Genomic DNA, 284,701 nt, shown 5'->3' on the forward strand with positions numbered 1-284,701 from the left:
GGTCAAACTAAAATGCTTCTTCACTTGACCTGTGGTGGCACAGTGGATAAAGCATCAACCTGGAATGCTGAGGTCACTGGTTTGAAACCCAGGCAAGGCACATACAGGAAGCAACTACTACAAGCTGATGCTTCCCACTACTCACCACTGACCCCTTATTCTCTCTCCCCTCTCTAAAATAAATAAATAATATGCTCCCTCATAGGCTCGCCTCTGAGGCATTTTAGTCCTCAGTAGCATGATGAGACCCACCCCCATCTTTGCCTCCGGAGGATCTCAGGATCAGGAGGGGCCTGCCTTTCACCATGTAGGCTTGCTGCCCTTTTCTTTTTTTTTTTACTGATGAACAGTGTCTTGCAAAGTCAAAAACATGTCCATGTCCTTAATCGTTAATGAAATTAAACTGTTTGCTGGTAAATTATATATGTATATATAATTATATATAACACTGTGTTTAAATGAGCAAACAAAAACAGTGTTGACTAAAGCAAGGTGATTATAACTCCTCGAAAATTAAGGGTTATCAAGTGTTATGCTAGCATCATCTAGTGACAAAAAGAGGTAAACTCAGCTTAAAATAATCTGTCAAACACTGGGTGGGAACAGAAATGGTATTGGTGCTATTTCCCCCCCATGCCCCACCCTTTTTCTAGAAATTGTTCAGAGTACTGAGGTTTATCCAATTCCACTTGATTTTTGGTCATTAACTTATGTCCCAAATAGATCAGTCAGAGATGAAAGTATGAAGTAAAAACTGGGAAGAAAAGAGACAGGGGTTATTTTTACCTTGATGGCCTGTGTGCAGGGTTCATGCTTCAGTCCCTTAGAAGAAGTTCAGCAAATTGCTGGCCTCGCAAATCAGGAGGCCTCTTTAAGATGGCTGGCCAGATGGGGAGAGGTCAGCATAACCCTGCTGATCCCTGGCTGAACCGGCTGGACATTCTGGGCTATCCTGGCTTCTGACTTGAACTTGCTACCTAGGCTGACCCCTCGGATTCTCTCCTTACCAGCTCTTTTTCTCCCTGTCTCTGGCTCAGCCTACATTCTGCTTAGCTCCACTCCACCATGTCTACTTCAGTTTGGTTCCTTTCTCCCTTCCATTTTTGTTTCTGCAAAACAGATCTGGCTTTAGTGACCAGGGAAGTTAATCCCTTGTATCCTCTATTGAGTTTGCTTTTTTTTTTTTAATTTGGATTTTATTTTCCTTTTATTTAATTTATTTTTTACAGGGACAGAGAGTCAGAGAGAGGGATAGATAGGGACAGACAGAAACGGAGAGAGATGAGAAGCATCAATCATCAGATTTTCCGTTGTGACACCTTAATTGTTCATTGATTACTTTCTCATATGTGCCTTGACCGTGGGCCTTCAGCAGACCGAGTAACCCCTTGCTTGAACCAGCGACCTTGGGTCCAAGCTGGTGAGCTCTGCTCAAGCCAGATGAGCCCATGCTCAAACTGGCAACCCCGGGGTCTCAAACGTGGGTCCTTCCTCATCCCAGTCCGACACTCTCTCCACTGCGCCACCACCTGGTCAGGCTGCTGCTTTGCTTTTTTTTTTTTTTTTTTAATTTCATTTCATTGTGGTAAGAGCATTTAACATAATAAGACCTGCCCTCTTAACAGATTTTTAAGTGTACAATACAGTGTTGTTATCCATAGGCATAATGCTATACAGGTCTCTAAAACTTATTCATCTTGCATATCCATTGATTAGCAACTCACCCTTTCTCTCTCCCCCAGTGCCTGGCAACTACCATTCTATTCTTTGATTCTATGAATTTGACTATTTTAAACACCTTCCATAAGTGGAATTGTACAGTATGTATCCTTGTATGACTGGCTTATTTCACTTCATATAATATTCCATGTTATCATATATGGCAGGATTCCTTCTTTTTTAAGATGAATAATATTCCAGTGTATGTATGCATCATATTTTTTAAATCTATTTATCTTTTGATGGATATTTAAGCTGGTTCCATTGGAACAAGGAACCTTGCCAAGGAACAAGGGAGTGTTAATCTCTTCGAGATCCTGATTTCAATTAGAAATTGCTGGATCATTTGGTAGCTCTATTTTTAATTTTTTGAGGAAACTTTCATACTGTTTTCCATATAGGCTGCACCATTTTACATTCTTACCAATAACATACAATTCTCCACATTCTGCCAACACTTGCCTTTTGTTGCTTTTATAACAGAAATCCTAACAGGGGTAAGTTGATATTTTATTATGGTTTTGACTTGAATTTCCCTAATTAGTGACATTGAACATTTTTTCATATACCTGTTGTCCATTTGTTTGTCTTCCTTTGGAGAAATATCAATTCAAGTTCTTTGACAATTTTAAAATCAGGTTATTAGTTTTTTTTGTTGTTTGTTTTTGCTGTTTAGTAGTAGGAGTTTTTTATATAGTTTAGAAATTAATCCCTTACCAGATATATGGTTTGTAAATAAGTTCTCCTGTTCTGCAGGTTGCCTTTTTACTCTCTCAAGTTTCTTTTGCTGTGCATAAACTTTTTTAGCTTGATATAGTCCCACTTGTCTATTTTTGCTTTTGTTGTCTGTGCTTTTGTTTTCATATATGTGAAATCATTGCCAAGATCAATGTCATGAAGCCATTCCTTTTTTTTTTCTCGCAGTCATAAAGTTTCAGGTCTTATGTTTAAGTTGTTAATACAATTTAATTTTTGTATAAGGTAAGGCTCTACTTTTATTCTTCTGCATTTGTTGATACTGAGGGTGTTTTTTTTCTTTTTTTGTTTTTTAATTTTCTGAAGCTGGAAACGGGGAGAGACAGTCAGACAGACTCCTGCATGCGCCCGACCGGGATCCACCCGGCACGCCCTCCAGGGGCGAAGCTCTGCCCACCAGGGGGCGATGCTCTGCCCCTCCTGGGCGTCGCTCTGCCACGACCAGAGCCACTCTAGCGCCTGGGGCAGAGGCCAAGGAGCCATCCTCAGCGCCCGGGCCATCTTTGCTCCAATGGAGCCTTGGCTGCGGGAGGGGAAGAGAGAGACAGAGAGGAAGGGGGGGTGGAGAAGCAAATGGGCGCTTCTCCTATGTGCTCTGGCCGGGAATTGAACCCGGGTCCCCCGCACGCCAGGCCGACGCTCTACTGCTGAGCCAACCAGCCAGGGCGATACTGAGTTTTCATTCAACAAATATTTATTGAGTATCTCTGGCCTAAGCATTATGATAGGCATAGGAGATTCAAAGCTGTGAGTAACATAATGGTTGTATGCACACTTTCGGGAGCCAAACTGCTTGGATTCAAATACTGGTACTACTATTTCTGTGTGACCTTGGGCAAGTTACTAACGTCCTTATGCCCCAATGTCCTTATCTACATAAAAGGGATAATACTTATGGTTCTTTTCCTCAGAGAGTTGGTGTGAAGATTAAATGAGTTAATATATGTAAAAGGCTTAGAAAAGTGTCTGACATCTGGTTAGCACTCTTAAGAGCTGCCTCTTAAGGTATAGTCCTTGCCTCTCAAAAAGCTCACAGTCTACACTTGCCCTCTCCACCTGTCCCACCTGGCAGGCAGGGCCATTTAGGTTTTTTGGCACCTTAAGTGACACATGGCTCCTGCCTACCCTTTCCTGAAATCATGGGATAAATTGGGTGCAGATCTTGTGTCACCATGTGACCCTGGACAAGTAATTTCTATTCTCTGGGTCTCACTTTATACATTTATAAAGAAAGGAAGTTGGACCAAATTGGTTTTCTTTTTAATTTTATTTATTTATTTTTTACAGAGACAGAGAGTGAGTCAGAGAGAGGAATAGACAGGGACAGACAGACAGGAATGGAGAGAGATGAGACGCATCAATCATTAGTTTTTCATTGTGTATTGCAACACCTTAGTTGTTCATGGATTGCTTTCTCATATGTGCCTTGACCACAGGCCTTCAGCAGACCGAGTAACCCCTTGTTGGACCCAGCGACCTTCGGTCCAAGCTGGTGGGCTTTTGCTCAACCCAGATGAGCCCGCGCTCAAGCTGGCGACCTCGGGTGTCTTGAAGCTGGGTCCTCTGCATCCCAATCCGACGCTCTATCCACTGCACCACCGCCTGGTCAGGCCCAAATTGATTTTCAAGATTCCAACAAACTCTTTGTTTTGTAGAGTCCAAGTTGGAACTCTGTCAGCTTGGGGAACTCAACCTCTCTACTCATCCTGGCCAGGTATTTCAGTTGATTAATGTGTCTTCCCCAGATGTCAAGATTGTGGTTTGATACAGGTCAGGGAACATACAAGAATCAACCAATAACCTGACTGGTGGTGGTGCAGTGGATAGAGCCTCCACCTGGGACACTTAAGCCCCAGGTTTGAAACCCGAGGTCACCAGCTTGAGTGCAGGAACATCAACATGATCCCAAGGTTGCTGGCTTGAGCAAGGGGTCATTGGCTCCGCTTGAGGTTCCTCCCCCCACAAGGCACATATGAGAAGCAATCAATGAACAACTAAAGTGACACAAGGCAACTATGAGTTGATTCTTCTCATCTCTCTCCACTCCCTGCCTCCTTACCTCTCTCTCTCTCTCTCTCTCTCTCTCGAAAATAAAAAATTAAAAGGAAAACAACTTACATAAAAAAGAATCAACCAATGCATAAATAAGTGGAACAACAAATCAGTCTCTCTCTTTCTCTCTCTCTCTCTCTCTCTCTCTCTCTCTCTCTCTCTCTCACACACACACACACACACACACACACACACACCCCTCCCCGCCCTGGCCTAAACGCTCAGTTGGTTAGAGCATCCAGCGGAAGCTCACAGGCATATACAGGAACAGATTGATGCACCTGTTTCTCTCTCTCTCAAATCAATACAATAAATATTTTTTTAAAAAATCCAAAAACCATGAAGCCTGACCCGTGCTCGTACAGTGGATATAGAGTTAACTTGGAAACCTGAGGTCGCGGTTCAAATCCCCAGGCTTGCCCATTCAAGGCACATACAGGAAGCAACTACCAGGAGTTGATGCTTCCCACTTCTCACCTCTATTTCTCTCTCCCCACCCCCACACCCCGCCCTAAAAATCAATCAGTAAAAAAAACCCATAAAAAACCTCTCTGCTTTTGTTTCTCACCTATAAAACGGGATAATATTACTAAGGACTATCCAAGTTAGGCGAGGACTCAGTAACTTGAAGCAAACGCTGGGTGTCAGCACTCACTCCTCAGTGGCTGCCACTTTTCCTACCCATTCGCCTTCGCCGTCGGCGCAAGCGCACTGGCGCCCCAGCTACAAGTTCCCGACTTCCGGTTTCTCGGGACCCAAAGGCCCGACTGAAACTAATGGCGGCCTCCACGAAGCAGGTCACCGAAGGCGTTGAAGAGACCGCTGTGGAGGAGAAACCGCGAATTCTGGAACCTGGGGCCGCCCCGTTTGGAAATTTTCCTCATTATTCTCGCTTTCACCCTCCAGAGCAACGGCTCCGCCTCCTGCCCCCGGAGCTGCTTAGCCGGCTCTTCCCTCAGGGTCCTGAGACGATGCCGATTTTGGGGCTCGACGTTGGGTGTAACTCCGGGGTGAGTGACGGGAGGGGTCGGAGGTCGGGGAGCCCAGCGGTTGGCTGCCTTTATGTCTACTGGGGTCTTGGCTTGGGCGTGGCATCACACTTTCCCCGAAACGAGCTTAAAGGCATAAGTGTTGATCAAATCCGTATTGCTTCTAGCAGCCCTCCAGGGGTCCCACCACCATCTGTCTTAGAAGTCTTGCGGCAGAATCTTTCTCAGCTCTGTTCGGAATTCGCGCGTCTCCGCCTCCGCGTTCGCTACTTCTAGGCCAAACCCCGGGTGGGAAGGGCCACCGTAGCTAGGCTTCTAGCGCTTGCCTCCTTTCCAGCGTGGCTGGTGATTTAGCAGGGGAGATGAGGATTTCCAGAGACCTACATGGGATTGGGATTTATTGGAGGAGATGAGCCAGAAGTGAAGGAATCGCTCCTGGAATTAAGCTTCGTGTACCATGCGGTGCAGCACGACACCTTAGTTGTTCACCGACTGCTTTCTCACATGTGCCTTGACCGGGGGCCTTCAGCAGACCTAGCAACGCCCTACTGGAACCAGCGACCCTGGGTCCAAGCCAGTGAGCTTTTTGCTCAAGCCAAATGAACCCCCCCCCCCCCCCCCCCCCCCCCCGCTCAAGCTGGCGACCTCGGGGTCTCGAACCTGGGTCCTTCCACATCTCAGTCCCACGCCCCATCCACTGCGCCACCGCCTGGCCAGGCTGATACTTGTTTTAAAAGCAACGAGTGTGCCTGATCAGGCAGTGGCGCAGTGAATAGAGCGTTGGACTGGGATGCGGAACGATCCAGGTTCGAGACCCCATGGTCGCCAGCTTGAGCGCAGGCTCATCTGGTTTGAGCAAAAAGCTCACCGGCTTGGACCCAAGGTCTCTGGCTCCAGCAAGGGGTTACCCGGTCTGCTGAAGGCCCACGGTCAAGGCACATATGAGAAAGCAATCAATGAACAACTAAGAAGTCGCAATGCACAACGAGAAACTAACGATTGATGCTTCTCATCTCTCTCTGTCCCTGTCTATCTCTGCCTCTGTAAAAAAAAAAAAAAAAAAAAAAGGCAACGAGTTTACCGAGTCCGGTGTAGAGTATTGAGAAGGAAAAATATAGCATCCTGCTGAAAGAAGGCATTGCCACGTTTTCTTTCTTTTTTAGCGAGAGCTAGCGCAAGACAGAGAGACAGGAAGGGAGAGAGGCGAGAAGCAGCAACCCATAGTTCTGTCACTTTAGTTGTTCATGGATTACTTCTCATAGTGCACAGGGAGAGGGGGCCTCCAGCCTGGCCAGTGACTCCTTGCTTGAGCAACCTTGGGCTCAAGCCAGCAACCTTTGGGCTGAAGGCAGCGACCATGGGATCATGTCGACCATCTTGCGCTTAAACCTGCGACCCTGTGCTCAAGCTGGTAAATCTGCTTAAGTCAGATAAGCTGGCACTCAAGCCAGTGACTTACTCTTTGGAACATGGGTCCTCAGTAGCCCAGGTTGACACTCAATCCACTGCACCACCGCTGGTCATGCATTGCCACATTTTCTTACCAAAAAGTATTCTTAGGCGTATGATGGTTAAACCACATGCAAAATAGGGAAATGTCTCACTAACACCAAATGCTTCAAAAGTTAATGCCCTCAAAAAAAAAAAAGAAAGAAAAAAAGAAAGAAAGTTAATGCCCTCATTTCAACTTCAAAAGTGGGAGAGGGGGCCCTGGCGGGTTGGCTCAGTAGTAGAGCATCGGCCTGGTGTGCAGGAGCCCCGGGTTTGATTCCCCACCAGGGCACACAGGAGAAGTGCCCATCTGCCTCTCCACCCCTCCCCCTCTCCTTTCCTCTCTGTCTCTCTCTTCCCCTCCTGCAGCCAAGGCTCCATTGGAGCAAAGTTGGCCTGGTGCTGAGAATGGCTCTATGGCCTCTGCCTCAGGCACTAGAATGGCTCTGGTTGCAACAGAGCAACGCCCCAGATGGGCAGAGCATCGCCCCCTGGTGGGCATGCCGGGTGGATCCCTGTCGGGTGCATGCGGGAGTCTGACTGCCTCCCCATTTCCAACTTCAGAAAAATACCAAAAAAATAAATAAAGAAAGGAGAAAAAAAGTGGGAGAGGGGAGAATTTTATTGTGTTGCTGGTCTTCCACAGAAAAGATTTTGGTGGAGGGCTGAAGGCTATAGAGACACAGCTGATAAAAGGGAAGGAGACATTTGGATAGACTCAATGGTAGAATGAGCATATGGGTGTGTGTGTGGGTGTCCCCTGCAAATATTTTTCCACTGTGATAATACAGGAAGTCAGAGGGGGAAAGCAATGGAAAAGAGAGACTGAGTTTTAAGGCTTGGGGTTTCATGAAAGGCATTAGAAACCACACAAGGTTTTAAAGCTGGTAGGGGTGTATGTATGTATACACATAGAGGCAAGGATATAGTTGGTTAATGAGGGTAGTGGTTCCCAGACCTGGTTGTACGTTTAGGGAATAAGTCTCTACTGACTCTAAATCCTCCTTTTGCCCTACACAGTCACAACTGCTATTTATAATTTCTTGGGTATGTATCCTATGTGTATATAAGCATTTATGTATGTATAAATAGCTCCCCTGTTTTAGTTTTACAAATAGTACTACAGTTTTACACCTTGCTTTTCAATTAATAATTTGAAGGTCACTCATATTATTTTTATAATAATTATTTATTTTAGAGAGAGAGAGGAAGGGAGAGAGAAACATTGATTTGTTGTTCCAGTTATTAATGCATTCATTGGTTGATTCTTGTATGTGCCCTTACTGGGGAATCGAACCTGCAACCTTGGTGTATGGAACAATGCTCTAACCAACTCACTACATTCTTTTTCAGCAGCTTTATAGTATTTTATTGTATAGATGTGCCATAATTTATAGGGTGCTTTGTTTAAATTTTAAAAACTCCTAGGCCCCATTCTCAATCTACTGAATCAGGATCTTGTGATATTAAGACTTTGAGTCTATACTTTCTTTTTAAAGCTTCACTGGTCTGTGAAGCTTCCAGGGGACTCTAGAATTGGGGAATTGAGAATGGAGAGGAGAAAGAGATGTAATGGAGGAGGGACTGATGTGACAAAATGACTGGTCAAATATGAGGCACACCCAAGATCAGATAGGGGGAAGACAGTAAAGAAGTAAATAAACAGGGGAGAAATTAAGCAGCATAGGATAGAACCTTCCTATTAAAAGTATGATCCTTGAACTACAGCATTGGCATGACTTGGAAGCTTATTAGAAATACAGAATCTCAGCACCCCATACTAGATTTGCTAAATCAGCCTTTATTTTAACAATATTCCTAGGTTATGTGTATGCCCATTGAAGAGTAAGAAACCTGGTGTAGAAGAAAGAACCTAATGTAGTCTAACTCTTACTGTCTGATAACCATGTGACACTGGACAAGTTAAGTCACTAGCCTCTGAACCATAAATTTTATTTTTATTATTTATTTTTATTGATTTTAGAGAGAGAGGAACATCAATTTGTTGTTCCATTAATTTATGCATTTGGTTGCTTCCCACATGTGCCCTGACCGGGGATCAAACCTGCAACCTTGGCATAGCAGGACAATGCTCTAACCAACTAAGCTATCTGGCCAGAGTTGAACCATAATTTTTAAAATACAGTTCACTATATACTTTTTGGTGAATTATACCACACACAGAAAAACCTAACTCTACACTTATGAATTATTATAAAGCATACACCTTTATGGGTACTATCCGGATCAAGAATAAAACATTTTCAGCCCTGGCTGGAAAGCTCGGTTGGTTAGAGTGTCATCCTGATAGGCACAGGTTGCAGGTTCTGTCCCTGGTCAGGGCACATACAAGAATAGATCGATGTTTTTGTCTCTCTCTCTCCCTTCTCTCTCTCTAAAATCAATATGTAAGTTTAAAAAAATATTATTTTCAGGCCTGGACTGTGATGGAGCAGTGGATAAAGCATCAACCTGGAACTCTGAGGTCACCGGTTCAAAACTCTGGGCTTGCCTGGTCAAGGCACATATGGGAGTTGATGCTTCCTGCTCCTCCCCCACACTTCTCTCTTCCTTCTCTCTTTCTTCTATAAAATGAATAAAAAAAAATCTCTAAAAAGTTATTTTCAATAGCCCACAAGTCCCTCATATACTTTTTCCTGTTCATAAACCCCCCTCCCCACCTAGAAGTAAGAATTAATCTGACTTTTATTATTACTCCTTTATAGCTTAATATTTTTGTATTCCTAAACAATGAAGTTTAATTTTATCCATTTTTGAACTTCACTTATATGGAAATTTATCCTGTGCTTTCTTTTATGTCTTATTCTTTTACTCAGCATTATATATTGTATTTATGAGTCATTTATGTCGCTGCACTTAGCTAAATTCCTTCATTTTATCTGCTATTTAGGATTATATCTTAATGACTCCATTACATTTATTTCTCCTTGCTACTATTATAAGACAGCTGGTTGTTTCCAGCCACACTTTCTTCACCTGCACAAAATTTTATCACAGGATTATTGTGGAGCAAATGAGGTAAGAGATAGGAAAATGCTTTTGGAAAAAAAATGTATAGAAAAATACCAATTTGAGTTATTAATAATGGTTATAGAAGTCAAAGTTAGAGAAAGGAGATGGGATTTGTTTAAAAGTCAAAAAAGTGCTAAGAGGGTGAAAATCATAAATCATTGAAGGAGGTCAGCAATGACTTTTGGGAGTAATGGATGCAGAAGCAGAATAAGTATCAGAAGGAGGTGGTAAAGCGTAAGACAGTAAAATTGAAGCTGTAGAGGGAAGTGTGGATGAAGACTTTTTGGATCCACTTTCCCAACCACATATCTGAGAAGCAGGTTCTTACAAGATGGTGCTTTCTCCATTCCTCACCTTTCTAGTAAGGAACACTGGTTATGCATCTGGAACCTTTTACCTCCTTTCTGGAACCTGAGATACCCAGAAAACAAAAAGATACCAAGTTTACCGGCATACTAAGCTGGAAAATACTGCTATAGTTTCTTTCCTATATCTATTGGGTTGTAACTTTCAACTATACTACCCAGTCTGACATCAGGAAAGCATAGAAATGATTCATTACAGCCTGTCACCCCTGGAGGACACTTAAGAGCCTACTTTGTGGAAATTTTTCCAGGCAACCTCCTTTGGCTATTACAATTTAGGAGCCTCACACCCTCTAAAACCAGGAGTAGGTGGCAGTTTCAATACATAAATAAGTAGAACAACAAATTGATGTTTCTCTCTCCCTCCCTCCCTCCCTCCCTCCCTCCCTCCCTCCCTCCCTCCCTCCCTCTCTCCCTCTCCTTTTCCCTCTCCCTTCTTCCCTCTCCCTTCCTCTCTAAAATCAATGAAAAAAAAGATAAGAGTATAAGAGATAGGATTCTCTTCTATTCACTGGTTGAAAGCTGCAATGACTAAGCTCTTTTGGATTCCTCTAGGATCTAAGTGTGGCTCTGTACAGACATTTCCTTTCCCTATGTGATGGGGAGACCCACTCAGATGCTACAAGAGAACTCCGTCTCCTCTGCTGCGACATAGACCCAGTCCTGGTGGAACGAGCTAAAAAAGAATGCCCTTTTCCTGATGCCTTGACTTTTATTACTCTGGACTTCATGAATCAAAGGAGCCGGAAAGTTCTCTTGAGCTCTTTCTTAAGCCAGTTTGGACGCTCGGTTTTTGACATTGGCTTCTGCATGTCAGTAACCATGTGGATTCATCTGAAACATGGGGACCGTGGCCTGTGGGAGTTCCTGGCTCACCTTTCCTCCCTCTGCCTCTATCTCCTTGTGGAGCCACAGCCCTGGAAATGTTACCGGGCAGCTGCAAGGCGTCTTCGAAAGCTGGGCCTCCATGATTTTGACCACTTCCACTCCCTTGCCATCCGAGGTGATATGGCCCATGAGATTGTGAAGATCTTGACCCAGGACCATGGCATGGAATTAGTATGCTGCTTTGGCAACACCAGCTGGGACCGAAGCCTTCTGCTCTTCAGGGCAAAACAAACCACAGAGACTCATCCAATACCTGAATCACTGATAGAAGGGAAAGAAAGGAACGTTCAGATTCTGGAGATAACCTGACCAGACAGTGGCGCAGTGGATAGAGTGTCGGACTGGGATGCAGAGGACCCGGGTTTAAAACCCCAAGCTGGCTGGCTTGAGCGCAGGCTCATCTGGTTTGAGCAAGGCTCACCAGCTTGAGCCCAAAGTCGCTGGCTTGAGCAAAGGGTTACTTGGTCTGCTGTAGCCCCCCAGTCAAGGCACATATGAAAAAACAATTAATGAACAACTAAGGTGCTGCAATGAAGAATTGATGCTTCTCATCTCTCTCCCTTCTTGTCTGTCTGTCCGTCTCTGTTTCTCTCCATCTCTGTCACACACAAAAAAATTTTTTTTAATGATTCTGGAGATAGTGAGATGAGAGGGTGAGAAGACAAAGTGATATTGAAAGGGTTTTATTCTGAAAATTAAGTTTACTCTCCTTATTCTTACCACTAGGCCACTTCAAAACCTGGCAAAAGCTTTTGGCAAAATGTCCAAGATGCAACTGAAAAAATCAGAATTTGTTTCCCATTGTTTCAAGTGATCCTGGAGGAGAATGTATCTGTGAAGCAATGAGCTGAGCTATCTGAATTGAGATCGTGTTTCTGGGATATGGAAGGAACTGCTTTTGGTGGTTATTTATAAAGACCAGGCTGGCCATAGAACGGATTATTTTCCTGCCCTCTTGAATCTGATCTGGCATCTTCAGGACTTATTCATCATGCCTTTGGGCAAAACCTCACAATACAATCTGAAAAAAAGAGTCACTGGCCTGGCTAAATGAGAGGGTTAGTAGGAAAAACATCTTCCCACAGGTCTTTTGGAGACCAGGTCAAGTCTCCAAAAGAACCATGTTCAGCACAGCAGTTAACAGGTACTAGGCAAGCTAGATTGGCTGACACTTAAAAGATGTTTAAAAGTTTTTAATTGTGGGGCATTGGGGAGAGGTAGAAGAGGGTAAAGGGGGATAAATGGTGACAGAAGGAGACTTGACTTTGGGTGGTGAACACAATACAATATACACAGATGATGTATTATAGAATTGTATACTTGAAACCTATATAATTTTTATTAACCAATGTCACTCCAATAAATTTAATAAAAATTAATAATAAATAAATAAAAGATTTAAATTATGAACCCCAAACCTAACTGGTATAAATGAAATCAATGAAGTAAAATTGTATATAATATATATAATTATGTATAATAAAAGTAACTTGAGCCTGACCAGGCAGTGGTGCAGTGGATAGAGCATCAGACTGGGACACAAAGGACCCAGGTTCAAAGCCCTGAGGTTGCTGGCTTGAGTGCAGGCTCACCAGCTTGAGCGTGGGGTTGCTGACTTGAGCATGGGATCATACATGATGCCATGGTCACTGGCTTGAGCCCAAGGCCACTGGCTTGAGCAAGGGGTCACTCGCTCTGCTGTAGCCTCCCTGGTCAAGGCACATATGAGAAGGCAATCAATGAATAGCTAAGGAGCCACAACGAAGAATTGATGCTTATCTCTCTCCCTTTCTGTCTGTCCCTCTCTGTCTCTGTCACACACAAAAAAAGTAACTTTAGTAAGAATGCCCTGTGAATCTGGGGTAGGTAAGAAACTTCTGCTTTTATCCACTGTATCCAGGAAAGTTTCAGTTCAAAAGAAAGAACCTCACCCAAGTTCAGAACTGAAAACAAGCCAATGAATAAGTTAATTCAGAACTGTTTTGTCAGCATCCTCTGCCAAAGCACACATAGAGGTGGGAGACACACACGAGTATGGGAGTGGAAATCTGTGCAGAGAAGCGTGCATAAAATGTAGTCTACAGTTGAAAGACTACACCATAAGTGCTGTGAGATAGTATTGCTGAAGTTTGTTAGGTTTTGATTTTTAAAACACCCATTATTTGAATCCAAGGGAAAGTGGAAGATGGAGAAAGATTTATTCGGTAAAAAGAAGATGGAAAAAACCACCTAGCTAAGAAGGGAGATGGGGTTGATGAGCTTCAAAACCCTTAAGACTCTATTATTTTCTGAATTGAAGTTATAGAAGGAGCAGGGAACAAGAGAGTCTGACCACCAATTTGACATTGGACCTATTGACAGAGAAGTTTGGTAAAAGCTCTTGTTAAGGAATTTGAACTTTATGCATGAGAAAGCAGAGGCCACTGCCGTCCCTACAAAACAGGAGAGTGGAACTAAAACCTTCATTTAGAAAAATCAGTTTTTCTATTTTGTGTAGGCTAATTGTATTGGTTGGTGCCGTTTCCAATTATAATTAGATTCCAGTACTATTTTTCATCTTTTTATATTGCTGCTGAAAGAGTCCTAGTGACTCTTTCAGACTTACCCTTCTACCATTCTACAGGCACTTGACTCTATCCTTGCTCCATTAATCTAAACAAATGGCCTAACCAACAACTAATATCATTCTTGTTTGCTGCATTGTATTAAGAAGTCTGTGTGTGTGTGTTTGTGTGTGTGTGTGTGTCAGAGACAGAGAGAGGAACAGATAGGGACAGAGAGACAGAAAAGGAAAGATGAGAATCATCAATTCTTCATTGTAGCTCCTTAGTCGTTCATTGATTGCTTTCTCATATGTGCCTTGATGGAGGGGCCACAGCCGAGCCAGTGACCTCTTGCTCAAGCCAGCAACCTTGGGCTTCAAGCCAGTGACCTTTGGGCTCAAGCCAGCTACCATGGGGTTATATCTATGATTCCATGCTCAAGCCAGCAATCCCACACTCAAGCCAGCAACCTCGGGATTTTAAACTTGGGTCCTCTGCGTCCCAGGCCAACGCTCTATTCACTGTGCTACTGCCTGGTCAGACTTTTTTATTATTGATTTGAGAGAGAGAAAGAGGGGTAGGAGCAGGAAGTATCAACTCATAGTAGTTGCTTCTTGTATGTGCCTTCACGGAGCAAGTTTAGAGTTTCAAATTGTCAACTTTGGCATTCCAGGTCGATGCTTTACTACTGTGCCACCACAGGTCAGGCCCTGCCTAAGTTCTTGATCCCAGCCTTTCCTACCTCCCAAATTACGCTTTATGGAGGATCCTATTGGTGTCTCCTTGGCCTCATCATCTCCTTCCTGTCCACCTACCAACATGTTCAATTTTCTCTCATTTTCAAAACCACCAATTTTTCCTGTGTCCTATCTCCTCAACCTTATGCAGTCTTCTTTCATAACTTCAAATATGATAATCCTTTGAAACAATAGACACCACAGCCTCTGCTCCCTCCTTCTCATTCATCAATAACTAACTGAATGCTATATCTGTGGCCTCTTTTCAGTCTTCTCCCTGGGCAGTGGAACCAGTCAACACTATTGATCTCTTCTTGAACCTCTTGCTCTCCCCTTTTTCTCTTCCTATCTATTAGTTTCTCAGTACCCCTTAAGCAATTGGTTCAACTTTTTTTTTATTGTTTCTTTTATTGATTTTAGAGAAGAAACGAGAGAGAGAGAGGCATTGATCTGTTCCTGTAAATGCCCTGACCAGGGATCAAACCAGCAACCTTTGTACTTTGGAAAGATGCTCTAACCAACCAAGTTATCTAACCAGGACTTGGTTCAACTTTTAACTTGCATAAGAGTTAACCTGGTGAGTCCTGGTTTCATCTTCAAAAACATAATGATTCAGGTCAGGAATGGAACTTAGGAATCTTTTTGGTTTAGTTTGGGGTTTTTTTTGCTCCGTCTGTGTGTGAATATATATAACATAAAATTTACCATTTTAGCCTGACCAGGAGGTGGCGCAGTGGAGTGACCATTGGACTGAGATGTGGAAGTACCCAGGTTTGAGACCCTGAGGTCGCCAGCTTGAGCGTGGGCTCATCTGGCTTGAGCAAAAAAAGCTCACCAGCTTGGACCCAGGGTCACTGGCTCCAGCAAGGGGTTACTCAGTCTGCTGAAGGCCCGCAGTCAAGGCACATACGAGAAAGCAATCAGTGAACAACTAAGAAGTCGCAACGCGCAACGAAAAACTAATTTTTTTTTTTAATTTTTATTCATTTTAGAGAGGAGAGAGAGTGAGAGAGAGAAAGAGAGGGAAAGGGGGGAGGAGCAAGAAGCATCAACTCCCATATGTGCCTTGACCAGGAAATTGCAGGGTTTTGAACCAGCAACCTCAGCGTTCCAGGTTGACGCTTTATCCACTGCACCACCACAGGTCAGGCCGAAAAACTAATTATTGATGCTTCTCATCTGTCTCCATTTCTGTCTGTCTATCCCTCTGACTCTCTCTCTGTCTCTGTAAAAAAAAAAAAAAATTTATTTACCATTTTAACCATACTTTTTTTTAAGCAAGAGGAAGGGATATAGAGACAGACTCTTGCATGCGCCTGGACCAGAATCCATCCGGCAACCCCTGTCTGGGACTGATACTTGAATCAACCAAGCTGTCCTCAGTGCCTGAGACAGACACTCGAACCAATCAAGCCACTGGCTGCAAGAGGGCAAGAGAGAGAGAAAGGGGAGTGGGAGAGGGAGAGAAGCAGATGATTGCTTCTCATGTGTGACCGGAGATCGAACCTGGGACGTCCTCATGCTGGGCCGACGCTCTATCCACTGTGCAAACTGGCCAGGGTCCATTTTAACCATTTTTTTGTTTGTTGTTGTTTTTTTGTATTTTTCTGAAGTTGGAAACGGGGAGGCAGTCAGACAGACTCCTGCATGCGCCTGATTGGTAACCACCCAGCATGCCCACCAGGGGGTGATGCTCTGCCCATCTGGGGCATCGCTCTGCTGCAACCAGAGCCATTCCAGTGCCTGAGGCAGAGGCCATAGAGCCATCCTCAGCACCCGGGCCAACTTTGCTCCAGTGGAGCCTTGGCTGCGGGAGGGGAAGAGAGAGACAGAGAGGAAGAAGAGGGGGAGGGGTGGAGAAACAGATGGGCGCTTCTCCTGTGTGCCCTGGCCGGGAATCGAACCTGGGACTCCTGCACACCAGGCTGACGCTCTACCACTGAGCCAGCCAGCCAGGGCCATTTTAACCATTTTTAAGTGCATAATTCCATGGCTTTAAATATATTCACAATGAGGATTGTTTTTAATAGTCATCCAAGATGATTCTGATGTAAGCAAACATAGATCACCGTCCTCTTCTACATATTTTTCCTGAGATGAGTTCCTCCACTCCCATGCTTTTAGTAACTATCTATATCCTAATAACCCCCAAATGTACTGGTAGCCCCACCTTCACAGTTCCAGATGAATATTTTTCCAGTTTTGTAGTCATACCCCCAGATATTTCTTAGACACCACAAATTCAACATATCCCCAAAGCAAACTCATTCTAAACCTAATTCTGTCTCAGTGGTGACAACCTCCCTTTGCTCAAGCTACAAATTTCAGTTGACTCTCCTCACTTAATACTCCCTACATTGAAATAGTCACAAAGTCCAACAGTTCTGCTAATCATATGTAAGTCCCATTTATACCATCCATCTGACTGGCACCTAGTATGGGTTTCTGTCCTTTACCCTTCACTCCATTCTCTGTCCTGCTGCCAGTGTTTTCTTTCTCTTAAAAATTGTCAGTGACCTAGAGTCTTGTCCTTTATCCAGTGCCTAAACCTATGTTGTGTAATACAGTAGGTGTTGGCTATTTAAATTAAGTAAAATGAAATAAAATTTAAAATTCAGCTCCTCAGTCATACTAGCCACATTTCAAGTGTTCAGTAGCCATATGTAAGTAGTAATTACCCTATTGAACAGAACAGATAAAGACCACTTCCATTATTGCAGAAAGTTCTATTGGACAGTGCTGGTCTTCAAGGCTTTAATTATTGATGTGCAGCCCTAGCCAGTTGGCTCAGTGGTAGAGCATCAGCCCAGCGTGTGGAAGTCCTGGGTTCAATTCCTGGCCAGGGCACACAGGAGAAGTGCCCATTTGCTTCTTTACCCTTCCCCCTCTCCTTTCTCTCTGTCTCTCTCTTCCCTTCCCACAGCCAAGGCTCTATTGGAGCAAAGTTGGCCCCGGGCGCTGAGGATGGCTCCATGGCCTCCGCCTCAGGCACTAGAATGGCTCTGGTTGCAACAGAGAAACACCCTAGATGGGCAAAGCATTGCCCCTCGGTGGGCTTGCCAGGTGGGTCCCGGTTGGGGGCATCTGGGAGTCTGTTGTCTCTGCCTCCCCGCTTCTCACTCCAGAAAAAATAACAACAAAAAAGACTGAATGCAAAACTCTGGAAGTCATTCATTAGAGTGATTAAGATTTAAAGAGTAGTAAATTCCAAAAATAAGTGGATGTGATAGGAGAGAGGACCAGGTCCTAGGGCTGGGGGCTGAAAAATAAAGAACTAAAAGAGGTCTGGTTAGAAATAAGAAAAAAGATAGTGCCTGACCAGGCGGTAGAGCAGTGGATAGAGCGTTGGACTGGGATGTGGAGCACCCAGGTTCAAGACCCCCAGGTCGCCAGTTTGAGCACAGGTTCATCTGGTTTGAGCACAGCTCACCAGCTTGAGCCCAAGGTCGCTGGCTGGAGCAAGGGGTCACTCGATCTGCTGTAGCCCCCCGGTCAAGGCACATATGAGAAATCAATCAATGAACAACTAAGGAACCGCAACGAAGAATTGAAGTTTCTCATCTCTCTCCCTTCCTTTCTGTCTGTCCCTATTTGTCCCTCTCTCTGACTGTCTGTCCCACAAGAAAAAAAAGATAGTAATACAATACCATGTGCTAGACAACATAACAATCCTTGAAATAACCCTATGAGGTAGATACTGTTATCCTCATTTTATAGCTCTGTGACCTGAAACACAGGTTAAGTGATTTTTCCCAAGGTCACACACCTAGTAAGTGGCAGAGTTGGGCTTTGAACATAGGCTATACTGTTGCAGAGTCTGGGCCTTGGCTGCTTGAGATGTCACAGAAATCAAGATTGGGAAGAGACTGGAAAGCCAGCGTAAAACCGCATGGGCTTCGGAGTTACTGTGCTTCCTCATACCTGGGAATAAGAACTCCAGCTGGGCCACTCTTAGCTATCCCTGATGTTCTTAGAATTTCCCTTACAGAAGTCAAACCTAATTCTACATCAAGTACCTGAGTAAGTACCCTTGCTGCTGCCTACCAGTTAAACAAGCTTGGTTCTCATGGGTGTTTTGGAAAAATAGTTGGCAGCCACTTATAGCAGACATAGACCCTCTAAAGCAGGGGTCCCCAAACTATGGCCTGCGGGCCGCATGCGGCCCCCTGAGACCATTTATCCGGCCCCCACCGCACTTCCGGAATGGGCACCTCTTTCATTGGTGGTCAGTGAGAGGAGCATAGTTCTCATTGAAATACTGGTCAGTTTGTTGATTTAAATTTACTATTCTTTATTTTAAATATTGTATTTGTTCCTGTTTTGTTTTTTACTTTTTAGATATGTGCAGTGTGCATAGGGATTTGTTCATAGTTTTTTTTATAGTCCGGCCCTCCAATGGTCTGAGGGACAGTGAACTGGCCCCCTGTGTAAAAAGTTTAGGGACCCCTGCTCTTAAGTGTCCCTCAGTCCTAACTACCCCCTCATTATACCTTTGACTTGCCAGCAACCCTAACCTTTCTCTGAATTCCTGAAATTCTCATCTGCCTCTACCTTTGACCCCTGGGTAGGACCGTCTAAAAGTGTGTCTCAACCTGTTTCATGTTCAAGAGGCAGGGATTCCAAGGCCAACAGTCAGTTCCTTAGCCCCCTGGGATTGAATTTGACCTGGGGACAGCACAGTGGAAAGATCATCAAGTTTGAATCAAGATCTGCCAATAATTCATGTTCAAGTAATTTAACCTCTCTGAGCTTCAGTTTACTCGTCTGTACAACTGCTATAACAAGCACTTCCTTTTCCTATGCCCAAATGAACTCAAGGATGTAAAGGTATTTTGCAGAATACAGAGTATTAAAAACAAGATGCTATTAACATTTTGTAAGCATGCCACAGACAATGCCTAGGCTGGTTGGATCTCAGGCTTATGAGAAAAAACCTTATCTCTGTAGAAAACATGCATCTTACTATCTAATAATTTGGTTTTTAGGATGAGGAAGTAATGAGTTCAGCTTCAGTGCTACAGCATTTTAAAGGAAGCAATGCTTGGAGGGAGTGACTGTTGCCAGTTTATGATCACCTCAGAGTGATCAGAGTAGTTACAGATCTGAATGTATCTAGTTTTCTGCAGACCTTAATTTAAGGACACTTTAAAACCTTGTGGCCCTGCTAGGTGCTCTCTCCTACCACCCTTCACCAAGGTGATGTGAATAAATGTGTGTGGGGCTGTGACAAGCTGAGTAATGTTGCCTCAAGATGTCCACATCCCTAATCCCTGGGACTTGTGAATGATATTTTAGATAGCAAAAGGGACTTTGTAAATGTTTACAAATGTATAGATGTGTAGATTAAGGATCTTGGCTAAGGATTAAGGATTTTGAGGGGTGGGGAGATTAACCTAGATTATCAGGATAGACTCGAAATGTAACCACAAGTATCCTTATAAAAGGAAGGCAAAGAGAGAGTTGACCACAGATGTAATGATAGAAGCAAGAGGTTGGAGTGATGTAAGGGAGGACTACAAGCCAAGAAACGCAGGTGGCTTTTAGAAGTTAAAAAAGGCAGGGCAATGGGTTCTCCCCTAAAGAAATGCAGCCTGCCACACCATGATTTTAGACCTCTGACCTCCATAACAGATTGTGGTTTTAAACCACTAAGTTTGTGATGATTTGTTACAGCAGGGATAGGAAACTAATATAGGAGCTCTGACTACAATGAGATTAGGCTACAAGCCAAGTGGCACCTGTCCCAAATAACTCCTTGATGGCAGAAAATGACCCCAGTGGCAAAGGGGTAGGCAAGGGCTCCGTCAACATGGTCAACTAAGGAATTTTCAATCATTGAAAGCTTTGTGAGAGGCTTCAGCACCTAAGTCTGACAAACTGTTTCCTACTAATACTTCTATTGGCTGAGCAGTTACCTGAGCTGTTTGGGAGGAACTGTTGCATTCCAAGATCACAGCAGTTAGTTTCAAAGAAAATGTGTAAATTGTGCTCATAAAGATGAGGCTCTAATACCAAAAAGGTAATAATTGCAAAATGACCTACGACAGCCCTTGGAGACAGAGTATCTTTGGCTCTAAGAAAAGATCATCTTATTTATCCTCAAAGCAGCCTAATTTAGAAGCCACTATCAAGTATGACAGAACCTCTTGAGTGACCAGAGTAAAGAATGATCCTGGCCTGACCTGTGGTGGCGCAATAGATAAAGTGTCAACCGAAACACTGAGGTCACCGGTTTGAAACCCTGGGTTCCGTGGTCCAGGCACATATGAGAGTTGATGCTCCCTGCTCCTCTCCCCCTTCTCTCTCCTCTAAAATGAGTAAATAAAATCTTTTTTAAAAAAGAAAGAGAATGATCTTGGATATACTTTAATATTTTTATTATTTTATTTGATTGATTGATTGATTTTAGAGAGGAAGGGAGAGAGAGAAACATCAATTTGTTGTTCCACTTATTTATACATATATTGGTTGATTCTTGTGTGTGACCTGAATCAAACCCCAAACCTTGGCTTATCAGGATGACACTCTAACCAACTAAGCTACCCAGCCAGAGCCTACTTTAACATTTAAAATATATATATAGACCTGACCAGGCGGTGGTGCAGTGAATGGAGTGTCAGACTGGGATGCCGAGGACCCAGGTTCGAGACCCCAAGGTCGCCAGCGTGAGCGCAGGCTCATCTGGTTTGAGTAAAAGCTCACCAGCTTGGACCCAAGGTCGCTGGCTCAAGCAAGGGGTTACTCAGTATGCTGAAGGCCCCCGGTCTAGGCACATATGAGAAAGCAATCAATGAACAACTAAGGTGTCGCAACAAAAAACTGATGATTGATGCTTCTCATCTCTCCGTTCCTGTCTGTCTGTCCCTGTCTATCCCTCTCTCTGACTCTCTCTCTGTCTCTGTAAAAAAATATATATATATATATATATATAAATAATCCACTGTATCCAAAAATCATTTCAATGTGCATTCAATATAAAAATTATTCATGAGATGTTACATTATTTTTTATACCCTCTTTGAAAGTTGGTGTGTATTTTACACTTATAGCTCATCTCAGTTGGACCAGCCACATTTCAGCTGCACATTAGCCACATGGGGCTAATACATACACTTTTATATCAAATCAGGAAGTATTTTATCAGATTCCTCCCATATATCCAACATGCTTTTTAGCTACTGAGGGGGTAGGGGAAAGTAGATTAAACAACCCTGGACTTCCAAAGATTAGATTTGATTTATTCAGCAAATATATTAAAGTTGAGAAAGGAGAGGCTCATCCAAGATAGCATGTGATCATGTGAGCTTCAGAAAAGGAAACTTTTCTGTGGGCTACAATAGGTATGGCAGACTTTCTAGAGCAGGGGTCGAGAATCTTTTTGGCTGAGAGAGCCATGAAAGCCACTTATTTTAAAATGTAATTCTGTGAGTCATACAATGACCCGTGTACATTATGCATTATCCAATAAAAATTTGGTGTTGTCCCGGGGGACAGCTGTGATTGGCTCCAGTCACCCACAACCATGAACATGAATGGTAGGAAATGAATGGATTGTTACTACATGAGAATGTTTTATATTTTTAACATTTTTTTTTCTTAAAGATTTGTCTGTGAGCCAGATGCAGCCATCAAAAGAGCCATAGGTTCCCGACCCCTGTTCTAGAGGATGTGGGATTCGAGCTGCCCCTAAAAGGAAGACAGCTTATGCAGTGATGAACAGGAGAGAAAGCAGCATGTACTGTGAGCCTGGAGAAAGGACCCTCTTGGCAAAGATACACAGGGATGGATGGTGGTTTTGTACTTTGAGAACAGACAAGACTGAGTCGTCTAGCATAAAAATATCATTCTAGGAAGACATAGGAAATACCAGTGGTCTTTGCCATTTAAGTAGATCCTGGATGGAATACTTAAATATAAAAAGAGAACCATAAACATACTAGAGAGAAATGGTAGTTTAAAAAATTGGAGTACTTTCTAAGCATAATAAATAACCCAAAAGCCATAACAGAAAAGATCAATAAAGTTGACTGCATAAGGCAATGAAAAAAAAAAATCTAATAAAGTCATGGAAAGAATGTGGGAAAAGAGGTATTCTTGTATCCTGTTAAAGGGAATGTAAATTAGCGTGACCATTTTGGAAGGTAATTTGTCAATATGTATCAAAATGTATACTGCATATACCCAGAAATCCCATTGCTAGGAATTTATCCTATGGATATACTCACATAAGTATGCAAGGATATATATACAATGCTATCCATTACAGTTAGTGGATACAGGTGAAAAGCTAGAAACAACCTAAATGCCTATCTGTAAGAAAGAAAAAATGGTGTAACCATACATGGATTACTACACAGTTGTTTGAAACTTTTTTTTAAGTGAGAGAGAGAGAGAGAGAGAGAGAAAGAAAGAGAATAGACAGGAAGGGAGAGAGATGAGAAGCATCAACTCCTAGTTGTGTCACTTTAGTTGTTCATTGATTGCTTCTCATATATTCCTTGGCTGGGGGCTCCAGCCAAGTGACTCCTTGCTCAAGCCAGCAACCTTAGGCTTCAAGCCAGCCACTTCGGGAGCATGTTGATGATCCCTTGCTCAAGCTGGCCACCCTGTATTCAAGCTGATGAGCCCACATTCAGGCTGGCAACCTCAGAGTTTCAAACTTGGGACCTCAGTATCCCAGGCGGATGCTCTATCCACTGCGCCACCACTGGTCAGGCTGCAATTGTTTAAAAGAACAAAGTAGATCTACATATGCTAATATAGAAAGGTCTCCAAGATATTTTATAAGCAAGAAGTAAGGTGCAGAACAGTGTGAATGGTAAGATATCATTTTTTTACATTTTAAAACAGGAGTCCCCAAACTTTTTACACAGGGGGCCAGTTCACTGTCCCTCAGACCATTGGAGGGCCGGACTATAAAAAAAAACCTGAACAAATCCCTATGCACACTGCACATATCTTATTTTAAAGTAAAAAAAAAAAAACAGCCTGACCAGGTGGTGGCGCAGTGGATAGACCATCGGACTGGGATGCAAAGGACCCAGGTTCGAGACCCCGAGGTCGCCAGCTTGAAGCACGGGCTCATCTGGTTTGAGCAAAAGCCCACCAGCTTGAACTCAAGGTTGCTGGCTCCAGCAAGGGGTTACTCAGTCTGCTGAAGGCCCGTGGTCAAGGCACATATGAGAAAGCAATCAATAAACAACTAAGGTGTTGCAACACGCAATGAAAAACTAATGATTGATGCTTCTCATCTCTCTCTGTTCCTGTCTGTCTGTCCCTGTCTATCCCTCTCTCTGACTCTCTGTCTCTGTAAAAAAAAAAAAAGAAGTAAAAAAAAAAAAAAACAGGAACAAATACAATATTTAAAATAAAGAACAAGTAAATTTAAATCAACCTACTGACCAGTATTTCAATGGGAACTATGCTCCTCTCACTGACCACCAATGAAAGAGGTGCCCCTTCCAGAAGTGTGGGGAGGGGGGAGCTAGATAAATGGCCTCAGGGGGCCGCATGCGGCCCGCGGGCTATAATTTAGGGACCCCTGTTTTAAAATAACATATATATAAGTAAATCCAAAAGCAAAAAAAAATCAAAGAATAGCAGATAAGCATATTTAGTTATATTGAAACAGCCAAAAGATTAAAATGACTCATTGTTGGGAGTGAGAAATGAAGCAAATAATTGCTTCTATATTATTTGATTTTTTAACCATATGCACACAATGTTTTTAAATAATTTTTAAAATTAAGCAGTGTCTTTCTAAAATAATTCTCATCCCTCATTACCCCACCCACTTATCTAACATTTACCTCCCAGCATAGCCAAAATTATTGAAAGTTTTAAACATTTCTTGTGTCCATTCCTTACATTATATATCTTTCTCAACCCTTCAAAATCTGGTTTTGCTAGTAACCAGTGACGTGTGACTAAAGTCAGCGGGTATATCTCAGTTCTAATCCTGCTTGACATCAGCAATATCAGGGAACTATTTGTTTCAGGGTTGTTTCTTTTTTTTGGAAACTTCTTGGGATCCCTCCCTAATACTGCTGTACCTTGGAGTTCTATTCCAATCCCTCTTCTCTCCTTGCATGATCTCCACTCCATGGGTTTAGTTACCACCAATATTCTGATGACTCACAAATCTCTTATCTATAGTCCAGATCTTTCTCCTGAGCATCAGAATTATTTACCCAACAGCATTATACATCAGTGTTTCCCAACCCTTTCCACATCATGCACAGATAGAAAATGATGAGGTTTTCATAGCAACCCAGCATAACTGAGATTGCTCTCTGTAAGGGGGAGCTTGTGTGGCCTTCAGGGTTGAGAAGATCAATATGCAACACATCTGTAACCACTTCCTGAGGTACAGCTCTGATCTCTTGGGTAAGCATTTCCATTTGGGTGTCCCCAGGCATTTCAATGTCAGCATGTTTGAAAGTGAGCATATCATCTCCCAAACCTGTTCTTCCTCTTTTTTTTTTTTTTTTTTTGGAGTTTACTATTTATTATAATCTTATTCTTCGATGTAACCTTCAGGTTTTTATTTCAGTGAGTGGCCCTACCATCTGAAAGTTACCCAGTGTTGGCTTACCTCTGTTTTCACTTCCAATCCCAAGACCTACTAACTCTACTACTATTTATTTATTTTTCTTTCTTTCTTTTTTATTTTAGCAATTACTATAGATTATGCTTTATTTTTTTTTAACATATATATTTTTTTGTTCAGTGAGAGAACGGGAGGCCAAGAGACAGACTCCCGCATGCGCCCTGACTGGATTCCACCTGGCAAGCCCACTAAGGGGTGATGCTCTGTCCATCTGGGGCCACTGCTCCGTTGCTTGGCAAATGAGCTATTTCAGCACCTGAGGTGAGGTTGTGGAGCCATCCTCAGGGTCCGGGGTCAACTCACTTCAATCGAGCCATGGCTGCAGTAGAAGAGACAGGGTGGAGTGGAGAAGCAGATGGATGCTTCTCCTGTGTGCCTTAACCGGGAATAGAACCCGGGACATCCACATGCTGGGCCGACACTACCACTGAGACAACCAGCCAGGGCCTGATTATGCTTTAAAAGAGGAAGAGATGTCAAATCAACAGTAAAAACTGTGAACAATATTCTGGAGAAGTCACGGAAAGTCAGAAAAGTTAAAATGATGCACTGCGAACAGGGCATCACAAACTTAAGGAGTAAGCCTAGCCCAGTAATTCTGTTGGTTAGAGCACTGTCCTGACATTCCAAGGTTGTGGGTTCAATCACCGGTCAGGGCATATATAAGAATCAAGCAAGAAATGCATAAATAAGTGCAAAAACAAATTGGTATTTTCTCTCTCTCTAAAAGTTTTTTAAAAAATGGAGCCTTGGCAGGTTGGATCAGTATATAGAGCATCAGCCCTGCATATGGATGTCCCAGATTCAATTCCTGGTCAGGGCACATAAGAGAAGCGATCATCTGCTTCTCTCCTCCTCTCTATCCCCTTTTCTCTTCCCCTCTTGTAGCCAGTGGCTGCTTGGTTCCAGCATTGACCCAGGGTGCTAAGGATAGCTGAGTTAGTCCCAGCATATCAGCCTCAGGTGCTAAAAATAGCTTAGTTGATTTCAGCACAGGCCCCAGATGGAGGTTGCTGGGTAGATCCTGGTCAGGACGCATGTAGGAATCTCTTACTCCTCTCACTTAAATACATAAATAAATAAATAATTAAAAATAAAGAGTAAGTGTATTTTAAGTAGGGATAGAATGAAATTATGTTTTAGCCAATTTTAATTTACAAAAGTCACTAACTTTAGAAGGTGATTCAAATCTAAAAATCAATGAAAGAATTCAAACAATAAGTGTCAAGTTTTTGAGAAATAGCTGTGTTCAGAAATTTTTTTTTTATTAAGTGAGAGGTGGGAGGCAGGGAGGCAGAGAGATAGACTCCCACATGCACCCTGACCAGGATCCACCTGGCAAGGTCCTTACAGGGGGATGCTCTGCCCATCTGGGGCCACCGCTCCATTGCTTGGCAACTGAGCTATTTCAGCACCTGAGGTGAGGTCATGGAGCCATCCTCAGCTCCTGGGGCCAAATTGCTTGAACTGAACCATTCGAGCCATGGCTGCTGGAGGAGAGGAGAGAGAGAGGGCGCCAGAGAGAAAAGGGGGAGGGGCAGGGGTGGAGAAGCAGATGGTCACTTCTGTGTGCCCTGACAGGGAATTGAACCTAGGACTTCCACACACTGGGCTGACACTAACGCTGAGCCAACCAGCCAGGGCCCAAGAATTTTTTACAATGTTTAATTCCAGCAGGAATTAGCTTCTTCCCATCATGATGAATTGCCTCCAGTCTCTCACTGGGTTTCTTCTATAGCAGGAACCCTGGGTCTTTTTCCCAGTTGCCAATATGCTCCTCATTTTTTTTTTTTTTTTTTTTTTTTTTTTTTCATTTTTCTGAAGCTGGAAACAGGGAGAGACAGTCAGACAGACTCTCGCATGCGCCCGACCGGGATCCACCCGGCACGCCCACCAGGGGCGACGCTCTGCCCACCAGGGGGCGATGCTCTGCCCATCCTGGGCGTCGCCATGTTGCGACCAGAGCCACTCTAGCGCCTGGGGCAGAGGCCACAGAGCCATCCCCAGCGCCCGGGCCATCTTTGCTCCAATGGAGCCTTGGCTGCGGGAGGGGAAGAGAGAGACAGAGAGGAAAGCGCTGCGGAGGGGTGGAGAAGCAAATGGGCGCTTCTCCTGTGTGCCCTGGCCGGGAATCGAACCCGGGTCCTCCGCACGCTAGGCCGACGCTCTACCGCTGAGCCAACCGGCCAGGGCCTATGCTCCTCATTTTCATCTGAGCCTCATCATAATTCGCATTTATGGTCCAAATATTTTTTATCAATATTCTGTTCAGAATGACTTGGGTATTCCCTAAGATTAAGGTTCTCTCTAAAGCGCTCCTATTTTCCTTCTGAGCTCTCACCAGAACCATCCTTAATGGTCTATTCATCGCAATATAGACTTTTTCTAGCATGAAATTCAAAATGATTCCAGCTTTTACCCATTATCTAGTTCCAGAGCTGCTCCCACATGTTTAGATATTTGTTAAAGCAGCACTCCACTTCTTGGTACCATTCAGCCTGCTATAATAGAATACTATGTACTGGGTGACTTGTAAATATTTCTCACAATTCTAGAGTCAGAGAAGGCCAAGATCAAGACACTAGCATGGCCATGTTCTAGTGAGAGTCCTCTTCCTTGTTCATAGCCAGCATCTTCTTGCTGTGTCCTCACATGGTAAAGAAGCTATTTATTTCTTCAAGTCATCTCTTGTTCATCACCACTATCACTTTCCTAGTCCAGAGCACATTTCTCATTTTTTTCCCTCAGTTACCATAAAAACATTGTTTGGTCTCTATGACTTCAATATTTCTCTATTCTCCACACTGCAACCACAGTAATTTTTCTAAAATGAAACTGGTTATGCCACCCTCCTGCTTAAAACCATTCAAAGGCTCTCTATCGCTATTAGCATGAAGTATGATCTTGCACTGCTTACCTTTTCAATCTCATTACTTACACCCGACATGTTATCTTGTGCATAGTGCCTAGCATATTGTAAAGACTCAATAAGAGGCCCTGGCTGTTTGGCTTAGTGGTAGAGCATTGGCCTGGCATGTGGATGTCCTGGGTTCTATTCCTGGTCAGGGCACACAGGATAAGCGACCGTCTGCTTCTCTACCCCTTCCCCTCCCTCCTCTCTCTCTTTTCCTCCCACAGCCATGGCTGGATTGGTTTGAGTGCATCAGCCCCGAGCACTGAGGATGGCTCTTTGTGGAGCCTCTTCCTCAGGCACTAAAAATAGCTCGGTTATGAGCATGGCCCCAGATGGGCAGAACATCAGCTCCAGATGGGTTGCCAGGTGGGTCCTGGTCAAGGCACATGCAGAAGTCTGTCTATCTCCTTTCCTCTCCCTTGGAAAAAGAAGAAGAAAAAAGACTCAATAAGAATTTTTGATTGATAAAAATGAAGGAAGGGTCAGTTCCTAGAGCTTCTTCCAGCCTTGCAACTTCCCTTCGGTCAGATTCTCGGACTTTCCTCACAGCATGGCTCCCAAACGCCAGCCTTCACTCCCATCTCAGACGAAGAAACGGAGACTGCCTCCTGCCCCCAAGCCAGAGAAGTCAGTCTCAGGACTTGCCAAAGGGAGAAAAAGAAGAGCAAGAAGCAATTGAACATATTGATGAAGTACAAAATGAAATAGACAGACTTAATGAGCAAGCCAGTGAGGAGATTTTGAAAGTAGAACAGAAATATAACAAACTCCACCAACCATTTTTTCAGAAGAGATCGGAATTGATCGCCAAAATCCCAAATTTTGGGGTAACAACATTTGTCAACCATCCACAAGTGTCTGCTTGGGGAAGAGGATAAAGAGGCGCTGCATTATTTGACAAGAGTTGAAGTGACAGAATTTGAAGATATTAAATCATGTTACAGAATAGATTTTTATTTTGATGAAAATCCTTACTTCGAAAATAAAGTTCTCTCCAAAGAATTTCATCTGAATGAGAGTGGTGATCCATCTTCCAAGTCCACTGAAATCAAATGGAAATCTGGAAAGGATTTGACGAAACGTTCAAGTCAAACGCAGAATAAAGCCAGCAGAAAGAGACAGCATGAGGAACCAGAGAGCTTCTTTACCTGGTTTACTGACCATTCTGATGCAGGTGCCGATGAATTAGGAGAAGTCATCAAAGATGATATTTGGCCAAATCCATTACAGTACTGCTTGGTTCATGACATGGATGATGAAGAAGGGGAAGGAGAAGAAGATGATGATGATGAAGAAGAAGAAGGGTTGGAAGATATTGATGAAGAAGGGGATGAGGATGAAGGTGAAGAAGATGAAGATGATGAGGGGGAGGAAGGAGAGGAAGATGAAGGAGAAGATGACTAATGGAACACTGATGGATTCCAACCCCCCTTTTTAATTTTCTCCAGTCCCTGGGAGCAAGTTGCAGTCATTTTTTTTCCCGTCTTGTGCTCAGTCGCCCTGTTTTTGAGGTCTCTTTTCTCTCCTTTACACCATGGTTCTCACCTTATTGGGGGGGGGGGAGGATGTACCTTAAGCGGAATACAGTGAGAAAAGAAGCTCTGCCACTTTCTGTTCCAAATTCATTTTTATCCCTTCCTGTCTCAACAAAAACTTCATACAATCAACACCACCATGCTCTGTGGGAAAAAAGAAAAACCTTCCGCTCCCTTAGCTCTGCTGGAAGCTGGAGGGTGCTAGGCCCGTGTGTAGTAGTGCATAGAATTCTAGGTTTTTTCCTCCTTTCTCTGTATATTGGGCTCAGAGATTACACTGTGTCTCTATATGAATATGGACAGTTAGCTTTAACCAACATGTATCTGTCTACTTTCTCTTGTTTAAAAAAAGAAAAAAAACAAAAAATGGGGGGGTATGGAAGGTCAGCAAAGGGTGGGTTTGAGATGTTTGGGTGGGTTAAGTGGGCTTTTTAAAATTTATTTATTAAATTTGCCCTGGCCGGTTGGCTCAGCGGTAGAGCGTCGGCCTAGCGTGCGGAGGACCCGGGTTCGATTCCCGGCCAGGGCACACAGGAGAAGCGCCCATTTGCTTCTCCACCCCTCCGCCACGCTTTCCTCTCTGTCTCTCTCTTCCCCTCCCGCAGCCAAGGCTCCATTGGAGCAAAGATGGCCCGGGCGCCGGGGATGGCTCTGTGGCCTCTGCCTCAGGCGCTAGAGTGGCTCTGGTCGCAACATGGCGACGCCCAGGATGGGCAGAGCATCGCCCCCTGGTGGGCAGAGTGTCGCCCCATGGTGGGCGTGCTGGGTGGATCCCGGTCGGGCGCATGCGGGAGTCTGTCTGGCTGTCTCTCCCTGTTTCCAGCTTCAGAAAAATGAAAAAAAAAAAAAATAATAAATAAATAAATAAATAAATTTAATGCAGTGACATTGATAAATCAGGGTACATATGTTGAGAGAAAACATCTCTAGATTATTTTGACATATGATTGTGCTGTATACCCCTCCCCCAAAGCTAAATTGTCTTCTGTCACCTTCTATCTGGTTTTCTTTGTGCCTCTCCCCTCCCCCAACCCCTCTCTCCTTCTTCACCCCATCCCCCCTCCCCCCACCCCCCACCCCTGTTGCCATCACATTCTTGTTCATGTCTCTGAGTCTCATTTTTATGTCCCTTCTATGTATGGATTCATATAGTTCTTAGTTTTTTTTCTGATTTACTTATTTCACTCCGTATAAGGTTATCAAGGTCCATCCATGTTATTGTAAATGATCCGATGTCATCATTTCTTATGGCTGAGTAGTATTCCATAGTATATATGTACCAAAGCTTTTTAATCCACTCGTCCTCTGACGGACACTTGGGCTGTTTCCAGATCTTCGCTATTGTGAACAATGCTGCCATAAACATGGGGGTGCATTTCTCCTTTTGGAGCCGTTCTATGGTGTTCTTGGGGTATATTCCTAAAAGTGGGATAGCTGGGTCAAAAAGCAGTTCGATTTTCAGTTTTTTGAGGAATCTCCATAGTTTTCCACAGTGGCTGCACCAGTCTGCATTCCCACCAGCAGTGCAGGAGGGTTCCCTTTTCTCCACATCCTCGCCAGCACTTATTCTGTGTTGTTTTGTTGATGAGTGCCATTCTGACTGGTGTGAGGTGATATCTCATTGTGGTTTTAATTTGCATTTCTCTAATGATTAGTGATGTTGAGCATTTTTTCATATGCCTATTGGCCATCTGTATGTCCTCTTTGGAGAAGTGTCTATTCATCTCTTTTGCCCATTTTTGGATTGGATTGTTTGTCTTCCTGGTGTTGAGATTTACAAGTTTTTTGTTTTTTTTTTCTTTTTTTTTTCTGAAGCTGGAAACGGGGAGAGACAGCCAGACAGACTCCCACATGCGCCCGACCGGGATCTACCTGGCACGCTCACCAGGGGCAACGCTCTGCCCACCAGGGGGCGATGCTCTCCCCTCCAGGGCATCGCTCTGCCTCGACCAGAGCCACTCTAGCGCCTGGGGCAGAGGCCAAGGAGCCATCCCCAGCGCCTGGGCCATCTCTGCTCCAATGGAGCCTTGGCTGTGGGAGGGGAAGAGAGAGACAGAGAGGAAGGAGGGGTGGGGGTGGAGAAGCAAATGGGTGCTTCTCCTATGTGCCCTGGCCGGGAATCGAACCCGGGTCCCCCACACGCCAGGCCAACGCTCTACCGCTGAGCCAACCGGCCAGGGCGAGATTTACAAGTTCCTTATAAATTTTGGTTATTAACCCCTTATCAGACGTATTGTCAAATATGTTCTCCCATTGTGTAGTTTGTCTTTTTATTCTGTTCTTGTTGTCTTTAGCTGTGCAAAAGCTTTTTAGTTTGATATAGTCCCATTTGTTTATCCTGTCTTTTATTTCACTAAGTGGGCATTTTGACAACATGGCTTCTCCTTTGGCATGTTTAATTGTGATGTTTAACAGACATCCTTGCAGTTTAAGATGACACTTTTAAAATAAAATTCTCTCCTAATGATGACTTGAGCCCTGCCACTTGATGGGAGAATCAGCAGAACCTGTAGGATCTTATTCAGAATTGACATTGCTCTATTGTAATTTTGTTCCTGTTTATTTTTAAATTTTCTTTTTGTTTCACTGGAAAGGAAAGATGAGGTTCAGTTTTAAATGTTCAAAGTGTACAAGTTGCTTTGTTTCAATAAAACTAAATGTGGCCTGACCAGGCAGTGGCGCAGTGGATAGAGCTTCGGACTGGGATGCAGAGGACCCAGGTTCGAGACCCCAGGGTCGCCAGCTTAAGCGCGGGCTTATCTTGCCAGAACAAAAAGCTCACCAGCTTAGACCCAAAGTCGCTGGCTCAAGCGAGGGGTTACTCGGTCTGCTGTAGCCCCATGGTCAAGGCACATATGAGAAAGCAATCAATGAGCAACTAAGGTGTCACAACGAAAAACTGATGATTGATGCTTCTCATCTCTCTTGTTCCTGTCTGTCTGTTCCTATCTATCCCTCTCTCTCTCTCTCTGTCCCTGTAAAAACAAACAAACAAACAAAAAAACCAAAACTAAATGTGTACACAAAAAAAAAAAAATGAAGGAAAGGGGGTTCAAGAACCTGAGCAGATCCATCATATCTGCCAAGCAAGTTTCAAAGCATATCCTGGCAATGCTGTCAGAACCCAAAGAACTTAATTATCCCATGTAGAATTAAATAGCAATAGCAAAGATCTATTTCTTTGCAGTAAATGGCAAACATTAACGTATCCCAGCTCCTTTCTTTCTCTATTGTGCAGGAAAGACCTTAAGAACACACTCAGAGTCAATCCAACCTGGAGAAAAGACATATAATTAAAATGTTTTTAGAGGCCAGTTACCAACTTGACCATCTCAAGAATTCTAAATTGGGGTGAATTTATCAACCAATGTAACATAGTAGCCAAATGGCTACAATGCCAAACTGAGGAGGAGATCCTGCAACACTGAATTAATGATCACATAGAATTGAAGTAGAGGACCCCAAAGTACTGATATGAGTGGTGAAGGGAGAGGATCTCTGATATGCCATACCAGTCATCAGCGCTATATGTACAGTTAGAACACATCACCAAACTGGTTTGTTTCCAACAGCTTGCAGCAACCAGAAACCTACAAAGCCTAGCTTACTTTGTAACAGACAACGCAAGTAAAAAACAATATATGATCAGTGGTATGTAACAGTGCAAAACCAACTTTGGAATGTCTATATAATTTTTAATAATTTAAGTGAATAATACTACTGAAGAATGAAAATGTTTTAAGACTCATCAAAGACAAAGTAGCCTGACCAGGCGGTGGCGCAGTGGATAGAGTGTCGTACTGGGATGCAGAGGACCCAGCTTTGAGACCCTGAGGTCGCCAGCTTGAGCATGGGCTCATCTGGTTTGAGCAAGGCTCACCAATTTGAGCCCAAGGTCACTAGCTTGAGCAAGGGGTTACTCGGTCAAGGCACACATGAGAAAGCAATCAATGAACAACTAAGGTGTCGCAACAAAAAACTGATGATTGATGCTTTTCATCTCTCTCCGTTCCTGTCTGTCTGTCCCTATCGATTCCTCTCTCTGAATCTCTCTCTGTCTCTGTAAAAAAAAAACAACAAAAAGACAAAGTAATTATGGAGCAATGTTAAAAAAAAAAAAAGGGGGAAGTAATTATGGAGCAATGTTAGCTATCCTTAACCTCCTGACAATGAAGACGAAGGTTCGTGAAGCACAAAGAATCTGCCAAAATCTAAACGCCTAAACTTTCAAGTATGCAAGAGTCTTTTAAATATGGCTGATAGCCCTGGCTGGTTAGCTTAGTCAGTTAGAGTCATCCTGAAATACCAAGGTTGCGGGTTTGATCCCCTGTCAGGGTACATACGGAAAGCAACCAATGAGTGTACAACCAAGTAGCACAACAAATGAATTCTCTCTCTTCCCTTCCTCTTTCTCTTTAAAGTCAATCAATCAAATAATAATAATAAATAAGACAGGTACTTGCTCTGACAAGTACAGATGTTCTGGCTGTGTTTATTTAACGACAGAAAGCTTCTGAATGAAAGGTTAAAAAATCATTTAAATGGTTTGCTTGCTTCCCAAAATTTACTTATTTGGAAACATCCACAAATAGTAAGAAATACCTAAAAGACTCTTAAGGTTTATCCACCCCATGGCTTTGGAATGCAACAGATACATGGAGTTTTACAGGACTTTTAAGCCTTTTGAAGAATTTCTGTTGTAAACCAAGGACTCTTCTACAGAGGACTCTTCCACAGATCCCTATTCAATACATATTGGGAGATTGAATGAATAAGAAGTAATTAATGTACCTGACCTGTAGTGGCACAGTAGATAAAGTGTCAACCTGGAATGCTGAGGTCACTGGTTTGCCAGGCTAAGGCACATACTACAAGAAGCAACTACGAGTTGATGCTTCCCACTCCTGCTCCCCTCTCTCTCTAAAAATCAATTTTAAAATATCTTAAAAATTAATACTGCACGATTCCAAAGGTACTACTATCATCAAGAAATAAGGCAAAGAAATAAAAACATGTTTACATATTTGAAAAAGAATGTGTATAGCAGCCTTATTTATAATAACTCAAAACTGGAAACCCCCAAATATCTATCAGCTGGAAAATGGATAAACTACAATTTGTGATATAATTCATAAAACGGACTATTATTACTCAGTATTAAAAAAGAATACACTAAACATGACTGGATCTCAAAAACTTTACTAAGCTTAAGAATATAGATAGAGGCCCTGGCCGGTTGGCTCAGCGGTAGAGCGTCGGCCTAGCGTGCGAAGGACCCGGGTTTGATTCCCGGCCAGGGCACACAGGAGAAGCGCCCATTTGCTTCTCCACCCCTCCGCCGCTCCTTCCTCTCTGTCTCTCTCTTCCCCTCTCGCAGCCAAGGCTCCATTGGAGCAAAGATGGCCCGGGCGCTGGGGATGGCTCTGTGGCCTCTGCCTCAGGCGCTAGAGTGGCTCTGGTCGCAATATGACGACACCCAGGATGGGCAGAGCATCGCCCCCTGGTGGGCAGAGCATCGCCCCTGGTGGGCGTGCCGGGTGGATCCCGGTCGGGCGCATGCGGGAGTCTGTCTGACTGTCTCTCCCTGTTTCCAGCTTCAGAAAAATGAAAAAAAAAAAAAAAAAAAAGAATATAGATAGAGCCTGACCAGGTGGTGGCGCAGTGGATAGAGCGTTGGACTGGGATGCAGAGGACCCGGGTTCGAAACCCCGATTGTCAGCTTGAGTGCGGACTCATCTGGTTTGAGCAAGGTTCACTAGCTTGAGGCCAAGGTCACTAGCTTGAGCAAGGGGTCACTTGCTCTGCTGTAGCCCCTGGTCAATGCACATATGAGAAAGCAATCAATGAGCAACTAAGGTGTCACAACAAAGAATTGATGCTTCTCATCTCTCTCCCTTCCTGTCTGTCCCTCTCTCTGTCTCTCTGTCTCTGTCACACACAAAAAAGAAAAAGAATATAGATGGAAAAGAATACACATTTTATGATTCCACTTACACAAAATCCAAGGACAGACAAAATTACAGTGATAGTATTCAGGAAGTTGCAGGGAGTAGGTGGTGGTACCTACAGGTTAATCAACTATAAAGGGGCATGAAGGAACTTTCTGGGATGATGTTTCAGTCTTTTATTCAGGGAGTTACATAGGTATATATTATCATTGAAATTCACCAAACAGAACACCTAAGATCTTTATATTTTATTGTGTTTTAAAGATAAATCCATAAAAAAAAATTAAAGCAAAGGCAAGAGAGCTGATGGGGATAAACATCATGACATCTTTCGGGTTCCAGTAATAATTGTCCTCAGGCATTTGAAAAAGTCAAGCTACCATTTATGCTCAAGAACCCACAATGACTTAACGCCTGTGTTGTGAAATCCATATCCTGGTTCTGATCTCTATACAAAACCTCCGTGAACCTCTCACTTTCCACCCTACCAGATGATCTGCTCACTCTCCCACAGATAATTTGCTCTCCTATCTGCGTCTCCTTATGTCCATACCTTGCACATGGATCCTATTCACTTTTTTTCTCTGCCTTTCAAACCCATTTTAAATTAAGGAGGCTCTTGATTAATCCTAGCCTATCCGAGCATCCTATGTTCCCTCAGCTTTTATGTCCATTTATTTGACTGCTAATATGCTTTAATAGATCCCACAGCAGAAGTAATTTTAATAAAATGGACAGGACTGTGGCTAGAGATCCTTTTGTATTTCCTTGCAGAACCCAGCTGAGAACCTGCAGTTCCCAAATAATGAAATAAAAGAGAGAAAGAGATAAACAAAAGGGGGAAAAAACATCGAAACAGAAAAAAAATAGAAACAAAAAAAAAGGTAAAAGAAAAAAAGCACCTGCATTTCCAACCCAGTCAGTGCAATGCAGATTATGAAAATTATATGGTATCTAGCAGAGGACAAATAGAAGTTTCTCCAAGGACCAACTAGAATGGGCCTAAGAGGCTGTTTGCTTTTCCTCTTTTAAGCACTAGATTAGTTAGCTCAACAGGGAAGGAAGTCATTCCCACTAAGATAGTAAGTGGCTGAAAACATGGTTTTAGCTTTTTCTCCTCAGACTTCCCTCCTAAACGGGCCAGTACTGCTCTAAGAGGCGTGGAGTCTGTTCCCAGCGCTCAGTTGGCCGTTTTACTGGGAGGACCCCATCCTGAAGGAAGAAAGGGAAGCGGCAGCATTTAAGGCCGAGACACTTAAGCCTCTTCCTACATATTTACTCCTAATACGTATGCAGGAAGGCAAATTACAAACCCCGACGCTCACAACCACATATACACGTGCACGGCCAGATCCACAGAAGCATGCTTGTAGGTCCGCGCGCACCTGTTTAGTTTTCTGTGCTATAGATGCCCCCCATTTCACACCAGGTCGGTCCAGCGAGGCGTCCCATACCCCGGCACTGGGTTGGTTTACCAGGCCCGACCCAGCCCGAGGAGAGTGTTTCTTTATTGGGGGGAGGGGCAGTTCTTCCCTCCTGGGCGGAAGCGGCGCGCGCCGGCAGAGCAGACTTAGCTTTCGTCCTGGGAACATCTGGAGGAGCTGGGAGGGGCGTGCATCCAGGGCGAACGTGGATTGGATGTACGGGAGGCGGGATCTAGGTGAGGGGCGGAGCTCCCTGGCCCCTTTAAAGCCTTGACATCAAGAGGCAGCCCCAGCACCCCCCCTTCCCTGCCCCTCTACCCCTTGTCCCTGAGCCACGGCAATGGGCTCGGCGGATCCGGCCTGTCCTGGTTCAGCTCAACACCTGATTTCGGTGAGTTCTGGCCTACTTGGGATTTGAAAGGCGGCGAGTGGTTGGGGGTCCGTAAGCCCCGCGTTGGAGGTGAGGGTTGTGAAGGGTAAGGCTCTTGTGGCAGCCTGGGTTCGGAGGGGGCCCCGCGGCTCCCTCGCGGACCTCGCTGCCTGCCCCTCCCTCCCGCCGCACTCTTCCCAGGGGGTCTGGCTGGGACTCTGTCCACCCCCACCCCACCCCCTTTCGCCCCCCCCGCGCTATCCTCGCGCACACTCCGTGGCCCCGGAAGGGAAACTTTAGGGAAAGGGGGATGTTCCGGGGGCCGGTCTCCCTCCCTCTTTGAAAGCACTGACCTTGCCCCAACTGCGCACCCCACCCTACCCGCATCCCACTCTCCGGGTGTCGCTTAGTGGGGCCGGGTTGTTGCGGTGGGGGAGGCTCTTCCCAAAGCGCAGGCGCGGAGATGAGCCCCGGGCTCCTCTTCGCACTTAGCAGTTCCCGTGGCCTGGGGCGGTAGGGCGTGGGGGAGGTGGGGAGAGGAGAGATCAGGGCCTACGGGGAAAGATCCTTCGTGGCTTTGAGGAGATAGGAGGAGAGCAGCTGGATGTGCTGAACACTAAAGAGAGGCTAAGGGAGAGAGAATGGCTGGTCAGGGAATGGGGCCGGGGCAGCGCCTGCAGAAAAGACTCTGGGTACGGGCTGCGGTGCCAGAAGAATGTCGAGAATTTATCTGTGCCCGACACTCCCCTGGCCTAGCCTGACTAGGAAAGCTGCTGTCCGAACCCCAGCCCCCATCTTCTTATCCTGGTTCCACCTTGGGTTAGGGTAGGTCCTAGGATAAGGATACAGCCCTGGCACTGCCCCAAGGGCACAGAGGGCCCTCACCTCCCACAGGCTTGTGTGTCAGCACTATCCACCCAGCCTGTCCAGCTGCTCTCTTTTAAATGCTCCCTTCCTGAGGAGCCAGGGGTCTTGAGGCTGATAAATTCCCTGGCTGTAAAGGCAGTTACTTGTATTCCTTCCCTACTCCTGCTCTCAGTCTCTGACAGGCCCTTCTGCCTAAGCACAGTTGTCTACCAGAGGTAGTGATTGGAAGCAGAGGCCTGGGGCATGGATGGTCCTGAGAGACAGGAAAGAGCAGGTCAATGTCTAACCATTCTGTGATCAGTACTTTTGGGGATAATGGACCTAGCCCAGTTGCCTTGTTGCAGATCCTTTTTTGCAAGATGTTATGCCAGCAGACTCAGAGACCCCTTGTCTGGCAAGAAGGGAGACCATAATAATTTACTTCTCCATGTTGGCCCCCTGTCTCCCTAAGAACAACCTAGGTTAATGTACTTCCTACCTGGGAGGAACACAAATATTCCTATCTGGGGAGATTCCCACAGAGTTCAACTTTGTTTTCAAAGTCTGTGGTCCGTGCCTGAGGTGGTGTCTGCCCTCAGGCATGTGGTGGCATGGACCTCTATCATCTTTCTCCAGCTCAGGCCTTCGGGAGAGTGAGAACCTGAAGAGGCAGGTGGCCTGGGCTACAGGGAAAAAGGCTCTTCCACAAGAGGCAGGTAGAAACCAATATGCGTGAGGACCATGCTGTTGTCACTGTGTACTGAGTCAGGAGCTCTGGTCCATGTGCTTTCTAGTTTGCTGTGTGACCTTGGCCAAGTCAGTTTGCCTCTCTGGGCCAATTTTCCCCATCTGTACAATTCAGCAGTTGTTCTAGAAAGCTCTAGCATTCCTTTCCCACTTTTGATACTGTGTGATTCCACTGATGAACGAATCTGGAAGGGAGAAAGATTCCCTGGCACAGTAGCTCAGTTTGGAGAGGTAGGTGTTGGGTGATGTGGTTCTAGATCTCACACCTGGGATTGGAGCCTTGGGTGGAGGAAAGTAAACTCCCTTATCTTGCCTAAGAGTAGCCTTTGTCCTGCTCACCCCTGGTGCCTTGGGTTGTGAACTCCTGCTGGCTGGGGTTTGGCCCACCCATCAAGGCTTCTGGTGAGACATCCTGGCGGGCCAGTCTTTGAATTGGGCCTGTGGGGAGGGATTGAGAAAGGAGGAGGCAGCCAAAGGCCAGCAGGGTAAGCAGATTCCCAGGAGACAGTTTGCATCTCAGCTGTTGGGACTTGTTTTAGGATCTTGGCCAAAGAGCACACTCATCTGCCCTCTTATGAGAGGAGAACAGGAAGGGCCCACTGTTGCCCGTTTCACTCCCTGTCCTACTCATCTCACCTCTGCCCTCACCCAGCCCAGCTAGCCTCTCAGGCCCTGCCATGCCAGCCCAGCAGCTGCAGAGAAAGGCTGCCTCTACCTCACCTTTCCTGGTCTCCTTCCATCTGGGGTTAGAGCTTTCTCAGGAGTCAGGACTTGCTCTGTAGCCCAAGAGCCAAAGGCCTTTATTTTCTCCTTATTTTCATCCTTGGTCTCCCAGGTGCTCAGTGGGATATTGAAGGAGAGGTGGTAGCTAGGCCATGGGATTAGTTAAATGTGAGCACATTCTCCTGCATTGCTCTTCCCTCTACTAGCCCCTCTGAGCCCTGCTGCCTGTGGAAGTGAAGCTGCAGCAGGAAGTATTTAAGTTAGACCCCAAGAAAACCTTTCTCACTGCTAGGAGCCCCTGGAAGGGAGAATGGAAACTCCCAGGAAGGTCATTTTCCCAGAAAGTGGATAATGGTAGAGTCCCTGTTAGAGTGAAGGATGCAGCTGTTGCTAGGCAGAGGCTGCTGTTCCCTCTTGGGGTGTGGCTGATGTTGGTGAGCCAGAGACCTCCTTAGAAGCAGGAGGAGGAAGGATCCTTGTTGAGTAGCTGAAGTGGAGTCCTGGGCCCCATCAGACCTGGATCACCAGACTGCATGTCTCAGAACAAATGCTGCTTCCCCTGACTCCTCCCCTAATTTACCACCACCACTGTCTGCTGTGACAGTCCTCAACGGAACCTGTCAGGCTCCTCCAGCCCCAGTCTAGCTGCACTAATGGACTGATTGGATTTTCTACACTCTAGAGTTTGGGATTTCTGATTGAACTTGCAAATTTATGTAAATCAATCTGAGATTCACCACCACATCAAAACAATATAGAATCACAGGCTGGAAGGAATCCTAGAGACAGTCTAGTCCAGTGGTCGGCAAACTCATTAGTCAACAGAGCCAAATATCAACAGTATAACGATTGACATTTCTTTTGAGAGCCAAATTTTTAAACTTAACTATATGGGTAGGTACATTCCTTATCGAGGTAGAGCCTGCATGTAGTATTTTGTGGAAGAGCCACACTCAAGGGGCCAAAGAGCCGCATGTGGCTTGCGAGCCGCAGTTTGCTGACCAGGGGAGTCCAATGCCCTTGTGCTAAAAACAGGGAAACTGCAGTCCAGAGGGGAAAGTGATTCATACAGTGATGAGTGTCAGGCAGGGCTCTTGACTCTGGTCAAGTGTTTTCCATAGCACCATTCTGCCTTAATTTCTCATGTGTGAGGAAGCCTGACTGAATTTAAAGCAGAGAGGGCAGTTCTTGGACCTGCAGTTGTAGAGAGCTGGGCTCTAAGAGTGGCAGAGTATTATCTCAGGAATCATCCTAGTGACTCTTGTCAACTGTCTAATAAGCAGAAGTAAAACAACTTTAAATCCCTGCGAAGAACACCCTTAATATATTTCCCTAGACCCTGTCCTAGAAGATTAGGACAAGGTCATTGGTTGCTGCCTGGCTTGGCCCTTTCGATTTCCCTGGATCTGAGATTGCATCTGTTCCCGGGATCTCACAGGACCATAGGCTGTGGATAAATCTGCACAGGCAATGCCTTTACCCTTATATTCTCATTTGAGCCTCTGCTGCTTCCCTCTGTGGCCACCATGGGAAAAATCTTTGGTGTTCTATGACTCTTTGCCTACCCTCCGCTCCCTCCTTGGAGGCATAGTTCACCTGGGCCTCCTCTGCAGTATTTTGCATGATCAGCCCAAACAGGCCTTGCTGTAGGAAGGATCTCATTAAGATCAGTGCCAAAGATGGAAGGGGACTGCAGAGATGGGCTCAGTTTCCCAAGAAGCAGTCTCCCATTCCTTGTTGGGTTCTTGATCTGACCCACCCACCCAGCTGCAGGATGCCCCCCAGCTCCCACTTTATGGACTGTGCCTGTGGGATGGCGTTGTCTGGAGGGCTAAGCCCTTACCCTACGGTGTCTGCTCATGTTGCAGAGATGATGGACATATTCAAAGCAGCTGTTGGCCTGCTTTGCAGAACTTTGAGATAGTGGGTGTGTGGGTTCAAGATCAGGGTCCCTGGCTCTCAGGCAGGGCTACCACCAAGGCCCACTGCAGCCTGGGGAGCGGACTTGGGACACACATCTAGGGTCTTCCCTTACCTCTCCAAACCCAGATCTGACTGACTTTGCCCTTATCTTCAGAGTCCTCTTAAAACAACAGATATGGAGCTGGCACCTTTGTTTCTTCACTGCCCAGTGGCCCTGGCACTTAAATTTTTAGCTCTGTGTGAGAGGAAATCCTTCTCCCTTGGTCTCAGTTTCCCAGCCTGTGCTGATGGATTAATAACACATCATCATTGGGGTGTGGCACCTGCTTGATAATTACCGTTTTCCCAGCTCTGAGAGTTATGCAGATGAAAGAGGCCTGAGGAAGCCAGGCTATTATTAAGGTGAATTATCATTGCTGTTACTACTGATTCTAAAAATCCAGCAGCCACTGAGAAGAGCCCAGTCAGGCACCGCTCCCTGAACCTTATGCTAGTCCTCGAGCTCTGGGAACTCTTCAGTCCTCAATAAGCTTTTTTAAATATGTCTATACAGATTTTTTTAAAAGAGAGACAAACCCATTCTGCTGCTCATGCTCTGCCTGCAGGGCTTGGGTGGTGGGTGCTGCTTGGGACATGGGTCTGCAGTTCTCAGTTGTCCCTCCCTAAAGACCCTCTGGATCAGGTAATAATGAGAGTTTTCCTAAACAGGACTGTGAGGGGTCCTGGAACTTCTGGGGTGTAGCTCTGGGGTTCTCAGCAGCTGTAGTACCCAGGGGCTGATTCACTTCACTGCCACCTAGCTTGATGTGGGGGTTGTAATTGGCCCTTTTCTGTGAGGATCTGTTGAGACACCCCCAGAACCTGCCCACAGCAGCCCCAGGCCTGTCCAGGAGTCACTTATTCTACTTTACCCCGACCTGCCCCAAACTTTCACCTTGCCCAGCCTCCTGCCTCTGCCCCTGCCGTTGCCCCTGACCCTGCTCCTGGCCAGAACCTGTTAGTACGCTTCCCAAGAATCTAGAATGAACTCTTATCCAGGCAGAAGTGGCCCTGATCAACTTGTGAATAATTTGGTGCTCCTGTGCCACACCACAATCGGGGCGGGAGGGCCTTTCTCCTAGCCCAAGGAGACATTTCTGGGAAGAAAGGGAGTGGAAACTCTGGTGTCCCTTGGCCAGAGTCTCCAGCTTATCTGGCCAGACCTCCTCACCCCTCCCTGTTCCAGGGGCCTGGTTCCTACTTTCTAATAGGAGAAGAGAGTAGATAGCCCCAGCTGAGAGGGGCTTTAAAACTATTTTTTTAATTTTATTTATTCATTTTTAGAGAGGAGAGACAGAGACAGAGAGAGAGAAGGGGGAAGGAGCTGGAAGCATCAACTCCCATATGTGCCTTGACCAGGCAAGCCCAGGGTTTCGAACCGGCGACCTCAGCATTTCCAGGTCAATGCTTTATCCACTGCGCCACCACAGGTCAGGCAGGGCTTTAGAAATCACCTGGCACACGGTTATACCTTCTAACATTTTTAAAAAGTATTATTGGCCTGACCTGTGGTGGCACAGTGGATAAAACATCGACCTGGAATACTGAGGTCACCATTCAAAACCCTGGGCTTGCCTGGTCACATATGGGAGTTGATGCTTCCTGCTCCTTCTCCCTTCTCTCTCTCTCCCTCTCTCTCTCTCTCTTTCTCTCCCCCGTCCCCTCTCTAAAAATTAATTTTTAAAAAGTATTATATTTTATTTTTCGCCAGATTTCTAGATATTTTTTTACCTAGTCCAAAAATCAGAATGAGGCCCTGGCCAGTTAGTTCAGTGTTAGAGCGTCGGCCTGACATGCAGGAGTCCCGGGTTCAATTCCCAGCCAGGGCACACAAGAAAAGCGCCCATCTGCTTCTCTACCCCTCCCCCTCTCCTTCCTCTCTGTCTCTCTCTTCTCCTCCTGCAGCCAAGGCTCCATTGGAGCAAAGTTGGCCCGAGTGCTAAGGATGGCTCTATGGCCTCTGCCTCAGGCGCTAGAATGGCTCTGGTTGCAACAGAGCAACGGCCCAGATGGGCAGAGCATTGCCCGCTGGTGGGCGTGCCAGGTGGATCGCAGTCGGGTGCATGCGGGAGTCTGTCTGACTGCCTCCCCATTTTTTTTTTTTTTTTTTTTTTTTTTTTTTTTTTTTTTACAGAGGCAGAGATAGACAGGGACAGACAGACAGGAACGGAGAGAGATGAGAAGCATCAATCATCAGTTTCTCGTTGCGCATTGCGACTTCTTAGTTGTTCATTGATTGCTTTCTCACATGTGCCTTGACCGTGGGCCTTCAGCAGACAGAGTAACCCCCTGCTGGAGCCAGGGGCCTTGGGTCCAAGCTGGTGAGCTCTTTGCTCAAGCCAGGTGAGCCCGCACTCAAGCTGGCGACCTCGGGGTCTCGAACCTGGGTCCTTCTGCATCCCAGTCCGACGCTCTATCCACTGCGCCACCACCTGGTCAGGCTGCCTCCCCATTTTTAACTTCAGAAAAATACAAAAAAAATAAATAAATAAATATTAAATAAAAATAAAAAACAAAAATCAGAATGATACAAAAAGCAATACATTGAGAAATCTTGCTTCCACCTCCACTCCCTTCTATAGATAATCTCTTGTTGGTTTCTTATCTATCCCTCAAGAGTCTCTTTAAAGAAAAACAAATATGGCCTGACCAGGCGGTGGTGCAGTGAATAGAGTGTCGGACTGGGATGCAGAAGGACCCAGATTCGAGACCCCGAGGTCGCCAGCCTGAGCGCGGGCTCATCTGGCTTGAGCCAAAAAAAAAAAAGCTCACCAGCTTGGACCCAAGGTCACTGGCTTGAGCGAGAGGTTACTCGGTCTGCTGAAGGCCCATGGTCAGGGCACATGTGAGAAAGCAATCAATGAACAACTAGGGAGTCCCAACGAAAGACTGATGATTGATGCTTCTCATCTCTCTCCGTTCCTGTCTGTCTATCCCTCTCTCTGACTCTCTCTCTGTCGCTGTAAAAAAATAAAATAAAAATAAATTAAAAAAAAGGAAAAGAAAAACAAATACGAATATGTATTTTTCTTCCCTTTTACCCAAAAGATAGCATATAGCGTATACTGTCTTCCTCTGTCACCTTACCTATTAGCAACATCTGGGTATGCATAAATTTCTCCTGGCATCTGTCAGTTTCTGACCTTTACCACTTACCCTAGGATCCCCCAGTCAACTCCAGGCCATGAGGAGTGTTCATTCATTTTTGTATACTGAATTTCATTCAGATACCAGGGATAGGCCAAAGCCAGCCTCTGAGGAATTTTCAAGCAGTGGTCAACACATTCATTTGGTCAGCACTTGAGTATGTGCTGGCTGCTGTGCTAGATCTGGGGTAAAATATTCATCAGAAAAACCCACATTACTCAAATAATTATTATTTTTTTCTGAAGTTGGAAACGGGGAGGCAGTCAGACAGACTCCTTCATGCGCCCGACCAGGATCTACCCGTCATGCCCACCAGGGGGCGATGCTCTGCCCATCTGGGGCATTGCTCTGTTGCAACCAGAGCCATTCTACTGCCTGAGGCAGAGGCCATAGAGCCATCCTCAGTGCCTGGGCCAACTTTGCTCCAATGGAGCCTTGGCTGCGGGAGGGGAAGAGAGAGACAGAGAGGAAGGAGAGGAGGAGGGGTGGAGAAGCAGATGGGCGCTTCTCCTGTGTGCCCTGGCCGGGAATTGAACCCAGGACTCCTGCACGCCAGGCCGACGCTCTACCACTGAGCCAACCAGCCAGGGCTTCAAATAATTAAACAGTTAAAGAATTATGGCTATGATGAAGGCTACAAAGAAAGAACATAGCCTGACCAGGCAGTGGCGCAATGGATAGAGCATCAGACTGGGATGTAGAGGACCCAGGTTCGAGACCCCAGGATCTCCAGCTTGAGCGTTGGCTCATCTGGTTTAAGTAAGCTTACCAGCTTGGACCCAAGGTCTCTGGCTCAAACAAGGGGTTACTTGGTCTGCTGTAGCCCCACGGTCAAGGCACATATGAGAAAGCAATCAATGAACAACTAAGGTATCGCAAGGAAAAACTAATGATTGATGCTTCTCATCTCTCTGTGTTCCTGTCTGTCTGTCCCTATCTATCCCTCTCTCTGACTCTCTCTCTGTCTCTGTAAAAAAAAAAACCAGGCCCTGGCCAGTTGGCTCAGCGGTAGAGCGTTGGCCTGGCGTGCGGGGGACCCGGGTTCGATTCCCGGCCAGGGCACATAGGAGAAGCGCCCATTTGCTTCTCCACCCCTCCCCCTCTCCTTCCTCTCTGTCTCTCTCTTCCCCTCCCGCAGCCAAGGCTCCATCGGAGCAAAGATGGCCCGGGCGCTGGGGATGGCTCCTTGGTCTCTGCCCCAGGCGCTGGAGTGGCTCTGGTCATGGCACAGCGATGCCCCGGAGGGGCAGAGCATTGCCCCCTGGTGGGCAGAGCGTCGCTCCTGGTGGGCGTGCTGGGTGGATCCCAGTCGGGCGCATGCGGGAGTCTGTCTGACTGTCTCTTCCCGTTTCCAGCTTCAGAAAAATACAAAAACAAACAAACAAACAGAAAACCCCCAAAAACCTGACCAGGTGGTGGCGCAGTGGATAGAGCATCGAACTGGGATGCGGAAGACCCAGGTTCGAGACCCCGAGGTCACCAGCTTTAGCGTGGGCTCATCTGGTTTGAGCAAAAATTCACCAGCTTGGACCCAAGGTCGCTGGCTCAAGTAAGGGGTTACTCGGTCTGCTGAAGGCCCATGGTCAAGGCACATATGAGAAAGCAATCAATGAACAACTAAGGTGTCACAATACGCAACGAAAAACTAATGATTGATGCTTCTCATCTCTCTGTTCCTGTCTGTCTGTCTGTCCCTGTCTATCCCTCACTTTGACTCTGTCTCTGTAAAAAAAAAAAATAAATAAATAAAATTTAAAAAAGAACATATACTGTAAGCATAAGTAATCAGACCTGGCCCATCTTCTTGGGGGCCAGGGTGGGGGGTGAAGTAGTGCAGGAGTCTGGAGCCAGGACTGCAGATATGATAACCACAGGACCTGGACAGCTGGGTTTCTCAGCTTGATTTCAGTGGCTTCTCTCTCCCCCTCCCCCAATCTGTGCCCCTTGTTTTTTTCTGTGTCTAACATGAAACCCCCATCTCTGCCAGATGGTATTGATAATGCCTCTTGCCCCCCACCCACCCCCAGCCTTCTATTTCCCTAGCCCTGGGCCTTCAGCCTCCTTAAGCTAGAGCCTTCCTTTCCACTGTAGGCTGAGGGGAAGTTGGGGGGTGTTTGCTTCTTTCTTCCTCTGTAGACGGCATCTCACTTCCTGTCCCTGGAGCTAAAAGAAGGCCAAAGCTCTTGGCTTTGCTGTCCCTTCCTCTCCACCACCCCACCCCCTGCTTTTGTGGGAATCTTGTGGGCCCTGTAGAAGGAAGGCAACATCAAAGCCACTGGATTCTCCCCAAAGGCACTGCTGAACTCCCCGCTCCCACCCCCCTACCACACACAAGGGGGCCTGTCTTTTCAGCTGCAGTTCCTTTCCAGACTGACCTCATCCTTTTCTTCTATGACCTGCAGGGAGAAAGGAATCAGAGACCTCACCCCATTTTATAGACAGGAAAACTGAGTCCTAGAGGGTTTCTGGGCTTCTCCTAGGGTCATGCAGTGTGGCTGAGTCAACCCTGGAGCTGCCTGGACACAGAAGGCGCTTAGCCAGCACCCTCTTATTTCGTTTGAAGAGAGAGGCCAGGATATGAAGCTTGAGGGAGTGAGCACTGGAGGCTGAGCACGGGGGCTTGGCGGGACATATGTCATGCTCTCCTGGGCCAACAAGCCATGCAGCCTCCCAGGCCCTTTTTTTCTTGGATAGGAGGGCAGATAAATGACTCTCTAATAGTCAGCTCAGCTAATTCCTCCAGGAGTTTCTCTGCCTTGAGTCCTTCTGTGGGACCCAGTTTATGTCTCTGGTTATGCCTAGGATGTTGAAAAGATGCTGACTCCTATTCAGTCAGGGACAAGGTGAGGAGTTGTAACTGGCATGGGCCAGGGGACCAGGAAACACCTTCAGATGTCCTTTGATCCAGCTGTTCTGAGTCATTCTGCTTCCATATACACCCAAAGAATTCTGCCTCCTTATTTCTCCTGCTTGGGATGACCCCTTCCCTTTTCCTTGTACCTACATCCTACCCACATCTATAAAGGCTCAGTTTACTTGATGCCCCAAATTCTGAAAAACTCTCCCAGCTTCAGCTTAATATTTCTCTCCTGATTTTTAAAGTTCTCCAAGACTTCCCATGTGGAACTTCCTTCACATAGGTATTGACCCATATGGCTTATGTCCCCTACTCACTGAAAGCCCTAAGAAACCTAAGAGCTGACCCATCTCTGAACTGCCCCCTAGTACTTAGCTTATGCCTCATGCGGAGTGATCTGTCCAGAAATATCTCTAGATGGGAATAAAGTAGTCCCATTTGCCAGGGGGAGTCACTGAGGTCTGGGAATGAGTTGAAAGCTTGGAAAAGGTCGTATCAATGTCAGGGACAAATCTGAAAATGCCCTTTGTTCACTTCTTGGTATGGTTTGTCAATGGGACCTCAGAGCCATTTGGGTGGGAGATAATTGGGAGTCTTTGGGGAAACCTGATGAGGCTATTGTACATACTCACCTGTCCCTTTTTTCTGGTCATTTTCTGTCAAGAATTGAAGAGATCATCAGGTCCAGGCCTTGACAGAAGCACTGTCCTGGCAGAGTGTAGGGGAATACAGATATAGCCAGGGAGCCCCCTCTCCCTCACTGGGGAGTACTAGAGAGAAGGACACATTACAGTGTGAAAGACTGATCTGCAAGAAGCACTTTAAGAAGAAATATCAATGTGGGCTATATGAGTCCAGGTCGGGTTTTCAGAAGAATTGTTCTGGGGCCAGACCAGGGCAGGACTGCCAGAGTGGTGTTGAAGGCTTTGGTCTGTCCCCCACATAGCAAGAGGTCCTGGGAAAATATGAAGTGGGAGGGGCAGGATCAGATCTCCAGTTTAGAAAAAAGATTGCTCTCGTAGAGCTCCTCGGGAAAGTGGTTATGGCAGGGAGAACACACGATAAGCTGGAACGTCTTATGGTGCAGAAAGTAAGCAAATGGTAAAAAATAATATGTGCCTTTACTGAGCAAGCCCAGGGTTTCTAACCAGCAACCTCAGTGTCCAGGTCGACACTTTATCCACTGCGCCACCACAGGTCAGGCAAAAAATAAATAAATTCTTTAAAATGGAGGCATGTTGGCCCTGGCCGGTTGGCTCAGTGGTAGAGCATCGGCCTGGCGTGCGGGAGTCCCGGGTTCGATTCCCGGCCAGGGCACACAGGAGAAGCACCCATTTGCTTCTCCACCCTTCCCCCTCTTCTTCCTCTCTGTCTCTCTCTTCCCCTCCCGCAGCCAAGGCTCCATTGGAGCAAAGTTGGCCCGGGCGCTGAGGATGGCTCTATGGCCTCTGCCTCAGGCACTAGAATGGCTCTGGTTGCAACAGAGTGATGCCCCAGATGGGCAGAGCATCGCCCCCTGGTGGGCGTGCCGGGTGGATCGTGGTTGGGCACATGCAGGAGTCTGTCTGACTGCCTCCCGGTTTCCAACTTCAGAAAAATACCAAAAAAAAAAAAAAAAAAAAATGGAGGCATGTTGAAAGGATATAGGAGCTTACCTGAAAGAATCTCATTGACCAAAGCTGAAATTTAGGCAGTAAAATAAATGTTAATATTGGGTTATAATCCAAAGAATAAGATAAATATCCATGAGCCCATACTAATATAAATATGTAACTAAGTAGATAAGTAGGAGTGAAAGGAGAGCTCTTCCTTTCAGAAAACTTCCAACTAACAAATGTATAAAGAATGAGGGAACTTGAAGATTATTAGATCACCATAGTAAATGTTGCAAACAAGATCGACTAAAAATTTAAGGAGAAACAGGACATTTGCATGGTCATGAAGTATTGCCCTGCAAATATGTATTAATACATATTTATTAACTACAAAAGAAAAATAATAACTTTACAGTGGAGAAACCCACTAGTAGACATCACCTAACCAAGTGATTAAGGTTAACATCACCTATATCCCCTGATATGCACTGAGAAGGGCACATCACCTGTATGGTATGCTTTTCAAACATCCATAAATTCAACCAAATTGGAGAAAACATCAACCAAACTCTCTTTAGGGAACATTCTCCAAAATACTGACCAGTTCTTGTTCAAAGTATCATGGTCATAAAAGACAGAGGCTGGGAACTGCTGTATCATGAATTACAGGAGACGAAGGAGGCATGGTGATTAAGTACCATGTGGGATCCTGGATAGGGTGTTGGGACAAAACATCAGTGGAAAGAGCATCAGTAGACAAACTGGTTAAGGTCTGAATCATGTCTGTGGTTTCATTTTTAAAAATTGCTGCTGCTTAAGAAAGATGCAGAACAGTAAGAACATGGTATTATGTTTTTAAAAAATGAAATACACACACACACAAATAACACATACAGAAACGAGTGGAAGATGGCTGGAAGGAGAAGAGGAGCATTATAGACAGGGGGAAAGTCATCCAGGAGGAAGTAAAAGGTTATCAAGAAAGTGAGTCTGGCCTGTGGTGGCACAGTGGATAAAGTGTCAACTTGGAATGCTGAGGTCACTGGTTCAAAACCTCGGTCTTGCCTGGTCAAGGCACATGCAAGAAGCAACTACGAGCTGATGCTTCCTGCTCCTCCCTCCTGCCTTTCTCTCTCTCTCTCCTCTCTGTACAAAAAATAATAATAAAATTTTTTAAAAAGTGAAAAGACAACCCACAGAATGGTAGAAAATATATCTGATAATCATATATTTTGTATTCAGAATATAGAAAGAATTCTTACAACTCCATAAGAAAAAGACACATAACCCAGTTTTAAATGGACAAAGGATCTAAATAGACATGTCTCCAGGAAAGATATACAAATGGCCAATAAACATATGAAAAGATACTCAATATCAGGGAAAAATAGAAATCAAAACCATAATACGATATCATTTCACACTTACTAGAGTGACTAGAATAAAAAATCAGACAATAGCAAGTGGTAAGGATGTGAAGAAATTAAAACCCTTATATTCTGTTGGTGGGATTGTAAAATGGTATATCCATTTTAGAACAGAGTTTGAAAATTCCTTAAAAAGTTAAACCAAATGTTATAAGACTCAGCAATTCCACTCCTAGGTACATACTCAAGAGAAATGAAAACATACATCCACACAAAATATACATGAATGCTCAAAACAACATTATTAATAATAGCCAAAAAGTGGAGAGAGCCCAAATGGATAAACAAATTATGGCATATTCATACAATGGGATATCATTTAACTGTAAAAAGGAATGAAGTCAGTCACAAAAGACCACTTACTTTATGGTTCTATGCATATGAGATATTCAGAATAAGGAACTCTATAGAGACAGAAAATAGATTAGTGTTTGCCTAGGGTCAGGGGTGAGAGGGAACTAACTAAAGGGTAAAGAGTATGTTCTAAAATTGACTAGTCCTGATTGCATATATCTGTGGATATGCTACAAACCACTGCATTGTCCACTCTAAATAGGTTAGTTGTATGAGATGTGAACTGTCTCAAAGTTTAAGAAGATAAAGTCCAGAAACAAGTGACCACCAGAGGCACTTACGCCTGAGAAGGCAATGGGGACTGAAAAATATATTGTTTAGATTTAGCATAGTGGCAGTTGTTGCTGAAGTTGGACAGGTTGAGGAAGGAATGAGAGGGAGGGCAGAATCTGGAGAAATGTCAGCGGGAAATTATTTTTAAGATGAAAGATCCCTTCAGGTGGTAGATACTGAAGACATGGGAAGGGACTGGGGCAGGCAGGACTGCCTGGCCTGGGAAGAGGGCAGCCCCTCTGCTCTGAGAGGAGGGGATGCGGAGATTTTGATGACACTGGGAGGGTGGTGGCAGGAGAGTTGAGGGGTTTTCTCTCTGCTGGATTACATCCTTTGGAGAAACGAGTTGATAAGCCAAAAGGAGAGTGCAGAGGGTGTGAAGTGGTCACGTCAGAGAAGGGAAGAGCATCTCTAACAATAAGCCTTGGCTGGAGTGCCAGGAAGGCTGACCCTCTGGCTGAGATGGCTTCCCTCCAGAGAGGAGAGAATAGGACATAGTGTAAGGAGAAGCCTGGGGACAGGAGAACATGTCCATTCCTGTCCTTTCCTACCCCCAGCCTCTCGCAGGGGTCTCCAAACTTTTTACACAGGGGGCCAGTTCACTGTCCCTCAGACCATTGGAGGGCTGCCAAGTACAGTGATCCTCTCACTGACCACCAATGAAAGAGGTGCCCCTTCCAGAAGTGCAGTGGAGGCTGGATAAATGGCCTCAAGGGGCCGCATTGCGGCCCGCGGGCTGTAGTTTGGGGACGCCTGCTAGAGTCTATGGAAAGAAGCACTGGCCTAGAATGCTAAAGTCAAGGAATCTCCTAGATTCCAGGGATCTTTAGAACTGCTTTGTTCAGTATGCATAGTAGTCACTAACTGCATGTGTACTAGCCATGTTTCAAGTGATCAATAGCTGTCCACATTGGACAGCTCAGAATAAATATTTTCATTATCACATAAAGTTCTACTGGGAAATACTGTTCTAGAAAAGTGATTCTCAAATGTCCTGAGAACACCTCTATACCAATGATTTTCAGGCTTTTTCATCTCGTCACACACATAAACTAATTGCTAAATTTCTGTGGCACAGCAAAAAAGACATTTTTTGCCAATCTGACAAAAAGGATATAATTCTGATTCATTTACACCGATGGCTATTGTGTTGGCTGTTGTCTTTTTTTTTTTAGTTGTTCATTGATTGCTTTCTCATATGTGCCTAGCTGGGAGGGGAGGCCTCCAGCTGAGCCAGTGACCCCTTGCTCAAGCTAGCGACATGGGATCATGTCTGTGATCAACTCAAACTGGTGAGCCCATACTCAAGCCGGTGACCTCTGTTTTGAACCTGGGTCTTCAGCGTACCAGGTTGATGCTCTATCCACTGCTCCACCGCCTGGTCAGGTGGCTGTTGTCATTTTTTTATTTGACAGTCTAAGGGAAAAGAGGTTAGTGCCCTGACTAAATGGTCAGGTATTGCATATTTTAAAAAATTCTTGTGGCACACCAGTTGAAAATAACTGCTCTACACTCTTAAAAATTAACATATTTTATGAAAAATAATTATATATTTCCCAAGACAAAGAAAATAGTAAAAAGAATGGCATTGTTCTTTAGTTTTGCAAATCATGTCTTACTTAAATAGAAGGCAGATGTATTATCAATATCTGCTTCTGTAGTCAATCTTTTGTGATATCACATAGTCTTTGTGTTGTTTTTGTTTAGATTTTATTTATTTTTAGAGAGGAGTGGAGAGAGAGAGAAAGAGAGAGAGAAGGGGGGTAGGAGCAGGAAGCATCAACTCCCATATGTGCCTTGACCAGGCAAGCCCAGGGTTTTGAACCAGCAACCTCAGCATTCCAGGTTGACGCTTTATCCACTGCACCACCGCAGGTCAGGCCACATAGTCTTTGGAAAATGCTACTACATACTTAAAAGAGAATGAGAGTAAGAAAGGCAAGTAATGTCTTAGTAGTGTTATGAAAATAGTTTTGATCCTAAAGCATCTACCTGGAATGCTGAGGTCGCTGGTTCGAAACCCTAGGCTTGCCTGGTCAAGGCACATATGGGAGTTGACACTTCCTGCTCCTCCTTTCTCAACCCCCCCCTCGCTAAAATGAATAAATTAAAAAAAAAAAAACACACAAAAAAACCCACTCCTTGGCTCTGGTCGCAATATGGCGACGCCCAGGATGGGCAGAGCACCGCCCCCTGGGGGGCAGAGCACCGCCCCTGGTGGGCGTGCCGGGTGGATCCCGGTCGGGCGCATGCGGGAGTCTGTCTGACTGTCTCTCCCTGTTTCCAGCTTCAGAAAAATGAAAAAAAAAAAAAAAAAAAAAAAAAAAAAAAAACCACTCTTTTAAAAAAAAAGAGCCTGACCAGGCGGTGGCGCAGTGAATAGAGCGTTGGACTGGGATGCGGAAGGACCCAGGTTCGAGACCCCGAGGTCACCAGCTTGAGCACGGGCTCATCTGGTTTGAGCAAAAGCTCACCAGCTTGGACCTAAGGTCACTGGCTCAAGCAAGGGGTTACTCGGTCTGCTGAAGGCCCACGGTCAAGGCACATATGAGAAAGCAATCAATGAACAACTAAGGTGTCGCAAGGCGCAACGAAAAACTGATGATTGATGCTTCTCATCTCTCTGTTCCTGTCTGTCTGTCCCTGTCTATCCCTCTCCTGACTCTCTCTCTGTCTCTGTAAAAAAATAAATAAATAATTAAAAAAAATTTTTTTAATTAAAAAAAAAAAGAAAGAAAATAGTTTTGATCCTATGGACTCCTTGAAAGAGCGTCAGTAACCCTGGACCATACTTTGAGAACCACTGTTCTAGAAAAACTTCCACTTGGCATGAAGGAACTTGTGCCTAAGAGGTTGTGTGATTTGCCTGAAGTCACACAGCAAGTAAATTGCAGTGTTGGGACTAGACTTTAAATCTTCTGCCTTCTGGCATGAGGCTTTTTTCAGTGCCCTTGGCTGGGCTAGAATGGGCCCCACTGGACTTTTGGGAATGGGGCCCAGGCTTCTTGGCTGCAGAGCCCCTGGCATGTGGCCCTATAAATAAACCCATTGTGTCTGTGTCAGAGCCCCTTCCCTTTCCCCAATCCCAGCAGCTGCTTTTTTGTTGCTGGCTTATGCTGTGGACGGGGAACATGAGGGATCTCCTCTCTCTCCCGGGGAGGAGAGATAAACCTCTGGGCTTCTAACATGACTGACTGCCCTTCCTCCTGCCCTGCCTTGAAGGTTAGGTGACTGATCCCACTGGCCGTTCAAAAAACCCACATCATAGTATGGAGGTTCTTAGAGGGACTGTGAAGAGGAAGTTAGAGGGGAGATGCAGGGGCCCCTTCTCCATGGACACATGCCTCTCAGAAGGGCTATTGTGTCTTAGAGCCAGTTGTCAGGAGGAGGGAAGGAAATTCTTCTCTGCCCTCTTTCCCACAGAGGGGAGCAGACCATTTGGAATTTTTTAGGGCTAAAAGATGCTTTGGGCCAGAGATTAGGTGGCCACATTCAGGCCATGAGTGCCCTGGGGCCTCTGGCCTTATAGCCCTCCCTACACCCCAAGGCAGCCAGGGCTGATCCTGACTGGGAGGCAGTGTTTGCTGTGGGTGCAGAAGTTGCTGTTTACAAGTGGATTCTTGGGTGTGACAGGGATTCCAGAAAGCAGCTGGGGATGTGGGGGTGGAGCAGAGGGGGGAACTGTTGCTGTTTCTTTTGGGTTCTTTTTTTTCCCTTTTAATGACTTTTTTTTTTAATTATTTTTTATTATTTAGAAATTAAATTTAATGTGGTGACATTGGTCAATAAAATACATAGGTTTCAGGTAAACATCTCTATAGCATTTGAACTGATGATTGCTTTGTGGGTTTCTGATGATTCTGTTATTAAAAGTGAGCCTCTCCATCTCAGCCTTCCTGCAGCTGCCCACCCCTCCCCCGCCTCCTGGTCCCAGGAGAACGCCCTTGGGAACTCTGGCGGAACAGCTGGTGAGTGAGGGGCTCATCAGGGCCCCCAGGCCTTGGTGAAGGGCCCAGTTTAGGGAGCATGGAGGACAGGCTTGCTGCCACCTGTGTGGCCCCTTCGTCCCAGGCCTGGCTTGAACTCGGCCTATGCCCTGGTAGGGGTAGTAGGGGCTGCAGACCAGACTCCTTTGACCTAGCTACCTGAAAGGCTAGGATAGATCTCTTTTGAGGCCCTGGAAACCCCTGTGACCTCCTGGGTTTTTTTTGTTTTTTTTTTTTACCTCCTGGCTTTAAAGGGGTAGTAGTAGGTACTAGGGCAGTGACTGACCAGGCTGAAGAGATAGTGGTCAGCCACCTTGGCCAAGGGCAGCAAACATCTCCCCCAAAGTGAGGCTGAGTCACAGCCATTGGGCTGAGCCAGCGCATCCCCAGGCCAGGATGACCCCTCTCCCCTCCACCCAAGCAGCTGTTCCCCTTTCCCTGTCCCTAGCTACTTGCAAACTGTTCCCACCCCCTACTCCCAGGACTAGCCAGAAAGGCTTTGCTCTTCCTCCCTTCCTCTCCCTCTCTCTTCTCAGCCCTGAGGTCACGTCCCTCTGAATCAGGCCTTTATGGGAGGTGAAGCTGCTGGTTGGTTGGTGGCTGGTTGGTTGGCAGTTCTGGCGGGAGAAACCAGCAGTTCAAGTTGGGGCTTCCACCCCCTGCAGTCATCCCTACCCAGCCCAGCTGGCCTCATGTGTTCCAGACCCAACATCCAACACCCAGGATGTATTGTGGGACCACCGGAAGAATGTTTGAAACCAGGGCTATCCTGAAAAATGCAGGCTGGGAGTTTTCCCAGCCCAGGTCAGACTGAATAAGAATCTGTGAGTAGTGGTGGGCCTGGGGGAAGGAGGAAGCCCCTGGGGCAAGGGACACCCAGCAGGGACAACCACTGAGGAATTGACCTTGGTTGGTTTTTCCTCAGGAGATTTAGGCAGAAAACCCAGACTTGGAAGAACCTCATTAGGCTGATTGGGAGCTAGTGGTGATAGTATCTCTCTGGACTTGAACATTCCCCAGAGGAGTGTAAAGATGCAGGAAGTTTTCCTAACACCATAGAAATCTTGAACTCAAATTCTGGTCTGACTCATAGCGCGTGCCCTTCCCCACCACCAAGTTCAAATGCAGGCTTCTCTCTATGACTCTTCACCCTGACCAGAAGCTTCCTGCCTTCTCCTTGTGACCCTGAAGTCACAGAGAAGGCCTCTTCTCTTGAGTTGGCCAGACCACCTTGGCCAAAGACAGCAAACATCGCTTCCTGCAGCCGACATCTCTGGAGCCTCTTCTCGCTAGACCCAGCCAGGGATATGGAGACACACATGGCAGAGTTTTTGCTCTTGGGTGGCTTATCACTTGGAGAGTATGCCCTAGGTCACAGTGGGACTCAGGCCTCCCTGCACTGAGACCCACCGGGCCAAGATTAGAGGGTGGATGATTGGTTCTGTGCCATGTGTGGGTCTCTGCCCTCTTTGACACATATAACACCACATGTACATGACCCACAGCCAGTTCTCACATTTGGAGCCTCAAGTTTAACCTAGATGCCTTGATTGATTGACTGGTTGGTTGGTTGGTTGATTCGCTGTCTGTGTACATAAGCACTTTATTCTCCAGAGTGACATATGCTAAGGTAGGTTGGTCTTGGGCCAATGTCCTCATGTACAGAACTGAAAAAAGTGGGTCTCTGAGAAGTTTGATTTGCCTTGATGTGGAAAGGGAGAGGGAACCTGACCTGTGGTAGCGCAGCGGATAAAGTGTCAACCTGACACTGAGGTCTTTGGTTCAAAACCCTGGGCTTACCCAATCAAGGCACATATGGGAGTTTTATGCTTCCTGCTCCTCCCCCCTTATCTCTCTTTCTCCTCTCTAAAATGAATAAAGTCTTTTAAAAAAAGAAAAAGAGCACCTGACCAGGCGGTGGCGCAGTGGATAGAGCGTTGGACTGGGATGCGGAAGACCCAGGTTCAAGACCCCGAGGTCGCCAGCTTGAGTGCGGGCTAATCTGGTTTGAGCAAAAAGCCCACCAGCTTGAACCCAAGGTCGCTGGCTCCAGCAAGGGGTTACTCGGTCTGCTGAAGGCCCGCAGTCAAGGCACATAAGAGAAAGCAATCAATGAACAACTAAGGTGTTGCAACGCGCAATGAAAAACTAATGATTGATGCTTCTCATCTCTCCGTTCCTATCTGTCTGTCCCTGCCTATCCCTCTCTCTGACTCACTCTCTGTCTCTGTAATAAATAAATAAATAAATAAATATTTAAAAAAAAAAAAAGAAAAGAAAAAGAGCCTGACCAGGCGGTGGCGCAGTGAATAGAGCGTCAGACTGGGATGCCGAGGACCCAGGTTCGAGACCCCAAGGTCGCCAGCTTGAGCACGGGCTCATCTGGTTTGAGCAAAGCTCACCAGCTTGAACCCAAGGTCGCTGGCTCAAGCAAGGGGTTACTAGGTCTGCTGAAGGCCCGCAGTTAAGGCACATATGAGAAAGCAATCAATGAACAACTAAGGTGTTGCAACAAAAAACTGATGATTGATGCTTCTCATCTCTCTTCGTTCCTGCCTGTCTGTTCCTATCTAACCCTCTCTCTGACACTGTCTCTGTCTCTGTAAAAAAAGAAAAAGAAAAAGAAAGGGAGATGAGGAAGATGGAAATGGACATTACAAACTGGGATGTGTTCGATCCTGTGCTGGTTCCAGTCTGGAATGTAGGGAGATAAGGCAGCTCTCAAGATGGTCACATCTAGACAGGGGATGCCTGTAGGCTTGGAGTGCCTTCTTTACCACGTCATCCCACTGGGCAGCTGATATCTCCCAAGCCCAGGCAGGAACTCCTGGTGCAGGCAGGCTTACTCCAACCCTCATCCTTTTTACCAGCTCTGCATGTTCTGGGTCCATGGGAACAGAACTGTGGTGGCTCAGTGCTATAGCTTCCTCATCGTCATCCTCACTTTCGACTGCTAGGTCTAGCAAATGAAGCCCAGGGATGTCCACCACTACATCTTTTCCATCCCCCACTGGTGCCGGCTCCACCTCTGGTTCAGGGGCTGTTAGCAGAAGCCAGCTGGGCCTTTACTGGCTTCGTCCTCTTCGTCAGGCTCCTCGCTGCCCCAGTCCCCAGTGCCTTCTGTAGTTCCTCAGTCTGATCAGGGAAGATACACTCAGGGCCCCTGTGTCTCCCCTTAGTACTACTGCTACTGAGGGAGGGGCTGCTCAGAGCTTGAGGCCGAACCCTGTTTTTATTTTTTGGGGGAAAAGACATTCTAAACCACTTTCACTCTTAATTTGGTTTTTGTTAAGAACATAAGACTTGAGCTTTCCACAGTTTGAGCTTTATTCCTTCCTTGCCTCTGGACACTGCCCTATTCATTCCACTCCCATCCTTCACCCTCCAGCTTTGTTTTTCACACTCCCCAGCACTGTCCCAACACCTCTATTCCCAGGGAGTGACCACTGGGGAAATAAATGCGGAGGGGATTGAGGGAAATCTAGTGACTGTGGTGGCAGGTCTCTCCTAGAGCAGGGCCGGGGAGCCTCCAGTGGCCGCCAGTGGATGAGAGCCCAGACACGTGCATGGTGGGGTGGAACTGGCCCAAAGGAAGAAGTAACCCAAGGCCATTTTTGGTTTTAACCCTTGGTTGTGTATGTGGGAAGGAGGATATTTCCTGAGTTTTTTATTTTATTTTATTTTTTTAGTATTTTTCTGAATACTAAAAGCCAGAAACGGGGAGGCAGACAGACTCCCGCATGCGCCCGACCGGGATTCACCTGGCACGCCCACCAGGGGGCGATGCTCTGCCCATCCAGGGCGTGGCTCTGTTGCCAACTTTGCTCCAATGGAGCCTTGGCTGTGGGAGGGGAAAAGGGAGACAGAGAGGAAGGAGAGGGGGAGGGGTGGAGAAGCAGATGGACGCTTCTCCTGTGTGCCCTGACCGGGAATCAAATCTGGGACTCCTGCACGCCAAGCCGAGGCTCTACCACTGAGCCAACTGGCCAGGGCCAGTTTTTTAAATTTTTTTCTGAGCCTGTCCGTTTCTAAATATATTGAACATCATAATGTTATAAGCAAATGAAGTTATAGTAGATACATTTATATGATGTTAAAATAACAGAGGACTGTTAACCAATATCACCCTAATAAATTCAATTAAAAATAAAAGAAAAAATAATAACAGAGGACTTCAGATTGTGGAAGAGTGTTAAAAAGAAATACTACAGCCTGACCTGTGGTGGCGCAGTGGATAAAGCGTCGACCTGGAAATGCTGAGGTCGCCGGTTCGAAACCCTGGGCTTGCCTGGTCAAGGCACATATGGGAGTTGATGCTTCCAGCTCCTCCCCACCTTCTCTCCTCTCTTTCTCCCTCTCTGTCTCTCTCTCTCCCTTTCTCTCTCCTCTCTAAAATAAATAAATAAAATTAAAAATAAAAATTAAAAAAAATAAAAAAAATAAAAAAAAGAAATACTACAGTTTTTCCTTTTCTTCTAGTTTTCAGGAGCCTACTTCCCACTCAGGAAGAAGTGTTCTCCTATTTGCTGTTAGCCAGGCAGAGAAGAGTAAAGGCTGGGCGGGGGCTGGAGAGCTGGCAGAGGGGGAGCCCCTAAGGGCAGGGCCTCTCAGATCTTCAGGTGCCCCTAAGTTGCACCCCAAGGTGAGGAGCCTGTGACTCAGGGTCTGCCTACCTGGGTATAGACCGGAAACGGAGGAATGTCGCAGCAGGCTTCATTGCAGGACTTTGCACTGTGCCTGCGTCAGGATGTAATAACACGAAAAGCCTCCACTTACTGAGTTCATGCATGGCACTCTATATGCATGATCTCGTTTCATCTTCCAAGAACCCCTTCTGCCTAGTATTCTTATCTGCATTGTACAGGTGAGGAAACAGATATTGTAGAGTCGGGATTCTAACCCAGATATCTGTTTAACTGCACTATAATCCAGGAGTGCTGGGACTGTACAGAGCTTAATGAATATAAGGAGTTTACAGTACAGCTTGTGTACAGAGCAGCCCCGGGGTGTGTGTGTGAAAGCCAAGCCTGTCCAGTGTGCTTTGTGAACCAGCCATATGGTATGGGCTGCATCTTTTGCCTCCAGAGCCTGCTTCCTCCCCAGGCTGGTGCTCCCCTGACAAGGTTGGTAGGAGAGTCAAATGTATTGGTGCATGAGAAAGTGGAAGCACGTGGGATACACTCAGTGTATGCAAGTATAACTTCCTGTTCCTTGGTTTCCTTATCTCAATATAGGTTTTGGTAATAGCATTTAACTCCCCCTGTGGTGATGAGGATTAAAGAAGACTTAGGTTGTGGAGGGGCCATAAAGCACCATGTGTTGCTGTTCATTTCTATCTGGTATCTGACTGATTCCTGGCTGAGAGCTGGGATCTTTGCACTTGCTCTTCCTCTACCCAGAATGCTTTTTCTATCCCAGGATTTCATCTGGACTTCATTCAGGTCTCTGATTAACTGTCACCTCTCAGTGCTTCACCAGGACCCAGCGTATGTTCCTTGGTTTATCTGTGTGTTTTCTGCCTCCCCCAGTAGAATGGAAGCTAAAGTCAGGGCTTTCACTGGCTTGCTCACCGCTGTAGCCCAACGCCTAGCACATAGCAAAAGCCCGATAAGTGCTCATGGAATGCATGACCGACATCATCTCCCTCTGTTTCTCCACAGGCAAGGTGACCATTCTGGCTGTTGGAGTGAGTGTGCCAGCCTGGCTGAGGCGGCTGACACAGGTGAGGGGCCCTGGGGCCTTGTATGCTGGTGATGGGACTGGAGGAGGAGGCCTGGGACAGAGAGTGCCCCCTGTGCCCCACCGTGGAGGATGGAGGAGAGAGCATTCAGTGCCTGATTGATGAGCTGCTGAGTTCCTCTCTTCCTTGGTCCCAAAGTGCTAAGCTCCTTTTGTGCGGGCTTCAATGGGGCAGAAAGGCAAGTAGTTGGTTGTGGACCGGGGCCTCCACCCTTTTACATTAGGAAGGGTTTCCCATCCACTGGAAATTTCCACAATATTTGTGCAGAAGAAGGAAATGAGTGCTTTCCTCTGGCAGAGAAATTGAAACTCAAATGGAAGATGAAACCTACTCAGTACAGCCAGTAACCATGGCAATGGTGGGGTTGGGTGAGGGGGTCACACGCACAGTTCAGGTTAGAAGCCTGGCTGGGTTGTGTTCAGGCAGTGGCAGATGAGTCTATTGAGTGATCAGTCTGTCTCTTACCACCAGGTCTTACACCAGGAAGTGTAAGCCCGGGCAGTGAAGTGAATATAGTGTCCCTGCCCTCATGGAATTGTCAGTCTGGGGGAGGCAGGTACAGGTCCTGACTGGACATGGGTTGGGAGCCCTGAAGAATGAATAGGAAGGAGCTGGCGAAATGGAAAGTGGGAGACAGGGCCAAGACTCCTGCAGAGGACCAGCGTGCAACAAGAGACGCGTCGCTGGGCCTCGTGGGAGTAAGGATCCTTGCAAGTTTCAGGGCACCTCCCAGTTGCCCAGGAAGATACAGTGTGCCAGTTAAGGGCCAATCTCAGCGGAGAATTCAAGTTTCTCATCTGGCCAGTGTCTATGTGACCTGTTACAGGGCAAGTGCAGTTACAAAACAATGGTTTTATTCTTAAGATGGGAAGAATGTCTTTGTCTGTCCTTTGACCGGGAGAGACTTAGCCTGACCCTGAGTTGTTACAGTGTCCATGGCCAATTGGTCCCATTGAGCTACAGTCCGAGAATACTGACAAGTTTTGTCTTTGTCCTCTTCTCCTCCTCACTTCCTCCGGGGCCCTGGAGTAGCCTGCCCGGACTTCTCTCACTTGTTCCCAGGGCTTGATGTCAGAGGCCATGGACCAGCCGGCTGCGAGTCCTGAAAACCTGAGGCCAGGAGAGGGTGGTGATGGCAGCATGGAGCCGGGTACCTGCCAGGAGCTTCTGCACCGATTGCGGGAGCTGGAGGTAGGGCAGGGGCAAGGTGGGGCATCGGGGATGCCCTTTCCTGTAAGCTTGATGTAGGTGTTTTGGGTGTGGTAGACCTTCCTCTCTGCCCCCTTCGCTAGGTTGGAGTGGAAATGTACATCTCTCAGCAGATCTCATCTGAGGAGCCTTCTCCTTGCTCTTAGCTCTCTGGGCATGGTGCCAGCTCAGGGACAAGAGGCATGCAAGGAGCAGGGCTGTCCTGACCCCTAAATGTCTCCCTTCTTTACCCCTCTTCTCCCCCACTTTCATGCCCCAACTGGCTCTAAGAAAGGGGTGGTTACAAAGGCCATAGGAAAAAGGGTTTAGATGACCTGGCACTGAGGAGTTGAGCAACAAGGACATGGTTCCTTAGATGTCACATTCTTTTTTTTTTTTTTTTTTTTTTTTTTTTTTTTTATTCATTTTTAGAGAGGAGAGAGAGAGGGAGAGAGAGAGACAGAGAGAGAGAAGGGGGGAGGAGCAGGAAGCATCAACTCCCATATGTGCCTTGACCAGGCAAGCCCAGGGTTTCGAACCGGTAACCTCAGCATTCCAGGTCAACGCTTTATCCACTGCGCCACCACAGGTCAGGCAAATGTCACATTCTTAAGACCCTGCCCTCCTCCCTCCAGCAGCCCTCTCCCAGGGAAATAAGGTTTACTCTTGGCACCCCCCACTTTAGGTCCTCCAGGCCACTCTGTCTCCCCAGCCCCTGCAACCTCACTGACTAAGGTTGAAGTTTACAAAAAACCAGACATCTGGGCTGTGTTCTTTTATTTATTTGTTTATTTATGTATTTATTTATTTTTAGGATTTTATTTCTTGATTTTACAGAGAGGACAGAGAAGGGAGAGGGAGTGAGAGGTATCAACTAATAGTTGCTTCACTTTAGTTGTTCATTGATTGCTTTTTGCATGTTTTTTGACCAGGCAAGCCCAGGGCTTCGAACTGCAGGCTGAGCTCTACCCTTTTTTTTTTTTTTTTTACAGAGACAGAGTCAGAGTGAGGGAGAGACAGGGACAGACAGACAGGAACGGAGAGATGAGAAGCATCAATCATTAGTTTTCCATTGCACATTGCAACACCTTAGTTGTTCATTGATTGCTTTCTCACATGTGCCTTGACTGTGGGCCTTCAGCAGACCGAGTAACCCCTTGCTTGAGCCAGCGACCTTGGGTCCAAGCTGGTGAGCTTTTGCTCAAACCAGATTAGCCCGCGCTCAAGCTGGCGACTTCGGGGTCTGGAACCTGGGTCCTCGGCATCCCAGTCTGATGCTCTATCCACTGCGCCACCGCCTGGTCAGGCTGAGCTCTGCCCTCTTAATGCCCATTTCTATAGGCCTCCTCATGGCAGAGTCCAACCAGAACCAAGAGCTGGGCAGGGATGTAGTTAGTAGACTCCTTGCCTCCTCCCCTTCCCCAGAAGGAATTATCCCTGAGGGAAGAATGATCCCATAGCCTCTTTTTTGTGCTCTTACTAAACCTGCAGGCAGAGAACTCAGCACTTGCCCAGGCCAATGAAAACCAGCGGGAGACCTATGAGCGCTGTCTGGACGAGGTCTGTGGGGTCTGCGGTGGGACTGATGCTGGGCGGGTTGGGGGAGTATAACTTGTCTCCTCCAGACAGAGGCTGGGTCAGCTGACAGCTCTGCTTTGGGGTTTTCTGTCCTCAGGTTGCCAATCATGTGGTGCAGGCGCTGCTGAACCAAAAGGTAAGTGGTCATGGGAGACATTCTCACCCCTAAGCCAGCATCCCTGGGGGAGGCCCTGGATACCACAGGGGAGGTCCTTCCTGGGGACCCCTGAGCCTGGTTTGATAGGTGGTAATGTCTTATTGGCCCAATCATTCCCCCACACCTCCACACCTTCCCCCTGCTTCCTCACTTCAGACAGGGCTGCACTGTTCTACCTGGAGGTATGGATGGGATAGATAAGGCCAGATCTCTTGAGTTATAAGAACTGATTTGGGGTTGAATCCTTCCCTTATCCTGGCCCCAGCTCATTTCTCCAGGTTGTAATGGCCCTGAAAGCAATGTTGATGTGAGCATAAGGTGGCATCTAAATACTTGCACAAGTACTATGGATAACTTATTTGTTTTTTAATTTCATTTATTGCCTGACCAGTGTTGGTGCAGTGGATAGAGCTTGACCTGGGACATGAGGATCCAGGTTCAAAACCCTGAAGGTTTGAGTGAGGGCTCATCCGGCTTGAGCATGGGATCATAGACATGATCACATGGTTGCTGGCTTGAGCCCAAAGGCTGCTGGCTTGAAGCCTAGGGTCACTGGAAAGATTTTATTTATTGATTTTACAGAGTTGGAATGGGGGTGCAAGAAGTATCAACTCATAGTTGCCTCACCCTAGTTATTCATTGGTTGCTTCTCATATGTGCCTTGACCCAGCAAGCCCAAGGTTTCAAACCAGCAACCTCAGCATCCCAGGTCGATGTTTTGTCTACTGTGCCAGCATAGGACAGGCCTGTGGGTAACTTCTTGACATATGGTCCACTCTGTATGGACCTTTCTGTGGTATGTGGTTTCTAAGAGGTAGGGCGTTGACTCCAGGATTGGGGAAGTTACCAATGGGAATGGGATTTTCCTTCCACCAGGAGTGGTTAACTTTAGAGAATTTCCCATCCCCTGAAGATCTGATAGCTGTAAATATAGACAGGCTCAGTGCCCTCACAGGAGATTGCAGGAGAAGGGCATGCTCAGTAGGAGTGCCCACTGTTCTGATGAAGTGGACTGTGCGTGCTCATGCTGCTCCGCCCCACCCCACCATGGTCTCCTGCTTTCCCCCTGCCCCCTGGGTATGACAGGACCTTCGCGAGGAGTGCATCAAGCTGAAGAAGAGGGTGTTTGACCTGGAACGGCAGAACCAGATGCTGAGCGCCCTGTTTCAGCAGAAACTCCAGCTCACGACAGGCTCCCTCCCTCAGGTGGGTATAAGCCATTCTCCTTCTCTCATCGCACCAGTTTCCTTCTTCCCCCAGCCCCATCATTATCACCACTCCTTTTTTCCCAAATATCTACAGAAGCCAGCTGTCCAGCCGTTCCCCTTCATTCTGGGGGCAGTCCGTGCAGGGAAGGCTTGCCTAACCTAATAGATCTGAGCCGTAGGTGGGGTGAAAACTCCAGGTCCTCTCAAGCTGGGCTGTCCCGCACCTTGCAAGTGCTCCCCTCCCAGTTGCATGGGAATCCTGCTTGTTGAAAGAGAAGGTTCTAGCTTGCTCTCACCCTGTGTGGGGAATGGGTGGAGGCTGAAAATGTAATTATTTCACACTCCCAAGGGTCCCCTTTGGCCACTGCACTGCCTCTTCCTAGCCAGAGTCAAGGGTGGGACCAGGTGGAAGGCACCCAGTGCTTGGTGTCACCAAGAGGTCAGGAATGGCACTTGACCAGATAATTCTGTATGTGTGCGTGTTGCATACAGGGTGGGGCAAAAAAGAAGGCTTAATAAGAGTTGTGAGTGCAAGAAACACAGACATTATTCTTATATTATTATTTATTATAGTATTGTTTTTTTGTTGTTGTTTTTTATTCATTTTTAGAGAGGACAGAGAGAGGGAGAGAGAGACAGAGAGGGGGAGAGAGGAGAGAGAGAAGGGGGGAGGAGCTGGAGGCATCAACTCCCATATGTGCCTTGACCAGGCAAGCCCAGGGTTTTGAACCGGCTACCTCAGCATTTCCAGGTCGATGCTTTATCCACTGTGCCACCACAGGTCAGGCCAATTATAGTACTGTTTTTTGTATGAACAACTGTAAACCTACTTTTGTCCCACCCTGTATGCTCACCTTCTGACTCAGGCATGGCCCTGGACCCCGGTACCTGCTTCTAGCCCTGACATCTGCCTTAGCCAGGAAAAGCAGGAGCCAACTAGGAGTGAATGCTGGTCTCAGTTATGTCATTTGGGATCATTCTATCAGGAGGCCTCAAGGATAGGGTGAGAAATGGGGGTGGGAGGATCAGTAGTAGCTCCAAGTACCCGAGGTGAACAGCAGGCTCTGAAGTCAGCCGGCACACCCCTCACCCCACCTCCGACTTTGACAGGAAGAGATGGGCCAGGCAGCTCTTGGCTCCCAGACCCTGAGCAGGATGCCCTCAGCTCCCTGGGAAGCCTGACCCTTGGCAGAGGAAGCCTGTTGTCACTATGGCCCCTCTAGAGCCCCTGCCCACCAGCCTGGCACAGAGCTGGCTGAATCGGCAGCAAGGACCGTGCAGCCCCCGCCCCACGCTGGCGCTCACCCTGCTACAGGTCCACCCTGGAGTTCCCAGAGGTCGGACCGCACTGGCCGATCTCTCCTCATCCGTACCCTTCTCAGTAACTGGTGATAAAAGAGGTGTGGGTCATTCTTACATTGTTTCTCTTTTCCTTAAATGAATTCTGGGATTTGAATTTGGGATTTTGAAATGAATTTTGGGATTTGAGGCAATAGATGTATCTTTCCCAGAGGTAACATGACATCATGGAAAGAGCATGAACCTTGGCCTCAGATAAACTTGGACTGTCTTCCTAACTTAGCTAATTTGTGACCTTGGGCAAATTATATAATCTTACAAACCACAATTTTTCCTTATAGATGGGGATAAGGATACCTATATTGCAGAGTGTTGTGAGGATTAAGTGAGATAATATATGGAGCTGGGCCCATAGCAGATAGCCAATATTTGGCAGCTGTTTATCATTATTAATGTTATTCCCAAGTTGTGCTTTGCTAGGATGAAAGCTCCATTGAGGAAATGCTAATTAAGCTCTTACTGTGAGAATGCCTTTGCCAACACACATGGAACTGGGCAGGGCTGTGGCCTGTGCAGAGTGAACGTAGCCCCTGCAGACTGGGGCTGCGGAAGCTAAGGCAGGTCTGCAGAGAGCGGTAGTACAAAGCAGAGTGTGGCAGTACTGTCCAAGAGCCAGAGGGAGGGGAGACCGTCACAGATGGCTGGAGACGGTTCCCTTAATGAGGTGAGTTGGACCTGGGCCATGATGGATGGGGGATTCTAAAAGAGTGGAGTAGGGGATAGTGAAAAGGGAATCCCTGCGGAAGGAAGAGAGGGAAGCCTAGGGAGCAGCAAGCTGTTCGGCGAGGCTAGAACAAAGGGTGTGTGAAGGCGCAGTGAGGAAGACGGAGCTGGAGACGGCATCAGGGAAGAACAGGCCGGCCGGGCCTGCAATGCCAGCAGAGGAATTCAGACTTGTCTTCAGTGGGGAGGCATAGGAGGCTTTGACAAAAAGATGCTTTGTGGGGGGGGGGGGGGAGAGATGCTTTAGGCTACCTTCTACAGTGGAGATCGAAAAGCCACCCAGGTCCTAGAGAAAGAGATGCTGAGTAGCCAGAGGTGTGAGGATCTGGGCTGAAGGAGCAGCTGCATGTGGGCAGAGGGGAGGCAGAGAGACACTATGGATCCAAGATTTAAAAGCTACGGAGAATGAGAGACAGGGAAGAGTTAAAGTTGACAGGTATCTTGTTGAGATGCCTAAGCGAAGGAAGTAACATTCACAGGGTCTGAGAGAGAAGTGATCCGTGATCCATGATCCCCAGAGTACAAATTTCTGAAACCCATTAGAGGAGACAGAAGTGATCATTCCCACCACCATCTTTTCTGAGACCCAGTAATGAGTGTCTCTCCCCTTAGTCTCAGCCTGTGCTGCTGGGGTCACGAGTAGTCAGAACAAGAAGGGGCCTCGCTGCTCACCCCCTCTGTAATCGGGGCAGAGGCCCTGAAGAAAAGCAGAGCGGTCCTGGAGCTGCAGAGGCCCCTAGGGTAGGCCTGCCATTGTCCTTCAACCTAGGACCCTCCCTCTTTCTCTAAAGCCCCCAGACCAGTCTCACCTGTGTGCCACCTGGCCATATACTTCTTCAGTCTGCTGTGCTGTGGTCTCCCAGGGCTCCTCTGCCCACGTGGTGGGGATAGTGGTGACAGCATACCTCGGGCCAGGAGATGTCCCTGAAGGAGCAATGGTTTCCTACCCCAGGATGACAAGACCTAGTTCATGAGGGAGTAGGGACCTGGGACAGCACCTGTGCTAATTCTCCTTCTCTCTGCAGATTCCACTCACCCCGCTCCAGCCACCATCTGAGCCACCAGCCTCCCCCTCCCTGAGCTCCACTGAGGGACTGGCCACCTCGCTGCCTCTGGGGCACTTTGCTGCACAGAGAGAGGTAGGAGGTATAGGCACAGTGGTCTGGCTCTGCTGGCTATGGGCTTGTCAGTTGCCTCCATTGCTGTCTCCTAAGTCCCAGGGGGTACACAGATCCTTGTCCAGGCTGGGTCTGAGCCCTCAGCCATCACCTCATACCAAGAAAAACAGACCCCATTTTTCTTGCCAGTATTGTGATTGCACTGGCCTTGAAAGCGAATGTGTTAATATTGCAGTAAGAGTGATAGCTCCCTCTCTGCCAGGCATTGTGCTGAACACCTGGATCTCAGCTGTCTTATTTTATGAGGTTAAACATAATTACCATCCATTTTACAGATGATACAATGAAGCTTAGAGATTCAGTTACTTGCCAAATACTAGTTAATAATTAAATAGTAGATGTGGTACTTGAACCTACATAGTCTGGTTCCAGAGCCCATGGTGTAAACCACAATGTCACACTGGCCTGGCCTGGGTGCAAGAAGAGGCCACACAAAAGCCAGGAAGAGCTTGCAGTAGTCAGTCGTTCCTAGTCCCTTCTCCATGGAGAAGGCAGCTGTCTGAGCCAAGAAGGCCTAGGCTTACCTGCAGTGACTGACTTAAGACTTGGTCACATCACATCCCCTTCTAGAGTCTCTGTGTTCTTTCTGGAGCCTAAAAAATCTAAAAAATGAACAGGCCTCCCTGCCCTGGGCAGGCAGAGCTGTACGTGTTGTGGGTAGCCAGCCCTGCCCATGCAAGTAGCAGTGGTAAGTGTGGGTGACTGGGGCTGGGATAACTAGGAAGGGAGGTGGAGTGCCCACCCAACGCCCGTCGTGCAGGGAAAAAGAGTTGGACCAACCAGGGCTCAGTGACCCTTGAGGAGCGTGAGCCATCATATCCCAGAAGCAGTCGATCCCTTTCGGGGACACAGACAAAACCAGGCCAGCTCTGCTCCTGGCATACTGAGGTTCTGTGCAGCTCAGGTCCTGGGTCTGCACATGGTCTCCTCATGCTGTTTCTCCCCCAAGGTGTGCTGGGAGCAACAACTGCGGCCAGGAGGCCCAGGACCCCCGGTCACCCCACCCTCCGCGCTGGATGCCCTGTCCCCATTCCTTCGAAAGAAAGCCCAGATCCTGGAGGTGCTGAGAGCCCTAGAAGAAACTGACCCCTTGCTTCTCTGCTCACCTGCCACACCATGGCGACCTCCAAGCGAGCGTCCTGGCTCCCCCGAGCCCATCAATGGCGAGCTGTGCGGCCCACCCCAGCCTGAACCCTCACCCTGGGCCCCCTACCTGCTACTAGGCCCTGGTGGCCTAGGAGGCCTGCTACACTGGGAGCACCTCTTGGGGAACCCTAGGGAGGGAGAGGGTGCTGGGCGGCCCTGGGGCCCTCGTAGAGGCTCCCCCAAGGCCCCTGGTGCCGTCTCTGGCCTGCCCTGTGCCCCAGGGAGCAGCTCCTCCTCCTCTTCTGATGAGGCAGGGGACCCCAATGAGGCACCCAGCCCTGACACCCTGCTCGGGGCCCTGGCCCACAAACAGTTGAACCTAGGCCAGCTCCTTGAGGACACCGAGTCTTACCTACAGGCCTTCCTGGCCGGGGCTGCTGGACCACTCAATGGGGACCACCCCAGTCCTGGGCAGCCATCCTCCCCAGACCAGGAGCCCCTACAACTGTCCAAGTCCAAAGGCCTGCCCAAGTCAGCTTGGGGTGGGGGCACCCCAGAGGCTCATGGGCCGGGCTTTGGTGCTACCTCAGAGGGCCAGGAGCCCCTCCCGTTCCTCAGCATGTTCATTGGTGCGGGGGATACCCCCCTGGGCTCACGACTTGGCCACCCCCACTCCTCATCTCAGGTGAAAAGCAAGCTCCAAATTGGCCCTTCTTCTCCTGGGGAAGCCCAGGGACCCCTTCTGCCCTCTCCAGCCAGAGGTCTCAAGTTTCTAAAGCTGCCTTCAGCCTCAGAGAAGGTCCCCAGCCCAGGAGGCCCCCAGCTCAGCCCTCAGTTCCCCCGGAACTCACGAATCCCCTGCCGGAACAGTGGCTCAGATGGCAGCCCCTCCCCGCTGCTGGCCCGAAAGGGTTTGGGTGGAGGAGAGCTGTCTCCAGAAGGGGCACAGGGCCTGCCCACCAGCCCTTCACCCTGCTCCACAGCCCTGGACTCTGCACAGCTCCGACCTCCCCAGCCAGCCTTGTCCACCACACTGTCCCCTGGATCGGCGGTGTCTCCCTGCTACGAGAACATCCTGGACCTTTCTCGGAGCACCTTTAGGGGGCCTTCTCCAGAGCCACCTCCATCCCCATTGCAGGTGCCCACCTACCCACAGCTAGCTCTAGAAATACAACAGGCCTCTGAGGTCCTCAGAAGCCCTGGAGCACCCCCTAGCCCTTGCCTCCCAGAATCCTGCCCCTGTGGGAGCCCCCAGGAGAAGAGTTTGGACAAGGCAGTCTTGGAGTCTCCCCATCCTGGCCGCAGGACCCCTGGCAGCTCAGCAAAGAAGCCCAGCCAGGGTGCAGGGCGGCGACTTGGAGATTCTGGCTACACACCTCTGCGGGACAGACTAGCAGCCTTGGGGAAACTGAAGACTGGCCCCGATGGGCCCCACGGCCCAGAGAAGAACGGGGTGCTAACCAGACCTTGTGCCGAGAAGGAGCGGGGAGCAGGAAGGTTAGGGGAGAGCACTGGACACATGGCTATCTCCAGCCCCAGGCCCCTTGAGCAGCTAGAAGCCAAGGGAGCCCTGCGGGGGACAGTGGCTTTGGGCACAAGCAGCCTGAAGCAGCAGGATCCCACTCTCCTCAGTGACCCTGGGGCCCGAGTCTACTCCTCCCACTCCATGGGGGCCCGGGTGGACTTGGAGCCTGTCTCACCAAGGAGCTGCCTCACCAAAGTGGAGCTGGCCAAGAGTCGGCTGGCAGGAGCCCTGTGCCCCCAGGTACCCCGCACCCCTGTCAAAGTGCCAACCTCAGCCCCCAGCCTGGGCAAGCCCAATAAGAGCCCCCACGGCAGCCCAACAAAGCTACCTTCCAAGTCACCTACCAAGGTGGTGCCTCGACCTGTGGCCCCACCAGCCACCAGGGAGCCCCCCAAGTCTGACAAGGGGAAGGGCCCACCTTGGACAGACTGTGGACCCGCTATGGCGCAGCCCACACCCTCTGCACCTGGCCCCGCTGATCCAAGCCAAGTTCCTGAGGGGCGTGCCCCACACTCAGCCATTGAGGAGAAGGTGATGAAGGGCATCGAGGAGAACGTGCTGCGGCTCCAGGTCCAGGAGCGGGCACCGGGCGCCGAGGCCAAGCACCGAAACACCAGTAGCATTGCCAGCTGGTTTGGCCTGAAGAAGAGCAAGCTGCCAGCACTGAACCGCCGCACAGAGGCCACCAAGAGCAAGGAGGGGGCCAGCAGGGGCTCCCCACTCCGTAAGGAGGCCAAGGTGGAATCCCGGAAGCTGGAGGCAGAGAGCCTCAACATCTCCAAACTGATGGCTAAGGCGGAAGATTTGCGCCGGGCGCTAGAGGAGGAGAAGGCCTACCTGAGCAGCAGGGCCCGGCCACGGCCCGGGACAGCAGTGTCAGGGCCCGGTGCAGGGCTGGGGCAGGGCCAGGGCCAGCTGACTGGCATGTACCAGGGTGCAGACACCTTCATGCAGCAGCTGCTCAACAGGTAAGGACCTTGGACTACTCAGCAGGTGGTTGTTGACTTGGGACTGTCTGGCCTAGAAGCTTACGCTTTACAGAGGTCAAAAGGGGTTAGAGATCCAGCAACATGGCACCAAAGTATCTGGGGGTTAGTGGCCTGACTAATAGGAAAGTTGGGGAGCCTGTCCAGGTGGTGGCTCAGTGGATACAATGTTGGACTGGGACGCGGAGGACCTAGATTCAAAACCCCGAGGACACCAGCTTGAGTGCGGGCTCGTCGGTTTGAGCAAGGCTCACCAACTTGATTGAGCCCAAGATTGCTGGCTTGAACAAGGGGTCACTAGGTCTGCTGAAGCCCCCCTGGTCTAGGCACATATGAGAAAGCAATCAATGAACAACTAAGGAGTTGCAATGAAGAATTGATGCTTCTCATCTCTCTTCCTTCTGGTCTGTCTGTCCCTATCAGTCCCTCTCTCTGTGTCTCTCTGTCTCTGTCACAAAAAAAGAGGAAAGGTGGGGAGATTTGTGCCCAGTTCCCCTCCTCTCTGGTTCTCTGACATTGGACTTGCTGAGACCCTTTCTCATTTGGGAAGAGAGGTTTTATCCAGTATCAGATGAAGTAGCCTACCTAAGTGCCTGCACACAGTAGTCAAGGGAATGCTATTTCCGAACCATGGCCTGATGAAGGTCTTACTCTGGGGGCTTCCCATATAGACCAGTGGTAGTCAACCTGGTCCCTACCGCCCACTAGTGGGCGTTCCAGCTTTTACGGTGGGCGGTAGTGGAGCAACCAAAGTATAAATAAAAAGATTTAATTATAGTAAGTTGTTTTATAAAGATTTACTCTGCCAAACTTAGCGAAAATCTGACATAAAGTACTTGGTAAGTAATTATTATTATATCCTTTAACTTGCTGTAACTCTGCTTTGTAAATTTTATAAAGTAAAGTTACTTCCCTACTTTATAAATCACCATTACTATGGAACTGGTGGGCGGTTAGAAAATTTTACTACTAACAGAGATACAAAAGTGGGCGGTAGGTATAAAAAGGTTGACTACCCATCCTCTAGAACAGTGGTCCCCAACCCCGGGCCGCGGACCAGTACCGGTCCACAAAGAATAAATAACTTACATTATTTCCGTTTTATTTGTATTTAAGTCTGAACAATGTTTTATTTTTTAAAAATGACCAGATTTCCTCTGTTACATGCGTCTCAGGCTCACTCTTGACGCTTGTCTTGGTCACGTGATACATTTATCCGTCCCACCCTAAAGGTCAGTCCATGAAAATATTTTCTGACATTAAACTGGTCCGTGGCCCACAAAAGGTTGGAGACCACTGCTCTAGAACAAGGAGAGTCTCCTTTCCATCTTGCCCTTTGGCACCTGCTGTGGACCCAGCACTGGGAGTAATGGTTCAGGGAAGAGGCCTCCCCACCTTGCAGTTGCTCTGTCTGAGTCAGGTTAAAGCAGAATGTCTGCAGGAACTGGGCCCCCGGTAAGGTGATTGGAACAGCAAGTGCACTCTCAGGCCAAGTATGTTGTTTGTAGACCAGGATGTGACCAGGTCTGCCTTTTACCTGCCAACATTTTCGCATGGTCTCTAGGTTTGACTCTGGATAATAGCCTTGGGAGCGTTCTCCTATCTACCCTGCGCCTGCTCTTCCTCTATGGTTTCCCCTAGAGTATCTGACTGTTTCCAGTGTCAGAAGGGGTTAGGGACAACCACCCGGGTTATGGTCCCCTTTTCCAGGTGCAGAGAGGGGGTGCCTTACTAGGCCCACACCATAGGTGGGAGCAAGGCCTCCCTCATCTCCTTCTGCACTACTATTCCTAGGGTGGATGGCAAGGAGCTGCCACCCAAGAGCTGGAGGGAGCCCAAACCCGAGTATGGTGACTTTCAGCCAGTGTCCTCTGACTCCAAGAACCCCTGGCCAGCCGCAGGGCCCCGAAATGGCCTGGTGGGCCCTCTTCAGGGCTGTGGAAAAGGGAAGGTAAGTTCTTGGGGCAAGGGACGGGTAGAGGGCTGGTCCCTTGGTCCTGCCAGATCTCTTGCACCTGGAGGGCTCCCCTCTCTGAGGCCTGGAAGCTGCTGGATGCACTTCCGGTCTGGGAGTGGGGGGGTGTAATGGGGGAGCTGGGAAGAAGAGAGGTTTTCCTGAGGGCTGGCAGGCTGTGGTCACTAAGATCCATACTCCAGAGGTCCTAATGATGAGGTTTGGGGCAGGGTTTGGGGTGAGGGAGAAATGGGCTCAGAGGCCTCCTGTTTCCCATAGCCAAGCAGCGAGCCAGAGAGGCAGGAAGAGATGCCCTCAGAGGACAGCCTGGCCGAGCCAGTGCCCACCTCACACTTCACAGGTCAGCAGGGTCAAGGGCCCAGGACGGGACCGGCTCCTCACTTGCTGCTTACTTTACTGTTTCCTGTCACTGCAGCAGGTGTCCAGCCATGAGTGCCATTTTGGTGCCAATCACCAGGTGGGCACTGAGGCTGCACAGTACATCCCTGCCCTCAGGGTACCAGCCCATCTTCCCCAAGCCTAAGGGAGGTGGGATGGGGTAGGCAGGGACTACTGAGCCTGTAGGGCCTGGAGGAGTCCGGGCCAGGGGCGGAGCCTGGGCGGGGGCAGGAAGCTAGAAGAAGAAGACAGTGTATGAGCCACTTACAGCTTCACATTCGTGACTTACCCTCCCCTCCCCCAGCCTGTGGCTCCTTGACTCGAACCCTGGACAGTGGCATTGGGACCTTCCCACCTCCAGACCATAGCAGCTGTGGGACCCCCAGCAAGAATCCTCCCAAGACCAAGCCACCACGGCTGGAGCCCCCACCCGGGGGGACCCCAACTCGGCCACCACCCCTTACCAAAGTTCCCCGCCGCGCCCACACACTGGAGCGTGAGGTGCCAGGCATAGAGGAGCTGCTGGTGAGCGGGCGGCACCCCAGCATGCCAGCCTTTCCCGCGCTGCTCAGTGCTGCTCCAGGCCACCGGGACCATCAGACCTGTCCTGACGGTGAGTGTCCTGGCAGGGGGCGGGCTTCCCCTAGGGCTTCACCAACCACCATCTACCTTCCCCTTGTCACCACATAGATCCTTGTGAAGACCCAGGACCTCCCCCTCCTGTCCAGCTGGCCAAAAACTGGACCTTCCCCAACGCCAGGGCAGCTGGTGGCTCTAGTGACCCTTTCCTGTGCCCACCCCGACAATTGGAGGGGCTGCCCAGGACCCCAATGGTAAGCAGGACTGAAGGGGAAACGGAGTAGGACTAAAGATGGGGGAATAAGAAGGGGAGACCAATTTCTCCAGTGAGGTACAGCCCTGTCCCAGAGGGGGATTGGTGGGAGAGCCCCTTGGGTGCCCCTCTGGGAATCCCCTCTTTCATCCCTCTTGAGGAAAAGGGTCTCGCCCTCTGCAGAACCTTGGTGGGACTGTGCTGTCATCTCTCCAGCCTGCCTCTGGGTGCAGCCGCCTAGGTGGGCCCCCGCCTGAGGCAGAGCCCAGGGCCGTTCAGGCTGGGCTGGGAGGCTAGAGGGGCCTCCTGAGCTCCCCTCCTTTCCCAGGCCCTGGCAGTGGACCGGAAGCGGAGCCTCGAACCTCGCCGCCCAGCCCCTACGACGCCCCAGGGCCCAGCATTTGGGGGTAGCCGCACTCCTAGCACATCGGACATGGGCGAGGAAGGCAGAGTGGCCAGTGGGCCCCCCCCAGGGCTGGAGACCTCAGAGTCTCTTAGCGACTCGCTCTACGACTCGCTTTCCTCCTGTGGGAGTCAGGGCTGAGGCACTGTGCCTCAGCCCCTCAGAGCACAGACTGGACGGCTCTCCTCAGGCCCTGCCCCTCAGGGCCTATAGGGTTCCTCCCTGAAGGGACTAAGGAAGCAGATTGACAAGAAGGTGAAGGGGTCCCTGTCACAGCTGCTGTGGAGGAGATGACCACTCTCAGCTCAGGGAGAGACCGCACCTTTGGTCCATCCTCTCACCTCTTCCTCCGAGGGACTGGGTTTCCAGGCCGCTGTGTTCCAGCCCTAGCTCCTACTTCAGGCTGAGCCATCTTGTGGTGCTGGGCTTTCTGCCTGCCAGCTGTGCCATCTCTGCCAAACATGGCTGCTCCTTGCCTCAGCCCCCACGGGGCCAGTCTGGAGGCCCCGTGCTAGTGGCGTTTCGGGCTAAGGAGTCAAGTTGCCTTCTCTCTCATCTGCCCTGGTCCTCCCTGCTGTCTGAATGGTGCTGCCCTCCCTTGCCCCATGTCTTTGGGGTCTGTTTGTCTGTCTTCTTGTTTTTTTTATATATTAAAGCACCTGGTCCACTCCCCACCCTCATCCCCCCACTGTGGTTAATTTATCTGTCATTATAAATGTGGCTGCTCTGCTTCCAGCCTCTGCTTTTGCGGTATCCCTAATAAAACGTGGAGGCCCCTCCGTGCCCCCGACTCGGCTTGTTCTGTGGGAGGACCGAGGGATGGACAGGTGGATGGAAACTGTGGGCACCAGGGGGAGGGGGAGACTATCCCAAGTGCCCTGTGAAGCAAACCCCCTACCAGAGAGCTTGCTGAGGTCACCTGGAAGGCAAGTAATGATTGGGGGGTCAGGGTCTGCTTAGGTCTGGAATAGTGCCTGGGTCAGGGAGATTCCCCTGGCCCAGGGTTTGAGCAGGGCAGAGGCAGGCTGTCTCTTGGGGAGGGACCCGTGGTCATGCATGTACCCCTGTACATACCAGATGGGGTGGGACCTGCAAACAGCTTCAGGGGCTGCAGGGTTAGCAGAGTTAAGTGTCTGTAACTCCTGTTGCCATGAAAGGAGGCACAACAATTTGGGTCTCAAACTGTTGGCAACTTCTAATTTCCCCTCAGACCTTGGCTTTCCCCTGATCTTGCCCCTGTTTCTACCTCATTTCACTCAGAAGTTCTCCACGCTCTAAAATTCTCACTTTCGGAAAGAGAGGCCAAGAATGTGACTCACTTCTCACTTTAGTAAGGGGAGACTGTGCCTGGCCTGTGGTGGCACAGTGGATAGAGCATCGACCTAGAACGCTGAGGTCGCTGGTTCTAAACCCCAGGCTTGCTCAGTCAAGGCACATACAGGAAGCAACTAGCACAAGTTGATGCTTCCGCTTCTGCCCCCTTTTTCTCCTCTCCTTTCTCTAAAAAAAAAAAAAATTAATAAAAATCTTTTTTAAAAAAAGGAAGGGGAGACTGTGCAGAAGGGTCTAGACTTCCAGGAGTTATTTCAGACTCTCCACATGCACAGGAAGGCCAGGGGGTGGTTGTGGCCCTCCAGCCCTTGGAGGTCCTGTTGGGCATGAGGTTGGGCAATGACCTGAAGGTAAACCAGGTGGTAACCAGCTCATCTTACATTGGCCAGCCTCCTGCCCACCTGGGTTATAGGTGCTGAATGACTTCCAGAGTGCTGACATAGTCTACACTGGCTGCCTCCCTGTGGCATATATTCTGGAGGCTACCTGGGCAGCATGCACACTCAGTACTGCTGGCCTTTGGACAAGACAGTTCATTGTAGGCATGGGGGCCCTGTAGTAGACACACGGCATATTGACACCGCAGGCTTGCTGAGCCAAGGTCAGGCGTGCCTGGACAGGGAGTGGTGCTGGGCACATTCACAACTCAGTTATGCTGTGGACACTGTCCCAGGCTCTGACCAGCCCAAGGAAGGTTGGGAGTGGGGAGGGTGTCAGCACCTCCTTTTATACTAGCCCCTTCCAGCAGTGTCTCCCAGCCCCCCAATGCTCCTGAGAGTAGTAAAAGAACTCCCTGTTAACCTGATCAGGCAGTGGCACAGTATATAGGGCATCAGACTGGGACGCAGAGGACCCAGGTTCAAAACCCTGAGGTTACCAGCTTGAGCCCAAAGGTCACTGGCTTGAGCATGGGATCACAGACATGACCCCATGGTGGCTGGCTTGAGCAAGGGGTGACTCACTCTGCTGCATATCCCCCCTCGTCAAGGCACATGTGAGAAAGCAAACAACTAAGGAGTCACTATAAAGAATTTATGCTTCTCATCTCTGTCTGTCCCTATCTGTCCCTCTCTGTCTCTGTCACAAAAACAACAACTCCGTGTTAAAATAAACACCTACAGTATTGCTGGTCCCATCAGCCAGACTTTCTCCTTAGCTCTGCTCTTCTACCCTCTCCCTGAATCTGGCCTCTCCCTTCGGTTTCCCTTAGTTGATATCATCATTGAAGAAATTAACAAGACTTAGAGAAGGGGCAAGTCACATAAGTTGGTTTTCTTTAAATGTTGGAATCCCATTTTCTTACTTCATCTTTTACTTACAGGTTTCTATCCCTCTGTGCCTTCTGTTTTTATGGGCTTAAGTATGATACTACCAAGCTGCAAATCTCTGCTTCTTGCCAGGCAGGCTCAAAGAAGTCTATATCATCCTTCTCCTAACTTACTATTTCTTGGTTTTCCAGGCCCTTTTCTCCATTTGAACCTGATGGATTACCTCATTTCCTTGTTTCCTTGTTCGAATAGAATTGTTTGCCCGCAGGATATGCACTCTGTTTTCTTTTCAGGAAGGAGCTTGGCATGCTGGGCTTGACTCTGGACTCCACATTTTAAGCCAAGACCAGTGGGTCCATCCATGTTTGTGTCACCAGGGTCTGGTCAGTCACTACCAGTCTCTGTTCTGCAGTGTTTGTAAATGCAAGGTGTCGCCTTGTTCCCTGGGGAAATCACTGTCAGTCACCAAAGCAGGGTAGCATCAGTCATACCTGGAGCCAGGCCTTCCCCACCAACTGTTCCAAGGTGGGGTGCTCTTGTTCCTAAATCTCCCATCATTCTGCTAACTGGTACTGGGCCTGTATAAGCCAGCCCGCATCCCACGTAACTGCTGCACACACAGACCGAATATTCCATCTGAAGCAGTTCTGGGGAGGGGGACACACGTGCGTTAAAGACATGTGTTTTCTGGGAAACTGATTTCTCCTTGAACTTCAAGGAAAGGTTTGGCTAAAAGACCACTCCATTCTCACTATGGCTGAACAGGTCATATCTCAGTTTGCAGCCTCTGCTTGCCTGATTAAGGTGACCTCACTGTTTTCTCCATGAACAATGGGTGACTGCTTCACCACTCAGTATGACACTTTCTGTGGTGTTTCCCTAACAAAGGAAGCCAAAACAGCCAGACCCCTCCCCTTACTCCTCACCCCCCAAAGGCATCAAGGGATCACCAAGACTGAAAAGGTTTCGGGTTCCTCCTCACGGGGAACCCTGCCTTTTGCAGGAATGTCCCAAATGTTAACTGAGGTTTTCCCTGGTTTGCCAGTGATTTTTATTTATCCTTTTCTGGAGTTTCTGCAAATATGTTTTGTTTTCTTTATCAATAAAAAAGTTTTTTAAAAAATAATCATGCTCTGCATGACTGACCTGTGGTGGCGCAGTGGATAAAGCATCGACCTGGAACGCTGAGGCTGCCAATTCAACCCCTGGGCTTGCCAGGTCAAGGCACATATGGGAGTTGATGCTTCCTGCTCTTCCCCCTCCCTTCTCTCTCTTTCTCTATCCTCTGTAAAATAAATAAATAAAATCTTAAAAAAAAAACAAAACAAAACCCTGGGCTTGCCCAGTCAAGGCACATAGAGAAAGCAACTACTATGAGTTGATGCTTCCTGTTTCTCCCTTTTTCTCTCTTTTTCTCTTTCATTCTCCTATCTCTAAAAATCAATAAATAAAATCTAATAAAAATTAAAAAAAAAATCATGCTCTGAAGAAAAATCTGGCTGGCCCTGGCCGGTCGGCTCAGCGGTAGAGCGTCGGCCTGGCGTGCGGGGGACCCTGGTTCGATTCCCGGCCAGGGCACATAGGAGAAGCGCCCATTTGCTTCTCCACCCCCACCCCCCTCCTTCTTCTCTGTCTCTCTCTTCCCCTCCCGCAGCCAAGGCTCCATTGGAGCAAAGATGGCCGGGGCGCTGGGGATGGCTCCTTGGCCTCTGCCCCAGGCGCTAGAGTGGCTCTGGTCACGGCAGAGTGAGGCAAAGCATCGCCCCCTGGTTGGCAGAGCGTCGCCCCCTGGTGGGCGTGCCGGGTGGATCCCAGTCGGGCTCATGCGGGAGTCTGGCTGGCTGTCTCTCCCTGTTTCCAGCTTCGGAAAAATAAAAATAAAGAAAAATCTGGATAAATACTCCCATCTGTAATCATGTGTGAATTAATTCAAGCATATAAATAATATTGTAGAGTGAGGACAGAGAGAAAGGGGAGGTGGGAGCGGGAAAGCATCAACTCCTAGTAGTTGCTTCTCATGTGCCTTGACGGGAAGCCCAGGGTTTTGCACCCGCAACCTCAGCATTCCAGGTTGACGCTTTATCCACTGACCCACCACAGGTCAGGCTCAAGCATATAAATAATTTTTTAAGAAGCATGTGACCTTGGCCAGTTGGCTCAGTAGTAGAGCGTCTTCCCGGCATGTGGACATCCTGGGTTTGATTCCCAGTCCAGGCACACAGGAGAAGTGGCCATCTGCTTCTCCACCCTTCCTCCTCCCACTTTTCTCTCTCTCTCTCTCTCTCTCTCTCTCCTCTCTTCCCTCTTGCAACCATGGCTGGATTGGTTCTACCTCATCTGGCTGGACACTGAGGATGACTCTGTGGAGCCTCAGCCTAAGGAGCTAAAAATAGCTCAGTTGCCAGTATGACCCCAGATGGGCAGAGCATCTGCCCCAGACAGGAGTTGCTGGGTAGATCCCTGTCAAGGGCACATGTGGGAGTCTCTCTATATCTCCCCTCCACTCACTGGGAAAAGATGAAAAAAAGCATGTAAATTTGAAGTAAATACAGCTGAACATTTCTATGATATTGGAGTGAGGTATAACTTTAAAATTTAATGAAAATAATTACACTTTTTTATAATTATGAAAAACATGCAGATTATAAAAGTGCATGTTCATGGGTTTTTTGTTTTGTTTTGTTTTTTGGTGAGAGAGACAGAAAGAGGCAGGAAGAGAGATAAGTATCAGCTCGTAGTTGTGGCACATTAGTTGTTCATTGGTTGCTTCTCACATGTACCTTGACTGGAGAGCTCCAGCCAAGCCAGCGACCTTGGGTTTCAAGCCAGAGACCTTTGGACTCAAGCCCAAGACCATGAGGTCATGTCAGTGATCCCACACTCCAGTTGGCAACTATGCACTTAAGCTGGTGAGCCTGTACTCAAATTGGCAGCTTTGGCATTTCAAACCTGGGATCTCAGCATCCCAGGTCGAGGCTCTAACCATTGCACCACCACTGGTCAGGCTATAATTGTAATTATTGATTTTAGAGAGAGAGAGGAAGGGAGAGAGATACATTTGTTGTTCCACATATTTATGCATTTATTGGTTGATTGTTGTATATGCTTTGACAGGGGATGAAACTAGCAACCTTGGTGTATCAGGATGATGCTATAACCAACTGAGCTACCCAGCCATGGTTGGCATTTTCTTTCTAAGTAACTAAAGTTGAATAGAATGTTTTGTTTTGTTTTTAATGAGAGAGAGACAGGAAGGGAGAGAGATGAGAAGCATCAACTTGTAGTTGTATCACTTTAGTTGTTCATTCACCGCTTTCTCATATGTGCCTTGACCAGGGGACTCAAGCCGAGCTAGCAACCCCTTGCTCAAGCCAGCGACCTTGGGCTTCAAACCAGTGACTTTTGGGCTCAAGCCAGCAACCATGGGGTCATGTCTATAATCCCACCCTTAAGCTGATGACTCTGTGCTCAAGTTGGTGAGGCCAAGCTTGATACATATCTGGTGATTCAGATCCATTGTTCTTAGTTATAGTTTTACTACCCTTTATCTCATGGCCCATGAGGTCAGGATCTATAACCATGGTGCCTTGTGGCTGGGGAGGGGCAAAGGCCATGTCCAGTATCAACCCTACACCAGGGAACACCAAAGACTGCCAGCAAACACCAGAAGCTGGGAGTGGCCTGGAACAGATTCTCCCACACAGCCCTCAAAAGGAAGCTACCCTGGCCTGACCAGGAGGTGGCGCAGTGGATAGAGTGTCGAACTGGAATGCTGAGGACCCAGGTTCAAGACCCCGAGGTCGCCAGCTTGAGCGCGGGCTCATCTGGTTTGAGCAAAAGCTCACCAGCTTGGACCCAAGGTTGCTGGCTCAAGCAAGGGGTTACTCGATCTGAAGGCCAAGGTCAAGGCACATATGAGAAAGCAATCAATGAACAACTAAAGGTTTCGCAATGCGCAACGAAAAACTAATGATTGATGCTTCTCATCTCTCCGTTCCTGTCTGTCTGTCCCTGTCTATCCTTCACTCTCTCTCTCTCTGTCTCTGTAAAAAAATAATAATAATTTTTTTTTAAAAAAAAGCTACCCCGCCTACACCCTGATCTTGGACTTCTAGCCTCCACTTCTGTGAGACAATACATTTCTGCTGTTTAAGCTGCCCAGTCTGTGGTACTTTGTTAAGGAAGCCCTGGGACACTAATACAGAGGGGTCAGAGGCGGATTTAACGGCAGGCACACTGGGCGCGTGCCCTGGGCCCCAACTCCTGAATGGCCCCACAAAACTTTACCCCAACTTTACACTTTTTTCTAATGAAGGGGGACCCTTCATTGGGCCCTTAGGGGCCCAATATTTTCTTCTGCAACAGGGCCTCAACTGACCTTAATCCGCCTCTGAGAGGAGTTGCAGTTATTGGTAATGAAAAGGACCAGGAGTGCCTGACCTGTGATGGCGCAGTGGATAAAGCATCAACCTGGAAATGCTGAGGTTCAAAACATTGGGCTTGCCTGGTCAAGGCACATATGGGAGTTGATGCTTCCCGCTCCTTCCCCCTTCTCTCTCTCTCTCTCTCTCTCTCTCTCTCTCCCCTCTCTATAATGAATAAATTTTAAAAAATCTTAAAAAAAAGAAGAAAGAAAGGACCAGGAAATGACCATGGGAGTGAGTGACTCAGACATGGCAGAGGACAAGGTCATTAGAGGAGATGAGAGATGGTGGAACTGAGAGGCCAGAATACTGAGAGGATTATCTGGGAGGGTATTGAAATCTCTAAGAATTAGAACAGAATTAATGTCAAAGGGAATGATAGTGAGACATGAGCCAAACCCTTCAAGAAATAAAAGGAAGTAACCAGCTATTGATAGATAAGTGGAAAAGGGAGGCAGAGTGTGTGGTATAGTCTGTTGATGTGAGATTCAAAGCTGAAGGGCTTTAGGGAAGAAGAACTGTCTGAAAGCACTGAGGGAAAAAAGGGCGCCCAGCCTACTGGCTGAGGGACAGGAGGCAACACCCACTTGAAAGGGCTGCAGGGAGAGCCAGGAGGGCAAAAGGCTTTAAAGAGGCTGTGTCCACAGGGAGTTGGCTGAGAAGGGCCTTGAGCTCTATCTAGGTCTCTGCGGAAGGGTTTAGGAGATGGTAACAACAGTAGGGAATGTGCAGGGCTATGAGGTCATCACACATCGATGGGAGCAGCTACAAAATGTGGTGGCCATGTATATCATCTTACCTCAGAGGGACTCTTTTTTGAAAAGAGAGACAGACAGGAAGGGAGAAAGATGAGAAGCATCACTTGTAGTTGTGGTACTTTAGTTGTTCATTGATTGCTTCTCATATGTGCCTTGACTGGAGTGCTCCAGCCAAGCCAGTGACCCCTTGCTCAAGTCAGCAACCTTGGGCTTTAAGCCAGCGACCTTTGGGCTCAAGCCAGTGACCATGGGAATCATGTCTATGATCCCAAGCTCAAGCCAGTGACCCCGTGCTCAAGCTGCTGAGCCTGCGCTCAATCCGAATGAGCCCGTGCTCAAACTGGTGAAATCAGGGTTTCAAACCTGGGAGCAGCATCCCAGGTCGATGTTCTAGCTACCGCGCCACCACCAGTCAGGCAGAGGGACTGTTCCCTGAACCCTTTTGTATCATGTGGATGGGGAAAGTCGTAAAGATGTGGAATAGTCACAGCAGACAAAGAGGAACTAGGCTCAGGGCAAGTCAAGGATTTTCAAAGGAGCCTAGAGCCCAGTAGAGGCTGAAGAGCCAGCATGTCCAGTGAGTGGCACCAATTCACAGGCAAGTGGGGTTTTAGTGGTTGCTGTTTCTTCTCTTAGGAGGGTATAGAGGCCTGGTTTTAGGAAGAGAGAAGGGAGATGGTGGGATTAGTCCTAGGATGGGTTTTGCTGATGAGGAAGTTAAGGTGGCTCCATAGGCTTCCACTTGAGCCTGACAAAGCACCATCCCAGTGTGCAGAAGTTATAGGTTCAATCCCTGGTCAGGGTGGTACAGGAATCAATCTATGAGTGCACAACTAAATGGAACAGCTAAGTCGAACAACGAGTTGATGCTTCTTCCCCCGCACCCCGTTCTCTCTCAAATCAATTGAAAACAAAAATTTTTTTTTCTTTATTCATTTTTAGAGAGGAGAGAGAGAGGGAGAGAGAGAGAGATAGAGAGAGAGAAGGGGGGAGGAGCTCGAAGCATCAACTCCCATATGTGCCTTGACCAGGCAAGCCCAGGGTTTCAAACCGGCGACCTCAGCATTTCCAGGTCGATGCATTATCCACTGTGCCACCACAGGTCAGGCAGAAAACAAAAATTTTTAAAAATTTTAAAAATAATAGCCTGACCTACGGTGGTACAGTGGATTAAGCATAGACCTGGAGTGCTGAGGTCACTGGTTTGAAACCCTGAGCTTGCCTGGTCAAGGCACATGTGTGAGTTGATGCTTTAATAATAATAATAATAATAATAATAATAATAGAAGGCAAACACATGCACAGTGTTTACAGTGTGCCAGGCACTGTTCTAAGTGCTTATACGTATTAACTCAGTTAATCTTCACCAGTCTTTTTTTTTTTTTTTTTTTTATTTATTCATTTTATTTTATTTTATTTTATTTTCATTTTTCTGAAGCTGGAAACAGGGAGAGACAGTCAGACAGACTCCCGCATGCGCCCGACCAGGATCCACCCGGCACACCCACCATGGGGCGACGCTCTGCCCACCAGGGGGGCGATGCTCTGCCCCTCCTGGGCGTCGCCATGTTGCGACCAGAGCCACTCTAGCACCTGAGGCAGAGGCCACAGAGCCATCCTCAGCGCCTGGGCCATCTTTGCTCCAATGGAGCCTTGGCTGCGGGAGGGGAAGAGAGAGACAGAGAGGAAGGCGTGGCGGAGGGGTGGAGAAGCAAATGGGCGCTTCTCCTGTGTGCCCTGGCCGGGAATCGAACCTGGGTCCTCCGCACGCTAGGCCGACGCTCTACCGCTGAGCCAACCAGCCAGGGCCTATTTATTCATTTTAGAGAGGAGAGACAGAGAGGAGAGAGAGACAGAGAGAGAGAAGGGGGGAGGAGCTGGAAGCATCAACTATATATGCCTTGACCAGGCAAGCCCAGGGTTTTGAACCAGCGACCTCAGCATTTCCAGGTCGATGCTTTATCCACTGCGCCACCACAGGTCAGGCTTCACCAGTCTTTTTAGGTAAGTATTGTTATCCCCATTTTATTTTACTTATTTTTTAAGATTTTATTTATTAATTTTATTAATTTAATTTTATTTTTTTTTACAGAGAGAAGGATAGACAGGGACAGACAGACAGGAACGGAGAGATGAGAAGCATTAATCATTAGTTTTTCATTGCACGTTGCAACACCTTAATTGTTCATTGATTGCCCTCTCATACGTGCCTTGACTGCAGGCCTTCAGCAGACCGAATAACCCCTTGCTCGAGCCAGTGACCTTGGCCTCAAGCTGGTGAGCTTTTGCTCAAACCAGATGAGCCCTCGCTCAATCTGGCGACCTCGGGATCTCAAACCTGGGTCCTCCGCATCCTAGTCCGATGCTCTATCCACTGCGCCACCGCCCGGTCAGGCTTATTTATTAATTTTAGAGGGGTGAGGGGAGCGAGATCATAGTTGCTTCACTTTAGTTGTTCATTGACTGATATATATATATATATATATTCATTGACTGATTCTTGCATGTGCCTTGACCAGGCAAGCTCAAGGTGTCAAACAGGCGACCTCAGCATTCCAGGTCAATGCTCTACTACTGCGCCACCGCAAGTCAGGCTGTTATCTCCATTTTTTTTTTTTTTTTTACAGAGGCAGAGATAGACAGGGACAGACAGACAGGAACAGAGAGAGATGAGAAGCATCAATCATCAGTTTCTCGTTGCGCGTTGCGACTTCTTAGTTGTTCATTGATTGCTTTCTCACACGTGCCTTGACCGCGGGCCTTCAGCAGACCGAGTAACCCCTTGCTGGAGCCAGCGACCTTGGGTCCAAGCTGGCGAGCTCTTTGCTCAAGCCAGATGAGCCCGCGCGCGACCTCTGGGGTCTCGAACCTGGGTACTTCCGCATCCCAGTCCGACGCTCTATCCACTGCGCCACCGCCTGGTCAGGCTGTTATCTCCATTTTAATATGAGAGAGTGAGGCTCAGAGAGCTTAACTAAATTACCCAAGATTAAAGCTTGTCTGCGTTGCTCTCTGTATGGAGCACGCCCATGCCATTCCCCACGCCCTCCCCCAGGCCTGCTTCCCTTACCCCTTTCTCTCCCCGGAGCTCCCAGGGCCCTTCTTTTCTTTCTTCTATTTATTTATTTATTTTTAGATTTATTTATTTTTAGAGAGAGAAGACAGAGAGAGAGAAGGGAGGAGCTGGAAGCATCAACTCCCATATGTGCCTTGACCAGGCAAGCCTGGGGTTTCAAACCCGTGACCTCAGCGCTCCAGGTCGATGCTTTACCCACTGCGCCACCGCAGGTCAGGCCCAGGGTCCGTCTTTTGCTGTAACTTGTTTCCTGAGCCCATATCTTATGTAGCCCATCTCTTCCACCTCTGTGACTTTCTAAACAAACTTTCTCTTATATAATATGTTGAATAAATAAAGCTTGTCTGAGGGAAGAGCTGTGATTCAAACACGGGCAGTTCAGCATCCGAGTCTGTGGAGGAGATGTGAGGAGGCATTGAAAAGGGTCAGACTAGCCTGATCAGGCAGTGGCGCAGTGGACCCAGGTTTGAAACCTCAAGGTTGCCAGCTTGAGCGCGGGCTCATCTGCTTTGAGCAAAGCTCACCAGCTTGAGCCTAAGGGGTCACCGGCTCTGTTGTAGCCCCCCACCCTGCCCTGGGTCAAGGCACTTATGAGAAAGCAATGGACGAACAACCAAGGTGCTGTAATGAAGAATTGATGCTTCTCATCTCTCTCCCTTCCTGTCTTTCTGTCCCTATCTGTCCCTCTCTTTGACTATCTCTGTCATAAAAAGTAAAGGAGCAGGATAAAGCATGTGTGTGGTGGCTTGGAAAATATATTGCCACCAGGTAGTGCAATAGCAACAGCGCCCATCCAGAGGTTTGCAGGCTTGAACTGCCACCCTGTGGTGAGAAGAGGAAATACAGAGTGCCCTCCCTTCATTTGAGACCAACGCTGGGAATCCTGGCTACCATCTCCCACACCCACTACATGTGTTGCACAAAGTACAGAAAATATGAATGTGTGGATTTGGACATACATAAACTCTTCCTTTTTCATATATGTTTCCCCTAGAACCAACCCGGCCAGTCTGGCCTCCCAGCTCAGTAGGCACTGTTCCAACAGCCAGGCCCAAGACCGGCAGCATTGGCAAGGGAGCAGGGGACTTGGTCTGGTTTGCCTCTCTGGACCTGACCCTTCTGAAGTCAGCACACTCTGCTGGGGACCTTCTTCCCCAAACAGAGCCTCCCCTTTCATTCCTTCATCTCCTCATTCACCCATGCTGTTGCTTATACAACAAACATTCATTTCATTGGGCACCTAGTAGATGTGCCCAATGAGCTGGTGAGTAGATGAGCCCAATTTCTCTAGCTCTGAGCTAGAGAAATACCCAGTAGTGCAAATGCTGGGTTTATGATTAATTTGTTTAATTTCATAAGAAACTATCAACTGTTTTTATGAGGTTGTATTTTTTTTTTTTACCACTGGCAATGTATGAGGGATCCAGTTGCTCCCCATTCTCACCAGTACTTGGTGTTATCACTATTTAAAAAAAATTTTTTTTAGGCCCTGGCCGGTTGGCTCAGTGGTAGAGCGTCAGCCTGGCGTGCAGAAGTCCCGGGTTCGATTCCCGGCCAGGGCACACAGGAGAAACGCCCATCTGCTTCTCCACCCCTCCCCCTCTCCGTCTCTCTCTTCCCCTCCTGCAGCCAAGGCTCCATTGGAGCAAAGATGGCCCCGGGCGCTGGGGATGGCTCCTTGGCCTCTGCCCCAGGCACTAGAGTGGCTCTGGTCGCAACAGAGCGTTGCCCCGGAGGGACAGAGCATCGCCCCCTGGTGGGCAGAGCGTTGCCCCTGGTGGGCGTGCCAGGTGGATCCCCGTCGGGTGCATGCGGGAGTCTGTCTGACTGTCTCTCCCCGTTTCCAGCTTCAGAAAAATACAAAAAAAAAATTTTTTTTTTTAGCCTGACCAGACAGTGGTGCAGTGGATGGAGCGTCGGACTGGGATGTGGAGGACCCAGGTTCGACACCCCGAGGTCGCCAGCTTGAGCGCGGGCTCATCTGGTTTGAGCAAAGCTCACCAGCTTGGACCCGAGGTCGCTAGCTCAAGCCGGGGGTTACTCGGTCTGCTGAAGGCCAGCAGTCAAGGCACATAGGAGAAAGCAATCAATGAACAACTAAGGTGTCACAACAAAAAACTGATTGATGCTTCTCATCTCTCCATTCCTGTCTGTCTGTCCCTGTCTATGACTCTCTGTCTCTGTAAAAAAAAAAAAAAAAAAATTTTTTAGCTATTTTAATAGGTACATAGTGGTATTTCACTTTTTCTTTAATTTGAAGTTGCTTATTATCTAATGATGTTTAACATCATTTAATGTGCTTGTTTATCCTCTTTGGTGAAGTGTCTGTCCAAGGAGAGTACTCACTTTTATAGTCATCTACTTTGCCTCCCCCAACCCCCCACCCCCAGCCTCAGATTCTGTGCAAACACTTCCTGGCATCTGCCTGGAAGTCCCCCATTACTATATTCTCAATATGTCCAAAGCCAAAACTACCATCCCACTCCCAGTCCTGGCCCCCCTCCCCGGCCAATGGAAGAACTGACACTTAAAGGTTTTGCTAAGCACTATTCTAAGTGCTTTATATATTTTAAATTAACTTAATCCTCACAATTATACTATGAAGAAAGTAGTGTTTCTACCTCCACTTTTCACATGGGAAATGAGGTACAAGAAGGATGACGACGTGTTTGGGGTGGCACAGCTGGCAAGTGGTTGGTAGGAATGTCTAGACTCCTGCCACCCATCTTTGAGTCTTTACTTTCTCACTTCCCCTCATCTATTCAATTAGTAAGGCCTGGACATTCTACCTCCTGAATGTATTATTCCATTGCCTTTCCTCCTAGCCTTACAACTCTGTTTCATGTCGTCTTTTCTCTGGCGCGGACCATTGTAAATACTTTTAAAAAAACTTTCTGTTGTAGAAAATTTCTTTGTTGTTGTTGTTTTGTTTTTATTTTATTTGCACAATATCATATTAGTTTCAAGTGTACACCCCAGTGATTAGACATTATATAACTTACTAAGTAATCATCCCAATAAATTTAGTACCTATCTGACACCATACACAGTTATTACAATATTATTGACTATATTCACTATGCTGTACTTGACATCCCCGTGACTATTCTGTTACTACCATTTTGTACTTTTTTTTTTTTTTTCCTGAAGCTGGAAACAGGGAGAGACAGTCAGACAGACTCCCGCATGCGCCCGACCGGGATCCACCCGGCATGCCCACCATGGGGCGATGCTCTGCCCACCAGGGGGCAATGCTCTGCCCATCCTGGGCGTCGCCATGTTGCAACCAGAGCCACTCTAGCGCCTGAGGCAGAGGCCACAGAACCATCCCCAGCGCCCGGGCCATCTTTGCTCCAATGGAGCCTTGGCTGCGGGAGGGGAAGAAAGAGACAGAGAGGAAGGAGAGGGGGAGGGGTGGAGAAGCAGATGGGCGTTTCTCCTGTGTGCCTCGGCCGGGAATCGAACCCGGGTCCTCCGCACGCTAGGCCGACGCTCTACCGCTGAGCCAACTGGCCAGGGCCATTTTGTACTTCTTAATCCCTTCACCTATTTCACCCAAGTCCCCAAACCCCATTCCATATGGCAACTGTCAAAACGTTCTCTGTATCTATGAGTGTTTCTGTTCTGCTTGTTTATTTATTTGGTTTTTAGATTTAATTGTTGATAGATATGTATTTATTGTCATTTTATTTTTCATGTTTTTTTTTCCTTTTCTTCTTCTTAAAGAAGACACTTTAACATTTCATGTAATGCTGGTTTGGTAAACTCCTTTAGCTTTTTCTTGTTGGAAAAGCTATATTTGCCTTCAATTCTATGATAGCTTTGCTGGGTAAAGTAGTCTTGGTTCTAGGTCCTTGTTTTTCATCACTTTGAATATTTCTTGCCAAACCCATCTGGCCTGCGAAGTTTTTGTTGAGAAATCAGCTGATAGTCTTATGGGAGTGCCCTTGTAGGTAACCAACTGCTTTTCTCTTGCTGCTTTTAAGGTTCTCTCTTTGTCTTTAACCTTTGGCATTTTAATTATGATTAGGCTCAAGCCAGGACCATGGGTTCATGTCTCTCTCTTTCAGATCAATCAATAAATAAACTTTTTAAGAAAAGAACATCACCGCAATAATGTTATTAGCATTATGCACTAGCCATATTTCTTTACATCACCTATCTAGTCGTGTTTGTATTAGGTACCTATTGCTGTGTAACTTAGTGGTTTAATGCAACAATGAACATTTATTGTGGCTCTCAGTTTCTGTGGGTCAGGAACTTGGGAGCATTTTAGCTGGGCGGTTCTGGCTCAGTGTCTCTTGAGAGTTCAATCACCTGAAAGCTTTGATCTACTTCCCAGGTGCTCATTTTACACTAGCTGGCAAGTTTTGGGGGAAGAAGTCGTCTCTGCAAGGGTTCTCTTCAGGGCAGCTTAAAGGGCTTCAGAACCTGTGCCTGCCTGGTTTCCCCCAGAGCAAGTGAACAAGGAGCCAAGGAGGAAGCTGCACTGCCTTTTCATGACTCACCTGGCTTCATGAGTCACACACACTGCGTCCTTCAGTCAGACCTGCCAGCCTGCTTTACTACAATAGGGTGTGAACACCAGGAGAATGGATCCTTGGGGGGCCCATCCTGGAGGGGGGTTATCACAGATTCAAATCACTCCAGGTCTCTCTCTCCCCCCCTTTCTCTCTCCAGTTTGTTTATTAGAATCAGATTCCAAACAAGGTCTACATCATTGCATTTGTAAATATAGCTCGCTCATTTCCTCTTTGGTTTTGTTCTTATTTCCTTGCCTTTTTTTTTTTTTAAGAAACCAAGCTGTTTGTCCTTAGACTTTTACTGGATTTTGCAGCTTGCATGCCCTTAATGTGACTTAATATTGTCCTTCAATCCCTGTCTTTCCTATACTTAGATCCAGAACTTAAAATATCGTTGGGATGCCATGTTGTTTACTTCCAACAGGAGGCATATGTCAGGTTGTCTCTCTTCATAGGATGTTGGTGGCTGTTGATGATCATTGTCTACCTTCATTTCATTATTTCATCAGAAGTTTACAAAATAGTGATAAATCCTGTAATCCCTTCATTTATCAGCTTGACTATTTCTATAGAAAGAAACTTTCGCCTGACCTGTGGTGGTGCAGTGGGTAAAGCGTCAACCTGGAAACGCTGAGGTTGCCGGTTCAAACCCTGGGCTTGCCTGGTCAAGGCACATATGGGAGTTGATGCTTCCAGCTCCTCCCCCCTTCTCTCTCTGTGTCTCACTCTCCTCTCTAAAAAAATGAATAAATAAATAAAAAAATTAGAAAGAAACTTTCACTTACTCTTTGATTACCTTGCAATACAGTTAATACAAAAAGGAAGGAATAAAACCTTGTTTCTTTCCCTTTATTAACAAATTATTCAGAAGTGATTGGTTTCTAACATCCTCTATAGGTGACCAGTAAGATAATTGTAAAATATCTTCATGAATTTAAAAATATTTTATTTCAATCCATTGCACTGTGGACGAAAAAAGGGGCCCACATACTAAACTGACGAGCTCAGGGGAGGCCTGCATGGCGGCCTTACAAACTTGGAGACAGAAAGTAACCACATAGGATGGTCTGAAATTAAAACTTCCTACCTAGCCTGACCAGGCGGTGGCGCAGTGGATAGAGCGTCAGACTGGGATGCGGAAGGACCCAGGTTTGAGACCCCGAGGTCGCCAGCTTGAGCGCGGGCTCATCTGGCTTGAGCAAAAAGCTCACCAGCTTGGACCCAAGGTCGCTGGCTCGAGCAAGGGGTTACTTGGTCTGCTGAAGGCCCGTGGTCAAGGCACATATGAGAAAGCAATCAATGAACAGCTAAGGTGTCGCAATCAATGAACAGCTAAGGTGTTGCAACAAAAAACTAATAATTGATGCTTCTCATCTCTTTCCGTTCCTGTCTGTCTGTCCCTATCTATCCCTCTCTCTGACTCTCTCTCTCTCTGTCCCTGTAAAAAACAAAACAAACAAAAAACAAACAAAAACTTCCTACCTAACGGCAGGTCACAGCAGGTAGTCAAGTCCTGGACCAGTATCTTCCCTGACAAAGGTCAGTTTTTACCTTAACCAAACCTGGCTACTGTCTTTTTGCATCTAGGAAAACATACCTTTGGAATGTCAAGGTAATTTCCTTCCCCCTACCCTGCCCTAGGCCCTTCAAAAGTATAACCACACCACCAGAGCACAGACCACAAATCCCCTCATTGTTACAATCATGTTGTTAACTGTTAACTATCCTACACCTGCCCATGTAAGAGAAGTCTGTGTCTATACTGTTTACTTTTGATCCAATCCCAAAGATTTCCCCACTTTGCTTTCTCCAGCCTCCCTAATCACCAATGGATTTCATTAACCCCTTACGTCTTTCCCTTTGATTCTAATGTATAAAATAATTGATGAAACTGCCATTTTCCAGAGCATTTTCTCAATCCATTGAGATTTTTCTTCCCTGGCAGTTGTCATCAGTTTGGCTGAAAGAAACTTAAAAAAATTCTTACAGCCTGACCGGGCGGTGGCACAGTGGATAGAGCATCAGACTGGGATGCAGAAGGACCCAGGTTCAAGACCCCGTGGTCACCACCTTGAGCGCGGGCTCATCTGGTTTGAGCAAAAGTTTACCAGCTTGGACCCAAGGTCGCTGGCTTGAGCAAGGGGCTACTCGGTCGGCTAAAGGCCCATGGTCAAGGCACACGAGAAAGCAATCAATGAACAACTAAGGCGTCATAACAAAAAACTGATGATTGATGCTTCTCATCTCTCTCCATTCCTGTCTGTCTGTCCCTATCTATCTCTCTCTCTGACTCTCACTCTGTCTCTGTAAAAAAAAAAAAAATTCTTACAGGTTTGGATGTCTTATTAGTGAAAACAATCCCATCTCGAGCCAGTAGTAGCTCAAGTCCTTGTGAATTATACTGGTCAGCTCAGATAGCCTCTTTTTCATCTGGAGTGACAGGTTCCAGGTTCATCTTGTACATTTCCTGTGCAGACCTTTAAGCACTATTTACCAAAGGAGCTGTGGTTCCTTTTAGTGGGTAATGAGAGAGACCACAAGTTAGGCATTAAGAGTGTAAGTGCCTGCTGACCAGGTGGTGGCACAGCGAATAGAGTGTCAACCTGGGACACTGAGTACTCAGGTTCGAAACCCCAAGGTCTCTGGCTTGAGCCCAAGGTCACTGGCTTGAGCAATGGGTCACTGGCACATATAAGAAAGCAATAAATGGCCTGACCAGGTGGTGGCGCAGTGGATAGAGCATCGGACTAGGATGTGGAGAACCCAGGTTCGAGACCCCGAGGTCTCCAGCTTGAGCGCGGGCTCATCTGGCTTGAGCAAGGCTCACCAGTTTGAGCCCAAGGTCGCTGTCTCGAGCAAGGAATCACTTGGTCTGCTGTAGCCCCGGTGGTCAAGACACATATGAGAAATCAATCAATAAACAACTAAGGAACCGCAACGAAGAATTGATGTTTCTCATCTCTCTCCCTTCCTGTCTGTCTGTCCCTTTCTCTGTCTCTGCCAAAAATAATAAAAGAAAGAAAGAAAGAAAGAAAGAAAGAAAGAAAGAAAGAAAGAAAGAAAGAAAGAAAGAAAGCAATAAATGGCCTGCCCAGGCGGTGGTGCAGTGGATAGAGTGTTGGACTGGGATGCGGAGGACCCAGGTTCGAGACCCCAAGGTCGCCAGCTTGAGCACAGGCTCATCTGGCTTGAGCAAAAAGTTCACCAGGTCTGACCTGTGGTGGCGCAGTGGATCAAGCGTCGACCTGGAACACTGAGGTTGCCAGTTCAAAAACCTGGGCTTGGCCTGACCTGTGGTGGCGCAGTGGATAAACCGTCAACCTAGAAATGCTGAGGTCGCCGGTTCGAAACCCTGGGCTTGCCTGGTCAAGGCACATATGGGAGTTGATGCTTCCTGCTCCTCCCCCCTTCTCTCTCTCTCTCTTCTTTCTAAAATGAATAAAAAACAAAAAACAAAAAAAAACCCTGGGCTTGCCTGGTTAAGGCACATATGGGAGTTGCTGCTTCCTGCTCCTCTCCCCTTTCTCTTTCTCTCTCTCTCTTTCTCTCTCTCTCTCTCTCTCCTCTGAAATGAATAAATAATTAAAAAAAAAAAAAAGCTCACCAGCTTGGACCCAAGGTCGCTGGCTCGGGCAAGGGGTTACTCAGTCTGCTGAAGGCCCACGGTCAAGGCACATATGAGAAGGCAATCAATGAACAACTAAGATGTCGAGGCCCTGGCCGGTTGGCTCAGTGGTAGAGCGTCGGCCTGGCGTGCGGGAGTCCTGGGTTCGATTCCCGGCCAGGGCACACAGCAGAAGCACCCATCTGCTTCTCCACCCCTCCCCCTCTCCTTCCTCTCTGCCTCTCTTCCCCTCCAGCGGCCAAGGCTCCATTGGAGCAAAGTTTGCATGAGCCCTGAGGATGGCTTTGTGGCCTCTGCCTCAGGTGCTAGAATGGCTCTGATTGCAGCAGAGCAACGCCCCAGATGGGCAGAGCATCGCCCCCTGGTGAGCGTGCCGGGTGAATCCCGGTCGGGCGAATGTGGGAATCTGTCTGATTGCCTCCCCGTTTCCAACTTCAAAAAAATACAAAAAGAAAAGAAAAGAAAAGAAACGACTAAGGTGTCGCAACGAAAAACTGATGATTGATGCTTCTCATCTCTCTTCATTCCTATCTGTCTGTCCCTATCTATCCCTCTTTCTGACTCTCTCTCTCTGTCCCTGTAAAAAAGAAAGAAAAGAAAAGAAAAAGCAATACATGGCCTGACCAAGCGGTGGCGCAATGGATAGAGCGTCAGACTGGGACGCAGAGCACCCAGGTTTGAGACCCCAAGGTTGCCAACTTGAGCATCGGCTCATCTGGTTTGAGCAAGGCTCACCAGCTTGAGCCCAAGGTCGCTAGCTCAAGCAAGGGGTCACTCAGTCTGGTGTAGCCCCCCCACCCCCATCAAGGCACATGTGAGAAAGCAATCAATGAACAACTAAGGTGCCACAACTATGAGTTGATGCTTCTCATCTCTCTCCCTTCCTCTTTTTTTTTTTTTCTTTCTTTCTTTTTCTTTCTTTTATTTTTGTATTTTTCTGAAGCTGGAAATGGGGAGAGACAGTCAGTTTCACATGGGCCTGACCGGGATCCACCCGGCACGCCCACCAGGGGGCGACGCTCTGCCCACCAGGGGGCGATGCTCTGCCCCTCCGGGGCATCGCTCTGTCGCGACCAGAGCCACTCTAGCGCCTGGGGCAGAGGCCAAGGAGCCATCCCCAGCGCCCGGGCCATCTTTGCTCCAATGGAGCCTCGGCTGCGGGAGGGGAAGAGAGAGACAGAGAGGAAGGAGAGGGGGAGGGGTGGAGAAGCAGATGGGCGCTTCTCCTGTGTGCCCTGGCCAGGAATCGAACCTGGGACCTCTGCACGCCAGGCCCACGCTCTTTTTCATTAAAAAAAAAAAAAAAAAAAAGTGTAGAAATAATAAAGCAGAGGAAGGAGAATTATAAAAAAAAAAAAAGTGTAATTGCCTTTTTTTTTCTTTTTCCTATTGAGCATGATTTTTTATGTCATCATCTCTCTTCGAGACAATAAGGGTTGTCATCATTGACTGTAATTGCCTTTTAACTGGCTCCTTTCCCAGGTTATTCTCCAGTCACCTGAATGCAAATCTGACCGCTCCCTTGCCCAAAGTCCTTCAATGCTTTATATTGCCCTCAGGAGAAAGCCAGCTCCTTAGCACAGAATACAGGTTCACTTTGTTTTATTGAGTTTCACAAAAGTTGCCCCCCACTTTTATTTTTACACAATAAGAAGGCAAGACCTTTCCTCATACTAAATCCCTTGACCTAGAACTAGCCATCCCCACCGTAGTTTCTCTTAACCCTGTTTCTCTTTTAGTTTTCAAGATTTAGCCTCACTTAGCTCAGGTATCATTTCCAAAACACTCCCCTGAACCATCAGGTCAGGTTAAATGTCTTCCACTGTTGTCTCAGGGTCCACTGTGCTCACTCATGTAGCACATAATACCTGTCTGTAGCTCCCTGCGCTTGGCTATGAATAGCTAAGATGCCTGTCTCTGTCCCTGCATGGAGATACTCCATCTGATAACCTGCTTAGGCAGGACACAGTCTTTTTTTTTTTTTTTTTTAATTTTTTACAGAGTCAGAGAGAGGAATAGATAGGGACAGACAGACAGGAACGGAGAGAGATAAGAAGCATCAATTATCAGTTTTTCATTGTGACACCTTAGTTGTTCATTGATTGCTTTCTCACATGTGCCTTGACCGTGGGCTTTCGGCAGACCAAGTAACCCCTTGCTCAAGCCAGCGGCCTTGGGTCCAAGCTGGTGAGCTTTTTGCTCAAGGCAGATGAGCCTATGCTCAAACCAGATGAGCCTATGCTCAAGCTGATGACCTCGGGGTCTCAAACCTGGGTCCTTCCGCAATCCAGTCCGACGCTCTATCCACTGTGCCACCGCCTGGTCAGGCAGGACACCGTCCAACATAAGAGGTCCTTACACTTCTGCAGCAATGACTTCCTCACCCTAGTTCAGGCCTGCGGGTCTGTTAACCCCTTGTTTAAATTGTAATTGGTGGGCTCACTGGGGAAAAAGCTAAAAGGTTAAAAGGTTGGGGATGGGGAGATTTTGCCCAAACCACTTCACATTTCCCTCACCACCAGAGCCACAGCCAAAGGGATGGAAAAGATGACCCCAGTCCAGAGGGCACTAACCTCAGTATTGCCTACATAGGGTCACAGTGAAGAGCTGGGCTCTGGAGATAGTGTGCCCGGGTTTTATTTAGACATAGATCTGCCTGCTGGCATGTCCTTGGAAGCTACTGATCATATGTAGTAAATATACCACCTCCTCAGGCTATCAGGATGCCTGAAACCTATAAAGCCCTTTGCAGTGCCTGACGTACTGTGAGCACTATATTGTGCCTGTGTCTTATTCCCACCCGAACTAGAAAGCAGCACAAGGAAAAAGCTAGATTTGAGCATCTGAGACTGACGTTTTTCATGCAAGAAAAGGTGCTTTTAGATACACTTTTTGTTTGTTTCTAGAGATAGGAGAGAGAGAAGGAGGGGAGGAGCAGGAAGCACCAACTCCCATATGTGCCTTGACCAGGCAAGCCCAGGGTTTTGAACTGGTGACCACAGCATTCCAGGTCTCCGCTTTATCCACTGAGCCACCACAGGTCAGGCTAGGTACACTTTCTAAGCTGGAGAAAGAAGTGGCTATTCTTACCTGGGATGGGGGTATGTGGAGTCCAAAGAGTTCAACCAGAAGTAACACAAATGAACCCATCAGATTAACAGTTAAGTCAAATCCTCGCAGGAAGCTTTGACTACAATGAACAAGTCACAAGGGCAAGGATGCCGAAATGGAATAACCAGATTGTAATGCACACTTTTATAATCTCATATGTAAACTATGAGGACAAGGATGTTTTTCATTGATGATTCTTAGCACCTAGAATACAGCCTGGCCACAATGGTGACCAAAAGTACTCATGAAATTAGTAGATTATGCCTCTTTTCCATTATATACCCCCCAATTCCAAAGCTTGGCTGTACACTGGAACCAACTACACATGCCTTTTACCACAAATCACCTACAATAAAGGCTGGGGAGAGAACTAGAAAAAAAGCCTGGCCTATGTGTTGGACAGAGAAAATTCCCAACCTTTGTGGCCAGCTGGGGCTATAGAACACATGCCTAAATGGGGGATCCTTGTTTCTTTCTATTCACACCTAGAGCAAAACATCTTGTTCCACCTGGCCTGTGGTGGTGCAGTGGGTAGACTGTCAACCTGGAGTGCTAAGGCCACCAGTTCAAAACTCTGGGCTTACCTGGTCAAGGCACAAACGACAAGCAACCAAAGAACTAAAGTGAAACAACTATGAGTTGATCCGTCTCGCTCCTCCCACCCTCTCCACTCTGTAAAATCAATAAATTTTTTTCTTCTTTTCCAAGTGAAAGGAGGGGAAATAGACTCCTGCATGTGCCTTGACTGGGATCTACCTGGCAACATGTCTGAGGCCGATGTTCTGCCCAGCTGGGGCGATGCTCACAACCAAGCTATTTTCAGCACCTGAGGCAGAGCCGTCCTCAGCACCTGGGGTGATGCAGTGGAACCAGCCAAGCCATGGCTGCAGGAGAGGGAGGGAGGGAGGGAGGGAAGGAGGGAGAGAAAGGGGAGGTGGAGAGATGGGAGAAGCAGATGGTCACTTCTCCATGTGCCCTGACTGGGAATCAAACCCAAGACATCTACATGCTGGGCCAACACTCTACCACTGAGCCAACCTGCCAGGGCAATAAATAAAATCTTAAAAAAACAAAATACATCTTGTCCCACTTGGCTCCCACTAGTTAAGTCCCCTAGGCCCTATGTTCAGTTGTAGCCTTTAATTTAAAACACATCAACACCAGGAAAGGTTAAGGAATTTTCTTTAATTTTTTACAAATTAAGACTATGTAGATTTCATATATTTCTGATCAAAAACACCTTTGTCTTCACAGTATGAGAATGCAGCCTGAGCTGAAAACCAAGGAACTAGAAAAGAAAGTGATAATTACAGTGATTACTGTTTTAAAAACCTTGTTAGACATTTTCTTTAAAAGTGGTTTTTGATATCTTATCATTCTTGGCACTGTTTCTAAAGAAAAACTCCTTTATCCCAAGCAAAAAAACACAAGAAATGGAGTTTGGCTTCAAGAGACCTAACTGATTCTCAGACCTAGCAGACAATCAACACATGTATGGAGTTGGTATTGGGGGTTTAATAAGAAGGAAGTCCCTTTACTTAAGTTCTCAAGCCAGAGGCTGGAGGCAGCAGCTCAATCAGAGGGCAGTGTACCCCGTGGAAGCAAGCCATTCTCAGTGGCATGCCTCTCTGGAAATACACACAGCCTGGGAACAAGCCTTTTCATGGGATGACACAGGGATGTGATGCACTGCAAACCAGTAGCCACTGGACCGAAATGTACTGGGTGTAAACAAGCAGAGCCAAAATCGGTGTCCTATTGGAAGTGAGCTTTCACTGGCTCAGTCCCCCTTACCCCCAAGCCCTGTGAGTAACCAGAGCCAAAACTGCACCCAAGGCCCGCCTATCTGTGCCAGCTGACAGTGGCAACCCACAGGGAAGGAGCTGGTGATCCCCATTAGCACTGCCTCCTCTCCACTTGCAGCCACAGAACTAACTGCAGGGGTTCAGATGTCTTGTAGGTTGGTCACCCAGGCCTTGCCAGGAAGGCTGCAGATTTATGGAAACAGGCAGACAGCCAAAAACTACAATGCATGTGTAAAATAAACATTTATCTCCTGCCCCAAATTTCTGGTTGGACACTACCAGTACTAGGTAGGAGATAACAAAAATGCACTAAAGGACTAGTATGAATGCTGCCTCCCAAGTCATTCAAGTTCCATTCTGTTGATTTGAACAAAGAACCACTCAGATTTTGTCCCAAACAAGTCCTTAGCTAAGTTTTTCTGGCAGGATTAGTTATAGTTACTGCCAGAGGCTCAACCATTTCCCTTCCCTACCCTTCCTTTCCTGGGCTCTCTAATCATAGCCACCTGGAACAGGTCACTCAGTAACTAAGGTGATAACCAATAAAAAAAATAATACCACCAGGGGAAATTTGGGAATTCTAGGCTCTACCTCACCATACATAATCAACCTTTTCACAAGTGCTGACAAAAATTAGTCTTCTCTTTGGGCTGAAACCCTCCCACCCCAGGGACGGGACAGAAAGCAGGCAGGTTCCCTGAAGGTCAGATAAGGGAGAGGCAGAAGAACACACACGGATCCACACCCTTTTGTGATCGCAAGGCAGACAGACATGTCGGGCAGCTTGGAAGCAGCAGAGCATCCACCAGACTCTTCATTTCCTTTGTAGGGTTGACAGATGCTCGGATATAACAAGCCTGAGTAACAAGCCAGCAAACTTCTTTCCAAAAGAAAACACACTGCCCAGTCCCACAGGAAAAGTGTACCAAACAGTGTGGAGGAAGGAAGGCCGAGGTGGCTCTACCAAACAGTTCAAGTCCACTTGGTTGGCTCAGTCAGAAAGTGGCCTCCTGAGTGTCTCCCTCACAGGTCCTGCAAGTCCCACTCCTCACCACAGGGGACTGCTGCCTAAGCTGCCTAAGCAGGGAGCTGGGGATGGGGATGGCAGACAAAGGAGTGCGAAAAACTCCAGGAATATGAAGCCAAACTCCATACTATTTGATCAAAAATTCAAAATAGAGAAAACCACAAAGTACAAAAGCTTTTCTGATGCTTTTCATTATCACAGAACACGCCACCTGCAATGTGTGCAAAGAGAACGAAGGGGTGGAGGGAAGGAAGCCAAACTAGGAAAGGAGGGATGGTCACTTCACTTCTTCTCTTTCTTCTTGTCCTGGAAATAGAGAAAAATGACCCAATTAATTTGTGCCATCACACATTCAAACTAAAACTCTCCAGTGAGTTAATCGCTGGCTGCCTCTGGTTAGGAACTGGAAGGGATCAGGACAGAAGAAAGGAATGAGAAATGCTCCTTCACCAGAGGCAGGAGCTGAATCTTAACCATCTCCCCTGATGGTCCCTCAAATTACTGACAGACTTGAGAATACATTTTAAGCAATTGTTCCCACTCCTACACTAAAGAGTATCATCAAGAGTGGGCTGCCTGACCACTCCTGGCTACTCACAACTCAGATCCCAACCAGTGAATTTTAGTCTACCCTAAAAAAACACTAAACAAGAGATTAAGACCAAGGCCAAGACCACCAACTTTCCCTTAGGCCTGAGAAGGAAGCACAATTCTGGTCATAAACCAACATTCAGAAATATTCTAATCTAGGGGAATTTTTCTGTCATCTTAAGTGGAAGCCCCATGTATTAAATAAAAGAAAGTTGGGTTGCTCTGGCTGAGACTGAGACACCTGTTTGGTGCTCAGTCCAGTTGTGGCACAGACTAGAGGACAACCAAACCCATCTGGTCACCTGCTTCCACCACCACTGCACTGTCTTGTTCCATATTAAGGACTGTAAGAAAGGCCTGAGGTTTCATTTGTCCCCCTGCTGCTGGAGTAGATTGTTTGAAACTCACTAATCATATACAGAATGCTTCTGTGGAAAAAAACTAAGACCAACAAATGGATAAATTGGTCTATTTATTTTTAAGATTTTATTTACTGATTTTACGGGGGGGGGGGGGGGGGATGAACGGGACCGAGAAGTATCAACTCAGAGTCGCTTCACTTTAGTTGTTCATTGCTTGCTTTTTGCATGTGCCTTGTCCAGACAAGCCCAGAGTTTCAACCTGGTGACCTTACCATTCCAGCTCCATCCACTGTGCCATCACAGGCCAGGCTAAATTAGTCTACTTCTGAAATGTATTTACAAAAGCTGGTTGCCAGTATTATACAAATCCTCTAGAATATTCTTTTCTGTGTCATAACTGTCTTTATAATCTTGAAATTCTTCGTATAGAATGTTTGCTGCCACCAAAGCTCTTTTCCTTTTGACACTAAGCTTAAGGATCAGTTAAAAAAAATTACTATTTTTACTTATTGCTTTTTCTCCATCAGCTAAAGACTAAAGACTCCTAGTTTACTTGTTTACTTCTTACTTAGCGGTCCACCTTACATAACCCTGGATTTACATAGTGTGTAACCAAGTGCTCAGACGAAGTATACGCAGATGCTGAGCTCAGGAGCTTTCTCTCATCTTTGGGTAGTGGGCTGACTGACCTTCTCATTCATAGTCAGGATCATCATGAGTTTTCTGAAGAGTACAACGAAGTCTAAGAAGAGGTCAACGCAGTGCCTGAGAAAGAACCAGATCACAAATTGCACTTCCTACTTTCCTTTTACACAAAGATGTAAAACATAAACCCCCGACCTTATGAGTCAGCTTCGCCACCACGACCAACTAAGGAAGTAAAGCTGTGCCTGGGCCCCTTGTCCTCACTGAAACCACACAGCACAGGAAAAAGGAAAATCGGGCTTTAGACTCGGCAGAGGCCCAACTCTGAACTGTCACTAACTTTGAGAGGATTTCAACATGAAAAAATACATATATTTAAAAACTTATATGTATATCTTCTCATTGTTAAAGTATTGTTTGTTTGTTTTTTGAGAGAAAGGGAGAGAAAGAGAGAAGCATCAACTTGTTCCACTGAGGAGTATGGTCACTGACTACTTCTCATACGTGCTTGACCTTGGGGTCGAGCCGACACCCTCGGGGTTGACCCGACTGGGGATCAAATCGGTGCCCTGAGGATTGAGCCGTAGACCCTGGCGCTCCAAGATGATGCTCTATCCACTGTGCCACTGGCCAGGGCCCCTTGTTAAAGGTATAAAAAAAATACAAAAGTATAAAGAATGAAAGGTGAAGAGTTCCTTTCCTTCTCTGCCTAGAGGTAACCATTATTAAAAGTATAGATAGATTAGCAGTTTAATTTTTAAAAATCTCATGTCTTTCAAGAATTGAGAGAAACTTTGCTATTTGGTGCACAGTATGGTATCCTTCCACATACACCCCTGAAACTTGGACGCATTCAACCAGTGCCACCTGGTCTACTCATCCCTGCCAATGTGGACAGAAAAGTGAGCCAGACAAAGGCTGTCCCTAGGATTCAGAAAAGAGCTGCAGAATGGAAGAGTATGCCTCACCCTTCATTCTTTTCTTTTTTTTAGCTTGATTTTAGCCAGAGAGGTAGAAAGGGAAAGAGAGAGGGAAAGGGGAGAGAGAAGGAGAGCAAAGAGGGAGGGGGAGGAAGAAGGGGAGGGGAGGGAGAAGGGGAGGAGGAGGGGAGGGGGAAGGGGACAAGAACATCAATTTGTTCCTGTATGTGCCCTGGTGGGGGAATCAAACTGGCAACCTCTGCACTTCAGGCCGAGGCTCTTACCAATGGAGCTATCCAGCCAGGGCCACCCTTCATTCTGTTAAAGACCAATTTTCACACTCACCAGATATAATCCTTATCTCCATTTTCAGCCTTTTCAATAATGAGTTGAGTGTCAAAAAGGACAAAGCCACACATGACCACCAGCCCCAAATACAGGTTTGCCTAACAAAAGAATGAGATGAGGTTACCATATGGTAGACACCATAGAGAAAAAAGCCATATTCTTTCTAGTTCTTGGCCACTAGAAAATAAATACATCAAATGCTAACCCCACTGACATTTTTTCTCCCTTCTTTTCCAAGTGAAAGGAGGAGAGATAGAGAAATAGATTCCCACATGCACCCCAACCAGGATCCACTGGGCAACCCATTTAGGGCCGATGCTCTGCCCATCTGGGGCCGTGCTTGCAACCAAGCTACTTTTAGCGCCTGAGGCAGAGGCTCCACGGAGCTATCCTCAATGCCTGGATGATATGCTTGAACCAATCAAGCCATGGCTGCAGGAAGGGAGCGGTAGGGAGAGAGGAGGAGGAGGTGGAGGGCTGAAGAAGTAGATGCTTCTATTGTGTGCCCTGACCAGAAATCAAACCTAGGATGTCCACATGCTAGACTGATGCTCTATCACTGAGCCAACCGGCCAGGGCCTCTTTTTTTGTTGTTTCTTTTTTTTTTCTTGTCTTTTAACCCCACAGACATTTACATTCATGGAAACTGAAGTCTATGGTGAAGACCACATTAGTTCCCTCAACACAATTCTGCACTAATTTATTTTTTTGTCACTGGAAGAGGCAATCATTTTAACAGGGAGCTGATACTGGACTGGCCTTAGGAAAATAATCCCTGAGCAAACTGTCCTCTTAGTAATATCAAACCCATTTAGTCTGAACTTTTACTCACAGAAGGCTCCATCCTAGGAGGATTAGTCAAGACAAAGAAGTGTGAGCCAAATGGCTGCTGGAAAGTTATATGCAAAGTCTTACCTGGAAAAGCCAAATGGATCCAAAGAAAAGATTCCCCAGGGAAGACAAGAACATCAAGCTCATGGCTGACATCAACATGCCTATAAGAGATGACAAAAAGCCATCATGAGAGAAGCCAAAGTAAAGCCATCCCACTAAAGCCACGCTGCCCCCAGAATGAAGTTTTCCACTTCAACCCAGTAGTCAAAAAAAGGTGAGGTGATGGGTATAGTGAAACAGTCCTAGTGAAACTCCAGGCTAGAGTGGAGATCCTCTCCCCATCTTCCAGTCCACACTTACCTCCCAGAAAGAGGTAACTGCGGCGCCTGGCATAGAGTGCGCTCAGGGTGAAGCAGGTGAAGATCATTGCTGTGCCCATGAAAGCAGTGGGAAGGATGCTGTTAAAAAAAGACCATTAGACTGAGGGCTAGAGGAACAGTCTTTATTTATTTATTTATTTATTTGTATTTTTCTGAAGTTGTAAACGGGGAGGCAGTCAGACTCACTCCTGCATGCGCCTGACCGGGATCCACCCGGCATGCCCACCAGGGGGCGATGCTCTGCCCATCTTGGGCGTCGCTCTGTTGCAACCAGAGTCATTCTAGCACCTGAGGCAGAGGCCACAGAGCCATCCTCAGCACCAGGGCCAACTTTGCTCCAATGGAGCCTTGGCTGCGGGAGGGGAAGAGAGAGACAGAGAGGAAGGAGAGGGGGAGGGGTGGAGAAGCAGATGGGCGCTTCTCCTGTGTGCCCTGGCCGGGAATCAAACCCAGGACTCCTACACGCCAGACCAACGCTCTACCACTGAGCCAACTGGACAGGGCAAGGAATAGTCTATATTTAGAAGGTACATTCATAAAGGTAGAAAGATGTAAGACACTAAAGTAGTCACCTGGGGTTGATGGCAATGCACAACTCCAGAGCAGGGCCCAGGCCAACTCCTAGAAAACAAAAAGCCCGAGAACATATTACTACAATCAATTTTTTAAATTTACAGCAATTTTCAGAGTAAGTTTATTAAAGCCGGGATAGTGAAATAAGGAAGGGTCTAGAACAGAAGCAGCAACCAGAGAGCCTAGGCAGGGCTGCTCTGACTCACTGGGAAGTCAGAAAAAGGTGCAGGGGGTTAGCGGGATCCAAGCTGCTGCGGCCCGCTGCTCCCCTGGCTGCCAGTTTCCTGGAGACCCTTAGAGTCTAGGAGATACATGCCTGTGGGGGAAGAGGAGAGGGAAGGGGAAAGCGTGGACAGGCTCCTGAGAGGGAGAGCACCCATCAATTCTTGAAGAGGACCCCTGTCCAAAAGCTGAACATTAATGAGCATAGGCATGCCCATGTTCCTAAAAAAAAAAAATAATAAGTGAACTAAAGTAATTAAATCTCTTTCTACACTTGCATTGTTTTCAAGAGAACTTAAACTTGATTAATTTATTTATATACTGAGCTGCAAAACTATCCTCTTATCTGAAAATCAATGACCCCCAGGAGGAACAGATATTAGGAAAAATGAAACAGGCATGTCAAACATTTTCGAGCTACATTGGTAAAGGCTGCAAAACTCTTAAAAGGAGTGGTGTGAGCCTGTAATGTGGGCCAGATCAGGAATTAGATTAGAGAAAAAGAACTGAATAAAGCAGAGCCTGTGGTAGCAAACTTTGTAGTCACATAGTACTGACTTTCTTTGTAGCAAAAAAGACCAGACCAGTTCTGCAGGTGGACATGTGCCAACAGGAGGGCACAGCAGCAGCCTGTTCCGGCTTCAACATTTCCTCTACTTTGGTTACTCTCCTTTCTCCTTCTGATTCCACCCCTTAGTGCCTTCAAAAACTAGCTTTCCCCGATCTAAAAGTCTTAATCTCTAATCCCTGCCTTTCTACAATTTCTTCAACATGGTATAGATTAGACTCACTTAGAATGGGTTGTACTAACTCAAATGTTGCTTTGCCCTCCTTTTTTTTTTAGCGAGAGGAAGAGACAGGAACATCAATCTGTTCCTGTACATGCCCTTACTGGGGATCAAACCAGAAATCTCCGTGCTTCAGATGATGCTTTAACCAACCAAGGTCCATGGCCAGAGCTTTTGCTTTGCAAGTATTTTTACTGTGTAGCTTTAGTTCAGTTTCCCTTAATGATAATTCTAGAAGTGCTGTGCTTTTAATTATTTTTTTTTTTTGGTATTTTTCTGAAGTGGAAACGGGAGACAGTCAGACAGACTCCCGCATGCGCCCGACCAGGATCCACCCGGCACACCCACCAGGGGGCGATGCTCTGCCCATCCAGGGCGCGATGCTCTGCCCATCCAGGGCGTCGCTCTGTTGTGACCAGAGCCACTCTAGTGCCTGAGGCAGAGGCCATAGAGCCATTCCCAGCACCCGGGCCATCTTTGCTCCAATGGAGCCTTGGCTACGGGAGGGGAAGAGAGAGAGAGGAAGGAGAGGGGGAGGGGTAGAGAAGCAGATGGGCGCTTCTCCTGTGTGCCCTGGCCGGGAATCGAACCTGGGACTTCTGCACGCCAGCCCAACGCTCTACCACTGAGCCAACCGGCCAGGGCCAATTCTTTTCTTGAGAATCAGCAAAGGGCCCTGTGTGACGGATCTCAATGTATGGCTTTAATTTATTTTTTATAAGGTTCAGAATAGATGGATTTTTCTATGATAGCTGCCAGTGTGAGTCTACCTAAATTCTCAAAACTCATTAATTCTAGCACACATATATTTATTTTTGGATACAAAAGTAGAAATCATAGGCACTAGACATAAAGAGCTTACCCTCAGATAGGGAAGTAAGACATGCCTACACAATATAAGAAAGCAGTACAAAGCAAAATGCATTCAAATATAAGGTTGGAGAGTTAAGTGTACTAGTTGAGGTGAATCAGGATAAATACAAATCTTGGGCCCAATCTAAAGAGATACTAAAAACCAGTCTCCACCCACCACCCCTCAAAATTAGACCAATCCCTTAACATACCTGTAAGAAAAGCAAATCCAGCAAGAAGTCCAAGTCTTTTGTGCTCAGTTTCATGGCTATGAGGTGTTGCCGTCAGCCAAATCATCAACCCCAGAGAACCCAGGGCAGAGAGCAGGCCAGCCTGTCAGATGGAGTCATAACTGAGTATCAAATTTATTTTTCTAAGAGACTATTAGATTTAAATATTCATCTGAACTTTCTAATATTTGCTTCTAACCTAGAGGCAGTAGAGAAGGCAGTGAGGGCTGAAGAGAGAAACCAGAAGCCTTAAAGGACAGGGTTAGGACCATGGTCGACACTGGAGGCTCTTCTGGACTGGGTAGTCCATCAACCACAACTATCCGAGTCAAACTATGCGTTTTGACCAAGAAATCAGAAAAAAATGAACCAAAGTGACAAGTGCTGGAAGCACATTCCAATCTGTAGATCAAATAGAAATGAGCCCCCTCCCCCTTTTTTTTTTACAGAGAGTATCAGAGAGAAGGGTAGACAGACAGGAACGGAGAGAGATGAGAAACATCAATCATTAGTTTTTCATTGCGACACCTTAGTTGTTGTTCATTGATTGCTTTCTCATATGTGCCTTGACCATGGGCCTTCAGGAGACCAAGTAACCTCTTGCTCAAGCCAGAGACCTTGGGTCCAAGCTGGTGAGCTTTGCTCAAACCAGATGAGCCCACGCTCAAGCTGGCGACCTCGGGGTCTCGAACCTGGGTCCTCTGCATCCCAGTCCAAAGCTCTATCCACTGCGCCACTGCCTGGTCAGGCAGAAATGACCCTTTTTTTTACCACTTTAAAACACACACACAGGCCCTGGACGGTTGGCTCAGCGGTAGAGCGTCAGCCTGGCGTGCGGGGGACCCGGGTTCGATTCCCGGCCAGGGCACATAGGAGTAGCGCCCATTTGCTTCTCCACCCCCCCCTCCTTCCTCTCTCTCTCTTCCCCTCCTACAGCCAAAGCTCCATTGGAGCAAAGATGGCCCGGGCGCTGGGGATGGCTCCTTGGCCTCTGCCCCAGGCGCTAGAGTGGCTCTGGTCGCAGCAAGAGTGACGCCCCGGAAGGGCAGAGCATCGCCCCCCGGTGGGCAGAGCGTCACCCCTGGTGGGCGTGCCGGGTGGATCCCGGTCGGGCGCATGAGGGAGTCTGTCTGACTGTCTCTCCCCGTTTCCAGCTTCAGAAAAATACAAAAAAAAAAAAGGAACCCCCCCCCCACAACTATATACTATACACATTCAGAGAAAAAAGACTGAGAGAGGGTGCTATGGATGGAATGTTTGTGTCCCCCATCCCAAATTCATGTTTAAATCTTACCCCCAGGTATGATGGTATTTAGAAGTAGGGTCTTTGGAAGGTGATTAGGTTGTAAGAGTGGAACCTTCACTAAAGGGATTAGTGGCCTTGAACTCTGAGCGCTCCCTTGTGTCTTCTACCATGTGGGGACACAGCAAGAAAATGAGCATTTATAAACCAGGAAGTAGACCCTCACCATACAACACATCTGCTGGCGCTTTGATCTTGGACTTCCCAGCTTAGAACACTATAAGAACTGTTTGTTGTTTAAGCCAGTGGTCCCCAACCCCCGGGCTGCGGACTGCTACAAGTCCGCAAAGAAAGAATAAATAACTTACATTATTTCCGTTTTATTTATATTTAAGTCTGAATGATGTTTTATTTTTTAAAAATGACCAGATTCCCTCTGTTACATCTGTCTAAGACTCACTCTTGACGCTTGTCTCGGTCACGTGATACATTTATCCATCCCACCCTAAAGGCCAGTCTGTGAAAATATTTTCTGACATTAAACCGGTCTGTGGCCCAAAAAAGGTTGGGGACCACTGGTTTAAGCCACCTAGTCTAAGGTATTCTGTCATAGCAGCCTGAAAGGACTGAGACAGAGGGTATCAAAAAGTACCCAAACATTAAGAGCACGTAGTTATTTCTGGGTAATGAGATTACAGTTTGTTTGGTTTTAATTTTTTTTTTTAACATTGATTTTCAGAGAGGGAGGGTGGGAGGGAGGAAGAAAGGGAGAAATACTGACTTGTTGTTCTACTTATTTATGCATTCACTGGATGATTCTTTTAGGTACTCTGCCTGGGGATTGAACCTGCAACCTTCGTGTATTGGGACGATGCTCTAACCAACTGAGCTACCCAGCAAGGCTGGGATTATAGTTTTATATTTATTCTTAGTAGTTTACTAACCAAATCTCTACAATGAACATGCCTCAGTTTTGTTAGAGAAAAAAAAAGTGGGAAAAGGCATTTAAATAGAGAGAAATCACTAGGGACGTCTGTAGACACTGAAGTTCCTTCCCTTAAGGTATACTCAATTCTTGTTTTTCACAGTAGTTACATACTATAAGTCACCATGAACAATGAATTACTGAATTCTGAACTACTCCTCCGGGAAATAAAATGTTAGGTTCTTGTGAGCCCCTCTACTCACAACATTTCCATCCATTATACATAACCTTAATTTATGTATTTTCTGTTTAAAGACACTTTGATATACTGTATATTGATGATTCATCATCAGCGCTATCACTCACGCCTGAAAAAAGCTTATCTAATACACTATTTTCTACATAAGACACATCACAGTCTTTTCAAAATTAGGAACACTAAGAGCACCTTAGTACCTTACTACTATGCTTGGAGCCAATGGTTCTCTTTTATTTAAAGTGCCCTAATGAGGGACTGAACCCATAGTCTTGGTGCATCAAGATGATGCTCCAACTGAGCCACTGGCCAGGACCTATGCTTGGAGCCATTTTATTTTTTAAAGCAAGAGAGAAAGACGGGGGTGGGGATGGGGTGGGGAGGGGTGAAAAGAATCAACTCACAATTGTGGCACTTTAGTTGTTCATTGATTGCTTCTCATACATGCCTTGACCCAGGGGCTATTCCAGCTGAACCAGTGACCTCTTGCTTTAGCTAGCAACCATGGGATCATCACACTCAAGCCAGCAACCCTGCACTCAATCCGAATGAGCCCGCACACAAGCCGGCAACCTTGGAGTTTCGAACCTGGGACCTCAGCGTCCCAAGTCAAAGCTCTATCTACTGCACCAGGTGCTTGGAGCCATTGATTGATTGATTGATTTTTTAAGTGAGAGGAGAAGAGACAGAGACACTGACTCCCGCTTTCGCCCTGACTGTGATCCACCTGGCAACCCCCATCTGGGGCCAATGCTCAAATCAACAGAGTTATTCTCAGTACCAAGGGCTGATGCTCAAACCAATCAAGCCACTGGCTACAAAAGGGGAAGAGAGAGAGGAGGAGAGGGAGGGAAGAGAAGCGATGGCTGCTTCTCACGTGTTCCCTGACTGGGGATCAACTCCAGAACATCCATATGACAGGCCGATGCTTTATCCACTGAACCAACTGGCCAGGGCCATCTGGAGCCATTTTAAATAGCAAAATGATCAACAAAATGCACAAAACTGAAAAAACAAAACAAAAAAAGGCCCACTAAATAGATCATGAAAAGAACTACTGTTTACAATTTGAGAACTTGAAATAAGGCAACGTGTTCCCCTTCGTTCAACTTTGGCTGAAACGGGTATAATGGACAACTCAAATTTTTTTGCTGCTCTGGGTATTGACTGTAAATGTCTGCAAATGGACTGATCTTAGGGTTACAAATAATTTTTAATGAGTAGGTATATTCACCAATATGAAAACCATGAATAATGAGGATGATTTTATTTTACATTATTTAAGAGAGCCACTCTTGCCTAAAAGGTAGAATATTTTAGTCTAAACTTAAGGGATCAAAGTCTTATCCTTTAAGTATCTAGAATAATTTTTCACAAAGTCCCTACCAAGAAATGATTGAACAGAGGGATAGTTCTTGGTTGAGGCACACCCTTGTACTTATACTAAAAAAAGGACACTCTAAAAAAGACAAGTCTTGCTAGTGAGAACTTCAAACATACTGATTATTCCTCAACTGCCCTTCTATTCCTGCTGACCAAACCCAAACTCTCCTTCTACACAGGAAAATGAGTTATTGAAAGGTTTTTCACTCAACCATGCAGATGTAAGTATATCTGAGAGTAAAATGGGTCAAATCCTTTAAGGTCTCAGCCCTGCCCCTCTTGATAATTAATCATTCAATCAGTGTTTTGTATCTAAGTACTCCACAGTTATTCAGGAAAAAAAGAGAAAAGGGATCAAAAGATAGAAGGGCTACTGTGGAGAAGAACCCCAACATGCACATTATGCCTGTATTCAGTGGGAAGGGGTCTCATACATCACCAACAACACACCATTCAGTGTCAGGGTTAAGACATTCTGAAGCTAAACATTGCAGTATCTAGAGAGGCCAGAGTTGCCAGAAAATGTTAATGGCTCTATATGTCTTGATTTACCAGCTGGCTTTGGCTGAGTTCAGATGCCAAACTACTGAAAAGGATTAAGAAAGGGTATAGGTTTGTACCACCCGGCTGAGCTAGTTTCTTCCAATTATAATTTGTACAATAGCACCTAGGAGAGAAAACTGTTCTTACCTGAATGAAGTGAGTGACCACATGGACATAGGCTCCTGCAGCCGCCACAAACATACAGAGGGCAAAACTGGCATAGACCTTCTTCAGGTGCTGCTGTGTTGAGGGGGTTCTAGGAAGAATGTTAATAACAGCCATCACTTTGGGACCAGTTCAATCTCATCTCTAAGCTACAAAATCATCTCCCTCTATTCTACCAGGGAATATGTAAAAGTTATTATCACAATTTAAAAAAGAATGTTTTGAAAATAGGTTAACTAACAGAGAATCTTAATTGCTGGGAAAGAGCCAAAACCAAAATTATGAACAATCAGTACTGAAACTAGAATAACTAAAGGGCTCTCCAGTGACCACAAAGCAGTCCTTGGAATCTGAGTGCTTATCACATCCTCAGGATTCTAGTGAAGTCAATATTAGTTTATATACATAAAAGTTAATAAACTAGGAAAAAGAAAAAACCAGATATGAAAGAAAAAGCAGTAAGAAACTGCAGTCAAGGTCAAAACACTTACATATGGGAAAATTTTAAGAGTGCATCAAAGTTGATCTTCCGATCAAATATGTTCATGATGCCAGAGTCTGTGGTGCACAGCCTCCGCTCTGTAGAATAAAGAATAAAAAGAAAGGAAGATTATTTTAAAGATACAAGACAAAATAACAACTTTCTTATAAAAAGAAAAAGCAACATACAAGTTTTGAAAAATGAAAGTTATTTAAAATCTCATCACCGTTCTAATATAACCAGTTTTACTTTTTTTTTTTTTTTAAGTGAGGTGGAGGAGATAAGAGAGACTGACTCCCTTATGCGCCTCAACCAAGATTCACCCAGCAGCCCTGTCTGGAGCCAATGCTTGAATCAACCAAGCTATCCTCAGTGCCTGAGGCCAGTGCTCAGACCAACTGAGCTATTCTCAGCGCCCCAGTTGATGCTCAACCCAATCGAGCCACTGGCTACAAGAAGGGAAGAGAGAAAGGGGAGAGAGTGGGGAGAAGATGATTGTTTCTCAGGTGTGCCTTGACCTTAAATCAAACCCGGGATGTTCACACACTGAGCCAATGCTCTATCCACTGAGCCAACTGGCTAGTGCAACTATTTTTATTTTTATATATTTCTTACTAGAAAACATTTGCAATCATAATTTTAAAGAGGACTGAGGAAACAAACCCATCTTCCTCTCCCCAGAATATTTCATTACTAGAATTTTTATTCTTTGAGAAAGTAATTTACCCCTTTAAAAGACTTTCTTTGAGAAATTTTCAATTAGCAATATAGTTAAAGGAACCCAGTCACTGGAACATAAAGCAATTTTATGTCATTGTTTCAAGATGCTACAGAATTCACTCAGAAAAGGCATGGAGCCTGACCAGGCGGTGGCACAGTGGATAGTGTTGGACTGAGATGCGGAGGACTCAGGTTCGAGACCCCCGAGGTCGCCAGCTTGAGGGCAGGCTCATCTGGTTTGAGCAAGGGGTCACTCGGTCTGCTGTAGCCCCCCGGTCAAGGCACATATGAGAAAGCAATCAATGAACAACTAAGGTGCCTCAAAGAAGAATTGATGCTTCTCATCTCTCTCCCTTCCTGTCTGTCTGTCCCTCTCTCTGGATCTCTCAGTCTCTCTCTCTCTCTCTCTCTCTCTCTCTCACACACACACACACACACACACAAGAAAAGGCATGTAAGTGCAAAGATTAAAAAAGCAAGCAAGAACAACAACAACAAAAAAAGTAAGCAAGCAAGGCTATAAAGGTCTGCACTAGGCCTTCCATTTAAAATATATACACGTAGAAACTTTCTACCTAATGAATTTTATTTTTTTTTTTTTTTTTTTTTTTTTTTTTTTTTTTTTTTTTTTTTTTTTTTTTTTTTTTTTTTTTTGTTTGTTTGTTTGTTTGTTTGTTTTTATTTATTCATTTTAGAGAGGAGAGGGAGAGAGAGAGAGAGAGAGAGAGAGAGAAGGGGGGGAGGAGCTGGAAGCATCAACTCCCATATGTGCCTTGACCAGGCAAGCCCAGGGTTTCGAACCGGCGACCTCAGCATTTCCAGGTCGAGGCTTTATCCACTGCGCCACCACAGGTCAGGCCCCTAATGAATTTTAGAACTGAACTAAAAGGAATTCATAATTTTAAAAAGAGGAAAAGTTCCTACCTCCATGAAAAGGAAAGTTGTGCAAAAAGATTTTACACATAATTTCAAAACCTTTTTTTTTTCCAGAACCTTTTTTACAAAAGAGCTGTGTTCAAAGAATTCCTGTACAACCCTCACCCAAATCAAATGTTACTATTTCAAGTATTTCTTTCATCTTCTGTCTATATATAGAAACATATAGACTTAAAAATATACATTCTTTGCCATGCAAACACAATGTTCCTTTACTCCTAAATACTTGAGTGTGTATATCTTAAAAACAATGACCAAAATGAGGAAATCAACATTGATGCAATTCTATTATCTGATTTACTGACCTTATTCAGATATTGCCAACTGTCTCAAAGATCATTTAAAACAAATGAACAAACAAACTAAACTATACTCAGGTCACATAACATATCAATATCATAAAGTCAGGGTCTTAAGTTTTGCTCTCTCCCCTACCTCATATGCAATCCTAAATAAACATACTCAATCTATAGAACTAAAAATCTAATCAAGAGCTTTCATATTTCCTAAATATAAATCTTCCAGACTTGTAATGCCCCATCCTCTTCAAAACTACCAAAAGAGAGAGGGGAAGGAAGGGACTAAAACACAAAAGGTAAGTTGTTTGACAGGCGAACTACTCACACCCATTCTAATCAGCACTTAACCCAATACTCAGCAAAATTCACCTGGGCAATAAAAGTTAAAATCCACATATCAGTTTCCTGAGGAATCCTTAGCCAGTAGAAAGGTGCCATTCTTAAGAGTTCAAAAGCATCATTACCACTTGTTTCCTGAGGCTCTCACATATAAAAATTAAAATGACTGGCATGCTTTCTCTGATTTCCTCTTTCCTTTCTCACCATCCCTACTCACCTCAATTCTTTTGTCAGTTCTGTTCTCAAGGATGGATACAGTGAGAAGCTGCAGAACTGCAGAATCTACTAAAGCTGTTGCTCTCGTCTGTGAGTCTCAGGGCTCCAGATCCTCTTGATCTAGATGGTGCAATTATTGCAGTCTGTTGCACTGCCAACCACAGCCTTCCAGAACCACCATGTGTACATCCTCTAGAGAGCAAACTTACAAGATGGCACAATCCAGCACCTCCAAAGTGTCTTTGTTTAAGGTTTCTATTAACATCCCTAATGACATCCCTAGACGGAACTTGCAACAGTACTGAAGCAACCTTCAGAACCAAGTTTCTCAGTAGTCCATATTTACAATGACACTGAAGTACCTCTTGCTTCCAATTTCAAGAGTTAAAAAAGGAGGGGGTGGGGTAAATACTCGAATACTGAGGAGACTGTTACCCAGAAAGGGGGAACACTCTGTAGACCCCACTGAGTGGAAACTTAGGAGGGGAGAATGGCAGAAACGCCTCTGTCCCAGTTTACTCTTTGACATTTCCCAGGGGGTATTGACTGCCTCTTTCCATGACTCTCTTACAACTGCTGACGGAAAAACCAAAACCACTAAAGATCATGAGGGTAAGGTGGGAGGTGTCGAATACGAATTTCTCCATGATTTAGTAGTGGCTTGTGGTTTAAAACCATAAAGAAATCAAATAAAATGTTTCTAAAATTACTACCTACTCTAACATTTAAGTGAACAATGTCCTGTTTTTGATTTAAGTGAAAAATTGACCAAATTTTCTAAACGCAAAGATACACAGCAGCCTGACCAAGCTGTGGCGCACTGGATGGAGCATCAGACTGGGATGTGGAGGACCCAGGTTTGAGACCCCGAGGTCGCCAGCTTGACCATGGGCTCATTTGGTTTGAGCAAGGCTCACCAGCTTGAGCCCAAGGTTGCTGGCTCGAGCAAGGAGTCACTCGGTCTGCTGTAGGCCCCCAGTCAAGGCACATATGAGAAAGCAATCAATGAACAACTAAGGAACTGCAACGAAGAATTGATATTTCTCATCTCTCTCCATTCCTGTCTGTCCCTATCTGTCTGACTCTGTCTCTGCCACACACACACACACACAAAGATACACTGCAATTTACTAACAGCTGTATGTGGGGGAAAGAACTGCAATGCAGTATACAAATTTAAGATGACATGATGTACATATTACATTACATATTTTCCAAAATGTTAAAATATGAGGGGAAAAAGTTGGGTCTCAGAATCAAGGCAATATGATAATTTGCTGTCTATAACAAACAGAAGAGCTAACGTGCAAATAAGCAATGAGTTAAAAAACTGTTCTTGGCCTGGCCTGTGGTGGAGCAGTCAATAAAGCATTGACCTAGAATGCTGAGGTCGCCGGTTCGAAACCCCAGGCTTGCCTGGTCAAGGCACATATGGGAGTTGATGCTTCCTGCTGCACCCCCACCTCCTCTCTAAAATGAGTAAATAAAATCTTAAAAAAATATTTTAAGTTAGAAAAGGAGAATCAACTAATGAAATAAGTGGAACAATAGACATTTTCTCTCAAAATAAATATTTTTTTAAAAGTTAGGTCTTTGGCCTGACCTGTGGTGGCGCAGTGGATAAAGCTTCAACCTGGAAATGCTGAGGTCGCCGGTTCGAAGCCCTGCGCTTGCCTGGTCAAGGCACATATGGGAGTTGATGCTTCCAGCTCCTCCCCCCTGTCTCTCTCTCTCCTCTCTCTCTGTCTCTCTCTCTCCCTCTCTCTCTCCTCTCTAAAATGAATAAATAAAAAATTAAAAAAAAAAAAGTTAGGTCTTTGATTAATAATGCTACCCTATTGCCATTCTAAACATTAACAACAATGAGGAGACCTTCTTATCAATGAACATCTATGTCTGGTGTCTTGTTAAATCTGTTTTGTTCTAGTTATCTTCCTCTAACCCTTGTCCTAAAATGAAGATTATAAAGGGCCAGGCCTTAAATTTTAAAAATTCTCTACAATCTTATTCCAACACCTATTAGGTACAGTGCATATGAAACCTGGCCAAAAGCTATGCAAAACAGAAACAATCATGCATTTAGTACACATTAAAAATAAATTTTAAAAAAATCCTTGCCTTTGAAAAAGGCTGGAGCCAGAACAGCAGCTGCCTCAGTGTATACAATTTAACCAGCAAGTCAAAGAAACCAACATTAAACCAGCAAGTCAAAGAAACATTGTTTACACATTTAATCATTTAGTTTGTGAATTATGGTTCTTCATTCCTGTTGTAACTTGACCAGTCTTGAATTCTGTTCCCACACATCTAGAAGCAACAAATTGATACTCCAAAGAGAAAAGGAATTCCATGTGGTTAAAATCTTTTAAATAGGAGGTGGAACTACTTGTAATTTTTCAGTCTTTCTTCCTATTGAATAATTTTCAGACTGCATAACCATATCCTTAGCATAGTAGTTAAAAGCATGACCTACTGCATTCCAATCCTGACTGTTATTTCCTTAACTAGACGACATGCAACAAATTTCTGGTACTTAACCTCACTGTGCCAGTTTCCTCATTTGTAAAAGAGTAACATAAAATACTTTACAGAGTAAAATATAATACTTCAGAGGACTGAAGATTAAGTGAAATAATACAGATAAAGTGCTTAGAATAGTGCCTCATACATAACACTAGTTCAGTATGTTAATCATTATTGTTACTAGTGTAAACACTCACTACTCTAAAGTCCTCAGGGTATGTTTATCTCTTTTAAAAGTCTAGTTTTAGAAGACATTTAACACATACCTAACTTACATATCCACTATAAATGATTTTTTTTTTTTTTTTTTTTTTTTACCAAGAGATGGGGAGAGACAGACAAGAACTGACCGTCAGGAAGGGACTGAGATGAGAAGTCATAGTTGCGGCACCTTGGTTATTCATTGACTGCTTTCTCATATGTGCCTTGACAAGGGAGCTCCAGCTGAGCCAATGACCCCTTGCTCAAGCCAGCAACCTTGGGCTTCAAGCCAGTGATCTCTGGGCTCAAGCTGGTGACCATGGGGTCATGTGTATGATCCCACACTAAAGCAGGTGACTGCACTCAACCTGCTGAGCCTGCTCTCAAGTCAGTGACCTCAGGGTTTCAAACCTGGGGCCTCAGCGTCCCAGGCTGACACTCTATCCACCGTGACACCATCTGGTCAGGAGTAAATTACTTTTAAACCATTAACTAACATCTAGCTATATGCTGAAGGCTTAATAATTACCCAAATGAAAATTTAAATTAAATTAAAGGGGGATGAGAGAAACAGTCTAAGAAAATGATAAAATAGAATTTAAAAAAATTTGATAAATCTTATAACTGGTTAAAACAAAATAATTTTCTTTAAATGCCATGCCTCTCTTCTGGCACATTTACACTGTACCTCCTGCCCCACAGGATTACAGGTGTTTCAAGACAGCCTAATGACCACTAAGTGATAAAATGATGCGGTAGAGATTCTGATGAAGTAGTAGTCATTTGCTTGATGCTTTCCTTGCCACCCCTAGGAGGTTGGTCTATTCAGTTTAAGAAATTTGCCTGACCAGGCGGTGACGCAGTGAATTAAGCGTCAGACTGGGATGCAGAGGACCCAGGTTCGAGACCCCGAGGTCGCCAGCTTGAGCGTGGGCTCATCTGGCTTGAGCAAAAAGCTCACCAGCTTGGACCCAAGGTCACTGGCTCGAGCAAGGGGTTACTCGGTCGGCTGAAGGCCCGACGGTCAAGGCACATATGAGAAAGCAATCAATGAACAACTAAGGTGTCACAATGAAAAAAACTGATGATTGATGCTTCTCATCTCTCTCCGTTCCTGTCTATCTGTCCCTATCTATCCCTCTGACTCTTGCTCTGTCCCTATATAAAAAAAAAAAAAAAATCCACTTCAGCTTGAACAGGTGGTAGCATAGTGTTTAGAGCATTGGCCTGGGATGCCAAGGACCCAGGTTTGAAACCCCAAGGTTGCTAGCTTGAGCATGGGATCATAGATAGGACCTCATGCTGGCTGGCTTGAGAAAGGAGTCACTGGCTCAGCTAGAGCCCCCCCTTCAAGGCACATATGAGAAAACATTCAATGAACAACTAAGCTACCTCAACTACGAGTTGATGCTTCTCCTCTCTCTCCCTTCCTGTCTGCCTCTACTAAAAAGAAATAATTTTAAAAAAAGAAAGAGAAGAAATTCCACTTCAGCCTGACCTGTGGTGGCACAGTGGATAAAGTGTTGATCTGAAATGCTGTGGTCACTGGTTTGAAATCCTGGGATTATCCAAACTAGGCACATTCGAAAAGTAACTGCTAAATTGATGCTTCCCACTTCTCTCCCCCCCCCCTTTTTTTCTCTCTCCTCTCTCTAAAATCAATCAATAAATAATCTCTTTTTTAAAAAAAGAAATTCCATTGCAACTAGGACTGGACTTCAGATGTTCTAGCTCTGAGCTCAACATGTCTTGAGTACCCCCTCATCGCCTGGCAGCTTGGGCCAAAATCACTGGATTAGCTAACACTGAATTCTGTCTCTTTAGAGGACTGCCTCAGAACCAAACCAGTACCTGGCGAGGGAATGCCTATTGCCTTCAATAAATTATTGTACCAAATTTTAACCCTACTGAATCTCTCTAGAGCTCTATAACAACTGTTTGACAGACACTGAATCATAAGCAAGTCCCAATGTCTTAAATACAAAATCATCTTCTAGTATAAACCAGCAATCCCTCTCTAGTTAACACCATATTTAGTTCGAATGAAAGCGGGTGTAGATTAGAACAGCACATCCACTCAATCCTCACCCTTGAGGCTCTTTTCTCAAGTGTTCTGGATTCCAGTTAATTGTACTGATACTATTCTCACACATTTGGTTTTAAACACCTTCAGAGCAGAGTTTGCATGTGAATCAGCTACTAGTCCACACACTTAAGCACAAACCAAGAGTCTCTGGAGCAAATCTAGATCTCATTATCTGATCAAGAATATTATAACCAAATAAACATTCTCAAACTGGCTCAGAGGGAGATCTACCTTGAACAATCACTCAAGTGGTTTTAAAAGCCAATCTCTACAGTCTTGCTCTCTTTGGTTTAAACATTGTTTTTGGAAAACCAAAAATGTGCATAAAAACTACTCCATGAGCCTGATCTGTGGTGGCACAGTGGATAAAGTGTTGACCTGGAAACACTGAGGTTGCCGGTTTGCAACCCTGGGCTTCCCTGGTCAAGGCACATATGGGAGTTGATGATTCCTGCTCCTCCTTTCTCTTTCTTTCTCTCTCTCTCTCTCTCCTCTCTAAAATGAATAAATAAAAAAATATTAATAAAAAGAAACAAAACTCCATGAAATTTGGATTAGAATCTGGGGGGACAAAACAGTTGAGTGGAAGACACTACCAGCTTCAACAACCAAGTCATAGTAGTAAAGGATAATTTAGAACTCTGAGCATCAAGAGAATATTCAGTGCTTTCCCAGAGGAGATCAACACTCTTGGGGTAGTTTATGAAATCAAGTGAAACTCTTAAAGCCAGCAGTAGTACCTTCTATAATAATACCACTAACTCCATTTGTATAAAATTTTACAATTTTCAGAGTGCTTTCATATACATTATCCCCTTTGATCTTCATACCAATACATGAGAGGAGGGAAAGAATGATTAGTCCCACTTAAAAGATTAAAAAAATAAAGTTTAAAAAAAGCAGTGTAACAGTGGCACTGGATAGGCAGTGGATTGGCAGTCACTGGCATTTTCTACCAGATAACGTTGGAAAAATCATTTTACCTCTAGTCCTCTAGGCTTCCTCATCTGTAAGATAAGGATAATTAATATCTGCTCTACCAAGCTTATTAAATTCCAGTAAGAAAATTGTGTGAAATCATTGTAAAAGTGCTAAATGAACATTAGTATTGACTTGACCATCAGCAAGTTAAAATACAAAAATAGCAAAGCCTGGACCAGATTAGGGGTCTTCTGACCTCCCACGTCTGGTCCTCTTTCTGCTGTACACCCTACAGTAGAAAAGCAAGTTTTCATTAAGGCAGTTCCAGCCATAGAGCAATAGAAATCTTTTTAAAAAAACTAACATATGCTGATTTCTACTACACTTTTCTGTGTGTGTGTGTGTGTGTGTTTAAGCATTTCTACAATAAACTTAAAATATCCATAACAGGGAAAACACAGAAATGCTGACTATATGGATTAATTTTATCTTTCCTATTCTTTAGGAGAGTAAGACTTCAGTCAGATCAATAGTACAGAAGGGAAGAAAGTACTACACCATGGTTCCACAACAAGATGAATAATTTAAGAAGGAAACTCGGAATTAAATTACAGATTGCATTTCTCAAGGATTCAACCATTCTGTCCCCACTGAAGGAAAATGGCAGAGGATTTAAATGTCAACTTAGTACTGAAGCCAGAACAAAAAAAATTTGACAAAGAGGAATAAAAAAACATGAAAGAGTAAATCTAATCATTACAGAAATAACTGTGATTCGCAGAAGCTATGAGAAATGTGGCTGTGCGACTGGAAAAAAATCTGTCTTGAACTGAAAACATTTTTTTTGTGTGTGATTGAGACAGAGTCAGAGAGACGGACAGATAGGGACAGACAGGAAGAGAGAGAGATGAGAAGCATCAACTCTTTGTTGAAGCACCTTAGTTGTTGATCTGAATTCTTAAACTACACATTCTACCGAAAGATAAAATAAAAATAAATATCAATAAGTAACCAGAAAGCCCATTCTCCGTTAACCTTTAACCTTAAAATCTTTGTTTTAGACACAGTCAGCTCTTCTACCGAGTTACACATTCACAAATTAACTATTTCTAGAACAGAGTCTCAAGTACAGCGAGGTCCTTGTCTGGAATGGACAATGCTAGCCGGCTAACATGGGGTAGCAATTCCACTCTTAATAAACAAAAATACCACGGCCTACTTATTACCACAGCTTCAGCAAACAGGTCCCAGGAAAAACAAGACAAAAATGAAAACAAAAACAAAAAAACCAACAACGCCCAACGCCGCCTTTCCTAATCGGACTTTGAGAAAGACGCCCACCGGGCTCCGGACGAAACAAAGCCAAGCCACCTCACCTACCCAATCAGACCACAGCGGGACTGGGTCCTGAGACTGGAAAGCCAGGCCCAACCCGGATCCCTCCGCACCTCCCGCCTCTGCGGTCGGCCTGTACTTAACTAAGCAAGCTCGCGAGTCACAGAGGAGAGTGACATCACCCGCCCCGCCGTGACGGGGCAGCCTGCCTGACGCGGCCCTGCTCGAGACCCGGCACCTGCCGCTCACTCAGGCACCCGGCCCAAGGGTCCGTAGCAGAGCAGGGATCATTCGGGTGGGGGGGGGGTGACCGTAAAGGCCTGAGGTTTCGCTTTCGTTACCCTCAAAAGGAAAGGGGCGGGGGACGTGCCCTAAATTCCAGATAGGCCTGGACCCCTGCGTCTACTCCAGGCGGAAAAAAGAGGGGGTACGCAAACTGGGAGGAAGGAGGAAAGGGAGGCTAAAAAGGGGCTTTCCCTAGTGCTCCCACGCAGAGTGAGGAGCCAGGACGACCCCCAACACCCGGCTGACTTGCCTCTGGCCCTCCCTTACGCCTAAGTTGCGCATGCGCGGTACCAGCTCCTCTCTTCACCCCGCCCAGCTATCCCGAGCCCAGCCGCAGAGCAGGGGCCTTTTCCCATAGGGTGCAGTCTGTCCGAAAACGGAGACTACTCCCATTCTCGTTCGCAGAGTAACTGCTAACCCCCTTCCATTCTTCATTCTCGGCTTGCGCAACGCTAGTTTCACAAGAACCTTCTTACCTCTCTGGAGCCCACAAAGCTCTTTTAACACCGGATACGCTTCTGACTCTCCCAGAGTCCACTTCAGACTCTTTACCTTGAGCCCGCCCCTTCAGGGAGGCCCCTCCCCCAAGCTTCTTTTAAAACCAGTCTTCATTGGCCGTTGGCTGCACTTCTGCCATTTGTTTGGCTGTACAAGTATAAACTTCGGCCGCTTACTTCGGAACCATTTGCTAATGCCCTTGTCAGTCATATTCCTGGCCACCAACCGGTGTCGTAGTAAATGTCTCCGCCTTCTTCCTATAGTAAGGAAGGATTGCTGTCCAAAACCTCCTCTAGCGAAGAAAATGAGGAAGGGCAGGTCCCACCCAAGACACAGACTTGTTCAATAATGGAGTCCCCATGACGCGTGGTGGGATAGTGCTATAAAGTCCCGAGATTTTAGTTTAAGTTTGTTATGGAATGTTAAAGAGGGGAAGAGATTCGGAAAACACATAGAAAAGCGCTCTTACAGGGGTATAAGAATTTGCTGCGAATCTAGTGGAACCTAAGTTTCGGAGCATCTTTGAATTCAAGGGGCTAATAAAATGGTTGTTTTATGCCAGTGGTCCCCAACCCCCGAGCCGCGGACGGGTACCGGTCCGTGGGCCATTTGGTACCGGTCGGCAGAGAAAGAATAAATAACTTACATTATTTCCGTTTTATTTATATTTAAGTCTGAACAATGTTTTATTTTTAAAAAATGACCAGATTCCCTCTGTTACATCCGTCACTCTTGACGCCTGTCTTGGTCACGTAATACATTTATCTGTCCCACCCTAAAGGCTGGTCTGTGAAATTATTTTCTGATATTAAACCGATCCGTGGCCCAAAAAAGGTTGGGGACCACTGTTTTATGCCACTAACTTTGGAGTCTCATAGATAACTGAAACACTGTTCTGTCTATAAATGAGAAACCAAAATTAACATAAAAATGAGCAAAGGGTATAAAGAGACAATTCACTAAGAGAAAACCCAAATGGCTAGTAAACATGGAAAAAATCTCACTAGTACATACACTATTAGAAAAGTGCTAATGAAACAATGGTATAGCATTTCACACAAGACTGGCAAAATCAAAAAGCCTGATAACTCCATTATCGGTAAGAAAGTGGACGAACAGTAAATCATGCACTATTTTTTTTTTATTATTTATTCATTTTAGAGAGGAGAGGGAGAGACAGAGAGAGAGACAGAGAGAGAGAGAAGGGGGGGAGGAGCTGGAAGCATCAACTCCCATATGTGCCTTGAACAGGCAAGCCCAGGGTTTCGAACCGGCGACCTCAGCATTTCCAGGTCGACGCTTTATCCACTGCGCCACCACAGGTCAGGCCAATCATGCACTATTGGTGTAACAGAAAACTAGAATAAACACTTAGAAGAGCAATTAAACAAGATCTAGCAAAGCTGAAAGGAACATACCCTCATAAATTATAGGTATATATTTTAATGTATGATATACAATATATATATGAGCTGTTCATTGCAGCATTTTTTGAAATAAAAAATTAGAAACCTGGTATAGTTATACTATGCATTCTCAACTAGGGCAATATTCATTCTTCAAGGTGCCAAATATCTTAGATGTGGTTTGTGGTAGTGATCCTCCTAAACTCAATCCTATCCAAAAAACCCAAAAAAAACCCCACCCCTTATTCTTAAGTATTTAAGGAATCTCTCTTGTTGGGAGAAATGAAAATAGTGATTCATTTAAGAACTTGTAATTAATTATATTTCCTTTTTATGGGGGATAATAAAAGAAAGGTTGAAAAACAGATTTATACAATGAAAAACCATACAGCTGTTACAACAAATTTAATAGATTTAAATGTATCAACGTGGACACATCTTGAACACAATGTGAATGAAAACAAATTACATATTGTTATGTACAATATAGTGCAATTGATGTAAATATAAAATGGCACCCAGAACAATAATATATATTATATATATATAATATATATATCTCAAAGGCTTTTTAAAAACTTGGATGGTGTAAACATTAAATTCATGATAATAGATGCCTCTGAGGAGGATGAGAGGGGAAGTGAGATTAGGGAAAAGAAACTTCAACATATTTATAATGCCCTATTTTGCCTGACCTGCCTGTGGTGGCACAGTGGATAAAGTGTCCACTTGGAATGCTGAAGTCCCTGGTTTGAAACCCTGAGCTTGCCTGATCAAGGCACAGATGGGAATTGATACTTCCTGCTCCTCTCCCCCCTCCCCGCCCCTTCTCTAAAATGAATTAAAAAGAAAGAACATTATAATGCCCTATTTTTTTTTCTTTTTTTAAAAATTCATTTTAGAAAGGAGAGAGAGAGAGAGAGAGAAGGAGGGAGGAGCAGGAAGCATCAACTCCCATATGTGCCTTGACCAGGCAAGCCCATGGTTTCAAACCGGCGACCTCAGCATTTCCAGGTCGATGCTTTATCCACTGCGCCACCACAGGTCAGGCATAATGCCCTATTTTTTATGAAAAACTATCATAGCAAAAGTTATGAGCTTGACCGGGTGGTGGTGCAGTAGATAGAGGGTCGACCTGGGATGCTGAGGACCCAGGTTCCAAACCCAGAGGTCTCTGGCTTGAGCACAGGCTCATCAGCTTGAGCCCAGAGTCACTGGCTTGAGCCCAAAGGAAGCTGGCTTGAGCAAGGTGTCATTGGTTTAGCTGGAGCGCGCGCGCGCGCGCGCACACACACACACACACACACACACACAGCACCCCTGTCAAGACATCTTTGGGAAGCAATCAAAGAACAACTAAGGTGCCACAACTACAAGTTGATGCTTCTCACCTTTCCCCCTTCCTGTCTGTCTCTCTCTCCCACTAAAAAAAAAAAAAATTATTTTAACTTAAATAGCGCCTGACCAGGTGGTGGCGCAATGGATAGAGCGTCAGACTGGGACTCGAAGGACCCAGGTTTGAAACCCTGAGGTCTTCGGCTTGAGTGCAGGTTCACCTGGTTTGAGCACAGCTCACCAGCTTGAACCCAAAATCGCTGGCTTGAACAAGGGGTCACTCAGTCTGCTGTAGCCCCCAGGTCAAGGCACATATGAGAAAGAAATTAATAAACAACTAAGGTACCACAATGAAGAACTGATGTTTCTCATCTCTCTCCCTTCTTGTCTGTCTGTTTCTATCTGTCCCTCTTTCTGCTTCTCTCTGTCTCTGTCATACAAAAAAAATTAGCAAAAGTTATAAAATCTTAGCATTTGTTAATTCTAAAATGTGTAGTTGATGCTTTCATTATTATTCCTGTACTTTTCTGTTGCTTTTTTCCCACTCAAAACTTTTCAAAATACAACAAAATAAAAAGGTTTTAATTTATTGATGAGAGAAAAAGAGAAAGAAACATAGATTTGTTGTTCCACTTATTTATGCAATAATTGGTTGACTCTTGTATGTGCCTTGACCTGCAATCAAATCTGCAACCTTGGCATATCAGGACAATCAACTTAGCTACCTGGCCAGGGTCAATAAAAATTTAATATTACAAAAATTTCTATTTGTTTTAGGTATGTGTTAAATGCTTATGTTTTAAGTGGGTCTGTGTCTATGAAATTCAATTTAGGAAGATAGAATATGAAAGATGAAACACAAAGGATTTGCTTATAAAAGAGATTTAAAAAACAAACAAACCTTGCCTGGTTCCTGGCCCTGAAGATATTTGAGTTTACCTGGTCCAGAAATCCTCTGCTCTTAGGACCCTACAGACCTGACCCCTTTCTCCTATCTTGTCCCCAATCCAGGGGAAGAAAATTGTGGTGAAGGCCCCTCTCCTTTCTAATCTGGCCCATACCCTTGAATACTTTGCCAAAGAAGCAAAATGCTTTGCAGGCATTATTTGTCTACTAACCCTACCTTACTCATCGTATTTTCCCCTGAGGCAATAAGCATAAAGCCAACTAACTGCTTGATGGGGAGAAATAGAAGTAAAACAAAGGGGAATGTCTTCAATTGTGACTTAATGCAGCTAACCATAGGTGCCATTTTTGGAGTGCCTACTCAGTGATAGGCACTTCTAGATCCTTGTACAATGTTGTGAAATTTAAACTCAGAAGATTCCTAAATTGAACTTTTTCTCTCCATTTGCCCTTCTTTATTTGTCCACATCACTGTCTACCCTTAGGTTCTTACTCTGCCCACTAATACTGTTGTAGCAAAACCAGCAAGAGTATACAGACGTCCTCCACACTGAAGTTCAAATTTAAAGGAGCCTTTATTCAAAACTGGCAACTGCAGGGAGACCTAAGTCATTTAAATCATGCGGCCCTGAACACAGTTTGAAGTCAGCTTTTAAAGACAAAATTACACACTGATTGGGGAATAGGGAGGAGGGGAAGCATTGCAGTAAAACAAAGCAGTGAAACAAGCTCTCTTATAATATTTATCTATAGGATTAATTCAGGGAGAAACATTCTGGGAACATCTGCAACCTTGCGGAACTATCCCAAGGCTACAGCCTGGGAAACCAGCCTCAAGGTTAGGGGTAGGGAGTCTTTAGAAAAAAGTAAGTTCTACTGAAAGTCTCTTTGTTTTAGAGAAAGTAAGTTCTGCTGAAAGTTACTTATACTGAGAGCCTTTCTTTTCTACATTTCATTCCTTACTGGTTTTAATTCAATTTTAATCAAATCATTGATTCTTTTTTTAAAAAATATTTTATTTATTGATTTTTTAGAGAGAGAGGAGAGAGAGACAAAGAGAGAGAGAAGGGGGAGGAGCAGGAAGCTTCAAATCCCATATGTACCTTGACTGGGCAAGCCCAAGGTTTCAAACCGGCTACCTCAGTGTTCCAGGTCGACGCTTTATCCCACTGCGCCACCACAGGTCAGGCTCATTGATTCATTTTTGTTGCTATCTTCTTGTATAGGTGTATAGTGACTTCTTTTTTTTTTTTTTTTTTTTTTTTTTTAGAGAGGAAGAGAGAGAGAAAGAGGAGAAAGAGACAGAGAGAGAGAGAAGGGGGAGGAGCTGGAAGCATCAACTCCCATATGTGCCTTGACCAGGCAATCCCAGGGTTTCGAACTGGCGACCTCAGCATTTCCAGGTCGATGCTTTATCCACTGCGCCACCACAGGTCAGGCATGACTTCTAATTACCATTAATTTGATAGAGTTTATTCTTCCTCCAACAAACCTTGTTATAAAATTGATTAAACATGGTCCTAATATCAGACAAGATAAAATTAAAGTAAGAGGACCAATTGCAGCAGACAATAGGGTAGTTAGCTATGGTGACCAATTAAAAATTCTTTGGAACCAATTCTCCAATTGTTCAAATTCTTTTTTTCTCCTTTTTTTAATGACTTTTTTTAACTAAAGATAGACTTTCTTTAATTATACTAGAATTATTAGCGTAGAAACAAGTTTCTCCTAATGTCGCACATAAGCCACCTTGTTGAAGGAAAAGTAAATCTAAGCCTCTTCTATATATATTTTGTAAAACTATGTATTTAAGCTAAGGAATCTACTTGGGCTTCCAACTTGGAGATAGATTGCTTTAAATTTTCTAAATTATCATTGATTAGACTACTACTTAATTGCCCTATTTATATTTCTCCTTTTTCTAAGGCTATAGTCCCAGATTAGCAGCTGTTCCTGCTAATCTAATCCTACTAGTAAGGGGACAAGAACTGGGACTTGTTTCCAACAAGACAACATGCTAGGTGGTTGCATTAATAGTCTTCCTTCATTTCCTCTATATGCTAGAATACACAATAAAGACTTATGGGGGTTACCTCCTATACCATAGGGAATTACATATAGAAAGCAAAATAAAACAATTAGACATGAGTTAATCTTAATTTTTTTTTTTTTGTATTTTTCTGAAGCAGTCAGATAGACTCCCGCATGTGCCCAACCGGGATCCACCCAGCATGCCCACCAGGGGGCGATGCTCTGTTGCAACCAGAGCCATTCTAGCGCCTGAGGCAGAGGCCACAGAGCCATCCTCAGTGCCGGGGCCAACTTTGCTCCAATGGAGCCTTGGCTGCGGGAGGGGAAGAGAGAGACAGAGAGGAAGGATAGGGGGAGGGGTGGAGAAGCAGATGGGCACTTCTCCTGTGTGCCCTGGCCGGGAATCAAACCCGGGACTCCTGCACGCCAGGCCGCCGCTCTACCACTGAGCAAACCGGCCAAGGCTGAGTTAATCTTAATTTTAAAGGGTCCTTGGTAGCTGTGATGGTTCATCCTGAGTCAGCCTTTTTGATCTGTGAGAGATGAATCCACGTGGAGATGCCGTCAACCTTTACTGCAGTTGGAGTAGACAAGATGACAAAGTAGGGTCCCTTCGAGGCCAGATTCAGTTTTTCCTTAATGAACTTTTTTTTTAAAAAAAAAAAAGATCCTGTGTAATCTTTTATTTATTTATTTATTTATTTATTTATTTATTTATTTATTTAATTCACTTGAGAGAAGAGAGAGAGTGAGAGAGAGAGGAGAGGGTGGAGGAGCAAGAAGCATCAACTGCCATATGTGCCTTGATCATGCAAGCCCAGGGTTTCGAACCAACGACCTCAGCATTCCATGTTGACACTTTATCCATTGTGCCACCACAAGCCAGGCCTTAATGAACTTCTTTTTTTTTTTTTTACAGGGGCAGTGAGAGTCAGAGAGAGGTATAGACAGGGACAGACAGATAGGAACGGAGAGAGATGAGAAGCATCAATCATCAGTTTTTCATTGCGAGACCTTAGTTGTTCATTGATTGCCTTCTCATATGTGCCTTGACCGCAGGCCTTCAGCAGACTGAGTAACCCCTTGCTCGAGCCAGTGACCTTGGATCCAAGCTGGTGAGCTTTTGCTCAAACCAGGTAAACCCACGCTCAAGCTGGCAACCTCGGGGTCTCGAACCTGGGTCCTCTACATCCCAGTTTGACGCTCTATCCACTGCGTCACCGCCTGGTCAGGCTTAATAAACTTCTTGATGAGGACGTGGTCACGGGGCTGGAACGGGTGAGCAGCCTCAGAGCTGGGCGGAGGGAGAGTTTCTCGCACCTGCTTATGGATCTGCTCCTGTGTTTTCTGTAGCTCCTGTAATGACTTAATGAGTTCTTGGTTTCTTAATTTTGCTAACATTTCAGCTCTAAGCTTGGAGCAGTGTTGGTTGTCTTCCAAATACAATTTCATAAAGTGTGAACCCAACTTTATAGGGGGTACGTCGTGTTTTCAAAATAGCAAAGGGAAGGAGATTGACTCAGTTTTTACTCGTCTCTAAAATGAATTTAGTCAGGACTTCTTTCAGAGTCCAGTCATTCTTTCAACTTGTCCTGAACTCTGAGGCCTGTAAGCACAATATAACTTCCAATTAATGTTGAGTGCCTTTCCTACTAGCTGTGAGACCTTAGACACAAAAGCAGGCCTATTATCAGACCCAATATTAATAGGCAAGCCAAATTTGGGAATATATTCATACAGCAATTTCTTAACGACTGTTACTGCAGTCTCATTTCCAGTAGGGAAAGCTTCTACCCATCCTGAAAAGGTGTCAATAAAAATTAATAGGTACTTATATCCCTGTGCTAGTGGCTTTACTTCTGTAAAATCTGTCTCCCAATGTTTACCTGGAAAAGCTTCTCTTTCCCTATTTCTCTTTATGACTTCTTTATTTTGTTTATTATTTACTTGAGTACAGATGAAACACTTGGACACTATGCTTTCTACAATAGATTCTAAGCCTGGCAAATAGTAATTTTTTTAAATTTTATTTATTCATTTTAGAAAGGAGAGAGAGAGAGAGAGAGAGAAGGGGGGAGGAGCAGAAAGCATCAACTCCTATATGTGCCTTGACCAGGCAAGCCCAGGGTTTCGAACCGGCGACCTCAGTATTTCCAGGTCGACGCTTTATCCACTGCGCCACCACAGGTCAGGCGCAAATAGTAATTTTTTTTTAAATTATTTTATTTATTTATTCATTTTTAGAGAGGAGAGAGAGAGAGAGAGAGAGAGAGAGAGGAGGGAGGAGCAGGAAGCATCAACTCCCATATATGCCTTGACCAGACAAGTGCAGGGTTTTGAACCGGCGACCTCAGTGTTCCCAGGTTGACGCTTTATCCACTGCGCCACCAGAGGTCAGGCGCAAATACTAATTTTTTAAAAATAATTCTATTAGCTTAGTTTGGCCTAGGTGAGTGGCTTGATGTAGCTGGTTGATAATCTCTCTGCCTAGGGCTTCAGGTAAGAAGGCTTTTGTCTGGCAACTTTAATTACCCTTTTTTATTTTTAGTCATTTATTTTCTTTTTGCCAAATCCTCTTCTAATCTTTATTATATGCGGTTTAAGTGTCTGTTTGTTGCCGGTAGCTTATTGGTTGCTTGCGTAACTGTACTAGCCAATGGGGTGAAGTTGCCACGGCTGAACGCAAATTGAGTGGGTCAAGGGGAAGGTGAACATTTGTTTGCATTGGCAATCATCTGTTTTACATAAAAACTACATTTTAACATAATTTCTTTTAAGAATGCCTCCTAGAAAATACAGCACTGAAGAGGAGAGAAAAGGAGCTAAAGCTGTACAAAAACAGCTTTCTTGACAAAAAGAAATCACTGAGCAGAGAAAGACAAGGCTTGCTTCAGTCGCAGAGCAAATGCGTCTTTCTCGACAAAATGAGACTGATGAGCATAGAGAAACAAGGCTTGCCTCAGATGCAAGACAAAAAAGCCTGTCTTGACAAAATGATTCCCTTGAACAAAGGCAGGAGAGAAATGCAAAAAAACGACAAAGTAATGCTGACCGAAACGCAAAAAGGATTAAAACAGTTTCAAATGGAGAAACTTTAATTTTTGAGCATTCCTCTGGTGACATGAATATTAAATGTGAACACTGTCAGTCCTTAAACTTCAAGTTAGAAACTAATCGATTTGACCATGGCAAGAAAGGATTTTCTCAATGTTGCAAGTACGGAAACATTGTAGTTCCACTAATTGAGAATTATCCACCACTCTTGAATAAATTATTGATTAATCAGCATCCAAATAGCAAACAGTACATGGATAGCATTCAATCCACTAAATGATGATGTCTTAAATATCATAGAAGGGAATGACACTACATATTTAAGTGTTGATTCCGTTGTAGCTGATAATAAAGCGAGTGCCAACAACTTTCCAACGGAATTTTTAAATAGTCTGTCGCCTTCTGGCATGCCACCTCACAAATTGAGGTTAAAGATTGGAGCAATTATTATGCTGTTAAGAAATGTTAACACCAGAAGGGGTCTTTGCAATGGTACAAGACTAGAGGTTCTCCAATTGAAAAATAATGTCATAATAGCTAAGTCTTTGACTGGCTCCTCTAAAGGTGAAATACATGTCATTCCAAGAATTGATTTGGCTCCATCTCAAACAGGGTTGCCGTTTCAATTGAGACGTAAACAATTTCCTGTAAAACTTGCCTTTGCTATGACCATCAATAAGTCTCAGGGCCAAACGCTTAAGCGTGTTGGCATTTTTTTACCTGAGTCTGCATTTGGACATGGTCAACTTTATGTTGCCTTTTCAAGAGTTCGTGAAAGAACGAACGTAAAATTAAAAATAATTGATGATCCTCTGCAAGGCAAGCTTAAAAATGATGGAAAGATCTACACAAGAAATGTTGTGTACAAAGAGATCTTTGACATGTGAATTAACATTTTATTATTTAAATCACCTTTATTTATTGAGCTAGCGGTGGCTCTTAAGAAATGTACTGCCAGTGGTTTCCTTCATTGCACTCTGCTTTAAGCAATTAAGCAAGTAGAAGGGGGAAACCCCGTGGGGCAGTAAGCAAAGAGGCGTCCTCGCCGCCTGCCCTGGGTAATTCAGTTTGAATTAGCAGACACCTTTGCATAAATCATTTTAATTACAATTTATAATATCTAGAACAGCAGTCATTTCATATGACCGCTGGGCTTTAAGGAGAGGGGATATATATATATCCCCTCTCCTTAAAAATTGCTGCATGAACATGAGCAGTAGCAAAAGCATACCTACTGTCAGTGTAGATATTGACCTTCTTTCCTTTGGCCCACCTCAATGCCTGAGTGAGAGTGATAAGTTCTGCCCGCTGAGCCGAGGTCCCATGGGGCAAGGCTTGAGCCCATATGGTCTTATCAGGAGTTACTACAACTGCTCCAGCATGTTGAACCTTATCTAGGACAAAACTGTTGCCATCTGTGAATAGCCGTTCTTCCGCATAAGGTTGGGGTACATCAGTAAGGCCTGGTCTTGCAGTTTGAACAGAGTCCAGCACCTTAGAGCAGTCATGTAAGGGGATGCTTGGATCCTCATTAGGCATTAGGCTTGCTGGGTTGATATCCTGTGTCTGGACAAACTTAATGTGAGGCTGATCTATGAGCAGAACCTGATACTGTGTGATCCTAGCATTAGACATCTACCTTTCTGATGTTCCTCTAAGAAAAGTCTCTACTGCATGTGGGGCTGTCAGGAATAGTTTTTGCCCATGGTCAATTTATTTGCCTCTCACTAGTATGGCAGTGGCTGCTATGGCTCTGAGACAGTTTGACCATCTAGATGCAACAGGGTCTAGCTGCTTGGAGAGGTAAGCAATAGGCCTGCACTATGGCCCTAGCATTTGGGTCTAAAAACCTTTTGCTATTCACTTGCTCTCATGAACAAAGAGCTGGAAAGGTTTTGTAATGTCTGGCAAAGCCAGGGCAGGGGCCTCAGAGAGGGCCTTTTTGAGGGTTTCAAATTTTTCTTGCTCCTTATCTGTCCAAATTAACTCTTGGGTTCCTGCTGTACAGGAGTATAAAGGCTTGGCTATCTCTGCAAACCTAAGGATCCACAACCTGAAGTATCCAACTGCCCCCCAAAATTCTCGGACTTGTCTCTTGCTAGTGAGGGTTGGGATTCGAAGGATTGCCTTTATATGACTGGGAGAGAGTACGCTTCCCCGCCTCAGTGTGGGAGCCTAGATAGGTCACCTTAGAGGTGCAGAGTTGTGCCTTTTTAGCTGACACTTGGTACCCTACAGTCTGCAGTGTTTGTAAAAGACCCTCAGTGGCTGTCCAACAGCTTACCTCCATTTCTGCAGCTAGAAGCTAATCATCTACGTATTGCAACAGCGTGCATTCTGGATGTTCCTGGTGGAAGGCGAGCAGGTCCTGATGTAATGCCTCATCAAAGAGGGTTGGTGAGTTCTTGAAGCCCTGTGGTAACCTGGTCCAGGTTAGTTGTCCTGAAATGCCTGCCTTTGGGTCATTCTACTCAAAGGCAAAGATGGGCTAACTTACAGGGGCCAGGGGAATGCTGAAGAAAGCATCTTTCAAATCTAAGACTGTGTAAAATTTCAAGCCTGGTGACAACAAGCTTAAGAGAGCATAGGGATTAGGCACAGTTGGGTGTATTGCTCTCATGAACAATACCTGCTCATTTACTTCCCATAAATCCTGAACTGGACTATAGTCCGTGGTACCTGGCTTCTGAACAGGCAATAAAGGAGTATTCCATTGGGATTGGCAGGGAACAAGAATACCAGCTTTTAACAGTCTCTTAATATGGGGGGTTATTCCCTTTTTAGCTTCCCTTGACATAGGGTATTGTTTCATCCATATGCGTATAGCACTTGCAGTAAGCTAAACAACTACTGGGGCTAGATGCTTTGCAAGCCCAGGCAGGTTGGTTCCCGCCCAAACTGAAGGGAATCTATGCTGTAAGTCTGGTAAATAGTCATTTGAAACTTCCTGTTCTTCCTTAGTATCTACATTTAATAGATATTCCTCTGATAAAGGGCAAGTGACCATAAGCCACACTTGGCTATCAGCCTCAGCGTGGAATTCAGCAGAGTTATGACTAAAAGAGAGGGTAGCCTTTAGTTTTCTTAACAAGCATCTTCCAAGTAAAGGATAAGGACAGTCCGGAATGACCAAAAAGGAATGCGTAACAGTATTGTCTCCTAAATTGACAGTCTGCAATGAAGTCAGTGGACAAAGAATTAAATCCCCGGTAGCGCCTTATAGGGGTACTTGCTTCCCTGAGAATGGTCCAAGGTGGGCAGTGAGAACAGAATGAGAAGTTCCAGTGTCAATGAAGAAGTTCACTGGGTAGTCCCCTACTTGTAATGTTACCTTGGGATCCTGGGGGCTAACAGGTATGGAGCCCCGGCCCCGTCAGTCCTCCTTTAGATTAAGGACTCTTGGGGTCTTCTGTGACTTTCCTTTTAGCTTTGGACAGTCTTTCCTCTAATGTCCTTCTTCTTTACAATAAGCTCACTGATTTCTGTTTAACTCAGGCTTCCCTTTCTTTTTATTCTGGTGTTCTTTTTTTTTTTTTGTATTTTTCTGAAGCTGGAAATGGGGAGGCAGTCAGACAGACTCCCGCATGCGCCCAACCAGGATCCACCAGGCACGCCCACCAGGGGCGATGCTCTGCCCATCCAGGGCATCACTCTGTCGCGACCAGAGCCACTCTAGCGCCTGGGGCAGAGGCCAAGGAGCCATCCCCAGTGCCTGGGCCAACTTTGCTCCAATGGAGCCTTGGCTGTGGGAGGGGAAGAGAGAGACAGAGAGGAAGAAGGGGGGGTGAAGAAGCAGATGGGCGCCTCTCCTGTGTGACCTGGCCAGGAATCAAACCCGGGACTCCTGCACTCCAGGCCAACGCTCTACCACTGAGCCAACCGGCCAGGGCCGGTCTAGCGATTCTTGACTTGGCTAGTCTGCTCTAAGAGTTGGCCATTTTAATTCACAGAGAGTTTTCAATGTACCTTTAGACAATTTTTACATGATAATAATCAGAAAATCCAATTCTGAAATTCTTTTTTTTTTTTTTTGGTGTGTGTGTGTGTGTGTGTGTGTGTGTGTGTGTGTGTGGCAGAGACAGAGAGTCAGAGAGAGGGACAGATAAACAGGAAGGGAGAGATGAGAAACATCAATTCTTCATTGTGGCTCCTTAGTTGTTCATTGATTTCTCATATGTGCCTTAACCGGGGATGCTACAGCAGATCAGGTGACCACTTGCTTGAGCCAGCGACCTTGGGTTCAAGCTGGTGAGCCTTGCTCAAACTAGATGAGCCCGCACTCAAGCTGGTGACTTCGAGGTCTCAAACCTGGGTCCTCTGCATCCCAGTCCGATGCTCTACCCACTGCACCACTGCCTCATCAGGCTAACTTTGAAATTCTTAAGCATACACTCAAGAGGAGTTTGACTTTTACTTTGCCCTTACACCATTGTTACAAACAATATGAGTACAAATAAACTTCCTAAAATCACAAAAGGGATCAAGATCCAAGGTTAGTGCCAGTTTTCTATAATGTCCCCCGTTGGGTCGTATCCTGGAGAACCAAAGGACAGAGAGCTTTCAGACAAAGTTTGATGTACAGGCAAGGGGGTGCCCCGTGAGGAGCCACTCAGATGCCTGCTTGGCCATGTCCCTCGCGGGAACTTAGGTGCCTCTTGACATTGGCAGGTCGGTATAAAGCCCCTGACTCAGGTCAGACTAGTTTGCTACTGCCCTAAGCTGTATGAGGATCACCACAGAACTGCAGGTTGGGGCCCACTCGGACTCCATAGTTTTCACATTGGAGCCACAAACTGGAAACTCAGGTGCAGGCACCAGAGCGCCTCATTCACACACCATTCACTCAGAAGCTTTCCGTGTAGAGATAGAATAACGAAGAAAAAGCGAAGAACAAAATCTTGGCAGGAGCAAAATCAGAAGGGGACCCTTGAAAATAAATGTCCTCTATCCAGTGAAGAATGCAGAAAGGAGATCCCAAAGAGGGACTAAACCAGGAGATGTCCTCTAGGATAGCTTGTAAAAATAAACAAAAGCGACAAAACAAGCAGAGGGTAAACATATGAGAGAGCAAATCCAAACGTGTCCCAGGACTCTGCTGCCAAAACAGACTTCAGATTACTCTCCACCAACATCTTGGCCCTGGAGAGCCTATTGTGTGAGTGTGATCGTGTCTGATCCTTGATCACAAGAGTTTCATATTGGCTAGCCACAGACAAATTACAGATTGAGCAAATTGCAAATTTGCTCTACTTATCTCCGGAGGCTTTCTTGATGACTCCAAATGGGTGGATGGGCATGCTGATTGTCCGCAGCTGACTGTTGGCCAGACAGGAAAGGTCAGTGGGGCCCTGGAACGTCTCAGGTGATGCCTCCCCTGCTGGGTTTCCATTCCCGGCAGTCAGGCCGAGGAGGCTGACTGCCCCCATGTATGGCAGAACCAAATGTGTCCAGAGGACACAATCTCGCTGGGGCCTCCAAATTATGTTGTAGCAAAACCAGTGAGAGTATACAGACAGAAATTTAAAGGAGTCTTTTATTCAAAGCTGGCAACTGCAGGGAGACCTAAGTCATTGAAATCAAGCAGCCCGAACACAGTTTGAAGTCAGCTTTTAAAGACAAAATTACACACTGATTGGGGAATAGGGAGGAGGGGAAGCATTGCAGTAAAAGAAGCTTTCTTATAATATTTATCTATAGGATTATTCAGGGAGAAACATTCTGGGAACATCTGCAATCTTGCAGAACTATCCCAAGGCTACAGCCTGGGAAACCAGCCTCAAGGCTAGGGGTAGGGAGTCTTTTAGAAAAAAATAAGTTCTGCTGAAAGTCTCTTTGTTTTAGAGAAAGTAAATTCTGCTGAAAGTTACTTATACTAAGAGCCTTTCTTTTCTACATTTCAATACCAAGCTAAATTATATATAAGTTGTCTCCCAGGAGAACCTGGAATTTGGTTTTCTGAAGGCAGAAAAATATTCTTAGGAAATGGCTCAAGGAGACTGTTCCTATATAGGACAGAAATCTATTACCCAGTCAACTCTGAAAAACCCTAGGTGGGTATATGTGCAAATTAAAGTTAGGGGACCACATGTAGGGTGATCAAGCATCCATTTACCTGTATCTGAGGGGACTTCCCAGAAGGTAGGACTGTCAGAGCTAAAACCTAGACAGCCAAACCGGATGACTGCTAGCTCTAAACTGGGACAGAATAAAAGTTGTAAGGTGGAGACTTAGACAGAGAAGCTATAGCAGGAAAAGATAAGGAAATGAATATAAAGGAAAATTCTGTTGGGTTTTCAATTTCAAAGGGTATAGATGCAGCTAATCACCAAAATGCAAAACTAGAAGACATCAGGAAGGAAGATCTCTTAAGCTTTGTAACTTCATAATAGGCTATCCTTTGTTTCTTTTTTTTTTTAGTGAGAGAGATAGAGACAGAGGGACAGATAGTCAGGAAGGAAAGAGATGAGAAGCATCAGTTCTTTGTTGTGGCTCCTTAGTCTCCTTAGTTGTTCATTGATTGCTTTCTCATATGTGCCTTGACTAGGGGGCTCCAGCAGAGCAAGTGACCCCTAGCTCTAGCCACTGACCTTGGGCTCAAGCCAGCAACCCTGTGCTCAAGTCAATGAGCCTGTGCTCAAGCTGATGACCTTGGGGCTTGAACCTGGGTCCTCTGCGTCCCAGTCTCACACTCTATTCACACCGCCACTGCCTAGTCAGGCTATTCTTAGTTTCTTATTAGTGAGCAAAAGTAAATCTTGTGATTATAGGTTATTTTAATTTTCTTTTTACTTCACTTTCTATAATAATTCTAATTAACATATATCATGTAGGGCTTCTTATGTGCTGGACAATGTAAAAGATGATTTATAAACTAAAATTTTTTTTTTTTTTACTTATTTACTTTTTTAGATTTTTTTTTATTTATTCATTTTTATTAGAGAGAGAGGGGAGAGAGAGAGAGGGAGAGATAGAGAGAGAACAGGGGGAGGAGCAGGAAGCATCAACTCCCATATGTGCCTTGACCAGGCAAGCCCAGGGTTTTGAACCGGCGACCTCAGCATTCCAGGTCGACACTTTATCCACTGCGCCACCACAGGTCAGGCTAAAATTTTTTTTAAAAGATGATTTATATGTACATTGGTACCTTGAGATATGAATTTAATTCATTCTGTAACTGAGCTCATAAGTCAGTCAACTCGTATATCAAACTGCCAATACTGGACTCATGCACCAATGCACCAACTAGCAGCAGCTTCCCAAATTATGACTTGTATCTCGAAATTTCGCTTGGATCTTGAGTAAAAATACAGACCGAGTCACAGCTCGTATCTTAAAAAATTTGTATGTTGGTCTGTTTGTATCTTAAGGTATCACTGTATTAATTAATTTAATTTTTGCAACCACCCTGGGAGGCAGAAACAATTATTACATTTAAAATGAGGAGAATAGCTCTGCCTGGGTAGCTCAGTTGGTCAGAGCAGCATTTTTCAATCGCAGGTCTGCAGCCCAATGCCAGTCTACCAGAAATTTTGTGCTAATCTGCAAAAGAGTTAACCACTCTAACACTGAGTGAAGATTACAGACCCAAAGAACTTAGTCCAATTTGCGTATGCTCAGGGTGATTGGCACTTATCAGCCTATATCATTGATGAAAATATTATTGAGGTAGTGTAAGGCCAGTGGCTGCTGCCGCCATGGCCATGCACATTCAGATTCACATTGGATTTGGGCAAATGGTAAAGAAACAGTGGAGCCTGACCAGGGAGTGGCGAGTGGATAGAGCATTGGACTGGGATGTGGAGAACCCAGGTTCGAGACCCCGAGGTCACCAGCTTGAGCGCGGGCTCATCTGGTTTGAACAAAAAGCTCACTAGCTTGGACCCAAGGTCACTGGCTCGAGCAAGGGGTTACTCGGTCTGCTGAAGGCCTGTGGTCAAGGCACATATAAGAAAGCAATCAATGAACAACTAAGATGATGCAACAAAAAAACTGATGATTGATACTTCTCATTTCTCTCTGTTCCCGTCTCTCTGTTCCTATCTATCCCTCTCTCTGATTCTATCTCTGTCCCTAAGGCAGACAAGCAAACAGGCAGGGAAGACCACTTTCTTTTCTCACTCTGGACTCTCCCAGACTCATAGGCCCCCACAAGCAAAACAGCACTCCCTAGCCAAACGGCCTGAGCCAAAAATCTCAGGGCTTCCATGCCCTGCAACTCTCTCTCTCTCTCTCTCTCTCTCTCTCTCTCTGGGTTCTCAGGCAAAACAGGCTGGGGGAAAGAAAACCCTTCTCCAGAAAACAGTAGCAAAGAATCTCCCCTCCCAATCAGGAAAGCAATCTGAAATTTGCAATCTGCCGCCCTGAGGGCAAGCATTCACCTTACATAGACTATACACACATGACACTGCCCCAATACAAGTAGCAAACTTAAAAAACATTTGTTTATCCAACATTCCACCCCCTTTCCTCACTTCACAGTCCACACTACAGGTATCCCTGTGCTAGGAATGAGGTACATTATATAAATAAACTATAGTAACAGCACAAGTTATACAATTGCAACAATTGTAGAGGTGCCCTTTATAATGTCTTTCTGAGCACTCTACCCAAGGGACAAACTGGAGGCCTGTAAAGCCAGTAGCCACGGCCACTATCACAGCCACCTGGCCAGTGCAGATTCTCATTTGATTCAGACAGACGGTAATGAAACAATGGAGCCAAAAACTGGTGGGCCTAGGATTAAAGCTAATGGTTGCCTGACCAGGCAGTGGCGCAATGGATAGAGCATCGGACTGGGATGTGGAGGACCCAGGTTCGAGATGCTGAAGTTGCCAGCTTGAGCATGGGCTCATCTGGTTTGAGCAAAAGCTCACCAGCTTGGACCCAAGGTTGCTGGCTCGAGCAAGGGGATAATCAGTCTGCTGAAGGCCCACGGTCAAGGCACATATGAGAAAGCAATCAATGAACAACTAAGGTGTCACAACAAAAAACTGATGATTGATGCTTCTCATCTCTCTCCGTTCCTGTCTGTCTGTCCCTATCTATCCCTCTCTCTGACTCTCTGTCTCTTTAAAAAAAAAAAAAAGCTAATGGCTCACCAGTTCTTGGCTCCATTGTATCATTACCGTCTGTCTGAATCAAATGAGAACCTGCATTGGCCAGGCAGCGGCTGTGATGGTGGCTGTGGCTACTGGTCTTACATCCATCTAACAAGGGAGCCAGTACCCCTCTCTGGTTGTAGTCCAAGAGTTGGTCCACGATAGAGAGCCCAGCTAACTGCAAATCACCAAGATAAACGCCCATTACAGGCAACTAGGTTCACATTGAGGCCTCAGGCCTCCTCTCCCATCCCTACCATCATGATTTGTAAATGCATGACTTGCCTCAGCCATCACAGCAGCTCTGAAGATGCTGCTCCAAGCTGGAGCATGTGGCAACAGTGGCCAACCTCTCCACCTCTGTTCCAGAGAGCATGATGCCATCCACCCCTTTGTCCCACAATTACAGCAAGCCTACCAGGGGCTCAGTAGGTACTCTCTGCTGCTGAGTTTTTACCTTCTGGATGACCACTGGCCAAGCTCTGAGTGTGTGGACAGCAGTTTTTCAGCCTGAGCCTCCTCTTCCTCAGAAGAGGAGCTGGAAACAACTGCTCCTGCCGACTCAGAGCCACTCTGCCGGCACAGCTCCATCTTAAGCTCCTGCAGCTGCTGGCTCTCTGCCTGAAGCTGAACCCACAGTTCCTCCAACAACTGCGGCTGCCAACATTCAACTTCCAGGTCAAACTGCCAACTTGTGAACCCATTCGGCCTCCTTCTCCAGAGACCTTTCCAGTTCTAGGCACCATACCTGCAGTTCTCGGATCTGCAGCTCTTTTTCCCCGTGGCCATTCCAGCTCATTCCATTGCTGCCACTCGGTTTGCAGTTCATTCTGGAGCTCTCGAACTCGGCTCTTGGTTTCCTCTTGCAAGGCTGTAAAAAAAAAGAGCCAGCCAACAGTCCCCAAAATGAGAGCCATGGGGAACCATATGCTGGAGAGCAATGACCACTCCTCTACCCCACCCCTCAAGGGTGGTGGAGGCTCTATACCAATCTGATCTGAATCCTGCTGGCTCTGTCAGATGTATGACCAGTGACCGTGGCCATGGCCATGGCCATGGCCATACAGGTTCTTATGAGATTTGGGCAGACGGTAAAAGTACTGTGGAACCAGAAAATGGTGGGCCATTTCGTTTATTAAAGTCTCGTAATGGCAGATGAGCAAACAGGCAGGGAAGATCGCTTTCCTTTATCTCAGGGCTCCCAGTCCCCTCAGCACTCTGGACTCAGCCCATTGCATAGGCCCCCAACAGCCTTAGCAGAGATCCCCAGCAAAACAGGCCCAGGCCAAAATTTCAGGCCTCACATTCCCCTCAGTACTCCTTCTCTCCCTCTGGATTCTCCAACAAAACTGGCTTGGGGGGGGGGGGCACCTTCTCCAGCAAACAATAGCAAAGAATCGCCCCTCCCAAGCAGCAAGGCAATCCGTGATTTGCAATCTCCCATCCTGAGGGCTAGCAACCTCAGCCTTCCACAGGCTATACACACATGGCACTGCCCCAGTTCAAACTAGCAAACTTAAAAAACATTTGTTTACCTTGCAGGTAGTCTTAGATGTCTTTGGAATTTATAGGCTTCTTCAACAAACCTTTGCATCATGCAGAGCATTTTCAAATCATGCACAATACATTCAGACAAACTTATATAATATTCAATGCATCGTACTCATGGAGTTTGGAAATCAAGCAGCAGCCTGTATCATTTTGCACTGTTATGTGCAGTGAAATAAAATTTTTTCTGTTGTATGTTTCTGCTTCTAGCTGGCTAAGTCACCAGTTTCCAAGTATAAAAAAGTTGAAAATAGTGGGTTAGAGCATCACTGAGCAATCTCTATTCAAGGCACATACAAGAGTCAACCAATGAATTCATCAATATATAGAACAGCAAATCAATGTTTCTCTCTCTTTCTCTCTCAAATATCAATAAAAAATAATGAGGAAGCCTGACCTGCGGTTGTGCAGTGGATAAAGCATCAACCTGGAACACGGAGGTAGCTGGTTCAAAACCCTGGGCTTGCCTGGTCAAGGCACATATGGGAGTTGATACTCCTGTTCCTTCCCCCTTCTCGCTCTCTCCCTCATACCCTAAAATGAATAAATAAAATCTCTTTAAAAATTTTTTAAAAATACAAAAACGATGATGAAACTGGCATTCTCCCTCTGGGAATGCTATGCCTTTCTTTCCTCTGAGGTATGTATCTCCTAAACTTTGAGGGGTCCCCACGAGATTTGCAACCAGGCTAGCAATGGGCAGTGACAGCTCATCCTGGGCTAACCCCCTGAAAGTGTCTCCAAGGCTCCTTTTCTCTGACTTTCCAGTGGGCCAAAGCAGCCCTTCCTAGGCTCTCTCCTGTTGCTTCTTCTATCCTACGCCATGTCTTGTTTCACTGTCCCCAACTTTAATAAACATACTCTCAAAATCACCTGTGTTAGAATCCATTGGAGTCCGAAAAGACCAGTGTAACAGGTTTTACTGAAAGGAAGAAGGGAACCCTGCCAGACAGACTCGGAAGGGAGAGTCGCCCTAGGATGTGCTTTTTTAAGGATTAGGGGAGGGGGAGTAGGAAGAACTGTGGGGCATTTAGCTGATTGGCTGCTGGACAAAGGATGGTCCTTTATGGAAGTTTGAGTATGTTTAACTTCTAGCAGTTTTCAATCATCCAGGACTTCTTGGCTTGTGACGTCAGACAGTCCTTTGTGGTTGGTCATCTGCTGTGAGCCCTGAAACGACACTTACTGGCAGGGTTAAAGAAATGAAACTAAGATTCCCTACTATTTGAGAGATATATATGGAGAGAGAGAGAGAGAGAGAGAGAGAGAGAGAGAGAGAGAGAGAGAGAGGAAAGAGAGAGAGGAAAGAGAGTGGTTCCTAGAGAGGCCTCAGGGAAAAGGGATGGAGGTCATTATCTTCTGTAACTTCTTCCTGCTGAGTAGGGGCAGTGAGGGGTTATGGCCTCTCTAAGGATTACTCTCAGTGAGAGGTAGAGAGATGCAGTGATGGCTTCTTGTCAGGTAGGGTTGTATTTATAGGGTTTCATATTTTTCTGTTTTGCGAGGGCAGGTTTCAGGGTTGGTGTGTAGGGTTAGGTAGATTTTTCCAATTTTCTGATTGGCGAAGGTCTGCATGCGCTTCTGTAAGAAACTAGTGAACAAATGTAAGAAGTAGGGTCCAAAAGTTAGAAAAATAAAAAGGAGAGTGAGTGGACAAATAAAAGGCAATAGTCAAGACACTCAGTTTGGCCTGACCAGGCAGTGGCACAGTGGATAGAGTGTTGGACTGGGATACGGAAGACCCAGGTTCGAGACCCCGAGGTCGCCAGCTTGAGCGCGGGCTCATCTGGTTTGAGCGAAAGCTCACCAGCTTGGGCCCAAGGTCACTGGCTCAAGCAAGGGGTTACTCAGTCTGCTGAAGGCCCACGGTCAAGGCACATATGAGAAAGCAATCAATGAACAACTAAGGTGTCGCAATGAAAAAAACTGGTGATTGATGCTTCTCATCTCTCTCCGTTCCTGTCTGTCTGTCCCTATCTATCCCTCTCTCTGACTTTCTCTCTGTCTCTGTAAAAAAAAAAAAAAGACACCCAGTTTGTGCAAAACCACTAATTCCATGACTCAGTTTTGTTTTGTTTTTTACGAATTCACTGGGCTTCAGAGAGAGAGAGAGAGTAAGACGGGGCAGAGGCCAGTCCCCCTGCCCCTATACCTATTTTTATAGAAATTCTTAAAGCAACAAGAAGAGGAATTACCTGTATAGCTCGTTTGGTCCTTAGATTGACGAGTAGTGTACTAGGAACTGGAAGAGGCTCATGGGGTGGGATTAGGTTGATATTTGGGGGGAGATAGATTAGGGTACAGGTTTCTGTCCAATTAGTAGGGAGACACATATAGGTGTTGGCCCCACACAAGTAAAGCCCCTGATTGGGTGAGGCAGGATGAGAGGTGAATAGAGAATTGATGGACAAGGGGTTGATTTCGTCCGTCCGACTCTGAACTACAGATGGTCAAGGTGGAGGAAAGTGCAGCCCCAACCGGAGGCGGGGGAGACATAGTTAGAGGCCTGCTTTGAGCATTGCAACTGTGTGGTAGGGGTAGCGAGCCAGGGATATATCTCTGTGGTGGGATAGGAGCATTATGTTGTGAAGCTGTAAGAATAGTGAATCGAACAGGATTAGAAAATAATTCGTTTGTTTTTGGAGAAACTTGATAGTTGACTTGATGATTGTGATGGTTTTTGGGAAATTGGATAGTTATTGTGGTGCTGTACAGGTTAGAAGGGAGGTGACCCATTGGGATAGTGCCTTGAGCAGTAAAGCATAAAGGGGCAGGTGAAAGCAGGGGAGTATTCAGGGTGACTAGTCCCTGAGCAGGGGGAATTTGGGGTTTTAATTATTTTTAATTTTGAAGAGTTTTATTAGAGGAGGAGATTTATTAAATATGCCGGCTACATATGGCTGACACGGGGCATCTGCAGGCCCGAATCGTGCAGTGCCAAAAATAGTTCAGGAGCTGTTTATATACCCTTGCTCACACACGGGGGAGAGCATGACATCATGGTATGAGCTGGCAACATTTGTTTAGGGGATACACAGAAACATTAAGACTCTTTTTTTTTTTTTTACAGTGACAGAGAAAGTCAGAGAGAGGAATAGATAGGGACAGACAGACAGGAATGGAGAGAGATGAGAAGCATCTATCATTAATTTTTGTTGTTTTGTTGTTGTTGTGACACCTTAGTTGTTCATTGACTGCCTTCTCATATGTGCCTTGACTGTGGGACTTCAGCAGACCAAGTAACCCCTTGTTCGAGCCAGCGACTTTGGGTCCAAGATGGTGAGCTTTTGCTCAAACCAGATGAGCCCACGCTCAAGCTGGCGACCTTGGGGTCTTGAACCTGGGTCCTTCGCATCCCAGTTCGATGCTCTATCCATTGCACCACCGCTCGGTCAGGTGACATTAAGACTCTTAAGGTAACACAATCAAAGGTGTTTACAAATCTTTCAGGGTTCCTCTTCCCTCACTAGCCTAGAGGTATTTTACCCTTATGATTCCAGGGAGGGGGAGGAACTACAGTCAATGCAAGGTGGTATGTAAATGCTGCCTTTTATTGAAAGAAAAGAAGTTTTTAGGTTAACCTTCATTTTAGATTTGAAATTGAATGACCCATTGTTCTCACAAGCCAGAAAGTTCTACATTCTTCTCTTTCCCCTCTCTAATGGAGGGATGGGACAGGAAAGCCTGATAGGAAAGCCTGACCTTTCCTCCCAGAATATTAATATCAATTTTCAGTTTTTTGGTACTTTACAACATCCTCACTGGTTCTATTACCTAAGTCAAATCCTTGACTGAATTTACTGAAGAGTATGAGGCTGTTATCTAGGGATATTAACTTATAACATGTAACAGATATTTAACAGACAGGAACAAACCTTGCTATAAAATTAATTAAACATGGTACAAGACAATATTAAAGTAAGAGGACTAATCGCCGCAACCAATAGAATTGTTAGCTAGGGTGACTAATTAAACATTCTTTGAAAACCAGTTTTCTGACTGTTCAAATTCTTTTTTCTTTGTACAAACCTCCTATAACCTGCACAAACCTTCTACAACTTATATAAACCCTCAGCTTTCATGAACTTTCTTATAACTGGCATTCATAACAACTTGCTTTTTCCTTTTTTTCCCCAAAAGTATTTTCAGGCCCTGGCCAGTTGGCTCAGTGGTAGAGCAGTGGCCTGGCATGCAGGAGTCCTGGGTTTGATTCCCGGCCAAGGCACACAGGAGGAGCACCCATCTGCTTCTCCACCCCTCCCCCTCTCCTTCCTCTCTGTCTCTCTCTTCCCTTCCTGCAGCCAAGGCTCCATTGGAGCAAAGTTGGCCCGGGCTCTGAGGATGGCTCCAGGGCTTCTGCCTCAGGTGCTAGAATGGCCCTGGTTGCAACAAAGCAATGCCCCAGATGGGCAGAGCATCGCCCCCTGGTGGGCATACCAGGTGGATCCCGGTCAGGTGCATGCAGGAGTCTGTCTGATTGCCTCCTTGTTTCCAACTTCAGAAAAATACCCCAAAAAAAGTATTTCCATACCTTATACCTTCTATTATCAAAACCATACAATTCCTTTCTAGTCAGAATTCTTGAATTAAAAATCTTTAACCTTTAGTGACAATTAAGTTGACTTTCTTTTTATCCTAGTTTCCCTTTTCCCAAAGTCTGATTAAAAGAGTCCTTAGTTTCTTCATATATTTGCCATATGTAGACCAACCAGCTTCGGGTTTGTGGTTGGAGTAAGGCATGCCATTTTTCTACTTTAGCAGCAGTGGAAGTTGTCAGGATCACGGTGTGTGGACCTGTCCACGTGAAAGTCAGTCCTTGGTGATGTAATGCTGGAAGTGCCTCTTTGACAGTCTTTGAACAGTTTGCTGAGCAACTTGTAAATCCTGCAAGTACTTAAGGAAAGAGTGGTTTTATTTCTACACTTTGCAGCTAGAGTTTAAGTCCTAGTGACCACTGCTTCTACATGGAATTAGTAGCAGGTCCCAGCCTACAATAGGCATGGACATTGAGACAAGAGGAATAAAGGAGACACTATACATTAAATAAAGCAACAAAATCAGACTGTCAATACCCACAGTAGATATCTTTGAGGGACAAATAAAACTCAAATATTCAGGGAAGGCATAGTAGATGGCCCTTGTGTTCACAAGAAATGAGGTCAGTTTATCTCCTACTTGGAAGAACTACCTTAGGCTTGTGAACGATATCCTTGGGCCTTCAGTGGCAATTCCAAGCATGCTGGGCAAGGTAAGGTCACAGTTAGCTGGAGCAGGGCTAGAAGAGACTGAATCCTCCCTCTATGGAGCAAGGGGACAGCTTACCTTCTCATGTTCCTCTTTCCACAGCAAAGATGTGTCCCTTGGTGGGGCTGAAAAGCCTGGCAGACTTCAATTCAATGACCTTTCTTTCCACTCTTGAAGCAGGGCCCTGATGGAATCCTATGAAGCCCTTTAGGGCGCTGGAGCCTTTAAGAGCTTATGCCAAAAGCTGGTATTTCCTGACTTCTTTTGGGCCTTATTTGCCTTTTCTGTTACTCCCTTGGCCATTATAGACCTTAAAAGCCATGCTCAGCCTGACCGGGCAGTGGTGCAGTGGATAGAGCATTGGACTGGGATGCAGAGAACCCAGGTTTGAGGCCCTGAGGTCGCCAGCTTGAGTGAGGGCTCATCTGGTTTGAGTAAAAGCTCACCAGCCTGAGCCCAAGGTCACTGGCTTGAGCAAGGGGTTACTCGATCTGCTGAAGGTCCACGGTCAAGGCACGTATGAGAAGGCAAGCAATGAACAACTAAGGTGTTGCAATGTGCAACAAAAATTAATGATTGATGCTTCTCATCTCTCTGTTCCTGTCTGTCTGTCCCTGTCTATCCCTCTCTCTGACTCTCTCTCTCTCTCTCTGTCTCTATAAAAAAAAAAAAAGCCATGCTCAGAAGATCTCACTGAGGGGCTCGAGTAAAAGAGCAAATTCGGGAATCCAGTGTCTAAAGAAGCCTATTAGACTGAGGAAAGAAAGGATTTGATTTGTGGTGGTAGGTGGTTGGAGACTGTGGAGGGTCTGAGTTTGATCTAGGGTGAGACCTCAGGTGGTGGGGGTTAAGGCAATGCCCAGATGGACTATGGACTAAGAGTGAAGTTTAGCCTTAGCAGAGAAGACATGATATCCCTTCATGGCGAGGAAGTTAAGAAGGGTGGTGGTGTGTCTCCTTAAGGCAGGCAGGGAGGGGCTGCAGAGGAGTAGATTATTTACATATTGTGAGAGAGTACTAGTTTTGAGATTGCATGCTGCTAAATCCTGAGCTAGTGCCTGCCCAAACAGGTGTGGGCTGTTTCTGAAACCCTGGGGCAAGATAGTCCACGTAAGTTGCTGGGCTGCATTAGTGTCCAGGCCAGTCCAAGTAAAGGCAATCAGAAAGTAAGAGTCAGGGTGTAGAGAAATGGTAAAGAAGGCATTCTTGAGGTTTAGGACTGTGAAGTGAGTGGTGTCTGAAGGAATGTGTGACAGTAACCTGTAGAGATTAGGGATTACTGAATGGAGGGGAACTTCATCAATTAGGAGTAAGTCTTGTAGGAGGCGATAATCTCCTGAAGGTTTTTGAACAGGAAGGATGGGGGTATTGCAGGGAGAGTCTGTGGGGATGAGTAAGCCTTGATTTAAGAGGTGGGTAATTATTGATTTAAGGCCTTATAAACAGTCACAATTACACATTAAACAAAGATTTTACATATAAATTATAAATTAAGAAATTTAAATAAGTGCGCTTTACTTGTTTCAATTAAAATTATATTAGAGAGGGAGACCTGAAGATGGCAGCAGAGTAGGTGAATGCACAGACACCCAGCTCTCACCACCAAACTGGAATACAAATCAATTTAGGAAAAATCAGCATGAAAAACCAACTCTGGACTACAAGAACAGCTCTCAAAAACCAAGGAGCAAAGAAGAAGCCACATCAAACCTGGTAGGGAGTGCCTGAATCTCCCCTGCTTACAGGAATGGAGGGGGGGTGAGGCTGAGAGCCCAGAGGGGATCTCACCCTAGGGAAAAGAGCAGAAAATACTGCTCACAGCCACTTGCCTGGCGACCAGGGAGCGAGGTGTGTTGAAAAGACCAGCTTATCTCCCAAGTGGAAAGGAAAGAGAGAGGGACAGACTGTGAGGGGCTAAGGAATGGAAGAGACGACCTAAAAAAGCTGACTCATCCGTGCTGGAGGAGGCCATAGCTGGGGGAGGGACTGATCCTTCCCCACAAAACAGTACTGAATTGCTTCCAGATCAGAGATCTCCAGACATCTCTCCAGCTCCAATCAGTGCAACAAGACACAGCTGAAAACAAGAAGTGGGGAGGAGGGGCAGTAACTCAGGTCTCCATGGAGATCTAAGATACAACTCCCCCTACTGAAGCTGAGAAAACACCCAGCCCCCAGAGAGATTAGTTGGTGGCAGAGGCCTTCAGAGTCTCAGGTTACACCCACGCATTCCTGGATACAGTTTCAAGGAAGCCCCCTGCTGAGATCAGTAAACAAGACTATCACCTGTTAAGAAAACAAACATATCAAGACTTCAAAGCTGCCCAAATCCGAAAGTGGATTACAAAAAATAGCTGATACCAACCCAAGAAGACCTAGAAATAACACAACTGAAAACTGGAATCAGACAACACCAAGCCTAGACTCAACCAACTCTACAAACAAAACACAGAAAATGAGAAGACAAAAAAGTGCAATCCAAATGAAACCTTCAGGAGATTGAACTGAGTGATATGGAAATAATCAAACTTCCAGATGCGGAGTTCAAAATAATGATTGTAAGGATGCTTAGGGATCTTAGAACAACAATGGATGGTCATTATGAACACCTAAATAAAGAAATAGCAAGTATAAAAAAGAATCAGTCGGAGATGACAAATACAATATCAGAAATAAAGACCACAATGGAAGGAATTAAAAACAGGATAGAGAGAGCTAAGGATTGAATCAGCGAGTTGGAGGACAACTGGATTAAAGGCATGAAAGCAGAGAAGAAAAAAGAAAGGAGACTCAAAAAGTCTGAGGAAACTCTTAGAGAGCTCTGTGACAACATGAAGAGAAATAAACTTCCACATCATAGGGGTTCCTGAAGAAGAAGAAAAAGAACAAGGGATAGAGACTTTGTTTAATCATATCATAGCTGAAAACTTCCCTCAATTAATGCAGGAGAAACTCTCACAAGTTCAAGAAGCACAGAGGACTCTATTAAAGAGAAACCCAAAGAAACCTACACCAAGACACATCATAATTAAAATACCAAAGCTAAGTGATAAAGAGAAAATATTAAAAGCTGCAAGAGAAAGAAAAGCTATCACCTACAAAGGAGCCCCCATAAGGATGACATCTGACTTCTCAACAGAAACACTTGAGGCCAGAAGGGAATGGCAAGAAATATTCAAAGTAATGCAGAACAAGAACCTACAACCAAGACTACTTTATCCAGCAAGGCTATCGTTTAAAAATCGAAGGAGAAATAAAAAGCTTCCCAGACAAAAAACAACTCAAGAAATTCATTACAACCAAACCAATGCTGCAGGAAATGTTAAGGGGCCTGTTGTAAACAGATCAAAGTGGGAAAAAATATAGCAAAAAAGGAATACAGCTTTAAAGAATAAAATGGCAATAAACAACTACATATCAATAATAACCTTAAATGTAAATGGATTAAATGACCCAATTAAAAGACATAGGGTAGCTGCATGGATAAGAAAACAGGACCTGTACATATGCTGTCTACAAGAGACACACCTTAAAACAAAAGATACACATAGATTGAAGGTAAAAGGATGGAAAAAAACATTTCATGCAAATGGAAATGAAAAAAAAGCTGGGGTAGCAATACTTATATCAGACAAATTGGACTTTAAAACAAAGGATATAGTAAGAGATAAAGAAGGCCACTACATAATGATAAAGGGAGTAATCCAACAGGAAGATATAACTATTATAAATATCTATGCACCTAATATAGGAGCACCTAAATATATAAAGCAGACTTTGATGGATTTAAAGGGCGAGATCAACAGCAATACTATAATAGTAGGGGGTTTCAATACCCCTCTAACATCACTAGATAGATCCTCAAGAAAGAAAATTAACAAAGAAACAGCAGACTTATTGGACACACTAGATCAACTCGATTTAATAGATATCTTCAGAACCTTTCACCCTAAAGCAGCAGAATATATATTCTTTTCAAGTGCTCATGGTACATTCTCTAGGATAGACCACATGTTAGGACACAAAAGTGCTCTCAACAAATTTAAGAAGATTGAAATCATATCGAGCACTTTCTCCGATCACAATGGCATGAAACTAGAAATGAACCACAACAGAAAAGCTCAAAAATTCTCAAATACATAGAAACTAAATAGCAGGTTGTTAAATAATGAATGGATTAAGAATGAGATCAAAGAAGAAATAAAAAAATTCTTAGAAACGAATGACAATGAGCATACAACAACTCAAAATTTATGGGATACAGCAAAAGCAGTACTGAGAGGGATGTTCATAGCACTCCAGGCACACTTTAATAAGCTAGAAAAAGCTCAAATAAACAACCTAACCCTGCATCTAAAAGAACTAGAAAAAGAACAGCAAATAAAGCCCAAATGTAGTAGAAGGAAGGAAATAATAAAGATCAGAGCAGAAATAAATGACACAGAGGCTAAAGAAACAATACAGAGGATCAATAAAACTAGGACCTGGTTCTTTGAAAAGGTAAACAAGATTGATGAACCTGTCTGACCTGTGGTGGCGCAGTGGATAAAGCGTCGACCTGGAATGCTGAGGTTGCTGGTTCAAAACCCTGGGCCTGCCTGGTCAAGGCACATATGGGAGTTGATGCTTCCTGCTCCTCCCCCCCTTCTCTCTCTCTCTCTCCTCTAAAATGAATAAATAAATAAATAAAAATTTAAAAAAAAGATTGATGAACCTTTAACTAGAATCACTAAGAAAAAGAGAGAGAGGACTCAAATAAATAAAATTAGAAATGAGAGTGGAGAAATAACAACTGACACAACAGAAATACAAAATATTGTAAGAAAATACTATGAAGAACTGTATACCAAAAAACTAGACAACCTAGATGAAATTAACAAATTCCTTGAAACATACAATCTTCCAAAAATCAATCTGGAATAATCAGAAAACCTAAACAGATCGATTACAACAAATGAGATTGAAACAGTTATCAAAAAACTCCCAACAAAGAAAGGTCTGGAGCCTGATGGCTTCACAACTGAATTCTACCAAATATTCAAAGAAGAACTAATGCCTATCCTTCTCAAACTATTTCAAAAAATTCAAGAGGAAGGAAGACTTCCAAGCTCCTTTTATGAGGCGAGCATAATTCTGATTCCAAAACCAGGCAAAGACAACGCAAAGAAAGAAAATTATAGGCCAATATCTCTGATGAATATAGATGCTAAAATCCTCAACAAAATATTAGCAAACCGGATTCAACAATATATGAAAAAAATCATACACCATGATCAAGTGGGATTTATTCTGGGGAGGCAAGGCTGGTACAATATTTGTAAATCAATCAATGTGATTCATCACATAAACAAAAAGGAGAAAAACCATATGGTAATTTCAATAGATGCAGAAAAAGCATTTGATAAAATTCAGCACCCATTCATGAGCAAAACTCTCAGCAAAGTGGGAATACAGGGAACATACCTCAACATGATAAAAGCTATCTATGAGAAACCCACAGCCAACATTATACTCAATGGGCAAAAATGAAAAGCAATCCCCTTAAGATCAGGAACAAGGCAGGGGTGCCCCCTTTCACCACTCTTATTTAACATAGTCCTGGAAGTCCTAGCCACAGCAATCAGACAAGAAGAAGAAATAAAAGGCATTCAAGTTGGAAAAGAAGAAGTAAAACTATCATTATTTGCAGATGATATAATATTGTTTATAGAAAACCCTAAAGTCTCAGTCAAAAAACTACTGGACCTGATAAATGAATTCAGCAAAGTGGCAGGATATAAAATCAATACTCAGAAATCAGAGGCATTTTTATACGCCAACAATGAACAGTCAGAAAGAGAAATTAAGGAAACAATCCCCTTCACTATTACAACCAAAAAAATAAAGTACCTAGGAATAAACTTAACCAAGGAGACTAAAGACTTATACTTGGAAAATTACAAAGCATTGATAAAAGAAATCAAGGAAGATACAAACAAGTGGAAGCATATACTGTGCTCATGGTTAGGAAGAATAAACATCATTAAAATGTCTATATTAGCCTGACCAGGTGGTGGCACAGTGAATAGAGCGTCGGACTGGGATGCGGAAGGACCCAGGTTCGAGACCCTGAGGTCGCCAGCTTGAGCGCGGGCTCATCTGACTTGAGCAAAGAGCTCACCAGCTTAGACCCAAGGTCGCTGGCTCCAGCAAGGGGTTACTCAGTCTGCTGAAGGCCCACGGTCAAGGCACATGTGAGAAAGCAATCAATGAACAACTAAGAAGTCGCAACACGCAACGAGAAACTGATGATTGATGCTTCTCATCTCTCTCCATTCCTGTCTGTCTGTCCCAGTCTATCTCTGCCTCTGTAAAAAAAAAAAAAAAAAAAAAAAAAAAAGTCTATATTACCCAAAGCAATCTATAAATTCAACGCAATACCAATTAAAATACCAATGACGTACTTCAAAGATATAGATCACATATTACAAAAATTTATATGGAACCAAAAAAGAACACAAATAGCCTCAGCAATCTTAAAAAAGAAGAATAAAGTGGGAGGTATCACACTTCCTGATATCAAGTTATACTACAAGGCCATTGTACTCAAAACAGCCTGGTACTGGCATAAGAACAGGCATATAGATCAATGGAACAGAACAAAGAACCCAGAAATAAACCCAAAGCTCTATGGACAACTGATATTTGACAAAGGAGATAAGGAAATACAATGGAGTAAAGACAGCCTCTTTAACAAATGGTGTTGGGAAAATTGGACAACTACCTGAAAAAAAATGAAACTAGATCACCAGCTTACACCACTCACAAAAATAAACTCAAAATATATAAAAGACTTAAATGTAGGCCGTGAAACCATAAGCATCTTAGAAGAAAACATAGGCAGTAAGCTCTCCAACATCTCTCGGAGCAATATATTTGCTGATTTATCTCCACGGGGAAGTGAAATAAAAGACAGGATAAACAAACAGGACTATATCAAACTACAAAGCTTGGGCCCTGGCCGGTTGGCTCAGCGGTAGAGCGTCGGCCTAGCGTGCGGAGGACCCGGGTTCGATTCCCGGCCAGGGCACACAGGAGAAGCGCCCATTTGCTTCTCCACCCCTCTGCCGCGCTTTCCCTCTCTGTCTCTCTCTTCCCCTCCCGCAGCCAAGGCTCCATTGGAGCAAAGATGGCCCGGGCGCTGGGGATGGCTCTGTGGCCTCTGCCCCAGGCGCTAGAGTGGCTCTGGTCGCAACATGGCGATGCCCAGGATGGGCAGAGCATCGCCCCCTGGTGGGCAGAGCATCGCCCCTGGTGGGCGTGCCGGGTGGATCCCGGTCGGGCACATGCGGGAGTCTGTCTGACTGTCTCTCCCTGTTTCCAGCTTCAGAAAAATGAAAAAAAAAAAAAAAAAAGCTTTTGCACAGCTAAAGACAATAAGAACAGAATAAAAAGACAAACTGCACAATGGGAGAACATATTTGACAATACGTCTGATAAGGGGTTAATAACCAAAATTTATAAAGAACTTGTAAATCTCAACACCAGGAAGACAAACAATCCAATCCAAAAATGGGCAAAAGAGATGAATAGACACTTCTCCAAAGAGGACATACAGATGGCCAATAGGCATATGAAAAAATGCTCAACATCACTAATCTTTAGAGAAATGCAAATTAAAACCACAATGAGATATCTCTTCACACCAGCCAGAATGGCGCTCATCAACAAAACAACACAGAATAAGTGCTGGCGAGGATGTGGAGAAAAGGGAACCCTCCTGCACTGCTGGTGGGAATGCAGACTGGTGCAGCCACTGTGGAAAACAGTATGGAGATTCCTCAAAAACCTGAAAATCGAACTGCCTTTTCACCCAGCTATCCCACTTTTAAGAATATACCCCAAGAACACCATAGAACGGCTCCAAAAGGAGAAATGCACCCCCATGTTTGTGGCAGCATTGTTCACAATAGCAAAGATCTGGAAACAGCTCAAGTGTCCATCAGAGGACGAGTGGATTAAAAAGCTTTGGTACATATGTACTATGGAATACTACTCAGCCATAAGAAATGATGACATCGGATCATTTACAATAACATGGATGGACCTTGATAACATTATATGGAGTGAAATAAGTAAATCAGAAAAAACTAAGAACTATATGAATCCATATATAGATGGGACATAAAAATGAGACTCAGAGACATGAACAAGAATGTGATGGCAATGGGTGTGGGGGTGGGGGGAGGGGGGATGGGGCGAGGAAGGAGAGAGGGGGTGGGGGAGGGGAGGGGCACAAAGAAAACCAGATAGAAGGTGACAGAAGACAATTTGACTTTGGGTGAGGGGTATACAGCACAATCAAATGTCAAAATAATCTGGAGATGTTTTCTCTCAACATATGTACCCTGATTTATCAATGTCACTGCATTAAATTTAATAATAATAGTTAAAAAATACAAAAAATAATAATAATGTTAAAAATAGAAAAAAAATTATATTAGAGATATTTTCTGACAAACAACGAGACGAAACAGATTACTTACTCACACAGCTTAATAGACAACTCTTTTTAAGCTTTTCCAGATGGCAGGGAGTTGTCAGCATAGAGGGGAGGAAGAGAGCAGACGGATGGACAGCATGAACAGCTGGATGGAAAGAAGGAGGGTCAGGATCTGCAGCAGGAGGAGGAGGAGGAGGAGGTTGAAGTGCTGGTGGTGGCACCACATGGTCAGAGGAGTCAAAAAGATTAGAGCTTTGAGGTGAAGGGGAGTGGAAGGCACAGTCGCAGTCTCTGAGGAGGGGAAGGGAGTCAAAGAGGAGAAAGGCAGAGCCATAGTTTGTAAGGAAGGGGAGGGGTCGAAGAAGAGAAAGGTATTTACAAGTGAATGAAAAACAGGATTCAGGAAGGGAGAGGCTTTCTGGAGGGAAGAGACGGCACAGGGACCAGAGAAGGGTCCGGAGAGAGGGGTGCCCTCAGGGGTCAGGCAGGAGTGAGAGAGAGTTGGGAGTCCACAGAGAAGGAAAGATTAGGAGCAGAGGTTTTAAGTGAGGTTTCTCTGGCCAAACATTTTTGCATGTAGAACAGGCAGCCCAGAGATTAAGGATGGGAACGAAGGTAGGAGAAAGCCTGTACCTAAGGAATTTCTGAGACCTTCCCAGTCCGGTGGCAGAAATTATCTAGGTCCCTGAGGATGTTAATATCAAAAGTTCCATTTTTGGGCCAGTGGGAGCTATTATCTAGTCTGTACTGAGGCCATGCCATGTTACAGAAGAATATTAATTTTTTTGGTTTGAAATCTGAGAGACTGAGTTTGGTGAGGTTTTTGGGTTTTTTTTGTATTTTTCTGAAGTTGGAAACGGGGAGGCAGTGAAACTCCCACATGCGCCCGGCTGGGATCCACCCGGCATGCCCACCAGGGGGCGATGCTCTACCTATCTGGGCCGTCACTCTGTTGCAACCAGAGCCATTCTAGCGCCTGAGGCAGAGGCCACAGAGCCATCCTTAGCACTGGGGCCAACTTTGTTCCAATGGAGCCTTGGCTTCGGGAGGGGAAGAGAGAGATAGAGAGGGGGAGGGGTGGAGAAGCAGATGGGCACTTCTCCTGTGTGCCCTGGCCAGGAATCGAACTCGGGACTCCTGCACCCCAGGCCAATGCTTTACCACTGAGCCAACCGGTCATGGCTTCGTGAGGTTTTTTTCTTTTTTTTCTTTTTTAAAGATTTTATTTATTCATTTTAGAGAGAGGGGACGAGAAAGAGAAGGTGGGGAGGAGCAGAAAGCATCAACTCCCATACGTGCCTTGACCAGGCAAGCCCAGGGGTTTTGAACTGGCAACCTCATTGTTCCATGTCAACGCTTTTACACACTGCGCCACCGCAGGTCAGGCTCGGTGAGGTGTTTTGTTTTTTTTTTTAATCTTTCTGAAGCTGGAAACGGGGAGAGACAGTCAGACAGACTCCCGCATGCGCCCCACTGGGATCCACCCAGCATGCCCACCAGGGGGCGATGCTCTGCCCCTCAGGGGCGTCGCTCTGCCGTGACCAGAGCCACTCTAGCGCCTGGGGAAGAGGCCAAGGAGCCATCCCCAGCGCCCGGGCCATCCTTGCTCCAATGGAGTCTCGCTGCGGGAGGGGAAGAGAGAGTCAGAGAGGAAGGAGAGGGGAAGGGGTGGAGAAGCAGATGGGCATTTCTCCTGTGTGCCCTGGCCGGAATTGAACCCGTTGGTGAGGTTTTTTAAGAGGCATCCCAAAGGAGTAGTTTCTGAGGGTCGGGACTGGGAGGAGTCCATTGTGGGCAGAGAATAGAGAAAGAGAAGAGCGTCCTCTGACTCTTTCAACTATTCTTTATATCTGTACGTGGAAAATGAGAAGGCTGATCGTCTCCGGAACCTCGCTTTCAAAAGAGAGAGGAGCAACCTGGCTAGGTGCCTAGACTTTCAGGAAAGTCCGGTTACAGGCTGCCCGGAGTAGAGACCTCCCAATTAGCGACCCCGAAAGGAGAGAGAATGTGGGTAAGGGACGAGTAGGAGCCTGCCGAAGGTGGGAAAGAGCAGAAATTCCTTACCTTCTGGTCCAGCAGGAGGGTTCTAGATAGGGTAGCCGGCCAATCAACTTACGTTCACATAGCCAAACAGAATCAGGGAGTAAGTCCGGGACAAGCTGCCGCTGCCCCCTGCTTCCCTGGTAGTGAGTTTGGCTGGTGGAAGGGATCGTCCAGGTGTCCAGTACCCTGTCCCGGGTTTCGGCACCAAATGTTAGAATCCATCAGAGTCCAAAAAGACCAGTGTAACAGGCTTTAAGAAGAAAGGAACCCTGCCGGGCTGACTCAGAAGGGAGAGTTGCGCCAGGCACAGCCTAGGAAGTGCTTTTTTAAGGGTTAGGGGAGGGGGAGTGGGAAGGGTTGTGGGGCATTTAGCCAATTGGCTGCTGGACAAAGGATGATCATTTATGGAAGTTTGAGTATGTTTAACTTCTAGCAGTTTTTAATCATCCAGGACTTCTCAGCTTGTGACGTCAGACAGTCCTTTGTGGTTGGTCATCTGCTGCGAGCCCTGAAACGACACTTACTGGCTGGGTTAAAGAAATGAAACCTAAGAACCTGTATTCATGTTGTGAAATCTTTCCTGAACAAAGTCAAGAACCCACAAACTACAGGCTAGAAGGAGGCTGGAAGGCCAGTGGCTGGTGCTATGGCTGTGCAGGTTCTCAATGGACTTGGGCAGACGGTAAAGGAAAATGGTAGGTCATTCCATTTATTAAAGTTTTGTAATGGCGGACGAGCAAACAGGCAGGGAAGACTGCTTCCCTTTCTCTCTCAGGGGGTGAACTAAAGGACAAGGAATAGGCTGACCCTTTTTGTGTGTGTGACAGAGAGAGAGAGAGAGAGAGAGAGAGAGAAAGAGACAGAGAGAGGGACAGATAGGAACAGACAGACAGGAAGGGAGAGAGATGAGAAGCATCAATTTTTCATTGTAACACTTCAGTTGTTCATTGATTGCTTTCTCATATGTGCTACAGCAGACTGAGTGAACCCTTGCTCAAGCCAGAGACCTTCCGATTAAGCTGGTAAGCTGTGCTCAAACCAGATGAGCCTGTGCTCAAGCTGGCAACCTTGAGGTTTCAAATGTGGATCCTCTGCATCCCTGTCCAACACTCTATCCATTGTTCCACTGCCTGGTCAGGCCAGGCTGACTTCTAATCTCTTTTCTGAGAGCCTAAACATTTTCTGTTGAGAATCTTATCCTGCTGTTTTGCTGTTTCCAGAACGCACTGTTTCCAGTATTGGGTCAGAGAGGCCCCTGGACTCTCATCTGCTCAAGGCTTTAGCCCTAGGGTGCCTTGTTGTCTCTAATTTTTATCCTAACTCTGCATATTTTCGTTGCTTATTCCTACATACTAGGACATTGAATATATTTCCATGTGTTGGTATTCACAACTGGTTCTATTCAATAGCACTATACAGGGCAGTCTGGGAGAGTTTCTTTTCCTACCACAGAACTAAAGTGGCCCTGTGGCTGTGGCTGTCATGTAGAATGATGTGGTATGCAGCTTGTGGATATTTGTGCAGGAAGGCAAGTCCCTTAAGGGCACCTTCTTTCTGTTTGCCTTAATATACACACTGGGCTTGTTATTTGAATCTTAAGACATGATAGGCCACAATACAGTTTAAAAAGAAAAAAAAAAAAGATAAGGAAACTAAAGGTCAAATAATTTGCCCAATGTCACAGAACTTGAATTTGAGCTCTGGATATATCATTATGAAATCCATAATCCTAACTGTTAAGTTATACAGCTTCTTTTTTTTTTTTTTTTTTTTTTTTTTGCATTTTTCTGAAGCTGGAAACAGGGAGAGACAGTCAGACAGACTCCCGCATGCGCCCGACCGGGATCCAACCGGCACGCCCACCAGGGGGCGATGCTCTGCCCATCCTGGGCGTCGCCATGTTGCGACCCTCCTGGGTGTCGCCATGTTGCGACCAGAGCCACTCTAGCGCCTGGGGCAGAGGCCACAGAGCCATCCCCAGCGCCCGGGCCATCTTTGCTCCAATGGAGCCTTGGCTGTGGGAGGGGAAGAGAGAGACAGAGAGGAAGGTGCGGTGGAGGGGTGGAGAAGCAAATGGGCGCTTCTCCTATGTGCCCTGGCCGGGAATCGAACCCGGGTCCTCCGCATGCTAGGCCGACGCTCTACCGCTGAGCCAACCGGCCAGGGCTATACAGCTTCTTGAAATGAAGGTGTTTTTTATGACTTTGGTTAAATTTGGATTTAAATCTTAGTTCTAGAAATCTTCTCAAGACTATACTTTCAGGGATCATTTCTATAGTTTATTAGAAATCTTCTCTATATATTCATATACATACCCTCAGAGACCTAGCTTTTCCCCTGGATAATCAGCAACCCCCAGGCAACAGAAGATAGTAGCCCTGACTTGACAAATCGTCATATGGTCTGGACCTCTGGCAGGCTAAAGATAATATCTTGACTTAAATTATGTTTCAATTCCTGAGCCCTGAAGTAGAACAACCCCTTGATTACTTTTCTATAAGAAGAGACAGAGGGAGCTGGAAAAGACGTCAGAGCTAAGGGTAATATCTCATTACCGTGCATCATTTCTCCGGCCAATCAGCTCCCAGCCACGACCCCTAACCTATCATGTTTTGTGATTTTCCTTACGTCATCTGTCACCTACACACCATTGCAGAGTTTGGCAGTGGTGGGATTCAGCCGGTTTGCACCAGTTTGGCAGAACCAATACCTAATTTTTTGTTGAGTTTGGTGAACTGGTCGTTAAAATGGCACTTGTAATCAGGTTTCTCTCTAAGGTGGGCACCTGGGCAGCCACCCAATGTGGAAATCACAAATTTACATTTCTTACTATTTTTTAATATTCATCCATGCAACAGTGTATTCTAAGCACCTATAGTAATGTTCATTCCGTCCATAGGTGAAAAAAATCATAAGTGAGGATGCCAATCAAGAAGCAATATGGAAATTTCTTAAATAACAGTTTTATTGTTTTTGTCAAATATTATTTAATATATATATATATATATTTTTTTTTTTTACAGAGACAGAGAGAGAGTCAGAGTGAGGGATAGACAGGGACAAACAGACAGGAACAGAGAGATGAGAAGCATCAATCATTAGTTTTTCGTTGTGCATTACGACACCTTAGTTGTTCATTGATTGCTTTCTCATATGTGCCTTGACCATGGGCCTTCAGTGGACCGAGTAACCCCTTGCTTGAGCCAAGGACCTTGGGTCCAAGCTGGTGAATTTTTGCTCAAACCAGATGAGCCCTCACTCAAGCTGGCGACCTCGGGGTCTCGAACCTGGGTCTTCCGCATCCCAGTCTGACGCTCTATCCACTGCGCCACCGCCTGGTCAGGCTTATTTAATATTTTTAATTAATATTTTAAAACTCTTTCTTATAACATAATCTAGTTTTGCATACCTCTTTTATTGTTCTTATTTAACTACCTTTTTTGCTTAAAACAGTCATTAGGGTGGAGAACTGGTTATTAAAATTATTTGAATCCCACCACTGGAGTTTGGGCTTTTGAGCTTTAGCTTCCCATTCTCTGGATGGTGCCATTCATAATAAAATAGCCAGTGTTTTTATACTGCAATTCTCAGTGTCTAGTGTTTGGCTTTGCTAGCGCCCAGTGGACAAACTGCTGTAAAACTCTAATTATAAAATCAGCATGTTAATTAATGTAATTTTTGTTTGGTTTTTTTGCAAGAGAGACAGACAGGAAGGGAGAGAGATAAGAAGCATCAACTCTTAGTTGCGGCTCCTTAGTTGTTCATTGATAGCTTTCTCATATGTGCCTTGACTGGGGGCTCCAGCTGAGCCAATGGCCCCTTGCTCAAGTCAGTGACCCTGGGCTCAAGTCAGTGACCTTGGGGTCACCTCATGGTCAAGCCCATAACCTGCTACTCAAGCTGGTGAGCCCACACTCAGTTTGGCGACCTCTGGGTTTGAACCTGGGTCCTCAGGTTTTGAACCTGGGTCTTCAGCATCCCAGGATGATGCTCTATCCATTGTTCCACCACCTGTTCAGTTAGTTAATGTAATTTTGTAAAGTTGTGTGTGTATTTTTTTTTTAGTTTAAAAAAATTTTTTTTTAATTTTATTTGTTGATTTTAGAGAAATATTGATTTGTTGTTCCACTTATTTATACATTCATTGGTTGATTCTTGTATGTGCCATGATGGAGATCGAACCCGCAACCTTGGTGTATTGGATGATGTTTTAACCAACTGAGCTACCTGGCCAGGGCTTTGTGTGAGTTTTCTAATAAAACCTTTGAAAGAAAATGGCAGTTGTACTCTAAGGGCGAGTAAGAGGATGTGGGGAAGAAGATGGGAAGATAGCGACAGAGTCTGAATTTCAGATGTTAGGGAGGAGAATGTGGCAGAGTTAAAGAGGAGATAAAAAGCAGTTTGAATTTTTCAGCCTAAGGCTAGAACAGAGAGGAGAAGGGCAGAAGTGTGTGTGTGTGGGGGGGGGGGGGGTAACTTGGGAATGACTTAGAGTCTTTGTCTAAACTTAACCAAACAGGCCCTGGCCAGTTAGCTCAGTCAGTTAAGAGCTTCATCCTGAAACAATAAGGTTGTGAGCACACACAAGGGCAACCAGGGAACCACTGAGTGGGAAAAAAAATGCTTCCCTTCCCCCTCCCTTCTCTCACCCTTCCTCTCTCTATCTCTCTAATATATAGTATTTTTTTTGTGTTCATGTGTATGACAGAGAGAGACAGAGAGAGGGAAGATAGGGACAGACAGACAGGAAGGGAGAGAGATGAAAAGCATCAATCCTTCATTGCAGCACTATAGTAGTTCATTGATTACTTTCTCATATGTGCCTTGACAGGGGGCGGGGGGCTAATCAGAGTGAGTGGTCCCTTGCTCAAACCAGCGACCTTGGGCTCAAACCTGCAACTTTGGGCTCAAGTCAGCGACCATAGGGTATGTTTATGATCCCACGCTCAAGCCAGCAACCCCACGCTCAAGCTAGTGAGCCTGTGCTCAAGCTGGTGATCTAGGGGTTTCAAACCTGGGTCCTCTGTGTTCCAGTCTGACATTCTATCCGCAACACCACCACTTGGTCATGCTAGTATTTTTAAATGATATATAGATAGATAGAGATATAGATATACATCAATAAAAATTAAGCCTTGGCTGGATAGTTTGTTTGGTTGGAGTGTTCTCCAAGGAGCACAGGGGTTGCTGGTTTGATTCCCTAGTCAAGGCACATATAGGAGCAGCTTAATGTTTCTGTCTCCCTCTCAAAAAAAATAAAAACAAAAACTTAAGCCAGTGTGGTTTCTCAACAAATGGGGATAAACACGGCTTCCCTGAGGTAATTTTTTCTGTACCTCACATTTTTCTTTGTTTACTTTTATAACTTCAGTTTCTCCTGATCTCAAATGCACTGACCTTGCTCTAACCAGTGGTTATGAGAACAAACAGCTGACAGGAATGAAACACATTAAAGTCCACACCATCACCTATAAATATATGTGAGTATTTAACATTATGTTTAAGATTAAGGAGGAGCCCTGGCCAGATAGCTTGGAGGGTTAGACTATCATCCCAAAGTGCAGAGGTTGCCAGTTTGATCTCCAGCCAGGGCACATACAGGAACAGATTGATGTTTTTGTCTCTGTCTCTCTCTTCCCCTCCTGCAGACATGGCTTGATTAGAGTGAGTTGGCCCTGGGTGCTGAGGATGGCTCCATGGCCTCCGCCTCAGGAGCTAAATGCTCCGTTGCTGAGCAACGAAGCAATTTCTCCCCCCTCCCAGACGGGCAGAGCATCCACCTCTAGTGGGCTTGCCAGGTGAATCCTAGTCAGGGTGCATGTGGGAGTCTGTCTTTGCCTCCCCTCCTCTCACTGAATAAACAAACAAACGAACAAACAAAATCTTAAAAGGCCTGACTTGTGGTGGTGTGGTGGATAAAGCATCGACCTGGAACACTGAGGTTGCTGGTTTGAAACCCTGGGCTTGCTTGGTCAAGGCACATATGAGAATTGATGCTTCCTCCTCCTCCTCCTCCTCCTCCTCCTCTTCCTCCTCTTCTTCTTCTCTCTCCTCTCTAAAATGAATCAAGTCTTGAAATTTTTTTAAAAAAACTTAAAAAAAAAAAAGATTAAGGAGGAACTTTCCACTTCCCAGATCTCATTTGTAAATGTATTGACATCTGAAAGACAGGAATGAAGAAAATTGAGCTTTCTTTTTCCAATCCTGGTATTATAGGCTATTATTACTGAAGACGGGCAGGAAAAAAAGAATAAACAGCTTGCAACATTTTTAAATATCAACTCAGCCTCTTTTAACTTTTCAGAGTGCAGTGATAATAATAAGAATATTCAGGCCCTGGTTGGTTGGCTTAGCGGTAGAGCATTGGCCCGGCATGTGCAAGTCCTAGGTTTGATTCCCAGTCAGGGCACACAGGAGGAGGAACCAAGTGCTTCTCCACACCTCCCATTTCTCTTTCTCTCTCTCTATCCCTCCTGCAGCCATGGCTCGATTTGAGCAAGTTGGCTCAGGGCACTGAGGATGGCTCCATGGCCTCACCTCAGGTGCTGAAATAGCTTGGTTGATGTTGGGCAGATAAAATGTATTATGCTCACTTTGTTAAAGATGACGCCGCCCACGTGGAGGCTGTTGCCCAGGTGATATCAATGTTTGTCTCTGTGGGCTAAAGGCAGGTAGAATTCTTGTAGCCTGGGGCTTGGTTTTGGGATTAAGCCTTTCCACCCTTTTTGCTGTGGGGTGGTACAATCCAATCAGGCCTCACAGAAGTGACTGTATTGGAGACTTCCCTATTTTGTATATTGGATTAGAGGTTGTGAAGCTACACTATAAAATGGGGGCAGAACAGAGTTTGGGCTCTTGGTTCCTGAGATTATCATTAGAGGAGAGAGCAGAGCAGAGAGCAGAAGGAGGCCACGTGGAGGAGGCCAGGGGAGGCAACCAGGATGGCGGAGTGCTGAGTGAGATGCCAGTTTGTACAGAGTTTGTATCTGGGATAAGTGATAGATACGTGAATTCCAAACTTCCCTCTTGATGTTCCGCTTATCTGTCAGACCTCACCCTTACTGGACTATTGACCCTGAGACAGAGGAATTCCAAAAAGTTGACAACCCGCCCCAAGGAGGGGCTCCGGACATACCAGGACTTTTGATTCAACACCCACATGCTCGAAGCCCCCCAAGGAGAAGCATTCCGGACATACCAGGACTTTTGCCTCAGTATCCCCTCAGGCTCTCCCAAACACTACATAACTCGCCACTAGTCTGTAACTCGGTGCACTTCTCCTGGAGGGGTGCCCCAGCAGGTCTTTCTTTTCTAATAAAGCCTGCACATCTGGTGATCGAGTGCCGTCTCATTCTTACAATAAGGAAGGAGATGGGGAACTGAGGAGAATAAGGCTGGTGAGCTAGAAACCTTTGATTCTAGGAAACTCGGATAAGTCAGTGGCTTTGTGAGCACTGAATGTGAGTGGGTTTTGGAGCCCAGTGTGCATTTTTACTTGCCCGCCGGGTGCAAGCTAGAATTAAAGACTATGGCCCATCAGTTTTTGGCTCCGCTGTTTCTTTACCGACTGTCCGAATCCAATGCGAACCTGCATGGGCTGGGCTGCTGTGATGGTGGCCCTGGCCTCTGGCTTTACAGTTGATGAGCAATGGAGCAGTGGCCCTAGGTGGGCTTAGTATCACCCTGTAGAGCAGCGGTTCTCAACCTGTGGGTCGCGACCCCGGCGGGGTCGAACGACCAAAACACAGGGGTCGCCAGGCGACCCACAGGTTGAGAACCGCTGCTGTAGAGGGCTTGCCAGGTGGATCCCATTCGAGGTACATGTGGAAGTCTGTCTCTCTACCTCCCCACCTCTAAGTAAAAGAAAAGAAAAACGAATATTAGAAGATTTTCTTTTTTTTTTTTACTTATTTCTTTTTAAAAATTTATTTAGAAAATTAACTTTAACAAGGTGACATTGATCAATAAAAGTGCATAGGTTTCAGGTGAACATTTCTATAGCATTTTAACTGTTGATTATGTTGTACACCCATCATCCAACATCAAGTCATTTTCTGTCACCTAATATTTGTTCCTCTTTACACCCTTCCCCCATCACATGAGAAGATTTTCAAAGTAATTCTCCATCTGCTATTTTACTTTATCTGCATAACAACGCAGTGGAGAAGGTAATGAAGACATTATTAATCGCATTTTACAGTTGAGGAAGCTGAAACTCAAGTAGATTAAGTTAGTTTCCCTAAAGAGCTGTCATAGAGGCTTCTTTCTCGGAAGAAATCTTTTTGCAGCTCACTTCGGAGCTTCAGTCTGAATTTCCGATCAATTACTTCAGTATTTCCCAGCATTCTAAAGTCTACACCCGGGTAGTCAACCTTTTTATACCTACTGCCCACTTTTGTATCTCTGTTAGTAGTAAAATTCTCTAACCGCCCACCGGTTCCACAGTAATGGTGATTTATAAAGTAGGGAAGTACCTTTACTTTATAAAATTTATAAAGCAGAGTTACAGCAAGTTAAAGCATATAATAATAATTACTTACCAAGTACTTTATGTCAATTTTCACTAAGTTTGGCAAAATAAGTCTTTATAAAACAACTTACTATAGTTAAATCTATCTTTTTATTTATATAATACTTTGGTTGCTCCGCTACTGCCCACCATGAAAGCTGGAACGCCCACTAGTGGGCGGTAGGGACCAGGCTGACTACCACTGGTCTACACTCTTCTACCACCATTTCCTACCTCCAAGCATTTTACCTTCTCTCTATGGTCCTGCCTCTGTCAACTAGAGCAGGTAGAAAAAGCACTACACATGTGTAACCATCACGTACTGCAATGACCTCCTACACCATTATTCACAAATGATTATTCAAATATTTTCTTCCCTAAGGCATTGATATACCTTTTTTTCTTGCCTTGCTATGATTTTTTAAAATTTAAATTTATTTTAGAGAGAGAGGAAAAGGGAGAGAGAGAAAGAGACAGGAACATCAATGTGTTCCTGTATGTGCCCTAATTGGAGATGGAACCCACAACCCCTTCATATTGAGACTATGTAGCAATGAAGTGAGCCATTTGGCCAGGGCTACTATGATGTTTTTTAAATTGGTCCACAAATTTTTTGAGACTTCTCCTTTCTCCCTTCAAGAGTTGGTGCCTAATTCTCCTTCCCTTAAGTGTGAGCTGGACTTAGTGACTTTCTTCTAATAAATAGAATAAAACGGAAATGAAGACTAGGGAGACTAGATCAGAAAAAGCACTGAAGCTTCCTCTCTGCTCTTTTTTGGATCACTCATGGCCAGCTGCAATGTCAGGAGGATACTCAAGCAGCCTTGTGGCTTTGCTGGCACAGTACTACCTGACTGTCACCTTCTCAGACTCTTCCATCTCTGCCTTTCCTACTGATTCCTCCGTATCTATTGATAACAATATAGTTTCTTTTTTACTCTCTTAGGGTTATAACTTGGAGTTATTCTGCCCTCTCTATCTTTTATTTCATAAACATATATCTGTCAAGTCCCTATGATCACCAGATTCTATGTTAAACATTAGAGATGCATTTGTGCAAATAGGCATGGCCTGAGCTTTATGGAGTTTTCACTCTAGCAAGGAAGACAGACATCAAGCAATCACATGAGTGATTATATATAAAGAGCATATGGTTTGTTTTTCTTCCCTAGTCCAAATGTCTCTGTTTTACTTAAAATTTTAAATAACTTTATTTAGGTATAATTGACATATATATAAAGTGTACAATTTCACGAGTTTTAACATGAAACTATCATCATAATCAAGATAATGAACATATCCATTATCCCCCCAAACTTCCACTAGCCCCATTATAATCTTTCTTACCCTCACTGTCTCCTATCCCAGGCAACCATGGATCTGATTTCTATCACTATAGATTAGTTTAAATTTTCTAGAATTTTATTTAAGTGAAGTCATACAATATGTACTCTTTTTTTTACTTGGCCTCTTTTACTCAACATAAATGTGAGATTCATTCACTATTGTAGCATCATACTATAGTTCATTCCTTTTTATTTCTGAGAAGTATCCCATTATATAGATTACCATAATTTGTCCATTTAGCTGGTGATGAACTTGGGGATTGTTTCCAGTTTTTTGCTATTATAAATAACGTACTAAGAACATTTGTGTGTACAGTCTTTGTGTGCCCATATGTCTCCTTTTCTTTGGGGTAAATATCTAGGAGTAGAATGACTGAATCACATAGTAGATATGTTCAATTTTTAAAGAAACTGCTGAGCTGTTTTCTTTCACACTCCCACCAAAAGTATATGAGAGGTCCAGTTTCTCCACATCCATACCAACACCCAGACCAAACTACTATATTTTAGTGTAGGTGTGTAGTGATATCTCATTGTGGTATTAATTCGCAATTCCCTAATGACTAATGATATTGAATATCTTTTTCTTTTTCTGCAAGAGAGAGACACAGAGAGAGGGAGGGACAGAAAGGGACAGACAAGAAGGGAGAGAGATGCGAAGCATCAATTCTTTGCTGCGGCACCTTAGTTGTTCATTGATTGCTTTCTCATATGTGCCTTGGGGGGGGCTGCCCCTAAGACCGTGAGTGACCCCTTGCTCAAACCAGTGACCTTGGGCTCAAGCCAGAGACCTTTGGAGTCAATCCAGCAACCATGGGGTCATGTCTATGATACCACACTCAAAACAGTGCCCCACACTCAAGCTGGTGAGCCTGTGCTCAAGCCGGTGACCTTGGGGTTTCAAACCTGGGTCCTCTGCATCCCAGGCTGACACTCTATCCACTGCACCACTGCCTGGTCAGGCTACATTGAATATCTTTTCATGTGCTTATTTATCATCCATATATTTTTTCTTTTTAATTTTTTTAATTTAGATTTTATTTATTGATTTTAGAGAGAAGAGAGAGGAGCAGAACAAAGGGGAGGAGTGGGAGGCATCAACTCGTCATACTGGTTGCTTCTCGTATGTGCCTTGGCGGGGCAAGTCCAGGGCTTAGAACAGGCAATTTAAGCATTTCAGGTTGATGCTCTATCCACTGTGCCACCACAGGTCAGCCCATAAATCTTGGTGAATCTCTGTTCAAATATTTTTCTCATTTTTTCAATTGGGTTGCTTATTTTATTATTATTGATTTTTGAGAGTTATTTACATGTCTGGATACAAGCCCTTTGTCAGATATATGATTTACAATATTTTCTCCTAGCTGGTGGCTTGTTTTTTGTTTTTTTTTTAAAGACCTTATTTATTCATTATTGAGAGGGGAGAGAGAGAGAGAGAGAAGGGGGGAGGAGCAGGAAGCATCAACTCCCATATGTGCCTTGACCAGGTAAGCCTAGGGTTTTGAACCAGCAACCTCAGCATTTCCAGGTAGACGCTTTATCCACTGGTCAGGCTGGTGACTCGTTTTTAATTCTCCTAACAATACCTTTCAAAGAGCATTAGTTTTTAATTTTGATTAAGTTCAAAATCAATTTGGTTTTTTTAAAGGACTATGCTTTTGGAATCATAGCTAAGAAATTTTGCCTCACCTAAGGCAAAGGGGGTAGGGAAGGAAGAACAGCCCTAGTTGCAGATAAGCTATTGGGTAGAGTTCAGACAGAGCGGCAGGTATGATTAATTAGCAGTCAGCACATATTCCCATTTATCTTTTAGTGTGCTTTCCTACACTGCAGAGGCTGAAAAGCTAAGGATTATATTTCCCAGACTACCTTGCAGCTGGTCAGATGTACTTGGGTAAGATTTAGAAAGCAGAACTGAGACAAAGGCCATTATACTGCTCCTTTGGCTATTTCTCTTGACAGGCAAGGTCATGGAGATGTGATATATTTTTACAGGGGTGATCCAGTGATGTCTCTAGCTTTGCAAATATTGAGAGGTGATTGCAACAGAGTGTAGCAGCGGCATTGTCCTGATCAGAGTTTCCAGATCCCTAGACCAGAGTTGTAGCTACTTGCTCTTAAACCCAGTCGTCATCAGTGGAGACCTCCAGGTGCCCCACCCTCCCTGATTGTGGCAGAGGTGGCACTGCCCTGGCACAGCATCTCTCCTGTGTTCTAGAGGTCGTTCCTGGAGTTTCAGCCCAGAATAAGCCTCATAGACTTTCCAAATGATTTTGGGATGTTCTTCTATCCTTAAACTACTTAGAGGGATTTTTGTTTCCTACATTGAGCCCTGAGTGATAAGAACAATCAGATTATATCTGGAAAGAATGATAAAGAATACAAGGACTCACACTGTGTGGGAAGGATGTGACAATGTATGAAGTCATCCATTTGTTCAGTGAGCATGTAACAGACATGAAGTGGGTGTTGCTGCTAGATACTAGGAATGTCTCCTTGCCCTGAAGGAGATTACACAATCTGATGGTAATAAAGATATGTCAGGACTCTCTGCTCCCAGACAAGTTCTCAATCAAATTTGGAGAAGTCATGAAAGAGATGACCTGGGAACTTATTATTATTATTTTATATTTTATTTATTCATTTTTAGAGAGAGAGAGAGAAGGGGGGAGGAATAGGAAGCATCAACTCATAGTAGTTACTTCTTGTATGTTCCTTGACCAGGCAAGCCCAGGGTTTCAAACCGGCAACCTCAGCATTCCAGGTCGATGCTCTATCCACTGCACCACCACAGGTCAGGCCTATTATTATTTAATGAGTGAGGAGGAATTAGTCAGCAAAGAGGAAGGAGAAGAACATTGTATTTCTACTAGGGTAAATTATTATTTATTTTATTTTATTTTTTTAAAGAGAGTCAGGGAGAGAGAGAGGAACATTGAGCTGCTTTGTTTGTGCTCCAACCAGGGAATCGAACCAGCAACCCCTGTGCTCCAGGATGACACTCCAATCAACTAAACTATCTGGCCAGGGCTTAATTTTGTACTGACTTTTAGAGAGACAGAGAAAGGAAGGAAGAGAGGAGGAAGGGGAAGGGAAGCATCCATTTGTTGTTCCACTCAGTTATGCATTCTTTGGTTGCTTCCTGTGTGTTCCTGTACTAGGGTAAATTATCTTTAAAAACTTTTAAATATCTATGTTCAAAACTTTTAAATATCTATGAACAAAAGAGGTGGTGTGGGTTTCTAAAGACCTTGGAGGAAGAGACTAGGGTAACGTAGGAGCTTCCTGGGTGAGGAGGGGGAAAGTGGAGGCAGGAATTAAAAGTGTTTTGAATAAGGTGGAAGCAGTTGACTTAAGAGAGACTCTAGGCTTCCCTAGACTATGAGTAAGGCATCCTCGAGCTGGCTTCAGCTTTTCTTTCTTTCTCTCTCTCTCTTTTTTTTTTTAGTGCGCGAGAGAGACAGAGAGACAGGGACAGACAGACAGGAAAGAAAAGAAATGAGAAGCCTCAATTCTTCCTTGAGGCACCATAGTTGCTTATTAATTGTTTTCTCACATGTGCCTTGATGGGAGGGAGGGGTGCTCCAGCAGAGCCTGTGACCCCTTGCACAACCCAGCGACCATGGGGTCATGTCTATGATTCCACGCTCAAGCTGGCGACCTTGGGGTTTCGAACCTGGATCCTCTGCATCCCATGGCGACGCTCTATCCACTGTGCTACCACCTGGTCAGGCTGGCTTCAACTTTTCAGTCTTTTTTCTTCCCTCACCTCTCACAAGAGAATCAGAATGGCAAGGGATTCCAAGGCCAAGGCCAGGGATAGTGTCAGGGTCACCACTTACTAGCATATAGCCTTGGACATAATATTTAACTTCTTTTAGTCTGTTTACTCATTTATATAATGAAGATAATAGTGGTATCTCCCTCCTTCAGTGTAAAAGTCAAATTAGATACTGGATATAAAAAAGTTGTAAATTATAAAGCACTGTAAAAATATTAGTCACTATTATCTCATAGGTCTTACTGATTCTTTTATTTTTGTGAGAGAGAAAGAGAGACAGAGAGAGAGAGGGACAGACAGGAAGGGAGAGAGATGAGAAGCATTAATTCTTTGCTGCAGCACCTTAGTTGTTTATTGATTGTTTTCTCATATGTGCCTTGACCAGGGGGCTACAGCTGGGTGAGTGACCCCTTGCTCAAGCCAGCAACCTTGGGTTCAAGCCAGTGACCATGAGGCCATGTCTATGATCCCACACTCAAGCCAGCGACCCCATACTTAAGTCAGAGACTTTGGGGTTTTGGACCTGGGTCCCCTGCATCCCAGGCCAACGCTCTATCCACTGCCATCGTCCGGTCAGGCAGGTCTTGTTGATTTTATCTCAGGTATATCTCTCTGTGATAGACTAAATTGTGTCTTTCCCAAATTTATATGTGGAAGCCCTAACACCCAGTGTGACTGTATTTGGTGATGGGACCTTTAAGGAGGTAATTAAGGATAAAGGAAGTCATGTCCTAGCTAGGTAGTTTAGTTGGTTAGAGCGCGGTTCTTTTTTTTTTTTTTTTTTACAATTTTACTTATTCATTATAGAGAGGGGAGACGGAGGGAGTAGAAAGCATCAACTCCCATATGTGCCTTGACCAGGCAAGCCCAGGGTTTTGAACTGGCAACCTCAGCGTTTCCAGGTTGACGCTTTATCCACTGCGCCACCACAGGTCAGGCCTAGAGCGCGGTTCTTATATACCAAGGTTGCAGGTTTGATCCTTAGTCAAGGCAGATACAAGGATCAACAATGAATGCATAAATAAATATAATAACAAATCAATATTTCTCTCTCTCAATCCCTTCTTTCCTCTCTCTCTCTAAAATTAAAAAATAAAGTCATAATGTGGGGCCATAATCTGATAGAACTGGTGTCCTTAGAAGAAGAGAAAGAGACAATAGAGCCCTCTCTCTGTGTGTGCACAAAGGAAAGGCCATGTGAGGGCACAGGGAAGGTAGATATCTATAAGTTAGGAAGAGAGGTCTCATAGAAACCAATCTTGATGGCACCTTGATCTTGGACTTCTAGCTTCCAGGACTGTGAGATAATTAATTTCTGTTGTTTAAGACAACCAGTCTATGATATTGTTTTATGGCATTTCTATCAGACTAATGCAATCACCCCCCCTAACTTTACATCTCTTTATTCCCCCTGCCCTGATTTGATTCAAGTCCTTATCTTCTCCATATCATCTCTGCAGATCTCTCTGTATTTCTTTTTTTTAAAGATTTTATTTATTGATTTTAGAGGAGAGAGAGAGAGAGAAAGGGGAGAGTAGTGGGCAGCATCAACTCATAGTAGTTGCTTTTCTCATTATGCATTGACTGGGTAAGCCCAGGGTTTCGAGCTGGCAACCTCAGTCCAGTGGGCCACCACAGGTCAGGCCTCTCAGTATTCTCAAATGCTGCTAAAGGAATCTTTCCAAAGAGCTTAAAAACTGTCTAGGACACAGAAATATTTACAGCATAAAAGGCAAACTTCTTAGCTGAGCATGAGACTCCTCTTGAACTTGATTTGACCTGCCTTCCTAGGGTTGTTCCCTGTCCTTCCACTACACATTCAATCCTTCAGCCTTACTGAAATTCTTTTTTTTTTTTTTTTTTTTTTTTACAGGGACAGAGAGAGGGATAGATAGGGACAAACAGATAGGAATGGAGAGAGATGAGAAGCATCAATCATCAGTTTTTCATTGTGACACCTTAGTTGTGCCTTGACCGTGGGCCTTCAGCAGACCGAGTAACCCCTTGCTCGAGCCAGAGACCTTGGGTTCAAGCTGGTGAGCTTTGCTCAAACCAGATGAGCCTGCGCTCAAGCTGGCGACCTCAGGGTCTTGAACCTGGGTCCTTCCGCATTCCAGTCTGACACCCTATCTACTGCGCCACCGCCTGGTCAGGCCTTACTGAAATTCTTTTTTTTTAAGTTTCTTTTAAAAAAATTTTTTTTAATTTATTCATTTTAGAAAGGAGAGAGACAGAGAGAGAGACAGAGAGAGAGACAGAGAGAGAGAGAGAGAAGGGGGAGGAGCAGGAAGCATCAACTCGCATATGTGCCTTGACCAAGCAAGCCCAGAGTTTCGAACCGGTGACCTCAGCATTTCCAGGTCGACGCTTTATCCACTGCACCACCACAGGTTAGGCTCTTACTGAAATTCTTATTGTTGCTCAGACATTGTGTGCCCTTTCACAGTTCTCCATTTTGGCCTGTGCTGTTTTCCTCCTACCCAAAATACCTTTTCCCCTTCCTGTCCACCCTTCCTTCCCCTCATTTCAGTCTCACTTTTTCCTCTGGCACATCTATTCATCTTTTAGCCCTGGCTCAAGTGTCATCTACCTCCTGAAGGCTTCCTTTTCAGCTCCATCCTTAGTTCTCTCCACAGCACTTTGTACACCCCTCTGTTACACTTAACACACTGTTTTGTAAACATTGTTTTGAAAGTCTTTCCTACTAAGTTGTGAGCACCTGACAAAGAGACACCTATTTCTTTGTACTTGAACACAAAGGAGGTAATGGATACATATATCTTAAACAAACAAATAAAAATCCCACAGTCCAGACAAGACATACACAAAAAAATTAAACAACAAATGGCAGTAGAGAAACCAGGAGTTATTTATCTGGGAATCCTCCATGGTATCTTGCACTGTGTCCTTTTTTTTTTTTAATTTTTATTTATTTATGCATTTTAGAGAGGAGAGAGAGAGAGAGAGAGAGAGAGAGAAACGGGAGAGGAGCAGGAAGCTTCAACTCCCATATGTGCCTTGACCAGACAAGTGCAGGGTTTTGAACCAGCGATCTCAGTGTTCCAGGTCGATGCCTTTATCCACTGTGCCACCACAGGTCAGACATCTTGCACTGTGTCTTGAATGTAGTAGACTCTCAGTGAATGTTGTTAAATTAAGTTCTGAATGAAAAGTAGAGAAATTGAGAGTCATAATCATTTAAATCTGGGAGAACTCCAGGATGGTGTTTAGAAGATGGTATCCACCATATAACACCATTGATCCAATCTGGTGCCTTCAAACTGTCCACACTTCTCCTCCACCTCTCTACCTTGCCTTCGTGGCTCCACACTATGAGCTCTTTTAAAGTCAGGGGATATCTTAAGCATCTTTATATCTTGCATTATGTATCTACTGGTATCTAGCCAGATGCTTTGTACATAATACTCATCCAATAAGTGTCAGTAGATAGAATGTTGGACTGGGACGCAGAGGACCCAGGTTCGAGACCCTGAGGTTGCCAGCTTGAGCGCAGGCTCATCAGGATTGAGCAAGGCTTGCCAGCATGAACACAAGGTCACTGGCTTGAGCAAGGGGTCACTCAGTTTGCTGTAGCCCCCCGGTCAAGGCACATGTGAGAAAGCAATCAATGAACGACTAAATGAAGAATTGATGCTTCTCATCTTTCTCTTTTCCTGGCTGTCTCTCCCACTCTTGGACTCTCTCTGTAATCTCTCTGTCTCTGTCACAAACAAACAAACAAAACTATATTATGCTGAGCCTGGATGAGATTTAAATAGATGCGTATAAGGAAAGAGAAACCCAGATCAGGGACAGGAGAAGTATATTTATTTCCTAGTACTGCTCCAGCAAATTACTACCCACTTGGTGGTTTGAAACAACACAGATTTGGCCTGTCCCACTGGCTCAGTGGATAGAGCACTGGCTGGGCGTATGGAAGTCCTGGGTTCAATTCACAATCAGGGCACACAAGAGAAGTGACCATCTGCTTCTCTACCTCTCTCTCTTCCCGTCCCTTCCTCTTCCCCTCCCATAGTCAGTGGCTCGATTGGTTTGAGTGTCAGCCTTAGGTGCTGAGAATAGCTTGGTTTATTTGAGCATCAGCCCCAGAATGGGGGTTGCGGGGTAAATCCCAGTTGGAGCGCATGCAGGAGTCTGTCTCACTATCTCCCCTTTTCTCACTTAAAAAAACAAACAAACAAAAAAACCAACAACACATGTTTATTATCTATAGCACTGGTTCAGGTTGAGAACCGCTGATCTATAGGTCAGAAATCTGAAAATAAGTCTTATAGGGCTAAAATTAAAGTGTCAGCAGGGCTGTGTTCCTTCTAGAGGCTCTAGGGGAGAATTCATTTCCTTGCTTTTTCCAGTTACTAGAGGATGCTACATTCCTTGGCTTGTGGCCTTGCATCACTCTGACTTCTGTATCTGTAGTCACTTCTCTTTTCTCATTCTGACCCTCCTGCCTGTAAGAATACTTGTGATTACATTGAGCCCACTCGGATGACCCAGGATAATCTTCCCATTTCAAGATCTTCAGCTTAACCACGTCTGTAAAGTTTCTTTTGCCATGTAAAATAGCATATTCACAGGTTCTGGGGATTGGGACAAGCGCACTTAAGAGAACCATTATTCTGTCTACCCCAAGGGACAAAGCTGAAGACATAAAAATGCACAACTAATGTTTGGAGATAGAATTTTTCAGCTGAAGAAAAATATTCATGAAATATTAGAGCCAAGTAAGATAGAAAAAAATAGATTAAAGAGACGCTGGGGTTTGGAGAGGATACAGACCATTGAAGACCAGATCAAGTTTTGGCTTTATCCTGTATAAAGTAAGAAAGCCTTGAAGACGGGTGAGCAGAGATTAACAATGAAGAGTAATCTAGTAGACTCAAGAAGACTCTAGAGTATGTATAAATCTGGTGCTCAAGCAAAATGAAAAACAAAAGATTTGGGACCAAGAGACCACACAAGGGTGAATATACTGTTGTTTGCTGTTTCATCAAAGATTTTCTCTCTGCTAGATGTTCCTTCAGCAGCCATAATAAATGACTGATGAATTATTTTCCCTCATGAGTTTCCATTTTTTGCCTAGTAGAAGTCTTCTGCGGTGTTATAACTCCTCTGCTCCAGAAGAGTCTGGTACATCAGTTGGGAAAGCTTGTGTTTGAGTGGAGTGGTAGGAAAAAAGGGTTAAGATGTGGTGGTTGGTTTGTCCAACTAATTGGAAGAGGCTGTACTTCTTGGGAGAGAGTTTCAAATGGTCTGGAAAGACAAGGACTCCACTTTTCTTAAACATTTTTATTTGTTCATTTTAGCAAGAGAGGAAGGGGAAAGAGAGAGAAAGAGAAAGATCAACTGTTCCTATGTGTGCCCTAGCCAGGGATTCAACTGGCAACCTGTGCTCTTCTGGATGATGCTCTAACCAACCAAGCTTTCCGGCCAGGCCTGGGACTCCACTTTTTGGTTATAAGTAATAAAAACCCAAGTCAGAGTGACTTACAAAAATGTAGAATTCACCAGCTTTAAAAAGCGTCAGTAGCCTGACCAGGCGGTGGCGCAGTGGATAGAGCATCAGACTGGGATGCTGAAGACCCAGGTTCAAGACCCCGAGGTCGCCAGCTTGAGCGCGGGCTCATCTGGTTTGAGCAAAAGCCCACCAGCTTGGACCCAAGGTCGCTAGCTCCAGCAAGGGGTTACTCGGTCTGCTGAAGGCCCACGGTCAAGGCACATATGAGAAAGCAATCAATGAACAACTAAGGTGTTGCAACACGCAATGAAAAACTAATGATTGATGCTTCTCATCTCTCTCTGTTCCTGTCTGTCTGTCCCTGTCTATCCTTCTCTCTGACTCAATCTCTGTCTCTGTAAAAAAATAAAATAAAATAAATAAAAAGAAAAAAAAAGAATTAAAAAGCATCAGTATGCTAGTGATTTCCAAATTATATTGCCAGTCTCATATATATCTAATTGCCTAATGGCTACCTATACTTGGGTGTCCAATCAGCAAATCAAACTAACCATGCCCAAAAACCTGTTCCTGATCTTCTCTTTCCATTTATCCTTCACCAATGTACTCTTCCCACAAACTTCCTCCCTGTCAGTTAATGAAAACTCCACTATCCCAGTTGCTCAGGTCAAATGCTTTGGGGGTTTTTTTCATTCATCTTCCACATTCAAACTGTCCAGAAATTCTATTGGCTGTACTTTCAAATCCATCAAGAATATGACTACTTTGGGGCTTCTGGTAGAAGATAGTGGGGTAGGAAGACCATGAACACATCACGTTTACACCTATAGACAGCAATTCCTCTTGAAGAACTGAGGCTGAATGAACAGCATCTGTACAACAAATGAAAGAGAGACTACACAGAAATGTATAAGAAAGGCCAGAGACATGACACTGTGGACACTCCAACCCAATGAACCACCTTGCAGCCAGGAGGGATGACTGAAGGGCCAGCACAGACTTGTTCACCCTGGGGCACATGGGAAAAAACAATGGTTTAAAGTAGTGGTTTTCAACTGCTGGTCCACCAGAAATTTTGTGCTGGTCCACAAAGGAGTTAACCACCCTTTTGTTGTATTAAGATTATAGAACCAATGATCTTAATCAAATTCATTTATGCTCAGGGTGATTGCCACTTATCAGCCTGTATTATTGATGAAAATATTAAGGTTGTCTTAGATATATTTGGAACTTGTACACTCATTGGAATAACCTTTTGCATCATGCTGAGCATTTATAAATCATACACAATAGACAAAAAGCATTCAGACAAATTCATGTAGTAGTCAATGCATTGTATATGTGGAGTTTGGAAATCAAGCTCCTGTGATGGAGTGTTATGTGCAGTAAGATAAAACTTCATTCATTGCATGTTTCTGTTTCTAGCCAGCTAGGTTATATGCAGGCTCTAACTCTCTATACCTCTCTCTTTATAATTAATTTTCTCCCACTTCTCTCTCTCTCTCTCCTCTCTAAAATGAATAAGTTAAAAAAATTCACTTAAAAGAAATGTGTTGATAAGTTGGAAGGTGCAACAGAAACCCGAAAAGAGGAAAGGAAATTTCTTTAGGCAATACAATAAGAAGTATTTATAACTTGGTTTCATTGTTGCACATGGTAGTGAATTATTACCATGGCTTTTGTGTGTAGTATATTCTGAAATTTTGTCAAATGATGCTATGAAACCTTCTGAACTTACCTGTCATTTGCATTCAAAACATAATGATCTTATTGAGAAGCCACTGGCTTTTTTTGAGGGATGGGGAACAGATAACACAACCAAATGAAAAGTCAGAAAATTAAAATGAGGAAAATGATGATTAGTGAAAATGGAGGCTTCAAGCATCTTATTTAGCTGCCCTTTGAATACCAAAAATGAAAAAACTGCCTGACCGGGTGGTGGTGCAGTGGATAGAGCGACGGACTGGGATGCCGAGGACCCAGGTTCGAGACCCCAAGGTCACCAGCTTGAGCGCAGGCTCATCTGGCTTGAGCAAAAGCTCACCAGCTTGGACCCAAGGTCACTGGCTCCAGCAAGGGGTTACTCAGTCTGCTGAAGGCCCATGGTCAAGGCACATATGAGAAAGCAATCAATGAACAACTAAGGTGTCGCAATGCGCAATGAAAAACTAATGATTGATGCTTCTTATCTCTCTGTTCCTGTCTGTCTGTCCCTGTCTATCCCTCACTCTGAAACAAACAAACAAACAAAAAAATGAAAAAACCATTCACTGTTGGTGAAGAATTAGTAAAGCCTTGCATTTTAGATGTCACTTGGGGAATTTTGTGTCCCCAAGCCACACAAAAACTTGAGGTTATACTACTTTGAACAATATTGTTCAGAGAGGCCCTGGAAGGTTGGCTCAGTGGTAGAGTATCGGCCTGGCATGCAGGAGTCCCGGGTTCAATTCCTGGCCAGGGCACACAGGAGAAGTGCCCATCTGCTTCTCCACTCCTCCCTCTCTCCTTCCTCTCTGTCTCTCTCTTCCCCTCCCGCAGCCGAGGCTCCATTGGAGCAAAGATGGCCCAGGCGCTGAGGATGGCTCTGTGGCCTCTGCCTCAGGCGCTAGGATGGCTCTGGATGCAACAGAGTGAGCCTCAGAGGAGCAGAGCATCACCCCCTGGTTGGCGTGCCGGGTGGATCCCGGTCGGGCGCATGCGGGAGTCTGTCTGACTGTCTTCCCGTTTCCAGCTTCAGAAAAATGCAAAAAAAAAAAAGAAAAAAAAAAAGAAAAAGATATTGTTCATAGAATTGTTGCTATAGCCAACAAGATTGAAGAGCACACTGTAGAGGAGATAAAGAAATCAAAATGTTTTGCCGTTCAACTTGATGAATCAACTGATGTTAGTAACCACTTTATTCTACTTTGCTTTATAAGGTATATCGCCAATAAAGACTTTAGGGAAAAACTACTCTGTTGCCTTGATCTACCTGGTTGGACAACTACCTCAGAGATATTTAATGCTCCAAATGAGTATTTTAAAGGAGAGAGCTTAGACTGAGGGAAGTGTGTTGAAGTGTGCACAGAAGTCACTGCAAGTATGATTGGACACTCAGGGGTAGTTGCAAAAATAAAAGATGTTGCGTATCTAGAAATGTTGTGTATGTACTGTATGATTCACCAGCAGCATTTTTTTAAAGAGTTTATCAATAGGCCCTGGCCGGTTGGCTCAGTGGTAGAGCGTCGGCCTGGCGTGTGGAAGTCCCGGGTTCGATTCCCGGCCAGGGCACACAGGAGAGGTGCCCATCTGCTTCTCCACCCCTCCCCCTCTCCTTCCTCTCTGTCTCTCTCTTCCCCTCCCGTAGCGAGGCTCCATTGGAGCAAAGATGGCCTGGGCGCTGGGGATGGCTCTTTGGCCTCTGCTCCAGGCGCTAGAGTGGCTCTGGTCGCAGCAGAGCGACGCCCCGGAGGGGCAGAGCATCGCCCCCTGGTGGGCGTGCCGGGTGGATCTTGGTTGGGCGCATGCGGGAGTCTGTCTGACTGTCTCTCCCCGTTTCTAGCTTCAGAAAAATACAAAAAAAAAAAAAAAAAAAAAGAGTTTATCAATAGATTTTAGAAAGAGGAGAGAAAGGAGGAGGAGGAGCAGGAAGCTTCAACTTTATAGAAGTTGCTTCTCATTAAGTGCCTTCACCAGGCAATACTGGGGTTTTGAATTGGCAACCTCAACATTCCAGGTTGATACTTTATCCACTGCGCCACCACAGGTCAGGCTCATCAGCAGCATTTAATTGCAAAGAAACTTTTCCCTAAATTGAACACAGTGATGAGTGACACAGTGAAGATTGTTAATGCTGTTTATAGTCAGGCACTTTCACCATGGGCCAAGGCCATCCCAGTGCCCCCCACACCCTTGGCCCACAGTAGCTCCACTGCTTGTCCTTTGGACTCCCTAAGGCCCTTGCCTGTTCCATTCATTGCCTGTTCCAGCCAATGTGGCTTGTCCCTGGGTCTCCCTGTGGCCTGTTCCAGCTTTAGCTTCCAACCGCCTGCTAAGAAGGTACAGGTTTGACTTGCCCCTCAGACTTCCTGCAGACCCAGGAACCTCTGGGACAACATCAAGTGTACCAACATCGGAATCACAGAGGGCCCAGAGGTGAAGAGAGAGAGAAAGGGACAGAAAACCTATTTAAAGAAATAATGACTGGCCCTGGCTGGTTGGCTCAGTGGTAGAGCGTCGGCCTGGCGTGCAGAAGTCCCGGGTTTGATTCCCAGCCAGGGCACACAGGAGAAGCGCCCATCTGCTTCTCCACCCCTCCCCCTCTCCTTCCTCTCTGTCTCTCTCTTCCCCTCCCCCAGCCGAGGCTCCATTGGAGCAAAGATGGCCCTGGCACTGGGGATGGCTCCTTGGCCTCTGCTCCAGGCGCTAGAGTGGCTCTGGTCACAACAGAGCGACGCCCCGGAGGGGCAGAGCATCGCCCCCTGGTGGGCAGAGCATCGCCCCTGGTGGGCGTGCCGGGTGGATCCCGGTCGGGCACATGCGGGAGTCTGTCTCTCCCCATTTCCAGCTTCAGAAAAATACAAAAAATAAAAATAAAAAAGAAATAATGACTGCCTGACCTGTGGTGGCGCTTTGGATAAAACATTAACCTGGAATGCTGAGATTGTCCATTCAAAACCCTGGGCTTGACTGGCCAAGGCACAAAAGGGAGTTGATGCTTCCTGCTCTTCCCCCTTTTATCTCTTTCTCTCTAAATTACTAAAAAAAAATTATTTTTTTTTTGAGACAGAGAGAGAGTCAGAGAGAGGGATAGACAGGGACACACAGACAGGAATGGAGAGAGATGAGAAGTATCAATCATTAGTTTTTCATTGTGACACCTTAGTTGTTCATTGATTGCTTTCTCATATGTGCCTTGACTGTGGGGCTACAGCAGACCAAGTGAACCCTTGCTCGACCCAGCGACCTTGGGTTCAAGCTGGTGAGCTTTGCTCAAACCACATGAACCCATGCTCAACCTGGGTCCTCTACATCCCAGTCCAACACTCTATTCACTGAGCCACTGCCTGATCAGGCAAAAAAAAATTTTTTTTAAAGAAGAAATAATGACTGAAAACTTTTTAAACTGGTGAAGGAAATAAATACCCAGGTATAGGAAGCACAGAAAGTTCCAAATAAGGTGAACCTAAAGAGGTCTACTCTAAGACACATCATCTTTATTTTTTTATTTTATTTTATTTTTCATTTTTCTGAAGCTGGAAACAGGGAGAGACAGTCAGACAGACTCCCGCATGCGCCCGACCGGGATCCACCCGGCATGCCCACCATGGGGCGATGCTCTGCCCACCAGGGGGCGATGCTCTGCCCATCCTGGGCGTTGCCATGTTGCGACCACAGCCACTCTAGCGCCTGAGGCAGAGGCCACAGAGCCATCCCCAGCGCCCGGGCCATCTTTACTCCAATGGAGCCTTGGCTATGGGAGGGGAAGAGAGAGACAGAGAGGAAAGCACGGCGGAGGGGTGGAGAAGCAAATGGGCGCTTCTCCTATGTGCCCTGGCCGGGAATCGAACCCGGGTCCTCCGCACGCTGGGCCGACGCTCTACCGCTGAGCCAACTGGCCAGGGCTAAGACACATCATCTTTAAAATGCCAAAAGTTAAATCAACAGGATTATTTATTCATTTATTTATTTATTTTTTTTTTCTGAAGCTGGAAACGGGGAGAGACAGTCAGACAGACTCCCGCATGCGCCCTACCGGGATCCACCCGGCACACCCACCAGGGGCGATGCTCTGCCCACCAGGGGGCGATGCTCTGCCCCTCCGGGGCATCACTCTGCCACGACCAGAGCCACTCAAGCGCCTGGGGCAGAGGCCAAGGAGCCATCCCCAGCGCCCGGGCCATCTTTGCTCCAATGGAGCCTTGGCTGCGGGAGGGGAAGAGAGAGACAGAGAGGAAGGAGGGGGAGGGGTGAAGAAGCAAATGGGCGCTTCTCCTATGTGCCCTGGCCGGGAATCGAACCCGAGTTCCCCACACGCCAGGCCGACGCTCTACCGCTGAGCCAACCGGCCAGGGCTAACAAGATTATTTTTTTAAACTTTAAATTTGGAAACAAACAAAAACAAATAAACTTAAATATATATCAATTGAGTAACATCCATATTAAAGAACCCAAGTAAACTTTAGCTGTGGTACTTTTACTATCTTCAGTCTGAAGATAAAAGAAACAAAATAAGTGCATAAAAGCTTAACTTTGACTTAATAGATTAGTAGGTTTGTTTGTTTGGTTTTTTTTTTTTTAGAGAAATGCAAATTATTTTTTTTTAATTTTTTTATTTATTCATTTTAGAGAGGAGGGGGAGAGATAGAGAGATAGAGATAGAGATAGAGATAGAGAGAGAGAGAGAGAGAGAGAATGGGGAGGAGCAGGAAGCATCAACTCCCATATGTGCCTTGACCAGGCAAGCCAGGGTTTTGAACCGGCAACCTCAGTGTTTCCAGGTTGACGCTTTATCCACTGTGCCACCACAGGTCAGGCTGTTTTTTTATTTTTTTAAGATTAATAAAATTTATCAATACTTGAAAAAAAAGATTTTTATTTATTGATTCTTAGAGAGAGCAGAGAGAAAGAAAGAGAGAAGGAAAGGGAGCGGGAAGCATCAATTTGTAGTAGTTGCTTCACATATGTGCCTTGACCAGACAAGCCCGGGGCTTGCAATTGGTGACCTCAGCATTCCAGGTTGACACTATCTACTGCACCACCACAGGTCAGCCAGTAGGTAAGATTATTGTTAATAGTAGTGTGGGTGTAGTAATTTTGAAACAAATTTATGTGTATTGTAGAATTGAGCAAATGAATAAATATAATGATCTTGCTGAGCGCCAGGCTTCTCATGGTGAGAAAAAGGAGCTACAAATATAAAATGATGAAAGGCAAGAATAATATAAAATGGCTATTTTCCCTAGTCTATCCATTAAAAGGACATGAGCAATGACATCTCAGTGGCAATGAGTACAGCTAGTTTCCAGATCTTAAATTCTATTATCATTCCCCACTAAAAACAAAACAAAAAAGTGTTTTTAGCAAAATGGCTGAGTCTAGGGGCTAGGGCTAGAAAATTAAGCCTAGTCCATGTTGTGCCAGAAGTTAAGATATACTCGAAAAATGACAGGCACAGAAGCCAGCTTGAAGGAGTTCCCACTGGCCAAATCTAGGAGAATCGGAGCATCAAAATAAGTAATGATAACCTTGGCAGGATAGCTCAGTTGGTTTAGAGTATCATCCTGAAGCACAGAGGTTGCTGGTTTGATCCCCGGTCAGGTCACATACAGGAGGGTTTGATGTTCCTGTTTCTCTCTCTCTCTCTCTCTCTTCCCCTTTCTCTCACTATAAAAAAAAAAGTGCCTGACCAGGAAGTGGTAGAGTGGATAGAGCGTCGGACTGGGACTCAGAGGACCCAGGTTCAAAACCCCGAGGTCGCCAGCTTGAGCGTGGGCTCATCTGGTTTGAGCAAGGTTTGAGCCCAAGGTCACTGAGTCGAGCAAGGTGTCACCTGGTCTGCTGTAGCCTCCCGGTCAAGGCACATATGAGAAAGCAATCAATGAACAACTAAGGTGCCACAATGAGGAATTGATGCTTCTCATCTCTCTCCCTTTCTGTCCCTATCTGTCCCTCTTTCTGACTCTCTCAGTCTCTATCACAAAAAAAAAGTGATAATAATGGGTTAATGGGTAATGGGTTATAACCTATTGAATAAAAATAAGAATCATGGATCCATTCTGACAGAAATAAATAAATAAATGAATGAAAAGGGAAGACCCTTATGATAAAATGTTAACTAATAAATGTAGAAGGAATGATAGTGTTTAAAAACTACTACTGTATTTGACAATCATAGTAATTTGATTCAGGCAATGTACTATAAAGAACAGGATATTCACATAGCTTCAGATAATCACCCCACAGGTTAGTTATTAATTACAATGGGGAAAATAGTAACTAAGTAGAGAAACTTGGAGGAGATGTCCAGGACTTGGTGATCAAAGTTAACAATGCCAATATGGGAATAAGTCACAATCGCCTGTCACCTGATAGGATCAATGAAAAGAACAGAGCGTCATTTCTGGGGTATTTCTGCCACCCTATGCATAACCTGAATCTAATGAAGTATCAGATGAATACAAATTGAAGGACATTCTACAAAATAATTGGCTCCATCTGTTCAAAATGCCAAAATTGAGAAGAACAAAGAAGGATTAAGACTGATCCAAGATGAAGGAAGGCTGAAAAGACATGACCACTGAAATGCAACAGATGATTCTGGATTGGATCCTGGACCTGAAAAATTCTTACTATGGAGAACAAATAGGACACTGGGTGAAACCTGAACAAAGTCTATGGATTGGATAACACTGTTTTATCAATGTTAATTTTCTGATTTTGACACATTTGCATTGTGGTTATGTAGAAAATATTTTTTTCTCCTTTTCTTTTTCAGAGAGAGAAAGAGAGAGACAGGAAGGGAAATAGATGAGAAGCATCAATCTGTGGTTGCAGCACTTTAGTTGTTCATGGATTGCTTCTCATATGTGCCTTGATGGGGGTGGGGGGTGGGCTCAAGCTGAGCCAGTGACCCCTTGCTCAAGGCAGCAACCTTTGAGCTCAAGTCAGTAACTTAGGGATCATGTTGATGATCCCACGCTCAAGCCAGCAACCTCATGCTCAAGCTGGCAAGCCTGTGTTCAAGCCAGTGACTTCAGAGTTTCAAACCTGGGACCTCAGTGTTCCAGGTCGATACTCTATCCATCATGCCATCACTGGTCAGGTGAGAATATTCTTGATTATAAGAAATACACACAAAAGTATTTAAAGTTAAAAAAGAAGAATCTGAGCATTTCTCACTGCTTGTACAGCTACTATTCTGCTCCAAACTACCATCAACTTTCACCTGTATTATTTTAATAGCCTCCTAACTGGTCTCTCTGCCCATGCCTCTATTCAGTTTGTTTTTAATGCAAGAACCAGAATGATCATTTAAAACATAAGTTAGATTATGTCACTTCTCTGCTCAAAATCCTCCAATAGCTACCTAACCTACTTAGAGAAAAGCCAAAATCCTTTCAATTTCCTACAGTGTCCGATATAATAAGGCTTCTGGTTACCTTTTTTTTATTTTTTATTTTTATTTATTTATTATTTTTTTTCTGAAGCTGGAAACGGGGAGAGACAGTCAGACAGACTCCCGCATACGCCCGACCAGGATCCACCGGGCACGCCCACCAGGGGCGATGCTCTGCCCACCAGGGGGTAATGCTCTGCCCCTCCGGGGCGTCGCTCTGCCGCACCAGAGCCACTCTAGCGCCTGGGGCAGAGGCCAAGGAGCCAGCCCCAGCACCCGGGCCATCTTTGCTCCAATGGAGCCTTGGCTGCGGGAGGGGAAGAGAGAGACAGAGAGGAAGGAGAGGGGGGGTGGAGAAGCAAATGGGCGCTTCTCCTACGTGCCCTGGCTGGGAATCGAACCCGGGTCCCCCGCACGCCAGGCCGACGCTCTACCGCTGAGCCAACCGGCCAGGGCCCTGGTTACCTTTCTTTTTTTTTTTTTTTTTTAAGCTGGAAACGGGGAGAGACAGTCCGACAGACTCCCACATGCGCCCGACCGGGATCCACCCGGCACGCCCACCAGGGGTGACGCTCTACCCACCAGGGGGCGATGCTCTGCCCCTCCGGGGCGTCGCTCTGCCGCGACCAGAGCCACTCCAGCGCCTGGGGCAGAGGCCAAGGAGCCATCCCCAGTGCCCAGGCCATCCCCACTCCAATGGAGCCCCGGCTGCGGGAGGGGAAGAGAAAGACAGAGAGGAAGGAGGGGGTGGGGGGTGGAGAAGCAAATGAGCGCCTCTCCCATGTGCCCCGGCCGGGAATTGAACCCGGGTCTCCCGCACGCCAGGCCGACACTCTACCGCTGAGCCAACCGGCCAGGGCCTGGTTACCTTTCTGACCTCATCTGTTCCTATTCTTTCCCTTTCTCATTATAGTCCAGCCACACTAGCCTTCTTGCTGTTCCTCTAACACAGGGATCAGGAACCTTTTTGGCTGAGAGAGCCATGAACGCCACATATTTTTAAATGTAATTCTGTGAGAGCCATACAATATGTTTAACACCAAATACAAGTAAATGTGTGCATGTTATGTAAGACCAACACTTTTTTTTTTTTTTTTTTGTATTTTTCTGAAGCTGGAAACGGGGAGAGACAGTCAGACAGACTCCCGCATATGCCCGACCGGGACCCACCGGGCACGCCCACCAGGGGCGACACTCTGCCCACCAGGGGGCGATGCTCTGCCCCTCTGGGGCGTCGCTCTGCCGCGACCAGAGCCACTCTAGTGCCTGGGGCAGAGGCCAAGGAGCCATCCCCAGCGCCCGGGCCATCTTTGCTCCAATGGAGCATCGGCTGCGGGAGGGGAAGAGAGAGACAGAGAGGAAGGGGGGGTGAGGGGTGGAGAAGCAAATGGGTGCTTCTCCTATGTGCCCTGGCCGTGAATCGAACCCGGGTCCCCCGCACGCCAGGCCAACGCTCTACCGCTGAGCCAACCGGCCAGGGCCAAGACCAACACTTTTAAAGTACAATAAGTCTCTGAATTCTTTTTAATAACATTGTTATGCTGTTGCTAACCAATGATGAATAAAGTACCTCTTACCATTAATGCAACTTCTGGTGCTGCATGGTTTTGCTGATGGCTTTGTAGTCTGGTTGATACGTAGTGAGGTTAAGCTTCATGCAGGCGTTGAGACTTCCATCCATTAAATGTGATTGTAAGTTGGTCTTAACGTTCTTTAGATGTGAGAAAGACTGCTCAAATGCATACGAAGAGTCAAACATTGTCAGTACAGCAATACTCACATGCTGCAGTGTGTGGTATGTGACGGGAGCGCGTTCCAAGTTCTGACAATGAGCTGGTCCATAGGTTGAAGTTTTTTTATTTCTCCCCACTTGTGTTTGCTCGCCAACTCCGCTTGCTGTCGTGCAAGCCTTTCCAAATCTTCATTCAGTGACTTGAACTTATTCACCCACATGTCTGAGGCCTTCAGGTCAGCAGCCTGTAGCTCAAAATCTCTGACAGAGACACCGGGGATGTAACTCACATTGGCACTGTCCACTGCACACTCATGTGGATGGGTGACGAACTTAAAAAGACGAGTGTGCTCACAAAATTCTCCAAAGCGCGCTTTGAATGACTGCAGGAGATTAAATGTGAAGCCCGCTAGCTGCTGGAGATCAAGGTGTTGAGCAGGGTCACTTACTGTGCATGCATGTTTAAACTCTCCCAGTTTTTCAAAGTGTAGTAAATGACCTGTTTCAATGTTGGTGATGAAGAGTTCCAGCTTGTTTTCAAATGCAAACACTGCTTGTTGAAGGGATAAGACTGTATTTCCAACACCTTGCATTTTCACATTGAGCTGGTTCAGATGTTCAGTCATGTCCATGAGATAGTAGAACTTCAGGAGCCACTCCGTGTTAGCTAACTCAGGATGTTTGACGTTTTTCATTTCAAGAAAAATCTGGATTTCACTCAGACAAACCACAAAATGGCTGAGCACCTTCCTTCTTGACAACCAACGCACATTGCTGTGCAGAAGCAGACCAGGATAATGATTCCCAACTTTATACAGCAGTGTTTTAAACTGGCGATCATTTAAAGCTCGGGCAACAATAAAGTTGACTACCCCAGCGACATCACCTCACCAAGCTGCTTGCCACACATCTGAGCACAAAGCGCCTCCTGATGTAGGATGCAGTGAAAACTTAGGATGGGTTTCTTTTCATGTTCATGAAGAAGTGCTACAAATCCTGTTTTTCCTCACCATGCATGGAGCACCATCAGTACACACCGAAATAAGTTTATCCATCGGTAGATTATTTTCTTTAGCAAACTCAGTGAAAGACTTGAATAAATCCTCCCCTCTTTTTGTCTCTTTCATAGGCAAGACTTTCCTCACGTACTGTGTCACCAACAGCATACCTTGCAATCACGCTGAACTGGGGTAAATGGCTTATGTCTGTTGATTCATCCAAAGCGAGAGAAAAGAATGGTGCTACATTTATGTCCTTCACCTGTGTTGACTCAATTTGATTTGCCATCATGATGGTACGATCGTGAACAGTTCTTACTGACAGAGGCATGTCTTTTATTCATTTGATTATCTTGTCTTTATCCAAAAAGTCATCTAAAAGTTCATTGGCAACATCAAGCATGAATGTTTTGGCATACTCCCCATCTGTGAATGGCTTTCCGTTTCTCACAATTACTAAAGCACCAGCAAAGCTAGCCGAATTCCAGTCACCTTGTTGGGTCCAAACACGGAGTTGCTGCTGATTAGCTTGCACTCTGCACAGTAGCTCTTGACATGCTTTCCTCTTGCTGTCCCCCACTGGATATTTCAATGCAAATGTAGTATGGCTTGTGTCGAAGTGCCGCTTTATATTTGACCGTTACATCGATGCAATTTTATCATTGCATATTAGACACACTGCAGAACCTGCTCTCTCCACAAAGGCAAATTCCTCTGTCCATTCCTGCTTAAAAGTATGATACTCGTCATCTTTTTTTCTTTTAGCTATTTTCTTCGTCAAAAGAGTTTCTGTGCCTGACCTGTGGTGGCGCAGTGGATAAAGTGTCGACCTGGAAATGCTGAGGTCACCAGTTCGAAACCCTGGGCTTGCCTAGTCAAGGCACATATGGGAGTTGATGCTTCCAGCTCCTCCCCCCTTCTCCCTCTGTCTCTCTCTTCTCTCTAAAAATGAATTAAAGGCCCTGGCCGGTTGGCTCAGCGGTAGAGCATCGGCCTAGTGTGCGGAGGACCCGGGTTCGATTCCTGGCCAGGGCACATAGGAGAAGCGCCCATTTGCTTCTCCACCCCTCCGCCGCGCTTTCCTCTCTGTCTCTCTCTTCCCCTCCCGCAGCCAAGGCTCCATTGGAGCAAAGATGGCCCGGGCGCTGGGGATGGCTCTGTGGCCTCTGCCTCAGGCGCTAGAGTGGCTCTGGTCGCAATATGGCGACGCCCAGGATGGGCAGAGCATCGCCCCCTGGTGGGCAGAGTGTCGCCCCCTGGTGGGCGTGCCGGGTGGATCCCGGTCGGGCGCATGCGGGAGTCTGTCTGACTGTCTCTCCCTGTTTCCAGCTTCAGAAAAATGAAAAAAATTTAAAAAAATAAAAAATAAATAAAAATGAATTTAAAAAAAAAAGAGTTTCTGAAATTAGCTAGCTGACTAATTGATTAAAAGGAGGCAAGTTTACTTCCTGACCTCACAACAATCCATTTATGTTATGCATTATCCAATAAAAATTTGGTGTTGTCCCGGAAGACAGTTGTGATTGGCTCCAGCCACCTGTAACCATGAACATGAGCAGTAGGAAATGAAGGGATTGTAAAACATGAGAATGTTTTATATTTTTAACGTTATTATATTTTTTATTAAAGATTTGTCTGCGAGTCAGATGCAGCCATCAAAAGAGCCACATCTGGCTCACGAGCCGTGGGTTCTCAATCCCTGCTCTATCCAGATCATTCTTCCCCAAGTATACCAAGACTTACTCTTTCACTTCAGATTTTTATCCAAATGTTATCTTGGCCCTGACAGGTTGGCTCAGTGGATTGAATGTCAGCCTGGTGTGCAGATATTCCAGGTTCAATCCCTGGTCAGGGCACACATGAGAAATGACCATCTGCTTCTCTTCTCTGCCCTCTCTCCCTTCTTTCTCTCTCCCTTCCCACAGCCAGGAGCTTGATTGGTTTGAGTGTTGTCCCCAGGCACTGAGGATAGCTGTGTTGGTCCAAGCGTTGGCCTCAGGCCCTGAGGATAGCTTGGTTGATTTGAGCATTGACCCCAGGCCAGAGTTGCAGGGTGGCTCTCGGTTGGGGCATATGCAGGAGTCTCTCTATGTCCCCTCTTCTCACTTAAAAAAGTTGTCTTACTAAGGAGGCCTTCTCTGACTGTCCTATTTAAAATTTCAACCACCCTACCTCTATACCCTTCAAGTTTTATTCTTATTAACACTGATAACTAACATCTGTATATTTTACTTATTTATTGACCACCTCTCCCCAAGAATGTAAATTCCAAGAGGGCAAGATGTATGCCATTTATTTATTTATTTATTTATTTATTTATTTATTTTGTTCACTGATGTATCTTTAATGCCTAAAACAGTAATTGACATATAATTAGCTTTTCAGTAAATATTTGTTGAATAAATGAATGAAAGTCAAGATGATAACATCAGGCATGGTTCGATTTAGATTCTCAGCATGTTACTAGAACTCTATTTTTATCTCTTAGCTTTGCTTTCCTCTGCATTGGCTTTATTCTCAAGTAAGCTTGAGGTGTGTTGCCTGATGACATGATGGCCACCAGCAGAAGCTCTGGATTTACATTCTGATACTTCAGCAGCCCTGATGGAAAGAAAGTGCCTGATTGCTCCAGTGAAAGTCTTAAAAATAAAATCATATTCTGGGCTTGGTTCAAATGTCAATCCCTAAAACAGTCTCCGAAGGTAGAGGAAGAAATTCTGTGACTGGGCAAGCCTGAGTGATGGGGTTCCCTGGAATCAGGGTAAAGTTCAGCTCCACATGGACAGAGAATAGGGGAGATTTGGTTTGCCAAAAGGAAAATGGGGTGCTATCACTTGAGGAAGAGGAATGGTGGCAAGGCTGGCAGAAACAACAGATGTCCATCATCAATGATGACCCACCAACAGACCTAACTCAGAACAGCATTCTCCTCTTGCTCCTTCATTTTCACATCCAGCCAGATCAAACTCTGAGCTTGGATAAGAGTCTCTCCTCCTAAACGTCTTTTCACCTGTTCCTGTCAGTTGTCTTCCTCATTCCTCAATGCCAGATTCAGATATGATCTCCATTATGATGACTCCTAACAGATGGAGTCGCTCTCCCTCTTCTGAGCATCCTAGTTATTCCTACTTCTCTTGTGGTTATCTTACCACATTTTGCCCTATATTTTACTTATTTGTATACATTGTGAGCACCTTGTTGGGAAAAGGGTCGGGTCCATTTCCCAGCTGTGCAAACCAACACCTCACACCCTCCGCTATTGCAGTGATTAGATGAGCACCAGGGCCGCCAGGGCGCGCTAGGCGCGAGGCCTCCGTGATTGGCAGGTGCAGCCGTCAATCGCGCGCAGGCGGGAGCGGGGCGGGAGGAGGGGCCTGCATGAATGGGGCGCGCGGCAAGCGGGCTCCAGTCGGCGCTCGCAGGGGAAGCCGGAGTCCCGGCCGGGAGTGGGTGGGAGGAAATGAAAAGGGGGGGTGCGGGGGAGGAAGGGAAAGAGCGCGGGGGGCGGGGAGGGGCAGCGCCGGGGCGGTGCGCCTGGAGAGGCAAGGCGCGGGTGTGAGCTAGAGCTGTGGCCGCGGTGCCGGTCGCTTCTGTGTGGCTGTCTGCTGCGCCGCCTCCGCCTTCGTTAAGGGCCGTCGCCTGCGGAACCGTGTGGAGCCCCCGGCGCCCCGGGCCGAGGAGAGGACTGGGGAACCGGCGCTGAGAGAGAAGCCAGGACCGAGCGGCCGAGCCCAAGGCCCCCAGGAGTGGAGGTGGGGGGCCTGAGGCCCCCGAGGGGGCCCCGCTGCGATGGGCAACCTGGAGAGCGCCGACGGGGGTCCGGGTGAACCGCCCTCTGTCTCGCTGCTGCCGCCGCCCGGCAAGATGCCGATGCCTGAGCCCTGTGAGCTGGAAGAAAGGTTCGCCCTGGTGCTGGTGAGAGCGGAGCCCAGTCCCTTCCCCCTTCCACCGCCCCCCTGGTCCCAGCGCTCGGGGTGGGATTTGGCCGCGGTTCCCTCTCTGGCCCACCCCTTCAGTAACGGCTTCCGACAGACCCCGTCCTCCAGCGCCTTTCTGGGAACCTTTGAGCGGCCGCCCGCGGCCCCGACAGCCCCGTCGGGAGATCCCCGAACGACGCCTCAGCCCCTGGACACTTAGGAGGAGGGGTCCCCGGCCCGGGACCTCCCCAGGATCCAGACTTCTTCCTTCCCCCCACCCTCTGCTGCCCTTTTCAATTCTCACGCACTTTCCTGAAAGTCTCCCTAGGTCTCTAGAATTCTCATTTCTAAGCCTCTGGCCGGTGCGGGGGGAATTGAGCAGCGTGGGGCAGGCCCACTCCTTAGCCTAAGTCAGGGCTCTCTGGGGAGACCGCCTCTCGTGTTAACATGGAGGCTTTCCAGGGAGCGGATCCCACTCCCAGCCTGGACCAGATGTTTGGGGGAGGTTAGGGGAAATGGGGAGGGGGGCTGGCAGCTCTTGAAGGAGCTGGGATAAAGAGTGATGCCATTCTACTTATTTTCAGAACGGCCTTCAGGCATCCTGCAAAGTTATAGTGGATTTACCTAAAAGGTCTGAACATGTGGATAAGCCATTTCGCTAGTGTATTTTTCCAATTGAAACAATACACAAACCATCCCGCCTCCACCCTCACACACCTTTTATGTTAAGCCCTAGTGGCTGATTTGTGTTCTTTGCCTGTGTTTCTTTTTAGGCTTTCTGTAGGTTCATTTGGTTTGTATAGATGAGATGAGTTTTTAGAACTGATTTTGAGATTCTCCTTTGGTATAAAAATTGGACATTGATGCCGGGGGCTCTGTGGATAGAGAGGAACCAGAAATATATTGGAGCTAAAAGTGAAGTTTTGGAGAAAGAAAGGGAACTAGGTGATGGAATATTTGCTCTCAGAGGTCAAAGACTTTGGGAAATAGTTCCTAGTTCCTTAAAGAACTCATTAAGAGGCAGCATTAACGCTGCTGTTATTGTTGGTGTGGCCTGAAGGGCTGACTCTGCCTTTGCCTATGAGGAGGGATAAGTTGTGGACTTAGCAGCCTTATTGGATTTCATCTGCCTTGGAATAGAGAGATTAGATCTGTTGGCATCAGTAGAGCTGTCTGGAGATCTTGGTCTCTCTGGTGGTGGAGAGCCTGACGTAGGCCCACTGGCACCACAGCCAGATCAGAGAGCGTCCATGGGATTCCAAAGGGAAGCAGTATTACTGACACCTCTCTGCACCGACTTTGCAGAGGGCCAGAGGGATCTATCTGGGCCACACATCCTGTGGCCCTCTGCATTTCCCCTTGCCTCCTCAGGGGGATGTGGTGAGTCAGTGATTACTAATACGCTGTGGCCATCTCAGAGGCTGAGGAAGAGAACCTAGGGCTTGGTGCCCTTGAGAACAAGAGCTCAACTGTTGAGAGAAAGAGTGGGAGGGAATCTGCACTCCAGTGGGGTGTGCGAAAACCCCCAGTGAGCTGGCATGAGGTAGCCTCAGAAATAGGAGAGAAAGGAAGAGGAGGTGGACTGGGTTGGGGCTGCCTTAGGTTGGGGCTGCCAGGCCATTTGTTGTGAGAGCTCAGAACCAGAGTCAATCATGTCCTCATTGGAGCTTGGTTGATAAATTTGTTTTGTTGGCAAGTTGATGGCTTAATATCCGTAAACTGCACATAATATCCTGATTTCTAGCGGGAGCACCCAGAAAGCCCAGGTTAAGCAGGGGGCTGGACCACCCACTTTGCAAGCCTTCATTTTTGTGTAAAGTTTTGATTTCTTTCCTTGTGGCTTTTGTTTTGGTCTTGCTTCTGTGTGCCTGAGCTGCTGCTGATGGGAGGTTGGAACAGGGCAGGCCAGGGCTAGTTAGCTGTCTTAAGAGAGAAGGGGAGTTTACCTCTCTTTTCCAATACAGGGAAATCATGCTTTCTTGTGGACTTGAGTTCTCTGGGGACTTCTAAAAATATCTTCCTTTGCTCCTGAAATATGCCGTAAGTACTATCCTTTGGGAACAATACTGGCTGTTGGGTGATTGACCCTGGAATAGGCTCCGTTTTATTTCTTGAACAGTCAGGAGAAACAGTGTAGTAGAAGTCAGGGCTCTGTCTTAACAATTGTTTTAACCAGTCTGAGCTTGGTCTATAAATTTTATAGATTTCCTTATCTGTAAATTAGAGCTAATAATACCCATCTTGATGAGTTTGTGAGAAATAGGTGAGCCCTGTGTAAGGAGCTTGGCACCCAGTAGGTATTCAGTGTAAATTAGCTGCTTTTCTTGATTATGTGAGAGTCAGACAAGCTGCTCCTTTTTTACCGCTTTCTTTCCAAGATTGTCATTTTCACTGTGATTGATTTGCTTTCACAAAAAGCCAAATAGTATTTGGGGGTGAGAGTTGTTGAGGTGACGTACTGGTATCCTGGTTAAGCATGTGGACTTGCAAGTCAAGTGGGCTGAAATGTGGCTCTCCACAGTTTCTAGTCAGAAAACTGTTTCACCTCAAGCAGGTTAATCTCTTTTGAATCCCAGTTTCCTCTTATAAATGGGAGTAAGAACAGTATTTGCTACTTGGAATTGTGTGGATTTAATGAAACTGTAAGTCAAGTACTTAGCAGAGTCTGCATTTACTATATGCTCAGTAAATAGTAGCTTTTAAATATGTGGTTTTTAGCAGTGACTCAGATCTGAGACCACTTGTATTTCCCAAAATGGGATTTTAAGTTTAGAAATCTGATGAAACCAGTCTCAGGATATGTCTGGTGCTGTCAGATGGAGGGCTTCCTCAGTCCCAACGTATATATGGAAACCCCCCTGAAAAGCACCCTGGTTGGGCAAGTTGTATCATTGCTGAGCAGGCTCCCAGCTTTCTGATGCAGACACATGATCTGACCCACAGACTGTGAGCCGAGGTTGGAGAACTCAAGGTCTGAGGCCATGAGGTGATTTGTTCAGGACTTTGATCCTCAGAGTCCTAACCCAGCCTTGGACCCAAATCCAGGGCTTCCCTACTGATGTCCTGGGATACTGATCCCCTCATCCCTGGGGATAACTGAGGTCCTCGATTAGTCCCCTCTGGCTTCTACCATACTCCATGTACTGTACAGATAATATTATTTTCTAGGTGTGTTTCAGTATAAAAAAGGTTGCAAGGCTGTTAGACTGTTTCCTTGAGATTCTTCCTTACTCCCCCGTCTCAGCAGCAGCTCCCTTTCTGTTGAGTATTGAAAAGTTTAGGGATGGGCAGTTATTGGGCTCTTCTTTATTAATACTAGAATGAGAGCTGATCTCTGGTCTGATAAAGCCCCAGTCTATGTTTTGGTCCCCACTAGATTACAGTCCAGTCTCAGTTACTCAGAGGCTAGCATTCTGGCCAGTACTGGCCTTTCTAGATAGAGAGGGGAGGCAGAGGGCTGTAAGGGCATTAAAAGGATAACTCTGCCTTTGCTATGTTTGCATCTTGATTTTATCTTATTTCCTGCTGACTTATTATAGACTTGTGATGGAGTCTGTAGGTTCTGACACCAGAGAAAGCCCTGGATATCAGGAGGAGGTTCTCAGGGCATAAGGGTGGGTTGTATGACAGGCTGCCCCTGCGTCCCTGCCAGAGTTCCTCCTCTCACATTTCTCTGGTGATAACTGATGACTTGGAGTTTTGCTATAAGCGAATCATTGATGTGGGAGCCAAAGCTGGTGTGTGTGCTAGTTGCCTAAGAGGCTTCGACAGGCCTTCTTTCACACAGAAAGGGGTTGGGGAAAAGTTGGACTAAATATCAAGTTCCAAATCACCATGGTGGAATTTTTTCCCCCCAGGATTTTGGTGAATTAGTTCAGGCTGGAATAGGACTTGGGGGAGGGAAAGTACCCTTGACAGCAACTGGTCAGAGGAGCCCCTCTTGTACAGAGACCCCAGTGAGAAGAGCCTAGGCCACAGAGAGGAGCTTCATTCTCTTGACCTTCCCGTATGATCCGGCCTTATTCTGGGGGAGGTGTGTGTATATATGTGTGGGGATGGTCTGGTGGAATGGTGGACTCCTTGTCATTTGGGAATGTTTCCATTGCTCAGAAGGAGGTTTGGGGTTTATTTTCCTTTTTCTCTTAAGTAATATTCATTTTCTAAAAGTATGAGCAATTAGAAAGAAGATTGAAAATTTACATTGAAGAAAAACATCTGTATTTTCTTTAGTTCCTTTACTAAATGGAGCCAATATTTTAAAACCTATAATGTTTTTGTCTCTGGCCCTGACCAGGTAGGTTGATTGGTTAGAGCAGGGGTAGTCAACCTTTTTATACCTACCGCCCACTTTTGTATCTCTGTTAGTAGTAAAATTTTCTAACCGCCCACCGGTTCCACAGTAATGGTGATTTATAAAGTAGGGAAGTAACTTTACTTTATAAAATTTATAAAGCAGAGTTACAGCAAGTTAAAGCATATAATAATAATTACTTACCAAGTACTTTATGTCAATTTTCGCTAAGTTTGGCAGAATAAGTCTTTATAAAACAACTTACTATAGTTAAATCTATCTTTTTATTTATAGTTTGGTTGCTCTGCTACCGCCCACCATGAAAGCTGGAACGCCCACTAGTGGGCGGTAGGGACCAGGTTGACTACCACTGGGTTAGAGTGTCACCCTGACACACCGAGTGTGCAAATTTGATCCCTGTTTGGGGCATATATACATATGTACAAGAGTCAACCAATGATGGCATGAATGAGTGGAGCGGCAATTTATTTCTCTATAAATAAATTATTTTTTTTCTCTGAATATATATATCTCCACTTTGGTATGTTTTTGTTGTTATTAGTTTTCCCAGACTAATCATTGTAAACATTTTATTTTATTTTTATTTACTTATTTTTAGTGATTGTATTTATTGATTTTAGAGAAAGGATAGAGAGAAAGGTGGGGAAAGGAGCTGGAAGCACTAACTTGTAGTAGTTGCTTCTCATATGTGCCTTGACTGGGCAGGCTCAGGGTTTTGAGCCTGTGACCTCAGCATTCCAAGTCGATGCTCCATCCACTGTATCATCACAGGTCAGGCTCATTGTAAACATTTTAATTTTTTTTTTTTCCTTTACAGAGACAGAGAGAGAGATAGACAGGGACAGACAGACAGGAACAGAGAGATGAGAAGCATCAATCATTAGTTTTTCGTTGCGCATTGCCACTTCCTAGTCGTTCATTGATCGCTTTCTCATATGTGCCTTGACCGCGGGCCTTCAGCAGACCGAGTAACCCCTTGCTTGAGCCAGCGACCTTGGGCTCAAGCTGGTGAGCTTTTTGCTCAAACCAGATGAGCCCGCGCTCAAGCTGGCGACCTCGGGGTTTTGAACCTTGGTCTTCCGCATCCCAGTCCGACGCTCTATCCACTGCGCCACCACCTGGTCAGGCTAAACATTTAAAAATACTTGTACAATGGTCCATCAAATGAATGGAACATTGTTTACGTAATTATCCCCCTGTTGTTGGATGTTTAGGTTATTTGCTTCTGTTTGCTATCATAAACAATGCTGTGATGAACATCTTGATGTATAAAGCCTTTTCAGTATTTAGAGTTTTCCTTAGGATAACAACCCCAAATTGAACATTCCAAGTTGTAGGATATGTTTTTAAGTCCTAAATATACATTTCTAAATGGTTTTCTAAAAAGGGAGTAATGCATGTGAGTGTTCCCAAAGTGGAGAATTGAAAATAGCTTCTTTTCTCCTGATTTTGAAAATGATACATGTAAGAGTAAGCAAATTAGGAAGTTTAAATATAAAAATGTACAAAATATATAGAAGAATATAAAGAAGAGAATTAAAATCACCTGTAATCTCACTATCTACTATTAACATTTTGATGTACTTATATATATGCTAACAATTAAGATCATAATGTACATATTATTTTATAAGCTGAATTTTTTATTTTACTGTTTTAAGCATTTTCTCATTTGTTTAAATATTCTTCACTATCATAATTTAATCGCTGCATAATACTCTATATTATCCTATTTTATTACTGTCTTATAGATCTCTCTTTTTTTTGCTACTATTAGTAACACTGTGTTGAATATCCTGTGCATAAATATTTGTGTGCATCTCTGATTATTTCCTTAAGATAAATTATTAGAAGTCAAATTATTTGGTCAAAGGGTATATGTTTTATAAAGGCCTTTGAGAAATATTGATTTCTAAAAATCTTGGCCTTGGCCAGTGGCTCAGTGGCCAGAGCCTAAGCCAGGCATTATGGACGTCTCAGGTTCGATTCCTGGTTAGGTCACATAGGAGAAACAACCATCTGCTTCTCCCCCTCCCCCTTCACCCCTTCTCCTCCTTCTCACTGTTCTGTAGCCAGTTGCTTGTTTGGTTCAAGCAATGGCCCTGGGCTGTGAGGATAGCTCTACTGGAGCTTCAGCCTCAGGTGCTAAAAATAGCTTGCTTCTGGAGCCTGAGACCCTGATGGGGTTGTCAGGTTGATCCTGGTCAGGGTATATGTGGGAATCTGCCTTACTGTCTGCCCTCCTCTTACCTAAAAAAAGAAAAAGAGTTGCAACTGTTGGCTTTACCACTTATAGTGTATTTTCCTTTCTCTATAAGCTAACAATTACTGGATGATTTAACTTATAAAAAAATCTTTGCTAAGCCCTAGCTGGGTAGCTCTGGCTAGAGTGTCATCCTGATTCACCATGTTTGTGGGTTCGATCCTTGGTCAGGGCACATACAAGAATCAAAAATAAGTGGAACAACAAATCCATGTTCCTCTCTCCTTCCCTCCCTTTCTCTCTTTCTCTAAAATTAAAAAACACAAAAAAAACCTTTGCCAATTTTATAATGAGGAATGTATCTTATTTTATTTAAAGGTTTTATTTATTGATTTTAGAGAGAGAAGAGAGAAAGGGGAGGGAGTTAGGGAGGAACAGGCGGCATTAACTCGTACTCCCATATATGCCTTGACCAGGCAAGCCCAGGGTTTTAAACCAGCGACCTCAGCATTCCAGGTTCACGCTCTATCCACTGCGCCACCACAGATCAGGTGAGAAATGCTATCTTGTTTTACTTTGTATTTCTGTCAGTGTTTCATTATGGGTGTTTTGGCCATCTTTTGTTTGTTTCCTTTGCTTTCTGTTAGGAATTTATTACACACACACACACACACACACACGTATGTCTGTGTAATAAATGTATATACTTTTCATTATAAAATATTTCTCACATATAACTTTATGTAAGTTTAAAATAATAATAAAGTGGCCACCAGTGTATCCACTGTGTTCTTGAAATTGCTTCCTGCCCCTTAAAATTTCTTTTTCCTGCTGTTACCTGGGATGAAAAGCCCTTTTAACTCAGGACTCGTTTGGTCTGTTTCTGTAGCTGGGACAGTCCAGGTGGCAGCCACACCAGTGCTTCATAGCTCTGTCTGTGGGGAAACAACTGCTGCAGCTGCTAAGAACAGGAACTGGTCCTGGTGGAAATAGCTAATCTTCACTGAAGTGAAAAAAGAAGCCAAGGTAGAGAGGAAATGAGACCACAGATCCTCCCCTGCCCCTGAGGTTGCCTGGGAAGGCTAGCTGGAGCCAGGGCCCTGTTTTGTGGTCAAGACTGAAGTATCCGTCCCAGAACTGACTGTAGTGGCCCAAGGGACAGCAGTGCTCGCTGCCTGAAATTTATGTGATATCTGGTTGGCCTGGCTGGTCACCTCCATTCTAGGGAAGCATTTCTCCCAAGTCTGAGCTGAACTGAAGCAGTGCCAGGGAAAGGCCGGGGGTTCGTTCCAGTTCGGAAGTGCACTTTAGAGAAGAGGAAGGACCTTTTTCTTTGAAGATAAGAGAGGGTGCTGTCTCTACACAGTTCCTCCTCCCCCTCGCTTCTCTCTGGGTACTTTAGGGCCCCCTTTTGGAAAAGCACCAGATTGGAACTTGAGGGTTTTAAAATCATCATCCATGAACAAGAAAAGTGGATTCCCAAAAAGAGGTGAACTGGGTGGCTAGAATTCCTGAGTTCCCATTTCCAGTCTCTTGCCTCCCTCAGCAGAGCCACCACATCTTTGTATCTTGTTTTCCTTCCACATGGAAGAATAAGCCCCCAAGAAAGATGTTGAGATACTCTGGTTGTCTGCCTCCAACTTGCCTTTCTACTTTTCATCTTTCAGAATCCTCTTTCCAGCCCTTACTGGGTAGCTCAGTTGAGTAGATTGTGATCCCAGTACACCAAGATTGCTGGTTCAATCCCCTGTCAGGGCACATACAAGAACAATGAATACATAAATAAGTGGAACCACAAGTTGGTATCTCTCTCTCTCTCTCTCTCTCTCATCAGGAAAAAAAAGCCTCCTCTTTCCATATTTTCTTAATCTGTCTGCCATCACCTCACAACAAAGTTAGGAGTTTGTATATTGGGTAGGGAGGACTTGGGTAGGGTTTTTGGGGAGCTGTTTTCCCCTACTCCCAGCTTTACTATTAATAATTTGCATACTCTTTTCAGTTTATAAATACTTTGAGTTCCTTGAAAGGTGTTCTAAGCAAGGGACTAAGAGAATTCTTATTTTTTAAATGTTTATTTTACTGATTTTAGAGAGAGGAAGGGGGAGGAGGAGAGACAGGAACATGTGTTCCTGACTGTGCCCTGACCTGGAATTGAACTGGCTACCTCTGCATTTTAGGACAGTGGTCAAACCAACTGAGCTATCTGGCCAGAGCTAAGAGAATTATTTACATGACAAATGTCAGTAAAAGGACAGTTTAGGCTATTGTATACCCTTGATGGTTCAGTTCTTGTCCTCACCTTTTCCCCTTATTCCTTCCCTATCTCTTTTACCACTTTCCCACCTTCACTCAGCATTATCACCAGGGCTGGAGTTGCGCTGGTGGTCTTGCCTCTGGGTTCCTAAAAATATTAACAAGGAAGGTATGTATTCTCTTCTTCCCCTGCGTGCTCATTTCTACTTGGATCTAGACTAGAGAATGTCATAGCCTTCCTAGCCTTCTTCCTGTTGCTCAGCTCAGCCTATCTCGAAGTAAGCTGGGGATGAGCCTAGTGTTTAGGTACTTTAGGGGATAGTTATCCTGTTTTAAGAACTACATATAGTGGCCCTGGCTGGTTGGCTCAGTGGTAGAGCGTCAGCCTGGCGTGCAGGAGTCCCGGGTTCGATTCCCTGCCAGGGCACACAGGAGAAGCGCCCGTCTGCTTCTCCACCCCTCCCCCTCTCCTTCCTCTCTGTCTCTCTCTTCCTCTCCTGCAGCCAAGGCTCCATTGGAGCAAAGTTGGCCCAGGCGCTGAGGATGGCTCTGTGGCCTCTGCCTCAGGTGCTAGAATGGCTCTGGTCTCAACAGAGCGATGCCCCAGATGGGCAGAGCATCGCCCCCTGGTGGGCATGCCCGGTGGATCCCAGTCGGGTGCATGCGGGAGTCTGACTGCCCAACCCCCCCCCCCCCATTTCCAACTTCAGAAAAATACAAAAAAAAAAGAACTACATATAGCTTAAAGTTCAGTTAGTTTCTGCTCATTTTTTACCAGCTTGCATGCAGGGAGCTGGGAAACCAATCTCTAGATCTTCCCAGTGTTTCCCATGAAACTTGAAAAAAATTTGTTCTGGTTGGAAGTAGTTGGTTTGAGATTCTTGCTGGCTCAGGATCCAGTGAAAGAAAGAGCATCAGTTTAGAGTCAGAAGACCTGGGTTCTGATCCAGCTGTATAGCCCTTTTTCCTCCCCAGCTGAATGACTTTGGGCAAAACGTAGAACTTTTCTGAGCCTATTTCATCCTTTATGAAATGGGTGATGATATTTTACAGGGTTTTCAGGATGCTTAAAGTAGAAAACACTTTGTAACATATAAAAGTTCTACAAATAAATGTTTGTGGCATATATAGTACTCACTCTACCACCTCTGTTCCCTTAAAGTGGTTTTCAACTGGGGGAGGTATTGCCTCAGCAGGGAATTCTGGGAAACAAGTGAGGATGCTTGGTGGTTTTGTTTATCACACCGATGGGGTTGGGGGAGTGGAGATGGTGTGGGGGGGCTCCTGGCCTTTAGAGTCTGAACACTGGGATATTAACCACCCTAAGGCAGGGGTCCCCAAACTTTTTACACAGGGGGCCACAGACCATTGGAGGGCCACCACATACAGTGCTCCTCTTACTGACCACCAATGAAAGAGGTGCCCCTTCCAGAAGTGCAGCAGGGTGCCGGATAAATGGTCTCAGGGGGCCGCATGCGGCCCGCGGGCCGTAGTTTGGGGACGCCTGCCCTAAGGTGTTGGGGTCATCTTTACACAATAAAGAATGATCCTGTCCACAATGCTGATAGCATCTTTGCTGAGAATCCTCTTCTACTAAATTTGTACCTCCATTGTCCTGTGTCCCAGTTGGGGATGAAGCTTAAAGAGTGGTAAAAGTGAAGGCAGAGCCATAGTTTTTGGTGCTTTCTTAGTTTTTCTATTTCCTATTACTAGAAGCAGACTTGTTTTTATTACCTCTCTCTGTAGGGTTAGTGCCTGATTCCTTGATTTCCTCTGTGTGTGGGTTTTACCCTAAAACTTACCAAGAAGCAGCTAGAGTATATATACTTCACTGCTGCCCTTTGCCTACCCCCTGGTTAGTTTGTCAAATCAGGGTAAAAAGTCCTTTTAGTTTGGGAATATATTTGAGAGATCTTTCAACAGTGCTACTGAATCTTCTGGGTAACAGACCTTTTTAAAAATCTGATTAAATCTGCAACCCCTAATTCTCCTTTTCTCTGTGTATATGTGCAAACACACATAGTATTTCAGGGGGAGAGTTTAAAGCTCGTTCTTGGATCTGAGAGGGAATCCCTGGCTTTTATCCTAGAGCAGTGGTCGGCAAACTCATTAGTCAGCAGAGCCAAATATCAACAGTACAACGATTGAAATTTCTTTTGAGAGCCAAATTTTTTAAACTTAAATTATATAGGTAGGTACATTGTTATTAACTTGATTAGGGTACTCCTAAACTGGCCTTTGCTAAAAACATCCTCAGTTTGATTAAGCCGCATGTGGCTTGTGATCCGCAGTTTGCCGACCACTGAGGTATAGGAGGGTAGTGCTGGGTGAGGAGAAGCAGGAGGTCCTTGATACAAACAGTGCTCTTGATATTCTGTAAGGAGGAACCCTGGTTATCAGAGCAGATAAAATGATGCCCCTGTTGGCAGATCTAAAAAGAGCTTGTTGAAACTTGGCTGACTCATTCAGGGAGATAGTGTGGCCCCTGGACATTTTGGTTTAAACTGATTATGGACACTGTGGTGGGGTTTGCCCCTTTGACCTAGAACCTCAACCTCCAGGAACATCTAGATAGGCATGACAGGATGTGCTTTGACAAGCCAGGGAATCCAGTGGCATTCTTACAGTGTGGCCCAAAGGTTAGGTCATATCCTGTGGTGAGAAGTACTGCTTACCTAAAGCTGCAGTTCTCCCCTGCAGACCTAAGGTCTCCAGGACTATCCAGACACTTGACTTCCCAGGGTGTGCCTGGAGGGGACTGTGAGCATCCAATCTGTAGATGTTACTGCTATGCCTGACCCTTTGAGTCATGAGGTTTTTTTTTTGGTTTTTTTTTTTTAGAGAGGAGAGAGAGAGACAGAGACAGAGAGAGGAGGGGGGAGGAGCTGGAAGCATCAACTCCCATATGTGCCTTGACCAGGCAAGCCCAGGGTTTCGAACCGGGAGTCGTGAGTTTTTTTTCATGTTCCCTGACTCCCGGGAGTGAGGTTTTTTTTTTTCAAAAAATGAAATTAGTTCCAGTTACAGTTTTATTAACTTAAAATCATGTTTGTTTGATAACCAACTTATGGAAACAAGAAGAACATACATGTGCCTTTTATTTTAATGTTGCCTTACACATTTTTTAAATAAAAATTTTTGTACAATGGGCAGGAGGCACGAGGACGTACATGAATGTTTATACTGCTCCAAGGGTTAAATCCTCTTGCTTTCTGCCTTACAAAAGCAAAACAAAACAACAACAGAAAACCCTACACTTAAAAAAATTTTTAGCCTGACCTGTGGTGGCGCAGTGGAAAAAGCGTCAACCTGGAAATGCTGAGGTAGTCGGTTCGAAACCCTGGGCTTGCCTGGTCAAGGCACATATGGGAGTTGATGCTTCCAGCTCCTCCCCCCTTCCCTCTCTCTGCCTCTCTCCTCTCTCTCCCTCTCTGTCTCTCTCTCTCCCCCCTCTCTCCTCTCTCTCCCTCTCTGTCTCTCTCTCTCCCCCTCTGTCTCTCTCTCTCCCCCTCTCTCTCCTCTCTAAAAATGAATAAATAAAAAAATAACTTTAAAAAAAATTAATTTTTTTTAAATTTATTGACTTTAGAGAGCGAGAAACATTAATTTGTTGTTCTACCCATCCATGCATTTTATTGATTGATTCTTTTTTTTTTAAAGTTTATTTTTTTTTTACAACTTTTTTTTTTTCTTACAGAGACAGAGAGTCAGAGAGAGGGATATAGACAGGGACAGACAGACAGGAACGAAGAGAGATATGAAGCATCAATTATTAGTTTTTTGTTGCGCATTGCGACACTTTAGTTATTCATTGATTGCTTTCTCATATGTGCCTTAACCACAGGCCTTCAGCAGCCCAAGTAGCCCCTTGCTCTAGCCAGAGACTTTGGGTCCAAGCCGCTGAAGTTTTGCTCAAACTAGATGAGCCCGCGCTCAAGCTGGCGACCTCGGGGTCTCGAACCTGGGTCCTCGGCATCCCTGTCCGATGCTCTATCTACTGTGCCACCGCCAGGTCAGGCTACTGATTGATTCTTGCATGTGCCCCTACTGGAGACAAAACCCACAACCTTGGCACATTGGGACAATGTTCCAACCGATGGAGCCATTTGGCCAGGACCCTACACTTTTTTGACTGCTCAGAATATTGTATATTAACATTTTTGAAGAAAACTTTGAATCTTTTCAGGTCATTATGAATAAAAGTTTTTTTCAGGACAACATTAAGAACATTCTTTTCTGGGTGGAGTCACCCATCCCATTCTTTTAGGAATGGCTTAGTTTCTTGTCTCCACCAAATGCCTGTATTTAATTTGTATATGTTAAGGAAAGAGAATTAACATTTGTTGAGTATGTGCTGCATGCTTTTACATTTAACTTGACAGCAACTCTATGAGGGAGTTATTTCATTTTTATTTTATAGGTGATGAAACCAGAGCTCGGAGGGATTAGCTAATTTGGAAAAGGTCTCTGCTTAAATGTCACTTACTTAGGCTTTAAGCAAAAATTTTTGGTTATTTTGTTCATGCTAAAAGAACTGCTAGAAGTACAACTTCTAAAAGATGCTTAATCCTTGATTTTATATATACATGCACACACACACACATACACACACATATACATACACAGACATTTTAAAATGCATAGAAAAATTTCTGGAAGGATACAAATAAAACGTAATATTAGTTACCTCTGGGATGCAGGAAGGGAACCATAATGAGAGACACAAGAGAGTTGAAGGAAATTTAGCTTTTATACTGTTGATATTTTTTACAAAGAGAATGGACTTACATATTAGTTATGTAATTAAAAGTTAAAGAAAACATTCTTTGCCTTCCTAGAAATCAAGGAAATGAACAATTATATGATATACTTTCTATACTAATTACCTCAGTAAAAATTTAAAGATTGACAGTATCCATGGTTTTCATTAATGATACATTAATACACTATTAATGGTAGGGTAATTTGGTACAGACATTTCAGAAGGCATTTTGTAGGACTTTCCAAATGTGCATACTCTTTTTTTTTTTTTTTTTTTTTTTTACAGAGGCAGAGATAGACAGGGACAGACAGACAGGAACGGAGAGAGATGAGAAGCATCAATCATCAGTTTCTCGTTGCGCATTGCGACTTCTTAGTTGTTCATTGATTGCTTTCTCACATGTGCCTTGACCGTGAGCCTTCAGCAGACCGAGCAACCCCCTGCTGGAGCCAGCGACCTTGGGTCCAAGCTGGTGAGCTCTTTGCTCAAGCCAGATGAGCCTGCGCTCAAGCTGGCGACCTCAGGGTCTCGAACCTGGGTCCTTCCGCATCCCAGTCCGATGCTCTATCCACTGCGCCGCCACCTGGTCAGGCGAATGTGCATACTCTTTAACTGAGTCATCCCACGCCAGGAAACTGACCTATAGAGCTTTTTACAAATATGCATCCAAAGGATCCTCAGAGCTGCATTGTTTTTTGTTTGTTTGTTTGTTTTTATAATTTTTATTTATTTATTCATTTTAGAGAGAAGGGGGAGGAGCAGGAAGCATCAACTCCCATATGTGTCTTGAACAGGCAAGCCAGGGTTTTGAACCGGCAACCTCAGTGTTTCCGGGTTGACGCTTTATCCACGGCGCCACCACAAGTCAGGCAGAGCTGCATTGTTTAACAGTAAAAAACTGGGAAAAAAAAGTTGATTGTGCATTTCCTACCCAAATATCTTTCTCTTCCATTCATCTAGTTACTCAAGGCAAATACTGGGAATTATTATTAATATTTCCTTCTCCCTTCCCCCTACCCAATCTATCAGCAAGCCCTGCCAATTCTACCTTCAGAAATATATCTCAGATCCACCCATTCTCTCTATCTCTACTGCCACCTGCCTCAGGCTAAGCCAATATCAGCTCTTACTTGTATTTTATCCAACCAACTGGCCTCTAGTTTCCTCTTGTGCCTCTTTCTTCATCCTTCCATCTATGCTCCTCAAAGCAGTTAAATTTAAAATATAAATCAGCTAGCATTATTCTTCTGCCTAAAAACCTTTAATGGCTTCCTTTTGTACTAAGAAAAAAAAAAAAGGCAGGGTCCTGGCCTGGGCCCTTAGGGGCTGCATTATTTGGCTCTTGCTGACCTCTTCCAACTTTATACTTGCCTTCCTGTTTCCAAGCTCCACATTAGCCTGCTTTCAGTTCAGGACAATCTCGTGTCTCAGGGCCTTTGCACAAGCTGTTTCCTCTCTTGGAATGCCGTTTTGCTGGATCTTCAATTGGCTCGATTCAGCTTATAAGGTCTCAGTTTTAAAAATGCCATCTCTCAGGACTCCCCTTATTATTCTATCTTAGTGTCCTATACATTTCTTTTGTATTATTTTCCATTTTGAAATTATTTGATTACTTGTTTATTATCTGTGTCTCCAGACTGTTGACTCTATCAGGGTGGAGACTTTATATATACTTATCACCGTACTGCCATACCTGGCACCAGGTAAGCACCCAGTAAACGGCTGTGGCTGATGGGAATCTCTAAGATATGTGTGTATAAATATAATAATCTATAAAGGCAATTGCAACACTATATATAATGCTTTATCAAGCCACATATGTTTGTTTGTTAATGTATAGAAAAAAGGCCTGGAGGAATCAACACCAAGCTGTTAATCATGGTGACCTAAGGAGGGGGATGGGTAGGGTTAGAGGCTAAACAGTGACATTTTTTATTCTATAAGCTTTTGAGTTGATTTTTAAAAAATAATATGTACTCATGTAATAAATACTCTTTTAATGGAAAACGAGGAATCAAAATAGAGATAGAGGACTCAACTATTATTGCAAAAAAATAGAGCCCCTCTCTTATTCTCTGCACTGAGCCAAAAGAAGAGAAGAAAAGGAGACAGGCCACTAGTGGGTTTAGCAGTCAGCCGTAGCCCTTTTCCTCCCCTGTGCTGAGCTTGGTCCTAGTTCTCAGTAGAAAGACTCCTAAGAGATGCTCTTCTGCCCTGAGGCTGTATGTTAAGTTGTTAAATGTAGGCATGACCTTGGTTCCCCACACGCAGCCAGTCCGCCTGTGTATTCTTAGCCTCTTTCATTTTCAGGTCAGTGAAAGCTGCACCTCTAGTCTTAACAGAGCTCAGCAGGTGAAGTCATCGAAGAGAATATGGGTGAGTTCTGGGCTTCACTGCAGCTAAGCTTCTCAAAGTCAGTTAACTTCAGCAGCCCTGACCCCATGGAAGCCACATTCTCTAGAATCTTGTCTCCCAAGAATACAGATAGTTAATCATTTTAATAGCTAACATTTAGTGAGTGTTAATCTCATGCCAGGTACTATGTAAAACTCTTTACATACATTATCTCATTTAATCATCTCAACTCTATGAAGTAGTTATTATCTCCATATTATAGGTGAGGAAACTGAGATTCAGGGAGGTTAAATATACTGCTCACAAAAATGAGGGGATTTTTCAAAATGAATATGAAGCGATAGAATATTCCCTAATTTTTTGTGAGCAGGTAGTTCATTTAAGATCACACAGTTAGGTGGTGAAGTCTGGATTTGAATCCAAGCAGTCTGTCTCCAAAGCCCACAACTTTAACCTCAGTCCTCTTCTCTTTCCAGGTTCAGCCCCCTTTGCCCTCATGGCTGCTTTGGAAGGGATTGTGTAGATTATGGTGGACTACAGGGGGAGTTCTAGAACAAGTCTTCCTTTTCTAAGAGGTGTAGTGGAAAGATTTGGGTTTAGGAGTCAGTCATTCTTGGGTTTGAATCTCAGCTCTCCCACTAAGACATTCATTATTCAACAAGTTTTTTTGTTGCTTCTTTACTTACTCTGTGCCGGTGATACCACTGGGTATACTATGGTGAATAAACAAATATCACCTCTGCTTTCATGAGGAAAGACATTAAACAAATACATATTTAATTATAAATTATGCTATTTCCTTGGGAGGTAAAGAACAGATTGTTAGAAGAGAGCAAAGAAAGGTAGGCACCTCTAAAGAAAGGCCAGAGACAGTCTTGGAAGTCTGTGAGAAACTTTCTACTTTCATTTTCCTTCTTTTCTTGATTTATTAAGGAAATATGTCCTAGGTGACTGCTGTATACATAGTACTTTCCTGAGTGCTTTGGTGAATGCCAAAGAAGTGGAAGACAAGGCCCTGGCTGGTTGGCTCAGTGGTAGAGCATCAGCCTGGCATGTGGAAGTTCCAGGTTTGATTCCCGGTCAGGGCACACAGGAGAAGTGACCATATGCTTCTCCACTCTTCCCCCTCTCCTTCCTTTCTGTCTCTCTCTTCCCTTCCCATAGCCAAGGCTCCATTGGAGCAAAAGTTGGCTCACGTGCTGAGGACGGCTCCATGGCCTCCACCTCAGGTGCTGGCATGACTCCTGCTGCAACGGAGCAACGTCCCAGATGGGCAGAGCATCGCCCCCTAGTGGGCATGCCGGGTGGATCCCGGTCGGGTGCATGCAGGAGTGTTGTCTGACTGCCCCCCTGCTTCTCACTTCGGAAAAATACAAAAAAAGAGGTGGAAGACAGTGCTCACTAAGTTGGAGAAACAGGATTTTTATCTGGAACTGTACTATAAGCAACTAGAAAATGAAAACAAGTGTGTGTCCTCAGGTTGTCTACGAGGCTGTCTGTGTGCCTCAGGTATTTTATTCATAATATGGGGATACTTTTCGCCTTGCCCAATCCCATGTATTTCGGAGACCAAATGAGATCATAGGGTGATGGGTGTCACACAGATATAGGCACAAAAGGATTGGAGAGTTAGGGAAGCATTAGCATGGCATAGGATCACTAATCAGGCAGTGCTCTAAGGAGGGCATGGACTTCAAGTGGGGTCTTGTTGTTGTTTTTTTTTGTATTTTTCTGAAGTCAGAAATGGGGAGAGACAGTCAGACAGACTCCCGCATGCGCCCGACCGGGATCCACCCGGCACGCCCACCAGGGCGCGACGCTCTGCCCACCAGGGGGCGATGCTCTGCCCCTCCGGGGCGTCGCTCTGCCGCGACCAGAGCCACTCTAGCGCCTGGGGCAGAGGCCAAGGAGCCATCCCCAGCGCCCGGGCCATCTTTGCTCCAATGGAGCCTCGGCTGGCTGCGGGAGGGGAAGAGAGGGACAGAGAGGAAGGAGAGTGGGAGGGGTGGAGAAGCAGATGGGTGCTTCTCCTGTGTGCCCTGGCCGGGAATCAAACCCAGGACTTCTACACGCCAGGCCGACGTTCTACCACTGAGCCAACCGGCCAGGGCCTCAAGTGGGGTCTTAAAGATGACAGGTGTGGATCAGGGAGAGCAGGCTGTTGTAGGCCAGAGCACATACGAGGAGATCAAAAAGGAAGAAAGAGCCAGCTGTATGAGGGGCAGCCTTGAGCCCTCCCTGCTGGGATAGCAGAGTCCAATTACAGACAGAGAGGTGAGTTTGGGTCAGAACAGATAATCAGAGAATTTCGTCTGAAGAGCCCTTTAAGGCAGGAAGTAGGGGAATGGCACCCTTTCCCAGCTTGTCATCCAGGCCAGATACCTGGCATCACTCTAGGCTACTTCTCTCACCTTCATATGTACTGCCACTGCTTTAGTTGGCCCTCGTCACTTGCCTTCTCTGTTGTAATAGACATTTTTTGGCTCTCTCTATTCCGATCTTGCAGACCCACCCACCCTGATCTATTGTCATAGCTGTATGCAAAGGTCTGGGTGAAGAGTTTTCTAGGGAGAGAACAACCTATTCAAGCCTTGGGGTAGAAAAGAACTTGGCACATTCTAGGAACTGAAGGAATGCCAGACTGGTTGACAAAGCTGCTGAAGAGATGTTTCGAGAAGGAAGAAAAGAGGTGAGCAGGGCCCAGGTCATAGGGACCTGTGCTGTGCGGGAGGCGCGGTACAGAGTTACAATTACTCACGGATGGATTTGAGGGAGAAATTTATTATGATTAATAACAATAAAAAATATTAAGGCAAAATCAAAAGGGGATTGCACTTAAGTAACTTAGAATAAAGAGAAAGAATCAATGCAACGATGAGCTATACAACATCACCAAATGAAGAAACATTAGCCTGGGCTCTAGAGTGATAACTAGTTAAAACAATACACTAAGACAGAATTATGGGTATGTAAGAATCTCACCAAACCGTGGAGGAACACATCACCAGACTGGAAAGCGTCAGCCTGGGCTCCAAAGTCGGCCACCTGCCATGCGCATGGAGAGGAAGAGTTCTCTAGAGCTTCAGGGGCGCTCTGAGACCGGACCTATACTTACAGGGAAATTTTGGCTAGTGGCTATTACACGAGGGCCCTTGGTGCATAACTTCTAGGAACAAAGAAGAGGCACCACATTCTGAAATAATTCACTAGGCCGGCAGTCCAGTGGGAAGACCACCCTCCCTGGCTTCAGGGAAGACTGCAGCAGGACGCCTCATCCCACCCTGAGTCAATGACTCAGTCATTCCTGCAGCCGTTTTTTGTGACCCTTTTTGTTCGTGTTCAGTTGAGTTCAAATTTATATATGTATACTGTTCCTACACAGGACCTTCTTGGCCTTGGTGAGAACTTTGGATCTCAATTGTTGGAGGAGTGACTTGATCTGCTTTATAGTTTTCAGAGTTCACTGTGGCTGCTATATGGAAAGCCGTGGAATCAGGCTCCCCTCTGGGCAGCATGTTGGGCTCCTCACTCAACTCGGCCCAGCAGAACCACCATGCCCTCTGCCCTTTCAGGTTTGACTGGTGCTCTATCCTCAGCCCTATACCCCTACTCAGGCCAGAAAGGGCAGTGCCTCTGCTAGGTTGGCCCCAGTGTTTGGCGTGCCTCCCGGTGGCCTGAGCCTATAATTTGTTGGGTTGGCTGGTTACAAAAATAAAAAGTGCGACCTATAACTAAAGCTGAGTGGATTCAGTAAATAGGGAGCTTTTAATTTGCCAATGTCCTGGACTGTATTTAACTGGAGAAGAAATGTGTCTCCTCCCTGGACTCTGCTCCATTTTCTCCCTTTAGTGCCCACTCTGGGGTGGGTTAAAGTTTGTGGGCCTGGAGGTGAGCTGTGGAGGACTTTAGGGAGATATTTGGAAGGGACATTAGGGTCCAAAGACAGGTTTGATGGGACTTCCTGCGAAGTTGGCATTATTCAGTCCTTCTTATGTAGCCCACTGGGATGGAAGTAGAGTTTTTGAATGTTTGATTGTATGATCACTCATTTATTCATTCAACAAAAAATTATTGAGTGTTTACTCTGTATTTTAGAGAGTGAACAGATGAGACAAAGAGAGCTGCTCCACGGAGTTCACATTGTTGTTGGAGAGAACAATAAACAAATATACAGATATGTAATGTTAAGTCGCAGTGAGTACTATGAAGAAAAAGAAGGAAAGAGGATAGAGAGTAATAGGCAATATTTTAGATAAGATGATGTCAAAATTTGGGGTTGAGATACAAGAGGAATAATGCAGTTGTGAAGGGCAACTACCTGTGGACTCTGGATTCCGGCTCCTGAGTGTTTCTCTGAGGAAGGGGCTCCCTGTGAAGTGACTCCCCATGGCGGCACAGCCAGTCTGGGCAGGGCTCAGGTCATTGTTTATGTAGGGGCACAGCTGGGTCCTAGTCCCAGGTGGGCCCCGGTCAGAGTCTCTGGTTGCCTCTTCCCTGCTCCACTTGTCAGTACTGTCTGCAGGGCTGGGCAGGGTGCTGATTAACTGTAAATAGATACTTGTCTTTCCAGGGCTTCTCAAGCCGGATTCTCTCAAGATTTCCTGAAGTCACTCTGTGTGTTCTTGGCTAGAGGAGGAATAAGAGCTGCCTGAGAAACTGTAAGGAGTGCAGGGGTTTCTTCAGCCTGGGACTGGGTACTCAGCCAGGCTTTTTGTGAGAGCTTTGGTGCTCATTGGCTTTGAATTTGAATCCTTGCTCTGCCATTTATTAGCGCTATGACCCTGAGCCAGTGTCTTAACTTCCTTGAGCCTCAGTTTCTTTATAATCAGGATAATACTACTTAGCTTCTAGGGATTTTGTGAGGACTAAATAACATATGTAAAACATTCAGGGTAGTGTCTGGCAGTGTGGGTGCTCAGTTTTAAGTAGAAATATTCTAAGACCATTAACCTCTTCAAGTCAGGTATCTGGTATTAAGAGGTCCAATGAAAATATTCAAGAAATAGAAGTTATTGCCTGACCAGGCAGTGGCGCAGTGGGTAGAACGTCGGACTGGGATGCGGAAGGACCCAGGTTCGAGACCCCGAGGTCACCAGCTTGAGCACAGGCTCATCTGGCTTGAGCAAAAAGCTCACCAGCTTGGACCCAAGGTCGCTGACTCCAGCAAGGAGTTACTCAGTCTGCTGAAAGCCCCCGGTCAAGGCACATATGAGAAAGCAATCAATGAACAACTAAGGTGTCGCAATGAAAAACTGATGAGTGATGATTCTCATCTCTCTCCATTCCTGTCTATCTGTCCCTATCTATCCCTCTCTCTGATTCTCTCTCTGTCCTTGTAAAAAATAAATAAAAGAAAAAAAAGAAATAGAAGTTATTGTTGATGAGTAGAGACTGGTTCTGTGTACCTCAGAGTTGTAAAAACACTAAACTGCATACTACACATGAGTCACCTTGTCATCCTTGGCGATGATGACCTCTTTCTCAGCTTTGTCATGACCTCTCCTCAGCCCTTAGCACCTCCAGGAATTGGCATAGCCCTTGGCCTGCCCTTGAGCACATTTCACCTCTGATACAACCATAGAAGGGTCGGACTTTAAGAGCCTTCTGGACTGCCTCAGAGGCCATCCACACTACCGGAATACGGCTAGGGTATCTCTGCCCTCCTGCCTCTAAGTCAGAGCTGCCTGAGAAACTGCAAGGAGTGCAGGGGTTTCTTCAGCCTGGGACTGGGTACTCAGCCAGGCTTTTTGTGAGAGCTTTGGTGCTCATTGGCTTTGAATTTGAATCCTTGCTCTGCCATTTATTAGCGCTATGACCCTGAGCCAGTGTCTTATCAAGGCCAGCACTGCCAGCATAGGCCTCCTGAGATTGAGTCCTGTGCTTCTAGGACTGGATTGAACTCGTGCTGGATGCCTCTTATGTGGGGAGATCACACACTTTCCTCCCCTCAATGCCAGCCTTAGAATGAGGCCTAGAGAATGTTCTCAAATGGCTGGATGAGAGATAGCTAAACAGGAAAGAGCATCTTCGTATGAACCTTCTGTGTCCAGAGTATGCTCTGGCCCCTTACTTTGGTCAGACTTCTTGTTTGTGGTTGTGGTATTTTGTTTTTACTTGCTGCTCAGCAGAATCAGCATCACACAAGCACTCATTATCCTCAGGCCCTGGCAATCAGGGCACTTGGTGAATCCCTTGTAAAGTGCTTACGTCTACACATTATTTTCCGGTGTATCTGGCATGAGTTCCAGATGGAAGGCCCAATAGCAGCTATTAGTTGCTCCCTTTGGGCTTGGCTAATTATTGATGGCATTGTAAGTGACTAAGGAATTAAGAATCTTGTGCATTTATGGGACAACAGATCCTGGTGAGCTCCCAAAGCATGTATCTATCATTTCCCCAGAATGTCATTGTTAAAAATTATGAGTATAAACTCAGGAGTTGAGGGATAGCCAGCTAGAGAGTGTCTGTGGCATCTGGTTTCTCAGTCAATTCCCTGCAAAAACTGTAAAGTAACTACTTAGTACTTGTTGCCTACAGAAGCCCAAGAAAATGTCAAGATGCTATCAACATTATAAAAGCAGTGCTGGCTGCTTTTGATGGACTTAGAGCAGGGGTTGGGAACCTATGGTTCACGAGCCAGATGTGGTTCTTTTGATAGCTTCATCTGGCTCACAGACAAATCTTTAATAAAAAATAATGTTAAAAATATAAAACATTCTCATGTATTACAATCCATTCATTTCCTACCGCTCATGTTCATGGTTGCGGGTGGCTGGAGCCAATCACAGCTGTCCTCTGGGACAACACCAAATTTTTATTGGATAATGTGTAACGTACATGGGTGGTTGTATGGCTCTCACAGAATTACATTTTAAAATATGTGGCGTTCAGGGCTCTCTCAGCCAAAAAGGTTCCCGACCCCTGACTTAGAGGCAGGAGGGCAGAGATACCCCAGCCGTATTCTGGTAGTGTGGATGGCCTCTGAGGCAGTGAACTGAGAACGGTTAAGGTGTCGTCTTCCCTGCCTGTAGACAGAGAGGCACACGATACCAGTCTTCAGAGCCTCACCGAGTACAGCCTGGTGTTCATTCACTCAACAAGCATTTATTGAACACTTAAGAAAATTGTGTTAAGTGCCAGAGAAGTAAAGATGACTAAGACAGTGTCTGCCCCTGGAGTTCAGTCTAGAAGGGGAGACAAACACATGAAACACATAATTGCAATAAGCAGCTTGTGAAGTGCAATGGTACAGATATGCAGGAGCACAGGGGAGAGGCGGAGCTGGAGAAATACTGCCTGTAAGGAGGAAATCTCTACTGGCTACAGGACAATTAGGAGTTGGAGAGATGTGGAAGGGAGAGCATTCCAGGTAGAGAGGCCAGCATGGGCAGGGGAGACAACATAATGTATTCAGAGAATCCTCATGCAGCTGCTCAGGGCTATTGGGCTGTGAGGTTAAGGCAGAAAGTGGTGGGAGTGGAGGCTGAAGTGATCAGGAGGGCTTTGAATGCCTTGTGGAAGGGACTGGAATTGACGCTTTCTGTAAGAGAATGACATGGTCAGATTTTGAGTGGTGGGCAGGCTGGCCTGGAGCCATGGGAAAGAATCAGAATTGGAGGTGGGCAGCCAAGTGAGAGGCCTGGTAGTATGGAAACAGTGATGGGAGCCTAAGCCAGGGCTGGTTTGCCTGGTGGTAATGATGGGACAGTCAGTAAATATTTTCATTGCATTTTGAGGACATGGTGACTGATTACATTTGACATTCAGGAGGTAGAGATGAGTGAAAAGGGAGGAATTAAGGATGACATCCAGATTTTTAATTTGCTAGATTAGTTAGGTAGAGGTACCATTGGTTAAGAGAATATAGGAGAAAAAACATAGATGGGAAAGTGATGAGGTCAGTGAGAGACATGTGAGATTGCAGAGCCTGTGGAAGTCTGGGTGAAAGGTCTAATGGGCAGTTGGATATTTAAAGCTAAAGCTCAAAGGAGAAGTCTGAGATAGAAACACATAGTTGAGGCTGACCAGGTGGTGGCACAGTGGAAAGAGCATCGGACCGGGATGCAGAGGATCCAGATTCAAAACCCCAAGGTTGCTGGCTTGAGTGCGGGCTCATCTGGCTTGAGCGAGGGATCGCTGGCTTGAATATGGGATCATAGACATGACCTCGTGGTCACTGGCCTGAGCCCAAGGTCACTGGCTTGAAGTCCAAGGTCACTGGCTTGAGCCCAAGGTCGTTGGCTTGATTGAGCAAGGAGTCACTCACTCTGCTGTAGCCCCCGGTCAAGATGCATATGAGAAAGCAATCAATGAACAACTAAGGTGCCGCAGCAAAGAACTGATGCTTCTCATCCCTCTCCCTTCCTGTTTGTCCCTATCTGTCCCTGTCTCTGTCTCTGTCTCTCTCTGTCTCCTGCAAAAAATTTAAAAAAAAATAGAAACACATATTTGAATCATTAATGTCTAGTGGGCAGTTAATATTTGGGGCTGAAAATTTCTCATGCTTTTCTCTGTATTCCCACAGATAGCATCAGTGACTAGAAGGGACAGCTCCTAGTACTTAAGCAGTGTCACAAGGAGAGAAGCAAGTTGCTGAGGAATTACTTAAGGAGGCTGAAAACAGATGTATGGCAAAATCAGACCTTGGGTGTGCAGACCACAGGAAGTCGGGAGACAATAGAGAAGTGAGGGATTTGAGATAGGGAAGAACATGATTGTCAATTTAGCATATCTCCTCCAAAAGGTCAAAGTTGTCCCAGATCACTCAGCAGCCAGAGCACCTTAATCAGTGACTCAATTCTGTCTTCCTGAATCCTGGTCCCAGCTCTTTCTGTGAATCCTCTTGTGTGACTGACTGTTGGTGTCTCAGTCTTATCATTCAAAGGGACATGCGTGCAATTGCTGTAACCTAGAGAAATTTAAAACATATAAATATATTTAACCTGTACTGTTCAACTATATACATATACTCACTTTTATTTATTTTTTTAAAGATTTTATTTATTGATTTACAAAGAGGAGAGAGAGAAAGATGGGAGAGGAGTGGGAAACATCACCTCATAGTAGTTACTTTTCATATGTGCCTTGACCTGGCAAGCCTGGAGTTTCTAACTGGGAATCTCAGGGTTCCAGGTTGACGCCTTATCCATTGCACCACCACAGGTCAGACTTTTTGATGTATTTTTTTTTTTTTTCCCATTTTCCTGAAGCTGGAAACAGGGAGAGACAGTCAGACAGACTCCCGCATGCGCCCGACCGGGATCCACCCGGCACGCCCACCAGGGGCGATGCTCTGCCCACCAGGGGGCGATGCTCTGCCCATCCTGGGCGTCGCCATATTGCGACCAGAGCCACTCTAGCGCCTGAGGCAGAGGCCACAGAGCCATCCCCAGCGCCCGGGCCATCTTTGCTCCAATGGAGCCTTGGCTGCGGGAGGGGAAGAGAGAGACAGAGAGGAAAGCGCGGCGGAGGGGTGGAGAAGCAAATGGGCGCTTCTCCTGTGTGCCCTGGCCGGGAATCGAACCCGGGTCCTCCGCACGCTAGGCCGACGCTCTACCGCTGAGCCAACCGGCCAGGGCTTGATGTATTTTTTTTAAAGATTTTATTTATTCATTGTAGAGAGGAGAGAGAGAGAGAGAGAGAGAGAGAGAGAAGGGGGGGAGGAGCAGAAAGCATCAACTCCCATATGTGCCTTGACCAGGCAAGCCCAGGGTTTTGAACCGGCAACCTCAGCGTTTCCAGGTTGACACTTTATCCACTGTGCCACCACAGGTCAGGCTTTTTTGATGTATTTTAAAGTACTGTGAAATTGTATGCTGCTCACAAAATTAGGGGATATTTCAAAATGAATATGAAGCGATAAAATATCCTGTAATTTTTGTGAGCAGTATATATTGCCAGTGTGCTTAGAAGCTACCTTGGGTCAGCGGCAACTCCTGGAGTAGCTCCTTCCAGTTACTACTCATAGATCCTTTCTGTGCCAGGCACCATGCACAGCCCTTCCCATTCATTCATCCCTTCACGTAATTCTTATAAGAGGTAGATATTATAATCTACATTTTATAGATGAAGAAACAGATTCAGAGAACTTGAATAGTCTACGGCTGTACTGCCCTGAATGTGCCCAATCTCATCTGATCTCAGAAACTAAGCAGGGTTGGGCCTGGTTAGTACCTGGATGGGAGAAGTTTAATAACTGCCACTATCTCATGAAAAGCACCAGGATTCAAATCTAGCTCATCCCTGATTCCAAAGCCCATGCTTTTATCTATAGCAGTGTTTTTCAACTGCTGGTCCCAATAATTACAGACTCTGTAATCTTTATACAACTTCAGGGTGGTTAACTCTTTCACGGACTGGCTCCAAATTTCTGGTGAACCGACACCAATCCACGGACCAGCAGTTGAAAAACACTAATCTATAGCATCTGCATGTTTGAAATGCCATTCATATGAAGGCATTGTCACCATGTGGTGTCCAAGAGGGGAAGTTCCTTTGTCCCTTTGCTCTGCATGATCACCCTTTTACTCTGAGACAGAAACCTTAAACTTCGGGTGTTCAGCCCACATTCTTCATTGAACTAGTTCCACCCTAGTTTTGCTGGACAGGGAAGCACTGTTTAATGATCAACCAAAGCCAGTCAGACAAATCCAGGCAGACTTACCCAAGTTGGAAATGGAGGTTTGTTTTCTTTGTTGGAGGCCACATATCTGGGTTCTGCCACTTTCTTGGTGACTTTAAGACAGTTGGTCCAAGATTTTTTGTTTTAGCAAAAGAGACAGAGAGAGGGACAGGTAGGGACAGACAGGAAGGAGAGAGATTAGAAGCATCAGTTCTTCGCTGCAGCAGTTTAGTTGTTCATTGATTACTTTCTCATATGTGTCTTGATTGGGGGGGCTACAGCCGAGACAAAGACCCCCTTGCTCAAGCCAGCGACCCTGCACTCAAGCTGTCAACCTTGGGGTTTTGCACCTGGGTCTTCTGCGTCCCAGGCTGACACTCTATCCACTGCACCACTGCCTGGTCAGGCAGTTGGTCCAAGATTCTTTTTTCTTTTATTTTTTATTTAGTGAGAGAAGGGGAGGTAGAGACAGACTCCCGCATGTGCCCTGACTGGGATCCACACAGCAAGCCCTCTAGAGGGCTTGCTCCAGTTGCAACCGGAGCCATTTTTTAGCACATGAGGCAGAGGCCATGGAGTCATCTTCAGTGACCGCAGCCAACTTGTTCCAATCGAACCATGGCTGCAAGAGAGCAGAAGAGAGAGAGAGAGAGAGAGAGAGAGAGAAGTGAAAGGGGGAGAGGTGGAGAAGCAGATGGGTGCTTGTCCTGAGTGCCCTGGCCAGGAATTGAACCCAGGACATCCACACGCCGGGTCGATGCTCTACCACTGAGCCAACCAGCTAGGGCTGGTCCAAGATTCTTAACTTTCTCCCCAGTTAAACAGGCATAATATGTATTTTTTTTTTTAAACTTTATTTATTTATATTTATTTTTAACAGAGGCAGAGATAGACAGGGACAGACAGACAGGAAAGGAGAGAGATGAGAAGCATCAATCATCAGTTTCTCGTTGCGCATTGCGACTTCTTAGTTGTTCATTGATTGCTTTCTCACATGTGCCTTGACCGTGGGCATTCAGCAGACCAAGTAACCCCCTGCTGGAGCTAGCGACCTTGGGTCCAAACTGGTGGGCTCTTTGCTCAAGCCAGATGAGCCCGCGCTCAAGCTGGCGACCTCGGGGTCTCGAACCTGGGTCCTTCCGCATCCCAGTCCGACGCTCTATCCACTGCGCCACCACCTGGTCAGGCCATAATATGTATTTATATTTACCTCTGGTGCTTATTGAGAGCAATAAGTGAGATCATGTGAGAAACGTGCCAGTAATGTTTTCCTCTCCCTCTGTGGCCCTGGGTAAATATGGCACTTAGGACTTCAGATGTGAGAAACAGAGAAGATTCCGTGTCTTTGGGTCAAGAGGCAGGAATCTTCAGAGGCTAATTCCAAAGAGGTGGGTTTTTTTTGCTAGCTGAACAATCAGATGACAGAGTTGTAAAAACTCTGAGACACTCAAAGGTGGAGTTGGCATGTGGGCAGCTGTGACCTCTGTTGTCAAGTTCTGGCCTTAATGACAGGAGGGGGGACAATGTTGGGAGGATGGCTCATGGATCAAGAGCAGACTAGTGTCATTATGATTCCTCCCCAGAGAGGACAGGAGCACTGAGGCTGAGGATAGATCCCCATTTGAGAGAAATTAAAAAGACAAAGGGAGACAGATAACTTGTAGTGCCTCTCCCAGCTGATATGAATTGTGACAGATGTGTGTCCATGCTGGGCCTCAGTTTACTCTTTCAGAAAGCAGGAGTCGTGCTCCTCCCACATGCAGTCTGGGAGGGAAGTCATTATATTTTATGGTTTGATAATAAGCTCCTGGACTTATAATGAGACTCCTGGAAAGCCAGAACTGTGTCTCTAGCTGGTGCACTGGATGAGATGGCCTGCTGCCCCCAACCGGCCTCTGTTGTCTACACGAACAGCTGCAGTATCTATTAAACTTCTGCTATGCGCCAGACTTCCATGTCTAGGAACAAATATGTTCAAGGCAAAGTCCATGCCCTCACAGAGTTTACAGTCTAGTTTGGGAAGTAATACAGACTGTGAAAGGCGAATAACAATGGGATAGAGGAGTGGTTCTTCCATGTAATCTTGAAATGAAAGGATCTAGCACAGTGCCTGACCCAGAGCAGATGTGTTTAACTTGTAGTTTCCCTTTTTGTCATTAATAAGCAAGTTACCACAAGGCAAAACAGGTCTCCCAGGTGGTACAGTGTGTGATACATTGAAGACACTAGTGTTGGAGGAATGATCAAATACGATTGTCAACAGGAGGTAAGGGCAGTAAACCTCACCAAAGTTCATAGGAAGGAGTGTGCTAGGTCTGGCTTGTTTGGGGAAGATTTCATGAGGAAGATTGATTGGATTGGTCCCAAAGGATGTGGGCAATTGGAAAAAGTGCAAGGAGGTCTAATATAATTCATTGTCTCAGGAGGCATTATGTAGAGATACAAGCTAAGGCTTTGGGTCAGACCTGGGTTCAAATCCCAGCTCTACCCTATACTGGCTCTGTGACTCTGGGCAAGTTCCATGACCTTTCCAAGCCTTTTGTTTTCTCACCTTTAAAGTGGGAATAATCATGGTCCCAATTTCATAGGGTTACTGTGAGAATTAAATGATAAACTTCTGCTGTGCGCCAGACTTCCATGTCTAGGAACAAATATGTTCAAGGCAAAGCCCATGCCCTCACAGAGTTTACAGTCTAGTTTGGGAAGTAATACAGACTGTGAAAGGTGAATAACAATTCATATAGAGCTCTTATCATGGTTCTGGCAATAAATGATAGCTTCTTTCAGTATTACTATTTTTGTTTTGATAGTAGCATCATTGTTGTCCTACTCATGCCCACCTACTAACTTTAGCTCCTAAGACCCTTTGTCAGCTGGCTGGTCCTGCCTGCTGTAATCTCCTCTTACACACTTTCATTCTGTTATCACAAATCGCTTAGAGACTCCTGGACTTTTTATAGTGTTTTGTGCTTTCATAGTTGGAAGTGCTACCTCCTTACCTGAAATATCACCATTTTCCCCTCCTTCATTGACTTTGCCTAACTCCCTCTTGCTTGATGTTTAAGATTAGATTCTTTAGCATTTCTTTCAGGAAGCCTTACTTGACTCTTCTGTCCAATTAGATGTTACCTCCCTGGGACCTCGAGTGCTATCTGTACCTCTCTCACAGAAGTGTTCTATATTCACACTTGGTTTGCTTGTCTACCTTGCCCTCTAGATATAAACTACCTGAATGTAAGGATCCTGCCCTATATAAATATGTGTGTATGTATGTATTTTAAATTATTTATTGATTTTCGAGAAAGAAGAGAGAGAAAATGGGATTGGGGGAGAAGGAAGCATTGTAGTAGTTGCCTTTCATATGCAACTCAACCAGGCAAGCCCAGGGTTTTGAACTGGTGATCTCAGCATTCCAGGTCATTGTTTTATCTACTATACCACCACAGGTTAGGATATTTTTATATATCTTCAGCTTCTAGCTTAGTGCTTGGCATATAGTTGTTTTCCAGCTAAGTGTTGAATTAGGAAAAAACAAACGAACCAAAAAAAAAACCATAGCTAGCATTATGTGTAGAATTTACTACCTACATTCTGATTTAAATACTTTACATATGTTTGTTTAGTTATTGTAGCAACCCTATGAAATACAAAGCTACTCTTTCTACCTCCGATTTATAGTTGAGGAAACTGATGCTGGTGTGGCTCTAAAGGCCACACAACTATTAAGCAGTGGCCAGGATTCATACCAGGGCAGTGTGGTTCCTCGTCTAGTGCTTTAACCACACTGTGAGTTTTGTGCTAGGATATTGGTTGAATGTCCAAAAATAGGTGAAGAGACATTAACCATGAGCCACAACTCCATGAACACATTTTAAAAGCATTAGCCAATATGTGGAGACACTGTTTTTGGGGAAAGGGAAGGTAGATCTTACCACTCTAACTTAAGAAAGATTTGCTAGAGAAGGTGGGATTTCGCCTTTTTTGAATTCAAGGAGGAGTATGGCTGACAATTGGGAAGGAGATAATTTCTCTGGAGTGTAATGGAGTAGAAGAGTTAGAGAAAGGAAGAGGATTATATTATATTATATTAAGTTCAATTTGCCCAATCTGTTTTGAGCACCTGCTGCAGTGGTAAACAAGCTGGTGGTGGTCTCTGTGTCCTGGAGCCTATAGTCCAGCAAGCTATAAGAAGCTGAATTTGGTTAAAGAGTAGGGCAAGTAAGTGGCTTAGATTATGGCATGAACTGAAGGATAGAGTTGAAACTCAGAATGAGAAGTCTGGGGAGTTTGTTGACACAGAAGTAACACATAAAGAAAGAGATTTGGGCCTGACCAGGAGGGGTGCAATGGATACAGCATTGGACTGGGGTGCAGAGGAGCCAGGTTCGAACCCCGAGGTCTCAGGCTTGAGTCTGGGCTCACTAGCTTGAATGTGGGGTCGTGGCCTTGAGCGTGGAATCATAGACATGACTCCATGGTTGCTGGCTTGAAGCCTAAGGTCGCTGGCTTGAGCAAGGGGTCACTCGCTCTGCTATCCCCCTCCCCCCCCCCCCCGTCAAGGCACATGAGAAGGCAATCAATGAACAGCTAAGGTGCCACAAAGAGGAATTGATGCTTTTAATCTCTCTCCCTTCCTGTCTGTCCCTATCTGTCCCTCTCTCTGTCTCTGTAAAAAAAAAGAAAGTGATTTTGACTGTAGAACATAAGGTTGATCAAAGGAGAGAGTGCCCAGAAATAGCAGGACAATGATGAGAAGTTGGATAATCCCTTCTAAAAATAACCAGGAGCTGAACCAAGAACTTGGTGATAGGAGAGGTAGTAGTAGGATCAATCAGTTAGTAAGGACTTGCACATGATGCAAAGAATTATAAAACATGACCCCATCCTCAAGGATTTCATGTTCTAGTTGTAAACAGAGCAAACACACACATGAAAAGATACTATGTGGAACAAATTCAATTTATGTTTAGGTCCATGGTATCAGTGACTAGGTATTTTCTTTATTGTTGCTTCACCCATCTGGAATCCTATTTTCAGGGTTATCTCATGGTCAAGAGTAGCTACTGAAGTTCCAGCCATTACCTCTGAATTCCAACCAACTGGAAGAAGAAAGGAGAAAAGAAGGATATACTCTCTCCCTTGAATGACACTTCTGAGAAGTTGTACACATTAATTCTGCTTGCATCCTACATGGTCACATAGCCACACTTGAATATCAGTGAAGATGAGAAATATATTAATTCTGGGCTGCCAAGTACCCAACTGAATACTGGAGGTTCATTATTAAGGAAGACAAGAAGATATTGGGAGATACAAGCAAATCTCCACCATATTCTTCACATGTGATTATGCTTTGAAGCTGAGAAGAAGGGCTGATTATTTTAGGTTGGGTAGTCACAGAGCTATTGGATTTTGAATCAGGTAGTAATAAGTAGGGATTCAGAAGATTAGGGAAACATCAGTTATAAGCAAATTCTATGATAAGAGTGTCTGTTCCAGGAGAGAGAATCCAGGAGAGGATAAGACTGGTCAGAGATGTTGGGGATAGCCTGGGGAGAATCTTACCTCTGAAGCATTTTCTTATTTTAAGATGCTAAGAATAGCAGGCAAAGGTGTTCAGGTTTTCTTGTGTAATGAAGGAGTCAGAGAAGATTTCTGAACTGAGAAGAGACATAATTTATCTTATGTGCTAGGAAATTTAGAAATGTCACCTGTGTGCAGGTTGAGTGGGGTGGAGGTGCCAGAAGTAGGGGTGCCAGCTAGAAGGTTATCCCGGGGTCAGGAATGAATAGTACGGGGCCATTCAGTGTTGACAGTGGGAATGGAAGGGAAGGTATGGATGAGAGTCCTACAAGGTAGATATACTGGGTCTCAGTGAGTGATGGGGAGAAAAAGGAAGACGCCCGTTGTGGGCTGTAACCCTAGGAATGTGTCCTCTGAGAGGTAGTGCTGCCTATTAGGGCTCCCTCGGTGGGAGGGCAGAATATCATGAACAGAAGGGAGAACCTTGGTTGGCTGCAGGGAGAATGTGAGGCTCTGCCCCAAGAGTCCTTGGCTTTGCAAAGCCGGCTGCCCCCAGCAGAATAGTTTCCATTCTGCGTAACTGGGGAGTGTGGGTCTGGCTAACCACGAGGAGGGGCTGGGGAGCCAGCAGACAGATCAAGTTGCTATGGCAATGTCTTTTAGCTAGGCCCTGGGGTCTCGGTTGGGAAGAGCTAACGAGAGTTCTCCTGAGATAGTGTGCTTCTTGACTAAGGCTACAAGGGGGTGTCCTCAGCCAGGGTTGGGGCAGCAGATTACTTACAGAGGTTACCTGATGTCGGGTGTGAGGCTGACAGTGTGGCAACGAGTAAAGCTGGGGGCTTTGCTGGTGTTGGGACATGGTCAATTTCCTTTGCCCCCTGAGAATCCAATGGAGGAGTCCTCTGAGGTGAAGAAGGGGCCTCAGAGGCACAGTTTTATCTGGAAAAAGCCACCTTTTGTTTGATTGATGCTGGCCTTCCAAGACTTCTCCTTTATCTGACTCCACTGGTGTGAGTTGCAGAGCTTAGCCTGAGACATCTGGAGAATCCATCTCTTTTTTCCTCCAGGCTGCTTGGGGACTTGGCCCATAACTGCTCAGCAAGTCATTTCTGGTTATAGAGTCATCGGTGACCACAGGAGCACACTCTCCAGACGGGGCTCTGCGCCTGTGAGAGCTGGCTTCTCCCTGGCAGCTTGTCCCCAGAGTGATAGCTTCAGTTAACAAAAACAGAAAGCCAGACAGACATAAGCCACTGCAGACGTTTAAGTCATGGAGCACCCACTTTTTTTATGTCTTTTGTCATAAGGTACTCCAGCAGATTTCACATAAGTCTAAGAGGACAGTTCAGTCCTAGAGCAAAATGTGTGTCTGGCTGGAGTTGTGTTGCACCCATAAGCCCCTGCGCATAGGGTGATAGCTGGAGAGAGATGAGGAGCAGAGTGGGAGCTTGAGGTCTAGCGTTCAGGGAGGTAACCGCTGCTGTCCACCGTTTCCTGTTCTTGAACTCTTCAATGTGCGGGGAGCTGGTGAAAGTGTTCACCTTACTCCATCATGGGGTGTGGTACCTCTTCCTCCAGCCAAGTGTCATGAACTGTTTCTGTCATTTCCTTTCAGCTACAGGATATGGTTCTTCTCCCAAAATCTTTCACAGCTGTCTCAGGCTCATTCCAGGCTGTCTCTCTAAAGTGATCTTCTCCAAACCTGAACTCTGAAAAGAAGGATGGGAGAGAAGCAGGCAAGGAGAGCAGTCTTGAGCTTTGTTCTCCAGTTTGGCTGCAGAGCCAGGCTCGGCCTTGGTCCATGGAGGCTACAGTGAGATCTGACCACCCGTCCATTCCACTTCCTCCCCTGCGCTATGCCTGCTAGTCACAGGCCGGGGAAAAGTGTGGGTGTTTAGAGGGGCTGCTGTGTTTCCCATGTCTGGATCTTTAATTTTAGCTTTTGGATCTTTGATCAAACTCTGATTTATTTATTTATTTTTCAGTTTTTTGGTTTTCTTTAGAAAGTATGGTAGTTTGGCAGGGAGTTAGGAGGAGTTGTGCTGAAACAACGAGATAAACAAACAGTGACGCAGAGGCGGCAGCGTAGGCGCGGGGCTGGGCCTGCTTGCCATCTGGGCGGGCTGGGTGGAGGAGGACTCCCGCCCTGCACACTGGCCAGCTGGCTTGTGTTAAAGCACTGGCTGAAAATAACTCTTATTGTCTACAAGCTGCTACTGCAGCAGGCTGGCTGTGGCCGCCAAGGGGGTCGAGGCAGCAGGAGCTGGTACCTCCCACCTCCTTGGGTTCTTGCCCTTTGGGAGTAATGCCCAGCTGACCACAGCTGTGCCTCCTGCCCACAAGTAGAGACACGTGGAGGGAAGGCTGGGCTGCTCTTAATGCTTTGTCCTTTTGGCAGTCAGAGTGGGCCTTTGTGCCCAGTGTTGCCCTGGGCTCCCAAACTTTGTGCCTCCTTACTACATTCATCTCTGTCCATCTGTACAGTGGGCTGATCTGTGGATGCATGAGAAGGTATGGTGGCGGCTGTGGCCCATGGCTCAGCAGCATGTGAGCACAGTGCCTCATGTCATCTCTGGGGAAGTTGTAGATTCAGCTTCCCAAAGCTCCCCACTCCTGTTGGCTGACCATGAGCACTGGGGCTACCATACTTGGGAGAAGGGTCCAGCCATAGGGGATTTGGTGAAAGTTGTTTTGAGAGGGAAAATATTAAGAAACCACCAACTCATATTCTGTATTTGCGCAAAATAAACATCCCCTGTCTGCCTTCCCTAACGCCTCCAGAATCCCCTTTGCAGGAAAGTTTCAGCCACCTCGCTCCCTGCCTCTCAGAGGAGCCATGCCATTTTTGTCTCTGTTCGTTAGGTGCATTATGATTGACTGAGACCAACAGAAACATCTGGGAATTTTTGGTGGTTCCTATTTCTGTGTGTTGGGTTTTCCCCAGGCCGGGCTGGAGGAGACTGACAAGTCAAGGGTGAGTTCCAGAGGGCCTGCAGCTGAAGGAAACCCGAACCCTGCCGCACTTCCCTCCCCACAATGGGAAGGAAACAAGGAGGGGCTAATTGGCTAGAGGTGCAGCGCAGGAAAGGGAAGGGAACCTCTGCCGCCAGAGCTTCCTCCCTCCCCCTTTGCTTTACTGGGAAGACAGGGTCAGGTGGGGAGTAAAGAAGCCTTGCTTCCACAGAACCCAGGAGGGGGTTGGCCACTGAGCAGGGCACTGTGCCTGGCTTCAGATTGGCAGTAAACCTGAGTATCCTTGCTGGAGAAGCATCAGATCCACGCCTTTCTGCTCATATAGGTTTTGTTTGTTTGTTTGTTTGTTTGTTTTAGCAAGAGAGACAGGCAGACAGGAAAGGAGAGAGATGAGAAGCATCAACTCTTCATTGCAACACCTTAGTTGTTCATTGATTGCTTTCTCATATGTGCCTTGATGGTGGGGGAGGGGGAGTCCAGCAAAGCAAGTGACCCTTTGCTCAAGCCAGCGACCTTGGACTCAAGCCAGCGACCTTGAATTTCAAGCCACTGACCATGGGGTCATGTCCATGATTCCAGGGTCAAGCTGGCGAGCCCACGCTCTAGCCGGCGACCTCAGGGATTCAAACCTGGGTCCCCCGCATCCTAGGCTGATACTCTATCCACTGTGCCACCACCTGGTCAGACCCGTTACAGGTTTTTATTATTATAATTCTTGCTAGTTTCCTCTGCTTTGGGACTCAGTCTCAGAATTGCTTTCAGTTTGAATTCATCTTCCTCTTTTCCCAACTCCCTGGGCTTTCCCCTCACACCCCAAGGGATTGCTCCATCCTCAGAGGTTTTTTGTTTGTTTGTTTTGTTTGTTTGTTTGTTTTTAAGAGAGAGAAAGTCAGAGAGAGGGATAGACAGGGACAGACAGACAGGAATGGAGATGAGAAGCATCAATCATTAGTTTTTCATTGCGCATTGCGACACCTTAGTTGTTCATTGATTGCTTTTTCACATGTGCCTTGACCGTGGGGCTACAGCAAACCCAGTAACCCCTGCTTGAACCAGCGACCTGGGGTCCAAGCTGGTGAGCTTTGCTCAAACCAGATGAGCCCATGTTCAAGCTGGCAACTTTGGGGTTTCAAACCTGGGTCCTCTGCATCCCAGTCCGACGCTCTATCCACTGCACCACCGCCTGGTCAGGCCATCCTCAGAGTTTTGAGAAGCAGTTGCTGAAAGAGAGAGACCAAGAGAGAGAGATAGCCCAGAAGCAAGAGGGTGGCTATTTAGGAGGAAGGGGAAGGAACTGTGTTGAACACCCACAACACAGTTCCAGACAAATACAGACATAAAATGTTTATCACCTAATCCTCATAAACTCTGGGAAATAGTGAGATTGTCTTTATTTTATGTATGAGCTCGCTGAGGTTCAGCTGCCTAGAGGAGCCCAGAGTTGATTTGCACTGACTCCACATTTGGTGCTCTCTGCTCCAAGACAGCAGTGCCTCCTTCCTGTTCAGCAAACCTCTCAGTGAGGAGGTGGCAAGAACTTAACCCGGCTCCTATCTCCTGAGAGTTCACAGTTCCTGTGGAATCGCTGAATGTCAAGAAACAAACCTTTGATTGAGACCGGAATCTTGTCAGGTTTGCTCCCTTGCTGTCCCCGGAACTCAGGAAGTTGTCCTTCCTCAGGGCAGAGGAACTTCCTCAGGACATTGGAGCCTGTTAGATTTACACCCATTATTAGGTGGAGGCAGAAGCCTCAAAGCCCTTGTCTGGCAGGGGAGAAAATTTCCCTGACCAGTCCCTGGTTCTGCCCCCTAGGCAGGTGGCTCCAACCCCACAACCAGTGACCATTTCCTTGTGAGAGTGCTGGAGGCCGGGGGAATTTCCCTTACCCTTACCCATTTTCTGCCCCATCCATACTTCAGCCCCAAAGAAGCAGAGAAGGCTGACGTCATAGCCTGGCTAGTGCCACACAAAGCTCTAGACTACAGGATGTGGGTCTGTGGTCAGAGCTGACTCGTGCTTCTGCCACCTGTTTCTATACTTTGGGGATTCGTCTCATCTGAGCATCTAAAGTTTAGCCAGGTTCCTCATATGCTTTTTCTGTGCTCTCAGACTGGGGTTCCCAAACTGGGTGACTTTGCTCTGTATTTGAAACCCCAGGGAAACCAAATGTTTCCTCACCGGTTCACCTGGTGGGTAAGTGCAAGGCCGCAGCAGCTGGCGGTGGTGGCTGAGGGAGGAAGTTGGCGTGGACAGGATATGATGTCTGCCACCATAGTGCCACGCTCCCCCACTCCCTCCCCAGTGGCTTTCTTCTAGGGGAGACAGTAGAAAACTATATTCATGACACAAACTTGAGATAAACGGGTAGGTGACAAGTGATGTGCTTAGGATGTGCAGAACCAGAATCAGGCCTGAGTACAGTTTCTGCTCCTATCTCACTTGGGTTTAGCTGGCAGCAGCCTGACCCAGTTAGGCAGAAACCTTTCTCTGGGCCCGCCTCTGACCTATGGGTCCCTGTTGTGGCCTTCTGCCTTTGTCCTCCTATTCATATTGACATGTCAAGATTGGCCCTTAGCAAAGTAGTTCCAAAGAGAACATTTGAGGTTGTATTTACACTTCCCACACTCTAGCTATCCGTATTACATCAGCAATGGGGGAGAGGGTAGGTTCTGTTGGCCCCTCTGTCCTGGTGCCAGATATCTGGGGCAGCAGTTAACCCTTTGAGTAGTACCAACTTTCATGTATGTCCTCACTCAAAGAGTTAACAAAAAACTCACTACTCCAAAGTGTTAAGGCCGATTTCTGGGCAGCAGAAACCACGGGAGATGTATGATGTGGTGGTATCTTCTCCCCCCCCTTTTTCTCTCACCTGCTCCACTTCTGTATTCCTACCATTTCTAGATGCAGACCAGAGATCCCAACCCTACTTCATTTTTCGAGCCATAGTGACCCCGTTTTCAGCCAGGATCTGGGCTGATAGCTGGGACTGGGACGTCATAACCATAGGTTTACCGTCAACTTACTCTCCACTAGGTGCCTGTCACAGTATTAGACATTATTGGGGTTTGGAGGCCATATGAGTACAGCTGGTTTTATAGTATGGGTGTAGGTAAATACATAGTAGATATGTGTGATAGAAATAAATGTTTAAGGATTTTCTTTCCGTTTCCTAGAAAATGGAGGGCCTACTTTCAGGATACTCCTGCTTCTTCTTGAGTAATACAGGGCCCGTGTGACTCCTTGGTGCATACAATTCATGTCCCCAGTGATGAGGACTTCAAGGAGTTGACAGAGGTAAACCAAGTGGTCATGCTTGGGTTACCAGGGAGTTAGATCTGAACTCAGCACAGTCTGTAAAGGGGAGGAAGCTGAGGAAGGCCCTCCTGGTGACCTGTAGAGTCCTGGAGAAGAGGGTGGATTTGTGGGAAGTCAAGTGGCTTGTCAGCCAGCTATGATACTTCAGACAGGAGATTCAAGAGTACTGGGGGGTGGGGGGTGCAGTGATCTGCCTTTAAAAGCAAGGGCTGTGACCTAAAACAAAGGCAGCCAGCCTGGTTAGTAGAGAGAGTTGGCTGGATGGGGATAAAGGCCTGGGTGTGGCCAGGGCATGCATGGATGCCTTGGGCTTCACTCACTCACTCACCTAACTTTTATTCATTTATTCATTAAGCAAATAGTAGTGAACAAAATAAAATGACACCTGGCCTGTCCTTCTATAGTCTAAGTGTCTCAACGAGGAGTCAGGACACTTTATTGTGTCTTAATTAATTGGGAGGTTGTCTGTGTCATAAGTAATTTGCTACTAATAATTAAAGTACTAAAGTTTTGTTAGTTATTTCCTAAAAATATTCTGAACAGTTATCTCTGTGTTCTTCTTACTCATTTGTGTTCTGATATGGGGAAAAGGTAGAGTTGCAGCATCTACACAGGCTGTGAGTGGCTCAGGATTGGCCCACGGGTATGTGTGGTGCAGGAAGGCCCCCCCATCTCTCAGGCCATGGGGGGAAAGCAGTTTGAAAGTCTCTGCTATAAACTGCTGGCTTTCAAACTTTATTGACCCGTCCTATATAATAAGTAAACACATTTTATAGTGTGAACTATGTATGCTATGTATATACATAAACTATAAAAGAAACCAAAGCTTTATAAAAGCTTCATTATTTATTCTTCCTACTTGCAATGAATTCTGGTATCTTCTACCTTATTCTATTTTAATCTGTCCATTTGCATTTAAAATAAAAATAATCCTGACATTAAATTGATTCCATGACCTATGATTTAGAAAATTGTTCAACCAAACAACTAAATGTGAAGGGGAGGCAGGAGGTTTGTCCCGCCTCTCTGAGCCTTTCTTACTAATGATAAAGTGTCAAGGTGAACAGAGGGTCCAGAAGGGAAAGATACAATAGTCCAGCTTTTCTCTCCTTGGGAGGGGGGAGCATTCAGCCCCATTGACTTGGGTTCTCTCCTCAGAGCTCCATGAACCTGCCTCCTGACAAGGCCCGGCTCCTGCGGCAGTACGACAACGAGAAGAAGTGGGATCTGATCTGTGACCAGGTACAGGGTTTTGGGCAGGCTGGAAGGTGGAGGTTGTGTCTTGAGCTGGACAAGGCAGCAGGACCAAAGGCATGGCCTGTAGCCCTGAAGTCCCTTGAGGAAGCCTGGCCTGGACTCAGCCTCAGTCCTTGCTCACTTTCTGTCCCAAGAGGACTGTCCTGACAGACACGGGGCTAGTAGGCTGAGTTCCCTGCCAGCTCCTGCAAAGAGCTGTCTTGATTTCTTCCCAAAGGGCAGTAGCCTGAAGGAGGTTTGTATAGGTCTGAGGTATAGGGTCAGCTGTGGAGGAGTTTGGTAGTTTCCCTGTAGAACCTGTTTCTGCCTTTTCCCAGGACGGGAGCTATGCCTGGTGGGGTAATAACCCAAAGGACCATTTCTCTCTCACCTGCCCTAGACCTGGCAAATAGCAGGGTTTTATTATTATTATTATTATTTACAGGCTTCAGTGAATGGGAAGCCCTAGTCCCCTAGTCTCCTGTTCCCAAATCTCAGAACATAAGGATTGGAAGCTCTCTCTACATGAATAGTACTTAGGGCTGGAAGAGAATATAGAGATTATTACTTAGCTCCAAACCACGAACTAACACCTATGGTTTGGCTCTTTACCATGCAGGTATTTGAAGACCAAAGTCAAGAGTCTGTGAACTCTAGCCGTCTGCAGGGCTGGGAGCATTGGGAGGTGTGGAGGCACCTGGCACAGTTAAATAGTGTGTTTGGCCAGTACTTTGCCGTGGAGCCTCACAAGAACAAATTTATTATTTCTTTTCAAGGACTGAACAAAATCATAATAACTAACATTTATTGAGTGCTCATATGGGCCAAGCACTTTATATATACTGAAAGATCTCATTTAATCCTCACAAAAACCTATGAGGAATTCACTGTTATATAGATGAAGAACGCTGGTTGATGATGGAGCCAGGGCTCAGGCAGCTGACTCTGTGCTAACCATTAAGCTCCTCTGCTGCCCAAGTCACACTGCTTGCCCTAAGGTAGATTATGCCTCAGACAGCCTAGTCCAGGGCACTCCTTGTCCAGCGAAGGCTTCTCTCCTTGTGTTCTGCATTGAGAGGAGTTGGTGAGCATATGAGCAGTTGCTTGAGGTTTGGATAACAGCAGTCCCTTTTTTTTTTTAAAGTTTTTAATATTTATATTGATTTTAATGAGAGAGGAATGGAGAGAGAGAGAGACAGGTAGGAACATTGATCTGTTCCTGTATGTGCCCTGACTGGGATCAAACCGGCAGCCTTTATGCTTTGGGATGGTGCTCAAACCAACTGAGCTATCCAGCCAGGGCTACCACAACCCTTTTGTACTGAGTTTCTTTCATTGATAATCTCTCAGTCTTCTCTAAGTCACATAATTTCAGCTCATTCTGAAACCTTTTTGTTTTTTCTTTCATTTTGTTTCTAAGCCCTGGACCCTTTTTGGCCACCCCCCAGCTCTTCAGATACCTCAGTTGTGAAGGCTCTTATGGGCCAGAATACCTGAGAGTTTTCCCTGTGTTTCCCCTTGGGTCAGATGAGGGGTTGGACTAAAACTGGAAGGACATGGTCCCATGCCCTGTGTGGAAGGAGGTCGAGGGGTGACGTTGCTGAAAGCCGGCTTCAGTACTGAGCATGCTTTGGATTGTTGGCCTGGGGTCTGGCGAGGAGTAGAAAGTGTGTTTGCAGCCCTAAACTTTGTTAACACTGCAAAGTAAGTCTGGTCTCGACTTCTGGATTCAGAGCTGAGAAAGTTGGACTCTACACAGCCAGCTCCCCTCTACCTCCATCCATCAGTTGGCCAGATAGCGAACAGCATTTCTCAAGTGTGTCTTCATTTTGAGTGCTGTTCACAGCTTTGAAATCTCTGCATATTTTCAGCAAGCAGCAGGCTCTTAAAGTATTTTTTTACAGATGTATTTTTTTATTGGATTTATTGGGGTGACATTGGTTATTAAATTTATGTAGGTAGATTTCAGGTGTACAGTTCTATAGTACATTATCTATATTGTACCGTGCGTTCACCACCTCAAGTAAAATGATTTTGACATAGAAAAATCTAGGCTCAGGGAGACTAGTTGGAGTTGGGGAAGATAGCAACGGAGAGGAAGCGCCTGAGGCTAAGTCAGGGGAAGGAGCTTAAGGTTTGGGGTTTGGGCGATGCGGAGAGCCAGGTGACAACTTTGGGAGGCTGGGTCCCTCGCATCGAACATGATGATGAGTGCTCTACTTCCTCAGCACTCTCCTCAGGACCCCAAGCGTCCTTGCACGTGCGCGTGTTTCTCTTACAGGAGCGGTTTCAGGTGAAGAACCCTCCCCACACGTATATCCAGAAAATCCAGAGCTTCTTGGACCCCAGCGTAACTCGGAAGGTGAAGTACATGGCAGGGAGGCCCCATCTTGATACCCTATAAAGGCCTGTAAGGTTTGGGAGCGAACCCATTGACCGGGGATGGGTTGCAGGCTTCTGAGCAGTGGGAGTTGGTTCTGGGTTCTGAGGCGATGGGCCTGGCATGGCTGTCTAATGGTGGAGGGCAGGCCTGTAACTGCCCTCTTGTGTACCTTCCCTTTGCTTTTCTACTCCTTTTGTTTGTACTGTGAAGTTAGATTGATCAGTGACAGAAAATTCCATGTTTACAGAAATTCAGGAGGAGAGTTCAGGAGTCAACCAAAGTACTAAGGGAGCTGGAGATCTCACTTCGTACTAACCACATTGGGTGAGTCTGATTTGGCCCTCTGAGGATAGTTTGCCTGTGTATCCTGCTGGGCGGCAGAGTTACCTCGAATAGTTTTGGTTCCCTAGAGCTTCAGACTGTTCCTTTCTGGCTTTTTTCTCCCTCAGCTCTGCAGCTGCTGACTGGCTGCTGCTGGCAGGTTTGGGGCCTCTCCTGGGGTCCTCAGCCTGTGGCTTTGAGTGCAAGAGATTCCCACAGCAGCTGAGACTGGAGTCTGCCTGTGGCCTGGGGCTGGGCCAAGGAAGACCAAGAGAAGGCTGGGACTGGGGGAGTATATTGCATTGGGTAGCTGAGACCTAGTTCCTGGACTATTTTGTGCCCAGATTATTTGCTGGATTTTAAGACAATCTTAAAACGAGCAGGAGTTTCTCAAAGTACCAAGAAAGAAGATGTAAGGCAGTGGGGGCCAGGCTGTTGAATGGACCCTGGTACTAACAAACCATGGACAGGTCCCCTAGGAACTGTGTGAGTTGTGAAGGTTTTTTTCTCGTCTCTGATGGGGAGCCAAGACTGGCTGAACAGGCAGAGGGTTTATGCATGAGGTACAGTGAAAGATGGCAGTGGTCTCAGTTTTATAAAACCATAACCAGCCCGGGTATATATAGTGAAAATGAGAAGGAGGGAGGGAGGGTGAATGAGTGAGTGTGTGTGTGTGTGTGTACACAAAAAACAATTAGGCACACCTGATAGAAAATTGCAGGGAGGTCTACAACCCTGACCAAGGGGCCTGGCACAAGTGTCGAGAACTTACGTGAGAAATCTAGCTGGGGTGGGGATGGACATCACTGGGTAGGTGCCAGCCCCAGCGTTCTGGGCTTCCTGAGAGAAGAGCCAAATGACATCATCTACCTTCCCCTCCAGGTGGCTGTCCCCAGCAGCCACCTACTGTCGATTCCCAGGCTGAGCCCGTCCAGGGCTTTTGTAGAGGCTACCTGTATATAGCCAGCTGCTGCAGCAGTCACAGAGGAAATGGCACAGAAGAGAACAGGAAAGGGACAGTTCCTGGCCTCGGTGGCTGAGCTTGGTGGCCAGAATTGGCTTCCATACCTCGTCTGTGAACCAGTCGTTGAAAGCTGACCCACTAAGAAACATGTAACAAGCCCCCACCTTTACTTGGTGACTCCTCAGAGAAGGGAAAACTGGCAGAGCCTCTTCAGCTGCCCTGCATGTGAGGGCAAGAGTGAAACAGACGGCCACACAGAACACTACCTACCGCCTTGCACCCCTCCACGGGGCCTTACCCTCCCTCCTTCCTTCCTCCTCTCAGGCCCTCCTGTGTTCCTTATTACATTTTGCTGTATGATGATGGGGGTGTGCTTTTCTCCAGAGGGCCACAGAGCAGTGTGTGACTGTCTGTTCTGCCTTCCCCTTCTACCTGATGCCTGCCCCTCTGGCCCCTGGCCAAGATGTGGGGCCAGAGCAGCACGGTTCCCAGGCCTGGGGCCTCTTGGAAGTTGGCACACACGTTAGAGGTTTGGACCTGGTCTTTGGTTCCCAGGGAACAGCTTAGTGTCTGGCATTTTAGGAGCTCCTGTCAGCTGAACTGTGGCTTCTCCCAGTAGTCATAAGGGAGGGCCAGCATCCTTTCGAGATTTCAGGGCGGGAAGACTTTGTCAGGCTGTCCAGCTATGGTGTGGGTGCCCCAGATGGTAGGAGACCAGGGAAAGGGAGGGAGGTGAGGATCCTGCTTTGGCCACAGCCTGATGAGCCCAGGCCTGTGGAAGCTGGGTGTGCAGGGGCTGCCCAATGAGAACTCAGACCCTGGAGCAGGGTGAGCCAGGAAGTGGGATTCCAGAGCCTCTGCAGCTCCTCCTCTCCCTGCTTTGTATTGGTTTCTCAGCCTTGCCTAAGTGCCCTTTAACCTCTCCTCAAAGTGTCAAGATCCCGAAAATAGCAGTGTAGACTCAGACAGGAAATGAGAAGGGGGTGGGGAGCTGGAGAGCAGACAGACAGGAAACGGGAGGCCTATCGGCCCCCAGAGAGGAAGCTAACTTCAGGCAGCTCCGGTGTCAGTCAGCCTCAGCTGGAGCCTGATGCCAGATCTCAGCTGGGCTTGGTGCTCTGGCCCTGCCTCTCTCTGGAGCTTGGGGTGTGGCTAGCAAACCTGGTGCTGGTTTCTAGCTGTGGGGCAGAATCATCCCTGCGGGGCTGTTGGGCACAGCTCGCCTTTAAAGACCCCAAGACATTCCCAGAGATAGTCAGGGTTTCATCTGAGAACTTTACATCCCTCTGCTGTGGAGTAACGTGTCCTGGCACAGTCTTCCTAGGGCGCACTCTTCACCTCCCTTTGAGGGATATCTCAGCCCCAAAGCCCTGAGGGCAGAACGTGGAACTTCCCGGGTCTGCTGTTGTCTTTAGAGAGCCTTGTTTGCCTTCCAGCTGGAGGGGCCCAATTCCTCCGTCTTGCTCTGAGTGGTCACAGCCATTCTTGAGTTACTGGAGTTCTTGATTGTTCTCTGATCTTTTTCCCATTCTGTCAAACACAGAACTCCCATGTAGACCTCTTTGCTCTCTACTTCCTGAAATACCATTCCTTGCACTTGGTGGAGAACCCCTAGGCTCAGTATGCCTCTGTTGAAGGGCCCTCTCTGACCCTTCCTGCCTGTCTTTTTTTTTTTTTTTTTTTTTTTTTTTTTTATTCATTTTTATTAGAGAGAGAGAGGGAGAACAGGGGGAGGAGCAGGAAGCATCAACTCCCATATGTGCCTTGACCAGGCAAGCCCAGGGTTTTGAACCGGCGACGTCAGCGTTCCAGGTCGACACTTTATCCACTGCGCCACCACAGGTCAGGCCCTGCCTGTCTTTTGACTGAGACTTTGGTCATTTTGGGGACCTGCTGGGCTCTGTCAGGTATAGCTCTGTGCAAGGGCTGCAGTAAATGCTCTTGATGCTCACCTAATTCTTCTAGCAAACATTGCACAGAGACAGTGTGCCCAGCCTTGTGCTACACACCAGGGGCACAGAAAGCAATTGAACTGGGCCACTGGCCTTTGAGGAGGGGCCTCTGAAAGCTTGTTTGGCTGATGCGGTATTGGAAAGCCCGTACCTTATCCCACTCTTAGCTTCCCGGCCTAGGGGAGGTCCAGCCAGTGACATGGCCGTGGGAAGGTCTGCCGTGAATTTTGATCTTCAGAATATTCCTGGCCTGGTGCTAAGTTCTCGGGGATCCTGGAGGGTGTTATTGGATCAGAGGTCCCTCTCCTTCCTTTCTCTTGCCCCACTTTAGCAACTCCCTCCACTATGTTTTCTTTTTGTGTGTGTGTATGTGTGTGGCAGAGACAGAATCAGAGAGAGGGACAGACAGACAGAAAGGGAGAGAGATAAGAAGCATCAATTCTTCATTGCAGCACCTTAGTTGTTCATTGATTGCTTTCTCATATGTGCCTTGATCCGGGGCTACAGCAGACTGAGTGACCCCTTGCTCGAGCCAGCGACCTTGGGCTCAAGCTGGCGACCTTGGGATTTTGAATCTGGGACCTCTGCATCCCAGTTCGATGCTCTGTCCACTGCGCCACTGCCTGGTCAGGCTCCATCCACTATGTTTTCTTTATCTGCAGGTGGGTGCGGGAGTTTCTGAATGATGAAAACAAAGGCCTGGATGTGCTGGTGGATTACCTGTCCTTTGCTCAATGTTCCGTCATGTGAGTACCACCCTGGGACTGGGCTTGGGGATCAGTGAGAGAGGACAGAGGATGCAGTCCCATTCTGATTTAATGAGAAAGGTGAGGTTGCAGTAGTGAAGATGGGAATGGGGATCCCAGGCCAGGAGGGAGGAGCTAAGAGAACAGTGAGGGGACTGGACTGGCAGCCAAGGCAAGAATGCCAGGGGGCTGGAGTAAAAGGTGCACTTGGGGGGACAGGAGGAGAGCTGTGGAAAGGGAGTTCAGAAAAGGAACACAAAGGATCCAGACTAAGGAAATGCCCTGGCTTCTGGGAGCAATGCCCTGGTGGGATGCATTTACTTTGGGGAAGCAGAGTCTCCAAGAAGCTTTTTGGAGTCTCCAGTTGTGAAAGGGTTACTCCAGGTCACCTCGGGAGCAGTGAGCATCACCTTTGACCCAGACTGAAAACTTTTTTCAAGCAGGTTGGGAGCTTGGAGGCAGCCAGAAGCGAATTAACACAGATGAGAAGGCAGTGTGGGGCAGTGGAAGGAATGAGGGGCTTTCAAGTAAAACAGAGCTGGCTGTGGGTCTCTTGTTATTTACCATCATCTGTGACCTCAGGCAAGTGTGCGTCTCTTGCATCAGAGGGAATCCACAGTCTAGGGTTCTAAGGATTAAATACTAATACTAATGTGTGTAAATCACTTTTCAGTATTTGGAACATAAGTCTATACTGTGGCAGCCACTTTATTGTTAATTATTACTATTCAGGGTGGTGTACTCCATCATAATTACCTGAGTATATGGAATGAGGGATTCCAGTGATCGTTTACGAGAGGACTAACACATTCAGACTTATACTCAAGACTTAAGTCAGCCTCAGAGTGACCAATAGGCCTAAGCCTATGACTTTCCCCAGTTTCAGCCCTGAGTGTCCCACGCCCTGGGGAATGCCTGAGTCCTGAGCCTCAGCCCTAGCCTCCACTTCTACGTTGTACTGTCCTGGCCCCCCTGGCTGTTCTCCTTTGTCCATCAGGTCTTCACTCTCATCTCCTTATTGTTTTGAATTAATGCCCGTCCTACGTTTGGCCTGTCACCTTTTTCAGGTCCGTTCCTGTTAAAACCTAGAGTTGCCCCCACTCCCCATTCCTATCCCTGCAGATGTTGTGCTTCGTAACCCTCCTCTCCCTTTAAAAACCACTCTCTTTATAGAAAGAAATGAAAAACATTTGCTGAAGTGATTTTTTTAAATTTAGAACTTTTAAGTAAAAAGATGTAGATCATTTTTCCAAATAAGCCTATCTTGTTTAAAAAGCAAACACATCCCAGCTGCTCTGAACCAAAATACACTGGGACGTTAGGATTATAGTGTCCACGGCAGTGCCTCTGACTGTTTTTAAAAGAAAGAGTTGGGGCAGGCGTGGGGGCGGTGGAGAAGAGAGAGAGTGTGTTTGGGAAGGGTTGGGAGAAAAGGGTAAAGCCAAGTAGTGTTTGCGTGAAGGCATTTTTATAAACTGCACACACCAGTGTAGCAAATACTGTTAGTGATGGAGGCAAGCCACTGGCAGGCTGTTTCCTTGTCAGCGGGACCCCACTACTTGAGCCCCATTAAACATCTTCTGATTGACAGGACTCTGAGCTCACTCCTGCTTCCTTTGGAACATTCAGGCATCTGCGGATGACAGCTTCCTATGTCAGAAAGCCTTGGCCTCTGTGCCTTTGACACCCGGGGCTGAGCATGTCCAAGCAGAAGGCTCTGTGGGAGAAGAGCCTGTAGGAGACACTCTCTTGGTCCTTAGTAACCCATAGGGGCAAAGGACAGGGGAGAGGAGTGGCTTGCTCCCCAAAGGGCGTATATCCTGATGTGGGGATATGTAAGGGAGAAGGCTCCGTGGCTTCTGATCTCGAATTGTCCTCCTTGCCCTGGTCACCCTCCCCAGCTGCTGAAACATCTGGTCTCAGAAGCAGGAAGTGACAAACAGAGAAACCATCCAGCTCCTGTAGGGATGGACTAAGGATGCTCGTCCACACCCCTGGACCTGTGTGATTCCTTCCCCAGGGAAGCTGAGGCACAAGGAGCCTCTATATGAGAAAAACCTAGAAGCCTCATATAGAACCACAGAAAACCTGGTCATTCAAACCGAGTGGTAGTATGGGACCGTGATCTACTCCTGAACATAGAAGGCTGTCCATCTCTGGGCTTGCTGGGACCCCTGTGTTCTTCCATTCTGACCTGCCCTCATGAGCTCAACCCAGAATCAGCAGAGCTCCCTCAGGGCACTCAGAGGCTTCTTTGGCTGCTGCCATTTGCCAACTAGCAAGACCTGCAGTTGGCATGTTCCCCAGCACTTCCCAATGGGATAGATTCTACATGGGGAGCCACACCTTCTCTGAGATGTCCTATCTGAGGCTAAGAGCGTGGAAAGATTCTAGCTGCCTGCATCACTTTGGGCACATGGAGAGGTCACTCCTTGAGTTACCTGGCCAGTGGGAGCAGTGGCTGGCCTCTGTCAGCACTCCTGTCTCCTCAGAAACCCCCCTCCCCCCCGTTGCTTCCTGTGCCTGCTCTGCCCTTGTCCTATGTTGTTGGCTCTCCCAACCAGGGTTGGGTCTGTGTTGCCCGATTCCACTTTCTCTTCTGACTGCCCTTGCTTATTGTGTCCTAGAAGTCTGCAGGGCAGGGGTGGGCTCGCCAGGGGTCTTGGCACTGAATTTCTCCTGTGTGTGCGCATGTGTGTCCTTTCCTGCTCCAGGTTTGACTTTGAGTGTCTGGAGAGTGGTGACGATGGTGCATTTGACAAGCTCCGGTCCTGGAGCAGGTCCATCGAGGACCTGCAGCCACCCAGCGCCCTGTCAGCCCCCTTCACCAACAGCCTCGCTCGCTCTGCGCGCCAGTCTGTGCTCCGGTATGTGTGCTCTCGCTCTGCCCGCCTGCTCCCCCCAGCCCTGTCCAGGTCCTGGGTAACAGCGGTGAGTGCTCACGCTCCTCCCTCCACTCTTGCTTCCAGGCTCAGCTCTCTTGCCCTCTGCCTGCCAGTCTGTCTCTGGTCTGTCCTCTCTGTCTCCTTGACTCTGCCCAGCGATCTGTCCTGGGTAAGTACATCGCCCTCAGCTGTGCCCACCCCACCTGGGGTTCCAGCTCTCCCCTCCTCACCCCCTCTCTGGGGTCCCCTCCATTCCTCATTCTCACTCTGCCATTCCTCCCAGTCTCTCAGGCAGGACTTGTACTCTCCCAGCTGCCTCAGAGTCACCGGGTGATCCAGCTGGGTCCCTCCTGTCTGTTTCCCTCTGGCTCTGCACTCTGCCCACCAGCTCCCACCCAGCCTGCCCACTGGTCGCCTTTCCTTCACTTCTTCCTTTAGGCCTTTTCTCTCCAAGGCTGCAAGAGAAAAGACTCATTTGTCTGCAGTATCTTAAGAGCCATCCTGCCCGGAGGCAGGTGGATGGACCCTATGACTTATCCAAGCCCCTCCTACCGAGGGAGGCTTTCCTTTGGGTCCTGTGGCCCTTTCCAAGGTCTCTCCTTCATGGCCATACATTTTTCCTTGTCTCCTTTGGGTTTTGCCCTCTGACATTGCTCATTATTCTAGTCATGCATAAGCAGATACCATTGTGCCTCTTCTTTCTTCAATGAAACATCACTGGGGGGAGGAGGTGGTATGCCGTCAGCTGTAGCCCCTGGTGCTCTTGAGTGTGTGGGAATCTGCGCTGCCTTTTCTGGGACAGGGCAGCCAAGGGCTCCTGCCCCCGGGAATGAGTGGGAGATGCAGTGACTAAAAGGTGGAGGAAGAAAGGCTCAAATGAACATCTCCCTGGACCCATCTTGAGGACTAGGAATGCCTACACACCTGCTGTTGTGTTTTGGAGGACATTGGGCTCAGGATGGTTTGGGCACCATTTATAAAGCTGGGATCCTGGGTAGTTCCTGACATAGGCCTGCTCCAGGGAGGTGAAACAGCCGAGTGCCCTGCCCCCTGCACCCTCTCTTTGGGCTGGTGGTGCAAGGTCCTCTTTCCCCCTTTTCTGCTGCTGCTGCTGAGGCGCAGCCTGCTGTCTGGGTGACGGTGAGCACTTTTAGATCCTTCACCAACAGCCGCCTCCCCCCCCCCCCAGGTACAGCACTCTCCCTGGGCGCAGGGCCCTGAAGAACTCTCGCCTGGTGAGCCAGAAGGATGATGTCCACGTCTGCATCCTTTGTCTCAGAGCCATCATGAACTATCAGGTAAGGGGCAGCACTTGCCGCAGGTGATCAGCCTCTTCTGCCTCATCGCCAAACCAGGAGAGCTGGGAGGTCCCCAGCTTAAAGAGAGGTTTGCTGGCGGGCCTATAGTCAAGGAGTCAGAGATCTGCTGTCCCCACCATCAAGGTCGCCCTTCCTCTCTCTTTTCCCCTTGATACAGTACGGATTTAACCTGGTCATGTCCCATCCCCATGCTGTCAACGAGATTGCACTCAGTCTCAACAACAAGAATCCAAGGTGAGTGCCTTCCCTCTCCTTTCCTCTCCACTCTGCCCTGGGCTCTGGAGATCTGGGCTCCACCTGTCCCTGGCCATGGGGTCCTGTGGCCTGGGGCAGTGCCCTGGTTGGGCTCCCTCACCTCTGCTGGAGCAGAAGCAATGTCCCTGGCTTCTCTCTGGTCTGCACAGCTTTGTGTGGGAGCAAGCCTGTCTTCTTTCCCAAACCTAGCCTCTCCCTTCACCACTGAGGCTATCTCCACTCTGAAAGGACTCACCCATTTGGGTGAGGAGGCTGTGGGGTGGCCATGGTGTGGACCTAAGGTGTTAATCTTCCTTTTTTTGCCCTTTAGGACCAAAGCCCTTGTCTTGGAGCTCTTAGCCGCTGTGTGTTTGGTGCGGGGAGGTCATGAAATCATTCTTGCTGCCTTTGACAATTTCAAAGAGGTCAGTCTGCTGCATTTGTGTGTGTGTGTGTGTATGTGTGTGTGTGTGTGTGTTTCAGCAGAGAGGTGGGAGTGAGGTAGGTAAGCACCCTTTCTTGTAATTTTACACATTTCAATGATTTTAACATTCCAGTACTTATATAAGTAGCCTGCCACATACCCCCTCTATTCCCCCCAATAAAACCAGAACTTCAGTCTTACTAGATTGTATGCCAGTAAATTTCTTGATTGGTGAGTTAGGGTGCCCTCGGATAGCTGATGTCTCTAGTGCACTGATCCTAGTCTGGCCATGTGTCAGAATGCCTGCGGAGCTTGTAGACAGATTCCAAACAGCTCCCTGGGAGGCTCTGAGACAAGGGACCCACTGGTAGAGCCCAAGGCAGGGGTCTTTGCAGTGGGAGGATAAGGCAAGCATGGATCCTTCTGGGTTGGTGGCTGATATTGGTGAGGGGAAGAGGCACTTCTACTTGGAATTTCCCCAACTCTGGGCCTGATTCTGAAACCCCCATCTGCTTAAACATAGGATTCCTCGACATACTGCTGCAGCTTTTGGTCCCACCCCTTCCTTCTCTGTGGACTGCTTCCCTAGCATCCATTGTTCAAGCCAGGAAATGGCTCTTCCTCCTTGAAGCCAGAGCTCAGAAGAGTTTCGGGACCCCTCTCCACATGGGCTTTCCTGCACCCTGGCCTCCCTCCTGCATCCCCACTAGGACCTCAGCCCCTGCCTCAGCCAGAGCCTCCAACCTTCCTCCTTGTTCCCTCCTTCCTTCAGTAATTTGGCCACAGCAAACCCCTCCGTTTCTTCTTGGCCTACCCCTAGAGGCACCTAAAGCTCAAACTAAGGCACAGGCTTTATTGAGCTCCCTCAACAAGTCGGTGGGAGACCAGAGAACCAGGGCAGAAGCTAGGTCCCGGCTTTCTTCTATCATGTCTCGATTGGTCCATTGCATAGGGAGAGTTGTGGTTGAACATGGTCTGAATCAGTCGTTTAGCCATGGTGTGTCTGGGAGCCAGGGCTCAGGGACTTGGGCTCTGCTTGGAGCAGGGCCTTTCACTGAGAAGTTCAATTGTTCAGGTATGCAAGGAGCTGCACCGCTTTGAGAAGCTGATGGAGTATTTCCGGAATGAGGACAGCAACATCGACTTCATGGTGAGGAACTGGGCCTGGGCCCAGCAGGGGGTCATGCTTTGTCAGAATAGGGGCCAGGTTGACAGCAGATTTTTGATTTTTTTTTTTAGAGAGAGTCAGAGAGAGGGATAGATAGGGACAGACAGACAGGAATGGAGAGAGATGAAAAGCATCAATCATCAGTTTTTGGCCCTGGCCGGTTGGCTCAGCGGTAGAGCGTCGGCCTAGTGTGCGGAGGACCCGGGTTCGATTCCCGGCCAGGGCACATAGGAGAAGCGCCCATTTGCTTCTCCACCCCTCCGCCGCGCCTTCCTCTCTGTCTCTCTCTTCCCCTCCCGCAGCCAAGGCTCCATTGGAGCAAAGATGGCCCGGGCGCTGGGGATGGCTCTGTGGCCTCTGCCCCAGGCGCTAGAGTGGCTCTGGTCGCAACATGGCGACACCCAGGAGGGTCGCAACATGGCGACGCCCAGGATGGGCAGAGCATCGCCCCCTGGTGGACAGAGCGTCGCCCCTGGTGGGCGTGCCGGGTGGATCCCGGTCGGGCGCATGCGGGAGTCTGTCTGACTGTCTCTCCCTGTTTCCAGCTTCAGAAAAATGCAAAAAAAAAAAAAAAAAAAAAAATCATCAGTTTTTTGCTGCGACACCTTAGTTGTTCATTGATTGCTCTCTCATATGTGCCTTGACTGGGGGCCTTCAGCAGTCCTTGCTGGAGCCAGCGACCTTGGGTCCAAGCTAGTGAGCTTTTTGCTCAAGCTGGTACCTCGGGGGTCTCGAACCTGGGTCCTTCCGCATCACAGTCCGATGCTCTATCCACTGTGCCACTGCCTGGTCAGGCAGATTTTGATATTCTGTATAGAACCTAAAGTGAGTCTCTCTACCCAGTAAATGCTCGTTGTTTACTCGCTCACCCTTGAGAGCTGATAGAAACTGCAAGACAGTGTCATTTGGGCGTCCTAAGCCTGCCTCCTTCCCCTGTCGGACCCTAGTCTTCCAGTCCCTAGTCTGGACCCTCTCTGAGCTGCTTCCTTTCCCAGTCTTTTCCTCCAGCTTCTCTGCCCCTCATATAGGTCTTCAGGTAAGTAGGGATGTCTCAAGAAGTACCTGCTGATATGCAGAGGAAATCAGCCGTAGCTTCATTTACATCTATTTCTTATGTAATTTACTTATCTTAATACACTGGATAGTAAGTTTGATATTTTTTAAGTTAAAATGCTCTTTTGCTCCCAGAAAGATGTAACTTTTTTATTCACTGCTTCTGATTATCCACCTGATGATGCTGGTTCTAACAGCTGCCCACCCTCCCTGTTTCTTGGTCTCTTCTGCCCTTCCTATCTCTGCCCGTTGGGGCCATTTCTTCCCCAGGTGGCCTGCATGCAGTTTATCAACATTGTGGTGCACTCAGTGGAGGATATGAACTTCCGGGTCCACCTGCAGTATGAGTTTACCAAGCTGGGGCTGGAGGAGTTCCTACAGGTGAGCCGGGCTCGAATGAGGAGCTTTGGGGCAAAAGACTAGCTTAGCCCTATCACACAGGGCTTTTCTTTTGTAAGAGCCTGGTCATGGGTGCTCCCGGAACCCTGTCTGTCTTCTATGGTGTGGGGCTTAGACCCTCTGGCAGAGGGCACCCCAACCAGGCATCTCCATGGGGCAAGAATCTGGGATGGCTGCAACAGGAACTCCCTGGGTCTTAGGCTCTAGGAAGCGGCCATAGAAGGTGATGAGGACTATCTTTCTCAGAAGGGTTCCCCAACTACTACTCCCTCTGTTCTCCCTAGAAGTCAAGGCACACAGAGAGCGAAAAGCTGCAGGTGCAGATCCAGGCGTACCTGGAGAATGTGTTTGACGTGGGGGGTTTGTTGGAGGATGCTGAGACCAAGAACGTGGCCCTGGAGAAGGTGGAGGAACTGGAGGAGCACGTGTCCCACGTAGGTGGTTGGCCTCCCCTGCTGCCAGTACCACTGCTGAGGGTGGGGAGGGGGTAGGGACATTTGAGTTCCAACAATCCCGAGCTGACCCACTTGCGTCCAGATTGAGCCCAGGGAAGCCTCAGGTACCACTGGGCTCTAAAGCACACTCTGACTGAGACATTGGATCATCCAATGATCGGAACATACAGAACGGGCGTGAGGGGGCCTCCGGCTCAAGAGAGTCAGATATGGCCATTCGCCTTGTACCGTTCACATGGTCTCAAACCCTGGGCCCATGGGAGCCACATAGGGAATCCACCAGGCCAAGTTGCCTTTGGGGCCCGGGTTCTGACTGGGGCTCAGGCTGTGCTGAGTCCCAGGCTTTAGGGCCAGCCCCGAACCTGCTCTTCCCATCCTGTAGCTCACAGAGAAGCTTCTGGACCTAGAGAACGAGAACATGATGCGAGTGGCAGAGCTGGAGAAGCAGCTGCTGCAGCGGGAGAAGGAACTAGAGAGCATCAAGGTGCCAAGTACCCGGGGAAGGGAAGCCCTGCCTGCCTCTGGGCGCTGCGCCTGGGAGCTTTGTCTTTCCTGAGTCATGTCAAGTCCTTGAGACTCCAGATCTTGTTTCATGACCTTGAGGCACTCAGTTGAGGGTGGGCTGACGATTTTACCCCATTTTTTGGTTGGAGAAGGAAGCCAAAGCCAGAGAGGGCCAGACACATGGAAGAGGGTGTGAGCATATAGGGTGCCCGCGGGCACCTCTGGGGTCCAGGCCTCCTCCCACCAGCCCATCTGCTGCTTTTTCCTCTCCTGCAATCCCAGTGCTTCCCCAGCCCTGTGTCATGAGCAGGCTCCGAGTACCCCAGGCCCTCAGGATTGTTACTAGGATATGCATCAGGTCTCCTAAACTGAGAGAGCACGGGCTCCTCTTATTTCAGTGCCTTTTCTTCCCCTAAGCTAACTTTTTGTTATCTATAAAATCATACTCCAACCTACCTTTTCTTCCAGAGGAATATTAGTTATGCTGGCTCTGTTGAGCTCAGTAAATATCTGCTGAACCCCTGCTAGGAGTCTGAAGTGCTACATTGGGAGTATGGAGAATAGAGTTGGCTGAGGCAGGGTCTTATTCTTAGGGACCTCACAACCCAGCGAGTACAGAGGCCAAATGAAGTGAGAGCCCGTGACAAGTACAGAGGGCTGAGAGCTGCATAGCAGGCTGGTGGTGGATCAGGAAGAGTATACAGGGGCACCTTCTACCTGGGCCTCAAAGGGTCCAATGAGACTAAGGCTGGAGCAGCTTCCCCTGGTCCCCACCCAGATTTCATTCCATTCATTCATTCATTCATTCATTTTTGTATTCAGTGAGGAGGGGAGGCAAAGAGACTCCCACATGTGCCCTGACCAGGTTCCACCTGGCAAGCCCACCAGGGGGCGCTGCTTTGGGTTGCTCAGCAACCTAGCTCTTCTTAGTGCCTGAGGTAGAGGCCGTGGAGCCATCCTCAGCACCCAGGGCCAGCTCGCTCCAACTGAGCCATGGCTGCAGGAGGGGAAGAGAGAGAGAAAAAGAAGGGGAGAGGTGGAGAAGCAGATGGGTGCTTCTCCTGTGTACCCTGACCCACCTGGCCTTAAAGATTTGAACCCAGGACATCCACACACTGGGCCAATGCTCTACCACTGACCCAACCAGCCAGGGCCCCACCCAGGTTTCTTGTGCTGCTTCTGAGCACTCTCCCAGAGATGCTAGCTGGGAGACCCTTGGATGGGAAGTCTCATTCCTGGGACACCGACTGCTGTGCCTTTAGCCCTCTCTTTTCTGAATGGTGCATCTGCCCAATAGGAGACTTATGAGAACACAAGCCACCAGGTGCACACCCTGCGGCGGCTCATTAAAGAGAAGGAGGAGGCCTTCCAACGTCGATGCCACTTGGAGCCCAATGCCCGGGACTTGGAGTCAGTGAGCAGTGAGGCCCTGGCCCGGGTGGGTCCTGCAGAGCTGAGCGTGGGCATGCCACCCTCCAATTTGGACCTCCTGGCTCCAGTCCCGTCCCCTGAGGAGGCCCTCCCTCTGCCTCCTCCACCTGCTCCTCCCTTGCCTCCTCCACCTCCCCCTTTACCAGGTAAGGAAGATCCTGGGAGCTGGGAGGGTCAGCCTCATTGTAGGGTCAGACCAAAACCCCAGTCAGCAGTGCCTTTGTCGGAGAGAAGAGCTGGGGGTGTGGCTGGAAGGATGTAAAGGCAGCGGGGAGAAGGCTGAGGGGGTCATCTAGAATCTAAGAGAGGCTCAAGTTACTAGGGAAGGGATGTCTAAGGGCAGACATGGATCTGTTTTAAGGATCATAAAGCTGCTGCTTCTAATTCCTCTGAAGACAGCCAAGGAAAGGGCTTAGATCAAAGCAGGAGAGAGAGTCAGAGACTGCTAAAACCTGCCCCTGTCAGAGTCAGGACACCTGGGAGCCACTTGGGACAGGAGTTCATGGAGCTTCCTTCCCTGAGAGTCTTTAAGGCCAGGTGGGACAGGCAGAAGGAGGGGGCCTCTGAGGAATCTCGGCCCCTGGGCCACTGTGCCATTCTCTTCCCCCAGACAAGTGTCCCCCAGCCCCACCTCTCCCTGGTGCTGCTCCCTCTGTGGTGTTGACGGTAGGCCTGTCAGGTGAGTGACCTCAGGACTCTGGGCAGGGCTTGTGGGACAAAGGGCATGTGTCTTTGGTCTCTGCCTCACTGACCCTTCTTCCAAATTAGCCATTCGTATCAAGAAACCTATCAAGACCAAGTTCCGGCTGCCCGTCTTCAATTGGACAGCACTGAAACCCAACCAGATCAGTGGCACTGTCTTCAGCGAACTTGATGATGAGAAGATCTTGGAGGTAGCAGGGTCTAGGACCCTGAGGAGGAAGTGGGAGGTCTGGGGACCAGGTTGCCCTTTTAGCCAGATCTCTTGGCCTTGGAAAAGCACCCAGACTCAGCCCTCCATCGTCCAGAGCTGAGCTGATGCTGCTGGGAATGGGAATGGTGCCGGGGCTCCTATGGAGTAAGAGGCCATAGCATTTTCCTTCTCGTCAACTCCTGCTAGGACCTGGACCTGGACAAGTTTGAAGAACTGTTCAAGACGAAAGCCCAGGGCCCTGCCCTTGACCTCATCTGCTCTAAGAATAAGACAGCACAGAAGGCTGCCAGTAAGGTGACCCTATTGGAAGTCAATCGTGCCAAGAACCTGGCCATCACCCTACGCAAGGCTGGCCGCTCAGCTGAGGAGATCTGCAGGGCCATCCACACGTGAGGCCCCCACTGACCTGGCCCTGGTCCCAAGCCAGTTGGAAACCCAGTTCTCCTTCCTTGGAGTTCAGGGCATTGGCAGAACTGCCTCACATCCCTCAGTCATCCATTGGCTTGGCCAGAACTTACTGCGTCCATGCCATGTGCCAGGCATTGTGTGAGGTGCTAGGGATTCAGCCCAAATTTTCACTCGAGCTCTCAGTCTATTGGGAACAGTCTAGTAAAGCTGGGTGATAACCACTAAGATGATGGAGGTACAGGCAGCTTTGGGAGAACAGGGAGGGCCAGGTAGCTGAGCTGGGTAATCAGGGAAGACTTCCCAGAAGAGGTGATATCTTATCTGCAAGCCAAAGGAAGTATATGAAATCCATTTCAGTTCTTGGAGGGAGAAGCATGATGCCCTGGGTACTGGAAATTGGCTATGGCCTTAGTATAAGGAGGGGAGTAGGAGAGACAGGGTAGAGAGGTGGGCAGAAGTCTAAGCCATGCTTAGGTGTTAAGACTTCTCCCTAGGAGCAGAGGGAGGATATTGAAAGGGTTTCTAAGCAGGGTGTGGAATGTTTCCCTAGGATGGTCCCTAGGCTGCCTAGGATGCCACACCTCACCCTCAGTCCTGGTGGCTGGAGAATAAAGGGATGGACAATGTGGGCAAACGCGAGACCTGAGGTAGCTCCTCCCTTCCACACAGGTATGACCTGCAGACCCTGCCCGTGGACTTTGTGGAGTGCCTCATGCGCTTCCTGCCCACGGAGGCCGAGGTTAAGCTGCTGCGGCAGTATGAGCGGGAGCGGCAGCCCCTGGAGGAGCTGGCGGCTGAGGACCGCTTCATGCTGCTCTTCAGCAAGGTGGAACGGCTGACCCAGCGCATGGCTGGCATGGCCTTCCTGGGCAACTTCCAGGACAACCTGCAGATGCTCACGCCGGTAGGCCCCTTACCCAAGTCAGTCATCCTCAGCTCCCTCTCCACCGTCCACCTGTCAGTCACTCCCTTGGCCCTGCTGGTCCTCCCAGCCCCTTGCTGGCTTTGCCCCATCCCGGCCGGGGGTTATTCAGCTCTTCATCTTGCCTTCCAGCAACTCAATGCCATCATTGCAGCCTCCGCCTCTGTCAAGTCCTCACAGAAACTGAAGCAGATGTTGGAGGTGGGAGAAGTTGTGGATAGGGGTGTTGGTGGAGCCCAGGTCCAAGAGGAAGGAGCCCTCAGGGTTTGGCCTGACCTCCTCCCATGCATCTTTTGGACAGATCATACTTGCACTGGGGAACTACATGAACAGCAGCAAGCGGGGAGCTGTGTATGGCTTCAAGCTCCAGAGCCTGGATCTGGTAAGATGGTGGGGTACATGGGGCCAGGAAGCCTGAGGGATGGCGGCTGTGGATCCCAGGGTATTCATTCCTTTTGCATTGTCCCCTGCCCCCATCTCCCAGCTGCTGGACACTAAGTCCACTGACAGGAAAATGACACTGCTGCATTTCATTGCCTTGACGGTGAAAGAGAAATACCCAGACCTGGCCAACTTCTGGCATGAACTGCACTTTGTGGAAAAGGCTGCGGCAGGTGAGGGGGGCCTGGCTCACGACACTCCCTCCCAGGACGCTGTGAGAAGAGGGCACTCTGGGTCCCTCTGTTTCTGGCTTTTGTTGTCTTCTTTCTGGCCACTTCAGAGCTTTCTACTGGGGCTATGGGCGGGGGCTACCCCACAGGGAGCTTTCCTGCATGCACCAGCCCAGCCAGCCCTTCTCCCCTGGCGCAGTGGGAACGGGCAGAGGAAGGCAGCAGTGGCTCTTCCCTCCCAACTCCCTCAGGCTGGCCCGAGACTGCGTTTCTCTGTGATGTATGGGAACCACTTAGAACAACCATAAAGCCCCTCAGACATAAGGTAGCTGTTTGTTCTGCCCACTCATAGAAACGGGGCAGGCCTGAGGCAGCTCCATTTTGGAGACAGCAGTCTGGCTTGTCGTCCTTTGCCACTTTGCTCTTTGGGGTTGTGAGTTCCCAGCCTCCATTTATTTTCCTCGTCCCTGTGAGAGCTAGGCTGTCTTGGTACGGCCCTTTCTGTGTCCACCCAGGTGGCTCGGGAAGCCAGAGCGTGAAACCCTGAGTGAGCCCACGCTGAGGGGGAGGACCAGAGTTTGCTGTAGCCCTGGGCTGGGAAGTGGGCATGTCAGGCCCCGGGCAGGCCTCAGCCTGGGCTCTGGTGACCACAGTGTCCCTGGAGAACGTGCTGCTAGACGTGAAGGAGCTGGGCCGAGGCATGGAGCTGATTCGACGAGAGTGCAGTATACATGACAACAGCGTCCTTCGGAACTTCCTCAGCACTAATGAAGGCAAACTGGACAAGCTTCAGCGCGACGCCAAGACAGCCGAGGTGAGCAGAGTGGAGGCTGGAGGGAACAGCCAGGATTAAGGCACTGAGCCTCTTAGGAGGGCTTAGTTTCAGTTCTTGGATCAAAGAACTTTTATCCAGTGCTGGCTGGCTTACTGTGGGGGAAACTGGGCATTGGGGGTGGCAGGCAGCTGTCTCTGGTGACGTGCATTCGGGAGCCAGGGTCTTTTCCAGCCCATGGGGCTGGATGCGCTTTCTGTGGGCCTCCTGTCCCTGGTGGAGAGCCAGGCTGACCCCTTCTGCCCACCCTTCCCCAGGAGGCCTACAACGCCGTTGTGCGCTACTTTGGTGAGAGTCCCAAGACCACACCTCCTTCTGTATTCTTCCCAGTATTTGTCCGATTCATTCGTTCTTACAAGGTGAGCAGGAGAGGGGCTTTTATAGAAACAAGGCTGAGAGAAAACTGGTTGGGGGAGACAGGGTTGGGTTTCAAGTCTGAGCCTTTTCCGTCTCCTCTGAGTCCTGGGAGGGAGCAACGGAAGCTGGCCACAGGCCTTAGCTGTGAACCTGGTGGGCAGGGTGGGGGCCCAGACCCTTCCTGTCATTGTTTGGGGCAGGAAGTACCCCTCCAGAGGGTGGCCACCTGGGGTTGCTGGTCCCACTGCCACCCACTTTCCACTCTCTGTGTCAGCCCCTCCCCTCACAGCCTGTGTGAGCCTCACACCCTCCTCCCCCACCATGGTTCTTAGGAAGCAGAACAAGAGAATGAAGCCCGTAAAAAGCAGGAGGAGGTAATGCGGGAGAAGCAGCTGGCTCAGGAAGCCAAGAAACTGGATGCCAAGGTGGGTGGGACCAAGAGCAGGGGCCTGGAGAAAAGTGGGCAAAGGATTTAGGAGGGGGTGGAGCAAATGGAGAGGAGATGGAAAACAAGCCCACAGACCACCCAGAGGGCCTGAGGGATGGAGATGTCCAAAGGGATGGAGAGAGGGGCTTTGGGAGGGGATTCCCAGGCAAGGACGGAGGCTGGGCTGCCATGCACCATCAAGGACTTCCTCAGACTGCACCTTGGGGCAGGAACCATCCCAATGGTAAGTTAGTGAGACTCCCTTCCCTTCTAATGCTCGGCCCTAGACTCCATCCCAGCGGAACAAGTGGCAACAGCAGGAGCTAATTGCAGAGTTGAGGAGGCGCCAGGCCAAGGAGCACCGGCCTGTGTACGAGGGGAAAGATGGTACCATTGAGGACATCATCACAGGTGGGGCCCTTTTCCTCCCTGGGGCCTGGGCACTGGGCCCCAGCTTCCCAAGCCCAATCATAGCCCCGGGGCTTTCCTCCCACTCCACCCCCCACGGGGCCTGACCAAAGTGTCTCTCTCCTGGGCCACAGTGCTGAAGAGTGTCCCTTTCACGGCCCGTACTGCCAAGCGGGGCTCACGCTTCTTCTGCGATGCAGCCCACCATGATGAGTCAAACTGTTAACCCCCAAGACTGGGGCCCTTGACAGGTACTGGGCACCATAGCTGCCCTTCTGCATGTCCACCTCCCAAGACTCCCGTTGGGGTCCACAGGCACCTCCTCCTCTGCATGACTTGGCACCATCCTCTGGCTGCCTCGTGGTGACGGGGACACACATTTCCCTCCCTGCATGCCCTATGCTCTGGGAAGCATGGCTTATGCCCTGCATGTGCTCTCAGGGAAGTGGTCTCTCCCATTAATGCTGTCCCAGCTTCTACTAAGACCCAAGGGTATGGGACAGGCCAATGCCTTTGATGGCTGAGCCTTAGGCCCTATTACTAGGCTTGGGTGTCCTTTGTCCTTATTCCCCTCTTCTTAAAGATCTCTGGCAGTAGCTTCTGCCCAGGGGCATGAGATGTCCCTTGACCCATTTCACGATAGTCTCTTCCAGTTTCTGGCTCTTGCCGAGTCTGTCTTGCTTCTACTACTGTACAGTGGCCTCCGGTCACCCCCACCTGGTCCTCTGAAAATGCAGAGCCCCAGCCATCTCCCTGACCATCCCCTCCAGTGTCTTTAAGCTTCTCCCTCATCTAACCCATGGCTGGCCCTGTCTGTGGGCTGCTCCTGTAGGATCTGTTCCTACAGAGGGTGGGCCCAGCTTGGCTGCCCTGCGTGTTCACAGGCCTCTGTCTCTCTCACAGGCCTCCACCATCAGCCCATTGTCGTTCGCCACCAAGCCAGGAGTGTGGCCCCACCCAGCAGCCCCCCTCGGGCTCCAGGCCCCCACTGAGACCTCTAGAAGCAAGAAGCACTTCAACTCTCAGAGTCCTACAAGTCTAACCAGTGGGCCTAGAGCCTTGGAGTCAGCCAGGGGCCCAGTGGATGGCTACACTGCTCCCAGCCATGTCCACCCAGCCCTCATAGCTGCACCCTGCCTGCCACCACTGTGGGCACTAGGTCTTTTAGGGCCAGCATGGCCCTGGTGCCTCCAGTCCTGCACTTTGCCCCAGGGTCTTCAATTTCATTTCCTGAAGGGTCACCAATGGTCAGCTCAGGACTGGAAAAAACTTTCCAGCTTTAACCTACACTGGGGCACCTAGGACACTGTCATTAGAGGCAGAGGTTACAAGAGGAGAAAGCAGCTGTCCTTTTTCACAGCCCCATGGTCAGCTGTGGTCTAGAGGTGTCCAGGCTTGGGGAAGGGAGCCCTGGGACCCTGCCAATCTCACCTTCTTTTACCAGAAGCAAGACCCTTCTAAGCCTGGGCCCTGCTCAGCTGTGCCCTAGTGATAAGGGTAGAGGAGAGATGCCACACTGAACTGCCCTTGGCCCTGACCCTTTCCTTGGCAGGCTCTGTCCTTGCTAAAGTGGGCAGAGGGATTTCTCTACCCCAGCCCCGAGACAGCTAGAGAAAGGGTGTGCCAACAAAATCTTCACCTCCTTTCTTCAGCTAGGTATTTTTGAGGGGCAAGGGCATGGTGATCTTAACTGGCTATATTTCTCAGTCCCCTGCTGGTTTCTTAGCCCCTGGAAGGGAGTATAGCAGCCCACTTTTTGTACATGTACCACCTCCCTTCTCTCTTGTATATAAACCCTTTTGCCCTTTCTCAACAAAGGCTTGAAGCACCAGGCCTGAATCTGTCTCCTCTTTCTGAGTGTGGAGGGCTAGGATGGCCAATTAGCTTGACCTGTGCCACACATAGAAAGGAGGCTGGACCTGACCAGGCAGTGGTGCAGTGGATAGAGCACTGGACTGGGACACAGAGAACCCAGGTTCAAAACCCTGAGGTCACCAGCTTGGGCCCAAGGTCGCTGACTTGAGCAAAGAGACATTTGCTCTGCTGTACACCCCCCCCCCCCCCACAGTCAAGGCACATATGAGAAAGCAATCAGTGAACAACTAAGGGGCTACAACGAAGAATTGATGCTACTCTTCTCTTGCCTTCCTGTCTGTCCCTCTGTCTCTCACTAAAAAAAAAAAAAAAAAAAAAAAGGAAGGCTAGGCAGAGCTGCATCTGCTTGGGGGAGGTGAGCACAGAAAGCTGGGGAGGGAACCAGACTGGGTGGGCTCCATCACACAAAGGGAGGAAGGCTGCCACAGGACACTGATGCTCTCTGTTGCTGCCCCAGTAGTACATGAAGACAAAAGAGCCACTGGCCATGTTATAAATATTATTTATAAAACAAAACTAAAAACACATAAACTGGGTCCCAGGGCTGGAAGAAGGAGTGGTGGAGCCCCAGGGCCTGGGCGGGCAGGAGCAGGCACTGATGCTAAAGGGTAAGGACCCCACCCTCTGCCACCCAGCCTGTGTCCACCAGTCTGTCACTCTTCCCTGGAACCCCTTCTTACGTTCTATCTACTGGCACCACCCACCCCACATGGTCTACACCATCAAGCTTCTGTGGGGCTGAGGGCAAGGACTGCACTAGTTGTCCAGGAAGTGGGAGACCCTTGAACACCATGAGCAACCTTGGGAGATGCTGGCAATGGTGTGCTGGGGATGGGGTTACTTGAGGAACAATGGACACAGACCAGACCAAGGAAGGAGTCTGACACAGATGGTGAGGATGACCTAGTAGCCAGAGCCTCACAGACCCAAGGCCAAGCAGCTTTTCCAGTCACTGGTGGTCATCCAGCTGCTGTAGGAGCGTCCGCCGCCGCCTTTCCAGCTCACCCTCACTCAGCTCACTTTCTGACGTGTCCCAACCCGTCTGGTAGAGCAAAGGCACAGCTCACCCACAGCCTCCCGAGGGCCATGGAGGCCTGAACAGAGCGCTTCTGGGTTGGGGGGCCAGGCACCTGCCTCTCACCTTCTCCTTCTTGATTCCAAAAGCTGGGGAGCGATTAGGGAGCTCTGCCAGCCGGAGCTCCCTGTCCTTGTCCTGTTCTGGTTCTTTCTCATCACTCTCTTTGCCAGCTTTCTCCTCAGGGTCTGTCACACTCTCAGGACTGTTCTGTAAGAGCCCAGAGCCCACCTCAGTTCCTGTGAAGGATAGCCCAGAGGCGGGTGGAAGAGATCTTGTACAATAGCAGAGCCTTGGGTAGAAGTTCCTTCTCTACTCACCGACTTGTGTCTTCTCTTTTTAGTTTTCTTTTTGGGTTTTTTGGCTTTCCGAAGGCCATGATCTGGAGATAGAAAACCCCCCACTAAGTCCCATGGGAGAAGGGAAGTATCATCTGTTTCTCTGCCATAGTCCATCTCTCTGCTTATGCTTCACAGGCTGAGACCTGCCCAAGGAAGTCTGTCTTTCCAGTTTTCCTCCCTTTATTTCCTGTCTGGGCAGTGATGGGAAGTTCTTCCTACCCTCCGACAGGTGCACCCCTCCCAATCCACTCTACCCTCAGGCAGGGATCCCCAGGGCCTCCTCTCAGTCTAGGCCATCCTCTCCAGCTCCCAACTGCTGACCTGATCCAAGGAGGTGGGAGGATGGGGAGCCCCGTCCTCCAAGGGCAGCACCCCCACTTTCAACTGAATCAAGTGAGGAAGAGGGCTCAGAGCCAGATTCGGAAGGGTTCCGCCGCCTCCGCTTGGGAGGCCGGAGAGACGGTGGGGGCAGTTCTTCTTCCTCCGACTCAGAGCCCTGGGCAAATGAGCAGATATTTGTCAGCGCAGACATTCCCTGGCCTCCAAAAGCCCTCAAATCTGGGAGTTGGGGCAAAGAGGAGGATCCAGGGCCAAAGGAATCCTCAAATCTCTGTAGGGAGATGATACAGGGGAAAAATAAGTTATTTCCCAAGACAGTCCAGCCTCACCGACATCCCTCTGCCCGCCGACTCACTGAGGGCGAGCGGGAACGCTTGCGATGGTGCTTCTTGCCCTTCCTGCTGTGCTTTCGGCCCTTGGTGTGGAGATGCTGGCATTCAGTCTGGTAGAGGCAGAGTCAAGGGTAAGGAAGACACCTGGGTTCACTTCAGGACCCTGCAACCTAAAATCTGATTTGCCTCTTCCTTTGAGGCTTGAGCCTTAGGCCTAACGAGGGCACCTCAGACCTCCCCCCTCCTTCATTGTCCAGGGAAACCAGAACTGGGCAGGGGATGAGGTCTCCTGGCCTCAGGTATTCAAGCTCTGCCTCACCTCCAGTACCTGCAGGAACTCCCGGAAGAGCCGGATCCGCTCCGACTCCAGGGTGATCTGCTCAAAGGCTGAGTCGCACACAAAGCGCTCACGGACCTTGAACGGGAGAGCACTGCTGATCAGACCAGCCCCAGCATGGCACGGGTGCCGCCATGAGCACAGGGAGGGGCTGGGGCAGAGGAAGGAAGGGAGCCAGAGCTGGCCCCAGCTGTTATGACTGGGGTGGGCCCTCAATGGTGGAGAAGCACAGCTGCCCTCAAGACGAGGGGGTGGCGTATGGTGCCAGGCTGCAGTCCTGACCTCTTCCCAGGCAGTGCCCAGCTCCAGAGCAGGCACGGCCTGCCTCAGCATGCTTCGAAAGGCAGCTTCCCTGCGCCGTAGCCTTCGTGCCTCCTCCTTCTCCCGCTCCCTCTCCCGTGCCTCTGCTTTCTCCAGTAGCTGAGGGTGGAAAGCACACAACAGTCACCCAGGAGGGTGGGTGCCCAGGCCCCACTCAGGCATACCTTAGGAGGTGGGAAGTTGGGTTCTGGGCTCCTACCATCATCCCCTGAACTGGGATAGTTATACTCGGGCAGTGTGTGAGAAGGAATGAAACAAGACACAGGGGTGAGTTTGAGAAGGAGCCCTGGCTATAGCCCCACCCCACCCAACCCCTCACACTATTGAAGGTCAGCTTGATGTTGCCTGCGTCCAGCGCAGCAGCCCTCTTGTCAAAGCTTATGACGTGGGCGAAGTCCTCAAAGGCTGTGTTCACCTCCACACAGAAGCCCCGGTCCTGTGGGCACAGCAGCGCATGAAGCAGGGGGCACTTCCAGGGCAGGCAGAGGAGTCCAACTAGAGGATGCTCAAGAAGTTCCCAACCCCCAAGAGATCCACAGGACAGGATGCATTCAGAAACCAAGGTGTCCAAGTCCTCATCATAATGCTGATGAAGCCCCCATGCCTCCCCTTGTTGTCACAGCAGATTGGAAGGTTGGATCATGTGGGAAAAGGGAGGGGAGGCAGGGTGTGTGTGCCACGTCTGCTAATTGGTGCCCAAGTTTCTCATAATTAGCTCTATTCCTTTGGTTTAAATATTGGACCCTTTGTGGGCCCTCCTGCTGCTCAATAACTGCCTGGCATTCTCATTCAATCTCTGTTGGTCCCACTCTAAAGCTACATTTATTGAGTGCTTACTAAGTACCAGCTATGAAGCTGAGTGCTTCACATCTCATTTAATCACCTATCTAAATTTAAGCATAAATCCTAGACTCCTAATTTTATGCAGGAGAAACCAAGGCACTTGCCCAAAGTCTCATTGTACATGGCTGAGCGAGAACTCTACCCCAGGTGTTTCTAATACCAAAGACCATTCTTGTAGGCACTTCACTCACACAGATCAATCGCTTGGATCATGGGAGAGAAAGAGGCCATCAGGTGTGCAATTCCCCCCAAAATATTAAAAACATCTCATATTCTCAAAGCACCATGGGCCAGACACTAATTCTCATCTAAGCCCCACAACACCCAATAAGAGAGGCTTAGGAAAGTCATCTCACTGGAGTACAAAGTCTGCCTCTCCAGTCAGCCCAATTTCCCTTCTTCTCTCTACACAGCTCTAACTTGCTCCGGCCTTCCTGCCCACAGCCAAAGCATACTCTTCCTGCTTCTTTCAGGAGGACTTCCTCAACCCACGCTCTCCAGCTCTTCTCAAACATATCAATCTCTCTCTCGGGGAACTGAAAGCTTCAATCTCACCTATCTGGCTCCTTCCATCAAGCACACACCTCACTTAACCTGGAACTTCCTTTCCACCCTGCTCTCACCTTCCTCAGGCTTAACAATCTGCTTCTTTTTGTTTCAAAATCTTTAAATGAAGCACAAAGGAAAATGAATAAACATTTATTGAGCCTACCATAAACAAGACACTACAAATATTAAATTCCCACAAGCCTGCACATAAATTATCCCCATTTTACAAATGAGAAAACTGAGGTTCAGAGCTATTCTAAAACTTGCAGAGGTCTCAACCAATAAACAGCCAGCAGTTATCTGACTCTAAAACCTGTGCTGCACCCACTCTACTCTTTATGGACACTGCTCCCCGAAAGGTTGTTCGTGTTCTAATGGGGCGCCTTCCCGGTCCTTGCTCACCTGGCCCTCGGCACCTCTGCTGTTCACTTCCTCAGTGCTCCCCTCTCCAGGCCCCTCCTGTGTGTCCCTGACCTCTTTTACTGCCTCTCTTGCATACCCTTATTCACCTGGGAACAGCACTTAAGTGTTTCAATCTCACTGTCCCTAGCAATCTCATTCTCCACCTCTCATTTTTAGACCCATACAAGACTGGGTATTTCATAGACACTTCGAACTCAGCAGATCCTAAGAAAACCCATTCTTGTGAGTGCCTGCCCACTCCCTCTCCCCATATTGCGCAGGCCCAGATCTTCTGTCTTCCAGCTGTTCCAAGTTCAGGCTCTTGTCATTATCCCATGGGATGAGAGGCACCATCACAGTCTGGCTGACTGGGACTCCTGGGCCTGTTGGCCTTGTGCAGTGAGGACCCCAAAAGGGGGGAAAGGAAGAGGAAGTGCCTAAAGAAGCTTCTTTCCCCAGAGACAGGATTCTGCAAGGACAGGCTTCCTGCAGGCCCGTCAGTAGTACTAGCCCCTCTGTGACTAAGACTTAAGCGTCCAATAAAATTTAGCTCTCTTGGGACTAGATAGTTCTATTTTATATGATTATTCTATTTAATATATGGTATGTACTTTATTCCTCCCTGCCCTAGGTTGTTTTTGAGAATACCGTATTTCCCCATGTATAAGATGCACCTTAATTTTGGGGCCCAAAATTTGGAAAAATGTATTACATAAAGTTACTGAACTTGTTTTATTCATCATAAAATTCATATAATTCCTCATCACTGTCAGAACTCCCATCCATTAGCTTGTCCTCATCTGTATCTGATGACGAATCACTGTCTTCAACAATGAGCGCAAAAACAGGCACAAAAAACTACAACCACTGTATAAGTGCACCCAGTTTTTAGACCCCAAAATTTTGAAAAAGTGTGTCTTATACACAGGGAAATACACTAAGTTCCCAAATGGAATTCCTATTTTTCTCCAACCCTGTTCTCTGCTTAATCCTTAGCAATAGCGCAGTCACCCAGCCTACCTCACTTCCTTTCCCTCAATTACACACACACACACAAATCTCAATTCTACTGCTGAGCGACTATCCCTACTCATTTTAAACTTTTCATTTTTAAAAGCAGAATCATTTTTTAAATAAAAAGCTTATGCAGAACCTTGATGTATAAAAAAGCAAGCTGTTGTACATAAAAATTGAGGTAGGAGGAGCATAATACCTCCACCCACCTGTCCCCAGCTCCCGTGAGGAAACCTAGGGGAGAAATGGTATGAGCACTACAGCTCTCCTCATCTGCCATCGCCAGTGCCCACCCAAGCTCATTTCCCACCAGATCACTGCAGTAGCCTCCTGGCTGGTCTCCCTGCTCACCTCCCACACCTCTGACCCAGCCCTGAGAACCCAGGGCTCCTCACATTTTATACCACATAGCCCCAACAGCGGGACAGTGGTCTCAGGGAAAGTCAGAAGAGGATGACTCAAGCTCAAAATTTATTTGAATTACTTGCCACTAATACTTTTTAGTATCCTGAGGCTTCAGGTACTATCTTATCCCTAAGGATACTCGGTCTGAGAGGTGCCACTCTACTCACTAGGACTTTTTCCAAGATATCATCTGATCAGATCATTCCCCAGCTCCCCATTATTTGCAAGATAAAAATCCAAATTTCTTATTTTAGCATTCAAGGAATTTTACATACAGGGCTCTACTTCCAAATTCGGACATGTGGTCCCAGAGAAATAAAGGAAGCCACAGAACAATACAGTGGTACCTTGAGATACAAGCAGACCAACATACAAATTTTTTAAGATATGAGCTGCGACTTGGTCCGTATTTTTATTCGAGATCCGAGTGAACAAAAGAAAAACGTGTTATTTCTTGAGACTAGGTTCTAGCAGGGGGTACGTTCTCGTATCCGAGATACGAGTCGGAATCAACTGGTCATGCTTCAGCACTTTTTAATGACACTTGTTTGTCACATTTCCATAACATTTTAAAAGGCAGGCAAAAGCAAACCTCTTTGGATAGATTTTTATTCAAAAGTCCTGCAAATAAAAGTGCCGAAAGTGCAGCCAAAAAGGCAAAAACAGGTGGTAATTAAATGAAAATATACGTAATGTTAAGCTTAGGTTAAGTTTAAAGTTAAGAAAGTGCATTTTTTTACAATTAAGTTTTTATGGTTTCATTTTAAGTAAAGAAAATGCAGTTTTAGTTTACATTTAGTGTTAAGAAAGTGCAGTTTTAGTTTCATGTCTACAGTGTCTGCATCCCTTCCTCCCTCCTCTGCCATTCACCTCCGTTAGCCGCACTCGTCTGTCTCCAAGGTAAGAATACAGTACTAAATAACACTTTTTGGATGTGAGGGCGATCTGGCTGCGACATCTGTCACCCTGTTGATCGCCAGGGTTGATTTGGCGGCTCTGGCTGGCTAGGCAGGTGTCCCCTTCCTCCCTCACCGCTCCATGTGCGTCCCTCCCGAAGCTGCGCACTCGGTCGAAGAGGACGACCTTCCCCGCTAGAGGAGAGGACCGTTCTTCGGTCAAGGGTATACGAGTAGCTGCGCTCCCCTGCTAGAACCTCCAAACAAGTCTCAAGAAATAACACTTTTTTCTTTTATTTCATATATTTTGTTATGCATTGGTAAAGTATACATGTATGTTTCTTAATTAAAAACAGTCTTGGCCTGACCAGGCAGTGGCACAGTGGATAGAGCATCGGAATGGGATGCCAAGGACCCAGGTTCAAGACCCCAAGGTCACCAGCTCGAGCGCAGGCTCATCTGGTTTGAGCAAAGCTCACCAGCTTGGACCCAAGGTCTCTGGCTCGAGCAAGGGGTTACTTGGTCTGCTGTGGCCCCACCGTCAAGGCACATATGAGAAAGCAATCAATGAACAACTAAGGTGTCACAATGCGCAACAAAAAACTAATGGTTGATGCTTCTCATCCCTCTGTTCCTGTCTGTCTGTCCCTGTCTATCCCTCTCTCTGACTCTCTCTCTGTCTCTGTAAAAAAAATTAATAAATAAATAAAAACCTTTTTTTTTTTTTTTTTTTGGTATTTTCTGAAGTTGGAAATGGGGAGGCAGACAGACAGACTCCTGCATGCACCCGACTGGGATCCACCCAGCACGCCCACCAGGGGGCGATGCTCTGCCCATCTGGGTCATTGCTCTGTTGCAACCAGAGCCATTCTAGCGCCTGAGGCAGAGGTCATGGAGCCATCCTCAGCGCCCGGACCAACTCTGCTCCAATGGAGCCTTGGCTGTGGGAGGGGAAGAGAGAAACAGAGAAGAAGGAGAGGGAGAGGGGTGGAGAAGCAGATGGGTGCTTCTCCTCTGTGCCCTGGCTGGGAATTGAACCTGGGACTCCTACATGCCAGGCTGACGCTCTACCGCTGAGCCAACTGGCCAGGGCAAAACATGTCTTTTTTCTTTCTTTTTTTTTTCTTTTTTTTTTTCATTTTTCTGAAGCTGGAAACAGGGAGAGACAGTCAGACAGACTCCCGCATGCGCCCGACCGGGATCCACCCGGCACGCCCACCAGGGGCGATGCTCTGCCCACCAGGGGGCGATGCTCTGCCCATCCTGGGCGTCGCCATGTTGCGACCAGAGCCACTCTAGCGCCTGAGGCAGAGGCCACAGAGCCATCCCCAGTGCCCGGGCCATCTTTGCTCCAATGGAGCCTTGGCTGCGGGAGGGGAAGAGAGAGAGAGGAAAGCGCGGCGGAGGGGTGGAGAAGCAAATGGGCGCTTCTCCTGTGTGCCCTGGCCAGGAATCGAACCTGGGTCCTCTGCACGCTAGGCCAACGCTCTACCGCTGAGCCAACCGGCCAGGGCATGTCTTTTTTCATAATTTAGGATGGTTTGGGGATGTTTCATAGGGCTGGAACAGATTAAATTTATTTCAGTTATTTTAAATGGGAGAAATATGCTTGATATACAAGTTGACTGATTTACAAGCTTGGTTACAGAACGAATTAAACTCGTATCTCAAGGTACCACTGTATATAGCTTACCTAAGGCCAGTAATTTTAAAATATTCAGTTTAAACTAAACAAAGAAGTAACATGGTATTAAGATGCAATGCCTGCATGCATTTGTAGGCAAAACACATAAAACAAAAGTGCAGTGGGGCATTTCTAGCTTTACTCTCAGATCCTTCTCGCCTCAGGTACCAAGATACTCCCCTCAGTAATTAGATATACTCTGGTGGAAAACTCCCATTTTTCAGATGAAGAAATTGAGGTTCAGAAAGGTTAAATAATCTGCCCATGGTCACACAACTAGTACCGTATTTTTCGCTCCATAAGACGCACCTGACCATAAGACACACCTAGGGTTTTAAGGAGAAAAATAAGAAAAAAAATATTCTGAACCAAATGGTGTGTTAAAATATTTAATAAAATACCATATTTTTCACTCCATAAGACACACAGGCATTTTCCCCTCCACTTTTGGGGGGGAAAAGTGCTGCATATGGAGCAAAATATACAGTAAATGGGTAAGCTGGACTTGTACCCACGCAGTTTGCCTCCACAATCATGCTCCTAACAACTATGCCTACTAACTCCTCAAATGCATCAGACTGTTCTTTACTTCCACAAAGAAATATGCTTTCTGTTTTCTTTATTAGAAACAAGGCCCTCTTAGTCCATCACTCACATTCCAACCTTTGACATGTATATTCAGAACTATTTCTCTTGTGTAAGAAAAGCAGTGTGTGCGTGATGGGAAACAGCAGCTGAGCTCACTGCCGCACAGGGCAGTGCAGATAGGATGACATGCCCCTTCCAAGACGCACATCTTAGCTGGGGTCCACTAAATGCCTTGCAAAACCAACCGAGTGCCACGAGATAATCCTAATTTCCAAAAGAAGCTGAAGACATGCAAGTGCTTGATCTTAAAATGTTAGCAAAAATTCCAAATGTTTCTAAAACACTGTACAGACCACATGGAACATATCTGTGGGCTTTCTGATGAACTATGCTTGCTCCTCCAACCTGCCATACCCTGTTCCCCTTGCCTTCACTCCTGTAGCACCCTATGCCCAGGACCTCCACCCTCCTCCACCTACTCACTCTTAAAGGTGCAGTTCAAATGTCAATTCTTCTGACTCTCATCTCTAATAACACTTGCCCTCTGTATAATAGCTGTCACATCTATCTTCCTATTAGGCCATGAGCTTCTTATGGGCAGAAATGGTATCTTAATCATTTCTGCGTCCCCAGTGCACAGTAAAGGATCACAGTAGGTATCTGCTGAACTGAGCTGCAATATTCCTGCAAAACAGGACTTGTCAGGGAGTTCTTTCCAGGGAACATGCCCTATACCAGCCTTGCATCCACCCATAGCCCCAGGCCTCCCTCACCTTAAGGATGTCCTTAATGATCTTCTTCTCATCATGGAATCGTGCCTTCAATTCCTCCACATAGAACTTGAACAAGTCCAGGGGGGTGGAGCCTGCAGGGGAGGGAGGGAGGGGGGCCTGGCGGGCGGCAGCTTCCCAAGGCCTAGGGGTGGGGTCAAGGACAGGAGCCAGGAGTGGGGGTGTAGAGAGGCCATCAGGGCAGGAAGCCAGACCAGAGAAGGGGAGCCTGGCTGCCTTACCCGGCTGGCCAAGCATGTTGGCAAAGCGGACATCAGTGCTGACCGCTGGATACAGTTCCATCCAGGTGGACATAGAGTGCAGCTGCCCTGTCTCATGCAGCTCGTCCAGGAAGGTCTGAGCAGGGAAAGGCCGGTTATAGGGAGAGTGAGACAGGGAGGGAGGCAGAGTCAAGGACTGGGGAGGACAGCCTGACCTGTGGTGACGCAGTGGGTAAAGCCTTGACCTGAAACACTGAAGTCGGTGGTTCTAAACCAGGGGTCTCAAACTCGCGGCCCGCCCACCAATTTTGTGCGGCCCCAGACTGGCCCACAGATTAATCCTCAAAGTTTGATTAGTCTGCGGGCTGCACAAAATTGGTGGGCGGGCCGCACGGCCACGAGTTTGAGACCCCTGTAAACCCTGGGCTTGCTGGTCAAGGCACATATGATATGGGAGTTGATGCTTCCCGCTCTTCCCCCTTTTCTCTCTTTCTCTCTCCCCCCACAAAATGAATAAAAATAAAATCTTAAAATAAAAAAGACTGGGGAGGACAAGAGGGGATAGCAGGAGAGGCAGAGACAATCCAGATTGAGGAAATGCAGGCCAGGGAGCAGAGAGCAATGTGAAAGGAGAGAATGTAAATACAGAAAGGGACAGACTAAAACATGAGAGTCAGCCAGGCTGGGAGGCAAAGAAACATAAACTTGCCTGCAGTACAATCTTCCCATGACTTGGTTTTAACTTCCCTGTGTGTTACAGCTAAGTAACCCCTACCTACTATCACCACCTCCTAGCTATGCCTGTCTGGCTCCCCACCAAAGGGAAAAATAAACAGCCTAGCTGCCAAGCTGTGCCATTAGGGTGCTCTCTGCTGACAGTTTCTGGGTGGTACACACATCTCATCTCCCTAGAGGAGCAAGGCCAAGTTGAGAGAACACAGCAGGGGAGACCTGAAGGCATAAAGAGGCCTTGTGGATGTGGGACAGGGCTGGGCACAGACAAATCAGGGGGCCTGACAGAGGTGGCAGTGCGCACATGCAGAGGCTGTGGCCTGGGGCAGAGGTGAGCAGCAAAGATACCTGGAAGGCTTCCCGGTTCTTGCGTTGCTGGCGCCGCTCTCGAAGCCGGGCCCGCTCCCGCTCCTCCTCCTCCTCCCTCTCCAAAGCTCGGATGTGCTCCTCAAAGCAGATCAGCGCATCTTCCTTGTCCATGTCTACCCACAGAGAGGAGGCTCAGCGGTTACCGTACCAGTGGGACAGCCTCTCAGTCCCCATCGGCCACTGCCTTGAGGATGCTGTCCCTAAGGTGCTGGGGACATCAGGATTGTGGGGCAAGGTTAACGGAGGGCTCTGTAGGAGAGGGTACTGGAACGGTTGTTCCTGAAGGATCATTAATTGTATGAGAAAAAATCAGCAAGAATTCAGCTCTTGTAAATTTAGTTAACGAAGTCATCATGTTTATAAAATCAGTTCTCTTGGGATCTAAGGTTTCAGTTTATGGAACTGAAAATCAGTTAGGCTTTGATACAACTTCAGAAGGTGAATTTCTGATATTGCCAGTGATTACAGGACAACAGCTTATTGTAACATGTGTGACGAGTTAACGTCCACACAGTGACATGACAATTTATATCAGCTGTAAGTCACCTCTAAGTCTTCTGATTCCTATCCCAAGCTCTTCCTCCAAGGACACAATCTCCAGGTCAACAGTGGACCCCAAAGGAAGAGGCTGTCCTGAGCATTCTGGAATCTCCAGAGTCCAGAGAGGCACAGGGACTGAATGCTGGGGACTCCTAGATGTCCAGGAGGGCAGGAGTTACAAGGGGACGTGAGATAGGCTATGGGGACCCAGATCAGTGAGGAAGGGGAAGAGATGGAGTAAAGATTCAGGCTTACTCTGAAGCTGATGGTCCTGAGCAAAGCTGGGGTTATCCATGAGGTACTGCTGGGCCTGGGACCATGTGGTTTGGAAGTTGACACTACTCATCCCATCCAGGATGCTCTTCAGGGCCTGGATATTGCGGCGCCGGAGCTGCTTGGCCTGTTCCTGGAGAGCCATAGGATCAGGGTAAGGCAGGGCAAGCCTTGACAAAGGAGGATTTTGGGGAAAGGAAGGTAGCTAGGGAACCCTAGGAAGGCCAGACGCAAGGCTTTCACATCCCCAGAATGACAGAGGAGCCCATATTCTAGATCAGCCCCTCAGAGAGTCCTTCCTGCCCTTCTGTGCCCAGGGTTGCAGGCCCAGAGCAGACATGAAGTGGCACACCAGCTTCAGAGTAAGGAGCTGGGAACCTGGGGACTCAGAGACATTAATGATAAGGGACCATAAGGATCAAAGACGTAAGTCTATGAAGAGACTGGGGCTGACGAATCCAGCCCAGTGACTATTACCTTCTCTTTCTTAGCCAGGAAGAAGAGGACATCATCATAAACTTCTTTTCGATCCCTCTCAGGGACCACAGCCCAGACCTCCAGCTCCCCAAAAGTCTGTTCTGCCCGCCTGCGGAGCACATGGGCTGTGGGTAGGCAGGCAGAGACCGGACACCCTAGGCACACGTGTTCTCGGGGTTCCCCAGGCCCCGCCCCACCCAGGCCCCTGACCGGTAGCGGGTGGTGGAGGTCATGCGCTCATGCTGCTCCAGGAAGTGCTGCAAGGTCTGCTTGGCCTCCTTGGCCCTTAGCCGGGCCTCTTCTTTCTCCTCCTTCTCCCGCTGCGCCTTGTAGGCATTGAATGCCTGCTTTTTCTCACTCAATTTGGGCAAGGCACTGGGGTGGGAATAGAGGAGTCAGCCCGAACCACCCTGTGGTTCACAGCACACTGGGGACAGGTCTCCACAGAACTGAGTGAGGGGTCCATGCATGGGCACAGCAGGCTGCAGGGGCTCCAGGGCACAGGGAAGCAAGAAAGATCTCTGGAATGTGGGGAGGGGTGAGAGGTAGTGAGGGAAGAGACGGCATCCAGGACACTGATAACACTTAGCACTATGCTCTGGGATGCTCAAATTGAAGTCAGGGAGCTGCCCTATCCTACCCCCTTACCCCAATTAATTCAATTCAATAAGCATTTATTGAATGTGTTCTATCAGATACCTTTACCCCCAGAGGCCCTCTATAGTTTCTTTTTCCCTTGAACCTTCATCATCTACCATTCTCCTGACTCTGGCCCGTTGGGGCTTAAGTACTAAGCTGGGGCTTCTCAGGCCATCTCTGGCCCAGCTGCTCTCATGAACAGGGTCTGGAGGGCCTGTCTCCCTCCGCCCAAGCCTACCTGTAACGCGGGTCGGTGACTACCATCTTCATGGCCTGTTCCCATGAGGCATTGGAGGGGACAGCCTGGAATGAAACAGGTGAGGGTCACAGGGCCTGGCCCCCTCCAGCCCCCTCCAGGCCTACCCCAGGGGCCCCAACTCCTGTACCTTGTCCCTCAACAGCTCCTTAAAGGCCTGTTTCGCTTTCTCCCGATTGCTCCAACTGAGGCCAGACCTCTCTGGTTCTGGCTTTGATTCCTCTTCCTCCTGTTGCGGTGGCTGATGCTGTCTAGAACTAGGGGACAAAGGAGACTCACAGCCACAGCATTCCCCAGGCCCTGTAGTTTCCCGGTGTGCCCTGGGTGATCAACAGCAAACCACCCCCTTCTTGCTCCCTAGGGCAGCCCTTTTCTGCCTTCCAGAGGTCACAACCAGACCTCCACACCCTTCCCAAGAGGACTAGCAGAGGTAAAGGGCTGAGCCAGGCAGGGCGCCTGAGGCCAGCATACACAACACTGTGGGGGCAGCCCTCACCTGCTGGGGCCCTCCTCTGGCTGCTGCTCCAGGGGCTGGGCAGCATCTGACACATCACAATCTTCACTCCCACCTGGCTCAGGTTCTAAGAGGCCCATAGGCACTGGGATGGGGCCGGGAGGTACAGGCGGGGGTTCAGGTTGTGGCTGAGGAGGCTGCGGCTGTAGTGTCTGTGGCTGCTGCTGCTGCTTCCTACAGATGAGCCGGAAGGGCAGTGTCCAGGAGTGGAGCAGGGACAGGGGCAGTCCGAGGTTGGCAGGACCCTCTATGATGAAAAGGGCTGGGGCCAGACTGGACCACTCCACAAGTAGACTGAGAGCTGGTACCTCCTTCCACAGAGCAGGGACCATGGGGAGAAAGTCCAATCCCACCCCTCAGGTGGCCCCAAATACAGATGGATAGGTGGGCAAGGTAGGCAAGTTACTCACCCCATAGCTTCCTGTTTGACTAGAGCTGCAAAGGGAAAAGGTAACATGGTCACAGGGTAGCAAGGGCCAACCCTCGATACCCTGCCCGGGCCCACCCCATCCTCACCCTCCAGGTCATCCAAGTCCTTTGGCCGGGTCCAGCGGGACTCCTTACTCTGGTTGTTATAGTAGTAAGGTTTGCCTGTATCCGACTTATACTCTTTCCAGGGACACTGGGATAGCAGCAGCTGTAAGAAGATGGGTCAGAAGACATCAGTGGGCTGGGTATGTCCCCCAGCCATAGTTGAAGGAGCTAAGAGGACCTGGTAAATAGGGGACATTGAAGTCTTTCGCTTCCACCTGGCCTGACTCAACATGGGGGAAAGTGGACTTCCTGAGATCCTAGGCAGGTTGGGAGTGGCGAGGGATCTTGGGATCAGAGGAACCATAGTGTATATGGCTATAGACTCAGGGGAGAGCAAACATTTGGAAGGGTCAGGGCAGCTGAAAGGGAGGGCCAGAAAGCCCCGCTCAGGACCTCCGCCTTGGACTTGAGCACGCTGGGCTTCTCCCACACGGACTGCTTGTCGTCAGCATTGTAGTAGTAGATGCGCCCATCAGGGGCAACATGCTCACTCCATAGGGCCCTCTGGGGGGGGGCACAGAATGGTGGTCAAGACCCCTTTCCCAAGGTCTCTTTGCTTCACCCCAAAGACTGAACCATTAACCCCCCACTTTCAGCCTTTCTACCCAGAAATCCCTGAGCTGAAAGAACTCACCAGAGGGCCTGTCCCAGCCACAGCAGCTAGAAAAGAAGCCAAATGAAAGATACTAAGTCCCTGCTCCAACCCCCATCTTATTCCCATTTTATTCCTCCCTTACTTCATCCCCAATATATATCCCCTGGTCCCATCAACATTCCAGGCTCCCTGGCATCCCAACAGGCATGATCCAGGGTGGACTCTAGTCCCCTCTCCCCTGTACCCCCCAACCTCCGAGCCTGGGGGGAAGCAGGCCCCCATAAGACTCACAGCTGGCGGTGTCCGCACCTGGAGCCGTCTGCCGAAGAAAGAGGAGGGGGAAGGGTTGGGGCCAAGCCCAGTGGCCCCCAGGACCCAGGCCATGGGGGACGGAGAGGCAGGCCAGGCCAAGATCCATGTGTCCTGCTCTCAGGGATCTCTGCTACCTAATAGCTTCCCCCACCCCGAGGCCGTGGCCCTAGGATCCCTGGGGGAATCACACAGCAGCTCTTTCCTTCTTTTTCCTTAAGTGAGAGTATTTTGTTGAGGCCCATTCCTTCCATAGTGGATGCCAAATTCTGGGTACATCCTACCCAGGCTCTACTACAGTGAGCAATGGCACAAGAAGGTACAGCAAGATCACCAGGGGCTTTTGTTTCCTCCAGAGATGAAAAAGATGTGGAGAGGGGACTGTATTTAAGTGTCCACAGTGCCAGCTCTGTGAGGTCAGGCAGTGTCTGGCACAAGTGCATTCCTTATGGGAGATGGGCACACGGCAGTAACAAGAGAGAATGTGTATGCCTCTGGGGAGAAGTGAGAGACAAGAAGAGCTGAGTACACGGCTGGAGAGCAGGATGCAAGTGTGGAGAGTACTGACAGGGACCAGGATGAAACCGAAGAGAAGAGGGGAGAATGGAGGCCATATCCCTGAACTCCAATCAGACCCACAATGCTGTAGTGCGGAGCTGCCTCCTGCTGGCCCCCGTGCTTACCGCTGCGGTGACAGGCACCGCTGGCATCAGCATTCCTGGCATCATGGGAGGTACCATTCCTGGTATCTATGGATATGAAGACAAAAACCAGCTACTGGGAGGGGGTACAGGCTGGGCAGGGTCCTAAGAGATTCTCTTGGGGCCATGGTCCTCACATGGGCACCTCCTCAGGTAATCCCCTGAGGGATTCTGGGCTCCCAGACTCGCCTGAGAGTTTTTTCCAGTCGTTCAGCAGACAAATTACAGGATCCTGTCCCAAAGCTCTCACCCTTTCCTCCCGTTTCTAAAGTCCAGATCCTCATTCTCACCTCCATCCCCAAATAAACTGACAGGTTTTCTGAGGCCCTGGTGCAGGAGAGAGGATTACCTGTGTGAGTGGTGGTGGTGACCCCATTGGTGGTAGCATTGGGGGCATGATGCCAGGTGGCATGGGGGGGATGGCTGGTGGTCTCTGACTCATGGGGGGTAGCCCCATTGGAGGAAAGGGTGGGGGGATTCCTGGAGGGGGCATCTAGAATTAAGAAAAAGAAGAGATACTGAGCAGAGAAGACACTGCCTTGGACCTGGCAGGAAACAACCACTTGTCTCCCACCCGAACCTCCCATCCTGGCTTTGAGGCAATTCCAAGGCTTTAGTTTGAGAAGCACAAAGTATGAAATTGCCTCCCTCCTCACCACTGAGAAACACTGATAATGGGGTGGAGGGGGGTCCTCTGCATCTAACAGGCAGGCACACAGCTTCTTGAGAGGTAGGGATGGGAGAAGGAAAAGAGAAGTATAACCACCACCAGACTGAGGCTGGAAGGCTCCAATTCTTCAACAACACTCCCCAAAGAGGCCTCTCAGATGCAGGGCCAGAAGGCAGTATCCAGGTACCCAAATCCCTAGGTCCCCCGCCTCCCACCCCTTTTTCTCCAACTCAGTGACCACCAGTTGCTAGTCCAGCCTGACTTCTGTGTTACATTTAAAGAATACAGACCAGGAGTAGTGAAAGAGAAAGATAGCCCACCTGCCTTCACACTACCAGGGTCTTTTTCCTTCCACCTCTTCCCCAGCCCCAGTGTGTCCCAAGGACAAAAAGACAAAGTGGGAACTGTCAACTTTACGACTGGAGAGCTGAACAGCAGCATCTCCCACTCCAGTACCCCAGCAAATCCATTCCTCTTCCAAGGGCAGCAGAGGGGGTTTTTTACACAAAAGCAGTGCTAGGGATTGGGGAATTTGGGGCGCAGGCTGGAAAAGCCAAGCCCAGGGAAAGACATAAAACTTACGAAGGGTGGTGGCATCATGGGGGGCCCCGGTGGGAAGGGGGCAGGCGCTGCTGGGGGCCGGGGACCAGAATCGGGAACCGACTGTTGAGGGAGAGAAAAGTCATAGGACCCAGGATGGGCAAAGAGATGGGCTTTTGCAAAAGGGAAGCAGAGGGATGAGGATAAAAGGAGCACAAAAGTTTAAAGGACTGGTCTCCAAGACCAATTTCCTGCCTACCCCCAGCTGAGCCCTGGGTAGGTCTGCTCTCTCTTCTGCCAGCCCAGAGCCAGCTGGCTGAGCCCCTTCAATATCATCTTTATTTCAGAAGTTTCCATTTTGCCAAAGCCACGGGAAAAACAAAGGAGGCTGCACTACAGGCAGACTGGCTCTGCCCAAGGCTTTTCAGCCACTCTCCTGTCTGTGGGCAAGGCTGTGCCTCCCTCTAACCAGTTAAACTGTGGCCTCTCATTCACAAAGTCTCCAGAAAAGAAGTGGCCTCCTTTCCTGTTTCCCCACCTGAATTCACCCAGGTACAGAGATTAAATCCCAAAGCTCTCTACACACAAATAATAACTAGACCATTGTTAAGTACCAGTCTCCCTAACACTCTTCTCTCTACTATCAGCCACTTCCTCTACCTGGCCTCATCTCTAGTCACTCACTCTCTTTGATGTCTTCCACTCCCAATCACCTCCCTCATCTCTTTAGCTCTACTCCTCCTCCCCTACAGATCCTGAACTCTCCCTGTTGGTGAGGCTTTGAACAGCCTAGGTCTCCCCATCCTACACTTCATGGCTGGCCACACGTCACCCTTCAGTTCGCAGCTTAAATATCACTTGCTCTTAGAAGGCTTCCTGACTCTATTTAAAGCAGAACCTTCCAATGTTTTCTCTATCTGATCCCCTTTTATGTTTCCACTTAATAGAGGGTAGTAACATTCCACAAGGGCAGAGTTCATGTCTGGCTTGTTGAAAGCTGATTCCTGGTACCTGCCACAGTGTCTGGCACATAATGGGCACTCAATAAATACTGAATGGATGAATGACAAGTGAGAGAACAAAAACCTTCTATATAGAACCTTCCAATTCCAAATGTTCATCCTATAGATAAAGCCTCACATGGTCAAAATGATGTCTGTACAAGATTTCCATTTCAACTTTATTTGTGAAAACAAAAGATCAGAATCAGCCTAAACACCTACCAATAAGGAACTATGAAATTACACACAAACATAAAATGGAATACTATGCAGTCATAAAAAATAATTGAAGACACTCATTGTTTTGATATGAAACAACCCGTAAGATATATTAACAAGTAGGAAAGAAAGCAAATTCCTACAACGTTTTATCACCTGTATAAAAATCCAGACACAAAATATGACACACAAGAAACTGGTGGAAAAGGGACTGAGGTGGGTAGGAGGTTTATCACTGTATGCCCTTTTGTAACTTTTGAATACACAAAAGTGTATATGTCACCCATCCAAAAAAAATTTATTTTGTTTTTTGTATTTTTCTAAAGTTGGAAACAGGGAGGCAGTCAGGCAGACTCTCGCATGAGCCCGACCAGGATCCACCCGGCACGCCCACCAGGGGACGACGCTCCGCCCATCTGGGGCATTGCTCTGTTGCAACCAGAGCCATTCTAGCACCTGAGGCAGAAGCCATGGAGCCATCCTCAGCGCCCAGGCCAACTTTGCTCCAATGGAGCCTTGGCTGTGGGAAGAGAAGAGAGAGACAGAGAGGAAGGAGAGGGGGAGGGGTGGAGAAGCAGATGGGCGTTTCTCCTGTGTGCCCTGGCCAGGAATCGAACCTGGGACTCCTGCACGCCAGGCCGACACTCTACCACTGAGCCAACTGGCCAGGACTCAAAAAAATTTTTTTAAGAAAACTGAGATGTGGAGATGTAGCTAAAAGGATCTTCCTCCTCTTTGCTTGAAAGGGGGGGAGGGATGACACCTCAGGAAAGAAGATCTAGGAACTATCTCACTGCTGCCCAATTTTTCAAATACTTCCCCAATTATCCCTATGTTGAGAAGCCTTGGCTTTTTTTTTTTTTTTTTTTGGTATTTTTCTGAAGTTAGAAGTGAGGGAGTTGCTCGGTTGCAACCGGAGCCATTCTAGCGCCTGGGGCAGAGGCCATGGAGCCATCCTCAGCACCCAGGCCAACTCTGCTCCAATGGAGCCTTGGGTGCAAGAGAGGAAGAGAGAGACAGAGAGGAAGGAGAGGGGGAAGGGTGGAGCAGATGGGCACCTCTCCTGTGTGCCCTGGCCGGGAATTGAACCTGGGACTTCCACACACCGGGCTGATGCTCTACCACTGAGCCAACCGGCCAGGGCCTGAGAAGTCTCGGCCTTTTTTTTTTTTTTTTGTATTTTTCTGAAGCTGGAAACAGGGAGAGACAGTCAGACAGACTCCCGCATGCGCCCGACCGGGATCCACCCGGCACGCCCACCAGGGGCGACGCCCTGCCCACCATGGGGCGATGCTCTGCCCCTCCGGGGCATCGCTCTGCTGCGACCAAAGCCACTCTAGCGCCTGGGGCAGAGGCCAAGGAGCCATCCCCAGCGCCCAGGCCATCTTTGCTCCAATGGAGCCTTGGCTGTGGGAGGGGAAGAGAGAGACAGAGAGGAAGGAGGGGGTGGGGGTGGAGAAGCAGATGGACGCTTCTCCTGTGTGCCCTGGCCGGGAATCGAACCTGGGTCCCCGCACGCCAGGCCGACGCTCTACCGCTGAGCCAACCGGCCAGGGCCGAAGGGGGACCCAGGTTCGATTCCCGGCCAGGGCACACAGGAGAAGCGTCCATCTGCTTCTCCACCCCCACCCCCTCCTTCCTCTCTGTCTCTCTCTTCCCCTCCCGCAGCCAAGGCTCCATTGGAGCAAAGTTGGCCCGGGCACTGAGGATGGCTCTGCGGCCTCTGCCTCAGGCGCTAGAATGGCTCTGGTCGCAACAGAGCAACGCCCCAGATGGGCAGAGCATCACCCCCTGGTGGGCATGCCGGGTGGATCCCGGTCAGGCGCATGTGGGAATCTGTCTGACTGCCTCCCTGTTTCCAACTTCAGAAAAATACAAAAACAAAACAAAAAAACTCTTCAATGATTTCCCACTGTTCTTAGGGTAAGGACCAAAACCATTGCCTGGGGCCTGAGAGGCTGTGGGAGATTAGCTCCCCAACTGCCTTGCCAGTCTCACCCACACTGAGATCCTGGGTCTGTATTCCAGCTACACTACCTTCTTTCAGTTCTCCAGCTCAGGAACCCACCTTTGCATGGGGTATCTTCCCACCAACCCCACAAATCTTGCCAGTCATCGCTGGCTCAGAAAAGCCTTCCTCCCAACCCAGTGTACCAGTCAGCACCTTCCCTTACATGCTCATATACCATGTATGTTTCCCTTCAGCAATTATCCACTGGAACTTTACAGTTACTATTTGTACAATTCTAATTCTAATGTAGCATTAAAAAAATGCTGCCAATTAAACCATGCTACTCCACTGATGTTAAGATGCATCTTGACTTCAGAAATGTTAGATTGTGACTCTTACAGTCAATGAAATATCTGCTGCCTCCCTGAAGCTAGAAACTCTAAGGGGCAGAGACTTAATCTGTTTTTGCTAACCCCAATATCCCATCCCCATTGAATTTTCCTCACTACCTGCTCTTGACACACAGTGGGTGCTAACAAGTTTTTGTTAACTTAATGACTAAATGTCTTAACAAGTCCCACAAAACAAAGCCACTGGTAAGGCCTAATAGTTATTCAGGAGCACAGGATGTCAGAAATGGGGAGGGGACTCTGGCAACCACCCAAGATAGCCCCACTTTTTCAGATGAGAAAACTAAAGGGGAATAATGAGTCCAAGGTCCTACCACTGGTTAGGAACAGAGCCAGGACTGGATCTAATCTGCCTTCCAGCTCTACTCCCTTAAAAGCATAATCCTTGTCATAGGAAGCAGGTCTATTTCTTCACTCCAGCATATCTCCTGCAACCCATGTAGTTAAATCAGCAAGGATCCAACATTTTCTTGCCTGGTAATCAGTGGTGGCTCCCTATTGCCCACCTTACAGAATCTCTACCTAACATTCAAGGTCTTTCAATAAGGCCCAGGCCATAAACTCTTCTTGGCTCCTCCTGACTCAGTGGTTTCCCTCCTCCTCTTTGTACACAAATTACTACGTGTTTCTCTTATTCCACTGTGTCTCTCACTTTGTTCAAGATGATCCAATATTCACCTTCTTCATTATAACTATCCTTCACACATACATACACTCCTACCTACTGTGTTCACTCAGGACAAATGCTGCACTACTTTACACCAAGTGACATGCTATTCTGTGGATGTTGGGTGTTTCATGTGGCACTGCCTGCGTCCCTACCTGGGTAGGGATTTCTCTATACTCATGGATTGAGTTTTCTCTTCTTAAGCCTCCCCTGAGTGTCTAGTCAGAGCCCTGTACATAAAGTGCTGTGAAAAAATGCAGACTCATCTTTAACCTGATTATATTTTTGCATGCTGGAATATCCTAAAATAGGCAAATGTGCCCAGGTACCTTTGTATAAATTCTCTGGGTAAAGGCTGTGATGAGACAGAGAGGCAGCTTGGCAGAGATCTGTGTGGCTGTGGAAAAGGAACTGGAACCAAATACTGGCTTGGGAAAACCTAAATAATGAAAAATAATGTGTATATGACCATCTTTAACTTGGAATGGAGACCCCTGGCAAGGATCCAGACACTGGCCTGTTTTGGACAGAGCAATGTAATGAACATAAATTTCTACAGAACTTCCAAAGCCCTTCCTTTCCTAATCCTCCCCTGTACAATGTGTATACATCCCTTCCCCTATCATTTGCTGCAGTGCCTGTACAGCTTTGGATCTTATTACACTTCTGGGTGAGAACCTGAAGAAGTAATTTGTACGAGAAAGGGACACAGGAAAGGGGGCTGAAAGAGAAGCAGGTCCTGTGTTTTCGTTGGAACAAAAACACATTGTAGGCCGGGGAGAGATGATGAAGAGACAACTGATCATCTGATCATGTTTTCACCTGGACCAGCGGAAAGACCCCTAAGATGCAATCAATTCTTCTCAGCCTCCACATCTAAGGGGCATCTTCAGAACTGAAGATTCAGAAGAAAGAACAAAAGAGAAAAAGGACAAGAATGGAGAAAAGAGAATGGAAAGAGAATACGGTAGGTTAATAGCTAATATTTATTGAGTGCTTTTTATGAACCAGATACCATGACAAACATTTAATTCTCACAACCATCTTAGAGGTTTGGAATCCAAGCAGTCTGACCCAAGCCTGTGCTTTCAACTACGTTACTTCACCAAGCCTCCTCCCAGCAAGGATGATGGTACCACAGGTATTTCTTACACTCAAATTCATTCTGTTTTCTTTCCCAATCCTCACACGATCCTGACATCCTCAGACAGCTAAGTGATCCCAAGACTGACCCAGTCTGACTCACTCCCTGAAGAGATCTGTGTTGCTAAATGAAACCTGAGAGACACATCTCTCAGTAAGAGGTAGTAATCACCAAAAAGAAAAGTATCATGGAGGCTGAGACCAGCTGATTATCCTGTAGTCCACCTACATGCTGCTGTTCTTCAGCTGCCCCAAACAGCACAAGCCTCCCCCTGTTTTCAAGACCATCCTAGTCCCCACTCTCCTTATTATTCCTCCTGTTTGCAAAGATACTATTTTACTAGAAAATATCTTCCATTGCTTCTCTCTGATCCTGCCATCTTATTCTCCCTCTGAAGAACAGAATGCTACTTCAAGTCTTCATCCTTTTTGGGTTAGGTCTCAACCTCCTCCTCTACTCAAGAGTTCTTCCATCCCTCCAAGAGGATTCCAGAGGCCCTGGCTAGCCTGCCCCAGCCTTCCAGGTTTGGGGCCTACCATCTTCCCACATCCCTGGGGACTTTCTGCAGCCCCAGCTGAATGCCTGCTCCATCTTCGTCCTTTCTTTTGCTTCCCTACATCCTAGAACTCATTCTCTTAAAATCTCTCAAGCACCCACTCCATTTTGGAGCTGGAAGAGATCTTAACTATCATTCTTATGCATTTCTCTTTTCTTTTCATCGATAGGAAACATAAGGCCCAAAGAAATATAGTGACTTGCCCAAGGTCACACAGAGTTGTTACACAGTTTGCTGATGGCAGAGCCAGGGTTGAGGCCAAGGGGCCTCTGCATTCCTATTTCTGGAACTATCCAGCACTGCGTGGAGGCCGGAAGCCTCTCTTTCTCCAAGAGAGAGTGCCCCCTCCTCACCTCAGACCAGGCGAGGAAATGAAAGAGGGGTTCTCCAAGAGGTCTTACGGAACACACAAGGCTTCCAAAGGGAACAAGCACTGAGTCTGGGGGAGGGGCATGTCGCAAGCCAAATATCCTAGGAGGCTGTGCCCCCAGTTCTCCCCTTGTCCGGCGGTTTCCACATCTCTTGCCCCGTATCTCCTTTCCCGACCTATGTCCACAAACCCACCCTTCACTTCTTCCCTTTCTCCTCACCCAGTCACGCAACTCTCGTTCCCCTCAAAACCCCTCTCCCGCCATCTCCATCATGGCCTCCCCCACCCCTTCTCCCCAAATCCCCGACCCCATCCCCCCTCCCGGACTCCTCGCCCTAACCCCTCGGGCTCCTCGCGCTCCCCCGGGGGCCCGTTACCCCCAGGGGCCTCCCTGTCACCCCCTGGCTCCGGCCCGGGCCGCGGGGGGCGCTGTGGGACCGCCCCGGCCCCTCCACCCCCGCCCGAGGACGTTACCATGCCAGAGTCTCGGAGCAGCTGAGCCGGGTGGGCCCACACGCCAGTAAAAGCCTCTCTGATTGGCCAAGCCTCAGCCGGGAAGGCGGGGCCAGAGGGGGGTCGCACCCCTTGGTGGCCGGGGCTCCCGTCGCTGTCGTTGACCAGCCGGGCCCTGCACCGGCCCGGTGCGCCCAAGCTCGGCCCCGCCCCCGGCGCGGAGAGTCAGGCCCCGCCCCCGCGCGGGGTCCAGGGCCCGCCCACCGGGGGCGGGGCGCACCTGCTCTGCGCTTTGACTGACCGCCCTGGCGCGGACGCAGGGCTGCACAAAGCCGCCAGAGCTCTCGGTCCCGGGCGGGCTCTGTGCGCGCGGGCAATTCTTCTGCCTTCCCGCCTTTCTTACAACCCACCTACGGACCTGGGCCTGCCGCCACCCGGTCGTTGCGACTCGGCTGGTGTGTCCTCCCCGCTGGGCGCTCAGAGCGGTTGGATTCTGTGCGCTCCCTCTCAGGACCAGGGACTGAACCGAAGTATTTATTCCGAAAAGGGGGTGTCTTTGCACTTAACAAAGCGTGTTTTTATTCCATGCGTAGTTGTTTTTAGTACTTTATAATTCATTCATTCATTCAACAACTATTTATTGAGCACCTGCTATGTGCCAGGAACTGTTCCAGGCACAAAGCTACAGCAGTTGGGAAAAAAGCAAACAGATCACCCCCCACCATCCCTGTGGTCGTAGGGCATACAACGTGCTTCTCCCGTGTCTCTGAAGTTACTTCTTTTGAGATTTGGAATAGGGACCCAACCTTTTATAGGAATTAAAGATGTGAGATAAATGCTATATTGTGCAGATAAGGGAATTATAACCCAAAGCTATTTAATGAATATGTTGAAGGTGTCAGGGCTATTAACGGACAGGGTAGAAAGGGAGAAAGAGATCAAACACCCTCCCTCCAAAGTTTGGGTAGAGATGATTTCCTTTATCCATCAATGTTTAGCTAGCCTGTGGTAGTCTCTGCTTGGCACGGTGCTGGAGATACAAGGAGCTCTAAGCTGGGTCTTGGCTTGCAAGTTCAGAATTTAGCAGGGGAGAGATGGGAAATGACACGAAGCGGTCTGATTAAAATAATTTAACAACCGGTTCTCTGCCTTAATGACCATTTTAAGTATAAAAAAAAGATAGACCGAAAGATAGTCTACTATTTCATGCATTTGTTTCTTTTCTTTTTTTCTTTTTGTTAGAGAAGGGGAGGCAGAGACAGACTCCCGCTGGCAAGTCCACTAAGGGGTGATGCTCTGCCCATCTGGTGCCCTTGCTCCGTTGCAACTGGAGCCATTTTTTTTAGCGCCTGAAGCAGAGGCCATAGAGCCATCCTCAGTGCCAGGGGCCAACTCACTCTGATCCAGCCTTTGTTGCAGGAGGAGAGGAGGATAGAGAGAAGCGAGAAGTGGGGTGGAGAAGCAGATAGGCGCTTCTCCTGTGTGCCCTGACCAGGAATCAAACCCGGGACCTCCACATGTACTGAGCAGATGCTCTACCACTGAGCAAACCGGCCAGGGCCTATTTCATGCATTTAACACTTAAGTAAGAACAATAAGGGTGGCGTTTGTTTTTGTTTGTTTTTTTTGTATTTTTCTGAAGCTGGAAATGGGGAGAGACAGACAGACTCCCGCATGCGCCCGACTGGGATCCACTCGGCACGCCCACCAGGGGGCGACGCTGTGCCCACCAGTGGGCGATGCTCTGCCCCTCCGGGGCGACGCTCTGTTGCGACCAGAGCCACTCTAGCGCCTGGGGCAGAGGCCAAGGAGCCATCCCCAGCGCCCGGGCCATCTTTGCTCCAATGGAGCCTCGCTGCCAGAGGGGAAGAGAGAGACAGAGAAGAAGGAGAGGGGGAGGGGTGGAGAAGCAGATGGGCGCCTCTCCTGTGTACCCTGGCCGGAAATCGAACCCGGGACTTCTACACGCCAGGCCGATGCTCTACCACTGAGCCAACCTGCCAGGGCTTGGGTGGCGGTTTTTTTAAAGAAAACGAAAAAAATAAATAAATTTAAAATTTTTTTAAAAGAACAATAAAAGAGGTATACAAAACCAGATTGTGTTATAAGAGAGTTCTAAAATATTAATGAAAAATATTAAATAATATCTGACAAAAAACAAAACTGTTATTTAAGATATTTCCATATTGCTTCTTGATTGGTGTCCTCACTTGCAATTTTCTTTGCTTTTATCCAAGTATCATTGGCTGTGTGATTTTTCCTTAATCATCTTTTCACTGTAGAAGTAGGATCCCTTTCCTTTAGAGATAAGCCAATTAGACTAACGGTCATTGTGTTTGATATATTAGAAACAGGTGACTTTTCTTCTCTGGACATAGTATGTTCATCTCTGAAAAACCCTTTTCCACTTCAGCTGAACTTAAAGCAATTGTTCTGACAATATTTTTAGCTCTTTGAACACTTTCAGGAATTGCAGAGTTCTGGGAATTTTAAAAAATATTTTCCATGAAATCTTGATAATCAGTATCAATTTGGTGATTAAAAATGTCATTAAACACAAGTAATTGTTGCTTGACCAGGCGGTGGCACAGTGGATACAGCATCAGACTGGAATGCAGAGGACCCAGTTTCAAAAGCCCAAGGTCACTGGCTTGAGCGTGGCCAGCTTGAGCTCAGGGTCACTGACTTGAGCATGGAATCATAGACATGACCCCATGGTCGCTGGCTTGAGCCCAAAGGTTGCTGGCTTGAGCCCAAAGTTGCTGGCTTGAGCAAGGGGTCATTTGCTCTGCTGTAGTCCCCCAGTCAAGGCACATATGAGAAAACAATTAATGAACAACTAAGGTGCTGCAATGAAGAATTGATGCTTCTCTCTCCCTTCCTGTCTGTCTGTCCCTCTCTCTGTCAAAAAAAAAAAATACAAGCAATTGTTCTTCAGTTGCTTTCTATGGAACTAGTACTTCTTCAATATTCCAATAATCTGGCTCCAAAAAATTGAGTAATTGTAATTTATTTCTATCTTGAAATTGGCTACAACTTGCTTTTAAATGTTCACAATTCATTAGTCTTTTTTTCAAATTAATTGTGATGTTTTCTAAAAATCTTTCTCAAGGAAGCCCAACAAACCGATGATTTTCTACAAATTTTATATTTGTAAAGGTTTCTAAAGTAATTAATTCATCAACTTTTTTTTTGTATAGACCCTTTTCCTTTCCAAGCATTTGAAATGCTTTAATAGATCTTATCACGAGTTTTTCAACCTTTGTTATGTCTATATTTCTTGCTTGAAGTGCACTTGAAAGAAGAGAAATTTCAATCATCAATGCCAAGTCACTTATAAAATACATATTTTCAAGATGGGCAGCCATACCTAAGTACTTTTCATTTGAATAAAAACAGTGACGTAGCACTGGATAAGCACACCACACAGCTAAGGTTGACCTTGAACTACAGGCAGCCCATCTTGGTCCCACAAATCTACCAATCTTTATAATTTCAATTCCAAGTTGTTTCGATATTTTGGTAAGTTCAATTTGGTTTTTATTGGATTGATGAAAAATAGTATATATCTTATCAATAAATATTAATATTATTGAATAAATATGACTTAGGTTAGATACTTTCATATAATAACATCATCATAAGGTACATCATAAGTAACATGGCCATTTTATACGATATCGATTTTAAGAATTTGTACTCTTTCGATATTACCATTTTACGAACTGGTTCACTGAACTCAACAAGAAATTAGGTATTGGTTCTGCAGAACTAGTGCGAATTGGCTGAATCCCACCACTGACGAAGTTGATGTCCTAAATTAAAGGTAACAGTGGGGCCTGACCTGTGGTGGCGCAGTGGGATAAAGTGTCGACCTGGAAATGCTGAGGTCGCCAGTTCAAAACCCTGGGCTTGCCTGGTCAAGGCACATATGGGAGTTGATGCTTCTAGCTCCTCCCTTCTCTCTCTCTGTCTCTCTTCTCTCTCTCTCCCTGTCTCTCCCTCTCCTCTCTAAAATGAATGAATAAATAAATAAATAAATAAATAAATGGATTGTAATATATGAGAATGTTTAGGAAAAAAAAAAAAGGTAACAGTGGGAAGAAAGGAAGATGGATTCATTCTAGGAGACCACTGTAGAGAGAGAAACTTCCTTTTGGTTTTCATCACAATACCTAGGTGATGGCCCTGGCTGGTTTGCTCAGTGGTAGAGTGTCGACCTAGCATGTGGAAGTCCAGGTTTGATTTCCAGTCAGGGCACACAGGAGAGGCGACCATCTGCTATTCCCTCTCCCCTCCTCCTTCTCCTTTCTTCCCCTCCCCACAGCCACGGCTCATTTAATTAGAGCACATGGGCCCCAGTCACTGAGAATAGCTCCGTGGAGCCCCTGTCTCAGGCACTAAAAGTAGCTGGGTTGCAAGCATGGCCCTAGTTGGGCAGTCCATCAGCCCCAGATGGGGATTGCCAGGTGGATCCCGGTTGGGTGCATATGGGAGTCTGTCTCTCTATCTCCCCTCCTCTCACTTAAAATAAATAAATAAATAAATAAATAAAATAAAAAATACTTAGATGGCCTCACATGAGTGCTTAGTCCTGTGGTTTTCAAACCTTATTATTGAGACCTCTAGGCATAGCAGAAATGGTTTAAAGGTTCCATAACTTTTATCAATCAGATTTTATTTTTAAAGCCCTTTTTTTCTATGAGGTGTTTCTTAGAATGCAGAGAGACCTATCAAATAATCGTATAAAGTTTGTTGAAAGCAGAGCTCTCCCTCCAGTTTCAGCATTTACCTTCATATCTCTGGCCCTCCTCCAGCTGCTTTCCTCCCCACAGGATGAGGAGTCCAAGGACGGTGATGTATCCATCCAAAAACCACTTACTTATGTGCCACATTCTGAATACCTGGTGCCGGAATTCCCCGCCCAGCTTGCTTTGTGGGCTTGTACCGGCTTCTTCCTTGGATCTCTCCTCCCCAGGGAGACCTTGCTAACGGTGTGGGCATCCTTAAGATGTCTGAAGGGCATCCAAGGACAGCTCCTTACAGCAAGAGTTGTGAGCACCAGCTGGGATGTCCACAGGACACTGTCTGAGGGTCTCTCCATGCAGGACAGGCAAAAACAAAGGAACGGCCAGGCAAGAGCCAGGGGCGGAGGGCTGCTATTTTCTAGTGTAGAACTCTGAGGATTCCAAAAGTTTTAATTTAGAACCTGGCCTCCAGGTCCTTACGGAGGTATATTTGTAAACAAGGAGTTTACAAGGTATTTTATTTAACAATTTGTTAGCTTAATTTATAACATTAAAATAGTATGTGAGCCTGACCAGGCGGTGGCGTAGTGGATAGAGCGTCGGACTGGTATGCGGAGGACCCAGATTCGAGACCCCGGGGTTGCCAGCTTAAGCGCAGGCTCATCTGGTTTGAGCAAAGCTCACCAGCTTGGACCCAAGGTCGGTGGCTCGAGC

At 46.7% G+C, this 284,701-nt stretch overlaps 5 protein-coding genes and 2 pseudogenes across 25 annotated transcripts; 4 read left to right on the plus strand and 3 right to left on the minus strand.

Moving 5' to 3' along the window:
• Positions 1 to 5,282: 5,282 nt before the first annotated feature.
• Positions 5,283 to 125,204, plus strand: BCDIN3D (BCDIN3 domain containing RNA methyltransferase). 2 transcript variants are annotated; one of them, XM_066257899.1, is made up of 3 exons: positions 5,283 to 5,537; positions 10,961 to 11,617; positions 125,188 to 125,204. In XM_066257899.1, the coding sequence occupies exons 1-2, from the start codon at positions 5,304 to 5,306 to the stop codon at positions 11,600 to 11,602; spliced, it is 876 nt and encodes a 291-aa protein (XP_066113996.1). In that variant the 5' UTR covers positions 5,283 to 5,303; the 3' UTR covers positions 11,603 to 11,617; positions 125,188 to 125,204. The 2 variants fall into 2 exon arrangements, with proteins under 2 accessions (XP_066113996.1, XP_066113995.1); XM_066257898.1 differs by lacking the exon at positions 125,188 to 125,204 and having other exon boundaries at positions 10,961 to 12,783.
• NCKAP5L (NCK associated protein 5 like) lies at positions 5,399 to 79,212 on the plus strand. Of its 5 annotated transcripts, none has more exons than XM_066257893.1 (13): positions 5,399 to 5,537; positions 60,951 to 61,012; positions 62,063 to 62,221; positions 63,710 to 63,778; positions 63,894 to 63,932; positions 65,040 to 65,159; positions 68,269 to 68,382; positions 69,371 to 72,000; positions 73,813 to 73,969; positions 74,252 to 74,333; positions 74,676 to 74,984; positions 75,062 to 75,204; positions 75,532 to 79,212. In XM_066257893.1, the coding sequence occupies exons 3-13, from the start codon at positions 62,099 to 62,101 to the stop codon at positions 75,745 to 75,747; spliced, it is 4,002 nt and encodes a 1,333-aa protein (XP_066113990.1). In that variant the 5' UTR covers positions 5,399 to 5,537; positions 60,951 to 61,012; positions 62,063 to 62,098; the 3' UTR covers positions 75,748 to 79,212. The 5 variants fall into 5 exon arrangements, with proteins under 5 accessions (XP_066113990.1, XP_066113991.1, XP_066113994.1 ...); XM_066257894.1 differs by having other exon boundaries at positions 62,093 to 62,221; XM_066257897.1 differs by lacking the exon at positions 5,399 to 5,537 and adding an exon at positions 37,263 to 37,394 and having other exon boundaries at positions 62,093 to 62,221.
• On the plus strand, positions 28,647 to 29,891 carry LOC136322963 (protein SET-like; annotated as a pseudogene).
• On the minus strand, positions 95,994 to 96,055 carry LOC136327417 (small nucleolar RNA SNORD115; annotated as a pseudogene).
• Positions 98,889 to 122,741, minus strand: TMBIM6 (transmembrane BAX inhibitor motif containing 6). Of its 2 annotated transcripts, none has more exons than XM_066257900.1 (10): positions 122,634 to 122,741; positions 112,307 to 112,394; positions 111,798 to 111,906; positions 107,283 to 107,403; positions 105,208 to 105,256; positions 104,616 to 104,713; positions 104,337 to 104,416; positions 103,419 to 103,519; positions 102,198 to 102,273; positions 98,889 to 100,861 (listed from the first exon to the last, which is right to left on the minus strand). In XM_066257900.1, the coding sequence occupies exons 2-10, from the start codon at positions 112,360 to 112,362 to the stop codon at positions 100,838 to 100,840; spliced, it is 714 nt and encodes a 237-aa protein (XP_066113997.1). In that variant the 5' UTR covers positions 112,363 to 112,394; positions 122,634 to 122,741; the 3' UTR covers positions 98,889 to 100,837. The 2 variants fall into 2 exon arrangements, with proteins under 2 accessions (XP_066113997.1, XP_066113998.1); XM_066257901.1 differs by lacking the exon at positions 122,634 to 122,741 and adding an exon at positions 121,918 to 121,940.
• A 67,066-nt stretch (positions 125,205 to 192,270) lies between the features above and the next one.
• On the plus strand, positions 192,271 to 254,497 carry FMNL3 (formin like 3). 7 transcript variants are annotated; one of them, XM_066257902.1, is made up of 27 exons: positions 192,271 to 192,656; positions 232,134 to 232,217; positions 234,493 to 234,573; positions 234,842 to 234,918; positions 238,494 to 238,577; positions 241,292 to 241,444; positions 242,652 to 242,760; positions 242,939 to 243,015; positions 243,347 to 243,440; positions 244,515 to 244,589; positions 245,931 to 246,041; positions 246,344 to 246,493; positions 246,897 to 246,998; positions 248,316 to 248,595; positions 249,060 to 249,128; positions 249,218 to 249,342; positions 249,549 to 249,751; positions 250,440 to 250,674; positions 250,825 to 250,893; positions 250,994 to 251,074; positions 251,177 to 251,306; positions 251,957 to 252,117; positions 252,393 to 252,494; positions 252,825 to 252,917; positions 253,207 to 253,330; positions 253,462 to 253,578; positions 254,231 to 254,497. In XM_066257902.1, exons 1-26 carry the CDS (start codon positions 192,531 to 192,533, stop codon positions 253,551 to 253,553), a joined length of 3,087 nt encoding a protein of 1,028 aa, XP_066113999.1. In that variant the 5' UTR covers positions 192,271 to 192,530; the 3' UTR covers positions 253,554 to 253,578; positions 254,231 to 254,497. The 7 variants fall into 7 exon arrangements, with proteins under 7 accessions (XP_066113999.1, XP_066114001.1, XP_066114002.1 ...); XM_066257904.1 differs by having other exon boundaries at positions 246,347 to 246,493; XM_066257905.1 differs by having other exon boundaries at positions 192,271 to 192,640.
• Positions 254,498 to 255,688: 1,191 nt separating this feature from the next.
• Positions 255,689 to 279,366, minus strand: PRPF40B (pre-mRNA processing factor 40 homolog B). Of its 9 annotated transcripts, none has more exons than XM_066257917.1 (25): positions 279,261 to 279,364; positions 271,608 to 271,751; positions 271,241 to 271,306; positions 270,540 to 270,567; positions 270,288 to 270,313; positions 270,047 to 270,157; positions 269,636 to 269,756; positions 269,530 to 269,554; positions 269,102 to 269,293; positions 268,736 to 268,862; positions 268,588 to 268,652; positions 267,921 to 268,085; positions 267,711 to 267,819; positions 267,216 to 267,366; positions 266,400 to 266,533; positions 265,341 to 265,455; positions 265,102 to 265,193; positions 258,267 to 258,383; positions 257,909 to 258,046; positions 257,618 to 257,704; positions 257,313 to 257,399; positions 256,940 to 257,228; positions 256,598 to 256,659; positions 256,344 to 256,487; positions 255,689 to 256,244 (listed from the first exon to the last, which is right to left on the minus strand). In XM_066257917.1, the coding sequence occupies exons 1-25, from the start codon at positions 279,261 to 279,263 to the stop codon at positions 256,152 to 256,154; spliced, it is 2,691 nt and encodes an 896-aa protein (XP_066114014.1). In that variant the 5' UTR covers positions 279,264 to 279,364; the 3' UTR covers positions 255,689 to 256,151. The 9 variants fall into 9 exon arrangements, with proteins under 9 accessions (XP_066114014.1, XP_066114015.1, XP_066114008.1 ...); XM_066257918.1 differs by having other exon boundaries at positions 256,940 to 257,114; positions 257,609 to 257,704; positions 279,261 to 279,362; XM_066257911.1 differs by having other exon boundaries at positions 257,618 to 258,046; positions 279,261 to 279,366.
• Positions 279,367 to 284,701: the final 5,335 nt, after the last annotated feature.

Source organism: Saccopteryx bilineata, chromosome 2 (assembly GCF_036850765.1).
Source record: "Saccopteryx bilineata isolate mSacBil1 chromosome 2, mSacBil1_pri_phased_curated, whole genome shotgun sequence".
Lineage (NCBI taxonomy): Eukaryota > Metazoa > Chordata > Mammalia > Chiroptera > Emballonuridae > Saccopteryx > Saccopteryx bilineata.

Excerpts from the sequence above, each read along its gene's own strand:
- FMNL3 (XM_066257902.1), top strand. The coding sequence starts at position 192,531 with ATGGGCAACCTGGAGAGCGCCGACGGGGGTCCGGGTGAACCGCCCTCT. Across the intron at positions 241,445-242,651 it reads GCGCGCCAGTCTGTGCTCCG|GTACAGCACTCTCCCTGGGC; the intron begins GTATGTGTGCTC and ends CCCCCCCCCCAG. Across the intron at positions 251,075-251,176 it reads AGCTCCAGAGCCTGGATCTG|CTGCTGGACACTAAGTCCAC; the intron begins GTAAGATGGTGG and ends CCCATCTCCCAG.
- PRPF40B (XM_066257910.1), bottom strand. Across the intron at positions 269,555-269,635 it reads GGACTTGGATGACCTGGAGG|CTCTAGTCAAACAGGAAGCT; the intron begins GTGAGGATGGGG and ends TTCCCTTTGCAG. Across the intron at positions 256,245-256,343 it reads TTGGAATCAAGAAGGAGAAG|ACGGGTTGGGACACGTCAGA; the intron begins GTGAGAGGCAGG and ends TTGCTCTACCAG.
- NCKAP5L (XM_066257893.1), top strand. The coding sequence starts at position 62,099 with ATGTCAGAGGCCATGGACCAGCCGGCTGCGAGTCCTGAAAACCTGAGG. Across the intron at positions 68,383-69,370 it reads ACTTTGCTGCACAGAGAGAG|GTGTGCTGGGAGCAACAACT; the intron begins GTAGGAGGTATA and ends TTCTCCCCCAAG. Across the intron at positions 72,001-73,812 it reads ATGCAGCAGCTGCTCAACAG|GGTGGATGGCAAGGAGCTGC; the intron begins GTAAGGACCTTG and ends TACTATTCCTAG.
- BCDIN3D (XM_066257899.1), top strand. The coding sequence starts at position 5,304 with ATGGCGGCCTCCACGAAGCAGGTCACCGAAGGCGTTGAAGAGACCGCT. Across the intron at positions 5,538-10,960 it reads ACGTTGGGTGTAACTCCGGG|GATCTAAGTGTGGCTCTGTA; the intron begins GTGAGTGACGGG and ends GGATTCCTCTAG.
- TMBIM6 (XM_066257900.1), bottom strand. The coding sequence starts at position 112,362 with ATGAACATATTTGATCGGAAGATCAACTTTGATGCACTCTTAAAATTT. Across the intron at positions 104,714-105,207 it reads TGCATTGCCATCAACCCCAG|CATCCTTCCCACTGCTTTCA; the intron begins GTGACTACTTTA and ends TTTTTTTAACAG. Across the intron at positions 103,520-104,336 it reads GATCCATTTGGCTTTTCCAG|GCAAACCTGTATTTGGGGCT; the intron begins GTAAGACTTTGC and ends TTCTTTTGTTAG.